The 288,358-nt window shown below is 42.5% G+C and overlaps 8 protein-coding genes across 32 annotated transcripts in view; 4 read left to right on the top strand and 4 right to left on the bottom strand.

Annotated features, from left to right (window-relative positions):
- LOC308295966 (calcium/calmodulin-dependent protein kinase type II subunit beta) overlaps nt 1–36,758 on the bottom strand; it is a gene marked incomplete at both ends in the record, with an annotated part of 101,774 nt that extends 65,016 nt beyond the window's left edge. For all 25 annotated transcript variants that reach the window (XM_080739045.1, XM_080739064.1, XM_080739051.1 and 22 more), the window contains 5 exons: nt 800–865; nt 2,973–3,027; nt 4,109–4,168; nt 23,735–23,829; nt 36,697–36,758. In XM_080739045.1, the coding sequence (XP_080595171.1) occupies nt 800–865; nt 2,973–3,027; nt 4,109–4,168; nt 23,735–23,829; nt 36,697–36,758 (338 nt within the window). The remainder of the gene's footprint in view (nt 1–799; nt 866–2,972; nt 3,028–4,108; nt 4,169–23,734; nt 23,830–36,696) is intronic.
- Nucleotides 36,759–131,169: 94,411 nt separating this feature from the next.
- On the bottom strand, nt 131,170–211,558 carry LOC308295607 (rho guanine nucleotide exchange factor 28-like; the record flags this gene model as incomplete). The annotated part of the gene is made up of 41 exons (XM_080738657.1): nt 131,170–132,225; nt 132,931–133,294; nt 133,975–134,226; nt 135,950–136,114; nt 136,507–136,590; nt 138,072–138,119; nt 138,404–138,537; nt 139,199–139,327; nt 139,855–140,058; nt 141,240–141,328; nt 141,931–142,109; nt 142,391–142,467; nt 142,896–143,150; nt 143,793–143,910; nt 144,491–144,616; nt 145,206–145,308; nt 146,851–146,998; nt 147,296–147,442; nt 148,023–148,153; nt 150,792–150,930; nt 151,522–151,579; nt 152,395–152,450; nt 153,982–154,126; nt 155,771–155,894; nt 157,079–157,171; nt 159,277–159,319; nt 160,466–160,543; nt 161,040–161,148; nt 163,811–163,985; nt 165,137–165,513; nt 165,977–166,086; nt 174,468–174,590; nt 181,892–181,979; nt 182,681–182,790; nt 186,616–186,697; nt 190,872–191,073; nt 192,351–192,534; nt 203,692–203,878; nt 205,180–205,289; nt 206,535–206,676; nt 211,526–211,558. 41 exons carry the CDS (start codon nt 211,556–211,558, stop codon nt 132,044–132,046), a joined length of 5,703 nt encoding a protein of 1,900 aa, XP_080594783.1. The 3' UTR covers nt 131,170–132,043.
- Nucleotides 211,559–215,431: 3,873 nt separating this feature from the next.
- Nucleotides 215,432–224,862, bottom strand: utp15 (UTP15 small subunit processome component). The gene is made up of 12 exons (XM_080738283.1): nt 224,657–224,862; nt 223,821–223,939; nt 223,623–223,715; nt 222,109–222,293; nt 220,995–221,173; nt 218,947–219,072; nt 218,667–218,802; nt 218,479–218,563; nt 216,789–216,944; nt 216,385–216,486; nt 216,097–216,230; nt 215,432–215,958 (listed from the first exon to the last, which is right to left on the bottom strand). The coding sequence occupies exons 2-12, from the start codon at nt 223,908–223,910 to the stop codon at nt 215,658–215,660; spliced, it is 1,587 nt and encodes a 528-aa protein (XP_080594409.1). The 5' UTR covers nt 223,911–223,939; nt 224,657–224,862; the 3' UTR covers nt 215,432–215,657.
- Nucleotides 224,863–225,504: 642 nt separating this feature from the next.
- On the top strand, nt 225,505–230,718 carry LOC308295068 (transcription factor BTF3). The gene is made up of 6 exons (XM_080738019.1): nt 225,505–225,553; nt 227,360–227,428; nt 227,540–227,653; nt 228,538–228,739; nt 228,974–229,030; nt 230,324–230,718. The coding sequence occupies exons 2-6, from the start codon at nt 227,360–227,362 to the stop codon at nt 230,368–230,370; spliced, it is 489 nt and encodes a 162-aa protein (XP_080594145.1). The 5' UTR covers nt 225,505–225,553; the 3' UTR covers nt 230,371–230,718.
- Nucleotides 230,719–244,446: 13,728 nt separating this feature from the next.
- Nucleotides 244,447–249,309, top strand: LOC308296014 (protease-associated domain-containing protein 1-like). The gene is made up of 5 exons (XM_080739123.1): nt 244,447–244,577; nt 244,971–245,071; nt 245,292–245,401; nt 247,585–247,752; nt 248,429–249,309. The coding sequence occupies exons 1-5, from the start codon at nt 244,469–244,471 to the stop codon at nt 248,547–248,549; spliced, it is 609 nt and encodes a 202-aa protein (XP_080595249.1). The 5' UTR covers nt 244,447–244,468; the 3' UTR covers nt 248,550–249,309.
- A 5,804-nt stretch (nt 249,310–255,113) lies between these two features.
- On the bottom strand, nt 255,114–255,980 carry LOC308295606 (uncharacterized protein; the record flags this gene model as incomplete). Its single annotated transcript, XM_080738656.1, has 1 exon — nt 255,114–255,980. One exon carries the CDS (start codon nt 255,978–255,980, stop codon nt 255,114–255,116), a length of 867 nt encoding a protein of 288 aa, XP_080594782.1.
- Nucleotides 255,981–262,042: 6,062 nt separating this feature from the next.
- LOC308295605 (adrenocorticotropic hormone receptor) lies at nt 262,043–262,915 on the top strand (the record flags this gene model as incomplete). The annotated part of the gene is made up of 1 exon (XM_080738655.1): nt 262,043–262,915. The coding sequence occupies one exon, from the start codon at nt 262,043–262,045 to the stop codon at nt 262,913–262,915; it is 873 nt and encodes a 290-aa protein (XP_080594781.1).
- Nucleotides 262,916–265,778: 2,863 nt separating this feature from the next.
- On the top strand, nt 265,779–278,739 carry hic2 (hypermethylated in cancer 2). The gene is made up of 2 exons (XM_080738323.1): nt 265,779–265,849; nt 276,011–278,739. The coding sequence occupies exon 2, from the start codon at nt 276,059–276,061 to the stop codon at nt 277,817–277,819; it is 1,761 nt and encodes a 586-aa protein (XP_080594449.1). The 5' UTR covers nt 265,779–265,849; nt 276,011–276,058; the 3' UTR covers nt 277,820–278,739.
- The last annotated feature ends 9,619 nt before the right edge of the window (nt 278,740–288,358 follow it).

Raw genomic sequence — 288,358 nt, 5'->3', positions numbered from 1 at the left:
ACACACACACACACACACACACACACACACACACACACACACACACACGCACAGAAGATGTGACGGGGTCGCCGCTCTGTGTTCTAATTTTTTTTACAATCACATATTCTTCTTGTTAGACTCACATCACAGTAGCAAAAGAAAGGGGTGTGAAAGGGTGTGTGTGTGTGTGTGTGGGGGGGGGGGGTGGATTGGAACTTAAACAGCATGTGGATTCACCCCTGGGGGAGGCTTTTGGGGTGTTTGGGGGGGGGGGGGAGCTGGAGAGGTGGGCGACCGTAGGAGTCATGTAGAAGAGGTGGTGGTGGAGTAACGAGGGGGGGGGGGGAGAGACAGGGAACTGAACAACGTGTAACAGAACAATTAAACAGAGACAGAGGGCGAGAGGCAGAAAGAGAGAGAGAGAGAGAGAGAGAGAGAGAGAGAGAGCGGATGGAACCGATATACAGTATGTCATCACTGTCGGGTAAAAACCTTGTATTTCCAAGTTTCTGACGTTTTTTTTTTTCATAAAGTAAAGCTCCTGCTTTCATTATACGAGCCTAGTAGGCTTTTCAGAAGTTAATTTAATGTTTTCCATTTAATGATTTCCTTTATCGTAGGGTGACCAGACGTCCTGGTTTGACCGGGACTGTCCCGTTTTCAAGCTGCGTGTCCCGGTTATTAAATAATAACAAAGAAAGGAAGGTTTTGAACATACAAGGTTTCCATCCGATAACGATGATATGCACTGCATGCGTATGGAGAGGAGGAAGGAGAAGAAAGGAACAGAGAGAGGGAGAGAGAGAAAGGCTTGTACCTGGCGTCTGCCTCGCTGTAGTACTCTCTGGCTACGATGTCCTCGAACAGCTCACCACCAGTCACCCTGTACCACACACACACACACACACACACACACACACACACACACACACACACACACACACACACACACACACACACACACACACACACACACACACACACACACACACACACACACACACACACACACACACACACAATCCGATTCAATTGGCTTTATTTTGGCATGAGAAAACATATGTTTACATTGCCAAAGCAGAAGTCTACACAATACAATACAATACAATAAAAACAAAATATATACAAGTGAAAGGAGTGAAACAGTTTTTCATGTATCAAGGTTACATGCAGACAGCGCAGGGATATACACAATGATTAGTAGTCTTTAAGGTGGTTGTGTTCCATTTGATATCCTTCTCCTATCACAGCAGCTCTCGCACACACGCACGCACGCACGCACGCACGCACGCACGCACGCACGCACACACCCCCCCTCATCAGTGTACTTATTGGAAAGGGGAAGCCCCCCAGCTTCAGGTATAAACCAGGACTTCCCCCCTTCTTTCCCCCCTTTGCAAACCCCCCCCCCCCCCCAGTTGCCAAGGAAACAGGAGGGAATAGCTTGGAGATGGGAGGCTGGGGTTGCAGTGCAGAGAGAGAAAAACGTGGAGCATGTAGTGTAGTGTAGTGTGTGTACTGTATGTGTGAGTGCGTGCGTGCGTGCGTGCGTGCGTGTGTGTGTGTGTGTGTGTGTGTGTGTGTGTGGGGGGGGGGGGGGGGACAGGTTTTTATTACTTTGTGGGGACCAAATGTCCCCACAAGTATGGAAAGATTGGAGAAATAGACATTGTGGGGACCAAATAGTAGGTCCCCACAACGGTTTTGGTTAGGTTTAGGGTTAGGGTTAGATGGAAGTCTATGTAATGTCCCCACAACCTATGTAAACCAAGTGTGTGTGTGTGTGTGTGTGTGTGTGTGTGTGTGTGTGTGTGTGTGTGTGTGTGTGTGTGTGTGTGTGTGTGTGTGTGTGTGTGTGTGTGTGTGTGTGTTTAGGATATAGGGGGGAGTTATGCAACTGTGTGTGTGGTAGGGATGGGACGATAATAGTTTAATAATCTCATTTAAATGTATCGTGAAATTATCATGCACTGGGATCAATTCACCTTTTATTTGCAGAGCAACCTATCTGGTACCACTTAAACCCTCTATTACGCTTTTCAACACGTTGTGAGCTTGTAGATCTGCACATTTTTGGCAAATGTTCCGCCCCAGGATAATGTATGTTTGGGGATATTTTGATTATCACGATAATATCGTAAATCACAATTTCTTTACTTTACATTTTCATATCGTCCCATCCCTAGTGTGTGGAGAGGGGGTGTACAGTAGGTGTTCACGAAAGTGAGGGAAGAAAAAAACGGCGTCCGACCAAAGTACTATGATAGTGGCGGCATGAGCCGGCGCACAACTCGCTGAAGAGATCGTACATCGGCTACTTTCGGAGCCACCATCGTACGCAGGGAGTATTCGTACAAGGGAGTATTCCGCTTTATACTGATTTATACTTTGCTGTGCAAAATGCCAAAAATAGGCGATCTACAAGCTCACATTGTGCTTGTAGAGCTGTTATTTTCGGGGGGTTTTAGGCTTTTTAACCCATTTAGGCCTAGGATTATTGAATGCTTTAACCAGTGAAAAATAGCAGATATACAAGCTCGCAGAGCGGCACTCGTTGCCATGCTGTGAGCTTGTAGATCTGCTATTTTTGAAAAAGTCGTGAAAATCTTTGAATATATGTATTTTTAAAGCGAACGTTTTTAACTCAAATTTTGCTTCTGGGTGGTCCCTGGAACTATAATATTTTGAGATATGAATATTTTTTACGGGGGTCCTTCACATGAAAAAGGTTTGAGAACCACTGACATAGTAGTCTCTCTACTAACTGAGCTCCAGTTAAGTGAAAAGGACCTTTTCTTTGACGATGGCTATCGCTAGCCAGATTACTGACATAGAAACATAGGTTTTTCAAATTTTCAAGATTTTTCAAAAATAGCAGATCTACAAGCTCGCAGCGCGGCACTCGGTGCCGCGCTGTGAGCTTGTAGCTCTGCTATTTTTCAATAGCAGAGCTACATATAGTAGTTAAGGAAGGTGAGGAGGAGACTTACAGGTCAAACAGGAGGTAGTGGAAGCCCTCCTCTGATATACTGTCATGGAGACGAACTGTCAGAGAAGGAGAAAACAAGGGGGAGGGAGAGGAATTAATTGAGGCTGGAATATCTGAACACACTCTGAAACCCTAAATCCTCAGTGTGAAATTCAGAGTGCGGGGGCAGCACACTATAACACGCTAAATAACAACATGAATATGTCTGAACATATACTGTTAGCTCACTGGTTCTCAACCTGTGGGTCGGGACCCCTGGGGGGGGGGTCCTCAAATTATTTTGGGGGGTCCCCAGATGATTAGCTTAATGTGCAACATTGTTTTCTCACTCAACAGTAAAAAAAAACAACATAAAGTTTAAGTGTATAGAGGGTATCTGCGCATTTCTTAAGTGATAATCTAAGGACTTCTCAATACCTCTAAAATGACAAATTAAACATTGGCCAAATTGTCAAATATTAGAGGCAGAAAAAAGCAGATCTACATTCTCACAACGCCTCGCAACAAGAGGCGTTGTGTAGATCTGCAATTTTCACAATAGAACCATATATACAAAATGTAATGCCTCAACTCTTAGTGCTCGTCGGGGTGTGGGTGTCGCCAGTTAAAATATGATTATTTGGGGGGTCTCCAGTTAAAATATGATTATTTGGGGGGTCCACAGTTAAAACAATATGATTATTTGGGGGGTCCACAGATAAAATATGATTATTTGGGGGGTCCCCAGTTAAAATACGATTATTTGGGGGGTCCCCAGTTAAAATACGATTATTTGGGGGGTCCACAGTTAAAATATGATTATTTGGGGGGTCCACAGTTAAAATATGATTATTTGGGGGGTCGCGGGCTGAAAAGGTTGAGAACCACTGCTGTAGCTGACTGAGGGAAACGCATGTGAAATGCACCAGTAAATAATACAACATAAAAAAACTAATCCTGTTCATTTGATTCAGTCTGCTGATGGTGAGTTTGATTGATTGATTGATTGATTGATTGATTGATTGCATAGTAAAAGCTAGTTCAGATGCATGGTTTACTAATAGGATTTAAACCCACGAAAGCACTACGGCTTGAGGGAGTTGGGAAGTCTGGGAGGGGGGGGGGGGGGTTAGTTACGGAGAGGAGGGAGATTCTCACCGATGTTGGAGTGCTTCAGGAGACGACAGATACGAGCCTCTCTCTCCAGCTTCTGGTGATCTAAAGAGGGAAAGAGACGGAGAGAGAGAGAGAGAGAGAGAGAGAGAGAGAGAGAGAAGATGATGTGTAGGGCTGTCATGATTAAAACATTTGTAAATTGGACACGTGTCGCATCGAGACGCGTTGTGAGCTTGTAGATCAGCTATACAGGGCTGAAGAGGGTAATGTGTGTTTTGTAATAATATTTAAAAGCTACAATTTAAGTAACTAATAACTAATGTATACTAATGTAGTGGAGTAAAAGTACAATATTTGTATCCGAGATGTAGTGGAGTAGAAGTAAAAGTACTGGACATTGGAAACACAAAAGTAAAGTACAAATACATCAAAATTGTACTTAAGTACAGTACTTAAGTAAATGTACTTAGTTACTTTAAACCACTGCCAGAGAGCGCCTATACAGTAGCTGTATTCTACATTGTACCAAAACCACGTGAAATATTGTGATGGATTAAGGCTACAGCACAGTGAGCACACAATATTAATATTACATATTACACAATATTATACAGAAACATAGGGTTCACTTCAACTGAATGTACATATGGTCTGGCTAGCGTCATGGCTGCGTTACATAAGCATGCAGACACACACACCAGGGCCAGCATGCACCACCACGTTTGTACATGCCAGAGCACAGCATGAACCCTGAGATACATGTGTTCGCCCACACACACACACACACACACACACACACACACACACACACACACACACACACACACACACACACACACACACACACACACACACACACACACACACACACACACACACACACACACACACACATAGCACAAGGACCAAGCCACACAGAGAGTGAGCCCCCCCACACATACATACACACAGAGAGATGCACAAACGCACTGCACAGTTGAGGAGTGACAATGAAGTGAGCACCTAGTGATTACGCTCTCAGAAGATGAGAGGAGCGAGGCGGCGAGAGAGAAGACAAGAGGAGGGGAGGAGGGGGGATTAGAGAAACAAAAGCTCGCCTGGCTGCTGTTGGAGGAGAAGTGATGCCTCCTCTCTCTTGTAAATCTGCTATTTCCCAACACAACTGAAATGTCTGACTACATCAGTGGTTCTCAGACTATGAACAGGAATCGCAATGTTGTAACAAAAACTAAAAACTAAACAAAATCCCATTCAAGGCATACTTAAAGAGGCACTATATAAAATAAAGTTAAAGTTATACCATGTAACCTTTATTATAAAACTAATCTTAAAATTGTCCTAACTGTTAAATCGCTAAAGTTTTAGAACACCCACTCCGTTATTTTCAGCTTCTAAAGCCTTCTCTTTATATGTTTTCTATGATCCTTGCCGGGGTCCGGTTTTCGCGGAAAAATAGCGTCATCTGCATCATCTGTATACGTTGGCCAATCACATCGCAGATCATACACATGATACACCACCGGCCAATCACAGCTTATCTGCCATGGTCTTCAGGAAGTAGCCTTGCTCAGCTACAGTGTTTACCATGTTGAAGAATTCTTAACCTCTTAATCCCCAAATCCTGGCCAGAAAATTACGTTCTACCATGCGTTCTATCCCTCCACGGATTTGTATCGGTCGCGGTGGTTTGCGGCGCCGCTCCGGTGGTCCGCGGCGGTGGTCCGCGACAACTCCGGGCGAAAAACGGACGAAAAAAGCAATACCGCTACTGACCACTAGTTTAGCAACTTACACAGTATAGCTTTAATGGGTCGGATTTCATTTCTGAAGACAGAGTCTTCAGAGTCTGCTTCATCTTCAGTCAATTCAGACATTTAGATGGTGCCAAAAGTCATGTCTCACCTAGACACAGGATCTGACACAAATTTGGAATTTTGATCCAAATTACATTCATCCCCTGAGCAAGCAGGCAGGCTCTGTTAGCTCAATGGTAACCGGGTTCAAATCTGGTAAAAGCATAGTACGGTATACTACTTTGCCGTATTTACATAGCAAACAATATACTAAATTTTACATTTAGATTTAAACTTTTTACACGCCATTATAAATGTTCTTATTTTGAGCATAATACCCAATTACTGAATGTCAGTCTGGGACAATGGTTCTCTCTCTCTCTCTCTCTCTCTCTCTCTCTCTCTCTCTTATATATATATATATATATATATACACGCACGCGCGCGCACACACACACACACACACACACACACACACACACACACACACACACACACACACACACACACACACACACACACACACACACACACACACACACACACACACACACACACACACACACACACACACACACACACACACACACACACAGACCCCACAGATCCACTCAAGTACGCTCCCTGTATGGAAAGCCCTTTATACTGCATGGGTCACTTTACAGCCACTACTGCAGCCATGTTGGTGATTTGTGCTATTTATATATTTATACTATACCCTCTCTCTCTCTCTCTCTCTCACACACACGCACAAACCCCCACACACACACACACACCCGGGGGGGGGGGGGGGGGGGGGGGGTCCCTGGAACAAAATATTTTGACACGGGGTCCGTGGCCACTACATATCATTTTGAGGGTCCTTCATATGAAAAGGTTGGAGCATCACTGACATAGAAATTGTTTTTTCAACAACAACAAAAAAAGACTTGCACAAACTTTCAAGATTTTTCAAAATTAGCAGAACTACAAGCTCGTGGCACCCGTGCTGCGAGCTTGTATAGGCCTATCTGCTATGTTTCAATAGTTAAAGCACAAAATAATGCCCAGTATAAATGTGTTAAACACCCTAACCCTATGAAGAACATTCATGTGGGGCCCGCAGTGAATCCTTGTACCCAGGGCCCAACATTTGGTGCAACACCCCTGCATGCCTGCCTAGCCTTCCTGTGATACAGCAGAGTAAAGCGGAGAGGAGAGGAGAAGGGGAACAGGGTGTCAGTCCCAAGGGGATGGAGGGGTAGCTGACAGCGAAAGAAAGGAGCGTTCACAGCGATATTACTACTGCTGGCATCCAACACCTGCACTACACACTTGGACAACTTTCCTCCATTTATCATCACTGCTGGTACCGTTTATAACTAACCTATGGAGACCAGTGGCCATTTCTACAAATGTCTTCTAAATCCTTCTAAGGTTTTTGAAAAACGTATGTTTCTATGATCAGTGGTTCTCTGTTATCAAACTTTTTCCATGTCAAGGACCCCCAACATTATGTATGTATTTGGCCGAGGACCCTTATCTCAGAATATTTTGTTCCAGGGACCCCCAGAAGCAAAGATTTGAATTACAAAAGTTTGCTTCAAAATATATATTCAAAGATTTGCAAAGACTTTCATGATTCTTCAAAAATAGCAGATCTACAAGCTCATAGCGTCGCTAAGGTGCAACTGGCTATAAATTCAGCTTACAGTAACATTCTTCAAATATGCTTGCGTCGTAAATGGTGCATTTATATAGCGCCTTTATCTAAGGCGCTTTACATTGTGCATTACATTCACCCATTCACACACACATCCATACACCGATGGCGGTGGAAACCATGCAAGGCACCAACCAGCTCACCGGGAGCATGGATCATTGGCCAACCCGCTCTACTCCTGAGCAACAGCCAATTCCAACATGTTGCTCTTTTATTGTCTCAGCCCATGACAATGAACAATGAACAGATCACACGGTCAGATTAATAATGATGAATTAATATTTTGTTATTTTGGATTTGTATTTCTGCTTCTGATTTCAGAGCCAACAAACTGTGGTAAATTCCTTTTACTGTATTTGGCATGGCGCCACTGAACGTCTTCCGATTCCGACGATTTTTTACTATTAATCCACCGAATGTCTGTTTGTCTGTCTGTCTGTCTGTCTGTCTGTCTGTCTGTCTGTCTGTCTGTCTGATGTCTGTCTGATATGCCTGTATGGTGTCGCCGACATGGGTAAACAGCTGCATGTCCGTCTAGGATCGTACTTCACAGTGCTCAAATACCCATATATGATGTCACAGAATGCCTTGATATTTGGTCATGTCTGACACAAACTCCATAAAATGGACACAGTTAGACAGATATAACAATATCCATATGGTTGTGAATGGGACACAGACAGATGGTTACAACGGGTATTGCATTACAGGGTGGGGCATTCATTTCCCACTTGTGTTGTTCCCGAGTAGGCCAGTGCCCAAAGGGCACTGCTCTAGTTATATAGTTATAACTAAACATACAGTGTGCACAGTGTATTTTGGGGGATCATTACATTTTTGGTACCTACGAATGAATGAAATGTGTCAAGGCAATGTGTACCTTGAGCGTGAATAGAAATCTTGACTACGTTTCAAAATATAACATGGATCCATTTTAAATCAGTTTTTCTTCAAGATGAGTCCCATTTAGCGCCACCATCAGGCCGATCTTTTCAAACACATTTTTGGACACTGCTCCTACAGATTTTGGCCTATAATCACGCAAAGCGGTACACAGTATCTCTAAAGTCATGTCATCAACATGGATCTGTCCCATTTCCCATATTCCCTCCTGATTGGCTACGACTGCCTGTGTATGCGACGCTGGACAGCAAGGACAGGCACAGAAAGAAAAACCTGGAGACTTCCATCTTTACAAGCAATAAGGTCCATCAGCACAGTTAAATGAAAACTGTGGATTTAGGCTACTGGTCACCTATAGATCTGTTGATGTTTCGTTTCTGAGGTGTATTTTAAAGCATAGGTCCTTGAAAGCAAAGGTTTTCCGGGGGCCGTCAAATCTTAATAGGACCTTTTTTTTACATGAACCACTTGAACCGTAGCATCCCTATTCTGGTGATCTGCAAGCTTACAACGTATTGCGCTGCGAAGAGCTGTGAACATGTAGATCGGCTATTTTTGGCAAAGACGTTTGGTGTAGTCTAAAGGGAAACAGGGCCAAGTATTGACTGTTTAAGGTGGTTAAAATGTCTGCAAATACATTGTATGAAATGTAATGGGGGTCCCTGCTTCATCTCTCTCTCTCTCTCAGCTAAGGGGTCCCTGGCCTGAAAAACGTTGAAGACCCCTACTTTAAAAGATAAGGTAATGTTGTGTGATAAGGCTTGATTTAGCCGCAGAGGTTGTATTAGAGCTAACCTGGTTATGTTGACATTGACCCAGTCTCCAGTGCGGTCTTGACAATGACACTGAGCTCAGCTCGCTGGCTGGAAAACAGGTCAGCTCGACCGCCACTGCATTGCAGGTGAATCTCCAGCAGTGTATTGAGTTAACTGCCCAGCCAGCACGCCCACATGGGTCCCGCATGGGTACGAGTTGGGCTACTTGGGTACCACGTGGGCATGGGCTTGATGTGGGCAAATTACATGGGTCCCACGTGGGATACATGTGGGATACCTGGGCATGGGTTGGAAGTGGGCTTTCCCACATGGTTCCCACATGGGCTACATGTGGGCTAACTGGGCATGGGATTGAAGTGGGCTGGCCCAAGTGGTTCCCACGTGGGCTACATGTGGGATAACTGGGCATGGGATGGAGGTGGGTTGGCCCAAGTGGTTCCCACATGGGCTACATGTGGGCTAACTGGGCATGGGATGGAAGTGGGTTGGCCCTCGTGGTTCCCGCATGGGCTACATGTGGGCTAACTGGGCATGGGATGGAAGTGGGCTGGCCCACGTGGTTCCCGCATGGGCTACATGTGGGCTAAGTGGGCATGGGATGGAAGTGGGCTGGCCCAGGTGGTTCCTGCGTGGGCTACATGTGGGCTAACTGGGCATGGGATGGAAGTGGGCTGGCCCACGTAGTTCCCGCATGGGCTACATGTGGGCTAACTGGGCATGGGATGGAAGTGGGCTGGGGCACGAGGTTCCTGCATGGGCTACATGTGGGCTAACTGGGCATGGGATGGAAGTGGGCTGGCCCAGGTGGTTCCCGCGTGGGCTACATGTGGGCTAACTGGGCATGGGATGGAAGTGGGTTGGCCCACGTGGTTCCCGCATGGGCTACATGTGGGCTAACTGGGCATGGGATGGAAGTGGGCTTGGCCACAAGGTTCCTGCATGGGCTACATGTGGGCTAACTGGGCATGGGATGGACATGGGCTGGCCCACGTGGTTCCCGCATGGGCTACATGTGGGCTAAGTGGGCATGGGATGGAAGTGGGCTGGCCCAGGTGGTTCCCGCGTGGGCTACATGTGGGCTAACTGGGCATGGGATGGAAGTGGGTTGGCCCACGTGGTTCCCGCATGGGCTACATGTGGGCTAACTTGGCATGGGATGGACATGGGCTGGCCCACGTGGTTCCCGCATGGGCTACATGTGGGCTAACTGGGCATGGGTTGGAAGTGGGCAGGCCCACATGGTTCCCACATTGGTCTACATAGATTTTTCAACTTCAAGCGTCAATCACTGGTTCCCACATCGGCCTATTTTTGAGCGGTGGTCACGCCGCTCCTATACGTGGCCGTGTGTGTAGAGTGGGTGTGTATGTGGGTGGGTGCGTCCGTATGTGTGTATGTGGGTGGGTGCGTCCGTATGTAGCCTCAAGCCTGTGGTGTAGTACCTTTTCTGACCACACATGTTAAGGGAGGGGCGCTGTTTTCAGGCCAGGCCAGACCAGGCACACACACACACACACACACACACACACACACACACACACACACACAGGGGGGAAGGGGGGGGGGGGGGGGGTTGGTGGGTAAACCACCGCTCAGTTCACACGGGTGTGATTTTTAAATGTATTTTTTATTTTATTTCAGTTATTTTTTGGCTGTGAATTGGCCTAGGCAATGAGTGGGGAAAACTATTTCCTTTGAATGTTTCCATATGGACTTACGAAGTCTAGCCTAGTTATTAACAACAGCTTGACCAACATATCTATTCAGGGGGTTATGTATAAAGAAGAAAAATAATAATAAAGAAAAACATCCATGACTTTAATGCTATATCAATTCCATGCTGTACCGGTACCAGTAGGAGAGATAACAGGCAGAATGTTGGCCAAAATAACACTTCTACTTTCTCTAATTGTGTAGACTTGTTTTAAATTAAATAATGCAGATGTTTAACAATAATTTAGTGTAAAATGAAACTGTAGATCTATGAGGGTCCATTTGGTCACCAACTCGCCATCATTTAGCTAGGGACCACCTGGAACGCTCCCAAAAACCACTGGTGGTGTGTGCGCGTGTGCGTGCGTGCGTGCGTGCGTGTGTGTGCGCGTGCGTGTTGTGACATGTCTGTGTGTTGTGACATGTCTGCTTTATGTGCTGATAGGTACTTTTACAATATAATAATACATAATACACATTATTTAAAAGTCAGTAGCTGATTATACTTGATGCATTTTGGACAGACAGACAGACAGGCACATTGCACGCACGCACGCACGCACGCACGCACGCACGCACGCACGCACGCACGCACACACACACACACACACACACACACACACACACACACACACACACACACACACACACACACACACACACACACACACACACACACACACACACACACACACACACACACACACACACACAGAGAAAGAGAGAGAGAGAGGGAGGGAGAGAGAGAGAGGGCAGACAGACCAACCAGGGACATAATCTCATTACCATTTGAATACAGGGTGAGTTCACACGTCACTGTGAAGTCCATCTAACCAATCACTTTCCTTCTCAGATTTTGAAAAGTAACTGATAGAATTAGGAACTCATTTTCCACTAGGCTACTGTACTGTACTGTCTTGCGATTTGGCTTAACCCACAGATGGACCTTAAAACATCTAAAAGTATGGTAAGTAGCCTCATTGTCTACTCTATATTCTAAAATGTTCTCAAACTAGCCCAGAGACAGGCTGGTTTTAACTCAAGGTTTGTTGTTTTTGTCAGCTTAACCAAGGACATTATCTTAAACAAGTTGCATGTTTTAGCTCTAGATTTAAATTTGTTATCACATTGTAACCAATTATTTCAATTATTATTATTATTTAATTATTTAGTACAGCCAGATGCTTAAAGGTGGGCCAGAACATAACTTTTTCCCTCCTCAAAGATGTGTAGGCCTACATTGACATTTACATTGCTTTAACTTTTGATGGGGTCCTCAGAGTCACTAAAGGGGGTCCTCCAAATCTTTGTGTGATAGAAACCTTATTTTCTAATTTTTTATATTAACCACTTGAACCCTAGCGTCCATATTCTGAGAACTTGAGCCAAAAATAGCAGATCTACAAGCTCACAACGCCTTGCACTGCGAGGCGTTGTGAGCTTGTAGATCAGACATTTGGGCAAAGAGGTTTTGTAGAGAGGGAAAAGAGCAGACCAAGTAGTGAGTGAAATGTCAACTTTATTAAGTATTGACTGTTCAAGTGGTTAAATATCTGAAACACAAATCGACATGGATCCAAAATACAATGATGATTTTCCTGTCATGATGAAACTATATGGAATCTATGTAAAGGTTTTGGTGGTACCTGCTTCATCTCTCTCAACTAAGGGGTCCGTGGCCTGAAAACATTGAGCATGCAAAACCAGTTTGTCCACAGTCAGCAGGCACGTAGACAGTAGGCAGCTGATAGCATAGGCCTACTCAACTTGCTTATAGAGATGCAAATTTTTGCTATTGTGGGGGTTTACTTTGGGTCATCGTCACCTGGCTTTACAAAGAATCAAATGTGCACATGCTTGCCAAATGGTCTGTCTCCTGTGTACTACACTATTGGACTAGTTACTTATTTAGAATATTATTAGGCTATAAAACATAGGCCTACATTAAACTCTTCAGCCCTATACATTTTGTCTATTTGAAAATAGCCGATCTACAAGCTCACAATGCGTCGCAATGCACTTCACTGGCATTTCGCCTACTAAAATCTCATTCCTGGTGACGCCAGTGTAAGTGTGTTTAAACTAAGATAGAATGACTACTTTACATTCATATCTTGTGGCTAATCCTTTCTTTGACTTTTGCCATAAACTCAGGAATTGCCATGTCGGAGATATCTAAGGTTAAGGCTTCCTGGGTGAAGGCAAGATGGACAGACCAGTGGAAGGCAGCAGACCTTCACCAATTCATCAAGGATCTCACAGATGTTCCTGACCAGCACCTCCCCCATAAGGAGTGGACAACCCTCAATCACCTGAGGACAGGTGTGGGACGTTTCAGTGCAGCACAGGATCCATCACAGACTGTGGAGCATGTGATGACCAGCTGCCCTATATACCAGCCACTGAATGGTGATCGTGGCCGAGAATGATCATGACCTAGACAATGACACACTCGACTGGATTGCTGCAACGGAGTGTAAGGACATACAACAGAAAAAGAACTGGATGATGTGCCACTCCAATAGACAAACTCTCTCTCTCTCTCTCTCCCCTGTGGTTGGCTAAAAAAAACACCCACAAGCACAGCGGACCCAGATTGATGAATGCAACATGAATGAACACTGGATTCCAGAAAACCTATGCCCTAAAACAATTTTGTTAAAAAAAAAATCAAGATTTTGATGCTACTCTTACACAATTTATGTTTTTGGACATTTTTTATCCTTTATTTTGTTCTGTTAGCAGTCTGTGGAGCATTATGGGAATATCTCTTTTTGCATTTCAAGTGTGTTTTTTAAATGTACTGTATGTACACTTGCACATTTGATCTGTTTGCCTTCATGCTGCTGCTATCTTTATTTATATTGTATTTTATTATCTTGTTTATTTTTGTAATAAACGTTGTCAAATATACAGTATATTGTCTATTTCATCCAAAATGTATTTTAGATGTTTCAATAATTAACACAGTTCATGTCAAACACTGTTTTAGTCTACCATTAAAATCTTCCTAGGAGCAAGGTTGAGCCCACTTGGATCCCACGTTTATCCCCTATGGTTCCCGCATAGAATTGCCTAGGTGGGGCCCAACCAGGGCCCATGTAGAACCCACCTAGAGCCCACACAGGCTAGCCCAAGCGGCTCCCACCTGGGTCCCATATACATTTGCCGAGGTGGGGCCCACCCAGGACCCATGCAGAACCCACCCAGAGCCCACGTGGGCTAGTCCAAGTGGTTCCCACTTGGGTCCCATATAAATTTGCCGATGTGGGGCCCACCCAGGGCCCCTGCAGAACCCACGTTGAGCCCACGTGGGCTAGCCCAAGTGGTTCCCACCTGGGTCCCATATAAATTAGCCGAGGTGGGGCCCACCCAGAGCCCATATAGAACCCACACAGAGCCCACGTGGGCTAACCCACGAGGGACCCTTGTGGAAACCGCGGACATTCCCACATAGAACCCACGTGGGCTAGCCCAGGCGGTTCCCACATGGGTCCCATATAAATTTGCCGAGGTGGGGCCCACCCAGCGCCCATGTAGAACCCACGTTGAGCCCACGTGGGCTAGCCCAAGTGGTTCCCACCTGGGTCCCATATAAATTAGCCGAGGTGGGGCCGACCCAGGGCCCATGTAGAACCCACACAGAGCCCACGTGGGCTAACCCACGAGGGACCCTTGTGGAAACCGCGGACATTCCCACATGGGGCCCATGTAGGGAAGCCCACCCTGTACCCATGCGGGACCCATGTGGGCGTGCTGGCTGGGTGGGTGCCAAGGACTTCCGACGTAAACAAGACCGTAAAAGGCCTTATTTGGGATGTTCCTATTGGGCAGGATGTTCAAACTGTACCTGTGCCGTGCTGCATCTCTCTGTACATGTGATGTTGTTCATTGTGACTAATTAAACATTCAATAAAATAAAATAAAAAAGAACATAAGATCGGACTTTAGATTTAAGCTGAAAAATAATTATTGTATATTTGGCTGTTCAAGCTGAAAAATAATTATTGTATATTTGGCTGTTCAAAGATAGCTGATCTACAAGTTTGCAGCGCATCACTTGCCAAATACATGGTCCTTGACAATGTATGAAACACATTTTCAGAAAACTAATTTTGACATTTTTAGAATCGGGGACAGAACAGGGAGAGGTTCAAATGTGTTTTTTCAGGGTATAGCATTTTCCTCTGTATTTGTGAATGAGTATGCACAAAGTACTGATAAAGTAAATAAAATAAAATATATTATTTCCCAACGTTTTTGGATAGTTTATATATTGCATTGACCCATTAAAACCTGGAAAACATCTGTGAAAAGAGAAAACTCGTAGGATTTAGAACAGTGCTTTAGATTGGTGGTTTTACACAAATCTTCTCTTTTTGGGGTCCCTGGGCACAAAACATTTTCAGATGGGGGGTCCGTGGCCAAATACATATCATTACTTGGCACAAAAAGGGTTTGAGAACTACTGGCTTAGAAGGCATTTGTAGAATCGGCCTCAGGTCTTCTTAATGGGTTAACCAGTGTGCCATCATTTGTGAACCACTAAATCAGGCTGTACTGTACTGTTCGCGGCCAGCCACATTGTGTTGCCGACCGAGCAATGGCGCCTCGATCCCATGCCACTGTGATTAGTTGACTGACCAGACCACCCCCACCCCCAAACCTCCAATAGCCATTGACTAATAGGCTATAATGCACAGAAGCCATTTTGGAGAGAAGTTCTCTTCTCTCTTCTCACTTCCTTTAAAGGTGTTACCAAGGATACTAATGAAGGCTCTGTTCCATTTCATGGAGCACACAAACCTTTTATTTAAAGGACCCCCATAACTCTGAGAGTGTGAGAGTGTACACTCTCAGAGTTGCACACCTTTTTAAGTGGTCATTTGGAACCCCCAAGTGAACCATGAGGGTTTCTGGACCACACTTTGACCACAGTGAGCCAACATGCACAATATCAGCACCCTGACTCTGTTTGACCAGAATGGAAAAGAGCCTTCATTAGTATTATATTGGTATTGGCTGTGCATATGGGTCAGTGACGTGACGCCCCAAAAAATGTGTTTTTAAAAAAACTTTAAATTGCAGGCATATAAGTTATTTACTTTTGTTCTACTCACTCTCAACCTTATGGAAATACATTTTGTTTTTAGATATTTTATTGGAATCAGACTTTATTCAGCAGTTTGTTGTACTTGTGCCTAAAATCGTCATATGGTGTGACATGAAAATAATTGTTCATAAAATGAAAATGGAGTACATCTTTCTTAAGTTACTCACTTTATCAAAGTCCTTTATCATAACTAACCAGTGATCCACTATAGTTTTTTGAAAATTAATTATATCTGTATATTTTTTTCATAATCGACACTCTGTGTGAGGCCCATGTTCATGATCTTACAACATATTTTAAATGTATTCTGTCAAAACTTTCTCTAAAATTACACAAATATTTGTGACTCTTCCTGATAATATTCTCTATGTAATCCATAAACATTTTTTTGGTTTAATCATTAATAAAGGTATGATTTTTCACTATTTGGAATGTCACACCAAATGATTTAGTGTCACACCGTATGATCATATCTTCATGTGTCAAAGCAAACTGTGTTTTAACTTACCTATTAGTGAGTACTGAACTTTACTGATTGATTAAACAATTACCCAGGATAACATGGCCTTAATATTTCTGAACAGGATATTATTGTAGGGCTTTAACATGGGATAAGAAAGAATTGTAGTAGTAGATGGATGATGAGGATGTGCACAGGAATGCTACGCACACCTAAGTCTTCTGCCGGCCCACGGCAGAAGGATCCTAAAGAGACAATAAGGCGCATAGCCACACTTGGAGCCAAGGCAACATTTTATTAACACCAATTAGTGGAAACAGAACTCAGCATTCAGGTAAATTGCTTGAACTTGAACACAGCATTTTGTGTTGAACAAATGTAATTAGGAATCATGACATTACACCACATCTCCACTAGCTAAAGAGTGCTGGGTTGCGCAACTCAGAAAAAAGCTGATCTACAAGCTCTCGCAGCACAACGTGTTGAGAGCTTGTAGATCAGCTATTTTCGCTAGTTTTGTCTCGGGTCCTACCTTAACACTGTCCACTGTCCAGTCCAGTGAGTGAAAGTACAAAAGTATTAGATCAGATTAGATTATACATTTAGACTGTATTGTACATCAGCCAGTCGTATTTGGTGAGGGTAGCAAACCGGCTGCCTTGTTGCGGTTCTGCTATGCCACAGACAACCTCCTGCTCTTCGTAGAAAATGCAGTCTCGCCCCTTTGGCTCCTCTCTCCTTGCTGGGTCATTGTTTAGTTTCTCCCTGTAGCTGACAAAAGAAAATGGAATGTATAGTTTAAGACAAAGAGAAAATATTGTTTAGATTGAAACAATATGTTAAGGTTTCTGTGAAGGGGTTTCTGCTCTGTCTGATGAATTTGAAGTATCACTGAATGAAGCTAAATTACATTTTATGTAAAAATGTTTAAAACAAATGTTTAAATGTACAAAAGAAACATGGAACTTTGTTATGTATTGTTATATCTGTAGTTAAATACAGTATAAATCATATGGTGTGACAATCAAGTCATATGGCGTGACAAGCAGACATGTCACACCATTATGATTAAGTGTCACACCATATTACGTTTTCTGCATTTACCTTGAGGCTACTATGTACACATTAGCATGCTAACAGCATGCTAGCTATAACAAAGCAACCTAGATCTACATGGAAATATGACCAAAACTTCAAATAACTTAAGCTTTTTTAATGAAAAGGTGTCACACCAACAGACATCCAAAGTGGTGAGTTTGTCAAAGTTTCAACAAGATGGCATTTCATGAAAATGTTAAAATCATAACTCACCTCAGACACCTGTCTTGCAGTTGTGCTGGGAGTGCTGAATAGCCTTACAGAAGAAGGACCTCTCTAGCCAATAGGTGTCCAAATAATTGCCTGTTTAATTTGTCCAAACTAGTGTCACACCAAATGATTTTGGTTTGGGGGACAAAATGTTTTTGATCAGAAATGACTGAAAACATTATGCTTTGACTTTGAAAAGATATAGGCTCACAAATAGACATTTATTTAGCCTAAATTCATTTTCAAATGATTTTTAGCAATTCTTTTTCTTAGTTTTATTCAAGTTCCCACTTTGAGAAACAAGGTCAGGACAGTCACACCATATGAGTTTTGCCATGTTTGGTTGAAAATTCTGAAGAAATGAGGAATGAAATGTTTTAATCTTGAGTAAGTTCACATAAAGCTTAATGTCCTGCACAATATTCAGAAGGTTTTTGACAAATATATTTTTTATTTATACATGTTTGACACCGAGGACAGCGAAAACGTTACGTCACGTCACCCACCCATATACAGTATAGCCTATTGCTCAGAGACAATAAGCATCTGACATGCTCATTGTGCATTCTTTTGCATAATACATGCATTCATAAATTGGCCCAAAAGTAAAAACACAGTAGTGAACACAAGTGTTGCACACAAGTGTTGCACTGGCCTTCTGCCCAGAGCAACACGGTCTCCTCGGAAAACAAGAAGTGTTGATCAAATAGAATCCATTTTCGGTCACTGCATCGTCCATCACTCGCTTCAAATGTTTTTGAAAACGGTGGTGGGCTGCTGTGAAAGGCTTTCAGATAACGAGGTTTTCGCAGCTGTATATACGAGTATATGTGATCTTTTCCCTTCCGACGGCTGCTGGTGTATTACTGTAATTAGAGCAGAACATCATTGTCACAACTGAGAGACTACAATGGGTTTCTAGAGACTCAATCCCCACTTCAGAGGAGAACACTTTAAAATTTAGGAAAGCTCATGGTTGCTGTAACAGCTTGTCAACTTGACAGAGGCTGTGTGTGTGCGTGCGTGCGTGCGTGCGTGTGTGTGTGGCATGCGTGTGGGTGCGTTTAAGAGAGAGAGAGAGAGAGAGAGAGAGAGAGAGAGAGAGAGAGAGAGAGAGTCAGATGAGAGTCCCGTGCTAAAGGCATGTAGGCACACAGACGCTTGGCCCACAGCTGCCGAGTGACTGAGGTGCCGTCTCTCGCCTGACCCCCACACACACACACACCCCACCCCCACCGACCACCACATTTGCAACCACATCCATCGGCAGACTTGAGCTGGTGCTCCTCAAAATCTCTCATCGAGAAGGCTCATGCCAACCATTATACTATGTCAAAACTAGAGTCTGAGCCATATATCGGTATGTAGGTAATTATTTGCCATTCGTATTCTACAAGACCAAATCCAGCTCATTTATTATTATTGCGACCGTAGGTCGCAAGTTTACTATGAAAACCGATGCATCTTGTGATTCTTGTCTGCCTGTAGGTCACGCCTGACACTGTGGTTCTCCTGATCACTGTGACATCACAGGTGATATCACAGGTGAAAGTCCATATATGGGTATTCCCCAGAATCCCTTTCATGCCCATACATGAAGTGCCAGATGTCATCGATATAATATCACTGCACTATGAAAACAGGCACATCTTGTCCGCGTATCTCTGTCTGTAGGTCACGCCTGACACTGTGGTTCCCCGACACATCACTGTGACATCACAGGTGACATCACCTACTGTATGTAAGAGTCGATATATGGGTATTCCCCTTTACCTTTTATGCCAATACATGAAGATCCCCGATGTCATCGATATATATCACTGGCCAGATGGCCAAGACATGGCCCATATCTGTGTGGCTTGTTCAGATAGGGATCTCCATGTATGGGCATAAAGGGGATTGTATGTTGTGATGTCATGGGAACCACTCTAACAGAATCCCTTTTATGCCCATACATGGAGATCCCTGATGTCACCATATCTAACAGGACTTCACATAGGAATACCCATATATGGACTGGAGGAAGACAGCACATATCTGTGTGGCAGGTTCAGACAGGGATCTCCAAGTATGGGCAATTGGGCATAAAAGGGATGTACCATATACTCCATATATGGGTACCAGGGGTCTCCATATATGGGTAACTGGTCACTGGCCAGATGGCCAAGAATTGGCGGGACTTTTAGGGCGAGGTCGCATGTCGCCCTGAGGCATCTTACTAGTATATATTATATTTAATAGGATAGAATGATAAATTAGACAAAGATTTTATTTGACGTTAAACTAAATATCTGTCAAATAATCTGAAAACTGTGGCCTAGGACTCTCCAAAATCAGCCAGGCTTTACTCAAAAACAGACAATACACACTAAAAACTCATGGGTCATTTCTTGACCCAAATCATGGGTCATTTGTGTTAGGTCAAATTTCAGGGTCATTTCTCAGAGCCACAACCCTTCCTTGAGTTATTGGGATATTATTTTGACCCAATTCCAGGGTTGTTTGAGTTAGGTAATATGTATCTGGGGGTGACCCATTTTTGGGGTTAGTGGTAACCCCTATACTTGGGTCAGTGGTCTAGCTTTGGCCAATCAGGGGACAGGCACCATAAACCTGTTTGCAAAGCATGCTGGGAAAAGCATTTGTCTAGGTTTCCAGAGACATTTTCTAAGCTGTTGGGAGCTAAACATGCTAAATATGTCATATCCATGTGTCTGTCTCGGCAAGCTGACTGTCATATGTCTGAATTTGATTTGTCAATATTTGAGCCTAAACCCTAACCGTAAGTGCTTGGCTGCTAGATTAGGGTTGAGCTCCCTCCCCCAGCTTTTTCTGAAAGAGAAGAACTCATGGTAATTCTGAGATTATATTTATTTATCTTCTCTAAACTATTCTGATTATAGTATTATTATCAACATTGTTGCATATATATTTAATTATGCACTTTTATGTTGATATTACTAATCTTTGAACAAATCATCTGAGAAGAAACCCTGAAACATTTCTGATATTATGTTAATGTCAGATAATATTGGCATTGTCATTCTCCAGACCATGCATATGTAGGTTGTATTCATTTAGCCCACTCAACCCCAAAACTTGGGTTATATTGACTACAATCTTGGGTCATTTTAAACAAATAATTTGGTTATTTATTTGACCCAATTTATGGGTCAACATTCATAACCAAATTTCTTGCGTTAAAATAACCAAACCTGGCATTGGTCCCTATTTGACCCGTGAGTTGGATCAAAAATGACCCAAGTTGAGTTGTTTTTGACCCAGCAGTTTTTAGAGTGTACCCCCAACCCAAAACTCCCAGCTCCAAAGCGGGACAGTGAGTTTAAGGAGCCGGGACTGCCATAAAACCCTGCTGCAGAAGCCCATGTCAGATAGGTCATGGAGCTATAAATAGGGCCATGGAGCGCTGATAGAAATATACAGTGGCCCAGCCTGCCGCCTGCAACGTGGCTCTGCTTGTTTTATGGAGCACAGCTCATCCATTAGTAAGGAGTGCAGCACAAGCCAAGCTCAACACACACACACACACACACACACACACACACACACACACACACACACACACACACACACACACACACACACACACACACACACACACACACACACACACACACACACACACACAGTCAGCATGGATCAATCCAGCTATCAAATATTGAAACGGTGTGATCATGCTCCGCCTCGGAGATATGGAGGCAGGCCGAAAAAGCAGAGACTGGCAGACTGAGATGTGATCCGATAATGGTTGCAGTTAGATATGTCGCCCTAGCCATAATATGATCTACAACGGCTGGATCATTTATTTACTGTGTATGCATAGCGTGCACGTGCTGTTGAGTGGTCCCCTGGTATCGCAGTCTCATCAAGTAAGTAAGTAAGTGGGATTAGCCGTTGGCTTTACGCTAATAGGAGCAGAATAATCTAGTGAATGGGTTAATCTCGTCAAATGTGCTCTACTCCATGTGTGTGTATGCTGGTGTGTTTGCGTGTGTGTGCGCATGTCATGTGTCAGACACAGTTACAAACACAGGCCAGCCACACACAACTGTTGCAGATCAAGGTTACAGGACATTGAAAGGCTAGCAGCCTACAAATGCAGTGTTCACTGTTCACTTAACATCTTATTAGTTTATTTTATTTAGGAAATCACTTTTGTGAAATCACTTTTATAGCAGGCCCAGCTAAATTGTGATTACACCCTGGGAGATGGGCCCAGAAATACAATGTAGCTGTTATTTGAGTGGAGTTCTGTTTCAAATAATTCAATAAGACAAAGGCATAGCCCCATATCCTGAAACAACCGGGCTACTGGAGTTCCTTTCCCCTGACCTTAATCTGATATCGAGCGGCAGGAAACAACGACACACCATCAGAGACAGACAGACATAACAAGATGACTTTGAAGTTCTAGGTAAACGCCTTCTGCTAATGCCTGTTAAAATGCCTGCTGACCACACTCGCATTTTCACACACAAGTAGTGGTTGTGTGTGTGTGTGTGGGGGGGGGGGGGGGGCTTGCGCGCGCGTGCACGTGTGTGTGTGTGTGTGTGTGTGTGTGTGTGTGTGTGTGTGTGTGTGTGTGTGTGTGAAGGGTGACAGTCAAGTGTCAGCGCGATGCCACCTGGCACAGCCCCGCTGTGACGGGGCTCCAGTTACGAGGCAGCGGGGCAGCAGGAGATTTACACTGGGCAACTGGCTGCGTGAAGAGCACTGTGGTGGCCATTGTGGAGCAGGGGTGGGGGAGCTTGAGGGAGGTTTGGGGTGTGTGTGTGTGTGTGGGGGGGGGGGTCGGATTGGGATCCCGTGGCCGTGGCATTTGGCCTTGGCTTTGGCTAAAACCGTTACTGAGTGGACAGTGTGTGTGATGCTTATTAGAGTGACTCAAGCAGGCCAGCGTGAAAGGTGAACCTGATGCTCATAAAAGGCCACTGTAGGCCACCTGATCAGAAGCCATTAAATGGACAGATTATGTTGTGTTTATTATCTGCTGGCAGAGATCCATGTAGCTATGTCCTTCTCACTGTCTCTTCTGGTTCCAGCGTGTCCCCAGCAAAATGAGGAACACTTTTGAGGCCTGTTTTATTTTTCGGCTACAAATCCGAGATTTTCAAGTATACAGCAGCTATGTTTTTCCAATAACTTTTTAAATTTATTTGTAATAATTATTTTGGAAAATGGATAAAATGAAATGCAATAAAAAAATATTAAAAAAATAAATTAAAAAATCACACCCGTGTGAACTGAGCGGTGGTCGTGGAGGCTGCGCAACAGCAAAACAAATATATAATATATAATAATAATAATAATAATTATAATAAAAAATATAAAAAAAATATATATATATATATATATATAATATGGGGGGGGGGGGGGGGGGGGGGGTGCTTGCTTGCGTGTGAGAGAGAGAGCCATCCATCCATCCATGTCACTCAGGCCAGCAGTTGATGCTCAGGGCAGACTAGACTCAACAGCACCTCTCTGGTCACCAGGGGTACTTAGGCTACATACGGACCCACATACATAGGCTACATACGGACCCACATACATAGACGGATACACACACGGCCACGCTATGGAGACGGTGTGACCACCGCTCAAAAAGTTATCCTGCTCACATATTAGGAGGGTAGTATGAGTCACCAGAAAATAATGGTTGTTTCTATGAATCTAAAATGGAGTTTTAAAATGGGTGTGTATGGGGAGAAGCCCTGGAGGAGGAGGGCCTGGTAACATTTACATCAAATATCTAAATATCGAATCAAGCAAATTAAAAACTGTTCAGTTTTTTCTTAAAGTGAAATATCTCTTTAAACCAAAGATAACCCACTCAAATGGATTTACTTGATAGAAAGAATAATAGACGTGCTTATGCTTACCTCGAGCAGATAACTTTTTGGTGTTGATTATTTTGGCGGCGTACTCCTGTCCTATGCACAGCTTAACACATCTGCGCACCACTGAAAAGGCTCCCCTGGAAACATAGAGACAGAACATTCACTAAGATCAGGTTTAGATCAAAATCCACCTATAGGCTGAATAATTCATATTTACATTATACAGAAACATGTTATACTCTCAGAGATGTTAATTAATCTCTGAGAGTATAACAATTCGCCTAATTTTACACTCTCAGAGCTAATAATATCTTAATATGGAATGCTGCTGTGTAAGTGTGAGCATCACTCAACAACATGTCATGCGGAGATCTGATACACCAGAAAATGTGTGATGAAATTCCCATAGACAATTGAAACCTTAAAAGAGGTGGTGCCAACATAGCAGCTTTGCTAGCAGGCAGTCTTTTTGCAGAGAACATTTTCTGCACAGCTAGCATTTCTCCCTGTCCAGCATGGAATATAGTTCTGATGTCACTCGCTAATTGTGGCGAGGTACACTAATAGACTACACTGCCAGGGTTTGTCTGCTTAATAGGCTCCCGTGAGGTCTCCACAACAGCCAGTCAGCGCATTCTCAACAACGTGAAGATGTGAGGCACGCGAGACATAGGGCTAAAATGAGCTCTGGAACAGACATTTAACAAAAGAACCAGTGTAACTCACAATACATCACATAGCTACACCCTTTCCAACTGTGAAAAACGCACCTTTACAACTATACAGTAATAAATTGTGAAGAATATCAAGTTTATAGCAACACGTATATTTCTTGGACGAAATTCTTCTACTTTCTACTTTCTACATTCTGGGGGGCGAACATTCAGCAAGCATCGCAACACTGCAACATTATGAGCATCGCAATGCAGCACTCAGTGAGCTTGTAGATTGACTATTTTTGGAAAAGACATTTGATGTACTGAAGACGGGTAAAAAGGGAGCAGACCAAGTATAGAGCCCTGGGCCTGGGGGACACTGGTCAAATAACTATATGGTTTAAGTGGTTAAATCTGAACTGACTGGTGTGATCCGGTCTGGGTCACGCCTACTCTAGAATCCACTCCGCAATGTTATTGTTCCCCCCACATGAACATCGAATCGAGTAGCCTAGTCTCGCCAGTCCCTATGAGACAACAATCAAATTATAAAAGACATACTGTACTGAAATAACTGGATTCATAGGATTTGATTGACCATTTCACATGGGTAGGCCCTAGTCTCACATGGCCAGACACGGCCAGACACAATTTTCAAATGCTTCTGGTCATACAGTCTGGAGCATGGAAGCTCTGATCATGAACAAGCGATGAAGCGGTTGTGAAGCCTCCTCCTTTGTCTTTACAGTCGCGCAAATTTATCCTAATGTAAATCAAGATCAAGACGAACAGATGCCAGCTTCCGTGTTTAGATTTTGGGAGGAGTAGTTCCAATTTTATTATTGTTGTCTCCAGTAATTGAATGTGGTATTGTTTATTCATGTTTGGTGTCTTATAATCCCATAAGGGATGAGTCTCTTTTGACAAGACACGAAAATAAAAATTCATTCATTCATTCCAGACTCTAAATAACATTTAATGCAGTATCTGGCTTAAAGTCCTGTTCGCAATTTGGTGTTAGGGGAGTTTCTCACCTGAACTGAGTCAGTGGGTCCCTAGACATTAAGAATCACAGAGGTGCTCGTCCGCCATAGTGCCAGGAATGGCGCAATGGCCAAATCAAATATGGCTGCCATCGGCTATGATGAAAATCCAACTTTTCTGTTTCTGGGTGTATATGCACATGTAATACCTCTATTTGGACTAATTGTGGTGTGGGGAATTCATTTCTGATATTGTTTTGACCATTTTGGGCGATTTGGACCTCAAAAGGTCATGGTCAAGGTCATTTTGCTATTCCGAAGACCGTGGGCCATAACTTGGCCATTGTTAGGAGTAAAAACAGGTGCAGTAGGTCTAAATCAACTAATGCTGACATGTATAATTCATTTCTGACATTGTTTTGACCATTAAGGATCATCTTGTCTTTGAAATATCAATGTCAATGCCATTTTTCAAAAACGATTTTGTTCATTACTTGCACTTTTATAGTATTTTGTGTAAGTTTGTTACTATTTTATAGTAAGTTTGTTTTGTTTATAACAAAAGACATACTAGTGAGAAATACAACAAGTAAGCATCCACATTTAACTTTAAATTGGGGTTTAAAATGGGTGTTTAAATGAGCAAATAAGACTATTTACGAATAAAAGTGACAAATAGAATTACACAACAAAATCACACACACAATTAAATAACAATTTCCCTCAAAGTGCACCATATTGGGATTGTGTGCATGCAAGTTAGTATGAGGTGTTTTTACAGGATGGATTTGGCATTGTTCCATTGCAAAATATGATGCACAGAACTCCATCAGTGTCGAGTGTCTTGCTTCAGACATGGCAGGAGTGTACTAAAGTCAAAGTGCTCCTTCCATCCATCAGAGCTTGACATTGACTTTTTGAGGCAGTTGTCCTTTGGACAAGTATATTTCCCATTCACTTGTCCGGAGACAAAAGTCACTTGTCCGGATAAAATCAAACCCAAGTTTGAAGTGAGCGGTGGTGTGTGTGTGTGTGTGTGTGTGTGTGTGTGTGTGTGTGTGTGTGTGTGCGCGTGCGCGTGTGTGTTGCTCACCCAGGTGTGTGTGTGTGTGTGTGTGTGTGTGTGTGTGTGTGTGTGTTTGGGGGGGGGGGAGGGGGGGGGGTGCATGTGTGTGTGTGTGAGAGTGTGAGCCATACTTGCTCACTCAGGCCACCACTGCTATTGCAATTGATGCTCAGGGCAGGCTAGACTCAACAGCACCTCTCTGGTCACCCAGGGTACTCAGGCTACATACACCAGAGGCTACAGACACACAGACAGACAGACACACACGCACAGATACACACACGGCCACGCTATGGAGACGGTGTGACCACCGCTCAAAAATGTCATACATTGAAATAATAACAAAAGGACGGCTAATGACCCCCCTTGCTCCCTCCACTCCATAGTATGGGCACTTGTCCCGGACAACAGGACAAGCCTTTATGTCATGCCCTGTTCCATGTTCCATTGGTTCTAGTCTTTCCTCAGGTTCCTTGGCTGTTCAAGCAGGTGGCAAGAAATGCGCTAGAAAGGTGCCTTGTTGGTCTCAGCAGTTGTACTTCTCTGCTACCAATACTGTGTCTTGTTCTGTCAAGGTCTTTGCCTCTCCAAAGTTTGTTAGACATTGTACTCGGTCAGAAGCCATAACTACATGTTTAATCCTCACCTGGCCCATGCAGTCATCTCCTGTCTCCAAGGCATATGTGCCTTGATCACTGTCTTGGCTAGTGGTGCTCCAAGATGAGACTGCTTGATGCAGTGCAAGTGAGTCTCACCAGTGCCATACTGCTGCCAGATCTCCTTCATCCCCAGTGCTTGGAAATATGGGGTGTAGTATAGCAGTAATGTGAAGGAGACAACAACTCTCTGGGGTCCGCTCATAGTTCCGACATCCCATTATTCTGACCATTAGGTTAGTGAAGGTTAGGGATAGGCTTAGTTATAATGGAGGCTGTACATGCACCAGGTGTCAGCCTCCTCAATCCTATTCAAGATGTCTGGGATCTCTTCTCCACTAGCAACATCATCAACAGAGACAACAGAGCTGATAATGGTAAATGGACTGCATTTACAGTATATAGCGCTCTTCTCCAAAGCGCTGTACAATGTATTTCACATTCACCCATTAACACACACATTCACACATACATTCACACCAAGAAACCATGCAAGGTGCTCATCGGGAGCAGTTAGGGGTTCAGTGTCTTGCTTAAGCACACTTCGACAAATAAGCAGGAGGAGACATAAATCGACCCTGGAACCTTCAGATTCCAAGGCAGCCGTTCTACCTACATCGCCACAAGCTTGAATGGCCACCATATTCCGAACACACAGCTGGAGAGCTGTTTGTTCACCTCAGACACCCAGAATGTGTAAAGTTGATGAGGGATGGGTGCGTCTATCGACTCTGTTATCTCTGATGATGATGATGAGTGGCTCCCTGCAAAAGGGGCTGGAGGTGAAGAGATCCCAAAGATTGAACTAGATTGAGGAGGCTGTCACCAAGCTGCTGGTACATGTGGAGTCAACTGGCCCTATTATAACTAAACCTACCCATAACCCTAACCTAATGGAGGGAATAATGGGTCGCCAGGATTATGAGTGGACCCCAGAGAGTTGTCGTAGTGATACTTCCAAGCACTGGGGATTAAGTAGATCTGGTAGCAGTATGGCACTAGGTGTGCAGCGGCACATGCTTCTACAGCATCAAGCAGTCTCTCATCTTGGAGCACCACTAGCCAAGACAGTGATCAGGGGACATATGCCTTGGAAACTGGAGATGACTGCATGGGCCAGGTGGGGACTAAGCATGCAGCTATGGCTTCTGACCGAATACAATATCTAACAAACTTTGGAGAGGCAAAGACCTTGACAGAACAAGACAGCATTGGTAGCAGAGAAGTACAACTGCTGCCTGAGACCAACAAGGCACCTTTCTAGTGCATGTCTTGCCACCTGCTTGCAAAAGCCAAGGAACCTGAGGAAAGACTAGAACCAATGGAACATGGACGGATGCAAGGAACACTTCGACTCTCGAGGATATGGCTGCCTTGCTGAATACATCCTGTAAAAACACCTCATACTAACTTGCATGCACACAATCCCAATATGGTGCACTTTGAGGGAAATTGTTATTTAATTGTGTGTGTGATTTTGTTGTGTAATTCTATTTGTCACTTTTATTCGTAAATAGTCTTATTTGCTCATTTAAACACCCATTTTAAACCCCAATTTAAAGTTAAATGTGGATGCTTACTTGTTGTATTTCTCACTAGTATGTCTTTTGTTATAAACAAAACAAACTTACTATAAAATAGTAACAAACTTACACAAAATACTATAAAAGTGCAAGTAATGAACAAAATCGTTTTTGAAAAATGGCATTGACATTGATATTTCAAAGACAAGATGATCCTTAATGGTCAAAACAATGTCAGAAATGAATTATACATGTCAGCATTAGTTGATTTAGACCTACTGCACCTGTTTTTACTCCTAACAATGGCCAAGTTATGGCCCACGGTCTTCGGAATAGCAAAATGACCTTGACCATGACCTTTTGAGGTCCAAATCGCCCAAAATGGTCAAAACAATATCAGAAATGAATTCCCCACACCACAATTAGTCCAAATAGAGGTATTACATGTGCATATACACCCAGAAACAGAAAAGTTGGATTTTCATCATAGCCGATGGCAGCCATATTTGATTTGGCCATTGCGCCATTCCTGGCACTATGGCGGACGAGCACCTCTGTGATTTTTCATGTCTAGGGACCCACTGACTCAGTTCAGGTGAGAAACTCCCCTAACACCAAATTGCGAACAGGACTTTAAGCCAGATACTGGATTAATTTGGGGATTGTGGAAAAGTTGTCTGGCTACGCGAGACTTGGTAGGCTCTAAGGCAGGGTTCCCCAATTCCCCAAGGGCCAATATCTAGACTCTAGGGTACCAAGTTGAGGGCCACAACATTGCGGGAGGCGGTGGAGGCGTTCCTGCTACTCCAGCAGGCAGCAACAGTTAAGATATACTAGTGTTTTCTTTTTTTAGCCCTGGGATTCTTAAATCCTGTGTTGAGTGTCACACAAGGAGAAATGCACTCTAAAAGCTCTAAAATTGACTGGAGTCTGTCTCATTTCTCTCCAAAGGCCCTTGAATATGATTGAAAATGATTAAGGATTAGTGTGATTATTAGGGATGGTCCGGACAGGTTTTTTGGAACCGATCACCGAGCACCGATCACAACAGTTTGATCACCCGATACCAATCAATCACCGATCCGATCGAGTTATTGTGGGCTCGCCTGGAAGGCGAGCACACGTATGTTATCTTCATTATTTATTTATAGCTATATGTGTATCTCCTCAAAACTTTGGCGCGCTTCATCTCTTAAACACTTACACCTTTCAACACCATTCAAATTTTTATGTGTTCAGCTTACTGAGGACAAGTGTGCTTGTATTTTTGGTTTTGAAATGTTTTGTAGTATAAATATAAAAAAATAAAAATGTTTAACTTTAAGCACCCAATGCATTTCCAATGGGTCCCCAGAGTGGAGAGAAGGATAATAGACCCATGTTTATGTTAAGGCGCTGTGGCTGCAGTGTTCACACTTCAGATATGCTATCTATATCATTGCGTTCACACAGGTCTGCTCTCTGATTTGATCCAAATGTCTAAGCTGTGTGATGTATAAAACTATAGTTATAGTTAAAACTATAAATAAATGTCCGTCTCCACTCTACTGATTACACAGCTGTGATCAAGAATCAAGTCCGGGCGATGGGATGTAAATCCCATAGCCATATATCCTAGAGCCCGCAGGGACAGTCAGCCATATTAGTGGTTGTTGTTGGTTGTCAGGGAGATATCAAAACCAATGCATTTCCAAGTCAGATCCACAAACACAATAAAAGCCATGCTCCACTCCTCAGTCTGGAGTGGCCACATAGAAGAACGCCTTGGTTATAGACATAGTGGAGGACATATGTGATCTGGGATTGTTAGCCTACAGTATATGCACTCAATATACTCCACTACAGTTGGAGTCCATTTGACAGTTGCTGGTTCCCAAACACAGAATCAAAAATGTAGATCTAGAACACATAGAATATGTACAGTACAGTAAGGTTCAGTAGAGTACAGTAAAAGTACAGTAAGGTTCAGTAGAGTACAGTAAAGTACAGTAAGGTACAGAAAGGTACAGTACAGAAAGGTACAGTAGAGTACAGTACAGTAAGGTACAGTAAAGTACAATACAGTACAGTAAGGTACAGTAGAGTACAGTAAAGTACAATAAAGTACAGTAAAGTAGAATAAAGTACAGTAAGGTACAGTGGAGTACAGTAAAGTACAGTAGAGTACAGTAAAGTACAGTATAGTAAGGTACAGTAGAGTACAGTACAGTAAGGTACAGTACGGTACAGTAGAGTACAGTATAGTATAGTACAGTAAGGTACAGTACAGTACAGTAAGGTACAGTAGAGTACAGTACAGTAAGGTACAGTAGAGTACAGTAAAGTACAGTAAGTTACAGTAGAATACAGTAAAGTACAGTACAGTAGAGTACAGTAAAGTACAGTAAGTTACAGTACAGTACAGTACAGTACAGTACAGTACAGTACAGTACAGTAAGGTGCAGTACAGTATAGTAAGGTACAGTACAATACTGTAAGGTACTGTACCTTACAGTACCTTAAAGTATCCTATTTGTTGGGTTGGAACCGAGCCCACACTGTTTCGAAGGAACAGTATTTCTAGTTATTTATATATTATTTATATTTTCTAAATGTTAATGTTTTAACTTTAATTAATTAATTCACTCATGAATTCATTTATATATTTGCCTTATAGTTATTTACCAGCATTACTATGTATTTATTATCATAGCAGTAAATTATTCCTTCAGCACTGTGGAAATCAATACCCCAAAATGGCCTCAAGTGGGCATACTGAACGGCTGGTTGATCGGATGCACCGATCGGATCGGTGAATTTACCTTTTGATCTAAACCACCGATTATCGCCGATCACGCTTTGATCGGCCCGATCCGATCCATTGCCGATTGATCGGCAAAATCTCTAGTGATTATGGTAAGCTTCACATCGCACTGACCATACCTGTAACTTTCACTAGTCCCCCAAAAATATATATTTTCTTTGACTGGGGTTGGTGGTTGCCAGACAGACACACACAGGCCGCAAATGGCCCGCGGGACGCCTATTGGGGAACGGCCTGCTCTAAGGTCATTCTTTTTGGGAGAACAGGCTATAGCCATATCCATCTCTAGACTGGATCAGAAATCTGCATAACTAGTTGATCCCATACTGAAAGGTGCGGCCTGAGAGCATCTATTCAGCACCACTGCTCTGCTTCCATACAGGAATGTATTTACCATGGGTGGACTCCTGGTCTGCAGAGGAAATAGTAAATGCATCAAACCCTGTAAAGTCATCAGTCAGTGAAAAGTTTACCCTTCCACTTGTACACTCTCAGTTAGAAATGGATACATGAACACTGAGGGTTTTATAGTTCTGGAACATCAGGGTCAGGGTCGAAGGTGCCAGCTGTGAACAAGGACGTGCTGGGCCCCTAATTCAGCCCGGGAAAAAGAGTTGCAGCAGAGGCCCTCATTGCGCGCCCTCTCCATAGCGCTGCTGCTACTCAAAGATTTGCCATTTCAGATCATGACAAGTGACAAGCCAGTGGGCCAATTACATGAGTTATATTTCGTCATTGTCGGGTGGAAACCTTGTATGTCCAAAACCCTTTGTTTTGTATTTATCATTTTAAAAATGATTTAAACTAGTGAAAACAGCCGATCTACAAGCACACAACGCCTCGCACCGCGAGGCGTTGTGTGCTTGTAGATCTGCTGTTTTCACTACTTTTGTGCAGGGCTTTACTTTGCAGTGACGATTTACTTTGTTGGCCGCCCAGCCCCCAAAATGGAACGACGGCCGACATTTTATTTTTTATTTTTTCCTAATGGCCGGCCTGGACCGGCCGGGAATGAACCGGCCGTTCGGGAGTTGTCCCGCTTTTCCCAATGGCCAGCACGTCCCTGGCTGTGAACCCAGCTGACCACAGTCAAAACAGGGTTTGGGGGATTGCACATTCATACTCTGTAATCATGATCCTTGTGGGGATGTCAAAAGAAATATTTTACCAAAGAAATTACAGCTTTACATACTGTAACATGCTGGACTGGCCTAACCTAACCCTAACTTCTTGACGTCGGCCAAGCATTTGCTTTGATTCATTTGATTTACATTAGGATATGTTTGACGGAAGCGGTTGAAAATTGCGTGAATCAATCAACAGTCTGGCTCAAGAGACTATAAGAGATACGTAGCTGACAGGTAGGGAGGAGAGGCAGAGATTGAGAACCCTTTGCAGTCGCAGCCTATTCCTTCATTTAAGCTTATATACCTTAGTAATGTATTGTAGTTGCTGAATATCACATCTAAAGCAGTTTAACCACTTGGGGAACATTCCGTCAAAAATAGCAGATCTACCATAACATACATTATAACATATAGTATAGTATATTGGCTATTTTGGGCGAAGATATTTGGGGTAGATAGACGGAGCTGTAACTAAAGTCCTTACACACTTATTTTGTGCATTTCACATTCATTTAAACTGCTGTTTGTGTCACCCAGTGTGGACTATGGAGTACATCCACACAGAACGTGAATATTATGTGATGAAAAAGCGGCGTACGGTAATTTATTCTTGAAACAAGGTCAGTTTCCTACTGTGAATAGAACCATCAACCTGTATGGCTGAGGCATCACCAAATTCATAGTTTTATGTGAAATATTAGCATTTACGGATTGCTCCCAGTTAGGGCCTTGACTCTAAAAGACAACCATAAACATATATCTTTCCTAAATTGGGAAAGAAACAACAAACATATCCCCATATTGTCACTTTCCCCACAGGGATAGAAAGGCGCGCCACACACATTTGCGACAGCTATCGTGTCAGAAAGAGGGGGGGAGGGGAGGTCCAATGCATTGTCAATGGAAGGTTGTTTGGTGTTTTGTCGTTGCCGTGTCTCAAGCTAGCCTAGCTAGCTTGAGACACGGCAACGACAAAAAACCAAACAACCTTGCATTGACAATGCATTAGTACGGCGCCCCCAGTGTCCATTCTCAGACGATGTTTCACGCATATGTGTGAGTCCAGCCTAACACATAAACCACACACACACGCACACAACTCTCCAGTGATTTCAACATCAACCAGAAATTACCCCCCTTTGCCTGATCTGGACTGTCTACTTAACCTAGAGGTTAGAAATCAATATGTTAACAAAGTGCCATTCATTAGTGTCCCATGTCTGTCCCGTGTGTCTCAGTGGAGACATTAAAGTGATTTAAAGCCCCACTAACGCCCACTATCCTTCCCCAGACCCCATGTCAGTGTCAACTGATTGGGAGGACTGAGAAGGCCACAAGGCTCCTGCTCCTCGCCCCACATAGCTGGCATGACTGGGGGCTGCTGGGAAAGGAGACGTGCGCACACACGGCAGTGGCCTACGCACCAATCTGATGGTACACAACGTACTGACGCACAGTTGCGTAAATGACTTGCATTGGCTACATGAGCTGCACTTGCCCCACACACACTCATAAAGTTTTTTTTACACACACACACACACACACACACACACACACACACACACACACACACACACACACACACACACACACACACACACAGCTGTGCCTGGAAAGTTCACACTTGGTGAGGTGAGGTAGTATCTTTTTTGTAAAGGCTATATATCTTATTCTGCACACAGCCCATAATGCCTGATTTACACTAGGTTGCGCTCCATGTGGTTCCCCAAAAATAGACGATCTTCAAGCTCTCACAACACATCGCAGGCAGTGCAACGTTTTGTAAGCTTGTAGACAGGCTGTTTTCAGTGCGCGACATCCGGTATATACAGTAAATACGGTTTGAGGCTGTGGAAGCAACGTCTCTAAGCCCAAATTATTCTGGAGGAAATCTATGTCATAAATTGACAAAGGTTCTTGGATGAATGATTATAAAGGCCACTCTGATGTAGGCCATTGGCAGTCAAAGCCTGAAGAACATTTTTCGTTTCAATGAAGATAGTGGAAATAGCAGATCTACAAGCTCGTACGAGCTTGTAGATCGGCTATTTCTACTATCGATGTTATTTTTTAAGTAGTAAGTCGTCAAATATGTCAGTAATGTATTTGTGTGTTTAGGTTATGTATCATATCTGCCATATGCAACTTCAAGATCGGCTATTTTTGGTGCACGACATGGCGCACAAACAACCTAGTGTAAATCATGCATTACCAGCACATTATGGGCTGATGTGTGCAGAAGAAGATATATATTATATAGCCTACAAAAGATACCTCACCACAAATGTGAACTTAAAACTGTGAACTTTCCTAGCACAGCTGTGGGGTGTGCGTGCGTGCGTGCGTGCGTGCGTGCGTGTGAGAGATGAATGGCAAGGCCTTAAAAAATAAAAAATTAAATTAGCTGACACAACATCAGGAAGAATGAACTGGTAAAATGCCTTCAGGAAATGTGGGTGCCAAGATAAAAGTTTGCAAAAAAGTGGCACAAGTGCTTTCAGATACATAATACTTATTGCATTGCAACCGTACCACAGAAGAGAGCAAGAGAGTGAGGTCAACAGTTAGTTAGGATTACAACCTAACAAAAAGGATTACAACATTGATAGCAATGTATTCACACTTTCACGCTCAATCTCAAAGCTTAATTTGACTCTGAAAATATCACTACCGTACCGTCCCAATATTAAGATCAATCCATGAGAGTTTCTTGGCTTAAATACGGCAGATTAGTTTCTCTCACTTCAAAGCCGTCTTGCACAGCACACTGTTTCGAATGTTGGTGTGTCTTGCCTCAAAGCTGTTTTTCACCCCTGCAAGTTGCAACCTTTTGCTCCAAACCACTGTTTGAGAACCAAATACTGTTCCAAACCAAATCCATGACACACAGACACACTACACCTTTCTAGCTGGATGGAGTTGAAAATATTTAAGGAACATTATTACCGCTTAGTCTACCAGTGTATCTAGGTGAAAGAAAACGAAAAATGTCCTATTGAGTACAGGCCAAAATGGTGATTTGGGGAATTTAATATCAACCATAGGTAGGCAAAAAAAGAAAGAAAAAAAGGTCCCTTTTGTATTGTTCAAATCAAAGCCACAGATTAATTCTAGGAATATTGGTCCAAATATAATCCTATTGTAGTCAAAATGGGATATAGACTACCATTTATCCAACGAGTTATGACCAAGCAGAATGCATATTTTATCTGTAAAGAAAGATGCAAATCAAAATAGGTCTATCACTTGTTTGGTTGTAGCCTACAAATGGTTCCTTCCATTTGTACACTGTCAGAGTTAAGGGGGACCTTGACATTTGAAAGTTTGAGAAACACTATCTTAGATCAGAATCAGATCCTTCTTTTTGACAGCGACACCGTTGTACTGCGGTCTATAAATGAGCGTGGGTTTTGACAGCTCGGCGTGTCTTCTTAATATCTCCCGCTACACTGTAGCAGAAAAACACTTCCTTTACAATCGCTGGTGTAAAGTAACTAAATTACATAACATAGTTATGCTTTTAGGCATTTTTACTTTACTGGAGTAGGCTATTTATTTCCAATAGTTAGTTGTATTATTAATACTCCAACTCCACTCACTATCTCAGAGGCAAATGGGGTTCGCGTCCCGGTTGGAGCGAACTGCCTCACTCAGTCTGCTAAACGTTACAGTATACTGTATACTTACTCCACTATTTATTTGTTTCTAGTTACTTTGCAAACATAATGAGTAGGCTACTTTTACTTTTGGTACTTAAAGTACATTTTGATACCAACCTATACTTTTGTACTTTTTCTCAAGTAGCCTACATTTTGGATTTCGTTGCAGTATTGAATATTGATCCTTTTACTTGAGTATAAAGAAATGTGAGTAGCCTACTTTTTCCACCAGACCACCACTGAACTTCTTCCTTTACAAATAAAAGGAGAGAGAGAGTGTGTGTGTGTGTGTGTGTGTGTGTGTGTGTGTGTGTGTGTGTGTGTGTGTGTGTGTGTGTGTGTGTGTGTGTGTGTGTGTGTGTGTGTGTGTGTAACTGAGCGTGTATTTTGAGAGCTGTCAAATAAGAGAGCGCACACGCCAACAACACAGTGAAATACAAGCCAGTAGGTCTCTGCGCACTGAACACCAGAAGACCGTTGAAACGTTCACAAATAAATGAAACAAATCACACCATAAACACTCCTACTTACTTCCCCAGCTCCTCGTACAGCTGAAATTCGTCCGTAAATCGTGTACAGGTAGTCGTAGCCATGTCTCCCTCTATCTACTACAACAGCACGTCGTCAGACCAGGGGGCTCAGCTCCGCTCGCTGCAGAGAAATACTAGTTCTTCTCTAAAACTCGCCAATATTCAGCTGCCGCCTGTTCGGAGACGGCCTTTTTTTAGTGTGTGGCGTCAATAGATATGCTTTTCTTTTCTTGAATGAGGGTTTTGATAAAGAAGCCCGGCGACCAGACCAGACCAGACCAGACCAGACCGAGGGTGGGTTCTGCTGCTGCTTCTCTCCCCCACTATCTATCAGCTGTGTATCGTCTGTCTGTGTATCGCTCGTCCACAGCGCTCTGACTGCAGCTCCGCTCTCGAGGGGGAAGCGCAATCGCAACGACCCCTGCTGGACAGAGCGCGCATTGGCGCACACTCGTTGCAGAGCCGTATAATGGAGAGTTAGGCCAACTACGTTCACTTCATGGGGCGACTCTAACCGGAAGTCTGCTAAATGAATGAGAGCAGCTGCTCAAAACAACGAGTGACCTTTATAAAAATAATCGATTCAGACAAATCAAAGAAAACATATCACAGGTTATATCCTGATATCTTATTTTCTGATTTGCAAACGATATAATTATATTGACCTCTCACGATAACAAAGTACATGCCTTTCATTGCATTACTTTAACCTGCCACTTGGAGTGCTATTGTGTTAACAACATTATGACGACGCACTGATTAGACAGTGACAAGGCAACAGACCGACTTTAAAAAATCTTTAACCATGTTATTTTACATCGTTTTTTTTTTGGCAAGAGTACAAAGTAAATATTACAGAGACTTTAGTTGTCACTGTAAAATACTTTGAAACAGTTCTCATGTTGTATATTTACCTAAAAATTCCAATATTCGCGACACTGCTATTGAAACCAATGTTATTAAATCGCCCGCTTGTCACTTTAGAGCTGAAACATGGGTGACGTAACCAGTTCATTTTCAGACCCCTCGGTGACACCACTCTCTGATTACACTGCTCTGACTCGTTGGAAGGAATTGACATTTGATTTCATTCCATTATTCAAAATAAAATTTTAAAGGGGTGTGGCTAGCGATTCAGGGTCTGGAACTAGGCTAGCTTTTACTTAAAGCTAGCCTTACACCGTGCGGATATACGCGCCTGTGTGCAAAGGGCTGAACTCTGGCAGACAGTGTACGGAACCAAATGAACTGTATGGGTCAATTTAGAGTAGAAAAAGGACCCTGGAATCCACTTTGAGAACCACTGGAATATATATAGGCTAGTAATTCTCAAACTTTTTCATGTTAAAGGAGTAGTTCACCCCCAAAATGACTTTTTTTCTATTGATTACTCATGCCATGGAGAGTAGAGTTCAATAATATGTTTTGGTTTTTGTCACATTCCTAAGAGAAAAAATGTATTTGAGTAAATTTACCCTCATTGATTCCGGATGGGGACCCGTTTCGAAACGGGTCCCCATCCGGAACGAATGGGGGTACATTTATTGTTATCACATTTTTGTCTTAGGAATGCGACAAAAAACTAAAAATATTATTGAATTCTAGTCTCCATGGCATGACTAATCAATAGAAGAAAAAAAAACATTTTGGGGGTGAACTACTCCTTTAAGGACACCAGCAGGCCCCGATTTGAAAAGATATGCCAGGGAGTGGGACCCCCATAAGAGTTAAGATTTGTATGGCTCTACAGTGATTCTCAACCAACCATTTTAATTTCAAGGACCCCCAGTTTGAAAATGTGACATTAAAGGACAACTTTAGTTTTTTACAACAAGGGTTCATATTTTAGATTGTAATTAAAGAATATAACAGATGAGTGTTAAAATTATTTCATTATGGGGGCTAGAAGTGTTACTGTAGAATAGCAATAAAGAAACAGCAGGCTTTGGCACACCCACTGGCCTGGTGGTCAAGGCACATACCATATAGGCTATAATGCCTGCTGATGTTGCCAGTTCAATTCCCGATCTGGATAACATTTGTAACATGTCATTCCCCATCTCTCTCCCCATTTTCTGTCAGTCTACTGTGCTATCAATAAAGGCATAAAAAAAAAAAAAAACTAATCTTAAAAGAAACTGCTGACTTGACTTATTTAGCCACTTGTACGCATGCTCCACATTTTAGTATGGTAAACAGAACGAAGCAAATGAAAACATTTTAACACTAACTTTTTCTTTTCTCTAATTACAATCTAAAATATGAAACCTTGTAAAAAAACAAAGTTGTCCTTTGGTATTTCTATGTACAAATGGAACCAAATTAACCCATTTGTAACACTCTCTGAGTAACATACCCATGAGAGTCCATTTGGTTACCAACTATCATTTAGCTTGGGACCCCCTGGAACTCCCTCAAGGAATCCTGGTTTGAGAACAAGTGGCACATAGGATATTTCCAATTTAATTGTGTTTTTTCCAAAGATTAATGGAACACAATCTGGTTTGCGTTTACGCAAGATTTCGCAACTTTTGAGTGGTCAATTATCTTGCTGACTTCTCTCTGAACACGTCGGTAGTTCCATTTTGAAAATATATACGCAGAGATATCAAAGATACAAGCTAAAATGTCAGTCTTGTTTAAGAAAAACAATACAATTGCGCGGAAAAAAAATATCGGCATCACAGCGGTTGAAGGTTCGCTCAGTTAGCTAACTGAGGTCTCTTAGATCACGTGGGTAGTTGATTTTTTCAAAAAAGACGCAGGATACCAAAGATACAAGCTAAAACGTCGGTAACCAACCTTAACACTGTTGTGCCGGGCTAACCTGAAAAGTTCAAAAACGCGGAGTCCCAGCGAACAGACGTTCACTACGTTGACTAAGTTAAGTTGGGCAGGTCTCTCTGATCACGTCGGAGGTTGAAATAAAAAAAAAGCAACGCTCGCAGAGATAAATGCGAATATGTAGTGCTTTGTATCGATCCAATCTTTCATTGCACAAACAAATGCATTTTCGCGATGTTCTGCATTTTTTTACGTGAATCCAATAGATCACGCATAGAGACCTTCACTTTGTGATCATTTTGAAGAAAAAAAATAGTTAAACTTGTACAAGGTTATGGAGATAAAGATTAATGGAACACAATCTTGTTTGGTGATTTTTTGCTGCGTTCAGGCAAGATTTCGCAACGTTTGAGTGGTCAATTATCTTGCTGACTTCTCTCTGAACATGTTGGTTAAAGTTTGATAATATACGCAGTGATATCAAAGATACTTAAGCTAAAATGTCGGTGTTGTTTAAGAAAAACAATACAATTGCGCCGGGAAAAAATAGTGGCATGACAGTGGTTGAAGGTTCACTCAGTTAGCTAACTGAGGTCTCTTAGATCACGTGGGTAGTTGATTTTTTTCAAAAAAGACGCAGGATACCAAAGATACAAGCTAAAACGTCGGTAACCAACCTTAACACAGTTGTGCCGGGCTAACCTGAAAAGTTCAACAACACGGAGTCCCAGCGAACAAACGTTCACTACGTTGACTAAGTTAAGTTGGGCAGGTCTCTCTGATCACGTCGGAGGTTGAAATTTGAAGGAAAAAAAAGCAACGCTCGCACTCGCAGAGATATGTGTGAATATGTATTTTTTTTTGTATCGTTCCAATCTTTCATTTAATAGCAAACAAATGCATTTTCGCGATGTTTTGCGATGTTTTACCGCAAATCCAATAAATCACGCAAAGAGACCTTCACTTTGTGATCCTCTGGAAAAAATATTAAGCTTTTCTGTAAACACTGTATCCTAGCTAACCCAAAAAACGATGTTTCGAACTTTAGCGCGAATCCAATAGATCACGTAAAGAGGCAATGTCTTTGTGATTGTCTGGAAACAAGTATCAACCCAAACGTACACACGGTTACGGAAATATGGAAAGTTTTTGTGAATTTCGTGACGCTTCCGCAATATTTCGCAAGTTTTAGGGGCCACGGGAACAGTGTAGGTCAGTGTGATCAAATGAGAAAAAAACTGAGTAAAACGGACAAACGGTTCAGAAATTAAGGCCAAAAAACATATTTTTGTTGCAAAGGATTGTGGGAAAAGCTTAAAAAGAGTTTTAAAGCGTTTTCTCACCCATTTCTAAACATTTTACACCACAACACCAAATTTGAAAGTTGTAGAACGTTGCGAGCTCTATCAGCTCGACCTTTTTGTTATTTTTTTCAAAAAAAAAATAATAACCGCGACTGACACTGTTATGTGAACAGTATTATATTTTAACACCAAAAACGACAATTATCTCGGCTAGCGAATGCCCTGGCCAAATCTTTCCAAAATTGCAAGACAAAACCAACCTTTTCAGACTTTTATTTGGCTTTTCTTTTTTTTTTGGTCCTAAATGTATTTTTGTGCAGCGGGAGCCCTGTTCGTTTTTTTTGGGGGGTCTTTGTAAAAACACTTCATAAAGCCGTACAAATGGTTGATAAGCCCCAAATAGCCCCAACTAGTTGGGTAGATGGGCCCAACTGGCGCAAATGTATGGGATGATAGTGCTGATTAGTGCACAATATATGGGATGATAACTTGGGGATCGGGTGGTGGAACAGATAGATAGAAGTTCTGATATTTCTGTAAGAAATAAGGCTTTGCTACATTTTGGTGGGTGACATATGGTAATCATTAGAACAGAGGATTGACTCAAATAAGTTAGCTTGATATTCAAAGGATGAAAAACTTCAAAAAGACAGGGAGAAAATGTATGCCAAGCCTCCACCTCTTTTTCCTTCGCGCACTGATTGAATAAAATTATAGTTTGGTGGACAGGCGATGCCAAGTGCAACAGCTCCATCTGTGCCCAGCCATGTCTGTTACAAAATATATATCTAATTTCTCTTCACAGATTATGGGTGCACCTGATTCGAATGATATCAACGCACTTAATGCAAAATATTCACGTGCTTTCAGAGGCTTCAATGCTGAGATATCCTGCATAAAGAGGGCTTGTTTAAAAGTGACCTGATGTTAAAAAGTGCCAGTAGTAGTGCATTTGGCTATCATCGTGTGGTGTATAATGGGTACAGTTGGTACACAGAATCAGATGACCTCAATTAATTAGGTATAAATAATCCATCTCCATGCCCTTGCAGTCTTTGGTGTTGTCACACAAAATAATAAAAACTCACCGATGACAGTGGGGAAAGTTACATTAAATGAAAACTTTATTAATGCACAACGTTATAGACCAAATGGACCCTTATGGGTCTGTAAACTCAGAACAAAATTGAACAGACCCCAAAAAACGACCCGAAAAAAAGCAAAAACACATCATTTTATCTTTTTTTTTTTAGATTTGTTTTTGCCTGGGATTTCTTTCCAAAGCGTTCATGTGTACCGCTCTCTCGGTTACATATGATAGGATAGTTATACTAGCACTCCTATCCCCCTCCCCTCTCTCATTCACTCAGCAGGCTGAGGTTGAAGAATGTGGCGCAGCAAGCAACATAATGCCGTCTAAACTAATAACTATTTACAACAGTCCAAAAGGAAAAAAAGAGGGAGGGTCTCGGGGTGGTGGGTAGGGGTCTCTGATGATCTCGAACGTTCTTCAGTTAGGATCTGAGAGAGAGAGAGAGAGAGAGAGAGAGAGAGAGAGAGAGAGAGAGAGAGAGTTTATGATATGACACGGTCACTCATGGGAAATAACATCAAAAATAAAAAACATTTATAAACACTTATTTGCTATTTTAATTTCGCTACAACCAGAAAACCACAATGTCGGGCCATTAAACAGGCTATCCATGAACTTGGACTAAAAAAACAAACCTTGGTTCGAAGTGGAGCGGTGAATCTGAGCAGCTATACCCTGTGTGTGTGTGTGTGTGTGTGTGTGTGTGTGTGTGTGTGTGTGTGTGTGTGCCCGTGCCCTTCTCAATCTGTTCCTGTCTGTCAGTACAGTACTGGTGTGGCGAGGCTGTGCAACAGTGCCCTCTGGTCACCCAGCGTCATGTATCTTACTATACTGTACCTTACTGTACCTTATTGAATACAGGGACACATATGTGACTGATGCTGGAGGAAAGGCCCTTATGTCCCATTAGTGTAGTAAAGTTGCCTTGCTTTGGCAGAGATTACAGACTGTTTCTAGACTGTTTCGGAGAAGTCAGCTCTTTAAATTTGCATAGCGTTTCGATTGGCCTACGGAATCCATTGTTCCTCAAGTTTCACTCATGCTCAGAGCACCGCCCTTAAATACGTGTGTGCATTTGTGCAGACTGCAGAGCCATGCATGTCAAACTGAGCCTTTACTGTTGGCAGTGTTGTATGGGGGGGGAAGACGCCATCTTTAATATCTGCAGATACCGATCAAGTCCTATGCTGCAATTTTAAAACCAAAGGATAACGATATCTATCTATAAATGCGAGAAGTCTCTGCGTGTGTGTTTGTAATCCGCGTATCTCGAGAACCGTTCGTCCCACCGGCTTCAGATTTGGCACGCACGCTCCCCGCCGCGGCACGGAGTGCAGTGCCGGGCCTCGACCCGACCCGACGCGCGGTTTTCCCTAACCGGCGCGAAACGTTCGGAATCTCCTTATGCGGGGCTGATTGTTGACATCAGGCTGTTCCGGAGGAAATCGGCGCAAAATCGGTCATTGTGACATCACTGCAGTGCCGGGCGCAAGCGCTGACTCATTGTGACATCACTGCAGTGCCGGGCCTTGCCTCGACCCGACAGATATCTCCGTATATGGGCATAAGACTGAGAACTCCATATATGGGCATATGGGCAGATACAGAGATCTCCATACTGTATATGGGCATATATAGACAGATATCTCCGTATATAGGCATAAAAGGGACACAGACTGATACAGAGATCTCCATATATGGGCATATGGGCAGATACAGGGGCCTAGACCCGACAGATATCTCCGTATACTGAGAACTCCATATATGGGCATCTTGCCTCGACCCGACAGATATCTCCGTATATGGGCATAAGACTGAGAACTCCATATATGGGCATATGGGCAGATACAGAGATCTCCATACAGTATATGGGCATATATAGACAGATATCTCCGTATATCTATCTATAAATGCGAGAAGTCTCTGCGTGTGTGTCTGTAATCCGCGTATCTCGAGAACCGTTCGTCCCACCGGCTTCAGATTCGGCACGCGCGTTCCCCGCCGCGGCACGGAGTGCAGTGCCGGGCCTCGACCCGACCCGACGCACGGTTTTCCCGAACCGGTGCGAAACGTTCGGAATCTCCTTATGCGGGCTGATTGTTGACATCAGGCTTTTCCGGAGGAAATCAGCGCAAGCGCTGACTCATTGTGACATCACTTCATAAAAGGCTCTGACATCACGTACGCCACATGAGTCAACAAAAATGGACGCGACATGGCCTCGACCCGACCCGATACACGATTTTCTGGAACCAGCACGAAAGGTTCGGATTCTGATGTCTGACATCAGCATTTTCCGGGAACTGGCACTGTGTCTGCATAGATCTCCATATATGGGCATAAAATGGATGCAGACAGACAGATACATATATCTCCATATATGGACATAAATGGACACAGGCAAACAGATGGTCAAAGATCTCCATATATGGGCATAAAGTGGACGCAGACAGACAGATACAGATATCTCCATATATGGGCATAAATGGACACAGGCAAACAGATGGTCAAAACGGGTCCTATGACAACAGGTATAATGGGGTTTGCATTAAAGGGGGAAACGGCACTGTGTCTGCAACACAGTCGGAGGCACAGACAGATACTCCATATATGGGCATAAATGGACACAGGCAAACAGATGGTCAAAACGGGTCCTATGACAACAGGTATAATGGGGTTTGCATTAAAGGGGGAACCAGCACATGTGTCTGCAACACAGTCGGAGGCACAGACAGATACAGAGATCTCCATAATGGGGATAAAAGGGACACAGACAGACAGATACAGAAATCTCCATATATGGGCATAAAATGGACGCAGATAGACAGATAACTCCATATATGGGCATAAAATGGACCCAGAACTATATCTGCAGTGATCTCCATATATGGACATAAAATGGGCGCCGACAGATACAGATATCTCCATATATGGGCATAAATGGACACAGATGGTCAAAACGGGTCCTATGACAACAGTATAATGGGATTTGCATTAAAGGGCGGGGCATTCATTCCCTATTTACTTCGTTCCCGAGTTGGCCAGGTCGCCGACTAGACGCTGGGCCGCCCGAGCTTCTAGTAAGATAAGAATGCATCAAAAAATGCATGCAGTAACTTGGTGGACTTTTTCTAGTCAATGGAAAAATCGTTTTGATTTATCTTGACCTTTGGAGTTACATCATTGCAAGGTAACAACACAACCCTAACCTCTACCAAAATGGTCTTGACCTTTAACAGTAAAACAATATAGAGATTTTAAGTAGCCTAGCTGAGAGGAAAAACTCCAGGTTACTGTATACTTACCGACAGATGCCTCCCTTAATCAATCCCATATTCCCATATGGTCTAACGGTTAGGATTCTTGGTTTTCGGTGGCCAGCTGGGACTCCCGGTATAGGAACGACTCTTTCTCTATGAATTGAGCACAAAAGGACCCCAATGTAAACAAGCCATTATGCTTACTTGTGGTTTAAATCCTATTAGTAGACCTTGTATCTGAATTGTACGTCTGAGACTTTTCCTAAAGTATTCAGTCAATCAATCGGAATCGGAATCGAAAATAGGACTAGTCTACCAAAGTGGTCTTTAGGGGTGGTGGTAGGGGTCGCTGGTGATCTCGAACGTTCTTCAGTTAGGATCTGAGAGGAGAGAGAGAGAGAGAGAGAGAGAGAGGGTTAGAAGTCACTGTCGGAATGGAGACATGTCTGAATGGAGACATGTCCCCAAGAATCTCTGAGTGAAATGTGAAAAAAGTTACAATTGTGCAGGCTCTCCCCCCTACATATAACGACAAAATGTGGTTTGAAACTTGCTTTGCTCTTACTTATACTTACCGACAAATGTTGTTTCCATTTCCAACCTTTATCAATCCCATATTCCCATATGGTCTAGCAGTTAGGATTCCTGGTTCCCGGTGGCCAGCTGGGACACACTAATGGATCAAAAATAAAAATGAACCCCCAAATGGTTAGGGACTATCATGTAGCATAGCATATAGGGTGTGCTAATATGCGCAAGTGTGATGGCGGTTGAACGTCCCATAACAAAATATCTTGCCCAGGCACACGCCTGCAATCAGTCCACAGCCTGCATTAGTTCTATGCCCATCAAACAATTCTAACACCTGTGTTTTGACTCCCTATGGGAGGTACTGCAACCCTAGATTCCACAGATTTAAAATAAAAATCTAGTTTTGCAATTTGCGAGTGTCGGTGACTTACTGTCAGCGTGGTTCAGAATGTCTGTTTACTTACGTTGCGGTTGACCGATGGCGATGGGCGCCGCTGGTAGAAGGACAACTGGAGGCAGAGGGTTCCAACGTCTCCAACGATTAGGCCAAGATTCACGAGGAACCTGCCTATGGTAATTATTTTGTTGACCTGTAAGTATCATCATGCTGACGACCTGTGTGTTTTGTATGTGGCGTGGTTCCCTTGAAAGGCAGATGGTGGTCCTGTTCGCCATTTTTCAGGCCTTCTGAATTTAAACAATAGCCCCTTCCGCACACTGAGAATTGGGAAGTGGCTATACATTGCGCATGCGCGAGTCACGGATGCTAGCGCTACACAGGTTGCATCCCGGTTGCATCCATGTATTTCATTACTGCCACCTGCTGGAGTTAAAGGACGATTTCACCACTTGTCAACATATCTTCATATCATAAGTCCTCATTAATGTTCATGATAAAATTGCACACATTTGTTTTCCTACTCTGTGTCCCATAGGAGGCAGGGCAGAAACCCATCATCCAGTGACATCATCGATGGGGAATCCAAGCTAATAGAAAATGCAGGCTTTCTATTCCTGCAATATTATAATAGAAGCCATTGTTCTTAGGATAATACAAATCTACCGTATTTTCCGGACTATAAGGCGCACTTAAAAGCCTTTAATTTTCTCAAAAAACTACAGTGCGCCTTATATATGGATCATTCATTGACATTGACATTCCCTTTAGCACAGCTCCATCTGTTGGATGCATAAGCGTCTATTATGTGCGCCTTATAGTCAGGTGCGCCTTATATATGAAAACAGTTTGAAAATAGACCATTCATTGACAGTGCGCCTTATAGTCAGGTGCGCCTTATAGTCCAGAAAATACTGTATATATTTAACAACACAACCCTAACCTCTACCAAAATGGTCTTGACCTTTAACAGTAAAACAATATAGAGATTTTAAGTAGCCTAGCTGAGAGGAAAAACTCCAGGTTACTGTATACTTACCGACAGATGCCTCCCTTAATCAATCCCATATTCCCATATGGTCTAACGGTTAGGATTCTTGGTTTTCGGTGGCCAGCTGGGACTCCCGGTATAGGAACGACTCTTTCTCTATGAATTGAGCACAAAAGGACCCCAATGTAAACAAGCCATTATGCTTTGTATCTGAATTGTACGTCTGAGACTTTTCCTAAAGTATTCAGTCAATCAATCGGAATCGGAATCGAAAATAGGACTAGTCTACCAAAGTGGTCTTTAGGGGTGGTGGTAGGGGTCGCTGGTGATCTCGAACGTTCTTCAGTTAGGATCTGAGAGGAGAGAGAGAGAGAGAGAGAGAGAGAGAGAGAGAGAGAGAGAGAGAGAGAGAGGTTAGAAGTCACTGTCGGAATGGAGACATGTCTGAATGGAGACATGTCCCCAAGAATCTCTGAGTGAAATGTGAAAAAAGTTACAATAGACCGTTTGTCAGCCTTCTGATTGGTCCCTGAGACTCCCTGACTGGCCAACCAGAAAAAAACATTCACTTTTTGCTATCGGGGGTGGAGTTTGTGCAGTGGAGAATGTTAAATGTGGCTTTCAAAACTGTCCGCAGTGCGCGACACGGCGATCGCCCGGTACGGCCGCGATCTCGGCCGTGATCTCGCTCATCATAATGAATAAGCTTCAACAAACTAGTTCACATGGACCATATCAATGGTCTAAGAGTCACGATTGGGTACATATATTTTAAATGGGCAGAATTACGAAAAGCCAGCCTATTATGTGAGGTTAGGATTATAGTTCTGTCCTCTTCCTACCCAGGATGCAATGCGCGGTCTATTCTCTTTCTGATCCAGAGGATTAAACTAATTAAAACATTTATTTTCGGGGGGAAAACTACTGTTTTGCTATGTAATTACTGTACCTTTTTCTTCCCTTTTTATTAATATCACGTAGATGTGTTTTTTGTGGTACTTTATATAGCTGTAATGAGGCTTTGAAGGGAAAAAAAATCCCATCCACTACCACTATAAAAGAATCTGCAAAGAGGATTCTGTCCCACTGGGATTAAACAAATTAAAACATATATTTTCGGGTAAACCCCCTGTTTTGCAATGTAACTATTGTACCTTTGTCTTCCCTTTTTATTAATATCACCTAGATGTTTTTCCTTTGGTACTTTATATAGCTGTAATGAGGCTATGAAGGGAAAAAAAATCCCATTCACTGCCACTATAAAAACAATCTGCCCAGGGTCAAATGTCCTATCATAGTAACAGGGCAGAATGGGGCGGGATTTGCAAAAGGGCTTATTGTGCAGGCTCTCCCCCCTACATATAACGACAAAATGTGGTTTGAAACTTGCTTTGCTCTTACTTATACTTACCGACAAATGTTGTTTCCATTTCCAACCTTTATCAATCCCATATTCCCATATGGTCTAGCAGTTAGGATTCCTGGTTCCCGGTGGCCAGCTGGGACACACTAATGGATCAAAAATAAAAATTAACCCCCAAATGGTTAGGGACTATCATGTAGCATAGCATATAGGGTGTGCTAATATGCGCAAGTGTGATGGCGGTTGAACGTCCCATAACAAAATATCTTGCCCAGGCACACGCCTGCAATCAGTCCACAGCCTGCATTAGTTCTATGCCCATCAAACAATTCTAACACCTGTGTTTTGACTCCCTATGGGAGGTACTGCAACCCTAGATTCCACAGATTTAAAATAAAAATCTAGTTTTGCAATTTGCGAGTGTCGGTGACTTACTGTCAGCGTGGTTCAGAATGTCTGTTTACTTACGTTGCGGTTGACCGATGGCGATGGGCGCCGCTGGTAGAAGGACAACTGGAGGCAGAGGGTTCCAACGTCTCCAACGATTAGGCCAAGATTCACGAGGAACCTGCCTATGGTAATTATTTTGTTGACCTGTAAGTATCATCATGCTGACGACCTGTGTGTTTTGTATGTGGCGTGGTTCCCTTGAAAGGCAGATGGTGGTCCTGTTCGCCATTTTTCAGGCCTTCTGAATTTAAACAATAGCCCCTTCCGCACACTGAGAATTGGGAAGTGGCTATACATTGCGCATGCGCGAGTCACGGACGCTAGCGCTACACAGGTTGCATCCCGGTTGCATCCATGTATTTCATTACTGCCACCTGCTGGAGTTAAAGGACGATTTCACCACTTGTCAACATATCTTCATATCATAAGTCCTCATTAATGTTCATGATAAAATTGCACACATTTGTTTTCCTACTCTGTGTCCCATAGGAGGCAGGGCAGAAACCCATCATCCAGTGACATCATCGATGGGGAATCCAAGCTAATAGAAAATGCAGGCTTTCTATTCCTGCAATATTATAATAGAAGCCATTGTTCTTAGGATAATACAAATCTACCGTATTTTCCGGACTATAAGGCGCACTTAAAAGCCTTTAATTTTCTCAAAAAACTACAGTGCGCCTTATATATGGATCATTCATTGACATTGACATTCCCTTTAGCACAGCTCCATCTGTTCGATGCATAAGCGTCTATTATGTGCGCCTTATAGTCAGGTGCGCCTTATATATGAAAACAGTTTGAAAATAGACCATTCATTGACAGTGCGCCTTATAGTCAGGTGCGCCTTATAGTCCAGAAAATACTGTATATATTTAACAACACAACCCTAACCTCTACCAAAATGGTCTTGACCTTTAACAGTAAAACAATATAGAGATTTTAAGTAGCCTAGCTGAGAGGAAAAACTCCAGGTTACTGTATACTTACCGACAGATGCCTCCCTTAATCAATCCCATATTCCCATATGGTCTAACGGTTAGGATTCTTGGTTTTCGGTGGCCAGCTGGGACTCCCGGTATAGGAACGACTCTTTCTCTATGAATTGAGCACAAAAGGACCCCAATGTAAACAAGCCATTATGCTTACTTGTGGTTTAAATCCTATTAGTAGACCTTGTATCTGAATTGTACGTCTGAGACTTTTCCTAAAGTATTCAGTCAATCAATCGGAATCGGAATCGAAAATAGGACTAGTCTACCAAAGTGGTCTTTAGGGGTGGTGGTAGGGGTCGCTGGTGATCTCGAACGTTCTTCAGTTAGGATCTGAGAGGAGAGAGAGAGAGAGAGAGAGAGAGAGAGAGAGAGGGTTAGAAGTCACTGTCGGAATGGAGACATGTCTGAATGGAGACATGTCCCCAAGAATCTCTGAGTGAAATGTGAAAAAAGTTACAATAGACCGTTTGTCAGCCTTCTGATTGGTCCCTGAGACTCCCTGACTGGCCAACCAGAAAAAAACATTCACTTTTTGCTATCGGGGGTGGAGTTTGTGCAGTGGAGAATGTTAAATGTGGCTTTCAAAACTGTCCGCAGTGCGCGACACGGCGATCGCCCGGTACGGCCGCGATCTCGGCCGTGATCTCGCTCATCATAATGAATAAGCTTCAACAAACTAGTTCACATGGACCATATCAATGGTCTAAGAGTCACGATTGGGTACATATATTTTAAATGGGCAGAATTACGAAAAGCCAGCCTATTATGTGAGGTTAGGATTATAGTTCTGTCCTCTTCCTACCCAGGATGCAATGCGCGGTCTATTCTCTTTCTGATCCAGAGGATTAAACTAATTAAAACATTTATTTTCGGGGGGAAAACTACTGTTTTGCTATGTAATTACTGTACCTTTTTCTTCCCTTTTTATTAATATCACGTAGATGTGTTTTTTGTGGTACTTTATATAGCTGTAATGAGGCTATGAAGGAAAAAAAAAATCCCATCCACTACCACTATAAAAGAATCTGCAAAGAGGATTCTGTCCCACTGGGATTAAACAAATTAAAACATATATTTTCGGGTAAACCCCCTGTTTTGCAATGTAACTATTGTACCTTTGTCTTCCCTTTTTATTAATATCACCTAGATGTTTTTCCTTTGGTACTTTATATAGCTGTAATGAGGCTATGAAGGGAAAAAAAAATCCCATTCACTGCCACTATAAAAACAATCTGCCCAGGGTCAAATGTCCTATCATAGTAACAGGGCAGAATGGGGCGGGATTTGCAAAAGGGCTTATTGTGCAGGCTCTCCCCCCTACATATAACGACAAAATGTGGTTTGAAACTTGCTTTGCTCTTACTTATACTTACCGACAAATGTTGTTTCCATTTCCAACCTTTATCAATCCCATATTCCCATATGGTCTAGCAGTTAGGATTCCTGGTTCCCGGTGGCCAGCTGGGACACACTAATGGATCAAAAATAAAAATTAACCCCCAAATGGTTAGGGACTATCATATAGCATAGCATATAGGGTGTGCTAATATGCGCAAGTGTGATGGCGGTTGAACGTCCCATAACAAAATATCTTGCCCAGGCACACGCCTGCAATCAGTCCACAGCCTGCATTAGTTCTATGCCCATCAAACAATTCTAACACCTGTGTTTTGACTCCCTATGGGAGGTACTGCAACCCTAGATTCCACAGATTTAAAATAAAAATCTAGTTTTGCAATTTGCGAGTGTCGGTGACTTACTGTCAGCGTGGTTCAGAATGTCTGTTTACTTACGTTGCGGTTGACCGATGGCGATGGGCGCCGCTGGTAGAAGGACAACTGGAGGCAGAGGGTTCCAACGTCTCCAACGATTAGGCCAAGATTCACGAGGAACCTGCCTATGGTAATTATTTTGTTGACCTGTAAGTATCATCATGCTGACGACCTGTGTGTTTTGTATGTGGCGTGGTTCCCTTGAAAGGCAGATGGTGGTCCTGTTCGCCATTTTTCAGGCCTTCTGAATTTAAACAATAGCCCCTTCCGCACACTGAGAATTGGGAAGTGGCTATACATTTGCATGCGCGAGTCACGGATGCTAGCGCTACACAGGTTGCATCCCGGTTGCATCCATGTATTTCATTACTGCCACCTGCTGGAGTTAAAGGACGATTTCACCACTTGTCAACATATCTTCATATCATAAGTCCTCATTAATGTTCATGATAAAATTGCACACATTTGTTTTCCTACTCTGTGTCCCATAGGAGGCAGGGCAGAAACCCATCATCCAGTGACATCATCGATGGGGAATCCAAGCTAATAGAAAATGCAGGCTTTCTATTCCTGCAATATTATAATAGAAGCCATTGTTCTTAGGATAATACAAATCTACCGTATTTTCCGGACTATAAGGCGCACTTAAAAGCCTTTAATTTTCTCAAAAAACTACAGTGCGCCTTATATATGGATCATTCATTGACATTGACATTCCCTTTAGCACAGCTCCATCTGTTGGATGCATAAGCGTCTATTATGTGCGCCTTATAGTCAGGTGCGCCTTATATATGAAAACAGTTTGAAAATAGACCATTCATTGACAGTGCGCCTTATAGTCAGGTGCGCCTTATAGTCCAGAAAATACTGTATATATTTAACAACACAACCCTAACCTCTACCAAAATGGTCTTGACCTTTAACAGTAAAACAATATAGAGATTTTAAGTAGCCTAGCTGAGAGGAAAAACTCCAGGTTACTGTATACTTACCGACAGATGCCTCCCTTAATCAATCCCATATTCCCATATGGTCTAACGGTTAGGATTCTTGGTTTTCGGTGGCCAGCTGGGACTCCCGGTATAGGAACGACTCTTTCTCTATGAATTGAGCACAAAAGGACCCCAATGTAAACAAGCCATTATGCTTACTTGTGGTTTAAATCCTATTAGTAGACCTTGTATCTGAATTGTACGTCTGAGACTTTTCCTAAAGTATTCAGTCAATCAATCGGAATCGGAATCGAAAATAGGACTAGTCTACCAAAGTGGTCTTTAGGGGTGGTGGTAGGGGTCGCTGGTGATCTCGAACGTTCTTCAGTTAGGATCTGAGAGGAGAGAGAGAGAGAGAGAGAGAGAGAGAGAGAGAGAGAGAGAGGGTTAGAAGTCACTGTCGGAATGGAGACATGTCTGAATGGAGACATGTCCCCAAGAATCTCTGAGTGAAATGTGAAAAAAGTTACAATAGACCGTTTGTCAGCCTTCTGATTGGTCCCTGAGACTCCCTGACTGGCCAACCAGAAAAAAACATTCACTTTTTGCTATCGGGGGTGGAGTTTGTGCAGTGGAGAATGTTAAATGTGGCTTTCAAAACTGTCCGCAGTGCGCGACACGGCGATCGCCCGGTACGGCCGCGATCTCGGCCGTGATCTCGCTCATCATAATGAATAAGCTTCAACAAACTAGTTCACATGGACCATATCAATGGTCTAAGAGTCACGATTGGGTACATATATTTTAAATGGGCAGAATTACGAAAAGCCAGCCTATTATGTGAGGTTAGGATTATAGTTCTGTCCTCTTCCTACCCAGGATGCAATGCGCGGTCTATTCTCTTTCTGATCCAGAGGATTAAACTAATTAAAACATTTATTTTCGGGGGGAAAACTACTGTTTTGCTATGTAATTACTGTACCTTTTTCTTCCCTTTTTATTAATATCACGTAGATGTGTTTTTTGTGGTACTTTATATAGCTGTAATGAGGCTATGAAGGGAAAAAAAATCCCATCCACTACCACTATAAAAGAATCTGCAAAGAGGATTCTGTCCCACTGGGATTAAACAAATTAAAACATATATTTTCGGGTAAACCCCCTGTTTTGCAATGTAACTATTGTACCTTTGTCTTCCCTTTTTATTAATATCACCTAGATGTTTTTCCTTTGGTACTTTATATAGCTGTAATGAGGCTATGAAGGGAGAAAAAAAATCCCATTCACTGCCACTATAAAAACAATCTGCCCAGGGTCAAATGTCCTATCATAGTAACAGGGCAGAATGGGGCGGGATTTGCAAAAGGGCTTATTGTGCAGGCTCTCCCCCCTACATATAACGACAAAATGTGGTTTGAAACTTGCTTTGCTCTTACTTATACTTACCGACAAATGTTGTTTCCATTTCCAACCTTTATCAATCCCATATTCCCATATGGTCTAGCAGTTAGGATTCCTGGTTCCCGGTGGCCAGCTGGGACACACTAATGGATCAAAAATAAAAGTTAACCCCCAAATGGTTAGGGACTATCATGTAGCATAGCATATAGGGTGTGCTAATATGCGCAAGTGTGATGGCGGTTGAACGTCCCATAACAAAATATCTTGCCCAGGCACACGCCTGCAATCAGTCCACAGCCTGCATTAGTTCTATGCCCATCAAACAATTCTAACACCTGTGTTTTGACTCCCTATGGGAGGTACTGCAACCCTAGATTCCACAGATTTAAAATAAAAATCTAGTTTTGCAATTTGCGAGTGTCGGTGACTTACTGTCAGCGTGGTTCAGAATGTCTGTTTACTTACGTTGCGGTTGACCGATGGCGATGGGCGCCGCTGGTAGAAGGACAACTGGAGGCAGAGGGTTCCAACGTCTCCAACGATTAGGCCAAGATTCACGAGGAACCTGCCTATGGTAATTATTTTGTTGACCTGTAAGTATCATCATGCTGACGACCTGTGTGTTTTGTATGTGGCGTGGTTCCCTTGAAAGGCAGATGGTGGTCCTGTTCGCCATTTTTCAGGCCTTCTGAATTTAAACAATAGCCCCTTCCGCACACTGAGAATTGGGAAGTGGCTATACATTGCGCATGCGCGAGTCACGGATGCTAGCGCTACACAGGTTGCATCCCGGTTGCATCCATGTATTTCATTACTGCCACCTGCTGGAGTTAAAGGACGATTTCACCACTTGTCAACATATCTTCATATCATAAGTCCTCATTAATGTTCATGATAAAATTGCACACATTTGTTTTCCTACTCTGTGTCCCATAGGAGGCAGGGCAGAAACCCATCATCCAGTGACATCATCGATGGGGAATCCAAGCTAATAGAAAATGCAGGCTTTCTATTCCTGCAATATTATAATAGAAGCCATTGTTCTTAGGATAATACAAATCTACCGTATTTTCCGGACTATAAGGCGCACTTAAAAGCCTTTAATTTTCTCAAAAAACTACAGTGCGCCTTATATATGGATCATTCATTGACATTGACATTCCCTTTAGCACAGCTCCATCTGTTGGATGCATAAGCGTCTATTATGTGCGCCTTATAGTCAGGTGCGCCTTATATATGAAAACAGTTTGAAAATAGACCATTCATTGACAGTGCGCCTTATAGTCAGGTGTGCCTTATAGTCCAGAAAATACTGTATATATTTAACAACACAACCCTAACCTCTACCAAAATGGTCTTGACCTTTAACAGTAAAACAATATAGAGATTTTAAGTAGCCTAGCTGAGAGGAAAAACTCCAGGTTACTGTATACTTACCGACAGATGCCTCCCTTAATCAATCCCATATTCCCATATGGTCTAACGGTTAGGATTCTTGGTTTTCGGTGGCCAGCTGGGACTCCCGGTATAGGAACGACTCTTTCTCTATGAATTGAGCACAAAAGGACCCCAATGTAAACAAGCCATTATGCTTACTTGTGGTTTAAATCCTATTAGTAGACCTTGTATCTGAATTGTACGTCTGAGACTTTTCCTAAAGTATTCAGTCAATCAATCGGAATCGGAATCGAAAATAGGACTAGTCTACCAAAGTGGTCTTTAGGGGTGGTGGTAGGGGTCGCTGGTGATCTCGAACGTTCTTCAGTTAGGATCTGAGAGGAGAGAGAGAGAGAGAGAGAGAGAGAGAGAGAGAGAGAGAGAGAGAGAGGGTTAGAAGTCACTGTCGGAATGGAGACATGTCTGAATGGAGACATGTCCCCAAGAATCTCTGAGTGAAATGTGAAAAAAGTTACAATAGACCGTTTGTCAGCCTTCTGATTGGTCCCTGAGACTCCCTGACTGGCCAACCAGAAAAAAACATTAACTTTTTGCTATCGGGGATGGAGTTTGTGCAGTGGAGAATGTTAAATGTGGCTTTCAAAACTGTCCGCAGTGCGCGACACGGCGATCGCCCGGTACGGCCGCGATCTCGGCCGTGATCTCGCTCATCATAATGAATAAGCTTCAACAAACTAGTTCACATGGACCATATCAATGGTCTAAGAGTCACGATTGGGTACATATATTTTAAATGGGCAGAATTACGAAAAGCCAGCCTATTATGTGAGGTTAGGATTATAGTTCTGTCCTCTTCCTACCCAGGATGCAATGCGCGGTCTATTCTCTTTCTGATCCAGAGGATTAAACTAATTAAAACATTTATTTTCGGGGGGAAAACTACTGTTTTGCTATGTAATTACTGTACCTTTTTCTTCCCTTTTTATTAATATCACGTAGATGTGTTTTTTGTGGTACTTTATATAGCTGTAATGAGGCTATGAAGGGAAAAAAAATCCCATCCACTACCACTATAAAAGAATCTGCAAAGAGGATTCTGTCCCACTGGGATTAAACAAATTAAAACATATATTTTCGGGTAAACCCCCTGTTTTGCAATGTAACTATTGTACCTTTGTCTTCCCTTTTTATTAATATCACCTAGATGTTTTTCCTTTGGTACTTTATATAGCTGTAATGAGGCTATGAAGGGAAAAAAAATCCCATTCACTGCCACTATAAAAACAGTCTGCCCAGGGTCAAATGTCCTATCATAGTAACAGGGCAGAATGGGGCGGGATTTGCAAAAGGGCTTATTGTGCAGGCTCTCCCCCCTACATATAACGACAAAATGTGGTTTGAAACTTGCTTTGCTCTTACTTATACTTACCGACAAATGTTGTTTCCATTTCCAACCTTTATCAATCCCATATTCCCATATGGTCTAGCAGTTAGGATTCCTGGTTCCCGGTGGCCAGCTGGGACACACTAATGGATCAAAAATAAAAATGAACCCCCAAATGGTTAGGGACTATCATGTAGCATAGCATATAGGGTGTGCTAATATGCGCAAGTGTGATGGCGGTTGAACGTCCCATAACAAAATATCTTGCCCAGGCACACGCCTGCAATCAGTCCACAGCCTGCATTAGTTCTATGCCCATCAAACAATTCTAACACCTGTGTTTTGACTCCCTATGGGAGGTACTGCAACCCTAGATTCCACAGATTTAAAATAAAAATCTAGTTTTGCAATTTGCGAGTGTCGGTGACTTACTGTCAGCGTGGTTCAGAATGTCTGTTTACTTACGTTGCGGTTGACCGATGGCGATGGGCGCCGCTGGTAGAAGGACAACTGGAGGCAGAGGGTTCCAACGTCTCCAACGATTAGGCCAAGATTCACGAGGAACCTGCCTATGGTAATTATTTTGTTGACCTGTAAGTATCATCATGCTGACGACCTGTGTGTTTTGTATGTGGCGTGGTTCCCTTGAAAGGCAGATGGTGGTCCTGTTCGCCATTTTTCAGGCCTTCTGAATTTAAACAATAGCCCCTTCCGCACACTGAGAATTGGGAAGTGGCTATACATTGCGCATGCGCGAGTCACGGACGCTAGCGCTACACAGGTTGCATCCCGGTTGCATCCATGTATTTCATTACTGCCACCTGCTGGAGTTAAAGGACGATTTCACCACTTGTCAACATATCTTCATATCATAAGTCCTCATTAATGTTCATGATAAAATTGCACACATTTGTTTTCCTACTCTGTGTCCCATAGGAGGCAGGGCAGAAACCCATCATCCAGTGACATCATCGATGGGGAATCCAAGCTAATAGAAAATGCAGGCTTTCTATTCCTGCAATATTATAATAGAAGCCATTGTTCTTAGGATAATACAAATCTACCGTATTTTCCGGACTATAAGGCGCACTTAAAAGCCTTTAATTTTCTCAAAAAACTACAGTGCGCCTTATATATGGATCATTCATTGACATTGACATTCCCTTTAGCACAGCTCCATCTGTTGGATGCATAAGCGTCTATTATGTGCGCCTTATAGTCAGGTGCGCCTTATATATGAAAACAGTTTGAAAATAGACCATTCATTGACAGTGCGCCTTATAGTCAGGTGCGCCTTATAGTCCAGAAAATACTGTATATATTTAACAACACAACCCTAACCTCTACCAAAATGGTCTTGACCTTTAACAGTAAAACAATATAGAGATTTTAAGTAGCCTAGCTGAGAGGAAAAACTCCAGGTTACTGTATACTTACCGACAGATGCCTCCCTTAATCAATCCCATATTCCCATATGGTCTAACGGTTAGGATTCTTGGTTTTCGGTGGCCAGCTGGGACTCCCGGTATAGGAACGACTCTTTCTCTATGAATTGAGCACAAAAGGACCCCAATGTAAACAAGCCATTATGCTTACTTGTGGTTTAAATCCTATTAGTAGACCTTGTATCTGAATTGTACGTCTGAGACTTTTCCTAAAGTATTCAGTCAATCAATCGGAATCGGAATCGAAAATAGGACTAGTCTACCAAAGTGGTCTTTAGGGGTGGTGGTAGGGGTCGCTGGTGATCTCGAACGTTCTTCAGTTAGGATCTGAGAGGAGAGAGAGAGAGAGAGAGAGAGAGAGAGAGAGAGAGAGAGGGTTAGAAGTCACTGTCGGAATGGAGACATGTCTGAATGGAGACATGTCCCCAAGAATCTCTGAGTGAAATGTGAAAAAAGTTACAATAGACCGTTTGTCAGCCTTCTGATTGGTCCCTGAGACTCCCTGACTGGCCAACCAGAAAAAAACATTCACTTTTTGCTATCGGGGGTGGAGTTTGTGCAGTGGAGAATGTTAAATGTGGCTTTCAAAACTGTCCGCAGTGCGCGACACGGCGATCGCCCGGTACGGCCGCGATCTCGGCCGTGATCTCGCTCATCATAATGAATAAGCTTCAACAAACTAGTTCACATGGACCATATCAATGGTCTAAGAGTCACGATTGGGTACATATATTTTAAATGGGCAGAATTACGAAAAGCCAGCCTATTATGTGAGGTTAGGATTATAGTTCTGTCCTCTTCCTACCCAGGATGCAATGCGCGGTCTATTCTCTTTCTGATCCAGAGGATTAAACTAATTAAAACATTTATTTTCGGGGGGAAAACTACTGTTTTGCTATGTAATTACTGTACCTTTTTCTTCCCTTTTTATTAATATCACGTAGATGTGTTTTTTGTGGTACTTTATATAGCTGTAATGAGGCTATGAAGGGAAAAAAAATCCCATCCACTACCACTATAAAAGAATCTGCAAAGAGGATTCTGTCCCACTGGGATTAAACAAATTAAAACATATATTTTCGGGTAAACCCCCTGTTTTGCAATGTAACTATTGTACCTTTGTCTTCCCTTTTTATTAATATCACCTAGATGTTTTTCCTTTGGTACTTTATATAGCTGTAATGAGGCTATGAAGGGAGAAAAAAAATCCCATTCACTGCCACTATAAAAACAATCTGCCCAGGGTCAAATGTCCTATCATAGTAACAGGGCAGAATGGGGCGGGATTTGCAAAAGGGCTTATTGTGCAGGCTCTCCCCCCTACATATAACGACAAAATGTGGTTTGAAACTTGCTTTGCTCTTACTTATACTTACCGACAAATGTTGTTTCCATTTCCAACCTTTATCAATCCCATATTCCCATATGGTCTAGCAGTTAGGATTCCTGGTTCCCGGTGGCCAGCTGGGACACACTAATGGATCAAAAATAAAAATGAACCCCCAAATGGTTAGGGACTATCATGTAGCATAGCATATAGGGTGTGCTAATATGCGCAAGTGTGATGGCGGTTGAACGTCCCATAACAAAATATCTTGCCCAGGCACACGCCTGCAATCAGTCCACAGCCTGCATTAGTTCTATGCCCATCAAACAATTCTAACACCTGTGTTTTGACTCCCTATGGGAGGTACTGCAACCCTAGATTCCACAGATTTAAAATAAAAATCTAGTTTTGCAATTTGCGAGTGTCGGTGACTTACTGTCAGCGTGGTTCAGAATGTCTGTTTACTTACGTTGCGGTTGACCGATGGCGATGGGCGCCGCTGGTAGAAGGACAACTGGAGGCAGAGGGTTCCAACGTCTCCAACGATTAGGCCAAGATTCACGAGGAACCTGCCTATGGTAATTATTTTGTTGACCTGTAAGTATCATCATGCTGACGACCTGTGTGTTTTGTATGTGGCGTGGTTCCCTTGAAAGGCAGATGGTGGTCCTGTTCGCCATTTTTCAGGCCTTCTGAATTTAAACAATAGCCCCTTCCGCACACTGAGAATTGGGAAGTGGCTATACATTGCGCATGCGCGAGTCACGGACGCTAGCGCTACACAGGTTGCATCCCGGTTGCATCCATGTATTTCATTACTGCCACCTGCTGGAGTTAAAGGACGATTTCACCACTTGTCAACATATCTTCATATCATAAGTCCTCATTAATGTTCATGATAAAATTGCACACATTTGTTTTCCTACTCTGTGTCCCATAGGAGGCAGGGCAGAAACCCATCATCCAGTGACATCATCGATGGGGAATCCAAGCTAATAGAAAATGCAGGCTTTCTATTCCTGCAATATTATAATAGAAGCCATTGTTCTTAGGATAATACAAATCTACCGTATTTTCCGGACTATAAGGCGCACTTAAAAGCCTTTAATTTTCTCAAAAAACTACAGTGCGCCTTATATATGGATCATTCATTGACATTGACATTCCCTTTAGCACAGCTCCATCTGTTGGATGCATAAGCGTCTATTATGTGCGCCTTATAGTCAGGTGCGCCTTATATATGAAAACAGTTTGAAAATAGACCATTCATTGACAGTGCGCCTTATAGTCAGGTGCGCCTTATAGTCCAGAAAATACTGTATATATTTAACAACACAACCCTAACCTCTACCAAAATGGTCTTGACCTTTAACAGTAAAACAATATAGAGATTTTAAGTAGCCTAGCTGAGAGGAAAAACTCCAGGTTACTGTATACTTACCGACAGATGCCTCCCTTAATCAATCCCATATTCCCATATGGTCTAACGGTTAGGATTCTTGGTTTTCGGTGGCCAGCTGGGACTCCCGGTATAGGAACGACTCTTTCTCTATGAATTGAGCACAAAAGGACCCCAATGTAAACAAGCCATTATGCTTACTTGTGGTTTAAATCCTATTAGTAGACCTTGTATCTGAATTGTACGTCTGAGACTTTTCCTAAAGTATTCAGTCAATCAATCGGAATCGGAATCGAAAATAGGACTAGTCTACCAAAGTGGTCTTTAGGGGTGGTGGTAGGGGTCGCTGGTGATCTCGAACGTTCTTCAGTTAGGATCTGAGAGGAGAGAGAGAGAGAGAGAGAGAGAGAGAGAGAGAGAGAGAGAGAGGGTTAGAAGTCACTGTCGGAATGGAGACATGTCTGAATGGAGACATGTCCCCAAGAATCTCTGAGTGAAATGTGAAAAAAGTTACAATAGACCGTTTGTCAGCCTTCTGATTGGTCCCTGAGACTCCCTGACTGGCCAACCAGAAAAAAACATTCACTTTTTGCTATCGGGGGTGGAGTTTGTGCAGTGGAGAATGTTAAATGTGGCTTTCAAAACTGTCCGCAGTGCGCGACACGGCGATCGCCCGGTACGGCCGCGATCTCGGCCGTGATCTCGCTCATCATAATGAATAAGCTTCAACAAACTAGTTCACATGGACCATATCAATGGTCTAAGAGTCACGATTGGGTACATATATTTTAAATGGGCAGAATTACGAAAAGCCAGCCTATTATGTGAGGTTAGGATTATAGTTCTGTCCTCTTCCTACCCAGGATGCAATGCGCGGTCTATTCTCTTTCTGATCCAGAGGATTAAACTAATTAAAACATTTATTTTCGGGGGGAAAACTACTGTTTTGCTATGTAATTACTGTACCTTTTTCTTCCCTTTTTATTAATATCACGTAGATGTGTTTTTTGTGGTACTTTATATAGCTGTAATGAGGCTATGAAGGGAAAAAAAATCCCATCCACTACCACTATAAAAGAATCTGCAAAGAGGATTCTGTCCCACTGGGATTAAACAAATTAAAACATATATTTTCGGGTAAACCCCCTGTTTTGCAATGTAACTATTGTACCTTTGTCTTCCCTTTTTATTAATATCACCTAGATGTTTTTCCTTTGGTACTTTATATAGCTGTAATGAGGCTATGAAGGGAGAAAAAAAATCCCATTCACTGCCACTATAAAAACAATCTGCCCAGGGTCAAATGTCCTATCATAGTAACAGGGCAGAATGGGGCGGGATTTGCAAAAGGGCTTATTGTGCAGGCTCTCCCCCCTACATATAACGACAAAATGTGGTTTGAAACTTGCTTTGCTCTTACTTATACTTACCGACAAATGTTGTTTCCATTTCCAACCTTTATCAATCCCATATTCCCATATGGTCTAGCAGTTAGGATTCCTGGTTCCCGGTGGCCAGCTGGGACACACTAATGGATCAAAAATAAAAATGAACCCCCAAATGGTTAGGGACTATCATGTAGCATAGCATATAGGGTGTGCTAATATGCGCAAGTGTGATGGCGGTTGAACGTCCCATAACAAAATATCTTGCCCAGGCACACGCCTGCAATCAGTCCACAGCCTGCATTAGTTCTATGCCCATCAAACAATTCTAACACCTGTGTTTTGACTCCCTATGGGAGGTACTGCAACCCTAGATTCCACAGATTTAAAATAAAAATCTAGTTTTGCAATTTGCGAGTGTCGGTGACTTACTGTCAGCGTGGTTCAGAATGTCTGTTTACTTACGTTGCGGTTGACCGATGGCGATGGGCGCCGCTGGTAGAAGGACAACTGGAGGCAGAGGGTTCCAACGTCTCCAACGATTAGGCCAAGATTCACGAGGAACCTGCCTATGGTAATTATTTTGTTGACCTGTAAGTATCATCATGCTGACGACCTGTGTGTTTTGTATGTGGCGTGGTTCCCTTGAAAGGCAGATGGTGGTCCTGTTCGCCATTTTTCAGGCCTTCTGAATTTAAACAATAGCCCCTTCCGCACACTGAGAATTGGGAAGTGGCTATACATTGCGCATGCGCGAGTCACGGACGCTAGCGCTACACAGGTTGCATCCCGGTTGCATCCATGTATTTCATTACTGCCACCTGCTGGAGTTAAAGGACGATTTCACCACTTGTCAACATATCTTCATATCATAAGTCCTCATTAATGTTCATGATAAAATTGCACACATTTGTTTTCCTACTCTGTGTCCCATAGGAGGCAGGGCAGAAACCCATCATCCAGTGACATCATCGATGGGGAATCCAAGCTAATAGAAAATGCAGGCTTTCTATTCCTGCAATATTATAATAGAAGCCATTGTTCTTAGGATAATACAAATCTACCGTATTTTCCGGACTATAAGGCGCACTTAAAAGCCTTTAATTTTCTCAAAAAACTACAGTGCGCCTTATATATGGATCATTCATTGACATTGACATTCCCTTTAGCACAGCTCCATCTGTTGGATGCATAAGCGTCTATTATGTGCGCCTTATAGTCAGGTGCGCCTTATATATGAAAACAGTTTGAAAATAGACCATTCATTGACAGTGCGCCTTATAGTTAGGTGCGCCTTATAGTCCAGAAAATACTGTATATATTTAACAACACAACCCTAACCTCTACCAAAATGGTCTTGACCTTTAACAGTAAAACAATATAGAGATTTTAAGTAGCCTAGCTGAGAGGAAAAACTCCAGGTTACTGTATACTTACCGACAGATGCCTCCCTTAATCAATCCCATATTCCCATATGGTCTAACGGTTAGGATTCTTGGTTTTCGGTGGCCAGCTGGGACTCCCGGTATAGGAACGACTCTTTCTCTATGAATTGAGCACAAAAGGACCCCAATGTAAACAAGCCATTATGCTTACTTGTGGTTTAAATCCTATTAGTAGACCTTGTATCTGAATTGTACGTCTGAGACTTTTCCTAAAGTATTCAGTCAATCAATCGGAATCGGAATCGAAAATAGGACTAGTCTACCAAAGTGGTCTTTAGGGGTGGTGGTAGGGGTCGCTGGTGATCTCGAACGTTCTTCAGTTAGGATCTGAGAGGAGAGAGAGAGAGAGAGAGAGAGAGAGAGAGAGAGAGAGAGAGAGGGTTAGAAGTCACTGTCGGAATGGAGACATGTCTGAATGGAGACATGTCCCCAAGAATCTCTGAGTGAAATGTGAAAAAAGTTACAATAGACCGTTTGTCAGCCTTCTGATTGGTCCCTGAGACTCCCTGACTGGCCAACCAGAAAAAAACATTCACTTTTTGCTATCGGGGGTGGAGTTTGTGCAGTGGAGAATGTTAAATGTGGCTTTCAAAACTGTCCGCAGTGCGCGACACGGCGATCGCCCGGTACGGCCGCGATCTCGGCCGTGATCTCGCTCATCATAATGAATAAGCTTCAACAAACTAGTTCACATGGACCATATCAATGGTCTAAGAGTCACGATTGGGTACATATATTTTAAATGGGCAGAATTACGAAAAGCCAGCCTATTATGTGAGGTTAGGATTATAGTTCTGTCCTCTTCCTACCCAGGATGCAATGCGCGGTCTATTCTCTTTCTGATCCAGAGGATTAAACTAATTAAAACATTTATTTTCGGGGGGAAAACTACTGTTTTGCTATGTAATTACTGTACCTTTTTCTTCCCTTTTTATTAATATCACGTAGATGTGTTTTTTGTGGTACTTTATATAGCTGTAATGAGGCTATGAAGGGAAAAAAAATCCCATCCACTACCACTATAAAAGAATCTGCAAAGAGGATTCTGTCCCACTGGGATTAAACAAATTAAAACATATATTTTCGGGTAAACCCCCTGTTTTGCAATGTAACTATTGTACCTTTGTCTTCCCTTTTTATTAATATCACCTAGATGTTTTTCCTTTGGTACTTTATATAGCTGTAATGAGGCTATGAAGGGAGAAAAAAAATCCCATTCACTGCCACTATAAAAACAATCTGCCCAGGGTCAAATGTCCTATCATAGTAACAGGGCAGAATGGGGCGGGATTTGCAAAAGGGCTTATTGTGCAGGCTCTCCCCCCTACATATAACGACAAAATGTGGTTTGAAACTTGCTTTGCTCTTACTTATACTTACCGACAAATGTTGTTTCCATTTCCAACCTTTATCAATCCCATATTCCCATATGGTCTAGCAGTTAGGATTCCTGGTTCCCGGTGGCCAGCTGGGACACACTAATGGATCAAAAATAAAAATGAACCCCCAAATGGTTAGGGACTATCATGTAGCATAGCATATAGGGTGTGCTAATATGCGCAAGTGTGATGGCGGTTGAACGTCCCATAACAAAATATCTTGCCCAGGCACACGCCTGCAATCAGTCCACAGCCTGCATTAGTTCTATGCCCATCAAACAATTCTAACACCTGTGTTTTGACTCCCTATGGGAGGTACTGCAACCCTAGATTCCACAGATTTAAAATAAAAATCTAGTTTTGCAATTTGCGAGTGTCGGTGACTTACTGTCAGCGTGGTTCAGAATGTCTGTTTACTTACGTTGCGGTTGACCGATGGCGATGGGCGCCGCTGGTAGAAGGACAACTGGAGGCAGAGGGTTCCAACGTCTCCAACGATTAGGCCAAGATTCACGAGGAACCTGCCTATGGTAATTATTTTGTTGACCTGTAAGTATCATCATGCTGACGACCTGTGTGTTTTGTATGTGGCGTGGTTCCCTTGAAAGGCAGATGGTGGTCCTGTTCGCCATTTTTCAGGCCTTCTGAATTTAAACAATAGCCCCTTCCGCACACTGAGAATTGGGAAGTGGCTATACATTGCGCATGCGCGAGTCACGGACGCTAGCGCTACACAGGTTGCATCCCGGTTGCATCCATGTATTTCATTACTGCCACCTGCTGGAGTTAAAGGACGATTTCACCACTTGTCAACATATCTTCATATCATAAGTCCTCATTAATGTTCATGATAAAATTGCACACATTTGTTTTCCTACTCTGTGTCCCATAGGAGGCAGGGCAGAAACCCATCATCCAGTGACATCATCGATGGGGAATCCAAGCTAATAGAAAATGCAGGCTTTCTATTCCTGCAATATTATAATAGAAGCCATTGTTCTTAGGATAATACAAATCTACCGTATTTTCCGGACTATAAGGCGCACTTAAAAGCCTTTAATTTTCTCAAAAAACTACAGTGCGCCTTATATATGGATCATTCATTGACATTGACATTCCCTTTAGCACAGCTCCATCTGTTGGATGCATAAGCGTCTATTATGTGCGCCTTATAGTCAGGTGCGCCTTATATATGAAAACAGTTTGAAAATAGACCATTCATTGACAGTGCGCCTTATAGTCAGGTGCGCCTTATAGTCCAGAAAATACTGTATATATTTAACAACACAACCCTAACCTCTACCAAAATGGTCTTGACCTTTAACAGTAAAACAATATAGAGATTTTAAGTAGCCTAGCTGAGAGGAAAAACTCCAGGTTACTGTATACTTACCGACAGATGCCTCCCTTAATCAATCCCATATTCCCATATGGTCTAACGGTTAGGATTCTTGGTTTTCGGTGGCCAGCTGGGACTCCCGGTATAGGAACGACTCTTTCTCTATGAATTGAGCACAAAAGGACCCCAATGTAAACAAGCCATTATGCTTACTTGTGGTTTAAATCCTATTAGTAGACCTTGTATCTGAATTGTACGTCTGAGACTTTTCCTAAAGTATTCAGTCAATCAATCGGAATCGGAATCGAAAATAGGACTAGTCTACCAAAGTGGTCTTTAGGGGTGGTGGTAGGGGTCGCTGGTGATCTCGAACGTTCTTCAGTTAGGATCTGAGAGGAGAGAGAGAGAGAGAGAGAGAGAGAGAGAGAGAGAGAGAGAGAGAGGGTTAGAAGTCACTGTCGGAATGGAGACATGTCTGAATGGAGACATGTCCCCAAGAATCTCTGAGTGAAATGTGAAAAAAGTTACAATAGACCGTTTGTCAGCCTTCTGATTGGTCCCTGAGACTCCCTGACTGGCCAACCAGAAAAAAACATTCACTTTTTGCTATCGGGGGTGGAGTTTGTGCAGTGGAGAATGTTAAATGTGGCTTTCAAAACTGTCCGCAGTGCGCGACACGGCGATCGCCCGGTACGGCCGCGATCTCGGCCGTGATCTCGCTCATCATAATGAATAAGCTTCAACAAACTAGTTCACATGGACCATATCAATGGTCTAAGAGTCACGATTGGGTACATATATTTTAAATGGGCAGAATTACGAAAAGCCAGCCTATTATGTGAGGTTAGGATTATAGTTCTGTCCTCTTCCTACCCAGGATGCAATGCGCGGTCTATTCTCTTTCTGATCCAGAGGATTAAACTAATTAAAACATTTATTTTCGGGGGGAAAACTACTGTTTTGCTATGTAATTACTGTACCTTTTTCTTCCCTTTTTATTAATATCACGTAGATGTGTTTTTTGTGGTACTTTATATAGCTGTAATGAGGCTATGAAGGGAAAAAAAATCCCATCCACTACCACTATAAAAGAATCTGCAAAGAGGATTCTGTCCCACTGGGATTAAACAAATTAAAACATATATTTTCGGGTAAACCCCCTGTTTTGCAATGTAACTATTGTACCTTTGTCTTCCCTTTTTATTAATATCACCTAGATGTTTTTCCTTTGGTACTTTATATAGCTGTAATGAGGCTATGAAGGGAGAAAAAAAATCCCATTCACTGCCACTATAAAAACAATCTGCCCAGGGTCAAATGTCCTATCATAGTAACAGGGCAGAATGGGGCGGGATTTGCAAAAGGGCTTATTGTGCAGGCTCTCCCCCCTACATATAACGACAAAATGTGGTTTGAAACTTGCTTTGCTCTTACTTATACTTACCGACAAATGTTGTTTCCATTTCCAACCTTTATCAATCCCATATTCCCATATGGTCTAGCAGTTAGGATTCCTGGTTCCCGGTGGCCAGCTGGGACACACTAATGGATCAAAAATAAAAATTAACCCCCAAATGGTTAGGGACTATCATGTAGCATAGCATATAGGGTGTGCTAATATGCGCAAGTGTGATGGCGGTTGAACGTCCCATAACAAAATATCTTGCCCAGGCACACGCCTGCAATCAGTCCACAGCCTGCATTAGTTCTATGCCCATCAAACAATTCTAACACCTGTGTTTTGACTCCCTATGGGAGGTACTGCAACCCTAGATTCCACAGATTTAAAATAAAAATCTAGTTTTGCAATTTGCGAGTGTCGGTGACTTACTGTCAGCGTGGTTCAGAATGTCTGTTTACTTACGTTGCGGTTGACCGATGGCGATGGGCGCCGCTGGTAGAAGGACAACTGGAGGCAGAGGGTTCCAACGTCTCCAACGATTAGGCCAAGATTCACGAGGAACCTGCCTATGGTAATTATTTTGTTGACCTGTAAGTATCATCATGCTGACGACCTGTGTGTTTTGTATGTGGCGTGGTTCCCTTGAAAGGCAGATGGTGGTCCTGTTCGCCATTTTTCAGGCCTTCTGAATTTAAACAATAGCCCCTTCCGCACACTGAGAATTGGGAAGTGGCTATACATTGCGCATGCGCGAGTCACGGACGCTAGCGCTACACAGGTTGCATCCCGGTTGCATCCATGTATTTCATTACTGCCACCTGCTGGAGTTAAAGGACGATTTCACCACTTGTCAACATATCTTCATATCATAAGTCCTCATTAATGTTCATGATAAAATTGCACACATTTGTTTTCCTACTCTGTGTCCCATAGGAGGCAGGGCAGAAACCCATCATCCAGTGACATCATCGATGGGGAATCCAAGCTAATAGAAAATGCAGGCTTTCTATTCCTGCAATATTATAATAGAAGCCATTGTTCTTAGGATAATACAAATCTACCGTATTTTCCGGACTATAAGGCGCACTTAAAAGCCTTTAATTTTCTCAAAAAACTACAGTGCGCCTTATATATGGATCATTCATTGACATTGACATTCCCTTTAGCACAGCTCCATCTGTTGGATGCATAAGCGTCTATTATGTGCGCCTTATAGTCAGGTGCGCCTTATATATGAAAACAGTTTGAAAATAGACCATTCATTGACAGTGCGCCTTATAGTTAGGTGCGCCTTATAGTCCAGAAAATACTGTATATATTTAACAACACAACCCTAACCTCTACCAAAATGGTCTTGACCTTTAACAGTAAAACAATATAGAGATTTTAAGTAGCCTAGCTGAGAGGAAAAACTCCAGGTTACTGTATACTTACCGACAGATGCCTCCCTTAATCAATCCCATATTCCCATATGGTCTAACGGTTAGGATTCTTGGTTTTCGGTGGCCAGCTGGGACTCCCGGTATAGGAACGACTCTTTCTCTATGAATTGAGCACAAAAGGACCCCAATGTAAACAAGCCATTATGCTTACTTGTGGTTTAAATCCTATTAGTAGACCTTGTATCTGAATTGTACGTCTGAGACTTTTCCTAAAGTATTCAGTCAATCAATCGGAATCGGAATCGAAAATAGGACTAGTCTACCAAAGTGGTCTTTAGGGGTGGTGGTAGGGGTCGCTGGTGATCTCGAACGTTCTTCAGTTAGGATCTGAGAGGAGAGAGAGAGAGAGAGAGAGAGAGAGAGAGAGAGAGAGAGAGAGGGTTAGAAGTCACTGTCGGAATGGAGACATGTCTGAATGGAGACATGTCCCCAAGAATCTCTGAGTGAAATGTGAAAAAAGTTACAATAGACCGTTTGTCAGCCTTCTGATTGGTCCCTGAGACTCCCTGACTGGCCAACCAGAAAAAAACATTCACTTTTTGCTATCGGGGGTGGAGTTTGTGCAGTGGAGAATGTTAAATGTGGCTTTCAAAACTGTCCGCAGTGCGCGACACGGCGATCGCCGGTACGGCGATCTCGGCCGTGATCTCGCTCATCATAATGAATAAGCTTCAACAAACTAGTTCACATGGACCATATCAATGGTCTAAGAGTCACGATTGGGTACATATATTTTAAATGGGCAGAATTACGAAAAGCCAGCCTATTATGTGAGGTTAGGATTATAGTTCTGTCCTCTTCCTACCCAGGATGCAATGCGCGGTCTATTCTCTTTCTGATCCAGAGGATTAAACTAATTAAAACATTTATTTTCGGGGGGAAAACTACTGTTTTGCTATGTAATTACTGTACCTTTTTCTTCCCTTTTTATTAATATCACGTAGATGTGTTTTTTGTGGTACTTTATATAGCTGTAATGAGGCTATGAAGGAAAAAAAAAATCCCATCCACTACCACTATAAAAGAATCTGCAAAGAGGATTCTGTCCCACTGGGATTAAACAAATTAAAACATATATTTTCGGGTAAACCCCCTGTTTTGCAATGTAACTATTGTACCTTTGTCTTCCCTTTTTATTAATATCACCTAGATGTTTTTCCTTTGGTACTTTATATAGCTGTAATGAGGCTATGAAGGGAAAAAAAAATCCCATTCACTGCCACTATAAAAACAATCTGCCCAGGGTCAAATGTCCTATCATAGTAACAGGGCAGAATGGGGCGGGATTTGCAAAAGGGCTTATTGTGCAGGCTCTCCCCCCTACATATAACGACAAAATGTGGTTTGAAACTTGCTTTGCTCTTACTTATACTTACCGACAAATGTTGTTTCCATTTCCAACCTTTATCAATCCCATATTCCCATATGGTCTAGCAGTTAGGATTCCTGGTTCCCGGTGGCCAGCTGGGACACACTAATGGATCAAAAATAAAAATTAACCCCCAAATGGTTAGGGACTATCATATAGCATAGCATATAGGGTGTGCTAATATGCGCAAGTGTGATGGCTGTTGAACGTCCCATAACAAAATATCTTGCCCAGGCACACGCCTGCAATCAGTCCACAGCCTGCATTAGTTCTATGCCCATCAAACAATTCTAACACCTGTGTTTTGACTCCCTATGGGAGGTACTGCAACCCTAGATTCCACAGATTTAAAATAAAAATCTAGTTTTGCAATTTGCGAGTGTCGGTGACTTACTGTCAGCGTGGTTCAGAATGTCTGTTTACTTACGTTGCGGTTGACCGATGGCGATGGGCGCCGCTGGTAGAAGGACAACTGGAGGCAGAGGGTTCCAACGTCTCCAACGATTAGGCCAAGATTCACGAGGAACCTGCCTATGGTAATTATTTTGTTGACCTGTAAGTATCATCATGCTGACGACCTGTGTGTTTTGTATGTGGCGTGGTTCCCTTGAAAGGCAGATGGTGGTCCTGTTCGCCATTTTTCAGGCCTTCTGAATTTAAACAATAGCCCCTTCCGCACACTGAGAATTGGGAAGTGGCTATACATTTGCATGCGCGAGTCACGGATGCTAGCGCTACACAGGTTGCATCCCGGTTGCATCCATGTATTTCATTACTGCCACCTGCTGGAGTTAAAGGACGATTTCACCACTTGTCAACATATCTTCATATCATAAGTCCTCATTAATGTTCATGATAAAATTGCACACATTTGTTTTCCTACTCTGTGTCCCATAGGAGGCAGGGCAGAAACCCATCATCCAGTGACATCATCGATGGGGAATCCAAGCTAATAGAAAATGCAGGCTTTCTATTCCTGCAATATTATAATAGAAGCCATTGTTCTTAGGATAATACAAATCTACCGTATTTTCCGGACTATAAGGCGCACTTAAAAGCCTTTAATTTTCTCAAAAAACTACAGTGCGCCTTATATATGGATCATTCATTGACATTGACATTCCCTTTAGCACAGCTCCATCTGTTGGATGCATAAGCGTCTATTATGTGCGCCTTATAGTCAGGTGCGCCTTATATATGAAAACAGTTTGAAAATAGACCATTCATTGACAGCGCCTTATAGTCAGGTGCGCCTTATAGTCCAGAAAATACTGTATATATTTAACAACACAACCCTAACCTCTACCAAAATGGTCTTGACCTTTAACAGTAAAACAATATAGAGATTTTAAGTAGCCTAGCTGAGAGGAAAAACTCCAGGTTACTGTATACTTACCGACAGATGCCTCCCTTAATCAATCCCATATTCCCATATGGTCTAACGGTTAGGATTCTTGGTTTTCGGTGGCCAGCTGGGACTCCCGGTATAGGAACGACTCTTTCTCTATGAATTGAGCACAAAAGGACCCCAATGTAAACAAGCCATTATGCTTACTTGTGGTTTAAATCCTATTAGTAGACCTTGTATCTGAATTGTACGTCTGAGACTTTTCCTAAAGTATTCAGTCAATCAATCGGAATCGGAATCGAAAATAGGACTAGTCTACCAAAGTGGTCTTTAGGGGTGGTGGTAGGGGTCGCTGGTGATCTCGAACGTTCTTCAGTTAGGATCTGAGAGGAGAGAGAGAGAGAGAGAGAGAGAGAGAGGGTTAGAAGTCACTGTCGGAATGGAGACATGTCTGAATGGAGACATGTCCCCAAGAATCTCTGAGTGAAATGTGAAAAAAGTTACAATAGACCGTTTGTCAGCCTTCTGATTGGTCCCTGAGACTCCCTGACTGGCCAACCAGAAAAAAACATTCACTTTTTGCTATCGGGGGTGGAGTTTGTGCAGTGGAGAATGTTAAATGTGGCTTTCAAAACTGTCCGCAGTGCGCGACACGGCGATCGCCCGGTACGGCCGCGATCTCGGCCGTGATCTCGCTCATCATAATGAATAAGCTTCAACAAACTAGTTCACATGGACCATATCAATGGTCTAAGAGTCACGATTGGGTACATATATTTTAAATGGGCAGAATTACGAAAAGCCAGCCTATTATGTGAGGTTAGGATTATAGTTCTGTCCTCTTCCTACCCAGGATGCAATGCGCGGTCTATTCTCTTTCTGATCCAGAGGATTAAACTAATTAAAACATTTATTTTCGGGGGGAAAACTACTGTTTTGCTATGTAATTACTGTACCTTTTTCTTCCCTTTTTATTAATATCACGTAGATGTGTTTTTTGTGGTACTTTATATAGCTGTAATGAGGCTATGAAGGGAAAAAAATCCCATCCACTACCACTATAAAAGAATCTGCAAAGAGGATTCTGTCCCACTGGGATTAAACAAATTAAAACATATATTTTCGGGTAAACCCCCTGTTTTGCAATGTAACTATTGTACCTTTGTCTTCCCTTTTTATTAATATCACCTAGATGTTTTTCCTTTGGTACTTTATATAGCTGTAATGAGGCTATGAAGGGAAAAAAAAATCCCATTCACTGCCACTATAAAAACAATCTGCCCAGGGTCAAATGTCCTATCATAGTAACAGGGCAGAATGGGGCGGGATTTGCAAAAGGGCTTATTGTGCAGGCTCTCCCCCCTACATATAACGACAAAATGTGGTTTGAAACTTGCTTTGCTCTTACTTATACTTACCGACAAATGTTGTTTCCATTTCCAACCTTTATCAATCCCATATTCCCATATGGTCTAGCAGTTAGGATTCCTGGTTCCCGGTGGCCAGCTGGGACACACTAATGGATCAAAAATAAAAATTAACCCCCAAATGGTTAGGGACTATCATGTAGCATAGCATATAGGGTGTGCTAATATGCGCAAGTGTGATGGCGGTTGAACGTCCCATAACAAAATATCTTGCCCAGGCACACGCCTGCAATCAGTCCACAGCCTGCATTAGTTCTATGCCCATCAAACAATTCTAACACCTGTGTTTTGACTCCCTATGGGAGGTACTGCAACCCTAGATTCCACAGATTTAAAATAAAAATCTAGTTTTGCAATTTGCGAGTGTCGGTGACTTACTGTCAGCGTGGTTCAGAATGTCTGTTTACTTACGTTGCGGTTGACCGATGGTGATGGGCGCCGCTGGTAGAAGGACAACTGGAGGCAGAGGGTTCCAACGTCTCCAACGATTAGGCCAAGATTCACGAGGAACCTGCCTATGGTAATTATTTTGTTGACCTGTAAGTATCATCATGCTGACGACCTGTGTGTTTTGTATGTGGCGTGGTTCCCTTGAAAGGCAGATGGTGGTCCTGTTCGCCATTTTTCAGGCCTTCTGAATTTAAACAATAGCCCCTTCCGCACACTGAGAATTGGGAAGTGGCTATACATTGCGCATGCGCGAGTCACGGATGCTAGCGCTACACAGGTTGCATCCCGGTTGCATCCATGTATTTCATTACTGCCACCTGCTGGAGTTAAAGGACGATTTCACCACTTGTCAACATATCTTCATATCATAAGTCCTCATTAATGTTCATGATAAAATTGCACACATTTGTTTTCCTACTCTGTGTCCCATAGGAGGCAGGGCAGAAACCCATCATCCAGTGACATCATCGATGGGGAATCCAAGCTAATAGAAAATGCAGGCTTTCTATTCCTGCAATATTATAATAGAAGCCATTGTTCTTAGGATAATACAAATCTACCGTATTTTCCGGACTATAAGGCGCACTTAAAAGCCTTTAATTTTCTCAAAAAAACTACAGTGCGCCGATCATTCATTGACATTGACATTCCCTTTAGCACAGCTCCATCTGTTGGATGCATAAGCGTCTATTATGTGCGCCTTATAGTCAGGTGCGCCTTATATATGAAAACAGTTTGAAAATAGACCATTCATTGACAGTGCGCCTTATAGTCAGGTGCGCCTTATAGTCCAGAAAATACTGTATATATTTAACAACACAACCCTAACCTCTACCAAAATGGTCTTGACCTTTAACAGTAAAACAATATAGAGATTTTAAGTAGCCTAGCTGAGAGGAAAAACTCCAGGTTACTGTATACTTACCGACAGATGCCTCCCTTAATCAATCCCATATTCCCATATGGTCTAACGGTTAGGATTCTTGGTTTTCGGTGGCCAGCTGGGACTCCCGGTATAGGAACGACTCTTTCTCTATGAATTGAGCACAAAAGGACCCCAATGTAAACAAGCCATTATGCTTACTTGTGGTTTAAATCCTATTAGTAGACCTTGTATCTGAATTGTACGTCTGAGACTTTTCCTAAAGTATTCAGTCAATCAATCGGAATCGGAATCGAAAATAGGACTAGTCTACCAAAGTGGTCTTTAGGGGTGGTGGTAGGGGTCGCTGGTGATCTCGAACGTTCTTCAGTTAGGATCTGAGAGGAGAGAGAGAGAGAGAGAGAGAGAGAGAGAGAGAGAGAGAGAGAGAGAGGGTTAGAAGTCACTGTCGGAATGGAGACATGTCTGAATGGAGACATGTCCCCAAGAATCTCTGAGTGAAATGTGAAAAAAGTTACAATAGACCGTTTGTCAGCCTTCTGATTGGTCCCTGAGACTCCCTGACTGGCCAACCAGAAAAAAACATTCACTTTTTGCTATCGGGGGTGGAGTTTGTGCAGTGGAGAATGTTAAATGTGGCTTTCAAAACTGTCCGCAGTGCGCGACACGGCGATCGCCCGGTACGGCCGCGATCTCGGCCGTGATCTCGCTCATCATAATGAATAAGCTTCAACAAACTAGTTCACATGGACCATATCAATGGTCTAAGAGTCACGATTGGGTACATATATTTTAAATGGGCAGAATTACGAAAAGCCAGCCTATTATGTGAGGTTAGGATTATAGTTCTGTCCTCTTCCTACCCAGGATGCAATGCGCGGTCTATTCTCTTTCTGATCCAGAGGATTAAACTAATTAAAACATTTATTTTCGGGGGGAAAACTACTGTTTTGCTATGTAATTACTGTACCTTTTTCTTCCCTTTTTATTAATATCACGTAGATGTGTTTTTTGTGGTACTTTATATAGCTGTAATGAGGCTATGAAGGGAAAAAAAATCCCATCCACTACCACTATAAAAGAATCTGCAAAGAGGATTCTGTCCCACTGGGATTAAACAAATTAAAACATATATTTTCGGGTAAACCCCCTGTTTTGCAATGTAACTATTGTACCTTTGTCTTCCCTTTTTATTAATATCACCTAGATGTTTTTCCTTTGGTACTTTATATAGCTGTAATGAGGCTATGAAGGGAAAAAAATCCCATTCACTGCCACTATAAAAACAATCTGCCCAGGGTCAAATGTCCTATCATAGTAACAGGGCAGAATGGGGCGGGATTTGCAAAAGGGCTTATTGTGCAGGCTCTCCCCCCTACATATAACGACAAAATGTGGTTTGAAACTTGCTTTGCTCTTACTTATACTTACCGACAAATGTTGTTTCCATTTCCAACCTTTATCAATCCCATATTCCCATATGGTCTAGCAGTTAGGATTCCTGGTTCCCGGTGGCCAGCTGGGACACACTAATGGATCAAAAATAAAAATTAACCCCCAAATGGTTAGGGACTATCATGTAGCATAGCATATAGGGTGTGCTAATATGCGCAAGTGTGATGGCGGTTGAACGTCCCATAACAAAATATCTTGCCCAGGCACACGCCTGCAATCAGTCCACAGCCTGCATTAGTTCTATGCCCATCAAACAATTCTAACACCTGTGTTTTGACTCCCTATGGGAGGTACTGCAACCCTAGATTCCACAGATTTAAAATAAAAATCTAGTTTTGCAATTTGCGAGTGTCGGTGACTTACTGTCAGCGTGGTTCAGAATGTCTGTTTACTTACGTTGCGGTTGACCGATGGCGATGGGCGCCGCTGGTAGAAGGACAACTGGAGGCAGAGGGTTCCAACGTCTCCAACGATTAGGCCAAGATTCACGAGGAACCTGCCTATGGTAATTATTTTGTTGACCTGTAAGTATCATCATGCTGACGACCTGTGTGTTTTGTATGTGGCGTGGTTCCCTTGAAAGGCAGATGGTGGTCCTGTTCGCCATTTTTCAGGCCTTCTGAATTTAAACAATAGCCCCTTCCGCACACTGAGAATTGGGAAGTGGCTATACATTGCGCATGCGCGAGTCACGGACGCTAGCGCTACACAGGTTGCATCCCGGTTGCATCCATGTATTTCATTACTGCCACCTGCTGGAGTTAAAGGACGATTTCACCACTTGTCAACATATCTTCATATCATAAGTCCTCATTAATGTTCATGATAAAATTGCACACATTTGTTTTCCTACTCTGTGTCCCATAGGAGGCAGGGCAGAAACCCATCATCCAGTGACATCATCGATGGGGAATCCAAGCTAATAGAAAATGCAGGCTTTCTATTCCTGCAATATTATAATAGAAGCCATTTAATTTTCTCAAAAAACTACAGTGCGCCTTATATATGGATCATTCATTGACATTGACATTCCCTTTAGCACAGCTCCATCTGTTGGACGCATAAGCGTCTATTATGTGCGCCTTATAGTCAGGTGCGCCTTATATATGAAAACAGTTTGAAAATAGACCATTCATTGACAGTGCGCCTTATAGTCAGGTGCGCCTTATAGTCCAGAAAATACTGTATATATTTTTCAAAAATATTGTTTTAAAAAGAAAATCTATCAAACAATGATGTCACTGCGGATGATGGGTTTTTGGACTTCACACAGCTCTCCTGACACAGACCGAGTGGAAAAAAATTGTTCCAGTCTCATAGCCTTCTTTTATCACAGCAGTTCACAAATCTTGCTGCTGTGTTCGCACATTGTTGTATTTCAGTCGCTCCAGGGAGCGACATGCTCAGTGACACTTCGTTCACAAATACTATTAAGCCCGTATCAGAGTCGGGTCCGCGGTGGAAGGCTTTACACGGCGGTGTAGTTTTCGAGTCTGAAGTCCCGCCACCCATACAACAGGACAGCTCAAGGCATGCTTGGTTCCATCCCTGAGGACATGTCTGCAAGAACATGGCTGGCAACTGCCTGGAGGCGGGAATGGGAGTCGGCTGAGCCCACGTGTATGCACCAGCACATCCTAGACCCGGGAGATGGAGTCGAAGGAGAACACCTGCCACGCCGGCAGTGGACCCTGCTGGACCGCATTCGCACTGGGGTTGGCCGCTTCAAAGCACCCATGAAGAAGTGGGGCCTGGCAGACAGCGCAGTATGCGAGTGTGGAGAACCCGAGCAGACTGCAGAGCACATAATCACCACCTGTCCTCTGTACAGACCTCCTTCAGAGGCCGGCCTCTTCCAAGTGGGACCAGAGACGAGGGCGTGGCTTTCCAACACTGAGCTGGACATATGACGAAGATACACGAAAGAAGAAGAAGAGTCTTTTTGAGTCATGAAACTACAACGTTACATCATTCCTCACGGTGGAGAGCTTTCCACCGTGAGTCCCAACACATCTCTCTGTTTTTACTATCAGACAGACAGGCTCTACACCCCGTTCACTCATTGGTCGACCTGAACCGATCTAGACGGGGTAAAGGACTTCACTGTGGGCCGTGACTATGATGGCCTGCACTTATTTTCTGACTTGAGGTGAAAAGCTTTCCACCTCAAATTTGCGGTGGATAGGTCTCCACCGTACACTCTGATACAGGCTTTAGGCAGTTAGTGAACATCTGTTTTGTGTTAATCACACTTGTTTTGGACTCAGTTGTTCCATAAGGCCACCTCTTCAGGCGAAATCTACAAATGTACTGTAATAGCTTTCCATGACACATTTGCCTATTTGGCTAATATATCAAAATAATTTCTAAAGCACATGTAAACACAGTAGCTTCCAACTTTTTATATACTTAACATGCCACTAATATGACAGTTTAGATTATGAAGATTACAAGGACAGAACAAAAACAAAATATTAATGTTGACAGTGCAAGAAGTCGTTTTTTACACAACACAATAAATAAACTAATTAGAAAACTAAAGAAACAATGCTACCCTTTTCACTTACTTCAAGATTCACTTACTTCTTGGATATTTGGCACTTAAGTGACACAAAACAACAACCCAAAAAGTGTCCTTGGCTTTAACATAATGTGCATACTGTAGGTAGCTTTTGCATGAAACTATACACACTAACCAGGAATACAATGATGTCCACGTAATCCTCTTTGTTTGGCATATGGTCTCTCATAAATATTTTTCTGGGATTCAATTAAACTTACAAATGCATAGGCTTAACCATTTTACAAAGGGAAAACAGCTTGGGTTCTTCAGCTAATCTGTGCTCTTGTGAACAAAATTTGACTGTACAGTATACTGATACGATCAAGCCTAATTTATACTGGCATTGTCTAACCTTGTAGCTCATCAGAAATTACAGACTTTCTACTGAAAGAAATCATGTTTTCAAGTTGAAAACCGGTTAACTTGGATGGGGAAAAACAACACATCATTTTAGTAATTAGTAATTCTAGTACTACTACAGATATTGACAAGGGAAACAAAAAAAGAGTTACAAAGATAAATGATAGGGAGCACAAGTGTAAGAAAACATTTGCCAAGAGATCTTTGGAAACAAAGACCTAATGGTTTGATAACACAACAAAAAAAGAAGAGATGTCAGTGATCGCACAACAAATTGAAGGCACATATACTCTGGAAATGTCCGCTTGTTTCCATTGCCCCTTCCCTCATCTATTAAACAGTTTATAGATGATACACCCCTACACACACTCATACAAACAACTCCAGTGGCGGGCATAGAGTCTGATAAGGAAGGAATCAATCTCTTAACTTGTTGACTGCCAGGCGCCGCTAGTGGCCGCTAGAGTGCCAGCCATTCTCCCATAGGCATTCACTATCACATCCAGGTCGCCAGCCTGAACTGGCTTGGCTTTTCACTCGAATGAGTGCTATGCTAGCGAGCCGGAGGAAGTTAGCTATCAGTTAGCAATCGACTATATCATTTTTTAGAAGAGCGATCTAAAGTTATTCAGCCGCCAAAAAAAAAAAATTCTGCTGGCCTCGGAACACAATCCGGAGAAAATCCGCTGTAAAGATGTGTTTTTCTATTGGAGTGGGCGGCATGGCGCGGCCTTTTCTTCCCATTACGGGCCGTGTAAAACAGAATCGCGGCCTTGTGCTTGGATGGAAAATTAGACCGGGGCTTCGTTGATGCCTCCGATTATTTAATTCATTTTACTAAAGGAACCGAAAAATTTCGGTTCTTGTAATCCTTAATACGTCTTGCAAAACAGCGTTTTTTTGGGGGGGCTCTAAACTTTTTTCTAAACCATTTTCAATGGAATAAATCATTGGGACAAGTAGAATGGCTCGTTGGGAAGCGGTGGAGGAGCCTGGACCACCCACGTCGCTACTAGCAGCTCAGGGTAAGCGAAATAGATAAAAAAAATTAGTATTGGAATGGAAAAAAGAACCGAAATATATCGGTTTTAGCACTGAAAGAGTTAAAAAGAGAGGGAGTCTGTCTGACAGGGATGTTTTTAACACTAATTTACAACTTGGATTCTAACTTTCAATGGTGTGTTTCGTGAGCAGAACTTGAGTGCGATGCAATATTCTCAGTCCAGTTCTATATAAGGCAGTATGCGTTGTTCACTCCTCCATCAGTCGTCAAGAAGACACTTTCAGAGATACACAATGTTCTCTTCTCCTCCGTCCTCCCCATTCTGTCCTTCCAGAGAGAGGTATGCCTGTGGAGTAAGAAGAGGGTCGAGGGAGGCCGAGGTGGGGTAGTCCTCATACAGGTCTGTCATCCCTGACCGCCACGCTGCCACAGAACACCTTTCTGAAGGGGGGCTGAAGTCTGCTAGAAGGAGACAGAATACAGCCACGTTTATACGAGTCAGTGGTTCTCAAAAGTTTTTTATTCCAAGGACCAACATGCATTAGGCCACGGACCCCTCTAAACGCATTCATTTGTACGCTCCCAGTTACAGACCTGTGTCCATTTGGCTCCCTACTATCAATCATTGATAACTGGGCACCCCCTGGAACCCCTTTAACTCATATACCTTCGCAAATACCTTCGTAGGCCTACTTTCATATGCCTCTGTCTCCATAGACTTCCATGTAATTCATAGTGCACTGATAATGTCATGTCCATGCCTAGATCATGCACCACGTGTGTGCACATTGCTCACAGCTTTCAAACAAAAGAATCCAGGCATTCATGAACTAGCAGCCATTATGTTTTCCTAAAATGTAAACAAAGATGGCTGCCATGTTTGAAAATGGGGTTGCTATGGGGGTAAAACATGCAATTTCGCGATTGCTATCATGCCTACTACATTTTTTGGGGTAAAATATATATATTTCTTTTTAAACTGGAAATTCTCTGGATTATCGGGCCTGGCAGGGAGGGACATTAGCATATTCTCGGGACTATCGGGCCTAGCAGGGAATGAGTTAAGGACTCTTGGGGGTCTACACGCGTGTTGCATCGCAATGCTTTGAGCTTGCGGATCTGCAATGTTAGGACTCATAATCATTATGTGAAGTATGTGTGCTTACTGTTTGTCCTCTGCTGCTGTGTGCTGAACCCACTGCTGAAGGAGTGAATGGGGGTGTTGGCTGGACGGGGGAAGCCGTGGCTGCTGTTGAAGTGCGGGTACTCTAGACCAGCATCTAGGGGTGGCTTGCCGTGTGCCTGACTCAGCAGGGTGTTGAGGCTGTTATAGAGGCTGGAGCTCAGGCCGGGGCTGTGGGTGTCGGGCTGTCTTGGTTCTTCCTGGGACCACAGGTGAGACTCTGATGTTGCTGGTTGTTGTTGTTGTGGCGGTAGTGGTGAAGCTGATTCTGCTGCAAGGTGTGGCGCAGCAAGGCTTCATTCTCGTACACTGAACCGTCCAGGCTGCCTGATCGACTGTGACTGCTGACCTGTGTGGACGACGTGAACAATGGGTGGGGTCAGTGCTGAAGTAGTCTCGCGGAGACAGACAACTATTCCACAATCTCTGAATGCCATATAAAGCCTGGAACTACACCTCCCAAAATCCAAGTAACAGAAGCTGGCATTTCCATTCACGAAAATATATTTGAAATATCATTTCGACTAAGCAACAAGCTAGATATGCTTAATTATTTCTATGTGCACAAAACGAAGGGGAGGAGGCTTCACTTCTGCTTTATCACATACCGGTACTCATGATCAGAACTTCCATGCCCAGACTGTAAGACGGGAGCATTTGCAAATTGTGGGAAGCAACAGTCTGGCCACGCGAGACTAGTGCTGAAGAGGATTAACCGTAACCACTTAAACCCTATGTAATTTGTTGACAGTGTTTGGCCATGGCCCATGGGGTCTGTTGGCTATTTTTGCCAAATATTCACCTATATATGACATGCCCAGAACAGAGACACATCATGTGGTTAATTGTGACCGAAGGTCGCAGTATACCATGAGAAATGTTGTAGCTTACAAGTACCAAGATGGATGTTGGCCCTGGCAAGAATCTCTGAGTGAAATGTGAAAAAAGTTACAATTGTGCAGGCTCTCCCCCCTACATATAACGACAAAATGTGGTTTGAAACTTGCTTTGCTCTTACTTATACTTACCGACAAATGTTGTTTCCATTTCCAACCTTTATCAATCCCATATTCCCATATGGTCTAGCAGTTAGGATTCCTGGTTCCCGGTGGCCAGCTGGGACACACGAATGGATCAAAAATAAAAATGAACCCCCAAATGGTTAGGGACTATCATGTAGCATAGCATATAGGGTGTGCTAATATGCGCAAGTGTGATGGCGGTTGAACGTCCCATAACAAAATATCTTGCCCAGGCACACGCCTGCAATCAGTCCACAGCCTGCATTAGTTCTATGCCCATCAAACAATTCTAACACCTGTGTTTTGACAACCTATGGGAGGTACTGCAACCCTAGATTCCACAGATTTTACGTGTCAACTCTATAATGGACAGGCAAAGGGTACTCGCCCTTGCTTTATTGGAAGGGGAGATGCAACAAGCTAAAAAGAGAAGAGTTTGGGTGCATGAGACTCTTGATCAAAACAAAACATCTCCCAGTCTCTTCCTGATTCTCCAGAATGTTACGCCTTCGACTCACCCAATTGGACAGAGGGGGAAACCAGAATCTGCGTGGAGAGTTTCTTTGCTCCAGCATAAACGCAAGGTCTGCGCGGAGCGCAGATATCCTCCACTGACATGAAACCGCCGCCTTCTCATTGAAATGCATTGGCGGAACGCGGATTCCACTCTCGTAGGCATTTTGGTCTGAGCCCAGCCTAACAGAGTATTTCTACATTGCAGTGTTGATACTTTTACTAAAGTAAAACATTCAAATACTTTTTCCACCACTAGTGTGTAGGACAGTTGTTCTCAAAGTGGGGTCTGGGGACCCCCAGGGGTCCTTGATGGAGTTCTTGGGGGTCCCCAGCTAAATGATTAAACAAATAGACCCTTATAGGGTCAGAACAAAATGGAACAGACCCCAAAAAACGACCTGAAAAACCAGACCGCTCCCCGCAATTCACACTAACATTCTTCGATATTACTCCTTCAGATATTATCCAAAAATCACACAAATCAGTACACAGTAACTTTACAGTGATGTAATCATGACGGATTTGTCCGGTATATCTAATTGGCTAACATTGGATTCCAATGGGAGGTAAAATCTCACTAATGTAATTATACAAAGAAATAAATAAAATAAAATAAAATAAAAGAGGAAAAAAGAAAATGAATCATATTCATGTGAAGTGAGCGATGCTGCTGATTATGATGATGATAGACCCACATGACCTCACAGGATAGGGGGTAAAATAGGGGCATGCTAGATGCTACCCTCTCCCCTCATCCCAAGGGCATGCCTCAATGCGGCCTAAGGATAACTACAGTTTCCAGAGTCACTTTGCACTCTTAAGCTATTCTTCACACAGTCTACAGAGATGTTCACCTCTGTACAAGGACTGCCCACAACCACTGACAGGTCTTGATTGATTAACTGTTGCACCCATTGTGTAATCACATTGTCGTACCCATACTTACAAACGAGGCCCAAGTGACGAGCTTGGTTCAAGCCATTCCGATACACGTGTTCGGTATGTGCGAAGACTGTTGATTGGTTGCGGACGTTTGTCATCCAAACACTCAGGTGGGGAAATTTAAATTCCAAGTCTGTCAGAAAAGTGAAGTATTGTGTTCAGTTAGATGTTTTTTTTTGTCTGTGGCACACATTATAACACCGCAGTATAATATATATATATATAAATAAAATATAATATATTAAAATGTATAATAATACATTTTATTTATAAGGCGCCTTTCAGGGCACTCAATGTCGCCTAACAACAATTTAAAAACAGTTAATACAAGAAATCAAACAAGCAAAAATAGTTTGCAGCAGAGCAACAAAAACAAGCGGTTAGTCATATGCCTGTGTTACAGTTAGTTTGGGTAACTCAGTTAAATTGGGATAAGAGCGCTTGTTTTTTAGTTCACCACACACCCCTACCACCACCTGGATCAATTCACTTTGATAGTTACTTATCAACACACCTGTGTAATTCTGCATAATGACCACAAGATGGCGACAACAAAGCCATTCACTATGTAGTCGGTGACGTCACTCTTCTAAGACCCCCCTTTGTTTACCTACTATCAGCCTAGCTCAACTGTGTTTAGCCATTAGCTTACTATGCCTAACCAAACTCAGTCCCAAGACGGAAAGGAAGCAGAGCAGTTTCTTTCCCCAGGCAATCAAGACTTTTGAATGATAACCTCCCAAGGAGATTAGCCTTGGGAGGTATGCATTTCTATCCAGCACAAAAAAATAATGACAAATAAATCATAAGTGATAACAGATTACACTGACGTCCGTCTTTGAGCCTCCGTCTTAAGTGTGAAGGAGCAGCCGCACAGAGGTCAACAAACAGGAGTACGTCTCCCATAGAAATGTTAACCTGAAACAGAAACGGCTAGTTACAACCCAGCACTCAACACGTCGTTGCAATACCATGTAAATACATTTACAAGTGATTGTTTTTATTACACACAATTCTGAATCCAAAAAGTACTGAATAATAAAAATATAGTTATAGTGTGTGTGTGTGTGTGTGTGCGTGTGCGTGTGCGTGTGGATCAATGATCTCCTCTAACTCATGTACAAACCCTCAGCATCACCATAAAGCAACATTGTATTGCCAGAGGGGCCTGCATGGCACAGAGGGGAACCGTAGTTCATTGTATTTCTAATATGCATCATGAACGCTTAACTTGGTAATATATAATAACGTGTACATGCACACGTTGGGCATGAGTAAGTGGGCGTGTTTGCGTGTCAACTGCATTTTGCGTGCGTGTGTGTGTATAATAACATGTACATGCACACGTTGGGCATGAGTAAGTGGGCGTGTTTGCGTGTCAACTGCATTTTGCGTGTGTGTGTGTGTGTGTGTGTGTGTGTGTGTGTGTGTGTGTGTGTGTGTGTGTGTGTGTGTGCACATACTCCAATCAGAAAAGGCCACCCATTCCCCAAGGCCTTCTTGGCCCTCTTATTCACTCCCGACAGGAAGCACCACACCTTCTGGTTCTGTTCTTTCGTATTAGCCTGGTTGTCAAAAAAACAAAAACAAAAATATTTAAAAGATTATATATTTTTTGTCCCCTTCCGTTCCCTCAGGTCCAGTGATGACAACCTTCTGGAGGTCCACAAGGCCAATCGCTGCACCTGGGGGGACAGGGCTTTTTCTGTTGTTGGCCCCACCCTCTGGAACGCACTCCCCAATCATATTAACTCATTGATTGCCATTTTCAAAATCGCCGCCGTAAACATGCAATTTCGCGATTGCGATCATGCCTAATACATTTTAGGCATTTTTGGAATTCTATTATTTTTTTATTATTATTATTATAATTTTTTTCAAAATGGCAGCCAACTCGGGAAACTCGGGCTGTGGCAGCCTGGGATTACTGTAATAACTCGGGAAACTCGGGCCTTGGCAATCAATGAGTAGACACTAGTAGCACATAATGTTAGGGACACAATGAAAAGTTATGAGGAGGCATTTATAAGCAAAATGATTCAATTGATTTACAATTTGGGAATTTAGCAGACACTCTTAATCCAGAATGACTTACCATAAGCAGATAATACATCAATACAACAGGCAAGGATATTACTACCTTGCCTATTGTATTGATATGTAATATCAATACATCAAAAGCATAGCATGTCAATCTAGAAAAGTAGACCAAGCACATAATCAGTAAAGAAAAAAATGTAAAAAAAAAACAACAAAAAAATGCTATCTAGCTTTCATGTCTGGTACTATAATAACGTGACTTCAACAAGCCCCAGTCAAAACAACAAATAATGAATTGCAATACATCACTTCCATTTCATAGGATATTATTTTTGGGATATTAAAGCTAAGATTGCAAGTTGAAGCAGACATGCAGTAGCCTACCGTTCTGGGGTGCCTCAAGTATTTGTTGAGATTCAGCTGGTAAGCACAAGATAAAAATACTCTGTTAGACACGTCGCAACCCGTTGTCGCTAGGAACATCCCTACTATGTTTGTTGTTGTTTCTCCTCCTCAGGTGAGGAGAATACGGGGCTAACGCTATAGCCCATTCCTTTTGCTCCAGAGACACAGTGAGAAGGTAATTAAAGTCATAACAAGCCGGGCAGTTTTCAAAGTGGATAATCCACTAATATTCTGTGACAATTAACAGTGAACAACAGCTATTCTACCAGGCATTTTGGTAAATTGTTAGTTAGATTAGTAGTTAAATACATGTTTTCTTCTACTGGTCAACACAAAAATTGTACCTGCTGAAATCTAAGAGACCACCTCCTCAGTGCAGCCAACTGTGGAGACTGCGGAGTTACTCCGTTTTGCAGTTCATGCATGTGCCTGTGTGATTGGAAATAAAAAAGGTTAAGTGTTTAGACATGCTATGTGACATTTCCTGTTAAGAAAGTCTGTGCAGGTGATTAAGTGCAGGCTCCTCCTGCATTATGCGACATTTAGAAACAGGTGTTAAGCAGGGCTGTTGAGAAATAATTGACTTATCAATTCCTAGTTAATGGAGAAATTATTTTTGAAAATGAAAGTGACACGTGAGATTGTGGATCGGCTATTTTTGCGATCCATGAACACGGGTCTTACAAACATTTTGTCAAGTCTGGCAACTAAAACTTGTCTACAATGTTTATATCACCACTCAATCAATGCGATTTGAGACATGAGTTCAAAGTAGATCACTACCAGTCTCATCTGGTTCACAGCGTGCAGTGTCTGAGAAGTCCCAGTCAGGTTACTATAGTAACCCGACACTGCGCAGATATACAAGCTCACAACATGTCGCCCGGCGATAGGAATAGTTTGGCTTATGGCCGAACCCTAATTACAGTCGGTAATGGGAAGACAAACATCGCAGAGGCTTAATTTCGATACCGCTCCAGCCCAAGCTGGGGGGGAAGCACTTCAGGTTACTTACCAACAGATCTCGTGTACATCATCTATCCGGACCGGCGGGGCCGCAGCCGTGATCAATTCCGGCAGCACATATTGAGGCACAGCTGTCAGATAAAAATAAAACCCAGTTAATGGAGTGGTGGATTTGAGCACCCCACCTCCCCTCCTCCTCCTCTAGGACTAAGGGTCATTTACATCAAATATCTAAATACTGAATGAAGAAAACTAAAAACTGTTCAGGGTGTTCATACAAGCCTGATAAGACCATGCAATGACAAAAAGTTTTTTGAAAGTGGAATATCCCTTTAATTGTTTAATCAAAAATCAAAAAAATCATAGATTAGGCTATATATCTTTCTATCTGCAGCATAAAAATGAATGGATTATCAATAGAATATCTGTGTGGGTCTAATCATAACAAACCTAAAAACTCACATAAAACAGTATCGTGATAATATTGTGTATCGTGATACAGCATGTAGAGTATCGTGATAATGTTTTTTTTCCAGTATCGCCCACCCCTAGTCAGACGTCAGCTGTTGTAGGGACCAGCTGCGACTGATAATTGACTGACTAATAATTGATCTGACGTAGATTCGCGCAATGATGTAAATTGATTAATTTGAGCAAGATTTCAATATTATATAACATTTTAAAAGGTGATGTTACTAGGTTTTCAATGTAATGGGTCCCGGGACCCACAGCTGGTCATTCGAATGGGTCCCAGAAAAAATGTATGGGTCCCCAATTTGGGTCCCCATTTTTCTTTTCTTTTTTAGCATTGTGAGCTTTTAGATCAGCTATTAATAAAATGTTTGCCTCTATCTTATATTATTTTACAATTTGGCTAATGTTTGGACATTTTTTATAGTATCATTTTAGTTTGTTGATTACTTGGTGCAATAATGGTCTTTTTTATTTTCTTGGGGTAATAAAAAGGTAATTTTCTCAAGTACAATTTAAGGTACTTTTACTTTACTGGAGTATTTCCAATTTTCATTACTTTTACTTCTACTCCACTACATCTCAGAGGCAAATATTGTACTTATTCCCCTACAATTATTTGAAAACTTTACTAGTTACTTAGTATAGCCTACATAACCACTTTGGCCATGGCTATTTTCTATGGAAAGCCAAATCTGCCATTTATAGAAATAAATAAATACATGAATAAATGACAAAATACAGAATTAAATGCAAATATAAATACATAAATATGCAAGAAATAATTAAATGTATATATTTATGCAATATTTTAAGTATTTGTTTATTTATTTCAGTATTTATACATTTATTTCAGTATTTATACATTTATTTATATATGTATTTATTTACGTATATATTTATTTGTACATATATTTATTCATTTCCTAATTTATTTATTTATTTATGTGTTTATTTATGTATTTAATTATTTATTTATTTAATTATTTATTCATTTATCTATACATTTATTTATTCATTTATTTCTGCCTGTATTTCATGATCTGTATGTTAATGAGGGGGCGGACCTTGATGATGTCCCTTAACAGCCATTGGATAATCTATGTGGGAGCTCACAGATCGATTGTACTTGTCTGACTCTCCAGGAAATGATTAGCTATGGCCTTTAACTTGAGGCTGCAGTGAGGTAAACAAAATGTTGAATTGGCAAACAATTGAGGGAGAATATAGAGTTGAGTTTTGGTGTATTTGGCTGCAAATACTTATTCGGACATCATGCTGTTTGGAGTGGAGTACATTTTAGAACATTCATGAAGTGGCAGAGAATATGAAAAGTCCATCATCTCCATGGAAGCCTTGGAGAGTTATTTGTTTTCAGGATTGATTTAACTACCTGCGACATCGTTCATCTGCTTGGTGTGGATGAAAGTACAGTCTACAGTTGGTGGCATTAGGTGAGTTTGTATCTTGGGCAAAAGCTTAAAATGTTTATACTCACTTACAGCATACATATAAATATTGAATTATCTTGTTTACCACTACCAGCACGGTTTGTTACAACTTCACTTTAAACCAGTGGTTGTTAATTTGGGTGTTAATTTATCCATGAGAGTGTACAAATTGACCCTTAATGGTTCATTTACCACCTTTTTTACACCATCAGAGTTACAGACCTGTAAGGGTGCATTTAATACCATTTGTACACTCTCAGAGTTCCAGACTTAGGGGTCTCTTTGGTTCCTTTTGTACACTCAGAGTTGAGTTAGAAACTGGTTCCATTTGTACACTCTATGAGTTACAGACCTGTAAGGGTCCATTTGGTTCCATGTGTACACTCAGAGTTGAGTTAGAAACCTGTAAGGGTCCATTTGGTTCCATTTGTACACTCTCAGAGTTACAGACTTGTAAGGGTTCATTTGGTTCCATTTGTACACTCTCAGAGCTACAGACCTGTAAGGGTCCATATGTACACTAAGAATTACACATAAGGGTCCATTTGGTTACTAACTAGCAATCATGACTTGCCATTAACCACACGTTGAGAACCAGTGCTCTAAACCAGTGGTTCCCAAACGTTATAGCTTGTGACCCATTTTTTGAAATATATTTTTGTAAGAAAGGAGAACAGGATTTTACTTGAGTCATGACGCATAACATTGGTTTGTGACCCACTGTTTGGGAAACGGTGCTCTGGATAAACTATTAAAGTAAGTTGTGTTTGTTAACACAATCAAATCTTATTTTTAAGGGTGGCTGACAACACTGGCGAAGATGAATTGGATGCAATGGACTGTGAGATCCTTTGTCTTCCTCCAAATACTGACTACAAGATGATGAGACACGAGGCATACAGGTTCAAAGTAAGTGATCATTGCTCATCTTTCAGCTTAAGCCTAAACTCTTGTCACGTTATCTATCCTCTTATAACTTTCAAATGTGTATACTGTACATTGCTCAACTCACCTCTGAATCCTATGAATTGACATGACCACTAGCCTAATTATATGTTGTGATTATTAGAAGTGATTCCAACATGTGTGAAGCACCCTTTTAAACTTCCTCTCTTTCCCCCCAGTTTTTCTTGGAGAACCATGTGTGCAAGGCTCAATGCATGGTGGTCCACAGGGGGTTCAGATGCACACACTACAGCAGCAGACTGTGAAAAGCAGATCCTATTGTGTCATCTCCTACAGTCAATGACATATACTGTAGATGGCAACCAGAAATGAATACGGTATGGCTATACTTCACATAATACTACACAAAAAGGTAGTTTTCTTGCCATTTATGCCATTTAGAGGACATGATAATGATGATAAATCTAAGTTCTAAGCTAGTGACCACTGCTTTCACAATTGTCTGCTACCAACACCGCCATAACTCCCAGGTGTCATGGTCCTCATTCATTTCTATTCATTTAGGGGACCTAAATATTGAACAAAGTACTACTACTGTGCAGATTTCAATAATATAAAACTCACAAGGGCTTCTGTTTGTTGTGTTTTTATACCCAGCCCCAACTGCCTCTGATTGGCCTACCAAACTTTTGTTTCTGTGACGCAGACGGAAATGTGCTTCAAAATTCTGGAAGCTTGCCTTAAAAATTGCCTATCCTTTTTTGCAGATGCCCCAGAGCCAGTGGAGGAGTCTACCTTTCTACGAAGGACTCGCATTCCCTGCCACAGCGGCCAAGGCCATTGACTCCTGAAGATACTTTACATCCATCTACCACATGCCAGGAGGACTGATAACACGAATAAAATACATTTAAACGAACCGCTATAGGCTTTGTGTCATTTAACATGATCCTGCACTCACAAGTCATTCTGTGTAAGACTATACTGCAGTGAAAAATAGTAGCCTACAGTGGTACGGTTATATAATGATGCTACAAGGATAAACAAAAAGTTATAAGGGCTTATTTCCATTGTGGTCCTAGCTGGAGATCAGCTATATTTGGTAAAGAAGGAAATACCAGCAGACCTAGAGACCTCGGAGACCCTGACTGGTAAAGTAAGTACCGGTATATAGGGTTTAAGAGCTTTAATGCAGTGATTGTCTGTGTTCAAATATGTTTTAAATAGTTTTATATTCTGATAGTAATCATTGTTATAGGGCAGAGGTCATCAACAGTTGATTGATAACCTTGTGGGCCCTAGGGGGTCTGCAGAGTTACTGCAGGGGGTGGCAATGATAGATGTTCTAATGTCTGAAAATACACATTAAACAAAAAAAGAAAAGAAAAGAAAAAAGTTTGCATCAGCTGGCACCTCCTAAGGACTGGTGTGCTGAACATGAAAATACATATTGACATGAAACCAGCACATTTGCAAAGAAGATACATTTGTAGAAATAAAAATGTAACTGAAGTTACCCATCTGAACAAGCTCATTTGTGTACAAAAGTTGCACCTACCCACAACAGCCAACTACTTAGATATTGAAACATATTCAACATGAACATCCTATTATTCTTAATTGTGGATCAAGATGGCAAGAGAATATTTTTATTTTGCTAGTTTAAAGGGGAGAAACATCACAGTGTATATTTTGCAAGCCAAACCCCAGAATCAATCCTCCAGTTTTAGGCAACACAGAAGTGGGGGGACTTTTTTTCTTATTTCCAGATAACAAATCAAAGAGTATAGCAGCATGTGGAACACCCTACCACAGGCCTTAAAGGAGTGCAAATCCCTAACCTCCTTCAAAATTAGTCTGAAAAGTCACCTTCAGACCGTGGCTGCTACTCGAGACTAAGCCCCCTTCTCTTGTTTTTTTTCTGCTTTTGTAATTGATGTTCTCCTGTTCTATCCTTCTGTCTTTCAATGTTATATGAGATACATAAAGTGGTTCCTATGTAAATAAGCTGTAAAGCTTACTAGGATCTCATTTTAGTTGACTTTGTACCAGTGATTTGTGCTGTTATTAAACTGTACTTTTTTTCTATTGCAAACTGCTAATAAACTCTTCAATCAATCAAGGACACTTCGACACAAACCCAGGGTTTTAGGATTAGGGTTAGTCAGGGGTTTGAGCAATCTGGGTTTGATTGCTAATGCCTGAATGGGCAAGACACACCCCCTCATTAACATACGGTTCATGAAATACACAATGAAATACAGGCATAAATAAATACAGGCATAAATAAATAAATAAATACAGAAATAAATAAATACAGAAATAAATAAATGCATCAATAAATAAATGAATACACAAATAAATATATATGCAAATAAATATATACATAAATAAATAAATACATGAATAAATATATAAATATATAAATACATGAATAAATATATAAATAAATACATAAATACTTAAATAATTAAATAAAATGTTAACATAAATATATACATTTCATTATACATTTTTACATTTCTTTGCATATTTATTTATTTAACTTTGCATTTCTGTCTTTATAATCTCATTTATTCATGTATTTATTTATTTCTATATACGGCAGATTTGGCTTTCCATAATTTTCAAAGGATATTATTTGGTAACATGAGTACTTTTACTTTTAGTCCTAAGTGTAGCCTATACTTTTACTCAAGTACATTTTGAATTCTGGACTTTTACTTGCAGTAGGCCTATAGATACTTTTACTTGAGTATACTTTTCTCAACAATGTATGGAGAGACTATGGGAGAGACGTAATACTATGAGAACGTGGAGCGCTCTGGAGAACGGCTGTTGTAAATCAGATAGGCCTAATTCGTTTCTCCGCTTTCAAAATCAGACGTCTTTTTATGACTTAATGAGTCTATGACCTTCTGCCTCACTCTGTGCCTCAGACAAGCAGCCAGAAACGGCAGTAGCTTTAGCATGTAGCTAAACGTAGCATCACATCACAGTGACAGAGCACGTTCATGTACGGGGGAGCGATCAGTGTTTGCGCTAATATCGTCCAAAGTCGCTCGGTACCAAACACCATAGTGAACTTGTCGCTCCAAAAGTCACCCGGCCCTGTAGATGTTAATCCCTATGGGAGGTATTGCAAACCTAGATCCCTCAGATTATAAATAAAAATCTAGTGTTGCAATTTGCGGCTAGCTAGCTAGCTAGCTAGCGGTGAGCTAGCTAGCGGTGACTTACCGCCGCCCGCCGGCACCACACCGCCAGGCAGGTTCTGTGGGAGGTTGCGCCATTGTGGCCGTGGCGCTCCAATAATTAAGTTGTTCTCTTGGTCCGTAAGTAACATCATGGCATAAATATGCGGTGTCCCGTAGTGAAAGGACTCGGAGCAGAGCTCCAGAGTAGACGCCATTTTGTTTTGAGACGACTGGAATTGCGCGGGTCACGTTGATTTCATAGCAAGGCAAAACCACGCCCCGGACTCATTTTTGAAGCTTGTGATTGGCTGAACCGGTCGTAGGGAGCGCTCCGTTGTAGTCACTTGGACCGCGTGAGGTGCACCAAACGTTGCGTTTATCGTGCGCTTGCCCAGGCCTTGGGCATAAATATAACGATTGCATTCACCACGGCGGCGCTCGGGGGCGAAGAGCAGGACCAAGGTCCGCTGGCCTTCGCGTCGCTTGCAATGTCGTGGACAATAACTGAATGTCGTTGAAAACGAGCGCTCCTTGCCTGCGCTCTCCTAGAATTTAGAAACTCGATAACTGAAGTCTGGTTTCATTCCTAACAAGCCTCTTGACTGTTCGTCTGCCAATGTTAAGATTTACATCTCAAATGAATCAGCTATTGATGGGAGTTCATAAAAATCATTTAAGTCAGTGGTTCTCAAACCTTTTAACGTCAAGCACCCCCAAATTCACATTGATCAGCCCACGGACCGCCCATTTGAAAAGATAAGCCAGGGACCCCTCATAAGAGAATATTTTTAAGGCTCTAGCAGTGATTCCCAACCATTTCAAGGACCCCCAATTCGACATGCATTAGGCTACAGACCCCCATTCAATGGCATTTCTATCTCTCTTGAGACCCCAGTCTACATTGCAAAATCAATGTTCATTTAACTCAGCAAATCTCTACACTCTGATAGTTACATACCCAATAGGCCTACCATAATGGTCCATTTGGTTCCTAACAATCCTTTATCTTGAGACCCCCTGGGATGGAACTCCCTCAAGGACTCCCCAAATTCACCTGAACCCATTTTTAAGTAATAAATAAAATCAACCAACAAACTCGTTTCCTACAGAGGATCGCCCCAATGGTCAATTACAACACACTTTTAGTAGACCTTGTACCAGTGAACTGTACCGTCATGAAACTGTACCTTTTCCTATGCAAACTTCTAATAAAGTCTTCAATCAATCAATCAAAACCCTGTTAAAATGTTTCTGGGGCATTACCCAGTTCCACGCGTTCCACCAAGCGGTCAGCGTGAGGTCGGCGGAAATATATCTAGGCGAGAAGGTTTTCCAGCGAGTAGACCGGTTACCCCAGGGAGCGACTTGCTCAGTCACACTTCCATTGGGCAGTTAGTGAACATCTGTTTTGTGTTAATCACACTTTGTTTTGGACTTGGTTGTTCCATAAGGCCATCTCTTCAGGCGAAATCTACAAATGTACTGTAATAGCTTTCCATAACACATTTGCCTATTTGGCTAATTTATCAAAATAATCTCTAAAGCACATGTAAACACAGTGGCTTCCAACTTTTTATATGCCACTAATATGAACGTTTTGATTATGAAGATTACAAGGAAGGACAGAACAAAGACGAAATATTAATGTTGACAGTGCAAGAAGCAGTTTTTACACAACACAATAAATAAACTAATTAGAAAACTAAAGAAACAATGCTACCCTTTTCTTTACGAGATTAACCTCTTGGATATTTAGCACTTAAGTGACACAAATTAACAACCCAAAAAGTGTCCTTTAACATAATGTGCATACTGTAGGTAGCTTTTGCATAAAACTAAACACATTAAACATGAATACAATGATGTCCACATATTCCTCTTTGTTTGGCCTATGGTCTCTCATAAATATTTTTCTGGGCTTCAATTAAAATTCAAATACATAGGCTTAAACATTTTACAACGGGAAAACAGGTTCTTGATCTAATCTGTAAGTGCTCTTGTGAACAAAACGCGGCTGTACAGAATATGCTGATACGATCAAGCCTAATTTATACTGGCATTGTCTAACCTTGTAGCTCATCAGAAATGACAGACTTTCTACTGAAAGAAATCATGTTTTCAAGTTGAAAACCGGTTACCTTGGATGGGGAAAAAGTATACATTATCATTTTAGTAATTAGTAATTCTAGTACTACTACAGATATTGACAAGGGAAGCAAAAATAAACATATTGAGTTACAAAGACAAATGATTGAGAGCACACGTGTAAGAAAATATTTGCCAATAGATTTTTGGAAACAAAGACCTAATGGTTTGATAACACAACAAAAAAAGAAGAGATGTCAGTGATCGCAAAACAAATTGAAGGCACATATACTCTGGAAATGTCCGCTTGTTTCCACTGCCCCTTCTCTCATCTATTATACAGTTTAAAGACTGATTAAAGACGAACAACTCCAGTGGCGGGCATAGAGTCTGATAAGGAAGGAATCAATCTCTTAAATAGAGAGGGAGACTGACAGGGATGTTTTTACACTTATTTTACAACTTGGATTTTAACTTTCAATGGTGTGTTTGGTGAGCAGAACTTGAGTGCGGTGCAATATTCTCAGTCCAGTTCTATATAAGGCAGTATGCGTTGTTCACTCCTCCGTCAGTCGTCAAGAAGCCACTTTCAGAGATACACAATGTTCTCTTCTCCTCCGTCCTCCCCATTCTGTCCTTCCAGAGAGAGGTATGCCTGTGGAGTAAGAAGAGGGTCGAGGGAGGCCGAGGTGGGGTAGTCCTCATACAGGTCTGTCATCCCTGACCGCCACGCTGCCACAGAACACCTTTCCGATGGGGGGCTGAAGTCTGCTAGAAGGAGACAGAATACAGCCACGTTTATACGAGTCAGTGGTTCTCAAAAGTTTTTTATTCCAAGGACCAACATGCATTAGGCCACGGACCCCTCTAAACGCATTCATTTGTACGCTCCCAGTTACAGACCTGTGTCCATTTGGCTCCCTACTATCAATCATTGATAACTGGGCACCCCCTGGAACCCCTTTAACTCATATACCTTCGCAAATACCTTCGTAGGCCTACTTTCATATGCCTCTGTCTCCATAGACTTCCATGTAATTCATAGTGCACTGATAATGTCATGTCCATGCCTAGATCATGCACCACGTGTGTGCACATTGCTCACAGCTTTCAAACAAAAGAATCCAGGCATTCATGAACTAGCAGCCATTATGTTTTCCTAAAATGTAAACAAAGATGGCTGCCATGTTTGAAAATGGGGTTGCTATGGGGGTAAAACATGCAATTTCGCGATTGCTATCATGCCTACTACATTTTTTGGGGTAAAATATATATATTTCTTTTTAAACTGGAAATTCTCTGGATTATCGGGCCTGGCAGGGAGGGACATTAGCATATTCTCGGGACTATCGGGCCTAGCAGGGAATGAGTTAAGGACTCTTGGGGGTCTACACGCGTGTTGCATCGCAATGCTTTGAGCTTGCGGATCTGCAATGTTAGGACTCATAATCATTATGTGAAGTATGTGTGCTTACTGTTTGTCCTCTGCTGCTGTGTGCTGAACCCACTGCTGAAGGAGTGAATGGGGGTGTTGGCTGGACGGGGGAAGCCGTGGCTGCTGTTGAAGTGCGGGTACTCTAGACCAGCATCTAGGGGTGGCTTGCCGTGTGCCTGACTCAGCAGGGTGTTGAGGCTGTTATAGAGGCTGGAGCTCAGGCCGGGGCTGTGTGTCGGGCTGTCTTGGTTCTTCCTGGGACCACAGGTGAGACTCTGATGTTGCTGGTTGTTGTTGTTGTGGCGGTAGTGGTGAAGCTGATTCTGCTGCAAGGTGTGGCGCAGCAAGGCTTCATTCTCGTACACTGAACCGTCCAGGCTGCCTGATCGACTGTGACTGCTGACCTGTGTGGACGACGTGAACAATGGGTGGGGTCAGTGCTGAAGTAGTCTCGCGGAGACAGACAACTATTCCACAATCTCTGAATGCCATATAAAGCCTGGAACTACACCTCCCAAAATCCAAGTAACAGAAGCTGGCATTTCCATTCACGAAAATATATTTGAAATATCATTTCGACTAAGCAACAAGCTAGATATGCTTAATTATTTCTATTTATATTTAGATAAATGTGCACAAAACGAAGGGGAGGAGGCTTCACTTCTGCTTTATCACATACCGGTACTCATGATCAGAACTTCCATGCCCAGACTGTAAGACGGGAGCATTTGCAAATTGTGGGAAGCAACAGTCTGGCCACGCGAGACTAGTGCTGAAGAGGATTAACCGTAACCACTTAAACCCTATGTAATTTGTTGACAGTGTTTGGCCATGGCCCATGGGGTCTGTTGGCTATTTTTGCCAAATATTCACCTATATATGACATGCCCAGAACAGAGACACATCATGTGGTTAATTGTGACCGAAGGTCGCAGTATACCATGAGAAATGTTGTAGCTTACTAGTACCAAGATGGATGTTGGCCCTGGCAAGAATCTCTGAGTGAAATGTGAAAAAAGTTACAATTGTGCAGGCTCTCCCCCCTACATATAACGACAAAATGTGGTTTGAAACTTGCTTTGCTCTTACTTATACTTACCGACAAATGTTGTTTCCATTTCCAACCTTTATCAATCCCATATTCCCATATGGTCTAGCAGTTAGGATTCCTGGTTCCCGGTGGCCAGCTGGGACACACGAATGGATCAAAAATAAAAATGAACCCCCAAATGGTTAGGGACTATCATGTAGCATAGCATATAGGGTGTGCTAATATGCGCAAGTGTGATGGCGGTTGAACGTCCCATAACAAAATATCTTGCCCAGGCACACGCCTGCAATCAGTCCACAGCCTGCATTAGTTCTATGCCCATCAAACAATTCTAACACCTGTGTTTTGACTCCCTATGGGAGGTACTGCAACCCTAGATTCCACAGATTTAAAATAAAAATCTAGTTTTGCAATTTGCGAGTGTCGGTGACTTACTGTCAGCGTGGTTCAGAATGTCTGTTTACTTACGTTGCGGTTGACCGATGGCGATGGGCGCCGCTGGTAGAAGGACAACTGGAGGCAGAGGGTTCCAACGTCTCCAACGATTAGGCCAAGATTCACGAGGAACCTGCCTATGGTAATTATTTTGTTGACCTGTAAGTATCATCATGCTGACGACCTGTGTGTTTTGTATGTGGCGTGGTTCCCTTGAAAGGCAGATGGTGGTCCTGTTCGCCATTTTTCAGGCCTTCTGAATTTAAACAATAGCCCCTTCCGCACACTGAGAATTGGGAAGTGGCTATACATTGCGCATGCGCGAGTCACAGACGCTAGCGCTACACAGGTTGCATCCCGGTTGCATCCATGTATTTCATTACTGCCACCTGCTGGAGTTAAAGGACGATTTCACCACTTGTCAACATATCTTCATATCATAAGTCCTCATTAATGTTCATGATAAAATTGCACACATTTGTTTTCCTACTCTGTGTCCCATAGGAGGCAGGGCAGAAACCCATCATCCAGTGACATCATCGATGGGGAATCCAAGCTAATAGAAAATGCAGGCTTTCTATTCCTGCAATATTATAATAGAAGCCATTGTTCTTAGGATAATACAAATCTACCTGTATATATTTTTCAAAAATATTGTTTTAAAAAGAAAATCTATCAAACAATGATGTCACTGCGGATGATGGGTTTTTGGACTTCACACAGCTCTCCTAAGAGACACAGACCGAGTGGAAAAAAAATTGTTCCAGTCTCATAGCCTTCTTTTATCACAGCAGTTCACAAATCTTGCTGCTGTGTTCGCACATTGTTGTATTTCAGTCGGACATGCTCAGTGACACTTCGTTTACAAATACTATTAAGCCCGTATCAGAGTCGGGTCCGCGGTGGAAGGCTTTACACGGCGGTGTAGTTTTCGAGTCTGAAGTCCCGCCACCCATACAACAGGACAGCTCAAGGCATGCTTGGTTCCATCCCTGAGGACATGTCTGCAAGAACATGGCTGGCAACTGCCTGGAGGCGGGAATGGGAGTCGGCTGAGCCCACGCGTATGCACCATCACATCCTAGACCCGGGAGATGGAGTCGAAGGAGAACACCTGCCACGCCGGCAGTGGACCCTGCTGGACCGCATTCGCACTGGGGTTGGCCGCTTCAAAGCACCCATGAAGAAGTGGGGCCTGGCAGACAGCGCAGTATGCGAGTGTGGAGAACCCGAGCAGACTGCAGAGCACATAATCACCACCTGTCCTCTGTACAGACCTCCTTCAGAGGCCGGCCTCTTCCAAGTGGGACCAGAGACGAGGGCGTGGCTTTCCAACACTGAGCTGGACATATGACGAAGATACACGAAAGAAGAAGAAGAGTCTTTTTGAGTCATGAAACTACAACGTTACATCATTCCGTTACATCATTCCGCAGAGATATGTGTGAATATGTATTTTTTTTGTATCGTTCCAATCTTTCATTTAGCAAACAAATGCATTTTCGCGATGTTTTGCGATGTTTTACCGCAAATCCAATAAATCACGCAAAGAGACCTTCACTTTGTGATCCTCTGGAAAAAATATTAAGCTTTTCTGTAAACACTGTATCCTAGCTAACCCAAAAAACGATGTTTCGAACTTTAGCGCGAATCCAATAGATCACGTAAAGAGGCAATGTCTTTGTGATTGTCTGGAAACAAGTATCAACCCAAACGTACACACGGTTACGGAAATATGGAAAGTTTTTGTGAATTTCGTGACGCTTCCGCAATATTTCGCAAGTTTTAGGGGCCACGGGAACAGTGTAGGTCAGTGTGATCAAATGAGAAAAAACTGAGTAAAACGGACAAACGGTTCAGAAATTAAGGCCAAAAAACATATTTTTGTTGCAAAGGATTGTGGGAAAAGCTTAAAAAGAGTTTTAAAGCGTTTTCTCACCCATTTCTAAACATTTTACACCACAACACCAAATTTGAAAGTTGTAGAACGATGCGAGCTCTATCAGCTCGACCTTTCAAGGATTCTTGGTTTTCGGTGGCCAGCTGGGACTCCCGGTAGGAACGACTCTTTCTCTATGAATTGAGCACAAAAGGACCCCAATGTAAACAAGCCATTATGCTTACTAGCATAGCGATCCTCATCATATTTTACGTGTCAACTCTATAATGGACAGGCAAAGGGTACTCGCCCTTGCTTTATTGGAAGGGGAGATGCAACAAGCTAAAAAGAGAAGAGTTTGGGTGCATGAGACTCTTGATCAAAACAAAACATCTCCCAGTCTCTTCCTGATTCTCCAGAATGTTACGCCTTCGACTCACCCGATTGGACAGAGGGGGAAACCAGAATCTGCGTGGAGAGTTTCTTTGCTCCAGCATAAACGCAAGGTCTGCGCGGAGCGCAGATATCCTCCACTGACATGAAACCGCCGCCTTCTCATTGAAATGCATTGGCGGAACGCGGATTCCACTCTCGTAGGCATTTTGGTCTGAGCCCAGCCTAACAGAGTATTTCTACATTGCAGTGTTGATACTTTTACTAAAGTAAAACATTCAAATACTTTTTCCACCACTAGTGTGTAGGACAGTTGTTCTCAAAGTGGGGTCCGGGGACCCCCAGGGGTCCTTGATGGAGTTCTTGGGGGTCCCCAGCTAAATGATTAAACAAATAGACCCTTATAGGGTCAGAACAAAATGGAACAGACCCCAAAAAACGACCTGAAAAACCAGACCGCTCCCCGCAATTCACCCCACTCCTTCAGCTTCTGGCTAGGGGGAACACTAACATTCTTCGATATTACTCCTTCAGATATTATCCAAAAATCACACAAATCAGTACACAGTAACTTTACAGTGATGTAATCATGACGGATTTGTCCGGTATATCTAATTGGCTAACATTGGATTCCAATGGGAGGTAAAATCTCACTAATGTAATTATACAAAGAAAGAAATAAAATAAAATAAAATAAAAGAGGAAAAAAGAAAATGAATCATATTCATGTGAAGTGAGCGATGCTGCTGATTATGATGATGATAGACCCACATGACCTCACAGGATAGGGGGTAAAATAGGGGCATGCTAGATGCTACCCTCTCCCCTCATCCCAAGGGCATGCCTCAATGCGGCCTAAGGATAACTACAGTTTCCAGAGTCACTTTGCACTCTTAAGCTATTCTTCACACAGTCTACAGAGATGTTCACCTCTGTACAAGGACTGCCCACAACCACTGACAGGTCTTGATTGATTAACTGTTGCACCCATTGTGTAATCACATTGTCATACCCATCCTTACAATTGAGGTTCAAGTGACCAGCTGCCAAGCCATTCCGATACACGTCTGTGGTTTGTCCGAAGACTATCGATCGGTTGCGGACGCGGGTCATCCAAAGGCTCAGGTGGGGAAATTTAAATTCCATGCCTGTCAGAAAAGTGAAGTATTGTGTTCAGTTAGATGTTTTTTTGTCTGTGGCACACATTATAACACCGCAGTATAATATATATATATAAATAAAATATAATATATTAAAATGTATAATAATACATTTTATTTATAAGGCGCCTTTCAGGGCACTCAATGTCGCCTAACAACAATTTAAAAACAGTTAATACAAGAAATCAAACAAGCAAAAATAGTTTGCAGCAGAGCAACAAAAACAAGCGGTTAGTCATATGCCTGTGTTACAGTTAGTTTGGGTAACTCAGTTAAATTGGGATAAGAGCGCTTGTTTTTTAGTTCACCACACACCCCTACCACCACCTGGATCAATTCACTTTGATAGTTACTTATCAACACACCTGTGTAATTCTGCATAATGACCACAAGATGGCGACAACAAAGCCATTCACTATGTAGTCGGTGATGTCACTCTTCTAAGACCCCCCTTTGTTTACCTACTATCAGCCTAGCTCAACTGTGTTTAGCCATTAGCTTACTATGCCTAACCAAACTCAGTCCCAAGACGGAAAGGAAGCAGAGCAGTTTCTTTCCCCAGGCAATCAAGACTTTTGAATGATAACCTCCCAAGGAGATAAGCCTTGGGAGGTATGCATTTCTATCCACTAGAATAGAAGAGCTGAACTCTAATGAATTCAGTTTTTATATGGTTTTACCTGGGTATGCTTATTTTTTCTGCACTGTTTTTATTCTTTCATGAATTATTGCTTGAACTAGGAAGCAATAACTTTTTTCTAACGCTGCTTGCAGACAGAAAAAAATAATGACAAATAAATCATAAGTGATAACAGATTACACTGACCTCCTCGTGCAAGCCTCCGTCTTAAGTGTGAAGAAGAAGTCGTACAGAGGTCAACATACAGGAGTACATCTCCCATAGAAAGGGTAGGCTGAAACAGAAACGGCTGGTTACACCCCGGCACTCAACACGTCGGCTTTGTTTGTCGGAATGGGGGTCTGTCCCCAAAATTGCAATATCATGTAAATACATTTACAAGTGATTGTTTTTATTACACACAATTCTGAATCCAAAAAGTACTGAATAATAAAAATATAGTTATAGTGTGTGTGTGTGTGTGTGTGTGTGTGTGTGCGTGTGCGTGTGTGTGTGGATCAATGATCTCCTCTAACTCATGTACAAACCCTCAGCATCACCATAAAGCAACATTGTATTGCCAGAGGGGCCTGCATGGCACAGAGGGGAACCGTAGTTCATTGTATTTCTAATATGCATCATGAACGCTTAACTTGGTAATATATAATAACGTGTACATGCACACGTTGGGCATGAGTAAGTGGGCGTGTTTGCGTGTCAACTGCATTTTGCGTGCGTGTGTGTGTATAATAACATGTACATGCACACGTTGGGCATGAGTAAGTGGGCGTGTTTGCGTGTCAACTGCATTTTGCGTGCGTGTGTGTGTGTGTGTGTGTGTGTGTGTGTGTGTGTGTGCACATACTCCAATCAGAAAAGGCCACCCATTCCCCAAGGCCTTCTTGGCCCTCTTATTCACTCCCGACAGGAAGCACCACACCTTCTGGTTCTGTTCTTTCGTATTAGCCTGGTTGTCAAAAAAACAAAAACAAAAATATTTAAAAGATTATATATTTTTTGTCCCCTTCCGTTCCCTCAGGTCCAGTGATGACAACCTTCTGGAGGTCCACAAGGCCAATCGCTGCACCTGGGGGGACAGGGCTTTTTCTGTTGTTGGCCCCACCCTCTGGAACGCACTCCCCAATCATATTAACTCATTGATTGCCATTTTCAAAATCGCCGCCGTAAACATGCAATTTCGCGATTGCGATCATGCCTAATACATTTTAGGCATTTTTGGAATTCTATTATTTTTTTATTATTATTATTTATTTATTTTTCAAAATGGCAGCCAACTCGGGAAACTCGGGCTGTGGCAGCCTGGGATTACTGTAATAACTCGGGAAACTCGGGCCTTGGCAATCAATGAGTAGACACTAGTAGCACATAATGTTAGGGACACAATGAAAAGTTATGAGGAGGCATTTATAAGCAAAATGATTCAATTGATTTACAATTTGGGAATTTAGCAGACACTCTTAATCCAGAATGACTTACCATAAGCAGATAATACATCAATACAACAGGCAAGGATATTACTACCTTGCCTATTGTATTGATATGTAATATCAATACATCAAAAGCATAGCATGTCAATCTAGAAAAGTAGACCAAGCACATAATCAGTAAAGAAAAAAATGTAAAAATAACCAACAAAAAAATGCTATCTAGCTTTCATGTCTGGTACTATAATAACGTGACTTCAACAAGCCCCAGTCAAAACAACAAATAATGAATTGCAATACATCACTTCCATTTCATAGGATATTATTTTTGGGATATTAAAGCTAAGATTGCAAGTTGAAGCAGACATGCAGTAGCCTACCGTTCTGGGGTGCCTCACGTAGTTGATGAGATTCAACTGGTAAGCACAAGATAAAAATACTCTGTTAGACGCGTCGCAACCCGTTGTCGCTAGGAACATCCCTACTATGTTTGTTGTTGTTTCTCCTCCTCAGGTGAGGAGAATACGGGGCTAACGCTATAGCCCATTCCTTTTGCTCCAGAGAGACAGTGAGAAGGTAATTAAAGTCATAACAAGCCGGGCAGTTTTCAAAGTGGATAATCCACTAATATTCTGTGACAATTAACAGTGAACAACAGCTATTCTACCAGGCATTTTGGTAAATTGGTAGTTAGATTAGTAGTTAAATACATGTTTTCTTCTACTGGTCAACACAAAATTCGTACCTGCTGAAATGAAAGAGACTTCCTCATCAGTGTCTGCAACCTGTTTGACTGCACACCCCCTGCGTTTTGCAGGAGATAAATGTCCCTGTGTGATTGGAAATAAAAAAGGTTAAGTGTTTAGACATGCTATGTGACATTTCCTGTTAAGAAAGTCTGTGCAGGTGATTAAGTGCAGGCTCCTCCTGCATTATGCGACATTTAGAAACAGGTGTTAAGCAGGGCTGTTGAGAAATAATTGACTTATCAATTCCTAGTTAATGGAGAAATTATTTTTGAAAATGAAAGTGACACGTGAGATTGTGGATCGGCTATTTTTGCGATCCATGAACACGGGTCTTACAAACATTTTGTCAAGTCTGGCAACTAAAACTTGTCTACAATGTTTATATCACCACTCAATCAATGCGATTTGAGACATGAGTTCAAAGTAGATCACTACCAGTCTCATCTGGTTCACAGCGTGCAGTGTCTGAGAAGTCCCAGTCAGGTTACTATAGTAACCCGACACTGCGCAGATATACAAGCTCACAACATGTCGCCCGGCGATAGGAATAGTTTGGCTTATGGCCGAACCCTAATTACAGTCGGTAATGGGAAGACAAACATCGCAGAAGCTTAATTTCGATACCGCTCCAGCCCAAGCTGGGGGGAAGCACTTCAGGTTACTTACCAACAGATCTGCTGTACATCATTTTTCTGGACCGGCAGGACCGCAGCCGTGGTCAATTCAGGCAGCACATATTGAGGCACAGCTGTCAGATAAAAATAAAACCCAGTTAATGGAGTGGTGGATTTGAGCTGAGAGGAAAAACTCCAGGTTACTGTATACTTACCGACAGATGCCTCCCTTAATCAATCCCATATTCCCATATGGTCTAACGGTTAGGATTCTTGGTTTTCGGTGGCCAGCTGGGACTCCCGGTAGGAACGACTCTTTCTCTATGAATTGAGCACAAAAGGACCCCAATGTAAACAAGCCATTATGCTTACTAGCATAGCGATCCTCATCATATTTTACGTGTCAACTCTATAATGGACAGGCAAAGGGTACTCGCCCTTGCTTTATTGGAAGGGGAGATGCAACAAGCTAAAAAGAGAAGAGTTTGGGTGCATGAGACTCTTGATCAAAACAAAACATCTCCCAGTCTCTTCCTGATTCTCCAGAATGTTACGCCTTCGACTCACCCGATTGGACAGAGGGGGAAACCAGAATCTGCGTGGAGAGTTTCTTTGCTCCAGCATAAACGCAAGGTCTGCGCGGAGCGCAGATATCCTCCACTGACATGAAACCGCCGCCTTCTCATTGAAATGCATTGGCGGAACGCGGATTCCACTCTCGTAGGCATTTTGGTCTGAGCCCAGCCTAACAGAGTATTTCTACATTGCAGTGTTGATACTTTTACTAAAGTAAAACATTCAAATACTTTTTCCACCACTAGTGTGTAGGACAGTTGTTCTCAAAGTGGGGTCCGGGGACCCCCAGGGGTCCTTGATGGAGTTCTTGGGGGTCCCCAGCTAAATGATTAAACAAATAGACCCTTATAGGGTCAGAACAAAATGGAACAGACCCCAAAAAACGACCTGAAAAACCAGACCGCTCCCCGCAAATCACCCCACTCCTTCAGCTTCTGGCTAGGGGGAACACTAACATTCTTCGATATTACTCCTTCAGATATTATCCAAAAATCACACAAATCAGTACACAGTAACTTTACAGTGATGTAATCATGACGGATTTGTCCGGTATATCTAATTGGCTAACATTGGATTCCAATGGGAGGTAAAATCTCACTAATGTAATTATACAAAGAAAGAAATAAAATAAAATAAAATAAAAGAGGAAAAAAGAAAATGAATCATATTCATGTGAAGTGAGCGATGCTGCTGATTATGATGATGATAGACCCACATGACCTCACAGGATAGGGGGTAAAATAGGGGCATGCTAGATGCTACCCTCTCCCCTCATCCCAAGGGCATGCCTCAATGCGGCCTAAGGATAACTACAGTTTCCAGAGTCACTTTGCACTCTTAAGCTATTCTTCACACAGTCTACAGAGATGTTCACCTCTGTACAAGGACTGCCCACAACCACTGACAGGTCTTGATTGATTAACTGTTGCACCCATTGTGTAATCACATTGTCCTACCCATACTTACAATTGAGGCCCAAGTGACGAGCTTGGTTCAAGCCATTCCGATACACGTGTTCGGCATGTGCGAAGACTGTTGATTGGTTGCGGACGTTTGTCATCCAAACACTCAGGTGGGCAAATTTAAATTCCAAGTCTGTCAGAAAAGTGAAGTATTGTGTTCAGTTAGATGTTTTTTTTTGTCTGTGGCACACATTATAACACCGCAGTATAATATATATATATATAAATAAAATATAATATATTAAAATGTATAATAATACATTTTATTTATAAGGCGCCTTTCAGGGCACTCAATGTCGCCTAACAACAATTTAAAAACAGTTAATACAAGAAATCAAACAAGCAAAAATAGTTTGCAGCAGAGCAACAAAAACAAGCGGTTAGTCATATGCCTGTGTTACAGTTAGTTTGGGTAACTCAGTTAAATTGGGATAAGAGCGCTTGTTTTTTAGTTCACCACACACCCCTACCACCACCTGGATCAATTCACTTTGATAGTTACTTATCAACACACCTGTGTAATTCTGCATAATGACCACAAGATGGCGACAACAAAGCCATTCACTATGTAGTCGGTGACGTCACTCTTCTAAGACCCCCCTTTGTTTACCTACTATCAGCCTAGCTCAACTGTGTTTAGCCATTAGCTTACTATGCCTAACCAAACTCAGTCCCAAGACGGAAAGGAAGCAGAGCAGTTTCTTTCCCCAGGCAATCAAGACTTTTGAATGATAACCTCCCAAGGAGATTAGCCTTGGGAGGTATGCATTTCTATCCAGCACAAAAAAATAATGACAAATAAATCATAAGTGATAACAGATTACACTGACGTCCGTCTTTGAGCCTCCGTCTTAGGTGTGAAGGAGCAGCCGCACAGAGGTCAAGAAACAGGAGTACGTCTCCCATAGAAATGTTAACCTGAAACAGAAACGGCTAGTTACAACCCAGCACTCAACACGTCGGCTTTGTTTGTCGGAATGGGGGTCTGTCCCCAAAATTGCAATACCATGTAAATACATTTACAAGTGATTGTTTTTATTACACACAATTCTGAATCCAAAAAGTACTGAATAATAAAAATATAGTTAGTGTGTGTGTGTGTGTGTGTGCGTGTGCGTGTGGATCAATGATCTCCTCTAACTCATGTACAAACCCTCAGCATCACCATAAAGCAACATTGTATTGCCAGAGGGGCCTGCATGGCACAGAGGGGAACCGTAGTTCATTGTATTTCTAATATGCATCATGAACGCTTAACTTGGTAATATATAATAACGTGTACATGCACACGTTGGGCATGAGTAAGTGGGCGTGTTTGCGTGTCAACTGCATTTTGCGTGCGTGTGTGTGTATAATAACATGTACATGCACACGTTGGGCATGAGTAAGTGGGCGTGTTTGCGTGTCAACTGCATTTTGCGTGTGTGTGTGTGTGTGTGTGTGTGTGTGTGTGTGTGTGTGTGTGTGTGTGTGTGTGTGTGTGTGTGTGTGTGTGTGTGTGTGTGTGTGTGTGCACATACTCCAATCAGAAAAGGCCACCCATTCCCCAAGGCCTTCTTGGCCCTCTTATTCACTCCCGACAGGAAGCACCACACCTTCTGGTTCTGTTCTTTCGTATTAGCCTGGTTGTCAAAAAAACAAAAACAAAAATATTTAAAAGATTATATATTTTTTGTCCCCTTCCGTTCCCTCAGGTCCAGTGATGACAACCTTCTGGAGGTCCACAAGGCCAATCGCTGCACCTGGGGGGACAGGGCTTTTTCTGTTGTTGGCCCCACCCTCTGGAACGCACTCCCCAATCATATTAACTCATTGATTGCCATTTTCAAAATCGCCGCCGTAAACATGCAATTTCGCGATTGCGATCATGCCTAATACATTTTAGGCATTTTTGGAATTCTATTATTTTTTTATTATTATTATTATTATTTTTTTCAAAATGGCAGCCAACTCGGGAAACTCGGGCTGTGGCAGCCTGGGATTACTGTAATAACTCGGGAAACTCGGGCCTTGGCAATCAATGAGTAGACACTAGTAGCACATAATGTTAGGGACACAATGAAAAGTTATGAGGAGGCATTTATAAGCAAAATGATTCAATTGATTTACAATTTGGGAATTTAGCAGACACTCTTAATCCAGAATGACTTACCATAAGCAGATAATACATCAATACAACAGGCAAGGATATTACTACCTTGCCTATTGTATTGATATGTAATATCAATACATCAAAAGCATAGCATGTCAATCTAGAAAAGTAGACCAAGCACATAATCAGTAAAGAAAAAAATGTAAAAAAAAACAACAAAAAAATGCTATCTAGCTTTCATGTCTGGTACTATAATAACGTGACTTCAACAAGCCCCAGTCAAAACAACAAATAATGAATTGCAATACATCACTTCCATTTCATAGGATATTATTTTTGGGATATTAAAGCTAAGATTGCAAGTTGAAGCAGACATGCAGTAGCCTACCGTTCTGGGGTGCCTCAAGTATTTGTTGAGATTCAGCTGGTAAGCACAAGATAAAAATACTCTGTTAGACACGTCGCAACCCGTTGTCGCTAGGAACATCCCTACTATGTTTGTTGTTGTTTCTCCTCCTCAGGTGAGGAGAATACGGGGCTAACGCTATAGCCCATTCCTTTTGCTCCAGAGACACAGTGAGAAGGTAATTAAAGTCATAACAAGCCGGGCAGTTTTCAAAGTGGATAATCCACTAATATTCTGTGACAATTAACAGTGAACAACAGCTATTCTACCAGGCATTTTGGTAAATTGTTAGTTAGATTAGTAGTTAAATACATGTTTTCTTCTACTGGTCAACACAAAAATTGTACCTGCTGAAATCTAAGAGACCACCTCCTCAGTGCAGCCAACTGTGGAGACTGCGGAGTTACTCCGTTTTGCAGTTCATGCATGTGCCTGTGTGATTGGAAATAAAAAAGGTTAAGTGTTTAGACATGCTATGTGACATTTCCTGTTAAGAAAGTCTGTGCAGGTGATTAAGTGCAGGCTCCTCCTGCATTATGCGACATTTAGAAACAGGTGTTAAGCAGGGCTGTTGAGAAATAATTGACTTATCAATTCCTAGTTAATGGAGAAATTATTTTTGAAAATGAAAGTGACACGTGAGATTGTGGATCGGCTATTTTTGCGATCCATGAACACGGGTCTTACAAACATTTTGTCAAGTCTGGCAACTAAAACTTGTCTACAATGTTTATATCACCACTCAATCAATGCGATTTGAGACATGAGTTCAAAGTAGATCACTACCAGTCTCATCTGGTTCACAGCGTGCAGTGTCTGAGAAGTCCCAGTCAGGTTACTATAGTAACCCGACACTGCGCAGATATACAAGCTCACAACATGTCGCCCGGCGATAGGAATAGTTTGGCTTATGGCCGAACCCTAATTACAGTCGGTAATGGGAAGACAAACATCGCAGAAGCTTAATTTCGATACCGCTCCAGCCCAAGCTGGGGGGAAGCACTTCAGGTTACTTACCAACAGATCTGCTGTACATCATTTTTCTGGACCGGCAGGACCGCAGCCGTGGTCAATTCAGGCAGCACATATTGAGGCACAGCTGTCAGATAAAAATAAAACCCAGTTAATGGAGTGGTGGATTTGAGCTGAGAGGAAAAACTCCAGGTTACTGTATACTTACCGACAGATGCCTCCCTTAATCAATCCCATATTCCCATATGGTCTAACGGTTAGGATTCTTGGTTTTCGGTGGCCAGCTGGGACTCCCGGTAGGAACGACTCTTTCTCTATGAATTGAGCACAAAAGGACCCCAATGTAAACAAGCCATTATGCTTACTAGCATAGCGATCCTCATCATATTTTACGTGTCAACTCTATAATGGACAGGCAAAGGGTACTCGCCCTTGCTTTATTGGAAGGGGAGATGCAACAAGCTAAAAAGAGAAGAGTTTGGGTGCATGAGACTCTTGATCAAAACAAAACATCTCCCAGTCTCTTCCTGATTCTCCAGAATGTTACGCCTTCGACTCACCCGATTGGACAGAGGGGGAAACCAGAATCTGCGTGGAGAGTTTCTTTGCTCCAGCATAAACGCAAGGTCTGCGCGGAGCGCAGATATCCTCCACTGACATGAAACCGCCGCCTTCTCATTGAAATGCATTGGCGGAACGCGGATTCCACTCTCGTAGGCATTTTGGTCTGAGCCCAGCCTAACAGAGTATTTCTACATTGCAGTGTTGATACTTTTACTAAAGTAAAACATTCAAATACTTTTTCCACCACTAGTGTGTAGGACAGTTGTTCTCAAAGTGGGGTCCGGGGACCCCCAGGGGTCCTTGATGGAGTTCTTGGGGGTCCCCAGCTAAATGATTAAACAAATAGACCCTTATAGGGTCAGAACAAAATGGAACAGACCCCAAAAAACGACCTGAAAAACCAGACCGCTCCCCGCAATTCACCCCACTCCTTCAGCTTCTGGCTAGGGGGAACACTAACATTCTTCGATATTACTCCTTCAGATATTATCCAAAAATCACACAAATCAGTACACAGTAACTTTACAGTGATGTAATCATGACGGATTTGTCCGGTATATCTAATTGGCTAACATTGGATTCCAATGGGAGGTAAAATCTCACTAATGTAATTATACAAAGAAATAAATAAAATAAAATAAAATAAAAGAGGGAAAAAGAAAATGAATCATATTCATGTGAAGTGAGCGATGCTGCTGATTATGATGATGATAGACCCACATGACCTCACAGGATAGGGGGTAAAATAGGGGCATGCTAGATGCTACCCTCTCCCCTCATCCCAAGGGCATGCCTCAATGCGGCCTAAGGATAACTACAGTTTCCAGAGTCACTTTGCACTCTTAAGATATTCTTCACACAGTCTACAGAGATGTTCAACTCTGTACAAGGACTGCCCACAACCACTGACAGGTCTTGATTGATTAACTGTTGCACCCATTGTGTAATCACATTGTCGTACCCATACTTACAAACAAGGCCCAAGTGACGAGCTTGGTTCAAGCCATTCCGATACACGTGTTCGGTATGTGCGAAGACTGTTGATTGGTTGCGGACGTTTGTCATCCAAACACTCAGGTGGGCAAATTTAAATTCCAAGTCTGTCAGAAAAGTGAAGTATTGTGTTCAGTTAGATGTTTTTTTTTGTCTGTGGCACACATTATAACACCGCAGTATAATATATATATATATAAATAAAATATAATATATTAAAATGTATAATAATACATTTTATTTATAAGGCGCCTTTCAGGGCACTCAATGTCGCCTAACAACAATTTAAAAACAGTTAATACAAGAAATCAAACAAGCAAAAATAGTTTGCAGCAGAGCAACAAAAACAAGCGGTTAGTCATATGCCTGTGTTACAGTTAGTTTGGGTAACTCAGTTAAATTGGGATAAGAGCGCTTGTTTTTTAGTTCACCACACACCCCTACCACCACCTGGATCAATTCACTTTGATAGTTACTTATCAACACACCTGTGTAATTCTGCATAATGACCACAAGATGGCGACAACAAAGCCATTCACTATGTAGTCGGTGACGTCACTCTTCTAAGACCCCCCTTTGTTTACCTACTATCAGCCTAGCTCAACTGTGTTTAGCCATTAGCTTACTATGCCTAACCAAACTCAGTCCCAAGACGGAAAGGAAGCAGAGCAGTTTCTTTCCCCAGGCAATCAAGACTTTTGAATGATAACCTCCCAAGGAGATTAGCCTTGGGAGGTATGCATTTCTATCCAGCACAAAAAAATAATGACAAATAAATCATAAGTGATAACAGATTACACTGACGTCCGTCTTTGAGCCTCCGTCTTAGGTGTGAAGGAGCAGCCGCACAGAGGTCAAGAAACAGGAGTACGTCTCCCATAGAAATGTTAACCTGAAACAGAAACGGCTAGTTACAACCCAGCACTCAACACGTCGGCTTTGTTTGTCGGAATGGGGGTCTGTCCCCAAAATTGCAATACCATGTAAATACATTTACAAGTGATTGTTTTTATTACACACAATTCTGAATCCAAAAAGTACTGAATAATAAAAATATAGTTATAGTGTGTGTGTGTGTGTGTGTGCGTGTGCGTGTGGATCAATGATCTCCTCTAACTCATGTACAAACCCTCAGCATCACCATAAAGCAACATTGTATTGCCAGAGGGGCCTGCATGGCACAGAGGGGAACCGTAGTTCATTGTATTTCTAATATGCATCATGAACGCTTAACTTGGTAATATATAATAACGTGTACATGCACACGTTGGGCATGAGTAAGTGGGCGTGTTTGCGTGTCAACTGCATTTTGCGTGCGTGTGTGTGTATAATAACATGTACATGCACACGTTGGGCATGAGTAAGTGGGCGTGTTTGCGTGTCAACTGCATTTTGCGTGTGTGTGTGTGTGTGTGTGTGTGTGTGTGTGTGTGTGTGTGTGCACATACTCCAATCAGAAAAGGCCACCCATTCCCCAAGGCCTTCTTGGCCCTCTTATTCACTCCCGACAGGAAGCACCACACCTTCTGGTTCTGTTCTTTCGTATTAGCCTGGTTGTCAAAAAAACAAAAACAAAAATATTTAAAAGATTATATATTTTTTGTCCCCTTCCGTTCCCTCAGGTCCAGTGATGACAACCTTCTGGAGGTCCACAAGGCCAATCGCTGCACCTGGGGGGACAGGGCTTTTTCTGTTGTTGGCCCCACCCTCTGGAACGCACTCCCCAATCATATTAACTCATTGATTGCCATTTTCAAAATCGCCGCCGTAAACATGCAATTTCGCGATTGCGATCATGCCTAATACATTTTAGGCATTTTTGGAATTCTATTATTTTTTTATTATTATTATTATTATTTTTTTCAAAATGGCAGCCAACTCGGGAAACTCGGGCTGTGGCAGCCTGGGATTACTGTAATAACTCGGGAAACTCGGGCCTTGGCAATCAATGAGTAGACACTAGTAGCACATAATGTTAGGGACACAATGAAAAGTTATGAGGAGGCATTTATAAGCAAAATGATTCAATTGATTTACAATTTGGGAATTTAGCAGACACTCTTAATCCAGAATGACTTACCATAAGCAGATAATACATCAATACAACAGGCAAGGATATTACTACCTTGCCTATTGTATTGATATGTAATATCAATACATCAAAAGCATAGCATGTCAATCTAGAAAAGTAGACCAAGCACATAATCAGTAAAGAAAAAAATGTAAAAAAAAACAACAAAAAAATGCTATCTAGCTTTCATGTCTGGTACTATAATAACGTGACTTCAACAAGCCCCAGTCAAAACAACAAATAATGAATTGCAATACATCACTTCCATTTCATAGGATATTATTTTTGGGATATTAAAGCTAAGATTGCAAGTTGAAGCAGACATGCAGTAGCCTACCGTTCTGGGGTGCCTCAAGTATTTGTTGAGATTCAGCTGGTAAGCACAAGATAAAAATACTCTGTTAGACACGTCGCAACCCGTTGTCGCTAGGAACATCCCTACTATGTTTGTTGTTGTTTCTCCTCCTCAGGTGAGGAGAATACGGGGCTAACGCTATAGCCCATTCCTTTTGCTCCAGAGACACAGTGAGAAGGTAATTAAAGTCATAACAAGCCGGGCAGTTTTCAAAGTGGATAATCCACTAATATTCTGTGACAATTAACAGTGAACAACAGCTATTCTACCAGGCATTTTGGTAAATTGTTAGTTAGATTAGTAGTTAAATACATGTTTTCTTCTACTGGTCAACACAAAAATTGTACCTGCTGAAATCTAAGAGACAACCTCCTCAGTGCAGCCAACTGTGGAGACTGCGGAGTTACTCCGTTTTGCATTTCATGCATGTGCCTGTGTGATTGGAAATAAAAAAGGTTAAGTGTTTAGACATGCTATGTGACATTTCCTGTTAAGAAAGTCTGTGCAGGTGATTAAGTGCAGGCTCCTCCTGCATTATGCGACATTTAGAAACAGGTGTTAAGCAGGGCTGTTGAGAAATAATTGACTTATCAATTCCTAGTTAATGGAGAAATTATTTTTGAAAATGAAAGTGACACGTGAGATTGTGGATCGGCTATTTTTGCGATCCATGAACACGGGTCTTACAAACATTTTGTCAAGTCTGGCAACTAAAACTTGTCTACAATGTTTATATCACCACTCAATCAATGCGATTTGAGACATGAGTTCAAAGTAGATCACTACCAGTCTCATCTGGTTCACAGCGTGCAGTGTCTGAGAAGTCCCAGTCAGGTTACTATAGTAACCCGACACTGCGCAGATATACAAGCTCACAACATGTCGCCCGGCGATAGGAATAGTTTGGCTTATGGCCGAACCCTAATTACAGTCGGTAATGGGAAGACAAACATCGCAGAGGCTTAATAGTGCGACGATTCGTAAGGATCAAAGCTAGTTCAGGGGGCGGTCCCAAGGGAGCGCGCGCGCGGAGGGGGGTGGGTCACTAGGTCCTGCCCCCCCCCTTACCCATAGTTCTTAGGGAAGTCAGATGGTGGGACTCAGTCTTGTTGCATAGCACTGCTGCTGCTACCACGCTGCAGTACACACACAAGTGCCACACTTGTTGCTTGCAGGTAGCTGTGCTGTTGCCCACCGCTTGGAGAGGGTGCCTAACTGGGCTGAGTATTTCTGGCTGTTTCTGCTATTTTACTATCGCTCAATTCATATTCTTAGCTGCCAAACTAAGAAGCTGTGTTATTGGCCAGGTTGTATGGGAAGTTGAGATTGTTATTCTGGTAATCGCTGAATTCTAAACTGCTGTTTCAAGGTTCAGATTGCTTGCTATCGTTGCTGGTGCCTAGCTGATTTCTGTACTTTCAGTTGTTTGTTGCTAAAGCTATTTCAAAGGTGCTACAGGCTTGCTAAAGTTGCTAAAGGTAAACTCAGTATCATAGAAGTTGGCTGTGGCTACGGGCTAAATGCTAACTTATTTCGTGCCCTGGTGGGCCTATACTGGGCTACCATGAGTTAAAGTAATCTCAGTTGTTGGGTTTGTCGATATGTCAGTGCTTTGCAACGGCGCGGGCCGTATCAGCTAGCGCGGAACAACAGGTTTAATGTACAGTCAGCTAGGAGCTAGGTGGCTATTGCTAGCCGGCTATTTCGGTAAGGATGCTGTTAGCTGGTAAATAAATGGTTTCTGTCGCTTCTTGGACCACAGTAGGGCTGCTGCCAGTTAACGTGGCGTAGAAGCCCTCGCGGGATGAATTATTAAATACAGTAATCGCCTCTTTGAGAAGCCTATAAAGGATGTCTGTCTGCGTGGGCTCCTGAGAGGAGGAAACCCGCAAGCTCATAGGTGCCACAGTTTACGTGCAACAATGTTTTGCTTCCGCTAACGCAAGTCGTGCCTGTCTGTCCTGACGTCACCAGTTGAACTCGCTAGTGCATGCAGGGAATCGTAGTCTTCTCTATATGCTCGGTAGCTCCAGCTAAATATTCTCTTCTGCTACGGTAGGAGCCATCGTTCATTTCAGCCACGAGCTGTCTGTTGATGGTCGGCTAGCTTGCAACTCAGAACTCATGTAGCTAAAGAGGTTTGCTAACGTTCCGTAATGACTCTTCAAGCTGCCTATTCCATGGGGGTTGCGTGTGTCCGTGGTCAGCAGCTACCTAGCATACAGGCTAGCAGAGGGTAACGTCACGAAGCGAAGGGTGGCGCACGGTCTGCGCATTCTGAGCACATGGGTAATGTGGCTCTCTCTAGCATTTAACCTCCAGGTCATCTGGTCCGTTACGATTCTTTTTCGTTATTATATTATTTTGTGTGCACGCGCAGTTCATAGGGCAGGGATGCGCATGTATTATCCATGTCTATGCTTCGCTTGTGCGCACTGTACAAGCTTAGCATACAGGCTTCGTTTGCTGTTCATGAGGATCTTGCCTGGTCTCGGTTAATGCTAGCTTTGCCCAAGCTGCGGCTGCCTGCTGGCATAGCAGCTGATGATGGTTGCCGATGCTACTCTGGTGAAAACGCTAACATCTGTTTATGTTTGCAGCTCGGGCCAGAAACTGCCGCGTGTCTGTTGGCATCAGGGCGGCGTCGAGTGTGGCAGCGTTGAAGTCATTGGATACTATCCTCTATCGAGCTGCCGTATTGTTTCAATCTAAGGTTATAGTTCTGGGTCTCTGCGTATCGCACTGTATGTCCTTGCGGTGTTTCCGTAGCTGCGGCACTCGAGCTAATAATTACAGCTAAGGCTACTGCTAGTGAAAAATGACGAGTTGTTTATCTTTACAATCACATTAAAGCGGCCACAGGACTGTTGCATCATGTTCACCATTGCAGCTCCAGGATAAAGGCTGCTAACGCCATGCTTTCTTTTCAGCTCAGGCTAAAGTGCTACATGTCTGTTGCTGCAGCTCACGCCAAAGCGAATACTTGTTGGTTGCTAACATTCTGTTTGTTATTTCAGCGCCAAGCCGGAGTGGCTGCAGGCCCACTGCTACGTCATCAGGTTATCATGGCAGCTTTATGCTAAAGCGGCTACATGTTCCACTAATCGTGTTTTACTTTTTAGCTTCTTGCTGCGGCTGCTACATGTCTAAATGCTAACATAATTTCTATCCTTTCAGCTCATGCTGGAGCTGCTGCATAGCTGCTACTACAGCAGGTCGCCATAGCAGCATGGCGCTGCAGCTGCTGAGGTTTTCTGCTAACAGATTTATCATTACAGCTCCAGGCCGGAGCTGCGGCATGCCCCCGCCACGGCATCAGAATAGCATGGCAGCTTTATGCTAAAGCTGCTACATGTTCCACTAAATCGCGTTTTTCTTTATAGCTTCGGGCCACGGCTGCTACATGTTGCTGCTAACATCAGGTTTGTCCTTTCAGCTTCTTGCCGGAGCCGCTGCATAGCGGCTGCTACAGCATGCCATCATTGCAGCGTCGCGCTGCAGCGGCTGAGTGTTTTCTGCTAACATGTTTATCTTTATAGTTTCGTCCACTACTGCATAATTCCATGAGACCAGTCAGGAGTCGGTTAGCACTGGAGAGGGCATTGCTACTACAGCTTCCGCTACTTCTGCCGCTACCATGAGCTGCCAGCCTGCCCGCCCGCATGCCTGCCCGCCTGCCTGCCCTCCCGCCCGCATGCCTGCCCGGCTGCCCGCCTGCACGCGCCATATTCAGCAGACGGAAGTGGCCTACCGCCAGCCCGCCGCCGCCTGCCTTCCCGCCCGCCTGCCTTCCCACCTGCCTGTCGGCCCTCCCGTCCGGCTGCCCGCCCGCCCGCTACAGCATCAGTTAATGCTATTACTGCTGCTACCATGAGCATGATCCAGCGCTGCGTCGTGCTGGAAGCCTGTGGTGCCGGCCCATCTTCCGGAGGCGCTGTCAGGCTGCGACCGTCGTCGCCACCGCCAGGTCGCAAGGGAACATGGGAAGCTGCAGTTCCAGCACCAGCGGTGGGAACTCCATTCCTCTCGCCAGCTGCAGCTTTCCCAGATGCCCTGAGGAGCCACACTCTAGCAGGTAAATAGCAACGCATTTGCTTGTTTCGATTCTGTGAGCGTTCAGTCGCTCTCTAAGCTTGCTAATAATAGGCATCCATAGTTGGATAGCAGCGACTTACTTGTACTGAATGTTGGGCTTTAGCCACTCTCTAGGCTTGCATAGCTTGCCTTTAAAGGTCAAGACGGGTATCTCGTGGAGATTCTCATATGTGCAGCAGCAGACTCTGCAGCAGAGCGCTCCGTGGGCTGCGAAAATCTTCTCTGTGATCCTAAAAGTCAGCGACCTTAGGCGTGGTTGCATTGTTATGGTCAGCTAAAGCTAAGATGGTTATTTCTGCGGCAAGCACATGCGGTCACCAAGGCCAGGCTTAAGATGCGACTAGCACATGGCCTCTGAAGATTGCAGCTCGCAGTTTAAGCAGGGAAGGTACACCAGTGTCAGTCGAAGAACTAACTCTCCTTTCTGTCCTTTCATGTCCATGCTGAACACCGGGCTGTCTGCCCGACGTCCTCGTCTCACGACCCCCGGAGAGAGCTGCAAGATTTGCGGCCCGCCCCTCTTCACTCTGCATTCTCTCCGGATCGGAGCAGCCACACCACCAGCACTTCTGGTGCCCTCAGCTAACTCAAGATCCTGCACGCCAAGCTATCAAGCACACACAACACAGGACTGACCGAAGCGTAATGGTTCCAAGCTGGAGTTGGACGCGTTTCAGTTAACGCTTCTGCTGCTGATGCTAATAGTGCTGCAGGCACTATTAGCAGGGTGTTCCATAGGGTTCATTTTGCTGCTTCTGCTGCGTTACTCGGGGCACGCGCCCCTGATAGGTTGCGTGTTTTATTTGCTGCTTCTGTTGCGTTACTCGGGGCACGCGCCCCTGATAGGTTGCGGGCCACGATAAATATTACGCTTTAATATTTCAATCTTGCAAAAGCTAGGTGGTTGCTGGGGTGTTAGTTAGGTAGGATGTGAAGCTGTATGGCGCTGTAGTTATATGTATTAAAGGTTTCATCGCTGCTTCTGGTTCTGCTGTCTATATATATATACGTCCATGTTGCTGCTCCCGCTTTTCTCTAGGGTGTTTTAGTATGGCTTCAGTCAGATTGCAGTATATCGTTATAGTCAGCAGTACCACCTTCCTCACCGTTGGTTCGGTCTGCCAGCTGCTAACATTCTTAATTATTAAATTGCTTTAGCAGTACTTATAGCGTTTTTGGCAAGCTGCCAATATCATTGCTTAGTATTTTGCCTTAGTAATATTCGCTCTGCCAGATGCTAATATGCTTAATTATTATATTTTTGCGTTAGCAGGAAAGGCAGTTCATAGTTTGCCCCGCAGTAATGATAACTTAATCGCTAGAGTCACAGCAGAGCTGCCTTCCTCGCAGTTGGCTAGCACTGGCATGGGATTCTGAGATTTTGGCGTGCTTTGGGGGTTTGTAGTTTGGGGGGTATCGGGCCAGGGCTCGCTGTAACTAAATTATGCCCTCGATGCTCATGGTAACATGAGGATCGTGGGTTCAGCGAGCCATGGCCCGAGGCAGAACCCCATGCCAAACCATGCTAACTTAGGCTATAGATTCTATGCTGTCTTATAGTAGAGCTAAGGTAGGCTGCCAATACTATGCGCTTAGATATAGGCTTAGATTCTATGCTGTCTCTATAGTAGGGTGCTCAATATGCCATGCTGTGTGATGCTTGCTTTCTGCCTTCATTCTGGTCAATAAAGTATATCTTAACCCAAGTGATCGTCTCCTGAAATAGTGCGACGATTCGTAAGGATCAAAGCTAGTTCAGGGGGCGGTCCCAAGGGAGCGCGCGCGCGGAGGGGGGTGGGTCACTAGGTCCTGCCCCCCCCCTTACCCATAGTTCTTAGGGAAGTCAGATGGTGGGACTCAGTCTTGTTGCATAGCACTGCCCCGCCACCACCCCAGCGCCACCTTCAGGTTCTGCCTTTGATCCCCCTCGGGGGGTATCGGGCCAGGGCTCGCTGTAACTAAATTATGCCCTCGATGCTCATGGTAACATGAGGATCGTGGGTTCAGCGAGCCATGGCCCGAGGCAGAACCCCATGCCAAACCATGCTAACTTAGGCTATAGATTCTATGCTGTCTTATAGTAGAGCTAAGGTAGGCTGCCAATACTATGCGCTTAGATATAGGCTTAGATTCTATGCTGTCTCTATAGTAGGGTGCTCAATATGCCATGCTGTGTGATGCTTGCTTTCTGCCTTCATTCTGGTCAATAAAGTATATCTTAACCCAAGTGATCGTCTCCTGAAATTTCGATACCGCTCCAGCCCAAGCTGGGGGGGAAGCACTTCAGGTTACTTACCAACAGAGCTCGTGTACATCACTTATCCGGACCGGCGGGGCCGCAGCCGTGATCAATTCCGGCAGCACATATTGAGGCACAGCTGTCAGATAAAAATAAAACCCAGTTAATGGAGTGGTGGATTTGAGCACCCCACCTCCCCTCCTCCTCCTCTAGGACTAAGGGTCATTTACATCAAATATCTAAATACTGAATGAAGAAAACTAAAAACTGTTCAGGGTGTTCATACAAGCCTGATAAGACCATGCAATGACAAAAAGTTTTTTGAAAGTGGAATATCCCTTTAATTGTTTAATCAAAAATCAAAAAAATCATAGATTAGGCTATATATCTTTCTATCTGCAGCATAAAAATGAATGGATTATCAATAGAATATCTGTGTGGGTCTAATCATAACAAACCTAAAAACTCACATAAAACAGTATCGTGATAATATTGTGTATCGTGATACAGCATGTAGAGTATCGTGATAATGTTTTTTTTCCAGTATCGCCCACCCCTAGTCAGACGTCAGCTGTTGTAGGGACCAGCTGCGACTGATAATTGACTGACTAATAATTGATCTGACGTAGATTCGCGCAATGATGTAAATTGATTAATTTGAGCAAGATTTCAATATTATATAACATTTTAAAAGGTGATGTTACTAGGTTTTCAATGTAATGGGTCCCGGGACCCACAGCTGGTCATTCGAATGGGTCCCAGAAAAAATGTATGGGTCCCCAATTTGGGTCCCCATTTTTCTTTTCAGCTATTAATAAAATGTTTGCCTCTATCTTATATTATTTTACAATTTGGCTAATGTTTGGACATTTTTTATAGTATCATTTTAGTTTGTTGATTACTTGGTGCAATAATGGTCTTTTTTATTTTCTTGGGGTAATAAAAAGGTAATTTTCTCAAGTACAATTTAAGGTACTTTTACTTTACTGGAGTATTTCCAATTTTCATTACTTTTACTTCTACTCCACTACATCTCAGAGGCAAATATTGTACTTATTCCCCTACAATTATTTGAAAACTTTACTAGTTACTTAGTATAGCCTACATAACCACTTTGGCCATGGCTATTTTCTATGGAAAGCCAAATCTGCCATTTATAGAAATAAATAAATACATGAATAAATGACAAAATACAGAATTAAATGCAAATATAAATACATAAATATGCAAGAAATAATTAAATGTATATATTTATGCAATATTTTAAGTATTTGTTTATTTATTTCAGTATTTATACATTTATTTCAGTATTTATACATTTATTTATATATGTATTTATTTACGTATATATTTATTTGTACATATATTTATTCATTTCCTAATTTATTTATTTATTTATGTGTTTATTTATGTATTTAATTATTTATTTATTTAATTATTTATTCATTTATCTATACATTTATTTATTCATTTATTTCTGCCTGTATTTCATGATCTGTATGTTAATGAGGGGGCGGACCTTGATGATGTCCCTTAACAGCCATTGGATAATCTATGTGGGAGCTCACAGATCGATTGTACTTGTCTGACTCTCCAGGAAATGATTAGCTATGGCCTTTAACTTGAGGCTGCAGTGAGGTAAACAAAATGTTGAATTGGCAAACAATTGAGGGAGAATATAGAGTTGAGTTTTGGTGTATTTGGCTGCAAATACTTATTCGGACATCATGCTGTTTGGAGTGGAGTACATTTTAGAACATTCATGAAGTGGCAGAGAATATGAAAAGTCCATCATCTCCATGGAAGCCTTGGAGAGTTATTTGTTTTCAGGATTGATTTAACTACCTGCGACATCGTTCATCTGCTTGGTGTGGATGAAAGTACAGTCTACAGTTGGTGGCATTAGGTGAGTTTGTATCTTGGGCAAAAGCTTAAAATGTTTATACTCACTTACAGCATACATATAAATATTGAATTATCTTGTTTACCTAGGGTGACCATATTTTCAGCCACTCAAACCGGGACGCGCAACACTGTTGCCTAAAACCGGGACCCTAAAAGCAATTTGCACGTTAACGCGCACGCGTGTGCCCATTCTCTAACGTTCGTGCACGCGCACACATGCACCGCAGGGTTGCAAACAGGCAGTGAGTAATTGACAAACAGCCTCAGCGTTGAATTCAGACACACAAATGAATTTGTTCATTTTTTCTGATTGGTTAAGTGAGCATGTTTTCATGAAAAGAACATGATAAATGTCTATGCAACCACTGAAAACGGCTACTATTATTTAAATTCTGCCGAAAACCGGGACAATTTTGCAGTGAATGTTGAAAACCGGGACATATTAGTGTTTTAGAGATATTTGTCGGGACACTGGGACACGCAGCTTGAAAACGGGACTGTCCCGGGTAAACTGGGACGTCTGTTCACCCTATGTTTACCACTACCAGCACGGTTTGTTACAACTTCACTTTAAACCAGTGGTTGTTAATTTGGGTGTTAATTTATCCATGAGAGTGTACAAATTGACCCTTAATGGTTCATTTACCACCTTTTTTACACCATCAGAGTTACAGACCTGTAAGGGTGCATTTAATACCATTTGTACACTCTCAGAGTTCCAGACTTAGGGGTCTCTTTGGTTCCTTTTGTACACTCAGAGTTGAGTTAGAAACTGGTTCCATTTGTACACTCTATGAGTTACAGACCTGTAAGGGTCCATTTGGTTCCATGTGTACACTCAGAGTTGAGTTAGAAACCTGTAAGGGTCCATTTGGTTCCATTTGTACACTCTCAGAGTTACAGACTTGTAAGGGTTCATTTGGTTCCATTTGTACACTCTCAGAGCTACAGACCTGTAAGGGTCCATATGTACACTAAGAATTACACATAAGGGTCCATTTGGTTACTAACTAGCAATCATGACTTGCCATTAACCACACGTTGAGAACCAGTGCTCTAAACCAGTGGTTCCCAAGCGTTATAGCTTGTGACCCATTTTTTGAAATATATTTTTGTAAGAAAGGAGAACAGGATTTTACTTGAGTCATGACGCATAACATTGGTTTGTGACCCACTGTTTGGGAAACGGTGCTCTGGATAAACTATTAAAGTAAGTTGTGTTTGTTAACACAATCAAATCTTATTTTTAAGGGTGGCTGACAACACTGGCGAAGATGAATTGGATGCAATGGACTGTGAGATCCTTTGTCTTCCTCCAAATACTGACTACAAGATGATGAGACACGAGGCATACAGGTTCAAAGTAAGTGATCATTGCTCATCTTTCAGCTTAAGCCTAAACTCTTGTCACGTTATCTATCCTCTTATAACTTTCAAATGTGTATACTGTACATTGCTCAACTCACCTCTGAATCCTATGAATTGACATGACCACTAGCCTAATTATATGTTGTGATTATTAGAAGTGATTCCAACATGTGTGAAGCACCCTTTTAAACTTCCTCTCTTTCCCCCCAGTTTTTCTTGGAGAACCATGTGTGCAAGGCTCAATGCATGGTGGTCCACAGGGGGTTCAGATGCACACACTACAGCAGCAGACTGTGAAAAGCAGATCCTATTGTGTCATCTCCTACAGTCAATGACATATACTGTAGATGGCAACCAGAAATGAATACGGTATGGCTATACTTCACATAATACTACACAAAAAGGTAGTTTTCTTGCCATTTATGCCATTTAGAGGACATGATAATGATGATAAATCTAAGTTCTAAGCTAGTGACCACTGCTTTCACAATTGTCTGCTACCAACACCGCCATAACTCCCAGGTGTCATGGTCCTCATTCATTTCTATTCATTTAGGGGACCTAAATATTGAACAAAGTACTACTACTGTGCAGATTTCAATAATATAAAACTCACAAGGGCTTCTGTTTGTTGTGTTTTTATACCCAGCCCCAACTGCCTCTGATTGGCCTACCAAACTTTTGTTTCTGTGACGCAGACGGAAATGTGCTTCAAAATTCTGGAAGCTTGCCTTAAAAATTGCCTATCCTTTTTTGCAGATGCCCCAGAGCCAGTGGAGGAGTCTACCTTTCTACGAAGGACTCGCATTCCCTGCCACAGCGGCCAAGGCCATTGACTCCTGAAGATACTTTACATCCATCTACCACATGCCAGGAGGACTGATAACACGAATAAACAAACAGACAAGCAGCCAGAAACGGCAGTAGCTTTAGCATGTAGCTAAACGTAGCATCACATCACAGTGACAGAGCACGTTCATGTACGGGGGAGCGATCAGTGTTTGCGCTAATATCGTCCAAAGTCGCTCGGTACCAAACACCATAGTGAACTTGTCGCTCCAAAAGTCACCCGGCCCTGTAGATGTTAATCCCTATGTAGTCTGGTAGGAGGCTATAGGGCCCACGCACCCGAAAGATATATTTTTCTAACCTACCTTTTTAGAATCCTTAAGGTGTCTAGTTAATGAATTTTGATGTTCCCAGAGCCAATTCGTGTCCGATATATGTTTTTTTTTACCATATGTTGTGTCCGTCCTGGATTTTCGCTGTGAAAAATACAAACTTTAAATCAACATAGCTTGTGAACTATACATCCGACAGAAACCATTCACCCCATTTTATGTACGTTTTTGCGAGATGAATTGATTGATATGAAGATTTGCCAGGGTTCCATCATGTTTAGTGCATTAAAACCCACATAAACAGAAAAAAAGTTAAAATTCGCCTAAAATGGATCACAACAACTCCTCCCCCATGCACCCTATTGATATATTTTTTCAAACATTTGCATTTTTACAATCTTCAAGATGTGTAGTAAACAAATGTTGATGTTCCCCACTTGAAATATTGACACATGTATGTTTATTCTGGCATAGTGTTTGCTATAGTCAATTTTCGAAAATGCAAAATGTAAAATCTACATAAGGTCTTAACTATACATTATTCTGTACATTTATGGATCATCAATGCTCAAATAAATGCTAAAATGCAGGCAATTCAATAGGCAGAATGGTGCCAGAGGACATTTACCTATACAAATGAAGTTTATTTTATTTATTTATTTTCAAATTGTTAATATGAATGCTTTAGGTGCTTTAGAGCCAGGGTTTAATTTTGCCTACAGTAACCCTAACCCTAACCCAAATATACATGACGTCTTAATTAAATGATATGCATAGACAAATTACCCTATTTGGTTATATTTTGGCATGACATGTCATGCCAAAATACCATTTCATGCCAAGATTTGATTCTAGACATTCCAATGGAACCAACCTTGTCATGCCACCTTGTCGGGCAGGGGGGTAAATGCCTAATGATTCAAAGATGGACAACATTTTGGCAAGGGATTAGATTAGATTAGATATCTTTATTATCCACAAGGGAAATTTGTTTTGCTCGGGTCAGTGCATATCAAGGCAATACATAAATATACAATACAATAAAACACCCAGCAAAGTACTTCAGTTCTATAAAAAGTATAAAATAATTCGAAATATTAAAAGGTATTTAAAAGAAAGCAAAGTCCTCCATCCACACTGTGGAACACTTGTGTGTGTGTGTGTGTGTGTGTGTGACTGTGTGTGTGTGTGTGTGTGTGTGTGTGTGTGTGTGTGTGTGTGTGTGTGTGTGTGTGTGTGTGTGTGTGTGTGTGTGTGCGTGAGTGCGTGCGTACATGTCTAGTTCATCCGGGCACCTGTGTGTGTGTATTCTGGTCCAGTTGAGGTGAATCAGGTGTTGAGGGGGTTGTGTTTATTGAGGAGCCTAATGGCAGAGGGGATGAAACTGGCACTGGCCTTTGCCCTCTTGAGTGTAGAGGCGTCATATCTCCTACCCGAGGGCAGGATCTTGAAGCAGGTGCTGAGATTATGAGTTGGGTCTCTCGCGATCTTTCCTGCTTGTTTCACTGTCCTCTGGTCATAGAGATGCTGAAGGGCAGAGCACTGCATCCCACATAGCTTAGACCCCACTGAGGTTGGCCTCTGAGAGACCCCCGTACCAGGCCAGGAAGGAGAAGGTAAGGAGGCTCTCTATATGGCAGATGTAGAAGCTGCGAAGGATGGGGGGGCAACATCCATATATCTCAGCCTCCGTAGGAGGTAGGTCCGCTGCTGACACTTTGCAAAGATGGCCTGTGTGCTGTCATTAAAAGTCAACCCACTGTCAATAGTGGTCCCAAGATATTTGTAGCTGCTGACCCTCTCCACCAGCTCTCCACCCAGTGTCAGCTGAGGAACAGGGTCGAGGTCATCATCCTTCCTCCGGGGGCTTATGAGAAGCTCTTTAGTCTTCTTCACATTCAGCTGGAGGTAGTGCTCCTCACACCACTGGTGGAGCTTCTCTGCTTCCTCTTCAAAGTGAGCAGGGCAGTTTGAGGTGTCCACCAGAGCAGTATCGTCCTCAAACTTCACAGCCATGCTCACACTGTCTGAGCCCCTCAGGTTGTTGGTATAGAGGGAGAACAGGACTGGGGAAATCACTGTCCCCTGGGGGGCACCAGTAGATGTAATCAGGACAGAAGACGAGGAGTTGTTGACCTTAACAAACTGCTCCCTTTTAAGGAGGAAGTCCATTATCCAGAGGATCATGTGAGGATCCACCTGGAGATAAATGGCCATCACCAATTTTCAAATGGACCCTTGAGCTTTCACCTTGATTTATGTGAATGTAAATGCGTGAAAGCCTCCCCCTGTACAGACATGCCAAATTTAGGACAATCTCATGCAGTGTTGGGTAAGAACCATGTAGCTTTTTTTACTGTCTGTATAGGGGCAGCATAGCTGAATGGTTAGGGAGCCCGCCTGGGGAACCAGAGCCCCTGGTTGACCCAGGTTAGATTCCAGGCAAGGGTTCCAATGTCCATGTGTGTGGAGGAAAATAGGTATCTATCTATCTGCATCTCAACTCAACACAACACAATTAAAAGCACATTTCTAAAGCACGTTAACATGACCAGGTCATCCAAAGTGCTGTACTGTACAGATGCATTACAGTGTTCTATAGATGTAGTACAGTGGTCTGAAGATGCCTTAGAGTGGTCAACAGAACACAACAGTGGCCCACATATATGCACTAGAATGGTCTACAGATCACAACAGTGGTCTACAGATGTACTACAGTGGTCTATATATGTCGTACAGTGGCCTACATATACACTATAGTGTCTGCAGATGCAATACAGTGCTCTACAGATGTACTAGAATGGTCTACAGGTGGACAACAGTGGGCTACAGATGTTGTACAGTGGTCAACAGATGCACTACTGTGGTCTATGCAGGACAGCCCAGGCTCTGCAACAGCTTGCCCCTACACATCAAGAGCTGCCCAGTCGACTGATATTTCATGACTTTATTAAAGACTTGCCTGGTCTTTAGCTGAGACTGGCAGTCCATGATTTTCCTTTACTGATGCTAATGTTTAGCTTTTGTTTATTTTGGTATTCATTGGTATTTTATTGTAAATGTCTTTATATATTGCATTGTTATGTCGTTTTCTATTTTAACTGTACAACACTTTGGGTGACCTGGTCATGCTAAATGTGCTTTAGAAATGTGCTTTTACCGGTAATTGTGTTGAGTCGAGATGCAGTGGTCTAGACAGACAGACAGACAGAGGAACCCTTGCCTGGAATCAAACCTGGGTCAACCAGGGGCTTTGGTTCTCCAGGCGGGCTCCCTAACCATTCAGCTATGCCGCCCCTATAAAGACAGTAATAAAAACTAAATGGTTCTTGAGATTGTCCTAAATTTGGCATGTCTGTACAGGGGAGACTTTCACGCATTTGAATCATTAGGCGTTTAGCCCCCTGCCCGACAAGGTAGCATGACAAGGTTGGTTCCATTGGAAACTTGAGGTTGTCTAGAATCAAATCTTGGCATGAAATGGTATTTTGGCATGACATGTCATGCCAAAATAAAACAAAATAGGATAATTTGTCTATGCATATAATTTAATGAAGGCGTCATGTATATTTGAAATTGTTTGCACATATCCAAAACTGTAGGCAAAATTAAAACCTGGGACTATGTTTTGAATTTGGATGGGATGTGTGTATCAAGCACCCAAAGCAATCATATTAACAATTTAAATAAAATAAAATAGAAAATAAACTTCATTTGTATTGTCCTCTGGCCCCATTCTGCCTATTGAATTGCCTGCATTTTAGCATTTATTTGAGTATTGATGATCCATAAATATACATAATATTATTATGTCACCAGCCATCTCCCTCAATGCCTCATGCCAAAATGAAACAGACAAATTGGACATTTGTCTCAGAATAATGTATAGTTAAGACCTTATGTAGATTTTACATTCTCTTTTTTGCATTTTCGAAAATTGACTATAGCAAACACTATGCCAGAATAAACATACATGTGTCAATATTTCAAGTGGGGAACATCAACATTTGTTTACTACACATCTTGAAGATTGTAAAAATGCAAATGTTTGAAAAAATATATCAATAGGGTGCATGGGGGAGGAGTTGTTGTGATCCATTTTAGGCGAATTTTAACTTTTTTTCTGTTTATTTGGGTTTTAATGTACTAAACATGATGGAACCATGGCAAATCTTCATATCAATCAATTCATCTCGCAAAAACGAACATAAAATGGGGTGAATGGTTTCTGTCGGATGTATAGTTCACAAGCTATGTTGATTTAAAGTTTGTATTTTTCACAGCGAAAATCCAGGACGGACACAACATATGGTTAAAAAAAACATATATCGGACACAAATTGGCTCTGGGAACATCAAAATTCATTAACTAGACACCTTAAGGATTCTAAAAAGGTAGGTTAGAAAAATATATATTTCGGGTGCGTGGGCCCTATAGCCTCCTACCAGACTAATGGGAGGTATTGCAAACCTAGATCCCTCAGATTATAAATAAAAATCTAGTGTTGCAATTTGCGGCTAGCTAGCTAGCTAGCTAGCGGTGAGCTAGCTAGCGGTGACTTACCGCCGCCCGCCGGCACCACAGCGCCAGGCAGGTTCTGTGGGAGGTTGCGCCATTGTGGCCGTGGCGCTCCAATAATTAAGTTGATCTCTTGGTCCGTAAGTAACATCATGGCATAAATATGCGGTGTCCCGTAGTGAAAGGGCTCGGAGCAGAGCTCCAGAGTAGACGCCATTTTGTTTTGAGACGACTGGAATTGCGCGGGTCACGTTGATTTCATAGCAAGGCAAAACCACGCCCCGGACTCATTTTTGAAGCTTGTGATTGGCTGAACCGGTCGTAGGGAGCGCTCCGTTGTAGTCACTTGGACCGCGTGAGGTGCACCAAACGTTGCGTTTATCGTGCGCTTGCCCAGGCCTTGGGCATAAATATAACGATTGCATTCACCACGGCGGCGCTCGGGGGCGAAGAGCAGGACCAAGGTCCGCTGGCCTTCGCGTCGCTTGCAATGTCGTGGACAATAACTGAATGTCGTTGAAAACGAGCGCTCCTTGCCTGCGCTCTCCTAGAATTTAGAAACTCGATAACTGAAGTCTGGTTTCATTCCTAACAAGCCTCTTGACTGTTCGTCTGCCAATGTTAAGATTTACATCTCAAATGAATCAGCTATTGATGGGAGTTCATAAAAATCATTTAAGTCAGTGGTTCTCAAACCTTTTAACGTCAAGCACCCCCAAATTCACATTGATCAGCCCACGGACCGCCCATTTGAAAAGATAAGCCAGGGACCCCTCATAAGAGAATATTTTTAAGGCTCTAGCAGTGATTCCCAACCATTTCAAGGACCCCCAATTCGACATGCATTAGGCTACAGACCCCCATTCAATGGCATTTCTATCTCTCTTGAGACCCCAGTCTACATTGCAAAATCAATGTTCATTTAACTCAGCAAATCTCTACACTCTGATAGTTACATACCCAATAGGCCTACCATAATGGTCCATTTGGTTCCTAACAATCCTTTATCTTGAGACCCCCTGGGATGGAACTCCCTCAAGGACTCCCCAAATTCACCTGAACCCATTTTTAAGAAATAAATAAAATCAACCAACAAACTCGTTTCCTACAGAGGATCGCCCCAATGGTCAATTACAACACACTTTTAGTAGACCTTGTACCAGTGAACTGTACCGTCATGAAACTGTACCTTTTCCTATGCAAACTTCTAATAAAGTCTTCAATCAATCAAAACCCTGTTAAAATGTTTCTGGGGCATTACCCAGTTCCACGCGTTCCACCAAGCGGTCAGCGTGAGGTCGGCGGAAATATATCTAGGCGAGAAGGTTTTCCAGCGAGTAGACCGGTTACCCCAGGGAGCGACTTGCTCAGTCACACTTCCATTGGGCAGTTAGTGAACATCTGTTTTGTGTTAATCACACTTGTTTTGGACTTGGTTGTTCCATAAGGCCATCTCTTCAGGCGAAATCTACAAATGTACTGTAATAGCTTTCCATAACACATTTGCCTATTTGGCTAATTTATCAAAATAATCTCTAAAGCACATGTAAACACAGTGGCTTCCAACTTTTTATATGCCACTAATATGAACGTTTTGATTATGAAGATTACAAGGAAGGACAGAACAAAGACGAAATATTAATGTTGACAGTGCAAGAAGCAGTTTTTACACAACACAATAAATAAACGAATTAGAAAACTAAAGAAACAATGCTACCCTTTTCTTTACGAGATTAACCTCTTGGATATTTAGCACTTAAGTGACACAAATTAACAACCCAAAAAGTGTCCTTTAACATAATGTGCATACTGTAGGTAGCTTTTGCATAAAACTAAACACATTAAACATGAATACAATGATGTCCACATATTCCTCTTTGTTTGGCCTATGGTCTCTCATAAATATTTTTCTGGGCTTCAATTAAAATTCAAATACATAGGCTTAAACATTTTACAACGGGAAAACAGGTTCTTGATCTAATCTGTAAGTGCTCTTGTGAACAAAACGCGGCTGTACAGAATATGCTGATACGATCAAGCCTAATTTATACTGGCATTGTCTAACCTTGTAGCTCATCAGAAATGACAGACTTTCTACTGAAAAAAATCATGTTTTCAAGTTGAAAACCGGTTACCTTGGATGGGGAAAAAGTATACATTATCATTTTAGTAATTAGTAATTCTAGTACTACTACAGATATTGACAAGGGAAGCAAAAATAAACATATTGAGTTACAAAGACAAATGATTGAGAGCACACGTGTAAGAAAATATTTGCCAATAGATTTTTGGAAACAAAGACCTAATGGTTTGATAACACAACAAAAAAAGAAGAGATGTCAGTGATCGCAAAACAAATTGAAGGCACATATACTCTGGAAATGTCCGCTTGTTTCCACTGCCCCTTCCCTTATCTATTATACAGTTTAAAGACTGATTAAAGACGAACAACTCCAGTGGCGGGCATAGAGTCTGATAAGGAAGGAATCAATCTCTTAAATAGAGAGGGAGACTGACAGGGATGTTTTTACACTTATTTTACAACTTGGATTTTAACTTTCAATGGTGTGTTTGGTGAGCAGAACTTGAGTGCGGTGCAATATTCTCAGTCCAGTTCTATATAAGGCAGTATGCGTTGTTCACTCCTCCGTCAGTCGTCAAGAAGACACTTTCAGAGATAAACAATGTTCTCTTCTCCTCCGTCCTCCCCATTCTGTCCTTCCAGAGAGAGGTATGCCTGTGGAGTAAGAAGAGGGTCGAGGGAGGCCGAGGTGGGGTAGTCCTCATACAGGTCTGTCATCCCTGACCGCCACGCTGCCACAGAACACCTTTCCGATGGGGGGCTGAAGTCTGCTAGAAGGAGACAGAATACAGCCACGTTTATACGAGTCAGTGGTTCTCAAACGTTTTTTATTCCAAGGACCAACATGCATTAGGCCACGGACCCCTCTAAACGCATTCATTTGTACGCTCCCAGTTACAGACCTGTGTCCATTTGGCTCCCTACTATCAATCATTGATAACTGGGCACCCCCTGGAACCCCTTTAACTCATATACCTTCGCAAATACCTTCGTAGGCCTACTTTCATATGCCTCTGTCTCCATAGACTTCCATGTAATTCATAGTGCACTGATAATGTCATGTCCATGCCTAGATCATGCACCACGTGTGTGCACATTGCTCACAGCTTTCAAACAAAAGAATCCAGGCATTCATGAACTAGCAGCCATTATGTTTTCCTAAAATGTAAACAAAGATGGCTGCCATGTTTGAAAGATGGGGTTGCTATGGGGGTAAAACATGCAATTTCGCGATTGCTATCATGCCTACTACATTTTTTGGGGTAAAATATATATATTTCTTTTTAAACTGGAAATTCTCTGGATTATCGGGCCTGGCAGGGAGGGACATTAGCATATTCTCGGGACTATCGGGCCTAGCAGGGAATGAGTTAAGGACTCTTGGGGGTCTACACACGTGTTGCATCGCAATGCTTTGAGCTTGCGGATCTGCAATGTTAGGACTCATAATCATTATGTGAAGTATGTGTACTTACTGTTAGTCCTCTGCTGCTGTGTGCTGAACCCACTGCTGAAGGAGTGAATGGGGGCGTTGGCTGGACGGGGGAAGCCGTGGCTGCTGTTGAAGTGCGGGTACTCTAGACCAGCATCTAGGGGTGGCTTGCCGTGTGCCTGACTCAGCAGGGTGTTGAGGCTGTTATAGAGGCTGGAGCTCAGGCCGGGGCTGTGTGTCGGGCTGTCTTGGTTCTTCCTGGGACCACAGGTGAGGCTCTGATGTTGCTGGTTGTTGTTGTTGTGGCGGTAATGGTGAAGCTGATTCTGCTGCAAGGTGTGGCGCAGCAAGGCTTCATTCTCGTACACTGAACCGTCCAGGCTGCCTGATCGACTGTGACTGCTGACCTGTGTGGACGACGTGAACAATGGGTGGGGTCAGTGCTGAAGTAGTCTTGCGGAGACAGACAACTATTCCACAATCTCTGAATGCCATATAAAGCCTGGAACTACACCTCCCAAAATCCAAGTAACAGAAGCTGGCATTTCCATTCACGAAAATATATTTGAAATATCTTTTCGACTAAGCAACAAGCTAGATATGCTTAGATTATTTGTATTTATATTTAGATAAATGTGCACAAAACGAAGGGGAGGAGGCTTCACTTCCGCTTTATCACATACCGGTACTCATGATCAGAACTTCCATGCCCAGACTGTAAGACGGGAGCATTTGCAAATTGTGGGAAGCAACAGTCTGGCCACGCGAGACTAGTGCTGAAGAGGATTAACCGTAACCACTTAAACCCTATGTAATTTGTTGACAGTGTTGGCCCTGGGGTCTGTTGGCTATTTTTGCCAAATATTCACCTATATATGACATGCCCAGAACAGAGACACATCATGTGGTTAATTGTGACCGAAGGTCGCAGTATACCATGAGAAATGTTGTAGCTTACAAGTACCAAGATGGATGTTGAAGGTATAGAAATGCCCTGGCTAATAGTGGCTATACTCCTCCTTTCTTTAATCTTTATCATCATCTATCATACATTCTCTCCATGGCTGCCTAACCTTCTGTTTCTTACCGGGTAACCATCCATGGGTATCATAACAGGGAGGCTGCTTTGGCGGTTGTGTCTCCAGGTCTGGAGTAGCCTCTGCTGGGCTTCCATCTTTTCCCGTTCCATGGCCACGCCCCTCTGGCCATCCCTCAGCCGGTCTAGATTCTGCTCATACTCCAAAAGCTGGGCCTCGAGCTCCTTGCGTTCGCAGCGTAGCCTCTCTGCCTCCAGGAGGCACTGTTGCTCACGCCGCTCTAGCAGACTCTCCTGTTCGCTCTGTGGGAACACGAAGGTTCACGGTTGGCGGGGGATATACAAATAAACCAATACCAATTTCAACCTGACATCCAACAATGCAGTGTGTGAGCTGGTAGACTGTCTATTCATGCTGTGCAACCCCATTGTACAATTACGCCTAAAACAGGGCATAAGTATATAAAACTTGCAGGAGCTGTAATGCTATGTTACAAGCGGAGTGTGGCATGGGGCCCAATGAGGAGCGAGTTCAGCACCAAGGACAGCACCGAGCCCTGGGACAGTTGGTTTAAGGGGTAGTTCACCCCCAAAATGACATTTCTTCTATCGATTAGTCACGCCATGGAGACTTGAATTCACAAAGATTTTTTTTGTTTTTGTCGCATTCCTAAAGCCACTAATTTGAGGAGAGACTGTGTCTCCATAGAGAACAAAGCAGGCCTTTTGAGTCTCTATAGGGCTTTGGAAAGACAATTAAATATTCAGGAATTAAGTCTGAACTATCCCTTTAAAGGAAGGTACTGTATGAATGATGTTATTACATCCTGAGTGTGTGGACGATGAAACGCTTCTCAGGAGAATAAGGACAGGAATGACGGAGAAGACCCCAAAATGAAATGTAATTTTCAACGCAAAACCGAGTTGTTGTCACGTGAAATCTGCTATTTTCACTACATTTTAGACATTTATTTTCTAATTTATGAAATTTCTTAGCCTTTTCTTTTATTTATGAATGAAGTTACTTTTTTAAATTCACAAAAATCTTAGCTTTTCTTGAAAATATTTTGAAATAATTACAATTAAAAACAAAATGTAGGAAACAAAAATTAAGGTAAATGGTAAATGGTGCATAAAGTGTTAACTAGGAGGACGATGGATCAGAACGTCATCATTTATTCGCATTTATTGGCTGACCCGTTTCCATTCACTAATGCGCATTTAGTTTTTTCGATAAAGCCTCAAAATCCACCTCCTCCAAGCGCATAAAAGTTTTTGCGGATAATGAAAGTCTATTCGAATTTTAAAGTGTTTCCATGAAAATATTTACGCGCAAAAGCCTTAATGCGCATTAAGTGGCTTTATGGAAACGCCACTAGTGTGTGTGTGCCTGGTGGTGTGTACTCTTCCTGGATTGTAATCGTTTCAACTGCTTGTCGTGCTTGGCGTGGATTGGTTATTCATTAGACCCACCCCCACCCCCTTGCGCTCAGTGGAGGAGCCGCCATTCCGGACGGGATAAACTGCAGATTTTGAACACAACACCAGACCAGAGAAGCAGTCCACTCAGAGAGTGGGTGGGTCTAAGGGCTGGGGCCAGGCTAAAAGGAAGCCCTATCAGTTTTATTATCAGTTTCCCTCGTTTCAAACCCAAACACACATATCTGAAAGCACAAAGGTAAGACTAAATTCAGATGATCAAATTAATGTTCATGGACACGTTCTAAAGCCTACCCTTTAAGATCAGTCATAATACTCCCCTAAAATTCACGAATCTGTGTAAATGTGCACATTCCATCAATTAACATCTCACACAGTACTTAGCCTGATAGCCTGGCGTTGTTCAGACTCATTCACACTGCGTGGGATGAGGGGGTGGATGCGTTGATATGGCCCTGCGAGGCTAGTGTAGCGATGCCATGCTTTGTACTCATATGTAGTTAATAACTGACAGGGCAAGTTAACTGTATAATAGCTGCATGGCTTCATGGATTTGCACATTGGCGTACAAACCCTGTTGCTTTACCTGTTGTTTGTCCCTGGCCAGACACTCTCTGTCCCAACGCTGTTGCTCCTGTCTCAGCCTCACATGAAGCTTCTGCACCTCATCCACCTCTTCTCTCTTCCTCTCCAAACTCTTCCTCTCCACCTCCTCTCTCCGCCTGTCAAGACTCCTCTGCTTCTCATGATCCTGGATGACGAAGGACACAGACCTTTGTTTTACTTAGGCGACCTATTTTATATACTTAGTTTTCAATGATCCTTTTTCCCATCAACACCAGAATCTGTACGCAGCGGAAATAGCTGATTTACAAGCCTGCAACGCGCCCACTGCGGCACGTTCAGAGCTTGTACATCAGCTATTTTTTGCAGATGGTTTGCCCCAGAATAGGGACACTAGGGTTCAAGTGGTTAAACTCCATCAATCGTTATCAAAGGGAGCCGTGAGTCATCTGCAGGAATAAACCTTGGTGGCTGGGTTTCATCCATGGTGCTTTCCTTAATCAGGCCAGTAAAGGCTGTGTGTGTGATGAATCATCTTATGAACAGAATTTAAACTGGTGTATCTGTCAGTGGACATACTGGGTTGTGTTGGAGCGGTCGGTCTCCCTCCTGAAGCAGCAACTTGTGGATCTCGTAAGAGCTGTCCTGCAGGCTCACAGCAGCCTGCACACAGCCAGAGACATGCATGACAACACCACACCTACTAACAGTGGTGGAAAAAAGTACTCAAATGTTTTTTGAGTACTTTAACTTTAAAAATAAGTTAAAGCTATACTGTGTAAGATTCTCAACTAGTGGTCAGTAGCCCTATAGCAAACCGCGGTCGCGTTCGCGTCTTTCGCCCGTTTTTTCGTACCTTCACACCCCCGCGTCTGCCTCCACAACGCCGAGAGCTATCTTTAGAGGGGTCCCTGGTTCCTGTGCGTTCAGGCATTCCGGAGAAACGGACTACTTCACCCTGCCTGGTACAGTTTGAGTAAAGAGACACACGGGCGACTACAAATATGGCGACCCCACTTCAAGATGCGCTGTGATTGGCCGGTAGTGTACCATGTGTGCATGATCGGCGATGTGATTGGGCAACGTATACACAACGTATACAGATGATGCAGATTACGTCATCTTGGCGCGAAATCCCGCCCCTGTCACTGCTAAGAAGAAAACATATAAAGAGAAGGCTTCAGAAGCTGAAAATAACGGAGTGGGTGTTCTAAAACTTTAGCGATTTAAAGTTGTACTATGTAACTTTTTTTATAAAACAAATCTTAAAATTCTCCTAACTATTAAATCACAAAAGTTTTAGAAGATCCGCGCCGTGAATTTCAGCCTGTAAAGCCTTCTCTATATATGTAAACTGTGATCCTTGCCGGGGACCGGATCTTGCGCCAAAATTGCGTCATCACACTACCGGCCAATCACAGCGAGGGTTATACAACTGCCGGCCAATCACAGCGCATCTTGAAGTGGGGTCGCTATGGCTGCCATATTTGTTGTCACCCGTTTGTACCATCCCGTCTCTAGGTAATTTCGCCTACCAGGCAGGGTGAAGGAGTCCGTATCTCTGGAATTACTGAACGCACAGGAACAAGGGACCCCTCTAAAGATAGATCTCAGCGAGGTGGAGGCAGACGCGGGGGTCTGAAGGTACGAAAAACGGCCGAAAGACGCGACCGCGGTTTGCTTTAAAGTACTCATTATCCCATTTCATGTGGCCGAAATGTATAGGGATTAAGTGGTTAATGTATGTTTTGTAATAATAATCAGAAGTAGCTATTAACTAAAGTTTTCAAATAATTGTAGTGGAGTAAACTGTTTTAAACTCTCACTCCCTTTCTTATTTGTGATGTTATATTCTTGAAAAGGGGAGGTTATCATAGCATCATATACCACTAGTTATGGTTTTAATTGCAGTTGTATACGGAACACATTGTTGTCGGGTAAAGGTGGTACTTGGATTATAAAAATCAGGGAAAGGGGGTACTCTAAGCCAAAAAAGATTGAGAAACACTGCAGTAGACTATATGAAGTTTATTGAAATATGATCAGACAATCAGCATTTCCCCCCTCCAATTCGAAAAGATTACCGTTTGCCGTTTCGGAATTATCAGGGTCAAATAAAACTCTTTTTAATATAATATTCTTACCTGCAGACTGTAGAGGAGCTGAGTCAGACTCTGGACGCTCTCTGCCACCTACAGGGAGACTGTGTTATTGCAAACATATAAGCAGCAAGCACAGAACTATATAGTATATACAGTATATATACTCCTTTGCACGCACGCACGCACGCACGCACGCACGCACGCCTGCACACACACACACACACACACACACACACACACACACACACACACACACACACACACACACACACACACACACCTTTTTCTCAAAATTTACTGTAATTCTATTGTTTTTAAATGTGCTTCATTCAAAATAAACATTTCAAATTAAAGTAAAGTACAAATAGGCTAACCTTCAAGTGTGTTCCGTTTGAGTGGCCTCCTCCCAGACCAGTGGCAGAGGTCCACAGCAGGCTGTCCGGTCCTGTCCATTCACTGTCCGACCCCAGAGAGGTGGAACTCACACTCAACGTGCTCAGGTAGTCTGCTGTAGGAACCACGAGAGAGACCAAGAGAAACTAGATATTGCTGGTACCCACTGAACACAAGTAATCAGTTCAACAAGGAGTCCAGTGGAGCCACTCCATTTTAACTATGATAGATTAATTGAAAACACCTGTCCTTAGTTTTAGTGACAGATATTATCAATAATTGTTAACATTTTTAAAGTAATATCTATTTTATTTGAGAGTGAAATATCTCTTTACTTTGACCACTTTTTCCTGTCTACATCAGATCTCTTCGCCAAAAGTGGCAGACCTACAAGCTCACAATGTGTCGCATTGCGACGGCATTGTGAGCTTGTAGAACGGCTATTGTAAGGCTGACGTTCCCGCCAGAATACGGACACCGGGCCACTTCACACCTTTCTCGTCCTGCAGTCACTGCCAGCCAGGTTTCTAAACTGTAGAGTTTGTGACTGAGTGAATAGACAGAAAATGGTGCCACATAATGAGCACCAATTATAAGATGTTGAAAATGGGTGAGGTGGTCCTTTAACGGTCTGTAACTCAGGGAGTGTACATGGAACCAAATGGACCCCGGGTTCCATTATTGCATTCTCATCGTTGACATTGGGGATATTTAATGGCTTGATACATTGAATTGTAGTGAAAATGTAATGCATGTAATGTAGAATTGTTTCTGACGCTCAGAGGGAGACTCGTGGATGCTGCCATGGCTGTTGTAGCTGCAGTCCTCTGGCCTTCGGAGCGGAGAGCCCTGGCTCTGTGCAGACCGCTCCTCCCAGGCCTGCAGAATGGAAATCAGCTTCTCCACTGCAGGAAGACCAAGTGTCAAGTGTTAGGCCAGTGGTTCTCAACCTTTTCAGGCCGCGACCTCCAAAATAATCATATTTTAACTGGGGACCCCTCCCCACCCTGACGAGCACTAAGTGCTGAGGCATTACATTTTGTATACCACGGTTCTATTTTGAAAATAGCAGATCTACATGCTCACAACGCCTCACAACACGAGGTGTTGTGAGCATGTAGATCGGCTATTTTCACAATTTCTGCCTCAAATATACAAGGGTCTTAAAAGTCCTTAAATTGTCAATTTAGAAATGTGCAGATACCCTCTATACACTTATACTGTGTGTTGATTTGTTTACTGTTGAGCGAGAAAACAATGTTGCACACTAAGTTAATCATCTGGGGACCCCCACAAATAATTTGAGGACCCCCCTGGGGGTCCCGACCCACAGATTGAGAACCACTGCGTTAGGCTAAAAAAATAAAATAAGTTTTGCATTGCCTGGGTGCATTTTACAACCCCAACACAAATAATATGCCTCTTTCCTCACCCTCTCTCAGAGCAGCGGTCAGGAGTGTTGTGGCCTGTCTTGGTGGTGGTGGTGCCTCAGTGTCACCATCAGGTGTCACCAGGAGGTGGCGCTGCTGCGTCACAGAGTCTGTTGAGCGGAGGCTCAAGTGTGTGAGCTCAGCATACAGTTGCAGCTTCTCCTCCAGGCTGCTGCAAATACGCTGGTCCTGAGCCAGCAGGCACTCTGCACAAACACACGCAGAAACACTGTTGTTTTCCTCAATGTCCGCCTGACTACCTTTTTAGTCAGGTACACTCACGTCAAAGAAGTAGACCTAACCATTTATTGCAACAAATGGAATACAGTTAAACATGGCGTTAAAGGGCTCCGCGTTCGGAGCTGTCCCCTGAATTTTGTACATGCATGCATATATATAGGAAACAAATATATATATATATGCAATAGTAGTATAGTAGTACAATAGCAATACATTGACATACTGTATTAGTTTGAATTAGCAGACATAAAATCACGTGACAAAAAACTTTAGCCCCCGGAACCAGAATCTTCCAGAACCTGAACCTATTCTTTCTTTTTGGATCTGGTTTTGTTTCCATTGAGCATGGCTGGGTTTCTGACGAGGTTCTGGGAACCTTTTTTCGGTCCTGCTCTTGAAGTACGGTAGTACTGAACTTGAGTTCTGGGAACCCATGGGCGGTGGCCAGAAGTGCTGCTGCTCTCGATTGGTCCAGGGGAGGTGACGACACCGAGGAGACGGGAGGAGATGCTCTCACAACACAACACAACACTGCCATTTTTAAAATCCTATATTAAAAACCATGTTTTCATGACGGCGTCTTCTTCCATTGTGCCAATTTCCATGTATGTTTCTAAAAAGCTTATATTCACGTATTCAATAGTTTTCAAACAAGTCTGTTTGTCACATGACAAATGCGACAAAAAGGATTCTGTTTTTTTTTTACCATACGTTTTATTTTAATAATTTGTTTTATTCATTACTTTCCCGGTTGGGTCTGGTTATATGGAAACTTAAGCAGAACTTGGTCCCGGAACTTTACAGGTTCTGGGTTCTGGAAAGTTCTGAAAAGATCTGATTCTCGTAGTGGAAAAGGGGCATTCGACTAAATATATTTAATCAACAATGATAGGGAGGGACTAGAGGAGAAGAGATCCAGTAGAACTAAAAGACAAGTCATCTTATGTTTGGTTGTATTCCACATGTGTAAAATGTTTCAGAATCTTTTAGATCAGCTATTTACGATTGGCCAAAATGTATATAGGTTTGAAGTGGTTAATGTAGGTTTTGTAATAATAATCAATATCTACAGAGTAACTAGTCTTACATATACATATGCAGTGCACCATTGTAGAATTAGACTATAGGGCTTAAGCAGTTTAATGACCTTGGAACTTGTGTATCTTCTGGACTTTGAGCTCTGCTACCCTTCTGGCTTCTTCTGACTCTGCAATCTTCTCCTCCTCCTCAGGACAACTGTGAGACACACACACACACACACACACACACACACACACACACACACACACACACACACACACACACACACACACACACACACTACATCACACAGGGTCACATATAGACTAGTCTTGCGTAGACAGACAACTATTCCACAATCTCCCAATGCTATATAGAGTCTGGAACTACACCTCCCGATATCCGAGTAAGGAAGCTGAAAAAAAGCTAAACCTTTTTTGTACCTCTGGTCAAATTGTCAAAATTTTGAGGCTGAAATTGTGAAAATAGCTACATGCTCACAACGCCTCGCGTTGCGAGGCGTTGTGAGCATGTAGATCGGCTATTTTCACAATGGAATAGATCGAGTCAAACCAAACTCCTACAATTCCAAGTGCTTTTGCAGGGTGGGGGGTCCCCAGTTAAAATATGATTATTTTGGGGGTCCCCAGTTAAAATATGATTATTTTGGGGGTCGCGGCCTGAAAAGGTTGGGGACCACTGCACTAACACATACATATGTGTTAGTCACACACACACACACACACACACACACACACACACACACACACACACACACACACACACACACACACACACACACACACACACACACACACCTCTCGACAGCTTGTCGTATGTGTCTCATCCATGCGTTCCTCTCCTCCCTGGTGGACGTGTGCACCTCGTACATCTCTGGTCCCACAGAGGAGGCAGAGATGAGGAACATCCCTCTCTCCTCATTGGCTACCTCTCTAACGATCAGCTTCTGCAGTGGGATGACGGGAGGCTTCTGGTCCTGAACGAGTCAAACGATAAAACCTCAGCAGGAGGACATTGAGAAAATCGATTGTGATCCTAACAGCCGCTTCAACATTGGAGTTAAAAGTACAGTATTTGCCTCTGAGATGTAGTGGAGTTGAGGTAGATGTATTAAAAACTGGAAATACTCAAGTAAAGCAAAAGTACCCTCCAAAAACACTTCAGAACACTTCCTTCCGCAGAAGGACACGGTGAAAAGCAATCGATTGTGATCCTCCTAAGACAAACTGTTTTTTCCCCCTCCAGCCAAAGACATACCACAGCAGCAAATATGAAGCGCTGGTCTTTCTCTTGCAGGAAAACCAAGACATCTGTGAGCAGTAGAGCCAAGGTGTCTGAAAGAAAAGTGAGGGCAGAAATGCAGAAAGGTTTCTATTAGACATTTAGACATAGTGCGTGTTCTATAGGGCCTTATTTTCGCCAGTGCCTTCTCCTTATCCCTAAATGTATTTTACTATTTGAAGAACATTTTTAAATAGTTCAAATAGCCGTCTATAGCTCACAACGTGTCGATGTAGATCAGCTATTTGAAGTATTTTAAAATGTTTTTCTAAATAGTAAAAAAAAGGCAAAGAAGTGTAGGGATAAGGGGTAAGGCATCGACAAAAATAAAGCCCTTAAATGTCTTTGAATTCCCTTAAAAAAGCTACAAAACGTTTGTTTGCTGGCCTAGATTGAGACCACCCATCTCCTGCTCTATAATCTCTCAATCAAATGGAACCAAATGGACAGATTGAGAGCCACTGACATAAGCAACACACACCTTTCAGCCTGCCCGTGGCCGTCTTCCAGTAGAGCAGGCCTTTGTGCTGCAGGACCCTGTGGGGGCTCCGCAGGTCCTGCTTGCGGAACACCTTGCCGTTCTTCAGCTTGGCCAGGCTCTTGTTCTCCAGGCGTGCCAGCACCTCCTGCAGCTCCTGTCCCCTCTCGTACTCGCTGACGCTCAGGTCCACCGCCGCGATGACGTCGCGGATCTGCGCCAGGGCCTGTGACAAGTCACAGTGCTCCTGGCTGCCCTCTGCAAATCACAACCATTACAATTACAAACTGGAACTGCACTCTGTCGAGCTGCCAACTTGCTTCTTGTGCACATATAGTTCATACATGGACTACTTGTGCGCCAGCAGAGCGCGCCATGAGGTGTGCTCTGCTGGCCTCATTGGCTGTTAATGAAGACATTACTAGGAATGCTCTTGTATACCAAACGTTGCTGACATCACCAGGAAATGCTGGTCCCTCATTGGCTGTTAATGATGATGTTGCCAGAGATGCTGATCCCTGATTGGGCTACAGTCTTCAACAAGAGGAGACACCGAAATACAAACATACATACCTAGCCGATTACAGTACTTGCGCGCTCTGCTTGCGCAAGAAACTACATAAGAAAGGTGCAATTCTGGAAAATCGAGATTTCTGAAAGAACATGCTATCTACAGAATGTAACATTCTGTACAAACGAAACTGCTACCTAGGTAAACAATGAAACTAGCATCGGACTAAATAACATGTTATACTGTATGAATCACATTCTTAACCTTTGCCTAAGAGAAAAACGGGCCAAGTTATTGCGCTGCAGATTTCCGCCAGTGGAAGGATAATAGAAATGTCACAGTGCCAGCACACTTCACAGTCATACTGTAAGTCAGTACAGTGGACCTACTGGTAGTATACTGTAATATCCTCTCAAGTAGCACTGGGTATTTGGTGATGCGCTGAGTGACTAGCAGGATAAACTCTGGCACCTCCCGCCGTCTGACCAGAGAGTTGTTGCTCTGTTGCTGTGAGAAACAATGGAGAGAGGGAGAAAAGCCTTATGTATATTTTGCTGAGCACCGGTATGGTATACAGAATATATCCATTGCACAAGCTCACAATACGTCGCAGCATGTGTTAACAACGTGCTGTCTGCTGTGATGTCACGTGAAGCTTGACCAATCCTGTCTGACTGGACATTATATTGTCCAATCAGAAAAGGGACAGAAAAGCTCCATAGAATTCAATGGACTTTTGGGGTTACAGAAGAGGTTACAGTCTTCTTCTATCGTCCTTGATGATTGGTTGGTTGGCAACGTCCACTGAACTCAATGGACTTTTGGGTTTTCAGAAAGGTTTACAGAAGAAAAGGGCAACAAGAGCGGAGCTTACTTTTAGGGGTGTAACAGTTAAACTAATCGATTTAATTGATTTTCAACATTGAACCATGTCATTAATATACCGTAGAGGAGTTGTGTGGAAATAAGAAAAAAGCCTCCCCTCCCCCTTCTGTGTTGCCTAGTACTGGAGGATTGATTGTGGGGTTTGGCTGTAATCAAAGTGTACCCCATAATCAATCCTCCAGTTCAGTTCAGTCCTACTTACTTTGACAAACACCTGGAGCTTCTTGTTCTGTTGCTGCAGCTCCTTGAAGACGTTGACAGCCTCAGTGTGGTGGCTGCAGAACTCTCCATACACCTGCTTCATCTTCTCAGCGTTCTCATCTGAGAACTGAGACACACAGTGAAGTGTGAGTGAGTGTGTGTGTGTGTGTGTGTGTGTGTGTGTGTGTGTGTGTGTGTGTGTGTGTGTGTGTGTGTGTGTGTGTGTGTGTGTGTGTGTGTGAGTGAGTGAGTGAGTGAGTGAGTGAGTGAGTGAGTGAGTGAGTGAGTGAGTGAGTGAGTGAGTGAGTGAGTGAGTGCGTGCGTGCGTGCGTGAGTGAGTGAGTGAGGTGTGGTGTGTATGCGCGCGTGTGTGTGTTTAGGCCTGTGGCTCAACAATAAAACCATTTCACTCACATTTGTGACAAAAAATATATGAAATTAAAATAAATTGTAATTTCAAGGACCCGACGTAAGTTCGGTGCTGTCTAAATGTTGTGACTTGCCGAACTAATTTCAGTGCTCAGCGTGACAGCGTCTTCTCATTCATTCAGCCCAGCTTCATATTTTCGGCAGTGAAGACAAGGAAACACCTGTCGTTTGGAACTAACACAAGCCTACTTCCAAATGCTTATGGCCGTGTAACGGGCATAGCATAGCTAAAGTATAAAATAATTCCAGGTATTAATGGGATATAGCGATAATAATAACATAGTAACCTGCTGCAACAGGATGTCTCCGATGCGCTGGGCGACGTAGTTGCGCGGGTTCTGGGGCTGTGCCGCGGCCTGCCGGCGGTCCTGCAGCGCAGCAAACAGGCTCCTGTGGAATAGCATTACAGTACACTACAGCAGGGGTCTTCAAAGTGGGTGACGGGGCACCCTGGGGTGCCGCGACGGCAGTCCAGGGGTGCCGCGAGATAACTTGATAATATTCTTAATTTATTTTGACACTTTCTAACCAAAACGGCTATTATCTCAACGTTTTCCTCGCAACATAATCATTAAAATATCGTCACTGTCAGACAGAAACCTCTGTCCGACTCCCACAAAACTAGTGAAAACAGCCGATCTACAAGCACACAACGCCTGGCATCGCGTGCTTGTAGATCTGCTGTTTTCACTAGTTTAGTACATTTTATAGATGATAAATACAAAACGAACGGTTTTGGACATACAAGGTTCCACCCGACAACAACGATATTCTATAAATATAAGGTGCTGGGAGTGAAAATTATAATGTAGGGGTGCCTCGGATTAAAATAAATATTTATAGGGTGCCCTGAGACAAAAAAGTTTGGGAACCCCTGCACTACAGCAGGGGTCTTCAACGTTTTCAGGCCATGAAGGAGGGACCCCCACAACCTTTTCATAGATTCCATATAGTTTTATCTTTTGACAGCACAATCATCGGTGTATTTTGGATTCATGTCATTTTGTGTTTCCAGATATTTAACCACTTGAACCGTCAATACTTATAAAACTTGACCTTTCACTCTGTACTTAGTCTGCTCTTTATCCCCTATTTTTGGCTAAAGTTCTCAGAATATGGATGCTATAGGGTTCAAGTGGTTAATATAAAAAAGGAGGAAAAAAAGGTTTCTACCCTAACCCTATCACACAAAGATTTGGAGGACCCCCTGTAGTAACTCTGAGGACCCCCTAGGGGTCCCAGACCCCCTGTTGAAGACCCCTGCATTACAGTTATGTTGACCATTAATTGTCAGAGAAATTACTGACATTTAATAATTTTATATTGCGCCAGTGTGAAGTGAGCAAACAAGACACATGTATGTACGTACATATACTGTATCACCTTGTATGGGACGTTCCCTGACGTCAGTTACTTTATGTGGATGAGCACGGATCTCTCTGGAAATCCCTACTAATACATTCCGTACATAAATTGAAATGCAGAAATAGCTTATTTACAAGCTTTTGAAGATCTGCTATTTCTTGGACAACACGTTATTCCAACCAGTTCCTTTCCCCTCTATCCTCCCCCCGGCTGGCCAGGGGGAGGCATTATAAAGACCAGGATTAATGCATGTTTGAGAAGATGAAGCAGGTGTATGGAGAGTTCTGCAGCCACCACACTGAGGCTGTCAACGTCTTCAAGGAGCTGCAGCAACAGAACAAGAAGCAGAACACGGGGAGAACATGCAAACTCCACACAGAAAGGCGCTTTTGCCAACCCCACCTAAGGTATATGGGACTGATGACGCGGCGGAGAGAACACGCCCATAGTGTCCACAGCGTCCCCCGCGGGAATCGAACCCAGGACCTTCTAGCTGTGAGGCGACAGTGCTACCGGCCGTGCGCCATCGATTAGACGATTTTATGTAAAGTAATAATTGTGACAGACCTGTGGAAGAGCAGCAGGGGGTCCAAGCAGGGGAAGATGCGGGCGACGCAGTCAAAGTCAAGCTGCACCTCCTCCAGCATGCCTCTCCTGAACACCTCGGACATGACGCTCAGCGTCTGGATGTGGTGGAGCTCCGTCTGCATCAGCTCTGCACACAATGCATGCACGCAGTGATAGTTCGAGGGGACTGCAAGCTGTAGTTCACAAAATGACTTCTAAATCCTTCAAAAGGTTTTTGAAAATTGTATGTTTCTATCGTCAGTGGTTTTCAAACCTTTTCGTGTCAAGGACCCCCAAAATGAAACCCTGAAAAGGTTGAGAACCACTGAAGTAGAGAGAGAGAGAGAGAGAGAGAGAGAGAGAGAGAGAGAGAGAGACAGAGACAGAGAGAGAAAGAGAAAGAGAACAGCTCAACAGTGAGGGGAGGTACGGCATAGCCTCTCACCATAAATTACATCTTGTCGTTTGATGGTGTGCTTGTCGTGTTGCCTCCAGAATTCTGGGGTGACGGCCAGACTCCAGGACTCCGCCTCCAGCCCCAGCGGGACGGCCGATAGTTCGCACAGCAGGGGGGCATCGACTGCTTCTGCTGCTTTTGAGAGTCACAATTAAACAAATAGAAATACTGATGGCGTCGCTAAGAACACAAACTCACTATGCCAGGGATCTTCAACAGAGTTACTGCAGGGGGTCCTCCAAATCTTTGTATGATAGAATTATTTATTTATATGAACCATAGTGTCCATATTCTGAGAACTTTAGCCAAAAATAGCAGATCTACAAGCTCACAGTGTGAGCTTGTAAATCGGCTATTTTTGGCAAAGGTTTGGTAGAGGTGAAAAAGAGCAGACTAAGTACAGAGTGAAAGGTCAAATTTATTAAGTATTGACGGTTCAAGTGGTTAAATATCTGAAAACACAAATTTACATGAATTCAAAATATTACTGATGATTATGCTGTCGAACAATTAAACTATATGGAATCTATGAACAGGTTGTGGGGTCCCTGCTTCATCTCTCTCTCTCTCTCAGCTAAGGGGTCCTTGGCCTGAAAACGTTGAAGACCCCTCCACTATGCAGTTACTGTCCAGTGATCAGTATGTTTTATTAATCACTGGACAGTATCTGCAGTATCATGTCGTAATAATTGAGATATGATTGCAAAATGGTCACCTTCTGCAGTGTTGGGAGGGTCGACAGAAGGGGGCGTAGACATGATCTGTGTTCCGTCCTCAGTCAAAGAGCTGCTGCCCCAGGCGCTCACGCCAATCTCAGCATCCATCCCTGCCGCATCGCTCAGTCGTCTGCATAGAGGGACAGAACCCATTAGAATGGATCTGAACCAGGTGGCAAGCACTGCAGTTCTCAATAATGATCTAGACCCAGAATGTGTCACCATTTCACCCGGCCCGCACTGAATACAAAACACTGATGCTGACCTTCAAAGCAGCCAAAGGTACGGCTCCTCCATTCCTCCAAAACCTGACCTACAACCCCACCCGTTCGCTCAGATAAGCCAACACAGGGATGCTGACAGAACCCTCGCTAAAAACTCCAGGACAAAAATCCACTCGTCCTAGACAATTTGCCCTCCTGGCCAGTGCTGTGTTCTACCTGTAACGCACATATACGGCATCTGCTGTCGTAAAAGAATCTCTGAATAGCATCTGCCCTCGTGAACCTTTCAAAGTAGCGTATTTGATAGGCATTATGCACTGGCGTCTGCCCTGTCCACACAAATAGCCACGGATCGTATGCCCCCCAAAAAGTCTAGAACACACCACTGCTCCTGGCCCCCAAACTGTGGAATAAACTTCCTGTCGCAAACTACAGACTCACTCCTTAGCTTTCGCCGTGGACTGAAGACGCACCTCTTCAGAATCCACCTAAACCCATAGCACTACTGTAACACTCATTGACCATACATAAAGCTATTTCGCATTTTTCAGGTTTTAGAAATGTTTTTTACTGTTTAGGTGCATGGTCTAAAAAGCGTCTGCTAAATGCCTAAACTGTAAACTGAGTAATCAACAGAAAAAAGGAAAAGAAATGGGAGGGGGGGTGTGGGGGGGGGGGTGAACTACCTTTATGAATGAATGAATGAACTTTATTGTCATTGTTGCATAAAACAAGTTTAAAACAAGTTTGAGAACAACAAAATTGGAGCAAACCCCTCAAGTATGTTACAAGACAATAACTTAAGATAATATGAAGTAATAAATAGCAAAGATCATAAGTAATTAAATAAAAAACAAACATGAAAGTCCCATAACACATAGTTCAATGTCTCTTGTACCCTAACATACTGTACTAGTAGTACTTAGTTGCTTGTTGAGCGCTGCTACAGCACTGGGATAAAAATTGTCTCTCGTCCTATTTGTTTTCGCCTTCATTGACTGAAAACGTCTGCCTGAGGGCAGGGCAGGTTGAAGTGGCAGTGCCCAGGGTGGGATGGGTCTCTGAGAATGCTATTGGCCTTCCTGAGACAACGAGAGCTGTACAGGTCGGCCAGGGAGGGGGGAGGGGGCAGCCGACGATCCTCTCGGCGGACTTTACTACTCGCTGGAGAGCTTTTCTTTCCGCTGCTGTGCAGCTGACAAACCACACACAGATACAGTACGTGAGGATGCTTTCGATAGCACTCCGATAGAAGGACACCAGCAGTTCCTGTGCCAGGTGGTTGTTCCTGAGTATTTTCAGGAAGTACAGTCTCTGTTGTGCCTTCTTGATGATGGAATTGGTGTTCGTCGTCCAAGTCAGGTTGTTGTCCAAGTAGTAGCCCAGGAAACGGAAGTCAGAAGCTCTCTCCACGCACTCCCCATTAATGACCAGGGGCAGAATGTCTGTCTTCTTCTTCTTCCTGTAATCAATTATAATTTCCTTTGTTTTGGAGGTGTTCAGGGCCAGATTGTATCTATGCACCACCAAGAGAACAACCAAAGGTACAACCAAAGGGCCGACAACCTCATCACCTCGTCCCGGTACGCGGACTCATCTCCCCCTGAGATGAGCCCCACCACTGTGGTGTCATCTGCGAACTTAATGATGCTGGAGTGGGCAGGAGTGCAGTCGTAGGTGTAGATGGAGTATAAGAGGAGGCTCAGCACACAGCCTTGGGGAGAGCCGATGTTGAGCTGCATGCTGGAGGAGATATGACGGCCCACCTTCACCCTCTGGGGTCGATCCGACAGGAAGTCCTTAATCCACTGACAGGTGGGCTCGGGAATTCACAAGACCTCTAGTTTGGTCACCAACCATGATTGTATTAAATGCTGAACTATAGTCCACAAAGAGTAGCCGTGCGAAGCTCCCCCGCTCCTCCAGATGGTTCAGAGCAGAGTGGAGGGCTGTGGCGATGGCGTCCTCCGTGGACCTGTTGGCTCTATATGCGAACTGGTGAGGGTCAAACCCAGGGTGGAAAGCTGAGGTGATGTGGGTCCGGACCAGCTTCTCGAACACTTTCATAAGGATGGGTGTAAGCGAAACTGGACGATAGTCGTTCAGGCAGCTGATGTTTTTTTTCTTTGGTATTGGTATAATACCAAAGATTATACCAATCCCAGGCTGCTGTTCCAGGATGGAACAGCAGCCTGGGATAGAGACTGGTTGAAGATCTTGGTAAAGACCTCAGCCAGCTGGTCCGCACAGTTCTTCAGCACAAGTGTAATTTCATACTTTGTTGCACAGCCGGTTCGTGCTGAAAATGGTGAAGATAGCTGAAGCTTGATTCTCTTTTGCTTTGTATTTTGAATGCCTGTAATCACATGCCTCAAATAAAGTGTGTGTGTGTGTGTGTGTGTGTGTGTGTGTGTGTGTGTGTGTGTGTGTGTGTGTGTGTGTGTGTGTGTGTGTGTGTGTGTGTGTGCGCGTGTGCGTGCGCGTGCGTGTGTGTGCGTGTGTGTGCGCGCGTGCGTGCGTGTCAATGATTTATTGTCAACCTACCTGCTATCTATGGAAATGGAGGGGCTCTTGGAGAGGGAGGCTATGGCGTCTCTCTTCTCTCTAGAGGACGTCGCGGGGAAAGCGGAGGAGGAGGATGGTGAGGAGGAGACAGGCAATGGGCCGCTGTCTCTGACAGAGCCTGGAGGGAGGGAGAAGAAGGAGTCACTCAGTCTCTGTTGACGTTCCCCTTCTCGTAAGGAAAAATAAAACTCTTGTCTGTCTAATGTTGAAGTGGTATGTTTATGCTACTGTGGCATTTGCTATACTCTTGCTGTTGTGATGTTGTTGGGACTGTTTGAAACGGTTTCATTATTTCACGACAACTTGTGGAAACACATTGTGCGGGAAGCCAGGTCACACAAGCCGGGGAACCAGATGACCTCCTGTGACTGTGACACGCGCGTCAGACGTCTAAACCTCTCAGAAGACTGGGCCATGGTCACGTTATGAAATGAAAATGACACACAATTACCTACTCAGTTAAAGTGTGAGAGAACCGCTCAACCTCTGTGCTGCTGCACACAAGCCAAAAAGAGAAAGTGGGTGCGTGCGCACAGCCCTGGACCTCCCACTGAGCAGGTTTAAAAAGTTACATTTTAACAGTGAGACGGAGGAGGAGAGGAGCAATGTCTAACTCGTTCCACAGAAGAGGAGACGAGGAAGGAGAGCAGGGGAGAGAGAGAGAGAGAGAGAGAGAGAGAGAGAGAGATAGCAGTAATGTGTAACTCACCCTGTGGGAGAGTTGAGGCCTTGCTTTTTGTCATCAACACATTCTTCTCCGGAGGCTTCTGAGGACACACACAATCTCATTGTCAACTCCAACAGACGCGGTTTATGACTCTGTTTTGTCTTTCAGAGACACACATCCAAGTTGTGTTTTGATATAATTGCTCGGATTCGACCAACAGGAGGTTTGTCTCTCTCATGGTTAGACCCCCAAGCCAAATTTCTTTGCGGTTGCTGGAGGTGAAACAAGACGTTTCTAGTCTCGCGGCCAGACTTTTGACTCCCACGATTTGCAAATGCTCCCGTCATACAGACTGGGGCATTGTGATGAGTAGTATAAAGCGGAAGTGAAACCTCCTCCCCACTTCCGTTTTGTTTTTAACATCGCGCACATTTACTCTAAATAAAATCATCTAAGCATATTTAGCTTGCTGCTTAGCAGAAATTACATTTTAAAATATATTTTCATGAACGGAAATGCCAGCTTCCATTCCATTGTGGAATAGTTGTCTGGCTAGACTAAGACATTTCTGAGACAAAGTTAGAAGAAAATATATAAACCAATAACCGACTTGATCCTGCTCAAGTAGTTTAATAAAATATATTTTGTATAATCGACTAACGCCATTAGATTAGTTAGCCACTTCCTCCTGTATTATACTTTGTTGTAAAATGGGGCCATACAATTATAGCTGATCTACAAGTTCACATCACGTTGCAATGTGACGCATTGTGAGCTTTTAGAAATGCTATTTCAATTTGTCTTTGATTGATTTGTTGGCTTTGTCTAGCCAACAAATCATAATCCAAGCAAAAGTTTAAAATAATTGTGATATTGATTTGAATTCAAATCAATAACCCAACCCTGATGGGTTACCTTTGCACAGGCAGCAGCCAACTCCCGACAGACCTTATGGACACTCTGAGAACAATCTGAGGAGGAAGGAAGAGTAGATGCTATTTTAGCCTCTAATCATCAACCACATATGCCGATATTTGGTAAACCTAGACATTCGGTGAGATTAGCAGATGTACAAGGCAAGCTCAACGCAATGTGGTGCGTGTTGTGAACTTGTGCATCGGCTATTTTTGAAGAAGAGATTTGGCGATTATGTCCCCACTAGACCTGTACAGGGAGTCTCTAGAGCAGTCAGTTTGCCCTCCCCTACAGGATTCCCACCCTGGAACACAGTCAGTTGTGAAATAAGCAACCCGGTTTATGAAAACATTTTACAATTCACAATTTAGACATTTAGAAGAAGCTCTTAATCCAGAGCGATTTACAATAAGCAAGGTAATACAAACAAGCTCAAAAGAAGCAACCTAGGCCAGGAGCACTTTAAACCACAGAACAAGGTGTGCAAACTTCGAATTTCATTCATTCATTCAGTTATGCCACTGTTTTAAACCTATATCATCAACACATGGTTTGCTTGTAGATCTACAATTTAAAAAAATAAAGAAAAGTGGAACACTGTGCACAAACCTTATATGAGGTCTCTGGCACAAAATATTTTCAGATAAGAAGTCGTGAACACATATACTGTACATACACATTATTTCTACCTGGAAATGATCTGTGTTGTCACTAAAGATTTTAAACAGTTTAACCATTATTTGATAATTTTTATACTTTGGCTACTCAAAAATAGCATATATATTTTAGATCTGCTATTTTTGAAAAATCATGAAAGTGTGTGCAAATCTTTGAATATATATATTTTATTTAAAGCGAACATTGCTTCTGGGGGTTCATTGCTTCTGGGGGTTTCCTGGAAGGAACAAAATATATTGAGATGGCGGCCAAATACATATAATTCTATTCTAGGGGTCCTTGACATTCAAAAGTATCCACTGATACAGAAACATGTGTTTTTCAGACAACCATTAGGATTTGAAAGACACTTTTAGAATGTGTCAATGTGTCAAATACCTGGAACGCGCCCGAGTCGCGTTAGATTTTAACCACTTTAACCATTATTTTATGCTTTAACTTTAGAAAAATAGCAGATATACAAGCTCACAGCGCGGCACCGAGTGCCGCGCTGCGAGCTTGTAGATCTGCTATTTTTGAAAAATCGTGAAAATGAGCGCAAGTCTTTGAATATCTTTGACCCGATCTTTGACCCGACTTCTAAATCCTTCCTCTAAATCATGCTGTTCTCAAACCTTTTCATGTCAAGGACCCCCAAAATTACAGGTATTTGGCCACGGACCCCCATCTCAAAATATGTTGTTCCAGGGACCCCCCAGAAGTAAATATTTGAGTTACAAATGTTCGCTTTTAAGTAGATATATTCAAAGACTTGCCAAAAAAAAAATCACGATTTTTCAAAAATAGCAGATCTACAAGCTCGCAGCGCGGCACTCGGTGCCGCGCTGTGAGCTTGTATATCTGCTATTTTTCAATAGTTAAAGCAGTCAATAATCCTAGGCCTGAATGGGTTAATGACTTCAAACTCACTGGAGCACTGCAGCGAGTCTTTGACAGGAACAGGCTTATCACAGACGGCACAAAGAGAGGGCCCAGACGGAGGAACAGGAACAAACTGGTGTCCGTTAGCAGCTCCCGGCTTCTCCTTCCCTTCTTTCACCTCTTTCCCCTTCACCTGGGAAGCAAAATTGTACAGTATGCGTTAAATCTCTCAACCGAATAATACCTTTCATTATAGTTAGTACCATGACAGACAAGGCCTGGGCCACAGGGTAGTGGTCCAGGCACCTAGGCCGGTAATCCAGACCAGCCTTGCAGCGTCGCAGGTTCGAGTCCCGATCCTCACAACCTTTGCCTCGTGTCACCCCCATCTCTCTCCCCGTTTCCTGTCAGCCTACTGTATAACTATCAATAAAGGCAGAAAAAGACCCCAATAATATATCTAATACCATGACAGTCTGAAACTGTAACCAAAGTTAAAAAAAATAGGCAATTACATGAGTGTGAAAAGCAGGCACTGGCAGAGACAGACATATAGCAGTCATGTCCATGCTAGCAGGTCTGTTGAAGTGGAGCTAGGGGACATACAGTACAGAGAACTCTGAGTGGGCTTATGTCTATTTACTTTTTAAAGTCCGCAGGGATGACTGCTGCTGTTGTTTTTTTAGGGGGATGCTATGGGGGCATTACTTTTTTTGTGTGCGCGCCCAGGGAGGAGGGGGGGGGGGTATTGTTTATTTTCCTATCAAACTTTACAAGGAAGCTAAGAGTGCACGTGTTCATGTGTACATGCGCGTGCATACACGTGCGAGCGCACACGTTCATATGGGGGGGGGGGGGGGGGGGGGGGAGTATACTATGGAATGTGTTTTGGTTCCTCGCGCTGCGTTGGGGGTCCGCTGGATTATGTAAGAGGATATTTTCACTGTGTCCCGTTGCTAAGATCTGAGACATGGGGGATTTCTTTTCTTCTCCGCTCTCCCCAAATAAAAGGCACCATGCTCAGGACAATAGCTGCCTCACACTGTGAGACAGGATTCTGACCAAGCCAGTCTGAGAGAGAGAGAGGACATTGGGCCAACCTTTCTACAATGCCAGTTTGGGAAGCATTTCAATGCCAACTTTTATAAGCTGAGCTCTATTATTAGAGAGCATTTTTTTATTGCGCTTAACTGTGGCACAATCGGCCTGACTATAATCACATGGTGGATCGCATTTGTACTGTAAAAGTATCGATACCGCAATGTAGTTACCAAAAAGTATCCAGTACAGTACAGTACTTAAGTAAATGTACTTTAACAACCAGTGGTTCTCAACCTTTTCAGTCTGTGACCCCCAAAATAATCATATTTTAACTGGGGACCCCCCTCCCTGACAAACACTAAGAGTTGAGGAATTACATTTTGTATAATGGTTCTATTGTGAAAATAGCAGATCTACATGCTCACAACAGAGCATGTAGATCAGCTATTTTAAAAAATTCTGTCTCTAATTTTGACTATTTGGCCAATGTTTAATTTGTCCTTTTAGAGGTATTAAAAAGTCCTTAAATTGTCATTTTAGAAATGTGCATAAACCCTCTATACACTTAAACTTTATGTTGTTTTTTTTACTAAAGAATGTTTCACATTAAGTTAATCATCTGGGGACCCCCCCCCCCCCCCCCCCCCCCCCCCCCCCCCCCCCCCCCCCCCCCCCCCACAAATTATTTGGGGACCCCGACCCACAGGTTGAGAACCACTGCTTTACTCCACTGCCTATAATGACAGGAATCATATTTTCCACCAAAGGAAATGATTCTTTTGGCAGAGCGCCTCACCTTGGTTTTGTTGCGTGTACTTGACATCCTGCTCTTGAGGAAGCTGAAGGTGCGACTCACTTTGTACTTCTCAGACTCTGCCTTGGTGGGGATTATGTATTTATCCCACTCCTCGTCCTCGATCCTGTTTCCATTGGGAACATTACAGTCAACAGCCAGCACATCTCGCAACATCATTCCTACGGCAGCACGCAGCTTTCCCTGCCATAACGACAATCACCTTATTATCATAAACATGCTGAGAAAGGTTAAAACAATCGGGGGATGTTGGTGGTGTGCAGCGACAGAGGAATGTCCAGACTCCCTAGTCTTCCAGACCCCCTGGTCGCCACTTCCATTACTCTTAGGAACATGCTTGGCATGCTTGGGAGTTCTCAACTGACAGTCACTAAGGGTTCTGGGTGCATGTTATTTATAGGTCGACCTTGGCGAAGATGCAATTAATAATATGTCAACTATTCACGGCAGTTACAGTATGTTAGCTACACTAGTAGACATTCCAGGTGAAAGGCAGAGACCATAAAGAGTTAACCACTTAACCACCTGAACCTGGGCCTTCCCAATCATGGTCATAATGTAAGCCATTTACCATGAGAGGGAGTGGGTTGTTGGCTGATTTACCACTGTTTCAGGGTTGTGGCACAAGGCGAAGCCGAGTGACAAACAACCCTAGTTGTTGACTGATTTACCACTGTTTTAAGCCAATCAGAATCCAGTATCTGAACATGTTACCACAAAAAGTGGTAGAAAGGGGAACGGTTAAATGAGCAGATCTACAAACTCACAATGTGCTGCAACACAACAACATTTTCTTTTTGAAACATTTTGAAGATAGGGACACCATGGTTGAAGTGGTTAATGTTTACTGGATGTGAGGAGAACAAGAGAGAAATCAAATGGCTTGTGTAGTTACATTGCCATTATGTACTGTAACTTCAAATATCGGTCGTCAATAGTTTGCTTCGTTGATTAGAAATGATCTAGCGCAAAATTGTCCTTGACTTAGAAGGTGGCAGAAATCACTGTTTTAACAAAAAAAAAGGAAACAAAGCCGATAAGTAACATTACATTACATTATAGTTTTTTTCTAATCAATGGAGTAACTATCTCACCAATATCGGAATTCACACCATGGCAAGGTATCTGCACAACCGAAAACACTACCAAAAGCGTACTTTTGCATTAAGAAACCTTATGGATGAATGGACAGTTGATGTGTGTCAGGGTTAGAATGGGTTATGTACATGTCAGCTCGGTGGATATACTCATGCATGGCATTGAGGCCAGATCTGGTGAACAACAACATACTCTTTGAGGAACTCAGTGAGGGTGAGGTGTTGGAGTGACGTGCTGCCGCTCTCCTCCTCTGCTGACTGGGCCCTCTTACGGAAACCCAGGGCCCTGATTGGACACGGCACATGTTAAGACTCGGCTGTTTGCTGTTGTCGGCCAATAAGTCACGACACCAGAAGATTGTCCCTCGTCTACAGCCAAAATGTAAGGGGACACCTAATACCGGTATGTGGTTGTGTGGCTACGCTGCAAACTTATGGAGAAATACCCTTAATATGGTGTTCACTTACCTCTGAGACTGTACGAATGTAAAGAAATGGACGCAAAAGGGTCCACTCCACTTGGTTACATTTGTATACTTTCAAGGTTTAGCACTGGATGAATTAACACTCAGGACTACTGTGTGTACCAATGTTTTGTGAGGCCCAAAACAGCATTTTCCTAATGATGGAACTGTAAGGGAAATACTGTTTTGTACATGAATCTGACGACAGATCATGTTTGTTCTAAATACGGTTTAAGGATAATATTAGCAAATGTTATTGTTGTCGAGTTATTACATTTTTGTTCTAATGGAGGCCTGTTGATATCGTGAGGGGAAGTATGATATTGTAGCTATAATCAAGTCGCTGGGCTACCGATCTCGATATGAGCTATTCAAATGAACTTGATTTAATATGAGAATGCCTGATCTTATCATGTAATGATGTAATAATCTCTAATATGATATTCCCGCCGTTAGCAATGCATGTTTTACAGCAAATGAGCCATTATGAAATATTAGAGCATGATGAATTGATGATGATGACGATGATGACAGTTAAATGAGGTAAAACTGTGGGTTGAATATTAATTGTCAGCATGTAGGGAAATGAAACCAGGTGGGAATATGAAATAACTACTGAGAGAAGACAATTGGTCTACACATTGGCCTTATTTCTCTGAAACATGTCTAACTCTGACAGGGTGCAAACAGAGCCAAATGGACCCTGACGACGAGTCCATTTGGTTCCATTTGCACCCTCTTAGAGTTGACCAATTAAGACCTGGAATTATTTATTCTTTAGCTATTGAAAAATAGCAGATATACAAGCTCACAGCGTGGCATCGAGTGCCGTGCTGCGAGCTTTTAGATCTGCTATTTAAATCTTTTAATATATATTTTTATTTTGTTGGGTCCTTGACATGAAAAAGTTTGGGAACCACTGATTTAGAAGAAGGATTCAGAAGACATTGATAGAATCTGGTCAAAATATTCAAATGTTCGAGATTTTTCAAAAATAGCCGATCTACAAGCTCGCAGCGCGGCAATCGGTTAAATGAACACCGATTTGATTTGATTTGATTGTGTACTACACACATACTGTAAATTGACTATGACCGACACAGTCTGAAAGTGAGCTAGCCTCCTCCGAGGCCTGCAGTCCAGGAAACCCCTGAATGTGTGTTTGCTCTGGGTTATTTTGAGGCTGCAATCAGAGCATGTTCTGGCTTCCAGGCCTTGGAGCAGGAAGTATGTCACATCCTGCTTTCGGCCAAGACCCCAACCACAGGTTCAAGACTGGAGACTCAAGGCAAAGAAAATGCACACAAAAACACATGTGCGCACATCCGAGCCAAGCCAGAAACGCTGGCCTCTCTGTTCAGGCAGGACGCCTGTAACAGAGAGTGTTAGAGAGGCATTTCTAAAAGGGGCTTTGGTGAAAATATAATATAAATAGCAGACCTCCAAGCTCACAACGCGTCTCAAGCCCCCTTTGATGTCTATGTGTGCATGTGCCTGACAGAGAGGACGTCTGTTCCCGAGTAACCCGGTTGTGGGTGGATATTTACAAAGCTTGGGAACTGAAAGGTCCCTGCTTCAAAGGATCGGAAACAAATCGAAAAATTATCAATTTTAATGAAAGGAAATTGATGGGGGGCTGGAGGGGGAGATCAAAGCTTTCAAAAATAGCAGATCTGCATGCAATGCACTGTGAGCTTGTAGATCTGCTATTTTCGCTAGAAAATCAATTTATTAAAAAGTGAACTTCCAAAATGTTACATAAATCTTGAATAAATATATAGGCCTATATATAATATATATAGGTAAGTATTGGAAGCGTATTTAAATATATTATATTTAAATACGCTTCCAATACTTTGGAGTCATCAAAGAGTCCAAGAACATAATGGATAGTTGGAAAATTGTGTCCAGATATGACTGGTCTTACCTCTTCTCCCTGGGGGTCTCGGTCAGGCTGAAGGCTCTCTGCTCTGCAATGCGGACACAACACAAGCCAGGTGAAGCCATCACTACTGCTGCTATATCAATATGCAATACCGCACGAGATGAGAAGAGCCATGGCAACTAATTATGGGGGTTTTCAAAACTGCCATACCCAATGAAATCAGATTTTTCCTGCAAAGAAGTATCTGAAGTTAATATTAGAAGCCCTGTGGCCCAGCCACTGGTCTAGTTCAGCCCTGTAGAGCAGTGGTTCTCAACCTTTTCAGGCCGCAACCCCCAAAATAAGCATATTTTAACTGGGGATCCCTTAAATTGTTACTTTAGAAATATGCATATACCCAGATACACTTACACGTTGGTTTGTTTACTGTTGAGTGGGAAAACAATGTTGCACATTAAGTTAATCATCTGGGGACCCCCCAAAATAGTTTGGGGACCCCCCTGGGGGTCCCGACCTACAGGTTGAGAACCACTGCTGTAGAGACAGGAAGCACACAGGAAAAGAAAGACAGATGAAAGTGAAGAAGGACAATGAAGAAGACTACAGGCAAACCAACATACTGTACTGACTCCTCCACAACACAAGCACCGCTAGCTGGGAGACACACAGCAATCCTCCAGCAAGTCACTGGATTTACAGTATTCCAGAAAGAGCATTTCTCCAAAGCTTCTGCATACACATCCACTACTACTGTACTGAATTCAGGCCTCTTCTTGCAAGACATTAAGTCTCGAGTTGTATAAGTAATTGAAGTTATTGATTTAATTGCGTATAAAAAGCTTTGATTTGTTAAAATATTATTTGCTTTTAATGCAGCCCTGATTACATTTACATATTACACTTCCAAATGCTGGAATACATTTAGCATGGAGCTTCAGAGAAACACTCTTTTGGAGTGTGCAGTACAGTTATTCAGACTATATGCCATGGACTCAGACATTAACTTGCACATTAACCTCCATTCAATGCCTATACTCCATCGTACAACGGTGGGACACTGTCGTACCTCAAAATATAAAATCAGGCGTAAGCATTCGGAGTAACCATCACCGATTAGCGCCCACAGATCATCAATAACAACAGCCACATGACACACTGTGATCTTGGGAGACAATTCACTGACCAAACCAAGTGCTCCTTGGTTGCGGTTTCGATGCTGCACTTTACTTACTAACTTGGTTGAGACGAGAGAGAGATTTAGACAGAGACAGAGCTTGAAGAAGAGAACGGCTGCTGATGAACGCGCCATCTACACAGGGCAAATGATTACCTCACTGAGGGCAGGTTATGGTGTACAATGTGTGTGCGTACATACCGGTACATATCGTCACTGTCGGGCAGAAACCTCGTATCTCCAAGTTTCAAATTTGTATGTTTTTCCGTAAAGTAAAGCCCTGGTTCATCACACAAGACTATTGCACAAAACTAGTGAAAATAGCAGATCTACAAGCACACAACGCCGCGCGGTGCGAGGCGTTGTGTGCTTGTAGCTCGGCTATTTTCACTAGTTTATCTCATTTTTTAAACAATAAATACAAAACGAACGGTTTTGGACATAGGTTTCCACCCGACAACGACGATATACACCCAAACAAACACACGCACACAGAAACACACACACGTTATTGAACTTAAGCCATGAATGATTTATGACACCTGTCTGGTCTTTCCTCCTTGAAGACATGTGGCACACACATCCCAGGGGAAGGAAAGTTCAAGGTTCACAGGGCTCAAAGTTCACTCACCTTCGAGGTCAGAAATGGCGGGGTCTCGGTTTAACAAGGGCCGCGATGGCTTGGCCTTGGGGGACGAATAGGAGTAGGAACGATGACGAACCTCTGCTTCCTCCGTCTTCTGCAGAGGAAGATTAGATCAGGACCAGGGGTGTTGTTGCCTGGATTATTCATGAAGCTTTCCCGGAACAGAAAGATACCATGATTGGCCGCTAGTTGCGCTGTTTTCCCCCCGCGAGGAACCAAAAAGATTTGTTCTCAACTGGACCCCATTCATTTTCCTCTTTGATTTTCTAACCTTAATAAACATCGTCATACATACTTTATGGTTCCTGTCGCTAGAGAAAAACTGCCTTTCAATTTCATGATATGCGTTTTGTGCAAATATGGTCCCATTTATGTTAAAATTGATGATAAAAGTTGCGGGGGGCGTGGCCAACTAAACTGATACCAGTCGGCTGTGTTCTTCTTCGTGTGCTGTATTTCGGGAGGCTCCGACCACATTCTCCCATGTATCCCTGCGGTTGCACGTGACCGTTGGCAGCCAATAGCATTCCTTATGATTCCTGGGGTACCATTCAAACAATGATGGCGACACCCATACAAGGGACAAAAGAAATTCGCCGCATAGAAACCAACGGCTTCGCATCGTCCATACTTTTTTTTACAGTCTATGATCAGGACACGTTCATTTACTGTAACACTGAAAGGAGCCAAAGGTACCATCACAGGCCTGAGGAATTCATTGTGATTTGGGTACATTTTTAACTCTGAGGAGTTAAATTGACACTGATGATTTTACTGTGGGTTTGCTGATACGTCCAAAGTGGCAAACAACAGAGGTTGTAAAAAAGAATTTTGGAACACAAATTCAAGCCCACTTCAAGCACCTTTCTGCACCATAGGACTACGGTATGCTTTGTGAAAGGATGTCACAAGGACAAAATAATATTACCTTCATAATCAAACAAATTCAAGCATTCTCCAATTCTCCAAATCACATTCCTAACCTTAAAACTAACAATTTACATTCTAGCATAATAATGGCCCCCAGAACCTGTAAAAGCCATTAACGATGAGAGACCAGCGGTGGAAAGTTTACCAGCTCAATGCAATAACACAGTGGCTTGTAGGACTGGTGAAATACACTGGTATAATGGGCTGACATATCCAATGTCAACGTGAAGTCACATTAAATGGACCTGAACAAGCTGTGGAATCACTCTCCAAGACAAATAATCTGTAAACGGCTTGACTGTGAGACCGGCTGTTGGTGCCAGAGATGGAGCGGCACTATCATGGTGTGCTCTTGAGCAAGGCACTTAACACTAGGGATGGGATGATAATCGCTATCATCGCTTATCGTGATAAAAAAAAAACACTCACGATAATCGTATTGTGAAGATTACGTTTATCGTGAAATCGTCCTTAGTCATGCACTGGGATCAATTCACCTTTTATTTGCCGAGCTGCATATCCGGTACCACTTAAACCCTCTATAATTGGTAAAAGGGACCTGCAAATAACGTACTTGACACAGTCTTTTTTTTTTACTCCCTACCATATCTCTTTGCCAAAAAATAGCCGATCTACAAGCTTGTAGATCTGCAATTTCTTTGGCAAATGTTCTGCGCCAGGATAAAGGATGTTGGGGATATTTTGATTATCGCGATAATATCATAAATCGTAATTTCTTTGGTCACAATAACCGTGATATGAAATGTTCAAATCGTCCCGTCTCTACTTAACACCACACCGCCCCTAACAGTGGAGGCCCTGCAGATGAACATGATGATATATTTGCTTGTGGAAGTTGGAAACCAGTCAGACAGACCTCCTGTGACCACAAGCTGCAATAATCAATCATTTGAAACAGCACTTTAACTCTGCCGTCTAACCATGCGACAAATGTGGCGCTCTCTCGCTGTGTGATGGCAGCAAGCTGTTATTCTAATTTATTACGTTGTACTGTATAGAGGCTATGCTTGTGACATCATCATCATCATACCCGGAAGTTATGCGGGAACGCCTAATGAGTGGCAAAAAATACGTTCTGGCCTTGACAGCCCATTCATCCAAACAGAAAAGTCCTATCTGATTGCATTAAACAAAGTTGATCTGACTTTGCCAATCAATTTGCCACTTGATTTACCATTCACTTTACACATGAGCATACCCTCTAAAGCATTCCACCGTGGCTGAATCTTAACAACTTGGGTGCCAAACTCGTTCAGTAACGAGTTAAGGCCACTAGGGGTCACCCTGCCAAAAGGAGTTGTCTCGTTCCTGAACGAGACAACAAGGGGTTAACTGGTACAGCTCTGCGTGCATGCTGCGTGCCCTGTGAATGACCCTAGTCCATACGTCACCCCGTAGCTCAGAGAGAGAGAGAAAATGGCGCGAGCTGGTTGCATTGATTTCCATTCTAGGCTGAAACATAAAAAGGGCTTTATCTATGAATGAGGTGAAAAGAACACCAGGGAAGCAGAGATCTGATTGTTTTCACGGCGACACTTTACCGCGATGGTCGGACGCGGTTTGGATTTTAGTTTCGCGAGCGTTTGTAAACAAATGGATTTTCTTCCTCAATCGTCAGTTGACACTCACGTGCACACGCACGAAGCTTCCGAGGCTCTTCAAAATAAAGCGTGAGTGAACGGCGGCAGCAGCAACAGCTAGAAATGTTAGAAACCTTAGCATCCCATGTGTTAAGGTAAACATGCATGCTGTGCAGATAAAACAGTGTGAACTGTGCACATATACAGTGTGAGGCAGAAAGGTACCTTGGTGGTGCTGTGTGTGCTGTCGGAGAGCGTGCGGTTGAAGTCTGGCGACGTGTCAAACGAGTCTCTCTCCTCTCCTGAGCTGGAGAAGAGGACAGACTGCTGATTTGGAGAGGAAGAGGGGTACGAATGAGCCAGTATGTCCTCTTCTCCACTGTCACACTCCAGACTGGGACTACACACATGCACGCACGCGCGCGCACGCACGCACGCACGCACACACACACACACACACACACACACACACACACACACACACACACACACACACACACACACACACACACACACACACAGTGTAAGTCCTTATACTATTTGAAACATGATTAATCCTGGTTTATACTTCATTGTAGGAAGTGGTGACGAGCCAAAAATAGCCCATACATCTACACGATCTTGTAGATCAGCTATTTTCAGTGCGCCACAGTGTCTTACCACCATTTTTACTTCAATAACAAAGTTCACAGCAGTGCTCCAACGGCGCTGATGAAACTCAAAGGAATGTGCGGAGAAACGTCAAAACATGTTTATTGAATTCGGAAAATGTGTCAATTGTTGTCTAGCTTCCTGTGACATGCAGCCCATTCTCTGTCATCACAAGCACTACAACCACTACTGGAATGTCAAAATAACGTTTTGTCCAAGGGATAATAAAATTTGGTCTACTTAAAGCTACAGCCATTTATTCATAATTCTCTAGAGCCAAATGATAAATCACACAGTAGGCATCAGTTTTGAGCTAAATGTTCTTTTCCTTTAGCCCGTGAACAAAATAATAGATAATAATAATTAAAATGGCTGAGATGATCCCTATTAACTCTTTGATGCACTTTACCGAATGCTCCTAATACTTACCTGTAAAGATAAGGAAACCACTTTCATTGTGGGCACGTCACAGTCGGTAAAAACCTTCAAACATTTTCAGAAATAGTGCAAACAGCCTAGCATGTCATCTACAAGCTCACAATGTGCTGCGTTGTGAGCTTGTAGATCATCTATTTTTTGCCACGCGACACCAATTGTATAAAATACGGCTTAAGTGATTACAAGCTCAACAGAACCATTTGCATTTATTGCGTTAATCTCTATAATCTCTATTTTTCGTCCATACCTTACCCCTTATACCTAAACTTCTTTGCCTTTTTTTTACTATTTTGAAAAACATTTTGAAATAGTTCAAATAGCTGATCTACAAGCCCACAACGTCTCGATGTAGATCGGCTATTTGAAGTATTTAAAAAATCAAATCAAAATAGCAAAAAAAGGCAAAGAGGTTTAGGGACAAGGGGTAAGGCATGGACAAAAATATAGCTGATGGTGTCCTACCTGAGACTTTGGGTGACCTCTTGTAGACCGGTTCCTCTGTGACTGAAGCCCGGCGAGGGGGACGTGCACGTCTGGGTCCTCTGTCCTCCCTCAAAAGGCCGGAAAGCGGAGGCCAGTGGGGAGGAAGGAAAGGACGAGGAGGAAGCCAGGGGAGAGGAGGGGGAGAAATGAGGGGACATTTCTTCTGGAGGACCAGCAGCGGAGCCTTGGACCACCCTCTCCCCGTTCTGGCACAGGGACGCGTGTCGGCTTTGAAGGCATCTGGCTAAGTCGTGGGGAGTCCCTGCCACTGAGTCCCAGCATGGGCTACCCACCTGGGGCGTGAGGCCTGCCTCCTCCTCTCCTGCGGTGTGGTACCTCATATCCACATGGCCGACCTGCAGGGGCAAAGCCAACACTCAGGTAGAGTAGAGAAAGACAGGACTCACTACAGTGAATGATGATTTCTCGTTGAATTAAACTATTTGAACCACTTTCAACCTGGCGTCCCTATTTTGGGAAAGTCATTATAGGAGTTTTTTTTTTTCTTCAGAAATGGTAGAAATCAAAGTTGGTCACAAGAAATGGTAGAAATCAGCCATCTTACGACAAACTATAAAGGGCCTAAGTGATCCCAATCACCTGTTTTACTAAAATGAATGATATATTTGCTATCAACAGTATAGTACCGTTGTAGCCTAATATTAACATTGAATTGTAACACATTACTGAATAACACAGTGTTTCTCATGACCTGATGACAAGCTGTTACGAGTCTCCCTGTTAAGCGAACGCAAGACTGCATTTTCCCTGTGCGTTCAACCGCTCAGCAAGGTGTGTTGGCTTGGCGTTTCAACTCACCTGGCCTACCAGCATGGTGTTGCCGTACACATGGTCCCTGCCGTGGATCATGGCTGACAGTCTGGTGGCTGCAGCCAGAGTTGTGGACGGGACCTGGCTCTGGCTTTTCTCTTCAGAGAGGGAGAGATAGAAGGGGGGGGGGGGTCAATATTACATTTAGTTTCCACAGCAACGTCAGAAACACAGGAAGTGACGGACATCCTGGGCAGTTGCATGTCATTGTTTGGGAGCAGCCAGAGGCGTCAATTGGATATGGCTACAGGGGAACAAATAAAATGTACTTCTTAAAATAAATTCATCATGCCTGTTGCTAAGGTATGGCAACATGACTGGTGTCCGAAGGCGCGCGTGCAAGACACCAGTCATGTTGCCATACCTTAGCTTTTGCTGAACTGACGCCACTGGGAGCAGCACTCTGATAGCATGCGTTTACGTCTCATCCTGTGCATGCGTTTGTGTGGATCTGCATGCGTTCTGTGCAAGAAAGCACGAGGAGCACTTTTTGCCAAACAGTGAGTCGGGAACCCTGTGTGGGTCGTGGTCATGGAACAATTGTTATGGGTGAAAAGATGTTTTTGTTTTTGTTTCCTACATTTTGTTTTCAATTATTATTTCAAAAGATTTAACGTACTGTATGAAAAAGATTTTTCATACGTTAAAAAAGAATATTCAAATGTTTTTCAAAAGAATTCCATATAAAATGAAAATCCATAGGGAAATATTACTTGTTGTGGACCCCCACCCCCCCAGACATTTTTGAACAGAGTAGATGCAATTGCCAGTATTCTGGTGGAATTGGGGAGTTTTTTATTAGGCTTTATAGGATCCAATAAAAAGGTAAAAGTAGGCCTACAGAAATGCATTTGATGGCTAAAGCAATAAATGAGCCATCTTTAATAATAACCACTAATTACTTAAAAGTGATTAATACTGACAATTAAAACCCCACGATGCGTCGCGATGAGACGCATCGTGAGCTTGTAGATCTGCTATTTTCAAAAGATTTGATACATTTGAAAACTTGGGTACATTTTGGGGCGCCCGCTGGCCTACTGGTTTAGGCGCACACTGAAGCATTGCCACATGGTGGCAGCGGCGGTTCGATTCCAGATCCGGGCGACCTTTGCCGGGTGTCGCTCCCCCGTCTCATCCCCCCCCCCCCCCCCGTTTTCCTGTGAGTCAACTGTCCTACATACTTTTGTACTTTTACTCAAGTTTTGCTGAGTGGAAATCCCTCCCGGTGAGCAAACACACACACACACACACACACACACACACACACACACACACACACACACACACACACACACAGCACACACAGCACACACAGCACACACATCGGACACAGTAAGGTCAGTGTGGCTGCTCCCCTAGCCTGGCTGTTTAACTGAGGAACACACGCTCCTGCTCTCCAAACACACGGCTCCCTCTGCTCTGACACGGAACAGTCTACAAAACACTGCTTTCTCCTCGGCTGTGTTTCTTAGAAAGCGTTTCAGGCGGAGCTCGATTAAAATAACACACGCGCGCGTGCGCACAAACAAAGAGGCTCAAAGAAGACCTTATGCAGCACAGCTCTAAACCACAATGAGCTTTTGAAAAGAGACTCCCCCTAAACCACCACCCCTTTTGTGGTGCAGTCAAGTAGCTGTCTGGCTGTCAGACTGTCATGATTATAACCTTGACTCTGTTTATTACCAGTGAGGTGCCATTGTGCAAGGCACATGGCCTGCAACTGCTGGAGCGAGAAGTGTTAAGCTAGGTTTATACTTAGTTGCGCGCGAATAGCAGATCTATCAGCTTGTAGATTTTCAGTGCACGTCACAGGGAAGTAGTATACCATGCCCTGTAAGCAGCCAACGGTGGAAGACTGTGTTTACATTAGGAAGCTCCCTAGAGTGAATATGTTACCATATTGTGAATGCCGTAGGGCGTTGCTGAAAAGGGGCTTTGGTGCTGCTAAAACAAACCTTGCTTTGATGTGAAAAAAGTTGTAAATACATGGGAGTTTCTCCGTATGACAGAATGCAGCTTAACCACATCAGCAACCGGCAGCAACAGTGCAGAAGAGTAAACCATATTAGCCCCGTTATGTTATGTTATGTTATGTTATTAATGGCGGCCTACCAGCACAATAGCTCAGATACTCATGTGGCAGAAAAGTCATAAGTGGCGTTTCCATAAAGCCTCTTAATGCGCATTTAAGGCTTATTCGCAAAATCTTTTTATAGAAACACTTCAAAATGTGAATAAACATTCATTATCCGCAAAAAGAATTATCCGCTTGGAGGAGGTGGATTTTGAGGCTTTATTGAATAAACTAAATGCGCATTCGTGAATGGAAACGGGTCAGACAATAACTGCTACAAGCTCACAGCAGCTCGCATCTGCGACGCTGCAGGATGAGTGTGCAGCGAGTCACAGCAGTGCTCACGTCTCTCAGTCTGAAAAAAATCAGCTCTGTGCACTGTGCAAGCCCGCGGGAAGTGTTTACAGCACGTCGGTCAGACGGATCTCCCAAAAATCGCATTTCATCAGTTTAATGGAAACCGGCTAAATTCACTTTGTCTTAATACGCATTTCTGATAATTTGCTTCCCTAATTCGAATATGTTTATGGAAACATGGCTATAGACAAGTCTTTGTTGAGCCTGTAGAGTAATTAAAGTCTGATTCGCACTTAGTTGCTACCAAGAGTAGCAAGCTCACAACATGTCGCAGCGGGCGAGCTTGTAGATCGACTATTTCCAGTGTACACAAAAAGTCGCCTATTGGAGCGGCTAGCATCGCTCAAAAATGTAAAATCTTGAAAGTGTGAGAACTACTGATTCGGAAGGCATTCGTAGAATCTGTCCTCAGGTCTATAAAGGGTTTTACATCACTGCAGTGGCCAGGGAAGGTGAGGCTCAACAGGTTTCCTTAATAATCATATTATCCACAGTGTGAGCCCGGTTCTAGGGTAGCCCTGCACTGTAGAAGAGAAGTCCTGGGTCTGGCGGTGGAATAAATCAGGCAGACAATTGGCCATGCTTCCTGTGGGCGGTGTGTGTCCCATAAATCTGAGAGGCAAACAGGGAGAGTCGAGCAGACATTGACGAGGACACCATACGATCCACGGCCACGCCACCCTCCCACATCAAATGCAACAGAATGAATTTGAGTCCACATCAAACCGACCGCGGGACAACGTGGACCGCACTCCACATCAATCCTGAATCTCTGAAGGCCAGAATCCTCCCTAGAACCACACGATACATCTCACAGATGCTTTGCCCTGGTACCATTATCCTACTCTGATTGCAGAATCACCATCGGTCAACATAAATACACCATTGTGAATATAAGATCAGTTCCATAACATCTGTGCCGCATGCTCTGAAACAGAGGCTCTGTTTTAGAGCTTTAGACTTTTTTTTTTAATCGAGCCTTCTTACATCTGACAAAAGCCGTCTCTGAGACGCATCACAGTTGACACGTGAACGTGCAAAGGAAACACATAAACAAGCGGCTCACGTTGCAACTTTTGGTAAAGCCTTTGACAATATAATGACACAAAAATGCAAGTTATGATCTCTAAAAAGTTGTTGTAATACCTCCATGTTGTACTACCTCCAAAGAGACACCGCCTGAGCTATGGTTGGGAACCATAGCTCTAAAAGACATGTCAGGCTTGCATCGTTGGATTATGGTCCCGGTTAAATCCTAAAATAATATACAAACCTGGGATATGGGTCAAACCCATACTGTAAAAAAAGGGAAAAATAAATTACACCCAGTGTGAAGTGAGCGGTTCCTTTATATAAATCAGGCATTAACATTAAGGCTTGCCCACCTGCCCCCGGCAGGTAAATAAAACTCTCGGGCAGGTGGAGTTTACTTTCACGTTGGCCGACCGGGCAAGTGCTTATTTGTGTGGGGACGCAACAGTCTATAAACAAAACACAAGATATCTGTCTAAACACCTGAACGTGGCTAGAGCGCTCTGTCTTCTGGTCTGTGGAATGTCAAATAAGAGCACTGTTTACCTATAATGTGCTGTTTTCACTGTTGCCACAAATAAGGAGAACTGCAGGGGAAACGGCTCGTCCTTATTGGCCTCGTTTTAAAAAAGAGGGATGCCTGGCCGCCTGGTCAGACCACTGTTCCAGCAGCAGATTGGGGTTCCTTATAAAAAACACCACAGCAGCGTGATGGACGGGCCTGATGGATGGAGATTGTGGCTGGGCCACGTCCAAAGCCACAGCTGGCCTCCAAGGACCCTCGCACCGGACTCATAAACACTGCCTCAGTGAACATTACTGTCAGCCACTGAGATCTGTGTTTAACATCCGTTAACAGGGAGAACATAACAGACGGATCGTGCTTCGTGTTACTGACAAGTTAGATCAAGCAAGGCCAGAATTAATAGATCTGTCCAGAAACACAGGCGAAGAGCTCTCTGAAGCGCTGCTACCAGCGCACTGTCCAGGAGCGTCCTGTTTTCAAGCGTATAAGCGTCAATATAAATGGAGCTTGGCGTGCACTGTTGTTTTTGTATGAGAATTAGAATGTAGTTGCCGCATGTGATATTCAGAACATGTCCCTGCTGACTGAGGGCCAAGCCTATAGAGTAGCACTGCCTGGATGTTGCAGAGAGTGTAAGAGAGAGAGAGAGAGAGAGAGAGAGAGAGAGAGAGAGAGAGAGAGAGAGAGAGAGAGAGAGAGAGAGAGAGAGACCCAGACAAAGACAGCAGTCAGTGCCAGGTTTCCAGAGTGGGGCAGTTAAACACAGAGCATGACCCTCCAACCTGCATGGACCCCAGAGAGACAGAGTGTGAGGGAGGGAGGGAGGGGAGACACAGGCCTGATACAAGGACTCTTTCTTACAGGGTTGTCTCTGTTTAGTAGGTCCTGCACAGCAGAGGTTCTCAACCTGTGGGTCCCCAGATGACAGTGAAGTGACAATTTAAGAACTTTTTAATAACTCAAAGAAAGAAAGAAAGAAAGAAAGAAAGAAAGAAAGAAAGAAAGAAAGAAAGACCATTACTGCATCAAAAGTAATCAACAAACTACACTAAAGAAAATGGTAAAAAATTGGCCTAAGAAAGAGGCAGAAATTGTGAGGCGATGTGAACTTGTAGATCTGCTGTTTTCACAATATTTATCAAACAAAACGTAATGCCTCAACTCCTACAATTCCAAGAGCTTGCCAGGGTGAAGAAGGGGGGGGGGGGTCACCAGTTGAAATATGATTTTGAGGAGTCACGACCTGAAAAGGTTGAGAACACTGTTATAAAGAAAATCCTATTAGTATTAATGGACTTGTAAGGATCCATTTGGTAAAATGTGTACCATCACCGAGTAAGAAATGGAACACAAAGTATTTTACTGTGTATTAGTGTGCTTACTTTGAGAAACATGCAACAGCAAACCAATGATTGAAAAACACCCCAAACGCTTGCTCATTGGGACTGTAGAAAGCCTATTTTTGTTCATGTTGTCACCACTATTATGACGTCAGTGATACATTAGGTACTCGAACAGTCGTTATTTTTGGAAAGATCTGGGAAAAATTAGGGGAAAGAACAAAATAACAACCCACACATCGTCCCCCCCCCCAACAAAAAGACCAAACATCACAAGAGTGGGTCTTATTAAAAACCGGAGAGGTAATTATTTGACTAGCGCAGAGCTCTGGGGGACAGTGTAAATCGTTAAAACAATTGTCCACCAAAGTCCACAACGCTGAGTTATGACACCTGCGGCCTGACAACTTCTGTCCAAGCAACACATCATGTGCTGTTTACACTGCAGCGTGTTCGCCAGAGGGGAGACATACAGGGGTGTCGCACCAAATTCTGGGCCCTGGGTACAGGGATTGACTGCGGGCCCCCGCACAATTACTTTGTGCTTTAACTATTTAAAAAATAGCAGATATACAAGCTCACAGCGCGGCACCGAGTGCCGCGCTGCGAGCTTGTAGATCTGCTATTTTTGAAAAATCTTGAAAATGTCGGCAAATATTTCAAATCCTTCTATGGTTTTTTTAAAAACCTATGTTTCTATGTCAGTGGTGCTCAAACCTTTTCATGTGAAGGACCCCCAAAATGATATGTATCTGGCCACGGAACCCCATCTCAAAATATTTAGTTCCAGGGACCCCCCAGAAACAAAATTTGAGCTACAAATGTTCGCTTATAAAAATACATATATTCAAAGATTTGGACACATTTTCACAACTTTTAAAAAATAGCAGATATACAAGCTTGCAGCGAAGCACTCGGAGCCGCGCTGTGAGCTTGTAGATCTGCTATTTTTCAATAGCTAAAGTATACAATAATTAATTCTAAGTAACTCACCCACAAGTAATCCCCCCCCCCCCCCCCCTTGTGACACCCCTGACCATGGTGCGCGCCGGAACTGCCCTTCAGGCAAAGAAATAAACTGCGGCTCGGTACACCTGAAATCACACTTCACTGGCTGCACGCACAGGTGTGCGTTGGCGCCACGCTAGCAGAGACTTTTGTATCCCAACTTTGGAATAGAGCTCTCGAAGATGGCACTGGAAGTCCTCTGCCCAGGACATTTATGCCTTGCGGGAGGAACAGAAGTTTGTGTAGTGCGGCGGGGCTCCGTTAGCCAAATGAGTAATAGATAGTCTGCCTTAAAATGTGGTCATGTCAGTCACAATTAAGAAGCAATAACATGGAGTGTCTGATGAGGTGAAAGATGAGGAAAAGACAACTGGAGCAGAGCCATGACACAGGCACTGCAGTAACTTGATCTTGGGTCTGTCTCCAACTCATACACCACACACACACACACACACACACACACACACACACACACACACACACACACACACACACACACACACACACACACACACACACACACACACACACACACACACACACACAGTCAGTGTCTAACCACTGTGGTTTGATTTAGGACCGCAACTATTTCCAAAGCGATCAATTAATCACTTATGCCCTATGGCCTATGTTATACTTGGGCACTCAGACAACAGTGTCGTGCAAAAATTGTGAAAATAGGAGATTTTCTAGCTCAACACGACGAGTTGAGATATGCTATTTTCACTATTTATCTTTTCTTTTTAATGGATTACTTTGTATAATAGATGATATAGATTAGTTTCATTAATGTTGCACCCCTAGTCCGATATTGGTACTCTTTGTTTCTTCTTCAAACATTCTCCTTAATCATTCATCTCGAGGGCTGATGCATACTCCACTTTTAGAGACAAAATTATTTCGGTCACAAAATCTCGGCAGCACCAAACTTTTACTCAAGTTTTAATTCCGGACTCTTGCTTGTAACAGAGTATTTCTACATTGCAGTATTGATACTTTTACTTAATTAACTAAAACATTTGAGCACTTTTCCCACTACTACCTGCAAGCGACAGCGAGTTACGTTCAATACAGGCTTGAGCTCCACACAGCTGACCATGGTGACACGACAGTCACATTATAGGGAATGACATCACTTTCTCACAGCTCCCTCTCTCTCTCTTCCAGGAGGGGAACTGCATCACAGTGTGGGTGACGTGGAAAGCACAGACCCCACTCAATAATCCTGGAGTGTACACCAGACATTCCCCAACACACTGTCAGATATCAGGTTACATCATTAGCAAACACTCTTGTTATCTCTCTCTAATTGAGCCGGTGCTGTGCTGCTGGGGGGGAGGGGGGAAGGGGGAGGCTATGAGTAAATGTGTGGGTAATGGCAGCAGACTATATTTAACTTTATTATCCCGGAATGAGCAGTGATACATCATGACTGCCCGGAGGAATGACTTTGTGTGTTTTATCAGCTGGCCTCCGCCAGATAGAGCAGTGCTTCTCAAACTTTTTCATGTCAAGGACCCCCAAATTGACACTTATTAGCCTGCGGACCGTCATTTTAAAACATACGCCAGGGACCCCCATAAGAGAAGATTTTTTACGGCTCTAGCAGAGATTCTCAACCCTTTTCATTTCAAGGACCCCCAGTTTTACATGCATTAGGCTACGGACCCCCATTTAATGGCATATCTATCTCTGGGACCCCAATTTATCAAATCAAACAGGTCCATTTGGTTCCATTTTGTACACTCTCTGAGTTACAGGTTCCATTTGCTTCCTAACTAACATTTGGTTGGAGACCCCCTGGAACTCCCTCAGGGACCCCTGGGGGTCCCCGGACCCCACTTTGACCAACCAATGAGGTAGAGTTTCGCTCCATCTGCCAGGACTGGCTGTGTGACGTGACTGTCAGCGACGTCTGAGGAATAAACGTGTGCATAACGTGAGCATAATGCTTTGCAGTCGTCCACACGTCGTCTTGAGTAACACCGTTTTCCAAAGCTGTTCAGCTGCCACAGCACTTACCGTTGTCACCCATACAGTCAGGTCTGAAGAACTGCCATCAATGCAGAATGCAAAACAAAACAGGTCTTCCATGCTAAGGCATCAATCAACCAGCTAACAAACATCCCTCTGTATTACCTTTCTTTGCTGTCTTCCTACGGATCCTCATCTTGGGAAAAGAGGGCCAGGAATAGTTGAAAGGAGAGTCAGAGTCAGAATCCATGACTTTTGATTGTATCCTAAAAGAGAGGCCTGAAATACCTCAGCTTTTATAATAAATTAGCGACAAAAAAACTAAACAAAACTAAACTAAACACACTCCTCATTGGACTTCCATTTTGCAGAGTGTAAACCCAGAACTGCAGTCGAGCAGCAGCTTTTTTCCCAGAGCCTCACTGGACTGGACTGGACTAGACTGTCACTTCAAGAGAGAGAGAGCCAGCATGTTCTCTCTCTCACATCGACACCCCTCCCCCTTAGAAACCCCCCCCCCCCCCCTCCCCCAGACAGGCTTGTGGTGGCTCTGAACCCGCTGTCCACCAGAAAATCTAAGATCTCACACTGTTGTCCATCTCTCTCTCTCTCTCTCTCTCTCTCTCTCTCTCTCTCTCTCTCTCTCTCTCTCTCTCTCTCTCTCTCTGTCTCCAACTTGTTCCCTCTCTTCTTGTTTTCCAGCATTCTGTCTCTACCGTGCTTTCTTTCTTTCTCTCTCCCTCCGTCCCCCTCCCACTCCTGCTAAAATCTGTGCCAACTCTGTGTCTCACTCATTCACTCTTTCAACAACCACACACAGTGGAAGAGAGTGTGTGTGTGTGTGGGGGGGGGGTATCCAGACACACACAAACACACACACACACACACACACACACACACACACACACACACACACACACACACACACACACACACACACACACACACACACACACACACACTGACAGGAGGAGGAGAAGTGGGAGTAAGTAAGTATTGACGGGCGGAAAGAGTGACTGAAGGAGACAGAGGGGGGGGGGGGGGGGGGGGGGGGGGAGAGACCGGGTCAAACATACTAGGTGACTTTAGAGCCAACAGCAAAGATAAAAATCAAACCTCGGTTCGAAGTGGAGCGGTGAATTTGAGCAGCTGTACCCTATGTGAGTGAGTGAGTGAGTGAGTGAGTGAGTAAACTGTGCCTGTGAGTGAGTGGTGAGTGTGCCTGGCCTGCACAAAACAGCGCCCCTCCTTTAACTAGTGTGTTGTGTGTGGCCACTCAAGGTATTGCCAGGCTACGGACACGGCCAGCCAGCCACCCAGCCACCCACCCACCCACCCACGGACATACCTGTCTATTGGGAGCGCTTTCACCGCTCCAAAAACTACACACGAAATACAGACACACAGGAACACACACACAGGAACACGAACACACACACACACACACACACACACACACACACACACACACACACACACACACACACACACAGCTCAAGAGTTTTGCAGAGGTGCTGCAGAAATCATTAACTTTACACAGGTTATGATAGTCTCAGAGATAGGCCAGGCCGCAAAGTGCATGTGCACACGCACGTGCACACGCACACGCACACACGCACGCACGCACACACTCACACACACACACACACACACACACACACACACACACACACACACACACACACACACACACACACACAGGTCAGCAGGCTCACCATAGAGGCAGCAGTCGAGTGCTGCTGCTCGTTGCTTTCCATCATCCTCTCTCTCTCTCTCTCTCTCTCTCTCTCTCTCTCTCTCTCTCTCTCTCTCTCTCTGTCTGTCTCTCTCTCAGTACATTTACTCAATACTGTACTTGGTATTTGTAATTTAATTGAGTGTTTCCAATTGCCAATGCTTGTCAAATATTGTACTTTTACTCCATTATAACTATTTGTACTCAATACTCAACTCAAGTACACTTTTGAGGTATTTGTAATTTACTTGAGTATTTCCAATTGCCAATATTGTACTTTTACTCCACTATAATTATTTGAGAAGTTTAGTTACTTTAGACATTTTTATTATTATTATTACAAAACAAACTTTAATCACTTCATCCCTATATTATTTTTCAGCCTCAATCTATTGTTCTACACTGAGTGCTGCACTATGAGCTTAAAATGAAACTCTCAAGAGTGTAAAATGAAACCAAATAAGAATCGTTACATCGTTACATACTCCACTTTTAAAGTCTAATTTATTTGGGTTCGGCTCTGTCTAAACCAGGGGTCTTCAACGTTTTCAGGCCAAGGACCCCTTAGTTGAGAGAGAGATGAAGCAGGGACCCCCCACAACCTTTTCATAGATTCCACATAGTTTAGTCGTTTGACAGCACAATCCTCAGTGTATTTTGGATTAATGTCAATTTGTGTTTTAAGATATTTAACCACTTCAACTGTCAATACTTAATAAACTTGACCTTTCACTCTGTACTTAGTCTACTCTTTTTCCTCTCTACACCAAACCTATTAGCCGAAAATAGACGCTTTACAAGCTTAGAACGCCTCGCAGCGTGAGGCGTTGTGAGCTTGTAGATCTGCTATTTTTGACTACAGTTCTCAGAATATGGACACTATAGGGTTCAAGTTGTTAGTAGAATGATTGGAAGATTTGGAGGACCCCCTGTAGTAACTCTGAGGACCCCCTAGGGGTCCCGGACCCCCTGTTGAAGACCCCTGGTCGAGACTATGATATTTTTTTTATTTTAACCACTTGAACACTAGTGTCCATATTCTGAAAACTTTTGCCAAAAATAGCAGATCTACAAGCTCCTAACCCTCGCGCTGCGAGGCGTTGTGAGCTTGTAGATCGGCTATTTTTGGGAAAGAGGTTTGGTGTAGAAGGGAAAAAGAGCAGACTAAGTACAGAGTGAAAGGAAAATACACTGATGCTTGTGCTGTCAACGATTAAACGATATGGAATCTATGAACAGGTTGTGGGGGTCCCTGCTTCATCTCTCTCTCAACTAAGGGCTCCTTGGCCTAAAACGTTGAAGACCCCTGTTTTACACAAATGGAACCAAGTGGACCCTGTTTAATTACATTTGTATTCAATGAACACCAAGGATTTGACTGTGTGCCGAGCTCTCCCAGTTTGAGCCGTGAGCTTGTTCTCTCTCTCTCTCTCTCTCTCTCTCTCTCTCTCTATTCTCTATCTTTCGCATGCACACAAAACCAGCACATGCACTCGCACCGTCGCACGCATGCACGCACGCACACACACTCCGCACAGATCTCAACAAGCTGCTGTTAAAGCTGCATCCAGCAGAGCTGTGGCAACCACACACACACACCTTCTTAAAAAACGCACAGACATGTACACAATAAACAAGTACACAAGTTGCAGACACCATGCGTGCCTGCACGCGCGCGCACACACACACACACACACACACACACACACACACACACACACACACACACACACACACACACACACACACACACACACACACACACACACACACACGATATGTAACTTACACACACATGCACCCACTTTTACACAGAACTCCCCTTTTCCATCTGTGTAGAGAACAGACTCCCTCAGGTAACAGAGGCCTTTGCTGTTTCCATGCCAGACCCACATTAAAATGCTGATCTGTGTGTGTGTGTGTGTGTGTGTGTGTGTGTGTGTGTGTGTGTGTGTGTGTGTGTGTGTGTGCGTGCGTGTGCGTGTGTGTGTGTACTGTGCACATGTGCGCACGCTTGCATGTGTAGGTGGGTGTGGGAGTTTAAGTGTGTTTTAGAGTGTGTGTGCCTGTTAGGGTGGGGTGTTTGAGATGCGGGGGCATTAGGAGGGCAAAAGGGGGAAAGGAGTGTTAGCGAGGGGCGAGACTGACAAATGACAAGCGGAAGGGTGGAGCACAGAAGAGGAGGAGAGAGAGAGAGACAAAGACAGAGAGAATGAGAAACAGAGAGAGAACGAGAGACAGAGGACCTCATCTTGCACCCCATGGGGTGCAAGCTAGGAAACCTTTTTTTATTGGCCAGTTGTTCTGACTGTGAGTTTGTGACTGACCACCATCTATGAAGATGACAATTGACAAAAGTAACAAATATTATCATTGATCATTATCATCATTCATTAGTGTGCAATAAGTGTTAAATGGCTTTATATTATGAATTGTACTATAATTTCTTGATCGCCTCTTGTCTTGATCGATGAAAGCTTATTGATACCGGGTACTCAATAAATGTGTTATCGAGTTTGTAGAGGGCCCTTGTTTCGGGCTCCATCCCTATTTAGGGGTAACACCAGCTGCCTTGTGCGTAATTAATGGATTGCGCATAGTGCCAGGGATAGCTTGGAGTGCACGATATAGGGCCCAGAGAGACAGTGAGAGAGAAAGAGAATGAGAGAGACAGAGGAGGTGAAAGGAGTCAGGGCTGGTCAGGGGGAACATGACAGCTATGCTCCAGATTCCTCATCAGCTCCTCAGGACGTGTCGACAGGAGTTCTGTTGACTTTCACTTCAGCCATGGAGGCAATATTTCATGACACGCAGGTTGACTTGAAACATGGCATTATACCGCTTTTATAATGGCTGAGAGCTTAGGAATATGTAATAAGGAATTTTAATTGTACAAGCTCACATTGTGACGAGTTGTGAGCTTGTAGAACAGCTATTTCCTGCATGTGTGTAAGCGAGACTCGAGTCTCATTCTTTCTGAATTCTGGCCGTTGGAGAATGGCATCGACGGGGAGAGGAGAACAAATGGTATTCAAGTGGCTGTTATTATTGTAACTAACTAGAGAAGGCATTAGACTGGCAGAGCGAGGTCACAGGCAACACGTTCCAAAGGGAACTGTCTGAGAGACTTAAAATCCTCAGCAAAGCAAGGCAACACACACACACACAGCATGAAATGGCTTAACCATACAGCGCGAAAGCAACACCGACCACAGGATGTAAAAAAAAATGGCTGTTGTGCAGAGGCCAAGTGTGTGAAAGCCTGATCCCCTGAGCTGAGTAACCACAGCATTCTTACACTGAGGCATCTGTCTGCCCCGCTCTCATACCAGGCAGCCAATCATTAACCCACAGGATGTTCCCACTCTCAAAGCCTTCCCTAAGTGCTGCACGCCAACCTGGATTAAGAACCAAGTAAGAATGGGACGATATGAACATTTCATATCACGATTATTGTGACCAAAGAAATTTGGTCACAATATTTACAATCTTATCGCGATAATCAAACTATGCCCAACATCCATTATCCTTTATCGTGGGGTGGAACATTCGCCAAAAAATAGCAGATCTACAAGCTGGCAAAGAGATTTGGTAGAGAGTGAAAAAAAGGCTGTGTCAAGTATGTATTATTATAAGTATGTTTTATTATTAGAGGGTTTAAATGGTACCGGATATGCAGCTCGGCAAATAAAAGGTGAATTGATCCCAGTGTTTGATGGAGGACAATTTCATGATACGATTATCGTGAGTGTTTTCTATCACGACAAACGATAATATCGCTTATCGTCCCATCCCTAGAACCGAGCTCCTACCCACCTCTGCCACTGACGCAGGGTAAGATATTCTGGTCCCAGCCAGACTGGTTCTAGACCAAAATCATGACAACAACAAAAATCCAGTGCTTTGGAGTCAACCGTCTTTGAATTCTCATTCTTTTTATTGGATTCCTCCCTCCCTTCCTTCACTCAAAGTTTAAATTAATAGCCAACAACAGGCAGTACAGTAGTATTAGCCTATAGAGTAGTTTGCTTGTAACTAAACCATTCATTAAGATCAAATTAATTAAAGTCAAATGTTATTGATTTTGGAGAGTGCCACGAATATTTAAATAAAAATCACACCCGTGTGAAGTGGAGCTGTGTGTGTGTGTGTGTGTGTGTGTGTGTGTGTGTGTGTGTGTAGATCATGTGTACCGATTTTTGTGACATTTGAAGAAAATATGTAGGAAAAGGAGCAAAAAGTGTGTTTTGGAGAAAATTCAAGATGGCGGAAAATCTATCCTGGCGCAAATGGGCGTGGCCTATATGGGGAGATGCGTCTTGACCCAAGGAATCCAGGGAAAAAAGAATTTTAATTTTCCGATCTACGGTTCAAGAGTTACGGGGCAAAACGTAAAGTGGGCCGTTATAGCGCCACCATGAGGCCGAGTGATGTAATTATTTTTCGATTCATTCTTAAAATCATTATGAATCTCCTCTCCGAGGTTTGAAACTGTAGCTCCTATGGTTTACGAGAGAAAAATACTTGAAAGTGATTTCTTGCATTGTCCCATTATAAGTCAATGGGGACAATTAAGCGTCGTTTTTTGCCGATTACGTCGGCATGGTAAGGCGGATCGGAACGAAAGGTAATAGAACACCATTCCCGGCCGAGCCGCACATTTTGATGTATATATTGCGCGAGTGGCGTAAATGGTGCGGCACTAGTTACGCGCCGAAGTCAGGCTACATACACACAGACAGACACACACACAGACAGACCCACACAGCCACGTATAGGGAGCTGCACACAGCTCCAAAAATGTGATCGTTCCTAGTAGAGAAGACGCAGGGCAGAAATGTGATCCTGCAGTCTTGAAGGGGAATCGGAATTCTAAAGTTAGACAGTCGTGTTCTAGACTCGGAGTCTGCTTCCACAGGGGTGTCAATTGGGTATGGCAGGGATATGCAGCTGCCATACCCTGGGTCCAGGGGGGAAAATAAAAGTTACTTTTAAATATAAATCCATGAATGTCTCTTTGTCTATCTGTGCTGGTTATTATGTTGTTAAATTACAGTAAAATAACTACAAATGCTAAATTTAACAAAATGGTCACTTCAACAAGGTATTATAATTATATTCTCCACACTTGCATTCTCCCCATCTTGACAAAATGGTATATTCCCAGTTTCCGCAGAAAAATAAAATGTACCGTACTAAATACTGTAAATAAACGTATCATGCCTGTTGCTAAGGTATGGCAACATGGCTGGTGTCTTGCACGCGCGCCTTCCCATACCTTTTTCTGAACTGACGCCACTGTGCTTCCAAGTTCTGTTTAGGGGAGAAACTGTTTCCCCCGCTTGCAGGGGGATGGCAGCTTGCAGGCTTGTTGACTGGAAGCTACTTCAGATGACCCCACCCCCCTCCTCAGAATCCCCCACCACCCACACACCCATATGAATAACAGCACCTAACACAACACTGATCCCTCATCCTTTGTATGACTAACCACATAATACCACCTGCTTGCTTTGACTCGGCACTTCCACCAAGTCAAAATGTTTAAAAACAACAAAAACAGCACTGTAACAGGACATTCATGTGAAACACGAGAAGTAGTGTGTGTGTGTGTGTGTGTGTGTGTGTGTGTGTGTGTGTGTGTGTGTGTGTGTGTGTGTGTGTGTGTGTGTGCGTGTGCGTGTGCGTGTATGCGTGTGTGAGTGTGAGCTGGGTAAAATCATCATAGTTACTTTATTCTTTGTAACCGTAACTCTCTCTGAATTTTAAATGAACACTTGTGCGAGCGTGTGTACGTGTGTGCGTGCGTGCGTGCGTGTGTGTGTGTGTGTGCGTGGGGGGGTGCTTCACATACCCGAGTCAGACGGTAAGGGACGGTCCTCCTCCTCCTCGTCATTCAGGTCCTCGCTCAGGCAGAACATGAGAGTCTCTTGGTCGTCCTCCTGTGTGACCACAGTGAAACACGGCACGTCCATTTGTACACTGAAGGCTTCACATCATGCAGCAGCCACAGCACGTGCTGCCGCCACCAGCGCGACGCAAGCAAAGAAAATAGGCAGTAGGATTAAGTACAAAAACATGAGTGTTTGGCATGGCAAGTGCCCCTGCGTGTACACATGTGTTTACGCACGCGCGCGTGTGTGTGTGTGTGTGTGTGTGTGTGTGTGTGTGTGTGTGTGTGTGTGTGTGTGTGTGTGTGTGTGTGTGTGTGTGTGTGTTTGAGTGTGAGTGGAAGTGTGTGTGTGGAGGAGGAGAGGGGAGGGGGCACAGGGGGGCAATTAGCTTGACCATGTGCACCACGTGAACGGGATCCTACAGGTCGAAGAACTGTGTGTGTGTGTGTGTGTGTGTGTGTGTGTGTGTGTGTGTGCGTGCGTGCGTGCGTGCGTGCGTGCGTGCGTGCGTGCGTGCGTGTCACACTACTTGCACAGCACACCACTCATAAAAGTCTGCTATTCACCAGTATGTGCCAGGTGCCTGCTCTAACACCTGTGTGCTGAATAATATGCAGTATTGAGAGGTGGTGAGATTTCTTGTTTTACTATTTTTGACATTTTCTCTATTAGAATTGGCGGTTCAGACCAACATCTCTGGAATGATAAGTGTGCCCCTTGTCAATTCCCATGTCCCCTAGTTAGAGTACTGTAGTCCCTTGTTGCTGCTGACCCCTGCTGGTTGTTATAGGGAGGGCGTAGGCCAGCTTGTGTATCCTTCCTCCCACACACTTGACTCTGCTGGTCAGCTTCTCTTCATCTGACAGCGAGGAGTTTCACCAGGAGGACATAACGCATGTGGAGGAACACGCTACTCCTCCATGCTACTCCTCCCAGCTCCGCTCCCTGCTGAACAGGCACCCTGACCAACCCCAAGGAGTTGCTAGTGCAACCACAGACAATCGCCCCCTCCACAACTCATTTAGGACAGTGGTTATCAACCTTTTTCCCCACCAAAGGCCATTATTCATTCGGCATTTGTTTTTCATTGGATAAGATCTTTTCTCCACAATTACATGCTATATTGATGACCATAGGAGAGATAACAGGCAAAATAACAATTCTTCTGCATTCTATATTTGTGTAGACTTGGGTAAATTAAGTAATGCAGATGTTTAACAATTATTTAACTCTTGAGAGTGTAAAATCAAACCAAATGGAAAGAAAGGTCCATTTGGTTTCATTTTACATTCAAGAGTGTAACCACACCCCGGCCATGCTGGAAGCCATTTTGAGGATTCAAAATTCTAATCAGGGCTGTATTTTGATTGTCTTAAGTACCAGCTCTTATGCCTTAACTTAAAGTCTTGTTCATACTGTCTCAGATCAACAAACCTTTCGTTGGAGAGTTCTGACTTTCCGACGTGCAGCTTTCCGAACTATAATTCGGGGGAAATGCTTTTCAGAAGATGCGAGTGACGTCATTTTGTAGTTGAACCGGACTTTTCCGACAAAAGGTTCGGTGGTCGGAGACAGTATGGACAGTCCTTTAAGTTAAGGCATAAGAGCGGGTAATTAAGACAATCAAAATAGAGACCTTGTCTCTGCGGTGGTGGGCAGGAACTTTACTCCAGCGCCCCATCATGTCCTGTGTGTTCTCCATGCCATCTCTCTCTGCCAGGCAGCCCAGAGAGCAAAAAGCATTACGGGCAATGGACTGCGCACTCCCTTTTAAAAGGATAAGAAAGAAATCCTCAGCCCTCACCGTAACATGCTGGTCGAATTCTTTGGTCTGTGTGTGAATCAATACAGAGAACAGCATTCTCGGTTAATAATGTAATACTCACGTTTTCCACAGCGGTCGAGAAGCCTCCGTTGATATCGGGATACGATGCTTCTGAGAGAGGGGACAGAAAACAGGCGATTTCAAGACGATGAAACGTCACAAGTGATACAAGTGAGATGTTTGTCAGCATTTTTAACAATGCATTTTCTACACACACTTACTGTATGTACAGTATCTCTTATGTCAATTTAACAAGGTCTTACTTTTGTTTTCCCCCGGGGGGTTCGCAGTGGGGGTACCGTTACCATGTGGCCTCCCTTGATCCTCTATATCGTTTAACTAGCGTGCTTTGCAGATCAAAGACCACAGTGGCGTACAGTAACGCCCACCAAAAGCTTAGCGTCAAACTCAAAACAAAACTAAAATCGATATAGTAACTATTTAGCAAATAAATTAAATGTGTGTGAAACATGTCGATAGTGCAGTTTTTTAAAGGGAAGAATGTATTACTATGGATGAGTACAGTACAGTACAGCGCAGTAAGGTACAATAAGGTAAAGTACAGTAAGGTAGGGTACAGTACAGTGGAGCGGTGAATCTGAGCAGCTATACCCTGTGTGTACTGTACTGTACCTTACTGTACTTTACTGTAACTTAATGTACTGTACTTGACTGTACACTACTGTACCTTACTGTACTTTACCTTACTGTACTGTACTCAACTGTACTCTACTGTACTTTACTGTACTGTACTTTACTGTACTCTGCTGTACTTTACTGTACTGTACTCTACTGTACCGTACCAAACTGTATTGTACTTTACTGTACCGTACTGTACCATACTGTACTGTACTTTAATGTACTCTACTGTACCTTACTATACCTTACTGTACTCTACTTTACCTTACTGTACTTTACTGTACTCTACTGTACTGTACTCTACTGTACCTTGCTGTACTGTATCTTACTGTACTGTACTCTACTGTACTTTGCTGTACTGTATCTTACTGTACTATACTCTACTGTACCTTACAGTACTATACCTTACTGTACTGTACTGTACTGTACCGTACCTTACTGTACTGTAACTTACTGTACTCTACTGTACCTGTTACAGTACTGTAGTCCATTGAAAAAATTGTTATAGGGTTTGCCCTGTTATTTCCGCCCATGTGTCAAATATGCTAATTATCTCATTAATGATGCACAATACAAAAATGTATATTGCAGAAATGGATTCTACAGGAAAAAATACAAAAGAATCAACTGAGAAAAGTTTGTTAAACCCTTTTATCAAATTGTTATAGGTTTTTCCTGTTATTTCCCCTCATATGTCAAATATGCTTCAAATATGCTAATTAACTCATTAATGATGCACAATACAAAAATGTATATTGCAGAAATGGATTCTACAGGAAAAAATACATAAGAATCAACAGAGAAAAGTTTGGTAAACCCTTTTATCATTTTTTAAATAGGGTTTGTCCTGTCATTTCCACCCATGTTACAAATAATTTGACACATGGGCAGAAAGAACGGGAAAGAATTCATCAAAAATTGATAAAAGGGTTTACCACACTTTTCTCAGCTGACCTTTATGTAATTCTTCCCGTAGAATCCATTTCTGCAAAGTATATTGTTGTATTGTGCATAATTAATGAGATAATTAGCATAATTAGTCAAAAATGCTAATTATCTCATTAATTATGCGCAATATAAAAATTTATATTGCAGAAATGGATTCTACAGGAAAAAATACATAAGAATCAATTGAGAAAAGTTTGGTACACCCTTTAATCAGGTTTTTACACCGTTATCCCTGTCTATATAGTTTCATTGTTTGACAGCACAATCATTATTGAATTTTGGATTCATGTACATTTTTCAGAAACGTATTTAACCACTTGAACCGTAAATACATAACTTGATATTTCACTCTGTACTTAGGCTGATCTTTTTACCCTCTAAACCAAATGTCTTTGCCAAAAATAGACGATCTACAAGTTGTGAGCTTGTAGATCTGCCATTTTTGGCTAAAGTTCTCAGAATATGGACACTAGGATTCAAGTGGTTAATATAAAAAAGGAGAAAAAGGTTTGGAGGATCCCCCCCGGAGGACCCATCCTGTAGTAACTCTGAGGACCCCCTAGGGGTCCCGGACCCCCTGTTGAAGACCCTTGGTATAGAGAGAACCCGAAACCAGTTCACAGCTTTTTAAAGGGGGAATATGGTGGACTATTATCCGACAGGGGGCTTTCTTTGCCTCAGCATGACACCAGAAAACATGCACATTCAGCGGCCCGGGCAGACTGCTGCCAGCTGGCTCTCAGGCTGCACCCCAGTGGGATGGAGAGGAAACAACCTTTAACACACACACACACACACACACACACACACACACACACACACACACACACACACACACACACACACACACACACACACACAGAGAGAGAGAGAGAGAGACGGGGTGGAGAGCACTAAGCAATAAAGAGTCTGCTGACGTCTCTTAATGGGTGTCCACACTGGAGGATTGAAAACTCTCGCTACGAGAGAGAGAGAGAGAGAGAGAGAGAGAAAGCGAGAGCTCGCACACATGTAGGTGCCTGTGTGCTTGCTTAAGCTTGCAGTACTTGTTCATCCCAGTAGAGGGCACCATATGTTCAGTGAACATCTTCCTCTGATCCAAGAGCCACTATTTCTCATAATGTCCAAACTTGAACAGATGAAGCTAAAAAGGCTGAGCAGTGACCACGGCTAGCAAACATGGAAACAAACCGTAAAGATTGGATGCTTGGGTAAAGCCAGGCATCCTATACTAGATCCCATAATGTACAGAGACTTGGAACAGTGTGATACCATTCTCACGAGGCCCGTCCACCAGCTCTTCTTTCCCTAGGATGGTGTCTGGTTCTGAGCGCTCTCTCCTGAGTGCTTTGATCTGTGGGACACAAGGCATATCGGAGAGGGAGAAGTAATTAAGCAGAGGTGGGGAAAAGTACCGGGTACTCACATTTCACTTAGGTAAAAGTAGGGCTATCACGATTATGACATTTTACGTGACGATTAATTGTCACTAAAATAATTGCGATTAACGATTTAATTGTGTTTATTACAATCCTGTTTGGCTTGTAGGCTTTGAAGTTGCACATGGCAGATATGACACATAACCTGAATATACAAAGAAATTACTTACATATTTGACAACTTTATACTTGAAAAAGAACATTGATAGTGGAAATTGCCGATCTACAAGCTCACAACGCATCGCAAGCTTGTAAATCGGCTATTTCCACTATTTCTGAAAATGTTTGAAAATATGGAACATTTTTCAACATGTAAACGATTATGATGATTATGACAAAATAATTGCGACTTGACGATTATGTAATAATTGTGACAGCCCTAGGTAAAAGTATACCTATATAGAAGTACTCTATTACAAGTAAAAGTCTGGAATTAAAAACTTTATTGAGTGTCTATTTTCAAATCGCGAAATATATATGTATAGGGAGGAAGTGGTCAATTTATGTATTGTAATTTGTAATAATAATCCAAATCTACAAAGTAACTAGTGCCTACAGTTTTCAAATAATTGTAGTGGAGTAAAAGTACAATATTTGCCATTGAGATGTGGTAAGATGATGTGGTAGAAGTAAAAGTATTGAAAATGTGAAATACTCCAGTAAAGTAAAAGTACCTCAAAATTGTACTTAAGTACAGTACTTGAGTAAATGCACTTACCCGTATTTTCCGGACTATAAGGCGCACCGGACTATAAGGCGCACTGTCAATGAATGGTCTATTTTAGAACTGTTTTCATATATAAGGCGCACCGGACTATAAGGCGCACATAATAGACGCTACCGTTGCGTTATGCATCCAACAGATGGAGCTGTGCTAAAGGGAATGTCAATGTCAATGAATGATCCATAAGGCGCACTGGACTATAAGGCGCACTGTAGTTTTTTGAGAAAATTAAAGGCTTTTAATTGTGCCTTATAGTCCGGAAAATACGGTAGTTACTTTACACCACGGGTAAAAAAGTACGGTATTTGTAGACTGATGTTTACTGTACATAGGCCTACAATTGTTATTTTTCATGTGAAAATGAGTGACAATGAAGTTTGAGGGCTTTCATTTGTGAGCCTTCTCAGACACATAATATGGACAGATAAAGAGCAATAGATACCAGTAAGACTCCCTAATCGGGAGATAAGCGACCGTAGGTCGCTTATCGGCATTTTATGTGAGCTGCAGTGGAGGGGGTCCTCCACTGGGGGCGTGCATCCGTTCTGGAGCACGAGGAGTGGGTGGTCCCCGGGAATTCCCCGTGAGCTGCCCCGTTGGGGTGGTCATATGGTAATTTTTTCACATTTGGTCATTTTTTACACTTGGGGGTCCCCCAGGGAGCTGGGGGTCCCTGGGGCTCGGGGGGTCCTTGGAGGTTGTAGTTTGGCAGGCAAGGAGTGTGTGTGCAAAATGTGGCATGGATCGGGTCAACGGTTGCGGAGATATGAGCAGGGAAAAAGTGTGACGTGTGACCACATTTGGTCATTTTTTACATCTGGGGGTCCCCCAGGGACCTGCTCCGGGGGTCCTTGGAGTTTGTAGTTTGGCAGTCAAGGAGTGTGTGTGCAAAATTTGGCATGGATGGGGGCAACGGTTGTGGAGATATGAGCAGGGCAAAAGTGTGACTGACTCACTCACTCACCCACGGACAGCCTGTGGAGGTTTTGGTAGTAAATGCGACCTACGGTCGCAATAATACTTTAATGCAAAGACTGACAAATTGAGGGTTACAAAGTTTATGTGTAGGGTTTTAGATAACATACATTTTAAGTACCGTACTAAGTTTGTTTGTTATTTAAGTTCAATGGGCCTCATTCGCTAAGCTTGCGTATGCACAGATTTTATACTGAAGTGCAAATCCACAAACAGTCTGATACATCATCATGTTTTTGTCCGTGATTGCTTGCATCAGGTACTCTGAAACTCCTCTGGTGCAGTCGACTCGTACAGTATGTGCCACAAATCATGGGTAGCGAAGCTCTTATCAGAAAATGTATTTTTTAAATAAAAAAATAAATTACAATAGTGCCAAACCTGACTGTCTGTTAAATAAGCTATTTCTTGGATGCATAGAAATGATGCAAATTCAAACCGATTTGTACGTTGTGGTAGTTATTAATCTCTATAGCAATTATGAAACTGGTTGATCACATAACTGTTACACAACACTAATAGACTACACATCTTACTATCTGATGAAGCAGCCTGGTGAAGTCAATATCCATTATCCGATGTAGACAGAGAATAGAATTTCCCCTCAGTGATCAATAAACTCTTATCCATAATCTATATCAGATAGAGGCGTTCTAGTATGTCCTGGATCTTTTTCTTCTTCTTTTTTACCTCATTAAAGGTGTTCATTAGAAAAGGTTTATATAATATCCTACCATGTTACCTTTTATGGTGTAAAATGGGGTGTGGAATGCCGCATACATGAACACGCATTTGATTTATGTACAGGTGGAATGCATCATCAGATAAACCTGTGATCCGCACAACTCAAGGTTTTACACCTCACACCTCCCTATTTATTTAAAAAATATACAGTATACAGTAAAATCGATACTAAAACATATTAGGACATTTACGAACAGCTTTATGAATAAGACTTTTAAGCTAGGCAAGCCAATGTTATGTTGTGAAACGTTTGTTTAGCCACTGTCACCAATTGGTATCCCAAAACATGCACGTCAAAACAGCATAGGTATACTAAGCAACAAAAGAGACGGATGCAAGGATTGAGGGAGCAGCTTAATGAAACATGTCAGGAGCATGTCAACGTTGCCCTCAGAAGCTATCATGATGTTGTTTTACTGACTTATTTGACTGTTCCAATGTTCCAGTGGGCTAAAGGCAAAAACTGAAATCTGTAGGAGACATCTTGTTAACCATCTTATCAGTCCTGCAATGGTTAAGACTGAAGTGGTTAAAACAATATCTGCAGGTATTTAAGTGACTTTATACCAGCCATCTTTGTTTATGGTAAACTGAGAGTGTGTGTTGTTAGATTCCTCCCCTCCCCCCTCTGTCCACCACTTTAATTCTCTCTCTCTCTCTCTCTCTCTCTCTCTCTCTCTCTCTCTCTCTCTCTCTCTCTCTCTCTCTCTCTCTCTCTCTCTCTCAGTCATAACTAGAAAAAAAGCGGTACAACTGAAACTCAGGTCAGTTTTACTAAGTGTTAAGTGGTTAAGATGCTGGGATTTCTTTTCTCCCAGCAGTTTGAAATGCATTACAAATTACCAAATCACAGAATGGTGTGTCTGTGTGTCCAGATACTGTATTTATGGAGCTCAACATACATTATCTGCCTGGGCACAGAGACAGAGCAGAACATACAACACAAATGATTCATTAAATGGGTGGCAAATTCAATTAGATGAGGTTTTCCCTTGAATGCGCAGAAAAATCTACTTCTGGCATGGCTACGGTAAGTGCAAAAGATCCATCCAATTCCACATGTCTGATTAATGGCTCATGGTTGAATATATATATATATATACTGTATATATATATATACATAATATCTCGAGATGGGGGTCGGTGGCCATACTTATAACTCTAGGGGGCCTTGACTTTAAAAAACTTTGAGCGCCACAGATAAAGAAACGTTTTTCAGAAAACCGATTTAGAAGACATTTGTTGTGTATTTGTCAGGTCTTAATGGGCTCTTAGTGGTCACTAGTGCAGAGACAGAGATCACCCTCATCATCCCTGTGGATTCAGATTATGGATGGGACGATAAGCGGTATTATCGTTTATCGAGATAAAAAACACTCACTCATAATCGTATCGTGGAGAGCTGCATATCCTGTACCACAGTCTTTCTTTCACTCTCTATCAAATGTCGTTGCCAAAAGAATAGGCGATCTACAAGCTCACAACGCGTCGCAAGCTTGTAGATCTGCCATTTTTTGGCAAATGTTCCGCCCCAAGATAATGGATTTTCATTATCGCGATAATATCGTAAATTGCGATTTCTTTTGTCACAATAATCGTGACATGACATTTTCATATGGTCCCATCCCTACTTCAGCCCCACTGACCTCCTTGAGGAAGTGTCCGTCTCTGAGCCTCTCTCTCAGCAGCAGGATGTCCCCGTGCCGGCTCTGCTGGGACGTCCAGCGCGGGTTCTGACGGACGCTCAGCGTCAGGTTCTCCGTGTCGTGGCAGAACCTCAGGAGGCGGGACCGGTCCGCCCACACCTGGGAGAGACCTGCCGGAGGTGTGGCCAGGGGGTTGGGCGGGCTGTGTGGCGCGCATGCACGCACACACACACACACACACACACACGCACACACACACACACACACACACACACACACACACACACACACACACACACACACACACACACACACACACACACACACACACACACACACACATGAGCTTGCACAAATACAAGTTCATAGCGTGTCACTTTGGACAAAAAACATTCCTGAGTTTGACAGGTGATCCAATCAGGTGTTTAAAATTGTCTGATTTGACATTTGAGCATAAGACACACTTGTTACAGTGTACAGTATTTACAGTATTTGAAAAATCTAAGGAATGCCAATTATCTGGGGCAATAGTACGTTAACTGTAGAACAGTCTTGCTTCTCCGCTCTATATAAGACATTCATTACTGTGGTTGTCTACTGGGCAACCAGAGTATAGTTCTTGCTCTTTATTACTATTTCGAATTATTTATTCAGAGCAACCCCAAAACCCCAAAAGTCCACTGAATTCAATGGACTTTTTTCTGTAAGGTCCATTGAGTTCAACTGACTTTTTCTGTAACATTTTCTGATTGGACAATATAGTGGATTTGCGGATTGCAATATATAGGCAACCACACTTGCAATTTCTCAGAATTGCACCTTTCTAGTTTTATATAACATGTGATGCCTACATACATGCATAATTTCGTCTGAAATGTTCACACTTCACAGATCATTCATTTACATACTACAAGTTACAGTATGACTAGGTAGAGCAGCTCGAGACCGAAAAGAGCAGATCCACAAGCTCACAACGCGTCGCTTTGTGAGCTTGTGGAGCTGCTATTTTCACTACTTCTTAAACATTTGTTTTCTAATTTATAGAATTTCTTAGATTTCTTCATGAAATTACTGAGGGAAAAAAGTTATTGGATTTAGGGGGGGGATGCTTCTTTGAAAATGTTTTGAAACAATAATAATTAAAAACTGTCATGCGCTGTGACAGACTATAAAGACTGCTGTGACGGGCTCACTGTGTAAGCAGCCGTAGGAGCTGGGTGTTGCCTTATGTTGCTTTATGCTTTAACTATTGAAAAATAGCAGATCTACAAGCTCACAGCTTGCATATCTGCTATTTTTGAAAAGTGTGAAAGTCTATACATGTCTTCTAAATCCTTCTTCTCAATCAGTGGTTCTCAAACATTTTCATGTCAAGGACACCCAAAATTACATTTATTTGGCCGCAGACCCCGATTTCAAAGTATGGTGTTCAAGGGACCCCCATCCCCCCAGAAGCAGAGATTTGAGTTACGTGCTCACTGTGTAAGCAGCCGTAGGAGCTGGGTGTTGCCTGCAATGCGTGCCAACTGCAGCGGCGTCACGCCCTCCTCGTTGGGCAGACCCACAGCCATCAGGCCGCCAGGCTGGCACAGCAGCAGCTCTGCCAGCCGACACAGGCCCCAGCGCACTGCCAGGTGGAGGGGAGACTCCCTGGGAGTGGACTCTGGATGGAGAGAGACAGGAAGACACACGAGGGGTCTTAAGACCTGAGGCAGATTCTACTAATGTCTTATAAATAATTTTACAATGATCATAGAAAGGTGCTGCAGAGAGGGAGAGAGAAAGATATTAGCATCATTGGCCCTTGGTTGTAGAAAGTAGCATTATGACTACAGGATACACTTCGACCGCGATGTTCATTAAGTGGTCAGATGGGTGGGCCACAAAACCTTTCCAAGTGGACCCTGATCCAAAACCCGATACTTCTTCACATTTGTGTTTTAATTTATGGAATTTCTTTAATTAAAAAAAAAAAAAAACTTTTGAAAAAAGAGGAAAGAAAAAATTAAGGGACCCACAAAATTTGTCGGTGACGCACAAATGGGTCCCGACCGAGTGTTTGGTAACCAGTGCCATACAGCACCGGTTCTCAACCAGTGGTTCTAGGTGGTCCCCTGCTAAATGATGGACAGTTGGTAACCGGTCCATTTGGTTTCATTTTACGCTCTCAAGAGTTAAATTATTGTTAAACATCTGCATTACTTAAGTCTACACATTTAGAGAACAGGCATATAGAAGAAATGTTCTTTTGATCAATTGATCAATTATCTGTTGATCTATCTATCTCTCCTATGCTACCACATCAATACAGCATGGCATTGTGGACAAAATCCTATTCAACGATAACAAAATCTTCCACATTTTGGGTCTGAGAGGCTAAATCTCATCAATTGGTGGTCCGTGGCTCAAATGCAGAATAAACTAGAAGCAGTGCTCTTCCGAGCACAGGTCTCCACCAGGCCAGACGTCCTGGTGGTGCTATATAGGCCAATGTAAAAAGGGTGGCATGTGTTCTTCGCCAATCTTAGACCTTTCATGGCAGTCGGACGCTGCATGCATGATTTGAGGCATTGTGTTCCAATATGAAAAGTGTAGCATTTATTCCTTGACGTAGTGGGAATATGTGTGGAAATGTCACGGTAATCGCAAGCTGCGTTGATGTTTTGAGGCATTTTGTTCAAAAATGGAGCAATCCTGCAAACTTTGGAAGCCAAAATTAGCCAATTAGGATGGTATATGAAATATCAGACGGATTGGACTTAATCACATGACTATAGAGATACTGTGTACTGATTTGCATGATTGTTGGAGAGAATCTGATGGAGTAATAGCAAAGAATGTGTTTTACATAAGTTGTCCTCCTGGTGGCACTATAAAGGTGAATGTGAAAAATGCAGGGCAAAGGTTTATCCATAGCCTCTAGAGCAGGCTTGTCAAACTCATTTTGGGGTGAGGGCCGCATTGGACGAAAGGTGACTTGATGAGGGCCGGAATGGTATAACCAGCCGCGGATCGGATGGCATGCACACTCGCGCTCTGTTTTTTAGTTTTCGTTTTTTTCCTGTTGTCTCAGTCACTGCTATAGCTAGCATTATAGCAGTATATCATTTTCCAAATCGTGTTAATTATTAAGTAAAATAGCTACTTTCATTATTGGTGTTACAGTTGCAGCCTACAAGAAATTTGGTACGAGAAATGCTATTTGTTTAAGTGCCAATTAGAAAAAATCATTTGATAATAGAATAATTATTTTTATTTTATTTTGAGTAATGAACAATAATGGAATATTCAGAAAATATCAGTGAATAATAAAACTTTTATTATTATTTTTCAAAGTTTTGAAAAATAAGTAATTTTTTTAACATAAATTTTCATGCCTAATATGTGTAATCTTTGAGTAGAGTTCGGATATTGCAGGTATGTTCAGGTATATTCATAGCCAGACCCACCCTCCCCCCATTCCTAGCAATGCTGTCATCTTCAGAGAGAGAGATTGCTGATCACTTAACATTCCAATCAATCAACTCAATTGCCAGCACCTGGTGGCTGATTGAGGGGAGAGAAAGCTAGACTGCAGAGAGCATTAGTTGATTACTTCTTTAAAAAAAATCATAACTCTTGACAGGAATGGGCTAGAGACTTACTTTTTTTTCCTAAATGCTCAGAAATGTATGCTCTACAAGCCTGGGGCCGGATTGAATCATCTCGCGACATCCCTGCTCTAGAGAGTTTGCATACAAAGTTTTCCACTTATCGGTGGAGTTAAAGGTATATTCAGGACTTCGCTTTCATTCAAATAAAAATAAAATGTGTACATTTTCCACTAATGCACCTGACTATAATGTGCGCTGACCATATACGGACTTCCACCCTGTCCCCTGTTACGAGCATAGCTCGCTCGAAATTTTCCCGTTCGCCACAAAGATCTCCACCAATCAGGATAGAGTATGGCCTCAGTGCGCGTTCTAGTCTGTTCCTCTGCGCGTCCACCCTTAGTGAAGCGCGGGTGCACAGTTCCTCCATTCTGTAAACAATGGCACTGGAGCCACTACATTACATTCCGTGGCAGTTTTAACTGCTTTAACTTGCTATTTTTTAATTTACTCTTTCTATTTCAAGTCTCTGCTTGTATGTTTACTTTATTTCGCGTTTGTTTTTTATCGATTAGTGTCTTAGACAGTTTAACTTTTTACAAAGGGAAGAGTTTCAGGAAGCTGAATGTGGACAACAGGCTGAGAGATGCTGAACAAAGAAAGGAGGTAAATAAGAAATATTTTATAATTGTCAGAGTGCAGCAATCTATTTCCTAAGTAAACGTTTGTTATGTGGGTTTGTCATTGGGATCTTTGAAGGGTTTGGGGCTATATTTCTTGTAAAAAGTTTCGTTTTAAAGTTAGCCACATTGTGGGTGAATCCGCCCTAAAACAATACATTGATCTAATAAACAGGGGCCATTAAATGAGACATATGTCTTGTCTATAACTTGTAAATGATTTCAATGTCCACACAAAGGACAAATAGACTTTACTTGTAAGTTACTTCAGCCCATAGCTTCAGCCATGAATAAACACAACGTGAGTCACAACATACGGCTGACGTAAAACGCATCTACAGAACTACTTTTAGCATCGTAAGGTACATTCACAACATAGCCCATATTATCAAGTCATCCTATATTTTATACCTCTATGATATCAACGCCGCATTTGTTAGACCCACGCTTGCTATTCCAGAAAGATCTGAACGTTATTGGTGCATAGTGATGTTTGGAGGGGGTCGCTCAACACCTAGCTACTTACAGGAGGTCTATTGATATGCATAGGTACTGTGCAATGCTTGTTTCTTTGTTCAAACATCCCATTGTGATACTAAAGCCTTAGCGAGGTGCGAATTGGGGGGGTTTGCATGTCAATGCATACAAGTCTGTAACTCTGGACCCTGAAGGGTTCATTTGGTTCCATTTGTACACTGTCAGATATAAAGGGAGACCTTGAAATCTGCTTTGAGAAACACTGCACTAGGCCATTAGATCAATGTATTGTACTGTACTGTTTTATGACAAATTGTAAAATTTACTTTTGTGTCTATTTTAGTCTCACCAATCTAATCTAAGCATCATCTCCTTTATTTCTATACAGGCTGAAGAATTTGATGTCTGAAGAAGAGCAGCTGTACATCCGATCACACTACAATTATGACACCAATAAACGTTGAACATTTGAAAAATATATATGTATATATAATGAGGCAATCTATACACACAAATAGGGTAGGCTATTCTACAGTCTGGAAGATGCTAGACTCCACTCCACTTCCCATTTTCACCTGCAAACCGTTTCCTAAATAAACAAGTTTTGTCAACCTGAAACTTTTTTTTTTATTACAAATGCCAGAAATGTTATGCAGCTAAACGATATGATATTGCATTTAAACGGGGTTTCATACCAAAATGCTTTAGTGTATGAAACAATACAATATAGCGTTTTCACAATGTTTACAACTTCCCATTATTGTAAGCTTTCAGAGGTCAGAACACATTCAAATAACTTACCACATACAAAAAACATTTACCATTGACTAGATCAAAATGAAATCGAGACATTACAGTTTATGTATATCAAAGCATCATTTTATTAATCATGTTTAGATCATGTCAGTCTTTCATGCAGATCATTAGTGATGGTAACGACTGCTCAGAAAATAAAAGCCTTTTAGTTAGCATTATGTATGCTTTCTTGTTGTGCTCTTCACGAGCGAAGATCAATCCAGATCAACAGTAACAGCGATGATGAAACAAGGTACCTGTATGAAAAAAAGGGTAAAGAATGATTAGATTAGCAGTCATAATAAATGCCTCAGTCTATTGAATACTGCAGTGTTATTCATTTATCGTTAGACCCGCAGCATAGATCATTTAGCAGCTCCAAAATTATTAATCCAGATACAGGGTCGTCGTCATGTTGGCTTGTGTGGACATACTGTGTCAAAATATATATTGTTTTGCCCCAGACATAATTTACCAGACAGTATTATTTACCAGAGAGGCAGAGCGCTAGCCCTGAATGATCAAACAGGTCTGTAAATCAAAAGGACCGTAGTGTTCGGGTTAGTTATGATGGTCCAAATACAAGTTTTGAGTCTGCTAATCATTATGCTGATTGTAAACTACTGAACTAATAAAATGCCAGTGCCTGTCTCGTATAAATCAGTATCATACATATTCTAAAGCTGGAGAAGTAGGCCTACCGATACTCAGTAATTGTGTCTTGTGATCAAAATGAGAACATTATAATGGTGTAATAAAAAATATACATTTCCAAAGCTGTAAGGCCAGTAAGAGGACTATAACACGGCCGCATGCCAAGCGATACGGTAGCGTTAGTTAAATGTAATTGTTACATGTCTAAATATGTTTGCATTTGTAAATAAAGATGACTTTTTATTTCACTTACCGATTGGAATGTGTAGAGCTTAATCGATCCATGCTGTATAGAGTAAAGATGTTAGTTTGTTTGTTTCAGTTTGTTTACATCTGGGCGCCATTACAGGAAACTGCTGGGCAAAGCGCGTTCTTGTGATGAGGCAAAAAACTCCTCTCCCGCGCCCTCTGCTGGAGAGGAGCCACATTTTCATTAAACCTGAATATGCCTTTAAAGGTAAAAACACAAATTGCCCTGTTATAGCGCCACCATGAGGCTGATTTGAGAAATTTGAAGTGGCATTTCTTCCTCTGCCTAGTGGGAACGTGCACGTCCAATTTCACCAAGATTGCACGCTGTGTTCATGATTTGAGGCATTTTGTTCAAAACGGAGCAATCCTGCAAACTTTGGAAGCCAACTGTAGCCAATCAGGATGGAATATGGAAAATCGGACATATCCATGATGATCACATGACTGTAGAGATACTGTCTACCGATTTGTAGGATTTGTGGACAAAATCTCTAAGAGTAGTGTACAGAAATGTGTTTTGCAAACATCGGCCTCATGGTGGCGCTAGAACAGGGCCATTTGACGGTTCTGGGAGCATCCAGGGAGTGTTTGTGTTCATTTTGGCAGCGACCGGGCCAACAGCGTCGGATATTAGCTGGTAACAAACTGGAGGACACACGGATGCACGGACGGACGGACAGGGGCGAAAACATACTCTCCCCCATGCCTTCGGCTGGTGGAGACAATAATGGATCTTGAGAAGAAAAAACATTGAAAACCACCGCTGCATAGAGCATATGCAGTCAACGTTGCTCCGTTTAGATTTGCTCAAGCTGTCTTCATCAGGGTAAGCATTTGCACAGCCTTACCCATTTAGACCAGGAACGCAAATCTGTGTCACTTTAGTCTAGATTTGATTCACTTTAACCATTTTGTTTTATGCTAACTATTAAAAAAATTGCAGATATACAAGCTCACAGTGCTGCACCGAGTGCCGCGCTGCGAGCTTGTAGATCTCACTTTTGTGCATTCTTTTACCCGATTCTATAAATGTCTTCTAAATCATTCTTCTCAATCAGTGGTTCTCAAACCTTTATATGTCAAAATTACATTTATTTGGCCGCGCACCCGCATCTATAATAAGGCGCTGCGAGCTTGTATATCTGCTATTTTTCAATAGCTAAAGTATAAAATAATTCCAGGTCTTAATAGGTCAAAGAGCTTTCTTCTACATGGGTGTGGCTCTGCAGTTACGTGTTCAGATAATGAGTGCAACGGATATAATCCATTCCCAGTTGCTACCGATAATCACCACCAGCTCTCAAGGCATAATGCATAATATAATACAAGACAAGACAAAGAAATCATAACAAAGAAAAAAGAAAGGCTAAATCAATTTGATACCTGGTGGCAATCGACCCTGTTGTTTTCAACTCTTTTCACATCAAGGACCATTATGTAGTCAGCATTTGAGCCACGGACCAGCATTTGATTAGATTTAGCCTCTCAGACCCAAAACTTTTAATATTTTGTTGTTGTTGTTGGGTAAGAACTTGTCCACAATTCCATGCTGAATTGATGTTGAGAGATAACAGGCAAACGTTGATCAAAAATAACTATTCTCCTATTATGCTAGTTTGTAGATTTCTTGTGAATTAAGTAATGTAGGTGTTTAACTTTTGAGAGCGTGAAGTCTTTACACACTTTACAAGATCTACAAGGGTCCATTTGGTTTACAAACTCTCAATCATTTAACTGGGGACCACCTGGAATCCCCTCAAAGATCACTGGTTGTCCCCGGGCCACTGGTTGAAAACCACAGATCTAACCAATGTAACTGTACTTACCATTTCAGATTGTTTATTATTTTTATTATTTCATGATCTTTCCTCATTGAGTGAGGCACTTTGAGTTGCATTTTATGTATGAAAGGTGCTATATAATTAAAGATAATTAAACAAAGATCATTTTGCCTTGAGAGCTTTATCTAGAGCGATTATCTTCTGTAACTGAGAATTATTACACCTGGGGCACACAGATCATCTGAAAATGTGACGTGAAAAGCCACACCCATGTGGATCACTGCTCTTTGAATTTCAGTGCAAATATTTGTACTATTCCCTATTTGAATCTTGCTTCCAGCGACAGCACCTCATAAGGACCGTGGTGTGCGTCTACATACTCCCTTATTGAAGTCATTCGTTGTTGTCGGGTGGAAAACCTTGTATGTCCTTTATTAGACATTACTAATCAGTTGCCTGCACCGGTTCCACAGAAGAAGTTTGCCACCTAAAGGAAAGGAACGATGCCTGGTTTTGTAAAGAACTCTCAGAATCTAGAATAATGGTGGTTCAGAAGATGTTGTAACTGGACATTATTGGACAAAGAACAACTAAAGCCGATGCGAAGCGATGTGTTTGTAATATTGTCTCCAGTCTTGTATGACGAAGCAGGGCTTTCTTTACTTACTTACTTAGGAAAAAAAACACTTACAATTTTGTAACTTGCCGACAGTGACGATATCACCCACCATGTGTAAGCATAAGGATGAACTTTGAGATTGCACTGTGACCTTGTGACCTTGAAAAGAAAACAATATCACAGGTCCTGAGTCTGACCAATTTATCTACCAATTCCAGTTGGATTAAAAGCTGTCTATGTTATTGCTGTGACAGTCAAACGAACAAACAATACACCTGTTCCACTGGGTGAAGGTGGAAACAGTCTGCTTGTGGAGCAGGACAGCAGAGCCCAGAGATTGCATGTTTAGAAAGCGGCACTCGTCACGGCTACAAAAAAAAAGCAGAACAAGCAGACATGTCATGGGCCATCACAGAAGCAAGAAGATAAGAGGAAGAGGGAAGTTGAAAGCAGATGGGATGACACACAGCGAACCTTGTCTGTCTAAAACCTTGATAATTAACCTCATTACCACAATCAGTCCCAATGTCTCTCCTCTTGTCCCCATTTTGTCAATCTCCCCTGGCATGGCACTGAATACCTCTGCTCCACTGACCCACTTTAACGTAATAATGGCCTTTCAACAAATCGTAGGCACGTTCTTAAATGTCTTGACTGTCACTCACAGGGGCACAGTCGAAAAATGTCACAAGGCAAGCTGATTCACGCCATAAGGACTGTCCATACTTTCTCCGAAACCAAACTTTTTGTCGGAAAGGTCCGGTTCAACTACAAAATGACATTACTCGCAACTTCTTAAAAGCATTACATCGAATTAGAGTTCAGAAAGCTGCATGTCGGAAAGTCGGAACTCTCTGATGAAAAGTTCAGTTTTGTAGAAAGTATGGACAGGGCGAGGCCTATAAACAAAAGGGTGTAAGGAAGTCTGCAGTTTTTATTACTTGCGCCAGCAGAGCGCACAAATACTGCTTTCGGCTGCGTATGTACGTACTAAGACATTGCCGGCTTATTCTGTCTAAAAAGACATATTTAGCCACTTTTACGCATGCCCCCAACCACTGAAATCAAACTACTAAAATCGCTAAAACAATAGAGAGCAGTAAATTAAAACATTTTAACACGCTTTTCTTTTCTCAAATTACAATCTAAAATATGAACCCTTGTTGTAAAAAAACAAAGTTGTCATTTAACAGCCAACTAGAAAATTTGCAATTTGTGAAATTGCAAGTGTGGTTGCCCAGTGGTTCAAATCATATTTAAGTTTTGGGCTATGTTTGTTTACCAGTAAGTGCTGCATCTTGTGCATTGTAATGCATTACTGGGCTGATTTGACCTATGTGGGACCAGAGCCTGCTTTTAGTGTGTCAATGAACAAAGTTCATCCAGATGCCTGGGGATCCCCAATATGAGTATAAGGGGGTACCCTAACAGGGCATCTATAAACCCTAACAGGGCCTAACAGGGCATCGTTGTGAGCATGTAGATTTTCACACTTTTCACACTTTCTCCCTCTAATATTTGACAATTTGGCCAATGTTTAATGTGTCATTTCAGAGGTATTATTTTTTTCCAGGACCTTCCAGGACCCTTGATGAATTTCAAAACTTTTCCTGTACTGGAAAAATATTTTTCTAATTTCAAAATATTTCCAGGATGACCGTGGGAACCCTGTATAAGAGCATTCCTGGTAATGTCATCATTAACAGCCAATGAGGCCAGCAGAGCACACCTCATGGCGCGCTCTGCTGGCGCACAAGTAGGCCATGTATGAACTACTTGGGCACAAGGTGCAAAATGGCACCTCGACAGAGTGCAGTTCTAGTTGCATTATGTGCCAGACTAGTCGAGCACCAAATAACCAAAGCTAAATTATATAAAAACCATACCAGCATTACAAGACATGAGTAGTTTATTCTAACATGAGTGATGGTCAAACTGGATCAGCCCTGCATGTGAGCTTAACTCTTCAATCAACACTTGTCAGTAAACTCCCAAGAAATGTCACTGATAAAAAATAAATCAACACTTAACACTGATTGACTGAGCGAAGGCCTGAGCGCAACAGTACAGTCGGGCACATTGGTGATGTCACAGGCAATGTTATCCAGACAACGATAGGGAGCCGCTGCAGTGAAACAGACCGCCATAACCGTATTATCACAAAATCCGATTTGTTATTTATGTTAGTGGCCTACGCACCCACTCAACACATGCATGCATGCACACACGCGCACACACACGTGCGTGCACATGCACACACACACAAACACACACACACGCGCAGTGGTATTTCATGAACATACTGACCAGCATATAAACCCTACTTGCATACGCACTTGCGCACACGCACATGCATACACGTACACAGTAGTGTAAAGTAACTAAGCACTTTTACTTAAGTACTGTACCATTTTGAGGTACTTTATTTATTTCCAAGTTTCAGTACTTTTACTTCTATTCCACTACATTTATTTGAAAACTTTAGTTACTAGTTACTTTGTAGATTTAGGTTATTATTACAAAATATAGGCTTACACTAAGCACTTCAGCCCTATATACATTTCTGGCTATATTCAAAAGATTTTTAAACATTTGACAACTTGAAATGTGACAAGCTGCATATAAAGAGCACTTTCTAATTTGGTACTTTAAGTACATTTTGATGCCAATACTTTTTGTACTTTTACTCAAGTACATTTTATGATGTCCTTTAATTGTAACAGAGCATTTCTAACATTGTAACAGAGCATTTCTAACATTGCAGTATTGGTACTTTTACTCAAGTAAAAGATTCGGGTACTTTTTCCACACACACACGCACGCACGCACGCACGCACGCACGCACGCACGCACGCACGCACGCACGCACGCACGCACGCACGCACGCACACACACACACACACACACACACACACACACACACACACACACACACACACACACACACACACACACACACACACACACACACACACACACACACACACACACACACACACACACACACACACACACACACACACACACTTAACTCTGCCTATAACCTGGGGCTTCTTCCAGATGGGGAGGCTCTATTAACCACATTACATGCTGGTTAAATAGCTTTGATGAAGTTAACAGAAGCACACCATGTGACCACGGTCACTTCCGTTCTCATGCCAGTGAGCGTGTGTAATGGGAGTGATGGAGGACCACATGGAGAAGGAGAGGAGGAAAAACAGGAGGAGCAAGTTGAAAAGTTCACCTTCCTTGGATACCGAAAGGGTCCAATTTTCCACTGCTCCCGACAATGATAAGTAAGGGGGCCTTGGAAACTCTTCTGTGCTCATGGTTTTGGAAAGTCTCATATTCATAAGCTTTAGTTTGATTAACCGTGCATGTTTAGTACCTTTCTATCTTCACTGTCGGGCAGAAAACCTTGTATCTCCCAGTTTCAAATGAGTACGTTTTCTCGTAAAGTAAAGCCCTGCTTCATCATACGTACAAGACTGTCGCACAAAACTAGTGAAAGTAGCAGATCTACAAACAAACAACTCCTCGCTGTGTGCTTGTAGATCAGCTATAATATTTTCACTATTTTTAAAACGGTTTTGGACATACAAGGTTCCAATCCGACAACAACACTATGTTTGCCTACAGAATAGAACTGGCAAGACCTGGCAATTAACTGACGATGTACCGTATCTCCTTTTGTCAGTGCTTTCCCACAGATGGCTATCAGCAACAACCCTTTGTGCTGAAAACGCTCTTCAGCCAGAATAGGTTAATTAAGTTCAACCAGGCATCCTTACAGTATATTGGGCCTGTCATTATTATAGGGATAATTATCCAAAATGTTGAAAAATCTATAAGCTCACAGCGCGTCATGAATCACGATGTGACAAGGTGGGAGCTTGCAGATGAGCCATTTTCACTATTCTTTGTACGACGAAGTATAGAGCTTAAGTGATCCATGATAGCTGTCCCTACCCTCTCCACTGGTGCTGCCCAGGACATTCCAGGTGTGAGGAATATCCAGGTTGGCCATGGCCAGGGCCACGTGACGGTCCATAGCCCAGCGAGAGCTCTCCTGGCCCAGGTTGAAGAGGCCTCTCAGCTCCTTGTGATCTGTGGAGCTCAGGAGGTGACCGTGGGTCACCAGGTGCTCTGCCAGGTCCTGGAAATAAAACAGTCACCAGTAATTAGTTATAATATAGCCGTGTGTGTGTGTGCGTGCGTGCGTGCGTGCGTGTGTGTGTTCCATATTGCCTGCAGGCAACATTCTGGATCGTGAGACATCAAGCCATTTGATTGGGGATGGCATGTCAAATTAGAGACAAAATCTGCATGCCCAATTTGATTTCACTACAGTTTCAGAAGGTTATGGTGTGGTTTATGGTTATGGATCACGGGTATGGATCAATTATGGTTAAGGTATGGTACATTATGTGAATCTAAGACTGTCAACACACAATTTATGATTTAGGCATTTAGCAGATTCTCTTATCCAGAGCAACTTAGAAGTACTAGAAGTACGAAATCAGAGTGAATGAACCCCAGTCACCAAACATTAGGGTAAATAGTAAAGAAGACAGGGCTTCAAAGACACTAGGATACGAGGTAAACATTACAAGTAGAATCTGTCTAAACAACATTGTATATTTGCAGTCAAGAAAAATACCTAAATAACAAAAACATCAGAACAAGCAACAAACATAGGTCTGCATAGTTTAACTAACATCTACATTGTGTGTGCATCTGTGTGTGTGTGTGTGTGTGTGTGTGTGTGTGTGTATGCATTGTGGGTGACTTATGAATAAAGGTACTGTAGGACTGTCGCATCACGACATGTTGTTTTTCCACAACTTGTTTTTAAATGTTTGAAAATGCTTGAATGTTTCTCATCATGGCGATCACGGCCATCATGCAAAAATAATCATGCAATTATCCTGAATAATCGTGAAACAGGTGATAATGTAATAATTGCGACTAGGGCTGGGCGATATGGTGATAATTATCATGGAGACGATACAATGTCTCCACGATATGCCTTTTCAGAGGTATCGTATATATCGTGATACAATTGAGGGAGCCTTGTAAAAAATCCTGTTTAATCGTTAATACAGAGATTAATTGCAGAATTCAATTTAAACCTGCATTTTGGTCTAAATCAGTAGTTCTCAAACTTTAAAATGTCAAGGTCTCCACTTAACTCTGACAGTATAAAAATGAAACCAAATGGACACGTAAAGTTCAATTTGGACCTCCCAAAAGGAACCCAGAGAGTCTAGTTTTTGTCAAGTAACTTGAAAAATAAGTAATAACCATCGAAACCAACGTGAAAAAGAATCGTGATAAAATCGTGTATCGTGATAAGAGCTTGGGAAAATATCGTGATATAGCATTTTTCCATATCGCCCACCCCTAATTGCGACACAGGCCTACTGTACATGGGTGCACGGTTTGTGACTCTCCTACCTGAGCATCGTCTTGGACGTACTCCAAGGTGGACCCTCCCACCCAGGTAAGGGGCGTGGCTTCAGAGCACAGGTACGCCTGGACGGACACCGCCTCGGCCAGGTTGTGTCCTACAGGAAATCACAACACACCAGGGGTTCTCAAACCTTTTATAGGCTGTGACCCCCAAAATAAACATATTTGAACTGGGGGCCGCCACCCTGACAAGCACTTGGAATTGTAGGTATAACATTTAGTGTGACTCGGTTCCACAGATAAATATTGTGAAGATAGCATATCTACATGCTCACAACGCCTCGCAATGCGAGGCGTTGTGAGCATGTAGATCGGCTATTTTCACAATCTTTCCCTCTTGCTTACTTAATATTTGACAGTTTGGCCAGTTTGGTATTAAAACGGTCTTGAAAGTCCTTAAATTGTCACTTTAGAAATGTGCAGATACCATGTACAGTATACACTTATACTCTGTGTTGGTTTGTTTACCATTGAGTGAGGAAAAAAATACATTAAGCTAATCATCTGGGAACCCCACAAAATAATTTGGGGACCCCGACCCCAAGTTTGAGAACCACTGCACCACACCAAAAGCAGGAAATGAGATCATCACACCGTATTGATGTACAGTAGGGCAGTGGTTTTCAACCAGTGGTCCTTGAGGGGGTTCCAGGTGGTCCCCAGCTCCAGGTGGTCCTTGAGGGGGTTCCAGGTTGTCCCCAACTTGGAAATTGCAAGTGTGGTTGCCGTGACGCGAATTTCGCAAATTAATTTCGTCTTACCATTTGAACTTTCCCCATTCATGTAAAACTTCCATTACCCATTGCTTGGCCCATTGGATGGCTCTAAACTTCCATTACCCATTGCTTGGCCCATTGGATGGCTCTCTATATATTGTCTCACAGACACACCACCTTAATGGTTCTGTTGAGAGTAAATGGATGGTGAGGCCCAAAGCCTGGGTCAGCTTGACAAACTGTATGTTTATAAACCTCTGGCCGTTTCCCCTCTGGAGAGGAAGCTTACAGTTCTGTGATCATTTTAGTTTGTGTGTGTGATTAATCGAACAGCCAGTGTGAAGCTGGACAGGTCCAGTCTCATACTTCATGTGCGCGCGCGTGTTCATGCGCGCGCCTATCAACAATGTAGATAGGCTATATTTAGGCTATCAATTCTAACAGTGAGGATTGTATTAATAACAGTGAGGATTTTATTCTGTGCATGTGTGTATTACCGTCTGCAAAATCACCCATTTCAGTCAAATTACTATGATTTTAATGTGTGTGTGTGTGTGTGTGTGTGCGTGCGTGCGTGCGTGCGTGCGTGCGTGCGACTGTGTGTGCGTGGGACCGTGCTCATACCGGGGACCATGAAGCAGAGCATGACATCGCTCTGAGCTCTTATGACGTGGAGAAGCGTGGACCCCTCCAGAACGATGAAGACCTCCATGTCCTCGGACACCGACTCCACACCCTCCAGCAACGCAAATACTTTCGCCTGGCCCTGGGAAGACGGGTGAATGAAGGTTGAGAGAGAAAAATGTTGTTCAAAAACAATTCTTCTGTGGGTCATTGAGACACAACTAGGCTAAATATGATTACACTTTTGAGAAGGAGAGTCAGAGAGCTACGGTTCTGAGGGAGTTGCACAGCAGCACTGCATTCAGAACAGAAATAAAACTTCCCCTTCAAATCAATAAAAGCAGGAATGTCTCGGTGCCTGCAAACAGGGGTGTCACAGGGGGCACACATTTTCACGATTTTTCGAAAATAGCAGATCTACAAGCTCGCAGCGCGGCACTCGGTGCCGCGCTGCGAGCTTGTATATCTGCTATTTTTCAATAGTTAACATTCATGGGGGGCCCACAGTGAATCCTTGTACGCAGGGCCCAGAATTTGGTGTGACGCCCCTGCCTGCAACCACCATCTGCACTGATCCCAGCAGTCCAGACAGAACACTGCTCTGAGAGAAATGGGACAGGATATAGTAACTGAATCGAAAAATTTATTTTAATTACTATATCGATATGCATAAGCATATATCGTACCGTTTTGGCTTTGTATCGTATCGGTACCATTTTACAATGCAGATAATCGGTATCGAATCGTCTTGCAGTGCAAATAATTGATTGTATGGAAACTAAGTATGTGTGCCTTGTATTTAGCAATTTTAAGAAGGAAAATGAAAAAAGAGGGGTTTAATTACTTTTCCATTCCATATAGCTACTCTTAGTCTATCGACAAATGTGTGTAATCTCTGTGTTCATGTCAAGGTGCAGGTTTGTCCATATGTGTTGGAATATAGCCTATAATGTCCATGTATGTGCTCGACTAGAGAATCATAGTGTTTACTTCTATGGTCTCCCTTCCTAACTTAGACTGACGGAACCATTGCTGTATTGACTTTGACCTCTAAGGAACTATTGCTGTATTGACTTTGACCTCTAAGGACCTTCCAGGAAGAGTGCTCATGTGCGTCACACGCTTCCTAGTTTCTTCTTCTCTGAGCTGTTTTTTTGTTTTTGTTTCTTCTTTTTTCGCACTGATTTTTGACATTGCACTATTAGGTTGTGTTGGTAGTTTCTGAGTATTTTGCTTTGTTTAACAATGACAGTGAGATACTTGTTTGCACTAACTAGCATTGACTGCTAATGGTCTCTTTTGCAAGACACTTTATGTATATATACTTATATTTTATTCGCCCCCTCTACTGATGCACCTTCTCTTTATTGTCTCCACCAGCCGAAGGCTGAGGGAGAGTATGTTTTCCCCTCCGTCCGTGTGTCCGTCCGTGCGTCCGTCCGTGCGTCCGTCCGTGCGTCCGTCCGTCCGTGCGTCCGTGCGTCCTCGCAGTTTGTGAGCGCCAAATCTCAGTCGCCGTTGGCCCGGTCGCTGCCAAAGTGAGCACACACATTCCCTGGATGCCAATCTAGAACCTCTGCCCTAAATTTTTCAAATGGGCCTTTTCTAGCGCCAACTAGTGGCCGATGTTTGCTAAACACATTCTGTGCACTACTCTTACAGATTTTGTCCAAAAATCCTACAAATCGGTAGGCAATATCTCGACAGTCATGTGATCGACACGGATCTGTCCGATTTTGCATATTCCATCCTGATTGGCTAAGATTGGCTTCCAAAGTTTGTGGGATTGAGCCGTTTTGAACAAAATGCCTCAAATCACAAACGCAAAGTGCAATTATCATGAAATCGCACACACACGTTCCCACTAGGCCGAGGAAGAAATGCCACTTAATTTTTTTTAAATCAGCCTCATGGTGGCGCTATAACAGCCCGATTTGTGGTTTTACCTATAACTCCACCGATCAGTTTCAAACTTTGTAAGTGCACTCCCTAGAGGCTAAGGATAAACCTTTGCCCTGCATTTTTCACATCAGCCTTTTATAGCGCCACCTTTGGGCCAACTTATGTAAAACACATTTTTGGATATTACTCCTTGAGATTTTATCCAAAAATCATGCAAATCGGTACACAGTATCTCTATAGTCATGTGATCAAGTCCGATCCGTCTGATATTTCACATTCCATCCTGATTGGCTAATATTAGCTTCCAAAGTTTGCAGGATTGCTCCGTTTTTGAACAAAATGCCTCAAATCATCAACGCAGCTTGCGATTACCGTGACATTTGCCACACATATTCCCACTAGGTCAAGGAACAAATGCTACCTTTTTAACATTGTCCTGTTATAGCGCCACCAGCAGGTAGACTTTAGCAAAACACATTTTTGGAACACAATGCTTGAAATCATGCATGCAGTGTCCGATTGCCATGAAAGATCTAAGGTGAAGAACATATGCCACCCTTTTTACATTGGCCTATTATACAGTAGCACCACCAGGACGCACGGCCTGGTGGAGACCTGTGCTCGGAAGAGCACTGCTTCTAGTTGGTACTGTACTGCTCTTGTTTTTTCTTTTTTTTTTTTCCTCTTATCTATCTTTTCTTACGTCTCTGTAACTTTGTAAATAACTGTATACTGCTGTGCTACTACTGGACAACTGAATTTCTGAATTTCCCCCTTGGGAAACTGATGCACCTTCTCTTTATTGTCTCCACCAGCCGAAGGCTGAGGGAGAGTATGTTTTCCCCTCCGTCCGTGTGTCCGTCCGTGCGTCCGTCCGTGCGTCCGTCCGTGCGTCCGTCCGTCCGTGCGTCCGTGCGTCCTCGCAGTTTGTGAGCGCCAAATCTCAGTCGCCGTTGGCCCGGTCGCTGCCAAAGTGAGCACACACATTCCCTGGATGCCAATCTAGAACCTCTGCCCTAAATTTTTCAAATGGGCCTTTTCTAGCGCCAACTAGTGGCCGATGTTTGCTAAACACATTTCTGTGCACTACTCTTACAGATTTTTGTCACCGATCAGTTTCAAACTTTGTAAGTGCACTCCCTAGAGGCTAAGGATAAACCTTTGCGCTGCATTTTTCACATCAGCCTTTTATAGCGCCACCTTTGGGCCAACTTATGTAAAACACATTTTTGGATATTACTCCTTGAGATTTTATCCAAAAATCATGCAAATCGGTACACAGTATCTCTATAGTCATGTGATCAAGTCCGATCCGTCTGATATTTCACATTCCATCCTGATTGGCTAATATTAGCTTCCAAAGTTTGCAGGATTGCTCCGTTTTTGAACAAAATGCCTCAAATCATCAACGCAGCTTGCGATTACCGTGACATTTGCCACACATATTCCCACTAGGTCAAGGAACAAATGCTACCTTTTTAACATTGTCCTGTTATAGCGCCACCAGCAGGTAGACTTTAGCAAAACACATTTTTGGAACACAATGCTTGAAATCATGCATGCAGTGTCCGATTGCCATGAAAGATCTAAGGTGAAGAACATATGCCACCCTTTTTACATTGGCCTATTATACAGTAGCACCACCAGGACGCACGGCCTGGTGGAGACCTGTGCTCGGAAGAGCACTGCTTCTAGTTGGTACTGTACTGCTCTTGTTTTTGTTTTGTTTTTTTCCCCTCTTATCTATCTTTTCTTACGTCTCTGTAACTTTGTAAATAACTGTATACTGCTGTGCTACTACTGGACAACTGAATTTCCCCCTTGGGATAATAAAGGTATCTATCTGCTTATTTATATCCATAATAATAGATTTTTCCCTTAAGAACATGCACTATTGACACGTTTCCCACAGATTTAATTTCTTTGCTAAATAGTTACTATATCGATTTTAAATAATTGAATCGAATCGTATCACCATGAATGAACCATTATCGTCCATGTATCGTATCTTCAACCATTTATCGTGATGCGTATCGTATCATTGTTAAAATGTATCGTTACACAGTACACCTAGATGATAAGCTTTCCCATAAAAGGTAACTGGACTCTGTCAAAGAACCTCAAGACTGAAAGGAGAATTGTGACCTCAAATGCTGGTTTGTCACCTTATTTCACCATATTAAAACTGTATACTTTTATCATCCCTTCAACTGCAAAACATCCACAACCTCAACACACAGGCGCACAAGTGTACATATGTGTGTGTGTGTGTGTGTGTGTGTGTGTGTGTGTGTGCGCGCGTACGCACGCACGCACGCACACACACACACACACACACACACACACACACACACACACACACACTCATTCATCCCAATTACCCCTTTGTCTGTGCACCATAGCAGAAGCATTTCACATTCAAATAACTGCATATACACAACCAACAATGTTGAGTTTTCCTTTGACATTTCTTTGAAGGATTACACACAAAGTCACAGATATTTTATTTAATAATATTTGCTTCCATATCTTTTAGATCCCTGACTCAAACTAACAACTACTTGGCCACAATTCTATTCTATTTGAGTACAGCTTAGCCAGCAATAGCCACACAGACCACAGGTCTATTGATTCAAATGCACCACCTGACAGGAGACATCACAAATCAAATAATCGTTGGAGGGGAAAAAAAGTATTTTCTCCCTCTGCCCTTGTGTTCAAAACCACACAACTGTTGTGATTAAAGCAGAGTTATTGATTGACTAGTCGGTACAAAAGTTGAAACTGATTTATTACATTATTTTGTTCCTTTGGACAAGTTAGGCTCAATGGATCTAATGCTCAAATAGTCCAGGCAAAACTGTAGACAAATACACTGTAATTCAAGAATAATGAAAGTCAAACACGCAAGTGCCTATTTGAGTACAACAGAAAGAAATCACTCTCCAGTCTTGATGATGTTGAACTAATTGAACCCAACCCATGTTTGAGCTTACATAATTGGAATTCATGGTCCCACGTGACTGCCAGCCATGCTGATTTATACTTAGCCAATAGCCATGAAGGTGGATAAATTCAGCAATACTCACATAAAGAGGCACTTTCTTTCTGCTCAACTCCATCTGCAAACAACAAAAAATAACAACAACAAAACTTTCATCAAGAATTCACTGTTGTCAAAATTATGTGTGTGTGTGTGTGTGTGTGTGTGTGTGTGTGTGTGTGTGTGTGTATGTGCGTGCGTGCGTGCGTGCGTGTGTGTGTGTGTGTGTGTGTGTGTGTGTGACTGTGTGTGTGTGTGTGTGGGGGGGGATCATTTGATCCCAACAGGATTATCAGTGCTAATTGAAGTCTAATGAAACAAGTGAATCATTTGATCCTAGCATGTCTATAATTACTTTAACTAGAAGCTGTCAGCGTCTAGTCGGCGACCTGGCCAACTCGGAACAATGTAAATAGGGAATGAATGCCCCGCCCTTTAATGCAAACCCCATTATACCTGTTTTCATAGGACCCGTTTTGACCATTTGTCTGCCTGTGTCCATTTATGCCCATATATGGAGATATCTGTATCTGTCTGTCTGTCGGTGTCCATTTTATGTCCATATATGTAGATCACTGCAGTTATAGTTCTGGGTCCATTTTATGCCCATATATGCCCATATATGGAGATATCTGTCTATCTGCGTCCATTTTATGCCCATATATGGAGATCTCTGTATCTGTCTGTCTGTGTCCCTTTTATGCCCGTATATGGAGATCTTTGTGATTCTGCATCCATTGTATGCCCATATATGCCATATATGGAGATATATGTTTATCTGCGTTCATTTTATGCCCATATATGAGATTTCTGTCGCTTTTTCAAACAGATGGTCAAAACGGGTCCTATGACAACAGGTATAATGGGGTTTGCATTAAAGGGGGAACCGGCACTGTGTCTGCAACACAGTCGGAGGCACAGACAGATACAGAGATCTCCATAATGGGAATAAAGGGACACAGACAAACAGATGGAGGAGGAGACAAACTTAATGCAAACCCCATTATACCTGTTGTCATAGGACCCGTTTTGACCATCTGTTTGCCTGTGTCCATTTATGCCCATATATGGAGATATCTGTATCTGTCTGTCTGCGTCCACTTTATGCCCATATATGGAGATCTTTGACCATCTGTTTGCCTGTGTCCATTTATGCCCATATATGGAGATATCTGTATTTGTCTGTCTGCATCCATTTTATGCCCATATATGGAGATCTATGCAGACACAGTGCCAGTTCCGGAAAATCCTGATGTCAGACATCAGAATCCGAACCTTTCGTGCTGGTTCCAGAAAATCGTGTATCGGGTCGGGTCGAGGCCGAGCACTGCACTACCTGCTGCGGTGGGGAACGCACGTGCTGAATTTGAAATAGGGAATGAATGCCCCACCCTTTAATGCAAACCCCATGAATGCCCCACCCTTTAATGCAAACCCCAATATACCTGTTGTCATAGGACCCGTTTTGACCATCTGTTTGTCTTTGTCCACTTATGCCCATATATGAAGATCTCTGCACACACAGTACCGGTTGCGGAAAACTCTGATGTCAGACTTTATGCCCATATCTGGAGAACGCGCGTGCCGGTGGGAAGAAGGGTTCTCGAGATACGCGGATTACATACATACATACACATTCACAGAGATTTTGTGTTGACTCATGTGGCGTACGTGATGTCAGAGCCTTTTATGAAGTGATGTCACAATGACTCAGCGCTTGCGCCCGATTTCCTCCGGAACAGCCTGATGTCAACAATCAGCTCCGCATAAGGAGATTCCGAACGTTTCGCGCCGGTTTCGGAAAACCGCGAGTCGGGTCGGGTCGAGGCCCGGCACTGCACTCCGCGCGGCGGCGGGGAACGCGCGTGCCGAATCTGAAGCCGGTGGGACGAACGGTTCTCGAGATACGCGGATTACAAACAAACAGACAGAGATTTGTCGCATTTATAGATAGATGATGGCAGCTCCATTTTCTATCTTGCCACAACTCTGTAGAAGCACACGGAAACGACCCATAGTCTGCTGCTCATGACTGAGATGGTTCTTGTCTTGATATAGCCTAGGCGTGGGCCTATTATAACGTGTCCACTTCGTGTGCGTGTCTGTGTGGGCTTAGCGTGGGAAATGTATTTGTCCAGACAGCTGTACTGGCCTGCTTCATATCAGTGACCACTTCCTAAACAGGGCAGAGCACATCAACATGTGTCTTCATATTACCATAACAACCAATTTATCAGAGAGAGAGAGAGAGAGAGATACGGTTCCATCGTTAAATTTGGTTTGAAAACATAAAGAGCCAAGAAAGGTAGTCTAATAGATAGGCTAGCACATGATGTCTATTATTATGATCATTTTATAGAGCTTTAATATTGTGTTTTGTTAATTACATTCACCAGGGGCACTTCAACTCTCACACGGTCCAGTCAGACATTCCGAATGTTCTCAAAAGTAAAAAAAAAAAAATACCAACTAACAACTCCATGTCTGCCGGGAATTGCAATGTTCAAGTGTAGTAGAAATTCTTCTCGACTTAGTTACCTACCTTGAAAATGTTTTGCTGTCAGTTATGGCGATAGACACACACACGGGATCTGTCATAAGAAAACACGCATTTACAACTATAGTCACTAAAAACACTTTACGATCGACAGCGAATCCAGAATAGAAAAGAAAACCCGTAGAACAGCAACAACAGAAAGGTGCTGATCTGTTCCTCAGCTTACTGCCGTGAGAGTGCAGGACAGCACACTTTACTGAGTAAGCATCCTTTCGTCTTTGGTGGAGGTGTGTCTGTCAAATGAGTTCGGTTTACCCTTGTGGAAGTAGACTATCTGGATTTATGTTTAGGATACAGTGACCTCTCCTGGAGAAAGAATAGTTTGCAAACTTGTAGCCTCTTCATCATGGTATGACCTGTTGCCTGCTCTGCTGCACACAAAGCATTCAATAATGACATAAAGTCAAGTATAATAATTCCTAAGTACTGGACACTTTCTAGACATGGATCATAATGTATTACAATTATATAATGTAAAATAATGTATTATAATTATCAGTTGTATACATCAGGTGTTACAATAATTTGCATTAATGCTGAGATTTGAGATTTTAAGTCAATAGAAGCGATATATGGGAGCTTTAAGTAATTACATTCCTGAAGGTGTGAGCACCTGTGTTCATTGCTTTTAGTGTTTAGTTCTTGGGTTTTTATGTTTTTCATGTGAGCAAAGTTTTTCAGTTGTTCTTGCATTAATTGAATACTATATAATTTACCTTGATTAAAGCACCCAAGGACTAGTGACTTATCATTCAATTCTGCATTACAATAGCAACTATAATGCATTATAAAATCCTGTTGTATTACAACTGAGAATTATAATACTATTTTCTTGGGTGTCATTATAAATGGCTTTGTTATGATTGCATTGAGTACTTTGGATTGCTTACATCTTACCCTTCAGAGTATATACATGACCTTATAGAATTTGAATAGAATTTTTAATGTGTCACAAGTATTTAAGAGATCTTATAACTCTTATAATTAACTATAATTATAGTGTTAAGCTAATTATAATGTATTACATGTACACCCTAACCATGACTTTATAGTCCATTACCGACATGGGATGCATAGCAAGTGTTAACAGTAACCAACAATGTGATTTAAATTAAATTTGTCACGTCATTCTCACTCACAACTTTCAAAGATTTATTCCAGCCTTCTTAAAAGGAAAATTCCCTGCACCGCCCGCCCAGTACAGACTAAATATCACAGACAAAACATTTACAGTGAAAAATATAATTACGTGATGAACACCACATCTTCAGATCCGTATGTTTTATGAACACATTCTGTCTTGCCCCACTTGGTTTCATAGACCAGTGGCCCTCAACCTTCCTAGGCCGCGGCTGCGACACCCCCAACCTGGAGGTCACAACCCACAGGTTGAGAACCACTGTCATAGACCACCAAGTAAAATAATGGATGTCATTGGCATCATACATATAAAAAGTTTCATGTTCAGGCTTTAATGTCCACATAGTGGCATGTAGCATCATGAGTTTCTGTCACTTGTCAGTTTGGTGAAGTTCTAACAATAGGTTCCAGGGACTGCAAGTGTCTTCACTTCACTACCCCTATGGGAATCAGGGATAGCAGGTCTCTACACCCAGAGACCTTAGGTAGCCTGGGGCTGTGGCTCTGAAGCTCCTGTGCCTGCTTGAGCCAGGCCATTGGGTCTGCCGATTCCTGAGCATGGCACGTCTTTCCTGGGCAGCGATGAGGTGAACAATATGTCTAACATTCCTAGGACCTCCACGAGTTCCTGCTCATACTCCAGCTCTTTCTCCAGCAGCTCCTGCAGGCGTAGCAGCTGTCTGTCTACCACCGGGGACTTGCCGATCACTGGCTGGTAGAGATCCAGGATCATCTCGGTTGCCATTACGAGAACGGGGCTGAACCTTGGGTCGAGCAAATACCTGTGAAATGGAAAAGTTAACCATAATAATAATGTATAGCCTGGCCATTGACTTTGAGAAGTGGGTAATAACTTCCAATCGTAAGACTTTTAGAATGGTTGACATATCGGTCAAGAAAACATGATGTCTGAGACTCACATTACGAGGAAGCTGAGCAACTGGCAGAGCTGCTGTTCTTCCCTTCCTGCCAAAGCATTTTTCAACACCCCTCTTCGATCCAATTCTTTCATGACGGCAACCGGGATCTCTGGCTTTTTAAATCTTGTCCAAGACTACATGAAAAACAGACCATCTTTCAGTTAGTGCACACTTATTACAACAATACCACCAGCACCTTTTTCCCCATTCACTGTGAAACGTTCAACAATCTTTCACCATCAAGAATTATGTGCAATATAGTGGACATAATATACAGATGGAATGTACCTCCATAGCTTTATCCAAAGCTTTGGAAACACTGAAACGCTTCAGCTCCTTGTCAAAGTTTGTCAAATGTTGTTTTACTGGTTTACTGACAAGGTAGTCATCCTGTGAAATAGAAGAGAAGTAGTAATGAATTCCCAATAACATGGCAAAACAAAAACTGTAAAAGCGTCAAGCACAACACTGTTGAAGCATGAAGCATAAACTAGCATTTGACTGGCACATAATTAGCTCTGCACAAATAAGACATACTGGCTGTTGTCATAAAGTTTGAGGTCATCTTTTGTAGAATTCAGTCGATGGATCACTCAAGGTATAATCACTCAACAGACCAGCATTATGGCTCAAACCTTTCTGCTCAGCTAACCTGCACCACCAACCAAGTACTAGTAGACCTGGCTCCTTGCCTGTTTGGGAGTGTAGTTCTTCCCCTTCACAAAAACGCGGTACGCCGGTCGCCGCCTGTGTTGGCCAGAGGTTTCCTTTGTCTCTTCAGGGCTTTTCCTGTATTTGACACTCATAACGCTGTTGGTCATCCCCACAACAATGGACTGATCACCAGGCTGAAGAGAAAAAAAATATTTGATAGTTTTATGAAGTGCGACGACAAAGCTTAACACATCCTCCATAAAAAGGACTTCTATACAGTACACACCACACCAAGGTATCATCTTGCAGTTGTGGAGAATCAGTGGCTGACAAATTAGACCGTTTGTACGCTGTTGGTGACATTCAGCCATTAGCAGGGGTCTGATCATACGAGTGATTATGTCCAGCCCTAATGAAGACCGTAACCACTTAAACCCCATATAGTTTATGTCCCTCAGTTTTCTGTGATTGCAGGGAAAACCTTTGCTGAAAATAGCTGATCGACAAGTTCACAAAAGCTCACAACGTTGCAAGCTTGTCGATCTGCTATTTTAATGAGTGTGTGTCTGTGTGCGACTTGCAGGCACTACATGAACCCAGCTATATTATGGAACGCACTCATTTCTGGCAGAAAAATTTCACGATTGTAAAGACAATAGATATCCTCTTATCTGTAATGATAAGACATACTGTAGCTTCTGTTGTGAGTTTTGTACACATTTGATCTGGGTCGAACGTGACACAAAACGTGAGATGTCACCTGATCTGATCACAGACATAGTTAGTCAGGACAAAGTCAGCTTGACCTTGTCAGGATCTGATAACGATCTGAGGTGAAGTGAGTCAGTTACATGTACAGCCCTGAGAAGAAATGGGCCGATATATTTTGATCATAATGTGTAATAGTGAATTTGTCAGAATTATCAAGTTCATCACAATGTTCAGTCAAGTAATCTCCACTCAACCCGTTGAATGTTCCCTTCTATATGCATGTATACACAAAGTTTTAACAAAAAAAAAAGATTGGAATAATTCACATAATGTCCAATGTCAAGAAATATATTAAAGTTTCAAGAAAATGTACTTTCACACAATATTCTCATTTTTCGAGAAGGATCTGTACATGTCTAATAGAAAAGGGAAAGGAGTCATGTGCCCCCCCCCAGTGAATGTTGGCTAGAACAGGTCGTCAGAATTATTGAGATCATCATAATGTTCAGTCGATGGATCACTCATAGTATCATCACTCAACCTGTTAAAGTAATTTCCTCACAAGCAGGTGCAAAAGAACACAATCAGCTGACTGTAAGCTGTAGTCTGCAGTGTGTTTGGAGCAACTACTTTAAAACGATGATCACCCAATCTGATCACCCAACGTAGTAGTCGTAGTTAGTCGAGACAAGACTGTTTGGTCTGTAGAGGCCTTAACAAAATCACAAATGTGTTCAATTCATGTTGTACCCCATTTGATTGCCTTACAGCAGGTTTGAAACAGAAACACATGACACCTTCACATGTACAGCAATTCCAGTCCAAATCTGTTAATGAGACAAACAAAACTATGGGAAAACTAACCGAGAAACAGGTGTGCCACCTTTTAAGAACCAGAGACTACAGTTCTGCCTACAGTAGAAAATCACCATTTTGAGGTAAAACTGAACAAACAGCTCTAAAACAACATTCTAACATTTTACACAAATTGTCATGCATAGAGGAGTAGTTTCTTACAGCCAATGCCAGACTAAGGATGGAAGCTGGATAATCAAAGTTGTGGACCACTTTATAGTTGGTTGTGTTGTACACTTTCACATGCCTGGAGGGAGGGAGAAAGAGATGTACAATAATATTCCAAAACATTTTATACATACACATTGACAATTAAAACAGCTTCTAAATCCATCTTTTTAAACACGCACCTGTCCAGTGAGGCAGACAGTAGTCTCTGCCTGTTGCTGCTGAGACACAAACAGGTGACTGTTTTATGGTGGTTCTTCAGAGACACCAGAGGCTGACCACCTTTCAGCAGATCCCACACTTTCACATAACGGCCCCCTGAAACCATAACAAGTAACAGCTTTACTAAAGAGACAATACGATTGAGGGAGTGTAAAATAGGCTGTGAATCGTGAGTTGTGAGAAGGGAAATCGCCACAACAAAGCGTACTAAAATTTAAATTTATTCAACAGGCGACCTACCTGCTGAGACAAGAAGACCCTCTGAGGGATACAGAAGAACACTCTCCACTGGCTGGCCGTGGTCCATGGTCATCACACTCTTACCCTCTCTGCCATCGAAAACTTTCAATGTGTGGTCGTATGAACCTACAGTACAAATATCAACAGTCAATTACAAAGACATCAAGTCTAGCCCTCGTTCCAAAACGTCTCAAAATCATAATATTACACACAACTTAGGGGGATACTTCAAAATGAAAATTCAACACACAATACAGATTTTTCATTATAAGTAATAAAGAGCACTCGCCTTTGCCAACGCCAATTAGTTTACACTTTTGTTTGTTGCTTGATGATAAATACAAACTTTGAAAGTCGTGTTAAAAAGCGACAAGTGGCAGAAGGATACAAATTTATATAACACTCATGATACATTTACAAAAGAAATGTTAAATGTGCGTGTACGGGAAGCATATGCATAGGCAGGCTTCACTGATACCAAATATTTTAGTCTGTATCAATCCGATAACATTATCACTAAACTCCTACACACAATGCCACAGATACAGGCAACTCAACCATATCCTAAAACTCTGGTGCAGTTTTAGGATGCACCGAAAACCTCTTGGCCGAAACAGAAAGCGCTGTGGTCAGTGCCACAACACTTTTAAAACCAAGGGGTATTATCACACAAAAAATGTTAATGTGTTAAAATGCCCATGTGACAAAATCTATATTGGAAAAACCATCTGTCACCTCAAACGAAGGATCAGTGAACATAAAGGTTCAATAAGAAGAAAAGATGTAAACTACCCCGTTAATAATCCCTCTCCCATCTCCTCCCTTAGGTTGCAGAGCATAGAGAAGATTACACTTCAGAGAGAGGGTGATGTTGACAGTAGGTCATGCCAGAGAGAGCTACAATGGATCCATACCTTATAAAGTCTACAACCTCTAGGTTTAAATGAGGACTTTGACAATGTTGCACAGTTTTGAGTGTGAGGCTTCCTTTATTTGTTCAATTATTTCAAAGGCAAAAGCATTACCATAAGTCACTGCTTTGGTTGTTGTCTTGTATAAGGACTTAAAATGTTACACTTGTGTACTTCCAGATTAGGTTTAACAACATTAAACAAGTCTCTTCAATGCAGTAGCTTTATAATGCACATGTATTAATCCAGTCGTGTCACACGCCAAAGATGGATGATCTACACATGATCACAATGTCTTGTGTTGTTGTTAGAAGCTGCATTAACAACTTTTAGTTGTTAGTAATTCATTTGCAGGAGGTATGCATGCCCCCGTGAATTTGACTGCTGGCTAGAACAGGTTGTCAGAATTATTGAGTTCATCACAATATTCAGTCGATGGATCACTCAAGTAATCATCACTCAACCTGTTGAATGTTCACTTTTATATATACTCTTAAATGGTTGTCCAACAGAGGACAGACTAATGTTTTAACATCCGGATTAGGTTTAAAAAGCTTCTACAAGTCTCTTCAATGCACATGTATTAATGTGTCGCTTGCCAAAGACGGATGATCAAACACTTGATCACAATGTGTTGTGCTGTTGTTGGAAGCTGCTTGCTGCATTAAGGACTTTTCAGATGGCACCTAGTAATTCATTTCCAACAAGAAAGGCAAACATGCTGGTAGGAGGGATGAGCACTGAGCAGGCTTATGGGAGAGGTGTATGCACAAACCACCCGTGCGTGCAAAAGTTGAACTGTGCATAGAGAAATAGGGGGGGTGAGTTTCCATTGAAACGGGCAAAAATAAAGGTATGTTTTTAGGATGGCTTTTGTGGTATATTAATTTCTGTAGCCTACAACTGCTTCTACAAACAGTGTGTAGTTGCTGTTTGCATAAGTTATCACAGCTTCTTTATGTGTGTTTTTAAGCCAAAAATAAAGAGGGGGGGGGGGGGGGGGGTATGCATTATCGGTGGCTGAAGTTTTGATGCAACTCTACTCTTGGTTGGGACAAAATAGTGGTCAGACGTGTTATGGCCAAAGGTTTCCCCTTTGTAATACAACATGAATGCCATACAAACAGGCCATCTTACCAGTTATAAAGAGATCTCTGTTGAGTTTGCTAGTGGTTCCACAGCGGATGTAATCTGTATGTTCTTTGTATGAGGTCAACTCAGTGGAGCTGGGGATGTCCCAGAGTCGACAGGTGTAGTCGTCTGACCCTGTCAGTATCTGATAACGATCCGAGGTGAAATCTGTTACATGAACAGCTCTGAGAAGAAATAGGAAAATATAAATGTAATGTCACCATTTTTGCTCATGTGCCCCCCCCCCCCAGTGAATGTTGGCTAGAACAGGTTGTCAGAATTATTGAGATCATCATAATGTTCAGTCGATGGATCACTCATAGTATCATCACTCAACCTGTTAAATATTCTAAGCAGAGAACAAGAAAAACTAGGTGCTCAGGAGGTACCAGCAAAGTTAAAAACGTGTGGCGGGTGCTACCAGGATCAGTGGGATAAAACTTGAAAAAAGAGAAGGCGGATCCGAGCACTCAAAAAGTAAAAAGGAGGGGAACGGACGTAAAAGCAGTGTACTTTATTTCAAGACATAATAAAAGCCGACATGTTTCGACCCTCTCGGGGTCTTCATCAGGGCATATAGGCCTATATGCCCTGATGAAGACCCCGAGAGGGTCGAAACATGTCGGCTTTTATTATGTCTTGAAATAAAGTACACTGCTTTTACGTCCGTTCCCCTCCTTTTTACTTTTTGAGTGCTCGGATCCGCCTTCTCTGTTAAATATTCTCTTCTAACTAACAGAGAATTTGTCCAACAGAGGTAGACGACTGGCAAAAACAAAAAGATACGCTGAGGAAAAAGAGATGATCAACATAGCCTCTAAAGGTGTTGAAAATGTTGTCCAAACATGCAAGGTTCTATTGTCAGGTGCACATTAAATATGAAAATGAAAAGTATCGTGGAATAAGCCTATAAGTTATATTTGGAAATTTGCTCGGAGGGTTTGGTAAAATATTCGAGGACACACTTCAACACAACTCATTGCATTTGACATTAATTTTGCGCTTTACCACGATGCAATATCACATGCTCACAGGTCCAGAACGGCAAGAAATTCAGCTGTAACAGCTTTGTGACAAGCATGTGACAATTATTTTGGCAGATGAGTCACAGAACACTTACTTTGTGTGTCCTTTGAACATCCTGAGAGCCACTTTGCCACTGACGTCAAACAGCCGCACCACAGAGTCCTCACATCCTGCCACAAGCAGCTGACCATCGGACCGAAACCTTCCACAATACGCGGTGTCCTTGAACTTTGTAAATGATTTCACAGGCTCCTGGGAGAACGGCCCGTAGATGTGGATCTAAGAAGAGGTCGGACAAAATTTCTGTTTAAGATAATGCCAACACTTTAACACCGCCTACCCCGTTCTTTACATACGAGTATACTACGTTTTTAAAATTGTAAATCAACATGTTTTTCATCAAACTATAGCAATATGAATACTCTGCAGTGTCAGTGCATTAGAAGACACTGTTTTTATTCTTAATTGTTTAGCCAGCCAACAAACCCATCCCTATTTTAGGCACGTCATTATAGGCCAAAAATAAATAGAACATTTAAAAGCTCACTATGTCATCTTGTAGATCCAATTCAATTCAATTCAATTCAATTTTATTAAAGTGTCAAATCATAACAAGTTATCTCAAGACACTTTACAAAGGCTAAAGAGCCATGAGAGAGAGAGAGGAGAGGGGGAGAAACAAGGGAGAGACAAGGGAAAGACAAACAAGGGGCACACACATACACAGGTCCTGCATGCGTATGTACAAGAACGAACGAAGCAACGAACGAACGAACGCACACACACACAGGCGCTGCATGCGTGTGTAGGGGGAGGGGAAGGGGAGGTAAGGGTAGGGGGGTGGGGGGGGAGGAGAGAGAAAACCCGAGATCCGATCATCAATTTGTTGTAGAACAAAATGATATGGTTTAAGTGGTTAATGTAAATGGTCTTCAAGAGACAAGGTGGCCACACACTCGCAGCCACAGCCAAAGAGCCAATACTTTATTTTTGGCCGAAACGTATAAAGAAACCAACGTTTCAGCGTTGGTTTCTTTTAGAACAGGTTGTCAGAATTAGAGATCATCATAATGTTCAGTCGATGGATCACTCAATGTATCATCACTCAACCCATTAAATATTCTTTTCTAACTCTAGCAGAGAATTTGTCCAGCAGATGTAGACTAGACAACTGGAAAAGAAAGCGCAGAGGACAATTTCAGAGTTTCATAACTCTTGCCGAAATGTTTTCTTTTTACTCTGTGTCCCAAAATAAAGTATTGGCACTTTGGTTACCAGTGTGTGCAACCACATTCACATCTCTTGGAGACTACTAATTACATTATTCACCACTACAAGTACTTTGGTGTGCGTAGCATAATCTCGTGCAGTGTTTAAGTGGTTAAAGAGTGTGATATCATATCATCAGATTCATGTAATAAAACGTCTAATCCGGAATTCTCTTGGAGAGACACTCACACTATACATTCTGTTAGCACAAGGTTAAGCCCCATAAAATAAATACACACCAATCATAACATCTTAAATTACCAACCAAGGGCTATCAGAAATGAGCATTTTACACTAGGCAAATGACATACAAATGTGTGAAAAATGCCACTAACACACCCTTGTGAATGCTGTCACAGCATAGTTATGTGGAGCCAAGGGAGAATAGTCTATGCTTGTGACTGCTCCATATTCTTTTATCTGGACTGGAGCCTGTCAAGAGAAACAAGAAAGAAAGCATGGTTAACTTAGAAAAAGATTAAACACCATCCTAAAATGTGAAAACTGCACTATTAAAAATGTAAAAAACAGACATACCTTGTAGTTTTTCCAGTACAGTGTATCCTGTGTGACCTTCTCGCCTAATTTGGGATACACTTGGATTTTCGTAGGTTTGAATGAGGCCATTTTGGTGCAACTGTTACTGATGGTCTTATCTGCCAGAAAAAGGTTTCAAAGTAAGCCACGTAATGTACATGAGACAAGAAATCTATTGGACTACGTAAAAATCATTGATCCTTTTTAACATCGAGAGGGTACAAATCAGGGTCATCAATATGTCCATAGTCCATACATACATTTTCAGATTTTGTTTTCACATCAAACTAGAATGTTATTTTGAATCATAAGCCCCAATTACTTAATGTCAGTCTCCAAGTTTTCTTCAGTTCAGAACAGTAGGATATTAATTCACTACACATTAGGAGTCCGCCAGTACAGTCAGTCTCAAATGTTTTATTTTCAAGGACACCCATGTGTACAAATGGAACCAAATGGACCCTCTGTCCATTTGTACACTCTCAGAGATGCAGACCTATAATAGTCCATTTGGACCACCCTCTAGGAACCCCGACGAAGGTCCTTCAACCTACTTGAGGACCACAGCAGCACGAGTAGTGTACAATTAGGGCTAGCACTGTTTCTAGTGGTATTTGTATGTCCATGACAAAAACAGCATTTTGGCAAAAAAAATCCACCAGACCACCACAAGCCGGCATGGCGATGAACCCTGGCCCATGTAACCCAGGGTTGACACTTATGGGTCCGTTTGGTTACATTTGTAAAGTCTTAGTGAACTTATTCAATAATTTAAAGCTAAAGTTAATCTATACACAAACGTCAACATAATGTTATGTGAGTGCGACATGACATACCTCAAAATCTGCAAGCGTGTTTTCTCTCAGCAGCACTTAGCTATAGCAAGCTAACACCATGGCTAACACACATGGTTCAGCAACTACATCCACTTGGGGTGCTTCTCTCACCGACAGAACATGGACTTCTTTAGAAATTAATGTGTGTAGCAATATGTATTGCTGGTTTTAAAAGAGAGTTTCGTTATTTAGGCCAAGTGAACAAAAGTTGTTCATTTTAACAATAACACAAGCTTATCACGTTGTCGCTCAACAGCCTTGCAGGAGGACGCCATGATGGAAATACTACAGAAGAAGATGGTGGATACATGAAGAGATGGGGCTGTGGTGGGACAGCAGCGCCCCCACGCGACCAAAACACACCACCATGGTGATGGATGATGTTAAAGAGAAATGTAGCTGTTGAAACCAAATACAAAATGCTAGTTTTGTAACTATTTATTTTGTAATGTGATTTCAATTGAACTTCCAATTGTTTTAAAACTGTAATTTACCTTGATAGGAATAGAATTTGGAGTGAACTGTGACAATCAAATAAAAAGATTTGAAAGAACTTCCAATAAAAATGTGGTGTTGTTGTACTAGTCTGTTTTGTGCTCTCGACTGCCACTTGATGTATGTGGCATATCTTTTGATTCTTCCACCATGATTCTGCACAACTGAAGTCCAAGTCTGGTGCATGAATTTACAATTATGTTTAATTTCGCAGGTCTCTCAAATCACAAATAAACATGATGAACCTCAACGACAATAAATTATGATGTTTTTATCATTGTATCTTCTTCATGGACGCTACCCAACCTGAAGCACTAGTCGACGTCATTGCGTCACTTCCGTCTTTCCTTCCTTTCTTGGAGCTTCCACCAACTGTGTAACCCGCGTGTTTACACCTCCCAGGTCAGAGCTCTGTGAATAACGCTTTTAAATCGCTTATCTGTCCCTCTGTACCTTGCTTCCCTGCGGTACGCGCGCTCCCGCAGCGCTGTGTACGTTTCCAGTTTTGATAAAAAAGGGTGACGGGTCTACTCGCACAGCCCACCCCACATCGCAGGGGCCTAGCGTTAGCTGTTAGCAGCATGCATGCTAACCTGTTCAGCAACATTTTGTCAGCACATAAAATGTTCAGGCCAGGGCACGTTTCCTCGTTCTGGTCTGTTCCTCTGAACGACGGTGGTCTGTGGTCATGTTTGATAGATCTCATTTGACATCAAGGCCACTACAGCGTTGGTTCACCAAGACCAAGTGGGTTCCGGGGACCCCCAGGGGTCCTACCTTGAGGGTACACAGCTAAATGATAGTCAGGTCAGGAACCAAATGGACCCTTATGGATATGTAACTCGGAGTGTACAAATGGTCCATTTGTACACTCTTGAGCTAAATTCATGTTGATTTTGCATTATAAATTGGGGTCTCAGAGATAGAAATGCCATTAAATGGGGGCCTGTAGCCTAATGCATGTCAATTTGGGGGTCCTTGACATGAAAAAGTTTTAGAACTACTGCACGTCTTCAGTAAACATCCTAGCTGTCAACCTAGCCTTGATACAACCATCCACCCACAGACCGATCAGATATGTTAATGGTTTGCTCTAGTCTAGTCTGTAGCCACCAGATTAGAATGATGTGAATCAGTAGCCACCATCACTGGTGGTTTGTGCAGAACTGGATATAGATGAACAGAACAGTGGTGTGCACTGCAGCTATTTTAGAGCATGGGTCCATGGGACAGCTGTGCATTCTTGGGCGTCTTCTTTGCAAACCAAGACAGATACTAAAGAGAGTGAGGCTCTGATACTGTTCGTCATTATACTTTACGTATAAGAAAGTGACCCAACAACAACAGTACATTCATGTTGTTGAATGCACACATTGCTTAGAATGTATTTGAACTCCAATTTGAATTTATTACCAAAATGATGCTATCACATAGTATGTGACATGGTTCCCTAGACCTCTACTATATTTAATTTTACCCACCTTAAACTGCAGCCATGCCATGGCTACATAAATGATCATATTGTCCACGTTACCATGGGAGCTATGTTTTCAGTGATAGCTTCCCTTCCTAGGCGTGGTACAACATGTCCTTATTCTGACTCAACTAGGCTTTTGTGTCAGTCATAGGCTGAATGATCAGAAAAAGTTACATTTTGTGTTGTCTAAATGTAATCCCTTATTTGACACTGCCTGCACAATTCACAATGACAGGTTGATGTTTTTCTTTGTGGCTATGCATGTGCTTGACACATTTATTTTTTCTTCTTTTTTTTCTTTTTTTTGTTTGAACCACCCCTCCCCCAAAAATAAATAAATCTTATAATGATACTCTTTTGTAACAACGTTATTGATTATTAATTTTGTTTTGAGGATTCCTGTTTGTATACCCTGGCTATAATGTATTACAGTACAGTAAAGTTATTGCAGTGCTGTGTTCTACTTGATTCGGGGGTCTACGCCGTATGCTGTGAAAGAAATAGAGAGAAATAGAGTCTGCCCTCATGAACCTTTCAAAGTAGCGTATCTGATAGGCATTATGCACTGGAGTATGCGCTGGCCACAGGAATGGCCGCGGATCATTAGATTATAGTATGCCCTGCCCTCAAAAATATTCTAGAACACACCCTGGCTGTATTTGTGTAGTAACACTGTAGTAAAACTCATTTCTGTTTTTCTTCTTTTTTCTTGTGTACTGTTTGGGTGGCAGATGAAGGAGACGATAATGAACCAGGAGAAGCTTGCCAAACTGCAGGCGCAGGTTCGCATAGGCGGAAAGGTATGTGATGAAACATCATGTGAATGTATTTGAGTAACATGGTCTTTGTAATTAGATTGTCAATGGATTTCACACATTGTCTTAATAACTGTTAACTGTCGTTTCCCACAGGGGTCTGCCCGCAGAAAGAAGAAGGTGGTGCACAGAACAGCAACAGCAGATGACAAGAAACTGCAGTTCTCCCTCAAGAAATTAGGTGTCAACAACATCTCTGGCATCGAGGAGGTAAAGTACCAGTATATACCCTGCCTTTTTTATTTTACATTTTGTTTACACAAATATGATCTGTGCATCTTACCATCACCAATATATTTTAGTCACATGTCATACTGTGAAGGAGTGTCACAGGGATAAGTCTTTTTGTAGGTCAACCCAGAAATGACTCCCCCAATGGTTTCCCACTGCAGATTTCCAATGGACTTTTTAACAGGTTTTGGGACTACAAACTAGCACTTTTTAGAAATGGTCAGAGATTGGGATTCCGCAATCGTGGAAATTAGCGCAGATTTCTCAGTTGTCGGCGAAATAGTCACAAGTGCATTTTCACGGAGCTGCCGTTGGCAGCGGCGGAGCTGCAGTAAAACCTGACAAATTCTTAGTTATTACAACTAATTTTATATTATAAGGATTTGTACATGGTGAGGGAGGACACCACTTTAGAACTTATTCTTCACTGGGCCCTGGGGGGACTAGTTTGATTGACAGACAGTTCCCTAATTTAAAATAGTCCTACTGAAACTGAATAATGTTTTACCCTCAAAAACGATAATTCTGAGTTCTGACCCATAATGAATTGTATCTATTTCACAAAGGATTTTACTTGTTAAGTAAAACAAAATACATTTTTGCTTGATAACTGGTCATTTTAGATTATTTTTTAATGTCTGCGGAATATTAACTATCAAGCCTCGGAATCAAGTATTGTTCTCCGCAGACTCAGGATTGTTCTTCGCGGAATCAAGTCTGTGGAATCCTGAGGGGACTAATTACATAATAATTAAGGATTTGTTTGGATCATCCCTACTTGCCACTATCGTAGTTTTTTGGTGGTCCATTTTGTTGTCATATTTGACCCAACTTCTTCTTCCTCTCCTATGTTGTTACCACAGGTGAACATGTTCACAAACCAGGGAACAGTGATCCACTTCAACAACCCCAAAGTTCAGGCTTCTCTGGCTGCCAACACATTCACTATCACAGGGCACGCTGAGAATAAGCAGCTCACAGAGATGTTACCAGGAATCCTCAACCAGCTAGGAGCCGACAGTCTCACCAGCCTAAGGAGATTAGCAGAGACCCTTCCTAAACCAGGTTAGAGATAGCCTGGGTGCCAGCCTGCTCGCTCCGTTCTGCGATTGTTTTGTCTCTCCGCATCACAGTCTGGAAATGATTCAGTTGACTCGTTGTTTTTGTTTTTTGTTCTGTACTGTAGCATTTGAGATTTGTTTCAAATCAAGTGCAATATAAATGAAATTTATTGTTTTTAGGTGATTCTCAGTTTCTCACCAATGCTCACATTGGACATTACTGTGTTTTCTCCCATAGTTGGAGAGATTAAAGCCCCAATGGTAGCTGCTGAAGAGGAGGATGACGATGTTCCAGGTTAGTAAAACAGTTTTGATTTTGTTTTGTTTTTTCAGCTGAAAGAAAAAGTCACATAGATTTTTTTTCCCTCAGACAATTTTGAGTTTTTCTAGGAAGTAAATTTTGCCTGCAACAAAAATCTGTCGAATTTTAAATGAGAGAATATGGCATTTCTGAATCCAATGGTTTTGAGTGATTTTTAAATCCCATTAAACATCTGTTGTCTTTTTCAACATAGTTATTAGGCTTGTGCAATCCTATAATCCTAATTCAATCACTGTTGACAGTTCATCTAATTTAATAAATAACAGTGGAAGATTGTGTTTTGCTATCATGTATTCCACAAAAATTAAGAGTTAGCTCATGAGTTAAAAAAAATAAATAAATACATCTCATGTTTCAGTAGTAGGCTCAGTAATTGGCTCCTTTGGAAGACATTTAGATTAGATTAGATTTATTTTATCAGTCTCTTTACATCAACTGGAAGGGATTTGTATCCACTCTTCAGTACAGAACTCACACTTGTAATATTGCAAGGCCCACTTACGAATCAGTTGAATGTTTTGCCTGATTTACCCACATATCCTCTGGTAGAGTAGGCACTTTGTGGATGAATTTCTGATGACATGCTGACCAGATCCAGTGGCAGCAAAGCAGCCCCAAACCATGCTCCCACCACCATTATTTATTCAGCTAAAATGATTAGAGTTTTGATGTTGGCCAAAATATGTACAGTATGTGTCTTCATCGTGACCTTACTGAGTCTCTTTCTGATGGTTTATTAATACAAATAAAAACGACAAGCGCACACACAAGCACCTCTGCTCGTATTTTCATTTCACCACCACTGATTCGTACACATTGACATGACTGAGTCCATTCACCTCTACATCCCTTGATGTAACCTTGGAGTGAATTCTCAATCTTACCGTCAGACTTGGACTCTGTTAGATGGGCTGGCCTGAAGAGATTTACAGTAGTTAGACATGTTCTCTATTGATAGATGATCTTTTGGGCTGTGGATTGTTTATCTTTCAATAGCATTGAGAGCAGCACCAGGTCGCTTTGGTTTCAGTCATAACATTTCTCAAGGTCTGGTGGGTTGCAAACTTGAAGTCAGTTGTTGATTGGAAAATGAAGTATTTTTATTTTGGGCACATAGTGCCCACAAGTTTAGGTGTACACCTTATCATGAGAAAATTCATGAATTCCATCTTAATTGTTTTTTTGTTTTGTTTTTCTTTCTTTCTTGTCTAAGATTTTTCTGTTAACTCTTTCACTCTTAACCCCTGTATATCTGTTTACTTTTAGATCTTGTTGAGAACTTTGACGAGGCATCTAAGGACGAGGCAAACTAACGAAGAAAATCAGAAACCTTCTCAAGGCTCTTCTTGACATACGCTTCTCTCACAAAACTAAACAGCTTTTATTTTATAACCGTTTGTCTCCCTTATGGCTATGGCTACATGTAGAAATTCTTCTTGACCATTGGGCCCATACAAATGACATGAGTGAAATATTACTCATGGCAGCCTTTACTTGATAGTTTGTCTGGTTTGCCTTGTTTTGTTGTAATTTGTACCAATAACATGATTTAATTCAATGGAAACCCATTTCTTCCTCGCATTGCCTCTCCTGTGTTACAATACCAACAAATCGTCTATTGGTGGAATTATACTTGTAATAAAGATTACATAAGTCACAAATGTGTCTTTTTTTTTGCTTAAAATGTTAATGGCTTTTAGTAGTCAATAATGCACACACAAGAAAACAATTGCATGTCACATATTGCGTTAAGGAATCACCAGAGGTTAGGATGGTTTTGAGTTAAATACAGTAAATGGTCTTGAGTGGATACAGCGCACACATCTTTGCCATTGATGTTTTTCCACTTTTTGCCATAGCTCTTATATTTATTTTGCCATTTATATTTGTTCAATAAAATTGATAAAACATGACAAACACTTTATATTCAGCACACACATGTAATCACAAACAAATAGCAAATAAATAATATAAAAATAACCAAGGCCCATTATTTATATTGTAAATACAGAAGACATCATTCTGAAAAGTTAACCATTTGGCACCCTAATCTTTTCCCTCTACATTAGGGGCTGTTTTACTATTAAAAAGACATTTGAAGATCTAGATATAGTCTAGTTCAACTAGACTATATTGACACATTGTGAGCTTGTAGATTGGCTAATTGAACTATTTTAAATGTTTTTCAAATATTTTAGCAATAATGGGTAAGGTGGCGTGCAAGATAGGGCCCATGTGTCTTAAACTATTGGGCAGTTAGTGAACATCTGTTAAATTACCTGTTTTGTGTAAAACATTTGTTTTGGACTGGTGTGGTTGGTCCATGTAAGGCACCTCTTATTCTATGTCTGTTCTTTAGATATGACTGATAATGTAATTGTGACCTTGACCTTGATTGTGACTTCAACTGTTGACCATAACTCTCAACATGTTTCATTAAAATCTGGATCCATTCTGCATTTTCACTTTGATAGAGAGAGAGATGCTCTTCTTTTGGTTAAGCGGTGGGAAAATGGGGAAACTATTGTAGGCAGCCTAGAACTGAAACTGAAAACTGAATTCTTAGAAAGACTGACAGACACTCAACTAAATGACCCAATAGATTTCTCTGAATAGAAATATATGTTTCTCACATGTTTTAGGCCTTACACTGTAGGCAATGAGCTCCCCATCGAAATAGTGAGTAATGGTAAGGGGAAATTCCTTTTGACAAGATTACAAATTCTCCATATCGATCCTCAGTCTGTTACAGTACATACGTTAAACAAGCAGAATAGAGTAGATTGTGTGAGGACTCTATTATACCTTCGCTGCTATAAACAGGAGGTTACAGGACAGTCTAGCGGCATTCGAGTACATCTGGGGTCCTATCACAGCGCATCTCACTTCTGCATGACTAAATTATTACAGCTTTAGAATGTGACCAATTGTTTGTACTTTTATATAGCAGGTGGCCACCTTTTGTACTTTTTATATGATAGATAGGTGAATTACCTGTGTTTGATATATGCATTATAGTCTGGTGTGTGTTTGTCTTGTTATGTACTGTTGATGTACTGAATTACCCTAGCAAGCTTGAGATCATTGGAGAAATGTCCTTGCCTTACACCCGTTTACAATATGGGTGACACAAGTGATACTTTTTTCAGCATTTGACTGGAATATTGTCATAAGTGGCTTTGGAGCAATTGAGCCTGTTAAAGGAGTAGTTCACCCCCAAAATGACTTATTTTCTATTAATTAGTCACACCAAGGAGACTTGAGTTCAATAATATCTTTTTTGTATTCGTCGCATTCCTAAGACTAAGATTCCTAAGAATACATTTATTCTCACACAAATGTATTTGGGTCCCCATCCAGGCCCATGCATTTGGGTCCCCATCCAGAATCAACGGGGGTACATTTACTATAATACATTTTTTGTCTTAGGAATGCAACAAATACAAAAATATATTATTGAACTCCAGTCTCCATGGTGTGACTAATCAATAGAAAAACACACACTTGCCTAGATACCCATTAAGCAACACTGTTATTGAGAATACTGATGGACATAGGCCTACTGCATCTCTGCCAGGCAGTCTGGCCATACTGTCCTGAATGGCCAGGTCGCTGGTGTGTGGTGAACCAGCCTGCTGCTTGCTGGCAACTGAAGTGATGTAAAGTCATGATTGAGACGGCCACAATCTTCTTATTTCATATAACCTTGTGTCCACTGTCCACGTCCAATATCTAGACTGAGGTTGCTGCTTTTATTTTTTTGTTTGTTTTGTGTTCGTTTGTTGCCAAGCTGCTTGAGGGACTTCACTTACTTGAGTCATTCCTGTATTTAGCAATTTTCTGATTAAACAGGCCTTTTACTGCTTACTCCAGTCCTTAAATTTTTGTAATCCGCCCAACTCTGATCATCTCTGTTCCCCCTGTAATTACAATATCTGTTTCAATTATCATTGGAATAGCCTTGAATGTCATAATTCATCCAGGCTTCAGTCCAGTGTTTGTCCAGTTGTTTGTATATAGCTTTAAAACATTAATTTGAATGCTATGTTTTAGTACATGTTAGTACAATGCAAACCAGAGGACCAGGTCATTTTGCTCTGACAATCAACAAGTGCTTCTTTGCTTTTGTCAGAGACTAGATCTATTATTGTTATTATTTCAAGAACTGTGGCAGTTGAGTACAGATCAGTCTTAGTACAGATGTACAGATGATGGAATGGTAACTCAATCCATAATTTATTATGACACCACTTGCTGCTACCCTTGCCTTGTCTGACACTACAACAAGATCAATATTGAGTAGAAGAACAAACGTTTTGTTTTATTAATCAACTGTTTCATTAAAGGCTTGTACCTGGGCCTGTCTGAAATATCAGTATTAAGATATCCTGACACTGCGCAACATTCATGAAAGTTTATCTGATGTCAGCATCTCAATTACAGATCTTATAGAAGATAGATATTTGTATGCTTAAAATAATAGTAATGGGAAACTGGTTGTTATAATGGAACGCAGGGTACTTTTTATTCTGTCATTGTAACCTTCACTTTTTCAGTTGAAAAATGTATCACTTGAGTGCAGCTGGCCATTCCCACCCGTTTTCATTACATCTGCTCAGCCGTTATGCTCAGACTACAGATAGCACCGATTACAATACCCTGCATGCCAGCCATGCATGCAGCCAGGTTAATTTAACTACACCTCTGGAACTCTCTTGAGCAGAGGTCTTCAACAGGGGGTCCGGGACCATTAGGGGGTCCTCAGAGTTACTACAGGGGGGCCACCAAATCTTTGTGTGATAGGATAATGTTTTTTACATTAATCACTGGAACCCTAGCATCCCTATTCTGGTGGAACATTAGCCAAAAAATAGAAGATCTGCAAGGCGTTGTGTCGTGAGCTTGTAGATCGGCTATTTTTTGGCACAGACAGAGGATTGGTGTAGAGGGACAAGAAGAGCAGACTAGTAGGTATTGACTGTTAAATGTATGAAATGAATCCAATGAACCTACACAGATGATACTGTGCTCTCAAACAAGTCTAAGCTGTATAAGAAATCGATGAAAATCTGCAACACAACTTATACAATATGTAGTGGGGGTCCCTGCTTCATCTCTCTCTCAGCTAAGGGGTCCTTGGCCTGAAAACGTTGAAGACCCTTGCTCATGAGCACCCCTGGTCCTCCAGTGACACAAAAAGCATGGGCTATACTCAACCTGAGTTCTCTTGAAAGATGTCAGAGACCCAGGGGCGTCACAAGGGGGGGGAAAGTGGGACTGAGTTACTAGGGCGCAAGGTGGAGGGGCCTTAATTATTTTAAACTTTAGCTATTGAAAAATAGCAGATCTACAAGCTCACAGCACGGCACAGAGTGCCACACTGCAAGCTTGTAGATCTGCTCATTTTGAAAAGTTGTGAAAATGTGTGCAAATATTTGAATATATGTATTTTTTAAGCAAACATTTGTAACTCAAATTTTGCTTCTGGGGGGTCCCTGGTACTAAATGTTTTGAGATGGAAGTCCGTGGCCAAAAAATATCATTGGCCAAAACGCAATACCTCCTATCTACAAATTTCATGATTTTTGGATTTCACTTGAAATAAAGACAACAGGCTATACTTCACATGGTCAGTCTGTCTGCAAGATCGTTCTGCCCCTTATTTTGCCTAAAATGTCATGTGACTAGAAATAGTAGATTTTTAGGTTTTAATGTTGAACACACATTTTCTTTTTCATTTTCCCAACAAAGTGAATTTTTCAGATAGGAGGTTTTGCACTTTGGCCATCGTAACAGTAAGACTCCCTAATCGGGAGTTGTGATTTGCCATCCAAGGAGTGTGTGTGCAAAGTTTGGAATTGATAGGGCCAACGGTGGCAGAGATATAGGGCAAAAGTGTGACGTGACGTGACGTGACTGACAGCCGGTGGAGCTTTTCAGGATTTGAAATATTCAGACTTGCACAAACGATTTTTCAAAAATAGCAGATCTACAAGCTCGCAGCGAGGCACTCGAGCTTGTATATCTGCTATTTTTCAATAATTAAAGTACCCAGGGCCCAGAATTTGGTGCGACACCCCTGGATGACAGAGACACATATTTTCAGGCTTTTTCAAGTGCAATTCCTTGGTGGCTTCCAGTGGCATTGTTCTAACCGGTTAAAACCCATGAAGTAAACAACCTAGGGTTTGGATTAGGGAACCAAACGGGCCAGGTGTGGACACTCCCTTATTGTGGATGAAAATGCTGCAAACTTAAAATCCCCAACTATTGCTTACACTCAGAGATGAAAGGTTCCTATAAATGCAATGTTTGCAATGACCTTTAAATATGATGTGATGTATGATGTGAAACTTTAGAAAGAGGTCTATAAGTGATCCCTCTTCTATTATTCCTTGGCATTTTCATGCTTTATTCAGATAGTTACAGTGAGAAAGAGACAAGAAACAAGAAGAGAGATTTAATCCCTCTTCTAGAAGCAATGGGCATTTCCCTTGACAATAGAAAAGGAGATCACCGGAAACAAGAGAGAAAGTTTTTGCATCATCAAATTAGGGCAGAATTCATAGATCTAGAACACATAGAATTCATAGATATAGAACACAGAATATGTACAGTACAGTACAGGGTTGGTGGGTAAACCAGCTCAGTTCACACGGGTGTGATTTTTTAATAAAGAAGAAGAGTGCCTTAGTTTCTTTTTTGCTTTTATTTTATCCCATTTCAAATTGACCAATTGACCTTTGCACAGTTACTAGGAATAATTGCCAACGCAGTGGCGCACACTTCTCTGAGCATTTGTGAAGAATATTATTGAAGAACTGAAACTTGAAGCTGAATTCTTAGAAAGAATGACTTTATGTCTGCTCAAATGAACCAATACATTTCTCAGATTTTCAAGTGTCTTTCTGTAGGTGTATTCTGTAGGTGAAGAGCTGCCCTTTGAACTAATTCATAATGGTCATGGGGAAATTCCTGTTGGCAACATTACAACATCTCTACCTTTTTCTGTCTGTATACCAACTTGTGAAAATGTATTTCCTCTTTTTAAAATACAATATGACGTGTGTTGACATGCATGTGTTTGTGTGATACCATTTTGTTTATCCGAGAGATTTTGTTGACAAGCTGATATTTTAGAGGAAAGAACTCGTATTTGGGACAATCCCCTGTCCACACTGACAAGGTAGTATCTCACACCATTTTGCAGCCTCTCTTCATACATTTGAAATAAACACATGCCTATTGTACTACATAAATTTGACATGCAAAACAGTGTTGAGGAATTGAATTCATACCACCACGCGAGGCTATGGTTGGTCTCTTATTGACAGTAATCATGTTATGACAGTTTATGCCACATTTATGGTTAATGGTTAATATGGTATTCATATAAAGAAAGAAAGAAAGAAAGAAAAATAGCTTTTTCTTCATGGTTCGGTTCAAATCTGATCAACATTTCTTGTTGTTGCCCTTAATGTTAAGTTACCCTCCTGACCATGTGAAAAACCGCCCTGCTTTCAAATTATTGTTGTTGTTGTTATTTAACTCTCCAGTCCAGTCCAGCCAGCCCAGACCCTCTCCAGATAATGTAATCAGAACATGGGACAACACCTGAATGTTGAACCCCAGCATCCCTATTGTGGGGGAAACCTTCACAGAAATGAGCAGATGACACACACACACACACACACACACACACACACACACACACACACACACACACACACACACACACACACACACACACACACACACACACACACACACACACACACACACACACACACACACAGTCCTCTGACAGTCTTGGGGGGAGTACCATGACCTTAGCTTCCACCCACTCTTCCTCTACCCACATGGGTCTCAAACACATAAAATGCTGCAGTCCAACAAGGCATTTCATCAAGTTAGCAGGATTATTAAGCCTGAGCACAGATCTTTCAGAGGGACATCGCAGTCTGCAAAATGGTATGTGAAAGAGAGGCGATGAATGATTATTGAATGACAAATGTATAACGGTTATTTTCTTATGATCTTATTTTACAGTCACTATGGTATAGGAGTTGTACGTTATTTTTTATTTCTCTGTGACTCTGATAATGTGACAGGCATTGTGTCATCTTATTTGTTTTTGATTGTTTTTGAAAAACATAATTAACTGTTAACTAACTCACTGTGCTGAGAGAGGTCAAATAAAACGAATGCATCCAATTAAAGTGCTCTGTGATCACAGTAGCAGAGGAATGTTGTTCCTCTGTTACTAGTAAATGAAATACTGTCCATGACAATTAATATTGTTTTTAAAGACAGTATCAGTGAATAATAGATAATGTATCGACAACTCAATGTCTCTCTCTCTACCACCCCTCTCTCTTTATCTCTCATTCTTTCAGAAGACTCCATCATCATCTGTCATCCTATTCTTTATCAGCCTCACAGTAGCGTATGGACTTAGCGACTTTCCTGACAATGGTAAGTATCATAATAAGATTTGTTTTTACTTAAGTAAAAGTATCAATACTGCAATGTAGAAGTTACAAGTAAAATTCCGGAATTCAAAATGTATTTGAGTACAAAATGTACTTAATGTACCAAAGGTAAAAGTACCATTCCACATGTTTTGTGGAATGGTACACGTTGCGATGCATCGCATCGCAACACATTGTGAGCTTGTAGATCGGCTATGTTCAAATGGTCGAAATGTATATAGGGCTGAAGTTGTTAATGTAAGTTTTGTAATAATAATCAATATACAAAGTAACTAGTAACCAAAGGCTTAAAATAAATGTAGTGGAGTAAAAGTATAATATTTGGATCCAAGATGTAGTGGAGTAGAAGTAAAAGTATTGGAAACTGGAAATCAAGTAAAGGTCAAACGACTCAAAATTGTACTTAAGTATAGTACTTAAGTAAATGTACCTAGTTACGTTACACCACTGGTTTTGGTTCTTTGACATACACAGTAGAAAGGTAAGAAATCGTGGTAGGCTTATGTAACATACCTCAATCATATCACACTTACACCAGTGATTGTCAAAAATTCTAGGGCCACAGACCCCAATTTGAACTTTATCTCTGGGACCCCAATTTCTGCACTGACGAGAGTGTATAAATTGCTACTACAACTGGCTATTTGTACACCCTCAGAATTATAGACCTGCAAGGGTCCATTTGGTAACTATTCATAATTTAGTTGGTAATAATGGGACCTCAAGGACCACTGGGTCCCTGCTCCCTGGACCCCATGTTGGCTGTGTCTGATTACAGTACATCTACTGAATTATTAGCATACTACTTATCTGGCTCTGCTTTGGTAAAAAATTACTCAAATATGTGTATGTGTGTGTGCTTTGTGTCCATGTCTAAAGTGGTGACGGCTAAACAAGGTGACTCAGTCACAATACCATGCAAGGCCAAGAAGACCAACGGCCCGGTTATGTGGAGGTTTGAGGACGAGGAAGTAGAAGATGACGATGATGATCACTTCAAATTGACTGTTAGTGAAGTGGAACAGGCAAAGCTGGGAGAGTACAGCTGTTGGAACGGGGAGGAGAAGCTATCATCAGCCTATCTGCTGTTTGAGGCTGTGGACGAGAAAAACGAGAAAAACAGTAAGATATTTGTGCAATATATTAAACAGGAGTACCGCTTAACACTATGTGTGTATGGTCTCACTAGAATGCGTATGTAGCATATGGTCCATGGTTGATCAATATTCTGCATTTGCTGCACCTGAGGATGACTGATGACCCTTTATGTCTGGCAAACCATCTTGTCAATTTTCCCAAATTCTTTCTTTCATTAATGACTGGCAGGGAACACAATGAATGCTCAACTGAACTGTCCTGAAATATACTACTTCATATACTGCAACTTTTTAAATCTGTTGTATCCCTTTGGGTATCTCTTTTTATGTGATGTATTTTCTTGCTGTTTTTGTATCTTTTGTAATGCTTTGTGATATTCTATACATTTCTGTTAATGTATTTTAATGTCTTGGACCCCAGGAAGACTAGCTGACGTTACGGCTTCAGCTAATGGGGTTCCATTTAAATAAACAAATAAACAAGTAAAATAAACATAACTTTCAGAGATGAAATGTAGAGGTATTTCCACTCCAAGCAATCACAAAATAATAATAATAATAATAATAATAATAATAATAATAATTGTGTGATAAATGATTGACTGATTACGATATGTGTGTTTCTAGGTTCCTTGCACTGCCGGGCAAAATCATACAATTGTAACTTCAGCTGCAAATGGAACCATAGTGATCATTTCACAGCAGTACGCCTTGGACTTGGCCCTTCCTGGTAAGCCAGAATACAAGCAGAACTAAACTCAAACTTGCCAAGAGGTTGGCCAATTTATACTGACAGTTAACTGCATAAATTAGGCAACAGTGGGGTTAGGGTTAGTAAGTACCGTTAAGTAAGGATACATCCAGAGAAGGCAGGAGTCTCCTTCTCTGGATGTATCCTTACTTACTTACTTAGTCCTCTTTATCCCCAATGGGACATAAGGCTTCAATGATGCGTGATTATGAATTCCACTTCAGTTCTGGGATAGACCTGCCTCACCTGTGTCTTGATTGGTTCCCTGGCAGGCATAGTCTTATTGAGGTTAGCGTTAGGATTATTTAGATGTTACTGAGGTAAGGGTTAGGGTTAAGGTTTAGGCATAGTTGCAAAAGGGTCAACCAAATCGACTTCTGGCCAATCACAGTGGCCGGGTTCTTGTGTCACAGTTCTGTGCCAGGTGGTCTTGGGCCCCCAGGTTAAGGCTAGCCTGAGATTGCTTCCAATTTCTGGCTTCTGATATGGTCGGGAGCGGATGGCGTCCTACGTCATTTCGTAGTCAAAACGGACTACTTAGGCCGGATGTTAGGCCGGATGGCACATCACACCGGATGGCACACTTCTGTAGTCTTGCGTGGCCAGAGTTGAATGTGGAATAGTTGACAGGCTATGCGAGACTACTTCTTCTGTCATCCGTTCTGGGATGCCAACCGGTCTCAACCGGATCAGACGGTCTGTTGTAAACGAATACCAGGCTTTCCTCCGAGAAAGCCTGGTGACGCGAGGTTAGGTTAAGGTCACCTTTGTGATGCGGTTCTGCTCCATCCTATGTCCTAGCCATCTCAGGCATCAGTGTGATGCTCTGGGTCGCTGTTTGTTTGTACAGTTCATTGTTGGAGATTGTATTAGGCCAAAAGACCAGGCCATATTTGTCTGAAGCATCTACATAACAGGCAGGTTGATGTCTTATTCCTTTTTAATGTTATTGTTTTCATCTACAAAAGCACCGAAGGTGAGAAGTCCTGCTCCTGGAATACCTGGAATAGCACTCAGCACCCAGTCCCAGAGCATAGCACTCAGCACCCAGTCCCAGAGTTTGAAATAACCCACTCCCTTGACCCATGCGAAGAGGAAAAGAGCAAGCTGGAAGTCACTGCCGAGGCCATCAATAGCTACTCCTACATCAAGATTACCAGGAGGTTTTATCTCAGAGAGATTGGTAATTCTAATTTAATTGGCTCTGTAAAATAAAGGCTGTAATATGTTGCTAGAAGTTCGATTAAACCATTGTCATGTGACATGATTGCTGACAAGACAGAAAAAACCTAATGCTACATGCTTTTATCCATTTTTTATCCATAGCCATTTGCTAATAAAACACTATTTTCAAAGCAAATGTACAGAATACAACCATACATTATACATTACATTACATTACAGTACAGTACAGTACAGTACAGTACAGTACAGTACAGTACAGTACAGTACAGTACAGTACAGTATTTTGAAATACTGTATGAACTAATTTATTTCAGGTGATTTCCTTTTTTTGTCTGAACATGACAAACAAGAAACAAACTAAATTTAAAAAAGAAAATATATACAAATCTGGGATTTTGACCTGTGGTGTTTTTGAACCCCTGCAGTCCAGCCAGACCCTCCCAAGAAACTAACCTGCCAGGTCTCAGGAGAGAACCTGAAAGTGAACATAACTCCTGCATCCAGCTGGTCTGCCCCTCAGAGCTACTTCAGCCTGGAGCATGAGATAGAATATGAGTATAAGGACAACGGCAAGGTACCTACCAGCCAGCCAGCCAGCCAGCCAGCCAGCCAGCCAGCCAGCCAGCCAGACAGCCAGCCAGCCAGACAGACAGACAGACAGACAGACAGACAGACAGACAGACAGACAGACAGACAGACAGACAGACAGACAGACAGACAGACAGACAGACAGACAGACAGACAGACAGACAGACAGACAGACAGACAGACAGACAGACAGACAGACAGACAGACAGACAGACAGACAGACAGACAGACAGACAGACAGACAGACAGACAGACAGACAGACAGACAGACAGACAGACAGACAGACAGACAGACAGACAGACAGACAGACAGACAGACAGACAGACAGACAGACAGACAGACAGACAGACAGACAGACAGACAGACAGACAGACAGACAGACAGACAGACAGACAGACAGACAGACAGACAGACAGACAGACAGACAGACAGACAGACAGACAGACAGACAGACAGACAGACAGACAGACAGACAGACAGACAGACAGACAGACAGACAGACAGACAGACAGACAGACAGACAGACAGACAGACAGACAGACAGACAGACAGACAGACAGACAGACAGACAGACAGACAGACAGACAGACAGACAGACAGACAGACAGACAGACAGACAGACAGACAGACAGACAGACAGACAGACAGACAGACAGACAGACAGACAGACAGACAGACAGACAGACAGACAGACAGACAGACAGACAGACAGACAGACAGACAGACTGACTGACTGACTGACTGACTGACTGACTGACTGACTGACTGGCAGGCAGGCAGGCAGGCAGGCAGGCAGGCAGGCAGGCACGCACGCACAGGTACTTAATTCTCTCTCAACTCTCTCACTCTAGAAGGCTGATATACTCTCCCGCTCGACATCGGCTGATATACCCAAGGGAATTACCAAGTTCAGAGCACGTTCCAGAGACCCCCTGCAGGGACTTTGGAGCATGTGGAGCCCCTGGATAAATGTAACTTCTGCAGGCACTTGCATCTCTACTGTGTTGTCATAATGTCAACTTATTGTCTCAACACTTTCTTTCATCGCCATAAAAATTGCTCAAATTCCCCTTGTGTCTGACTGTCTCCCTATATGAGGCATTATAAGCAGTCCATTTTGCTCTTACTTCATAGTCATTTTCCACTCCCAAGTATGAAGTAAGAGCATGGAATATGGTCAATCATGTGCCCCTAATATATAATTAGAAAGTTTGAAGTTTAAATACTTTCCTGTGCATCTTCTCTCTCTGTGTTGGTGTTTTTGTGTACCTTGGTGGTTTGGCTATATATTAAAAAGGTTTCTGTGCTTCCTACTGTATATGTATTCATTTTTTTGTGTCTGTTTTGGTATGTTCTTTAGTTGTCTTGGTATCAATGTCAGCACTTCTGCTACCAATAGGAAATCCACATTTGGTGATTCTGTTGTTGCTAGAAATCCTACTTCATGAAGGTGCATTGAATGGTTTTAGTACTTGAGTCAAGAATGCAGTTAAATAAACCAGTTCTAAGCTGTCAAAAAGTACAGAATAAACACTGATAATGACAAATACATTATTTACTGAATGACAGCTATTAAACTCAGTGACATTAAATGCAGCTATTAAAAAGTCTTTACAGGTGGCTGTTGCTTACACAATACTACAATTGTGAAGTCTGTATTGCCAGCCAAGTATGTTTGTAAAGGCATTGAAATGACAGGGAGGGTGCAAATTTAAGACCATCCCTCAAGCTAATGCAGGAAAATGTTCACTGAGGCTGCTAAATTTGAGCACTCTAAGAGTCAGAAAATATTTAGATACAATATTTAGATACATACACTAACAATATAACAACATACTGTACTTAGCCTACTACTAGACAGCTCGGGGTGGTTTTTCCTCTTTGTGAAAACAATGTGTTCTAACAGACTACTAATTTGTCATTTGTTTCATGATAGGTGAGGGCAGGTAAAAAGAAACAGAGGCAATGCAAAAAGACAGCAAACTGCTGCTGTCCACCCCAGTCATCTAAGTCTTCTAAGAAGAACAGGAGGCAACAGACCACGGTGTAGTTACTACACTGTAGTAGATGATGCAGTGACCACCAAGATCCAGGGCAAAAGGAATCGCTAGCCCCCCCCCACCCCCCCTTTTTCGTCCCCTCCCTGTGAATCTACTTCACATAAAGAGATACTGTAAAGTTGAATTGCACCACAGTATACATTTATGTACAGTATGTATACTGTGAAGTTGAATATACTAACCTGTTGCATATAGACTGTGAGTCTGTGAATATGTTTTATTTTCTCCTTGCTCTTTTTCCTTTTGCACTCTCTTTCTTTTCTCATCTTTCTACGTCTTATTATTATTATTGCCCTTTTTAGATTATTATTTTTTAGATGCGGTTTGCTGTTATTATATTGTTTGCTGTTATTTTAGATATACCACTGCATTGTCTGAAGGATGCCAAACAAAAACAAGTTGTACTCTTATGTATCTGTACAAAAGACGTAACAATAAAGTACAACCTTGAACCCTTGAACCTGTAGGCCTAAATGTATAATCAAAATAGATATAAATAAATAAGGAAAGAAAGAAAGAAAGAAAGAAAGAAACAAAGAAACAAAGAAAGAAAGAAGAAGAAGAGAGAGTATAAATGTATACAGTAACTACTATAGAATATTGTAGATATTCACACTATAATTTCCCTTGGAAGAGAGAGACCTGCGCATGCTGCAGGAGAGAATGGGGTTCAGTTGTTCTGTGTGTTTTTAGAACAAAGTGACAATATGAGACATATGGGAGAACTATTTGTTTTGTTGGATTTGGGAGAAATCATTGTCACATATTAGCATATTACATATTAGCCTACAGTAAATTGGTTGAATGTTTTGGTATGTAATAGTAAATGCCGGGACAATACCAGATTCATGTCAATATTTCTACTCAGTCTAGTCTTGTAGTTACTCTTTTTATTTTTAGTAGCTAGCGCGCATGCGTACATGAAACCCATCCACTAACAGAACTCAAGTAGAGATCGAGTTTACCGTCAAAATAAAAGCATTTTTATACAATTATTATTATTATAAAATAAAATAAATACAGTTTTTAACACATATAAAATAAAATATAATATGTGTGTTTGTGTGTGTGTATATAGCTACAGTAGATACACTATTGCATTGATTGTATTTGTTATTCGTTCACGAAATAGACCTACATAACCCTGGGTACCTATCCATAGGGTTTATTTTGAAATGCACGACCGGAAATTGCACTTATTAGTGATCACTTGAAACTGGTCTGTCCATATCAATGTATGTTACAAGACCTAGCGGTTGCAAATGTCTTCAACATGGCTAACATGACTGAAACATCGTGGATTATTTGTCTGTGGAGTATCATCACGCATTTTAGTTACATATCAGGTGAGAAAGGCACGCGTATAATGGTTGCATTTCAGCCAACGTCTGCATTTTATAGCGAGTAGCCTAAACATTAGCCCCAGCACAGTAGGTGATCTGTCCAGGACAGGTAACATACACAGAGCTGTTTGAATGAATGCCTGACAGATTGTTGGTGTAACGTCAACTTCACTTACCTTCTCGACTTGTCATCATCTTGCAGTTCCTTCCGATCTATTTCCTTCGTTCGATTTGTAAACTTAATTCCTGCGGTTTAAACATACCAGCCAGGCAATTTGTGCTCCTGAATCCTGATAATACAATTCATTAATGTATGTAAGTAAAACACAACAACATTCGAAGTGAACATCAATTTATTTGACATGTCTCCAATGTACCGTATTTGGACTGTTCCAGGTCTTGGGGTCAATGAATTGCTTTACTTCCGAGTCATCAGTCCTGAGGACATAGGTTACATCTTCAGTGCTGCTCCTGCAAAAGACTTTGGTGGGGATTTTGTAAGTAATGTCACTGTTTAGTTGTTGTTGGGACTTGGGATTTATTATTCACCAGGGAAAGTGTCTGCCCCCACTAATGCTATTTTTTCTTTCTTCCCCTATCTCTCTCTCCCTCACATTGCTCTATGGTGGTCTCTGGTCGTTTCTGTTTGTGTTTTGGTCTTCCATTACCTCCTTCTCCATCCTCTCTGGCATGTTTTCTCATCTGACTGGGACCCAGACTTCTTCTTATGATGAGATTTTACTTGTGCCAGCAGAGCCAGCAGACGGCTGCTCAGAACTGAGGAACCCAGAGTTAATTCAGGGACAAGTAATCCTACTGGAACGAGGGTAATTATGTTTGCTTGTGCTATACAGTATGATGTTGTAACTTGTACTCAGTTTGCTGCAAGTTGCCTTATATCCAGGAACCATGCATGTTTATACATTTGATTTTACATAAGCCAATGCCCTATTGATTAATACACTTTTATGCCCAAGAAAATGCATTGACAGATTCCAAAGCTCTCTGCACTCAGAATCTTAAAATGCTGTATATTTTGTAAATGCAATAGATGATAATGATGTGGTGACATCCAAAACAGGATAGTTATGCTGAAAGTTTGTACTGTTTTTGCCAAAGCAATTGCATGTTAGATATGATCAGAAATCAGAAAATGTCCTTTAGGAACACAAAAATAAGTGTGTTTCCAATAGAGCGACTAACCATCTCTGGACCAGAGCTAAGCTCTACACAAAGGTTTACTACTTAATATGGAGTTAGCCATTTGTGCATTTCATCCTGCTTTACTCTGGGTGCAACAGGTTGACATACAGTACGTGTCGAAGCTAGTCACTAAGTTTAAGACTAAGTCTTTATTTCGTTTTTACTGATCAACTATATTCACAATTATATAGCAAAGCATTCCTTCTGCACATTTATCTGCACTGTCTGTCTCAATACATTGCACTCCTCCATGGGCTGCTCCTTACCTTATGGGGAGTCCCTGTTTTGCAGGTCTTTGAGTCCTATTGTATCAAAAAAGCACCTCGGTTAAGGTGGAGATGACGGAGGCGCGCCGTCTCAGGTGACCTTGTGCCAAGTGAGACAATGCCGAGCAAGCGGCATCGAGCGAGTTGCCGTGTCGAGCGTTGCGAAGGTCGCATGAGCCGACGCAGCGCCGTTAGAAGTTGTAAACCAGGGGGCCAGAATAGTAAATCTTCATCCCCGTGACTTTCGGCACCTCCACGCAGCCAATCACAAGCTTCCGCGGGTGGGTCTTGCCTTAACCGAGGTGCTTTTTGGAGCTGTGTGCAGCTCCCTATACGTGGCTGTGTGGGTCTGTCTGTCTGTGTGTCTGTCTGTGTGTGTGTGTGTATGTAGCCTGACTTCGGCGCGTAACTAGTGCCGCACCATTTACGCCACTCGCGCAATATATACATCAAAATGTGCGGCTCGGCCGGGAATGGTGTTCTATTACCTTTCGTTCCGATCCGCCTTACCATGCCGACGTAATCGGCAAAAAACGACGCTTAATTGTCCCCATTGACTTATAATGGGACAATGCAAGAAATCACTTTCAAGTATTTTTCTCTCGTAAACCATAGGAGCTAGAGTTTCAAACCTCGGAGAGGAGATTCATAATGATTTTAAGAATGAATCGAAAAATAATTACATCACTCGGCCTCATGGTGGCGCTATAACGGCCCACTTTACGTTTTGCCCCGTAACTCTTGAACCGTAGATCGGAAAATTAAAATTCTTTTTTCCCTGGATTCCTTGGGTCAAGACGCATCTCCCCATATAGGCCACGCCCATTTGCGCCAGGATAGATTTTCCGCCATCTTGAATTTTCTCCAAAACACACTTTTTGCTCCTTTTCCTACATATTTTCTTCAAATGTCACAAAAATCGGTACACATGATCCTGGGTGACCAGAGAGGTGCTGTTGAGTCTAGCCTGCCCTGAGCATCAACTGCAATACACACACACACACACACACACACACACACACACACACACACACACACACACACACAGCTCCACTTCACACGGGTGTGATTTTTTGATACACTCGGACTGAAAGACCTGCAAAAAAGGGATTCCCTTACATTTAATGATGCTCCTACCTGTTCTCATGCATGCACCAGTTACAATTACTTCGAACGGGTAAGGTCTAACTAGTATATATAATAATAAAGGTTTTGGACATAAAAGGTTTCCACCCAACAGCGACTATAAGTACCTGGGCTTTCATTACACAGGCTTATCCAATCTCAGACTGGCAAAACAGCCTGGGCTGATTCTGCCTAGCCTAGTAAACTAGACTCCTCCTCGTTTACAAGGCTAGAATCTGCCTGCCGAGGTTGGCCAATATATAATTCTGTAACGAAAAAGGCATTTGTTCAACACAAAATGATCAAGTCAATGTGTATCATCATGAATATATATTCTACATGTTTCTTTCCTGTCATTCTCACATATATATTTTTTCTATGTTTTGTTGTTTTCCTTCTATCTGCATGAGCTGCAGGGGCTGTTCTTTTGTCCATAAGGCTCGATCAGTGGAGGAGGCAGGAGGCAGAGCAGTGTTGATTGCTGATGATGCAGTTGATAATGACAGCCAGTATTTGGACATGGTTACTGATGGGAGCACAGCTAAACCCAGCATACCTGCAGCGTTCCTACTGGGAAGAGACGGGTAAGAGACACACACACACACACACACACACACACCCTGACCTAGAAAAAAACTCTATGCTATACCCTGATTTATACTTATTGGTACAACGGTGTCTGGTGCCACAGTGAGCTTGTAGATCGGATATTTTCCCTAACAATTATTGAAAAGTGAGAATGTGTCACTGGTTTCACTAATATACCACGTATATGTTTAATTATATGATATCACCCTTTTACATTATGTCAGGGGTCTTCAAAAGCGGGACCGGGACCCCTAGAGGTTCCTCAGAGTTACTACAGGGGGGCCTCCAAATAGAAACTTTCTTTTCTCCTTTTTTATATTAACCACTTGACCCCTAGCGTCCATATTCGGAGAACATTAGCCGAAAATAGCCGATCTATTTTCAGCTAGCTTTGGTGTAGAGTGGGGAAAAAAGCAGAGTGAAAGGTCAAGTGTTTTAAGTATTGACGGTTCAAGTGGTTAAATATCTGAAAACACAAATTGACATGAATCCCAAAATACACTTGTGATTGTGCTGTCAAACGATGAAACTAATATGGAATCTATGATAAGGTTGTGGGGGTCCCTGCTTCATCTCTCTGTGAACTAAGGGGTCCTTGGCCTGAAAACGTTGGAAGACCCCTGGCCTGCATTATGTGATTTTCATATGGATTTTTGTATGCTTTTGTCCCAGGCTGATGATCAGACGGTCTCTCCAGAGACAACACCTGCCATGGGCTGTTATCTCCATTCCTGTCAACGTTTCTTCTTTGGCCTCTTTCCCCCTCAAGCAACCTCCGTGGACTCTGTGGTAGAGTCAACACACCCTCACCAGTACTCGCAAGAATCTACAGTCAACCTAACACTGTAAACACGCAGCCTCACACTGAATCCCATTGGTATGTAAATAACATGCCCACTCCCTAAAAATACCGCACAGCTAAAGCCTCAGTGTTAGTTTATGTTTAGGGTCAATTTTTACACTCAGTTGTGCAAACAAACTTACTTGCTTACTGCATATGCACACACAGACGGGGTCACATAAGCAGTGCCCTTTGACAATCCTATTCCAATGGACTTATCAGAGCCTTCACCTTTATCAACATCTGTGGTGCTTGTTTCTAAACACTTGGACGACCTTGGCAGGAAATAACAATTTCTCAATCTCAGCTGTCTGGATAAAGTTGACCTTATTAAGTAATGGTTGTGGAAGACATACATTTGTTTTTGAATAGAGCAATCTCCATGTTCTATTCATGTTCCCCATGCACATGTTCCTCATTGAGGGAGGAAGTACTGTATATATGGAAAACAAAAATTACACAATGATGTGTATTGTTCCCAAACAAATGTGTCAGTGTTTGGATGAAGAAGTATTAAAAGCTACAGAGTGTTTGACATAAAGTTAAGACCAGTAATGTGTCAACCCATTTTTGATGTTTGAGTAATTGTCTGTACATTAAATTCAGCTAAACTGAACCTAATATCAGTCTGTCAAACATACACAAAATGGTGTGCTGTGCGCTGCCTTAGCGGATTCTTTCTTAATTTGTAATTCTCAAATAAAACATGGTCATGGAGAAGTTTGAAGTCCACATATTTAATAAACAAATCATCAATATGTTGAAAATTGTATAATTTCTCCTGACAAACAATCGTTTTTGGCTGTTGGCTATATTGCCTGGTGGCTCCCATGGCAGGTGCTAAGGGCTTCCTGCACCACTGCATTTAGTTTTCAGGACCAGCAGTTAACTATACTGAAATACAAGCATGTACTTAAGTGGAAAAAGATTATTTGGTAGTACTTTGTATAACATGTTTCATTGGTGAGTTATTCATTTAGACTGTTCAGATCAACAATTCTTTTGTGATTTGAGACATACCAAAAATAGGGCCATACACACTACACAGTATATAGGCTTAAGGTCACAGTTCAGAAAATGTAAAAGGCAACAACAGAGAAGAGTGGCATTGAGTAGCAAATCCTTAGTAAGCCAAGAGTGACCTCATCCAGTTAATGTTTACAGAACCAAATTGAGTACAATTTAATGTAGGATTTAGGTTGCCATCATCCCATTAAATGTAAGTAATCCTAGTCCCAGACTAGAGGGAGAAGTCTGCATTCCAGTATAAAGCTACGCACCATGGGAGACCGGACCTTCTGCTCGGCAGCACCACACCTGTGGAACAGCCTTCCTGGACTCTTTAAAAAACGGCCTAAAAACTAAAACCTGCTTTTAACCTTCTATGATTGATTATGTTTTAACTATGTAGCTCTGTGAGAGATTCCCTTTGAATGAAAAGAGCAATACAAATCAAATATATTATTATTCCTAAACATTGGGATGCTGTTAATCTGGGAACTCATTTAGTTGAAAAACTATATCTTAAAAGATCAGTCTTGAGAGATGGAGGATTCATTTGACACAGTGTTTGTGTGTGAACACTTTTACACCTGCGGGATATAGTTCTCTGAAAATGCCTCGAGAGCCATGAGAGACTGATGGAAGGACAATTACTGAGCTTTCAATGTCCGTTATGGCCAAATGATATATGAAAAATAAACAAGTTACTATTATGCTAATTAACCTTCGTCCAGCTAGGATTTGGAGCAATGAACATGCATACCTGAATCCATATTCCATAATTTCATTTTATGTTCTCAATAGCTTATGTTTTCCTCCACACCTTTCACTTTAATTTAATTTTGAGTGGTTCACTCAAGTCTGGTACACGTTTGGCGTACATTTTTCTCAAGTAAAATTTGGATTATGGATTTATATAGAAATATAGTTTGTATTTCTATCGTAAACGAGGAGGAGTCTAGTTTACTAGGCTAGGCAGAATCAGCCCAGGCTGTTTTGCCAGTCTGAGATTGGATAAGCCTGTGTAATGAAAGCCCAGGTACTTATAGTCGCTGTTGGGTGGAAACCTTTTATGTCCAAAACCTTTATTATTATATATACTAGTTAGACCTTACCCGTTCTAAGTAATTGTAACTGGTGCATGCATTGATACTTTTACTTAAGTAAATAATTTTAGTAGGCCTACTTTTTCTACCACTGATTTTAACCATGTCACTTTCTGCAGCACCTGTAGAAAGCCTGTAATCCTGGCCGTTATTCTCCCTCTGCCAACCTGGGGAGAGCACCGAACTGAGCTCATACTTCCTTCAGTAGGAAGTAGTGAGTGGAAGGAACACTATTCCAACCAGTTCCTTTCCCCTCCATCACTGACCAGGGTGAGGCAGTATAGAGACCAGGATTACTGCATTACTGCTGAAACTCCACACAGACAGGACCTTTTGCCAACCCCAGCTAGGGTATGGGTACTGATGACGCGGAGGAGAGAATACGCCGCCAGCGCCCACAGCGTCTCCGACGGGAATTGAACCCCAGACCTTCTTGCTGTGAGGCCATAGCGCTACCGGCTACACAGACACACACACACACACACACACACACACACACACACTCACTCCCCAGATAATACAACCTGCCAAAATAAATGGGTGGGGGGTGAGTGTGAATGACCGTGTGCATATTAATTGCAGTAATGTACTTAGTTACTTTCCACCAAGCTGTGAAGACCAGAAAGCATCTCACTTCTTGGAAACGGTTTTCAGCTGGATGTATGGACAAAAACAAATACACGTAACACAACAGAGAGAAGACATGAGAAAACATCCTGTGGTTTATAACTTTTCAGTTATAACACAAATGCAGTAAAAGATATTTATTGCAGAGCATATATATGAACAAATAGTTTGCAGGTCAACTTCACAAACATCAAATTAAATGGTTTTGTAAAGAAACCCTTTCTGACTTAGGTGAAATAATGACACGTTGTAAAATACTGTATCACATAACTGACTGCTTTCAATTTGTTAAATAGTTGAAAGGTTTCTAAAGCACCTGAAAAATAAAAGTATACTCTTTATAACAAAGAAAAATATAACTTCTTACTGTAACTGATCAGATCCGGAAAGATTTCATTTTTTATTTTGATATAGTTTTTAAAAATAACCTTTACAGACTTAACATTCAGTATTCTTGCAGTTAATGCTGTAATCATGACTGCTATTCCTTATGATTATTGCCTTTTAAATTATACAACTATAACTATGCTATATTTCCAAAACTAATTTTCTTTCAAATCCAAACAATGCCTTCAGAGAAAATTGCTGAAAAGGGTGTTGTGTATTTGTACAGTGAAAACTATAGACAGAATGATTTAATGACAGAATAGGCCTATGCCTCAATCAATACAATTGTCATTCGTTTTTTTTTATTAGTTTCAGTATTGTCAGACTAAAACTAAATACATTTCTATATTTAGTTATGTTGTTTCAGTTACTTTTGTACACAATATGATTCAAATTAGTTTCCCATTCAAGTTTTTTTTTTTTTTTCTTACATTACATTTTTTATTTATATAAGAAACTTTCTCAATTATAGGCCCTACCTCCAATGTTAGAGGCCAATATGGTCACATGAACCACAGTGGTCTGTGGAATTATTATTAGACATCAAACGTTTCAGATCATATTTGAATGTCAACTGAACAATAAAAACACAAGTTAAATGATACACACACAGTTTATAGGCCAAAATAAAATCCTCAGTGTTTTTCATTTCAAGTTAATTGGGAGAGTACAGCCAACACTCTTTTTACAGCCTTTTATTGTCGGCTATGGAGAGAACCACTTGAACTCCAACATCCTATGGGTGGAATATTATTTGCCTATAACACCACGTTGCTTGTAGATCGTCTATCACGAGGGTTTATGCACCTCACACACTTTCCTCCCAGAAGGTCCTCTCCTCACCATGGCCTCTCATACACAGCGTTAAAACGAGCCATCGTTTTCTAACGTCATCCCTTGGCTTGTCTCAAGTCAAGGCTTCTTAAAATGGTCAAAGAGGGGGCCGGCCCAAATATCAGGAAGGTTATAAACTTATAATAACGACAAAAATCATATTTTTTTACGATTCAGAGCTTGAATGGTCTCTCACCCAAGCTGGTAGGCGACTTGGCAACAGCACAATTTAATTGCATGCTATATCCACCTTCATAATCACAATAATTTATAAAGACTATGCTGAATATGTATAAAGGCAAGCTACAGCTGCATTGCTTTAGAAACGGCAACATTGATGCCCATCTGGTGATGAAGCGACGATAGACAACGAATGGCAAATGTGATGATAATAATAATAGTAATAATAATAACGATGCGGTATAACCATTATGTCTCAGAATTATTTGCAATTGGAAGAAGGCCTACACATAATAATAGAGTAGCCTAATAAAACAAAAACAATTACAATTGCAAGAGAAAAATGGAATCGTTAGATAGAGCCACAATTGTGAGGGAAAACAATAGCAACATTTGAGATAATATAATTGAAAATGAAACTAACAATTCAGGCCTTTTTATTTTCATTTAGTGGTAAAAATGTTGCCCATATACGGTAGACAATATTAGACGGATACGGATAAAAGCATCGATCGTTTAAACCAGTAGTTTAAATTACATTTCCTATATTTAAAACAAATACATTATTTCTAAAGATTTTTCTAATTTTACAAAAATAAATAAATACATAATAATGATGATAACAAAACGGCTGTAAATGAATGGGAGGCAAAAAGCAAAATATCAGTCAAATTGTGCAAATAAAAACGTAGGCCTATAGCCTATAGTCCCCGGAATTTCCATTTCTCAACGGATATATCCCTCCAGAACGTAAAACGGACCAATATAATACACTGACAATCCAATAAAAGTATCAATACTATTGAAGACGAGGAGCTTTATAATAAAACCCTAATGACCACCGTGCCAGTAGGCCTATACGAGAACTGCAGTTCAACATCAACTGCATGACAGACAGTGGGACACTGAGTGTCTGTGTATCTGTGATGTTAAATGATTGCATCGCTTTGCGCACTTAAAATAATGTAATATGCAGCTGTAGTCTTTTTTATAGTCTGGAAAAGATAGGCTGATAATGAGATAAGAAAGAGACTGATGATTGGCCTGTGTCATTTCATATCATCAGCGCCAGTGATTTCTTTTTTCTTTCTTTCTTTTTTTTTTTTTTTTTTTTTTTGAATACCGGATGTGTTTTCCAGACAAAAGTCCTAAACTCTACAATGATTGCATGCTGAGCAACACCTCGTTAATATCGCACTGCCCATATTCTTTGCAAACAACACTATCAGAACAATGGATAGCGCTAATGGTTTCAGTACCATGGACAGCGCTGTTTGTTGCGCGTATAGTTGTACCTGTTGTGTTTCATTTATTGAAGTTTTTACCATGCGTGGTCTGTTGTTTTATGTGTGCAAAACTATTCAATTTCCTGTATAAGGCTGCAGGGAGCACTACTGACATCTACAAACCACAGACTGTTATAAATAAGAGAGTCGCTATTCCTGTTGAAAGTCAAAGAACCCCATCGCTCATTTAGACCATTTTAGATAAATACAAAATATGTAAATTGTTCTAAAAATCAGGTGAATATACTGTAAACGTGTTCTATTTCTTTTGGATTGAAATATGAGCCTCAGCCCTCAGGTCATAGCTCAATGGCCTACGTCGATTCGGCGAATAAGGCCTATTGTGGAAACATATTTAGGCCTATTGTAAGAAAGCAGGAATTTAAATATAGTTTTTGAACTGCGTTTTAGAATAAACTTTTTTTTTTGTCTATTATAGTACAAAATACTGCAATGGTGTTTACCCAACAATGTTATACAAATTACTAAACTATAGGAGTACAACGTCCCAAATCGTCAGACATCAATCATTAGAGTGGTGAACAAGTCCTTATTAAAATGTTTGCGATGATTGGACATTACGGTTCCGGTGTTGAGTCTTCAATAAGAGGATGCAATCCTCACGACGCTTTTATGCCGGTAGATCCGTCCTTATAAAACCAATTCTGAGAGAGAGAGAGAGAGAGAGAGAGAGAGAGAAAGAAAGAAAGAAAGAAAGAGAGAGAGAGAGAGAGAGAGAGAGAGAGAGAGAGAGAGAGAGAGAGAGAGAGAGAGAGGGGGGGGGTATTACATTTCAGTATTGTTCATCACTTAAAATAATTATTGTCAATCAATTTAAAGTATATAGGCCTAAAAGGTGAGTTATGGTGCATTATAATAAGACATGATTAAGAAGATTATCAATCCGGCAAATTGGAATCAACCGCATTTTAACAGCGCTATGAGCCTAACAGTTAATGAACAAATTGCCATCGCCTGACTCACTCAAAACAAAACAGTTTGTGATGCAAGTGGCCATGTGAGCTGTAACACTGCCCCGTAATTAAACAAAAATATGCTACACTAGTGGCTGATTAATCCATGTGCAGCTTATCTCACCTGCCCCTCCATTTCAGACACACTCTCTTCCATACCGTTGCCCAGACGGCCCCCCTCAGCGCTGGGCTGCCCCAGATGTAGAGCGCGGGGGTGACCAGTGCGTTCAGTCGAGCCATAATGGCAAACAAGTTCGTGGCTTCATTCCTGAAGCGCAGCCCCTTCCTAGTCAACTGCCTCACAATTATATTGACAAATGATGGACACCACAGTGCCAAGAAGCATATGACAACAAACACGATGATGCGTAACGATTCCTTCTTGTTGTCACGGTCAGCGCTAGGCATTTCCCTCCCTAGCTGGTTTCTGGCTATGATGTATAATTTAATGGTCATCAGAACCTTGGTGAGAACTATGATTTGTAGAGCTATTACGCCAAATGCGTTCATTTGAGCCGCTTTAGAAATAGGCACCATACTTTGCACCGTTAGAATACCATAGGTATAAATCCAGCAAAAACTACAGGTGGCAATCACCACTGATCTAGTGATGTAGCGGTTGTAGAAGAAAGGGTGGCAAACGGCGAAGTAACGGTCAAACTGAGCAAAGAGAAAGGATAACACATTGACGCCCAGAAATGAAGGTAAAATGTAATATGTTCCATTCCGAGACGGATAGCCCTCTTGGACATCAAAAAGGCCCAAATAGTAGACCGAAAACCCAGTCAGTGTGTCACTGATGCTGGTGTTCAGCATAAATATGAAGCGGTTCTGAGCTCGCAGGTATCGTGTGCTCAATATGCCGATGACCACTGAACCAGCCAGCAGCACGGAACTCGTGGCAAAGAGAATGTGGAAGATAAAAATGAAGAAATCACCGGGACTGTCGAAGTTCACGGACAGGGGGACGGTCGCGTTGGAGAGCATCACGAAGCTCCAGCGACAAAGCAAAATAATTGCATTTTATAGGCCTACATGTCTGGTGGAAATTCTGTACGCTCAAGTAAACGCGCAGAATAATGAAACTCTGGGGAGTAGCCAGTAGCCGCTTTGCATCAAGTGACAGGTTGACTATTGGAAGTGACGTTTGTCAGATATATGGAAACGATCAATTCGTTTTATAAGCACAAACCTAAAAGTCCTATGGGGTTTGCTTTCTGAAAAACAAGATGGTAATAAACAGTTTGCTTGCTATATGTGGTGTGGTGGACAGATGGGCTCTTTTCTTCGATTTAGCTAATGAACCCATAGGTCTACACATCCATCCATCCATATAGCATATATGCCAACTTAACTTCGCAGAACTACATCTGATCAATCTTAACCTCAAAATATTATAAAATTGGTCGGAAAATGTTTGAGATGGGGGAAATAATAATCTCAATATTGTTGGACTGCACACTTTTCGATGATTTGTGTATACAGGACCCCAACAAGCCATAGAGGCTTTCTTGGAAAAATCCTTTGAACAGACCTTGTATTTTACTGTAGGCCTACTTCCCTGTACCTTTCTCTGCAAACTGTTAAAATCAATCAATCAATCAATCAATCAATCAATCAATCAATCAATCAATCAATCAATCAATCAATCAGTAATACACAGACAGGTGCAAAACAGTTCTGAGGACATGAACCCTATGACTTCAAAGTAGGCTATTCTCGTTTTGGAGCCCAGATTTCCCCAAACTTCCTCTGGTGCCCAGTGCCCACTCTGTGTTGGTGCCCACCGACACAGAGTGGGAACCAGGCTATGGGGCATATAGTATCCTCTCATACAATGCTGCAGTTTTCTCAGTGCCCATGCACTCTTCTCACCTTAAAGTGCCCACTCTTCCGGGTGCCCAGTTTTTCCTATAGTGTCCAGAATGTTTTGGTTCCCACCCTTCTGAGAACAGTATTGTATTGTTGCGACTGAAGGTCGCAGTTTACCATGAGAAATGTTGCAGCTTGTCTCCGTCTGTCTGTCTGTGTAAGTCAGTACACATTTTTTTCAGTCTATGGGTTGGTTCCCTTGTCACTGTGACATCACAGGTGATATCACAGGTGACATCACCTATGTAAAAGTCAATACATGGGTATTCCCCAGAATCCCTTTTATGCCCATATATGAAGATCCCTGATGGCATCGACATATAGGCCTATCACCAGATGGCCAAGACATGGCCCATATCTGTGTGGCTGGTTCAGATAGGGATCTCCATGTATGGGAATAAAATCTGAAACAAAATCCCTTTTATGCCCATATATGGAGATTTCTGATGTCATCAATCCCAGGCCCTAACTGGCCCAAGAGCCAGCTTAAGTCTGATTTACACCCTACCTTCCCCGAAAACGTTAATTTTAAGTCCATATATGTATGGATATATATAATAAAGGATAAAATAAATAAAATGTCCATATACAGTATGGGCATTCCCAGATATGGAGCTCCCCAGGCATCAAACCCAGGCCCTAACTCGCCAAGGCCCTGCTTGGCTTTACTAATTAACATTACGTTTTATGCCCATATATGGAGATCCCTGTCCCAATGTCATCAATGTTAAGGACATATCTGGGAATGCCCATATTTGGTAATGCCCATATATGGGCATGTTTTGACTTAACATTGTTGACTATCATATTGCAGGGGTCTCCATATATGGGTAACTGGTCCGATATACATCACTGGCCAGATGGCCAAGAATTGGCCATGTCGCCCTGTATTTTGAAAATATACTAGTAAGACACCTCAGGAGCCCTGAGGTGTCTTACTAGTATATTTTGAAATGTAATAGTCTTCTTTGGATTGATCACAACAAAATGAACAGTAATGGTTAATAATGATTATTTTTAATAAACTCAATTGAACACCTGGTAGAACATGAAGTGGTGGTAATGTGTAATGTGTAGGATAGGGCATTGGTTGTCAAAGTGTGGTCTGGAGACCCCAGGGGTCCTTGAGGGGGTTCCAGCGGGTCCCCAGCTAAATTTGTCAATACAATATCAAAATAATAAATATACTTTGGCTATTTGAATATAGCTTTTTTTAAACATATACCTATATATTAACATTTCAACACCACAAATCTTGTAAAACATGTTTAGGGTCCATCATTTGAGAACCACTGATAGGGGATAGTGCATGCAAAGAAAGCAGCTGCACCCTGTCAGCACACCCCAATCGTACATTGTTATTACTAACCTTCACTTTCTTCACTGCATAAGTGACAGGTCAAAAGTACATCGTAGTAGCTCCATCTAAGGTAGGGCTACTCAATTTAAGATGGCTCAGGGGCCACTCAGCAAAGTGCCGCAAGCTAAAAATGACAGCCCTATTTTGGACATTTAGACAATGGTTTTCAAACACAACATGAGTAGTCTAAAAATTAAGGAACCACACAGAAAACACATTTCCATCTATAAGGCCAAACCTCATGCAGTGAACAAAAGGATTGTCATGGAAAGATTAATGATGAAATGGTGGAGTTTCTTCTTTTGGAACAAACAAAATAGCAAAAAAGTCTTCAGAAAAAAGTAATCAGAAATTATTTGTCCAAACTGAGAGTAGACAAAATATATTTTATTGGTATGACTATGACAGGCCTCATAAACATGCCGCATGCGGCCCATGGGCCACAGGTTGAATAGTGCTGATCTAAGGTAATCCCAAATGTTTTTCTTTAATCAATAATGTATCAATAAGTAACATGTCCCATAGTTGTGCAACTTGTCCCATATTAGAGCATGTAGTCATCTTGCCATTCCTTGCAGATATCTGAGGATGTATTTTTCCCCATCTCTCATAAACCAAAAGACTAGAAACAAGGATATAATGAGACTTTATTTCCTATTTATACCCACAGGCTTGTGGAGTGTCAATGGGGAACATAGAAGCTACATTTATTGACCTCTGTGTTTCGAGAGTGTATTCTTATACCATCCCTTATATTTCTGCACCTTAACATTGATGAGAGCATTGTGGATACTTCTATTATTGGACAATGACACTCTTGTTTTGCTTTCAATATATATATTATGATTCTCTTGAACATATCATCAGTGATGTTTCCTGGGGTCATTAGTGTTTCAGGAATCAGACCCTTATCCAGAATACACAAAAATGGTTGTTCAGGCCACATAATTGTGTTCAGGTCACATTTATGCTATTCTCAATTGAGGGAATTTCATAAAGAAACATTATTATATACTCAAGCAGTGTGCAGAGCACCACTGAATAGATTTGAACCACTCGAGGGTGCTACACGCCAAGATTGTTAAACATCAAGTCAGATCCATTATGTCTAGATTAATGGCAAAATACCTGATTAATTTGTTAATAATAAATGTCTTTATTTAAACTGAGTGTGATCAATATACAATAGTAGTGGTATTGTGGTACAATATGGTAAAAAAAGGAATTATATAATGTGCAACTAAAATAGCAGATGTACAAGCTCACTGTGGTGGCCAGCTGAATGCCTTGAGAAGCCGCCTGGAAAACAAAAGGTCAGAGGTTCAACTCCAGCCCTAGCGAGATCTACAAGATGAGATCTACCAGCTCACAGCGCGGCACCGAGTGCAGTGTTGCGAGCTTGTAGATCTGCTATTTCTTTTAAATCATGAAAATTTGTGCAAGTCTTTGAATATTTCAAATCCTTCTAAGGTTTTTTGAAAAACCTATGTTTCTCTATCAGTGGTGCTAAAACCTTTTCATGTGAAGGACCCCCAAAATGTTCCAGGGACCCCCCAGAGCTAAAGTATAACAATAATTAAGGCCCCTCCACCTTGGGCCCTAGTAACTCAGTCCCACTTTTCCTCCCCCCTTGTGACACCCCTGCAACCAAGACTGATGGACAAAAGGTTTTGGTGGCGTTAGGACAAGCTAATGGAACAACAAAGAAGAAAACAAAAAATTAAGCCAATTATCCACATGTCTGTAAACAGACACCCTGACCAATCTGTAAGAGTCGCTAATCCTGCGACAGAGATCACCCTCCCCTACCTCCTTCCCCTGGAGCAAGTCCAACTGTGCATGCCCAGCCAAGGCGAATGCACTGTTGGGTATTTGAACCCTTAGTGGTGGGGGTACAGTCAGTGCCATCAGGATGCCCGGGGGCAGACAGAATGGACTCAACTGAGCAGCGAGCAGACTGGTGGCTGACAAAGTGGTATAGGAGGATGCTGGTTCTGCTGTTAAACCCTTCCAATGTGTCATGATGGGCCAACTGACAAAACATCATCAAAGGGGGGGGTGCCATATGAAACCACAAAAGTCTATAGTCTAGAGAGTGAGAGTGCCAAGCAGGAGAAAAGGAGCTATTGTTGTGTCAACAAGCTCACAGAATGCACAGGATAAGGAAATGTCTTACAGAACTTAACTTTGTTGTTCATGGAAATTGCCATTTCAAAAAGAGGCTGTAATCTTTTCATGGACTATAATGTAACATGTCTCTTGATTCAGAATGCATTCTTAGGCAAAGGTTGAAAGCTTATATATTTAGCACTAGTTGAATCATCTTTAAAGAGTTATCAAAATGAGAATTTAGGTTAGTCCTTTGCTTCAATGTCCTTAAAATATGACTTTTTAATGAATTATTTGCCTATTGCTTTGTGAAAACATATTGCTTTGCAGGAATAATATATTTGAAGGAGAACTAACTCCGTACCATCCTTAGTTCCATCTATGTAAAATGTACTGCGAGACTCGCTTCAAATAATGTTACCAAAGCAAGAGAATACTGCATTTTTAGGAGATTAAGTCCAGCATTGCAAAGTTCCTCCAGAGAGGGTGCTCCAAAGCAGAACTTTCCAGCAGCATGTGCTGTATTACACAACGCTTGATTGTTGGGCTCTTCCTTGTATCTCCGCTTTTGACCTCCTGCAGATCGCTGGCCATAACGTAGTTGACCATACAGCAGTTGCTGTGGAAGCCATGTCATCCTGATGGTGTGGCCAACCCATCGCAGTTGGAACCGAAGAAATGTGGCCTCAGCGCTCTTGGTACTAGTTCTATGCAGGACTTCTGTGTGTGCTCACGCCATGCATGGTAGCCCAAGGATGCAGCCTGTTGCAGACATTTGATGTGAAAGTTCTCAACCAGGTAGACACAGTGATAGACAAGTTCTTTATTTGAATATAACTGATAGAACGTGAGAAGAGTAAAATCACACCTAGTGTGAAGTGAGAGGTGCTAAATATGAGTTAATGTAATTAAGCATCCCATGAAGCATGGCCAATGTGACCCTGGGCAACAAACTGAGCGCTTTGTGCCAAGATGTAGGCCAGATGTAGGCCGGATGTAGGCCCCGGACAAAGCCAGATGTTGGGGCTTAGCATCTTCCAGTAGCACCGCTCAAAAAATACAAGAACTGTCACTCACTTGTGCAGTTGCGGGACCCCTACAGTGAGAGTGGGCACTGGTCCAAGCCATGCCTCCACACTGTCCTGCTACAACGGAATACATTTTGTTGTGCAGAGAGCTCAATTTGCATTTTTCATATTGTGTGCTCTTGGACAAAGCAGGTCATCGGTTTTATGTTATCAAACACATAAACTTAATTTAACTTAATTTGTTGAATGCTAAAGATTTCAGGTTTTTGTTTTCCCTGCAGATGTAACACTTTTTGAGGAAATCATGAAACACAAAACTGGCCCTGCCTATTGGGATACTTTTGGATATAACATCCCTGCATGTGGGTTTGATGTGAGGCACTGAAAATAAAGCCATATTTTCCCTGACTTTGGTGGTCAGACCTGTATACAACATATAGGTCTGCATGGCTAATTAGCCAATTATTCAGCAGACCAACTGGTCTCAAGAGTTCATCAATCATCGAAGTCACCCATACAGTACGTTTGCCTTTCTGCTTCCATCATGCACCTGGTGTATAAAACACAGGTGGCCTCGAGGCAAGAAGCACATTGATGCTCAAACACACACACACACACACACACACACACACACACACACACACACACACACACCGTCTCTGGTCTCTCTGTCTGCATCCATGAGTGGTAACAACAGCGCGCCTCTGTCGACTGTGTTGCCTCTCACTACTTTTGGCAACGTGCTGATGTTCCTATTCAACATCGTGCTAGCGTCGGCGATTATTTTCTTCAACTTGTCGGTGTTTCTCTCCATCCTGATGAACAAGGCGCTGCGCTGTGAGAACCGTTTCATGTACATGTTGAGCACCTGTTTCAGTGACATTTGCTCCGGCGTGTCTTATTATTATGTTGGCGTTTTGGATGTGAGGGACAGCTATGACTCTCCGAACAGAACTTTCTACATTGCGCCCACCTTTCTCGGGCTGTCTTACATGGCAATACTGGCTGCTCAGGCAGATAGGTATCACGCGGTCGCATCGCCATTTAAGTACTCACAGCGAATGACCCTAAATAGGACTCTGCTTGTGATCGTCGTATACTGGGTCTATGCCTTCGTCATTGTGGCTGTCAACAATCTAGTGACCGTGGGGGTTGCCAAAAGAGTCACTGGCATCGGTACGTTCGTGGGAAATATATTCACAGTCATCATCATGATAGGGTTGAACATTAGACTATTTTTCATAGCCAGATTTCAGTTACAAAGGGAACAGCCCTCGGCAGAGGCTGACAATAAGCGCTCCTCAGTGTATCTGATCATTGTGGTCGCAGTGTTTTTCTTGGGGGCATGGCTACCAATATTCATTCATATCATCGTCTGTAATTTTGTCGGTTCGACGTGTTATTCGTTTAAAAACGAAGGCACCGACCCCCTTCGCATTCTGCCCCGAATTAACGCAATCCTGACCCCGCTTTTGTATATCAGAGGGTGCGCTGCGCTCAGGTCTACACTGCTCACCAAAGTTTGGAGACCACCTGGCCGTAGGAGGAGGTAAGAGCGGTGGTAGGCTGTCCTCCTCTTCCTCCTTCCAAATGCCTTTCGAAAGATGTCTGTTTTTGCAGGGAAATAGGCCAGATGGACACTTTCTGTGTTTTACTTTGTTTTAATATTATCCTGCAACAAAATAAAAGAGAGAGAATAAAGGTCAACATGGAATAATACTTTGTTATAGCTCTTAAATAGGCCTGCACATCTTCTGATGCACCTGAAAGTCCCCCTGAACACATCATCGGTGATATATTGTATGTGGCTTTTGTGTGTGACGATAACAAATATCTTTGATCTGCTTCTTATCTCTTTATAGTGTGAGTCCTGGAGAGAGAGGACGCAGCATCACTGGGCGCCGTCGTCAATAAGAGCTGATGCCAATCTATTTTAAACACAACCTAAGTACATTTTTGTTATAAGACAGGGAGTTTTGATATGTCTCTGTGCCCAAATTGCAAACAAGTAGGCTAGAATATGACAATATTAGATTCAGATGTATTCATTATGTTATTATTGTATTTGTCCATATAGCCTAGGCCTATATATAGCCTAGGCAATAGCTATAGTTCATACTATATATTTTATACTTATACTTCGCCTATATATTAACAAATTAGTGTATTAGTCTATTATTGTTCATATCAATTTCGACATAAAACAATTCCTCTGGACGATTTTTTTTCCTGTGTAGGCCTATCTTTTCTTTTCATTGTAGCCTAATTATGTTAAATATAGTGAATTAAACTCATTTGTTTATTTGAGACATTTTGGTGTAAATAGCCTATGTAAAAAATATTTCTAAAGATATTTAGCTATGAGGTCAATATACATTTATCATGAACATCGTGATATCATACAATATTGAATGGGATTATGGGAGGTTAAATGCGCGCAGGACCAGGTTATTATTAAAGGTTAGGTTTGGGCACTTATAGGTCTACGTGCGTGCTGCGCGTGTTGCAGAAAGAGATGTTGGAGTCGAGGGATGCAATATGACTCCTAACACGTGTCTGTCTGTGTAGCCTGAGTGCCTGACAGAGGATGCAGTTCTCTTGACAACCACGCAGTGTCACAAGAGAGCTTTGGCACTGAGCCATTTGAACCATTATGGATCCTCGAGTTTACTCCTGCAATGTGCCGGATCTGATGCTTGATGAGCTCAACTGATACTGATAGCGTAGATCTACACGCACATAAAGAGAGATAATGCCTATATAGACCGTCACGGATCTGGTGGTCACTGCTGTGTTTCTGTCTTTTAGTGTAGAGGGCTCATATGATGATGATTGATCATGTGCTAAAAGCAACCAAAGGGCCAACCAATTTGAATTGCACGTTCTTTCCAATTACCACTATTAGCCGATAACGCATAGCCTATTACATTAATGAATGAATCAACACAGTGTGGCCCTAGTATGTAGGCTATAGCCTACTATGCAGGCCATTCTATGGTTGAGACAGTTTTCAGAGCGGTCTTCCCTCCGTGCTCTGCAAGAGGAGGGGCTAGTACACACACACACGCGCGCGTACACACGCACGCTTCCGCTAACATCATCTGGTTTTGTGGCTAGTTCTCTATGCTCGCTGGTGCCACTCCTCTCCTCTGGCCTCTCCTGGTGTCCTCTGGCCACTGACCCCTCCAGGCCCTCACCCTCCCCACCAGCAAAACGGACTTCTTTAGCCACACGTCACATAATCCACTGTTTCCCAAAGAGTGGGTCGCGACCCACAGACCAATTTGTATGGGTCACGACGACTGAGTAAAAATGCAAACATTGAAAACCTACATCATTTATTTTTTTAGAAATAGGCCTACAAATAATTGAAGAATTGTATAAATGTTCAAACAAACAAACACGAAATAGTAGCTACTGCCTGGATGGATGGGGCTGCATGATTTCTTGGATGAGCTGCGTTTAACAGGAGGCCTGCATGGGTCGAAATCAAAGAGTTATGGTCGAAATACGGCCATAGATATTATGGACATACCCACTTCCGCCTATGCCTATTAAAATAATGGTTTGTTTGTTTGTTTGTTTGTTTGATTGATTGATTGATTGAAGACTTTATTAGAAGTTTGCATAGAAAAAGGTACAGTTTCATGACGGCGACCCGAAACTCGTCAAATACAGTCAGCCACACAGCAGAATTATATATATTTTGTGTGGATTAACTCTCTCAGTGGTGGAAAAAGTATGTTAGGCTACTATTTTGTATATATATATATATATATATATTTTTTTTTTTTACTTAAGTAGGCCTAAAGGTATCAATATTGCAATGTAAAAAAATCTAAATGTACTTAAAAAGTATGAAAGTGTTGGCATCAAAGTAAAAGTACAAAATGTTTGATAATAGCAGATCTACAAGCTCACAACTTAAGGCGTTGTGTGAGCTTGTAGATCGGCTATTTTCAAATAGCCTAGGGTATATCTGCAAAGTAACTAGTTTTCACACCTCAAAATTGTACTCAAGTACATTACTTAAGTAAATATACTTAGTTACTTTACACACCCCTGGATTCTTGTGATACTGTACTGACAACGAGGGACCACCTAACACGATACTGCGTTACATATCATGGCCAAGTCTTGATTGAGGTCTACTCTACGCACATCAATTTACATAAAATATCTCCCTTTCTCTGCGCCTGGCTATTTCAACACGTCAAAAATCGCGAGGGGTGTGCGCTCACTGCGCTGCTGGTGAGAAACGATCATCCAAAGCATCACGTAACAACATCGACGCTGATGTGTTCTCTCCTCCACTCCAGTCAGTCAGTCAGTCACAGTCACTCGGGGCTGGCTTCAGCTTCTATTCAAATTTGGGTCAGGGGTGAGGAAGCCCTAACGTCATAAGCTTGCAACATGGCGTCCCGAAGGCTGTGAGATGAGCGAGAGAGAGGATGGTACATTGAGAACGCTCCTACCGATGTAACAAGGTAAATATCGCCCAAATCGTTTCTTTGGTTTTACGTTGTTTCTGATTGCACGGTGGAGCGGGTTCGGTTCGTGTGTTTCGATCGGATCGGGTTTTCCGCTCGCTGCAAGATCGCCTGGATCTTCGCCTGTTCCGATGGGTTTTTCCATCGCGTGCCAACAAAAAAAGGGGCTCCGTTGCGTTGCCTGTGTTGTGCTGCCTGGCGCTGCTGCTCGCTGCTTCTACCAGCCTTGCCTACTGGCAAGAACGGCCAAATTACGCCGTTTATTTCCCACTGTCTCGTCCGAGAGCCCATGTCCGAAAACAAGGCATCGGTTCATCGATAGCAAATGTTTACGTGTTTTATGTCGACGATGTGCGCTGGGAGATGCCCAACAACATGACGACTATTTATTTACCACCGAATGGTTGGGTGAACCAGGCTGGCAGAGCTAGAGCACATTAACGTTACGACAGCCAAAGAAAGGAGCAACCTCCCTAGCTCCGCCGTCACGAGCACAAGACATGTTTTCTTCTCGGAATACCATTTAGAAGGGGTTTTCTTTTCTTAGTTGTGATGAAACGTTATCAGCGATTTATCCGAATCTGTTATTGACTGATTGTTACCTTATTAATCATAAACGCGGCGACTATTTTTATTCAGGTAGATAACGTTAAGTGAGTCAGATGAGCTGTGTTGATTTAACAAATGTTTTTATTTTCTTATTGACAATTATATAGCATAACCCACACACTATTGTTTTGATACTGATAGGTCTACTGACACCTACAGCTACTGTAGCCTACAATGTTTATATTAGCAATCCCTAGATTCCTAGTCCTCATAAGTTGCAAATGAACAATTCTACAAATAAGACGTACATGCCCACAACTACACACGATATGTATCAGTTTCTTAATTGTGTTCTCCAGTTAACATGCTGCTATTGATAAAAGAGATCGCTTCTCTTGCAGTAGTACACTGCATTAACGTTACTTCCTCAGTGAGGCATCGACCATCTTTGCACGGGCTACAGTCCGGGTGTAATGTTACATTGTGACCCAAAACAGGATCCTTTTGCATCATCAGAAGACTTGTATAATATGTGGCTGGCATTTAATCAAGCATTCTTTCTGAATGATGCAACACTTTAGATTGCCAATGCCATTGATCATGTTGTAGGTAGGCCTAGGTTGTCTGTATATCTTCAGGTTATACTCACTGCTCAGGTGTGTGAAGAACTCCTCTTGGCTTTTCTGATGGTGTAGTACCAAGGGGCATGGAGATAATAAGTCACAAGAATGTTAGTAATTTGCGGTTCCTTGGTTGGCTGTTGTTTTTCTGCAAACAAATAGGTTTTTAGCCCTTACGTTTTCCACTGAAGTTCTATTAAATGCCATCCTTATTTCTCAGTCAGGTGTGACATGTTTTGACAAGAGGATCTTTCTTGACCCATTTATTTAATTATGTAATATGGATTAAGTGAAACACCATGGCCATTTATGTTTTTTCTTTGAGGATCTAATTCGGGCTATTCCCTTAAATACAAATGTTTTGTTTTGCTTTTAAAGTGGTATCACTTTTAATCCCTATTTGTCTTATCTAACCTCATGTCAAGCAAGCCTTTGTGGTCTTTATACATTTTTACTTATTTATGCCTGCCTGCCAATAATCATTATTCCCTATTTGAAACTGAATCCATTCAGTCACACAATACTGACTATACTATATCTTGGACATCTGGATAGTATGTTTGTCCTATGGATTTAATACATATAAACTATGCTGGATTCACAATTGTGTGAATATGAGCTAAAACAGTGCCATTTGTTTTCATTGGATGCCATGCAGCACAAATGTAAATATAGGGTAAGTTATTAAGGTTAGATTACATTTGACTGTACTACCTGTATGTTTAATAAAGTATTCAATCAATACCAAACTGCATCAATTCAATAAAAAGGAATCTTTGACAGAGTACGATATAAAAGGTCAAAGCCATGACGTATTAACTAGTATATCAGCCAGTTCTCAATATATGAGTGTTGCCATCAAACCCACTCATCACGATGTTGCTCAACTCATTTTCCTGCAGCACATCACCAGATGTGTCTGTCCAAATATGATGGACAAGTTGATTTTGGACCATCATCTGATCCATGTGGAATAGTTTGAATGATTGCCATTGACTGCCAAGTCAGGCCTGGGGGGTGGGGGGTAATGGTAGGCTGTTTATGTGTATACCTCATGATCCTCATGATCAGCCGGTTAGTCTTGCCCCCCCACCCTTCCACACACACACACACACACACACACACACACACACACACACACACACACACACACACACACACACACAGGTCGTGTATGTGTATGCCTAGGGTATACATTGTGATCATGGCTTACAGTGGTGTGTGTGGGGGTAGGGGGCTGCCCATGCAGTAAGAAGGGTACTTAGGCTATATGTTCTGCTGACATGTTGGAGTAGGACTTATGGATTGTGCTGGCCTGTCGTATCCACATAGGTCCGTCTGTTCTCTCCTGTTTGTTCCAGGGCGGGTTGGTTTGTTCAATGGCTAAAACCACCTCAGGGCAGGTTTGTTGTTGTTCTTTAAGGAGAAGAAACGGTCCTTGGAATGTAGTGCTGATAGCCCGAAGGGTGTGCAGTGTTTAAAGGCGGGCGGTGGGGGTGTCGGTGTGTGTGGGGACAGCCCAGCCCTTTACTATATGGGATCTTTACCCAACATGCCCCCTGTCCTTAACGATAGCATTTGACGGCTAATCATGTGGGCCTGGGTCAACATGTAGTGTTAACAGTTTTCTTTTGTAATCTCTCAAACAAAGTTAATTGAATTCTTTGAGGCAGAGTTCACTACATCATGTTGAAGAGGCTGACTGACTTGGTTTTCATAGTGAGGGTGCACCCTAACCTAAGCCTACTCTAGTATACATAGAGCCATGGTGCCATCTCTAAACTGGCCCTGACACACCAAAGCGACAGTTGCCCCTGTGTCCTGCACAGTTGGTGGTTTTCGGCCGTTAGCGATGGCCATTCACCCGAGCATTTTGAATCGGTGGTGGTGTTCATGTTTGAGGAGAGAGCTCCCTGTTTGGCTGTTCAGCCTGACGGCACCAGAATAGAAACACAAGTAAGCGGCATCAACTGATAGAGACAGGGAACAGATGCAGTATTGATGTAAACAAAATGCCTGTGCCAGTTGCAAATTTACATAAGACCATATTCTCAGTTTGTATTCTGAGCTGATAATGAGATATAAACGTGATTCAGACTGGAGTGAAAATGCTCAGTTTGTTTGTTATTGTCTTCCCAATAATTGTCCTGATGAAGGCCAACTGTTGTGCCATCATGTAATCAATTTGTGTTTTTTAAAGTAAACTACCGTAAACACTTAGGAAGCAATGCTGTTGCGCAGACTTTTATTATTTTGAACCAACAACGAACTGGATGTGCACCACATCCGTTTTGAACTTCCCAATTGTCCTGCCATGACCATTATCAGCTGATGGTCAGCTGTAGTTTGCGTGTTGCGCTCGGATTGCCTTCTTCTTGCCATATTGCACTGGCCCATTTGGGATAGCAAAGGCTCCCTCCTGTGATGAAATGGACAGGACTCTTTTCATTCCACTGCACCCTGGGCAGGACTCTGTTTGTGTTCAACATGGCTGACCTGCCTGATGGAAAATGGGGCTTAATTGGGGACGTCTTATACTTGGGCTGTAGCAGGGCTACTGTAAATGCCCCCCCCCCCTTCCAAGCCATGCAACACCAGGGTCACTGCACCTGTTCAATATCATTTGTTTCGAATATTTCAGCAGGATTTCTCTCATTTCTGAGGTCAGCCTTTACCTATGGGCTTTCTGTGTTTTCTGAGATATTGTATTACAGGACTTAACCTATTTCCTGTAGCTTTTGCATGATATGATGCACAGAATTAGGTGGCTTTTCAGAGTTGTCAATGATGCTTTAAGTTTAAATATATAATTATGATGATCACAGGAGAGGATTTTAACAAGTCCATATTATTCACCAAATAAGATATTTGATATGACTATTGAAAACATTAAATAGGCTTAAAAAACAAACACAGTAACACCACTTACGCAGAATAAGGTCTCCAGACTCTCCACTTTTGTTTGCAGAATAGTAACCCTTATTTACTCTATTGTGTACTGTAACCACCAAACATGGCTCGCGTTCCAGACTAGCATGAATTATGGAATGAAGGTCTGCTACTTAGTTAGGTTAAAAGTAAAATGTTGACCGTTGCGTCTATTAAACTACCATAAAATAGTCTGTCACACACCTTGCATTATGGAAAAAAGAAAACGACTATTGTCATCAGCCAATGTTATGTAATCATCACAACCCTATACAGGCTGCTTTAATTACTTTACAAAACATATATTTCCTACATATGATCAAATAAGATGGATGTCCTTTTTAGATGAACTTTTAGTTTAATTTGTTAGGGGCGATAAATGCACTATGCAATGATGTAACGCTTAAGCATCACTATGAAGACTGCTGCTAGTGCTAGGCATTATTGTCTATGTATGTATTATTTATAGGTACATAGAGTAAAACACTGAATTGAGCAATCAATTTCTCATTTCTCATGCTATGTCGCGTCCCTCACTAAGAAAATTACAGTTAATTGGCACAAAGCTTGATGCTAGCTACAGTCCATTTCCAATCCATTAGCTAAAGCAATGAACACGATTATCCATTTCAGGAAAACGGAATTTCAAGTATTTCAGTTTAAACGCCAACATTTTCATACTAAGAAATGTTTAGTTGCTGTTAAGTGGCAAACTGGCAACCACGCAGTAATTCCTAGCAAGCAAGTGTTTTATAGATCTAGTCTTAAAATGGTTATTTTTATATTTACTATTACAGTTAAATCCTCAATTTTGACACACTCAAAATTAAATTGGCTCTGAGAATTATACTGTGAACTTAATATTAAGCACTTAACCAATATTTTCCTCAATTTTATATATATATATATATATATATATATATATATATATATGTTTTACAAATGCATACGTGTATACTCTGCCCTTTATGTAGGTGTGTATTACACAGGTGCAGAGGATCCTATTGAATGTGTAGGCTAAAGGTGCTGCTATTCTGTTTCCATGTCAATGCTGTATTGTAGGCCACCCTTTCACTGCAGGGGAAACTGAAACTCAGGATAATTGCAACACCCCTGATTACAACAGGGTTCAGCCTTGCCCATGCAGCAGCAGCAGCCCGTTGGCCATGTTGAAATGGCCGTGAGCTGGTTGCTAGGTGTTTGCATTTCAAACTGGCTTTGTACCATCCCCCCAGACCCTCCCCCACTCCCTTTGCCCACCAGCAGATACGGAAGGGGGGAGTGGGTGAGTGGGAGTCTGTCTATGCAGCAGAACCTGTGTGTGTGTGTGTGTGTGTGTGTGTGTGTACATTTAAATGCATGTGCGTGTGTGTGTACATTTAAATGCATGTGTGTGATCATGGATATGTGTGCTTTCAAACAGGCTGTACCTCATATTTACAGAGGCATCGTTGTATATTGTTCCAATAAAGGAAAGGTTTTAAATGTGTTAATTCAAGTTGATTCGTTGACCGTCAGCATTAGTCCATAGGGTGTGTGTTCTTTACTAGTTGTTGCACCACTGGACTTTGCCTCACCTCTGCCCTCACTCTCCTTTTTCTGCCATCTATTCTGGAGACTAGTCCAGATTTCTCCACTCTGGTAGTCCCCTTCTCTGCACGGACAGTCGGACACAGAATCAGAAAGACCAGATAGATTTATTACCCTGTTGATGGCCCCTTATACTGCAGTGGAGAAGGTCTTTAAAGAGAGGAATCGGCAAATGAAGACAAACCAGATCACCCAGCTTACCACTGTAACCAGTTTTCTTCTTTATTTGGAGGAGATTCACTGCTGGGGGGTAACTTCATGTTAATCTTCCCACACACCGACATGATAGTCTTATCCTGATTCCATAGGCATGTCTATATGGTCTGTGTAAATTAAATGTACATGTACAGTGCCACCTCAACAACATACAGTCAAAGCCTCACCTGCTTGTATGAGTCAGAGGTACGTACGTACCTCATTCAAGTTAGGTGCTTGACACAGTCATGTCTTCCGTGTGTGCAGTAAGGGCACTGTGTTTTTAAAATGAGGCTGCCTTCCCCCCACCGTCCCATGTATCATTAAGCCAGGGTCAGTTTTTGAAAAGGTTAAGATTGCGGGCAGGGTAAGCTGATCCGGTGCCTATGCTTAAGGGCAACATCTACCCCTGGTCCCCAGTCCAGTCCCAGGGTTGGCCATGGTTGGTATGTGGTGCCATATTTGGTCTCAGAATGTGTCATTTCACTGGTGGTGGTGTCAATAATTCATTATGGCCCTCTTGAGCAGCCATCTTGCCATCTCTCAGCCCTTCCTGCCAGCTCACACCACTTCTCTCAAGAGACTGAGTGTAGTGATCCAGCCCCTTGGAGATATTGTACTCCTTTAACATGACTCGTATCTGGAGATGTGACCTGCTTTCTGTTGTTGTGCTTCTTGCTGTTTTTAATGGATACCCATCCCTCATTACAGCAACTGAATCTACCCCTAACATGAGTCTGTGATACTTTCCAATTGGAGAGGTTGCATAATCACTTTTAACATGGGCCTTGGATATTGAAAATGTTCGTTCCGAACTCCGTAGTGTAGTTGGAGTGCAACTTAATGTAGTTGGAGTGCAACTTACCCTGGTGCACACTGATGCACACCTATCTGCCCCCTGTGGCATTAAGTCTGTGTTCTGGGCAGTACCAGTAGTACGGGGATCTGGCACTACACGTGTCCCACCGTTGCTGCATATAGATCAGCCATAATCCATTAGCAGCTCCCTGGAATCCAGCCGGCACAGCACAGCACAGAACACAGGAGGGGCCTGGGAGAAAGGGTAGCTGAGTGGGTGATGGGGGGGGGGGGGTGGGGTGGGGAAGGGGCTTTTCTTTCTTTTTTTTCCCCTCTTGAGCTGGATCCGTCTGAGCCCTGCCCCCTTTTACGTAGGGTTGCAGGAAAAGCCTCTTGAATCCCCCCCATACAACCTGCAGAGGTGTGTGTGTGTGTGTGTGTGTGTGTGTGTGTGTGTGTGTGTGTGTGTGTGTGTGCGTGTGTGTGTGTGTGCGAGACTGACTGATATGGTTTCCTGGTTGGCATCATGGCAGAGACAAGTCTTTCTGGCTCTAGTCTCTACCAGTCCACTCTTGACTGCCTACAATGTAGGCAGTCAAGAGTGGTCTGACCACTCTTGACTGTAGGGCCTACATGGAACCATGTAGGCCCTACATGGTTCCATGCTGCTCACCCCTTTAGCACATCCTGCCCTAGCCAGTGGCTACTGAATGATGCAGGTTAAAACTGTCTTCAATTGACCTAATTTGTACTTGGTTGTGCAATGAAAATAGACTATCTATAAGCTCACAACATGTCCCAGCGTGGCACATTGTGAGCTTGTTTATCCACTATTTTCAGTATGGAACATGGCACGCCACTTTAGTATGAAATAAATCAGGCGTTAGGATTCACGTTGGCCAGAGGTATGTCAGGGTGAACGGCTCCTTGGGCTTGGGTTTGTGTGTGTGCCCCTCACAAGGTTGGTGAGGATGAAAGAATGGAGGGAGAGAGAAAAGAAAGGAGAAAGAGGAGAATGAGAGGGGGAGGGGAAGGCCATGGGTAGAAGTGTCAACGCAGAGGAGGCAAGCCCAGGCCTGGGCCAGAGCGTAATGATCACTCCAGCTGATTGTATCAGCCAGCCCTGCTATTTGAGCACAACACAGTATGTCTGGATTGCTACATCAGCCAGCCAACCAGTTTTTAGTTCAGTATTCCCCTTTTTGTCTTGTCTTTTTTTCTTTTCTTTTTCTTTTAGGAAGCAGCCTTTACAGTCCCCCACCCCCACTTGTATTGCGTTTAAATGGCAACTTGACGCAACATCAACACTTTCTCTTACACCCAATATGTTTCAGACTCTAGAGGTTAGCTACATATATTGCATATTTAATATGCAGGGTTTACTTAAGTATTACATAAGCTTTATGTTAGCGTTGCAAACTGTTGTGTGGCTCTACAATATCAAGAATCAATAAAATGTATAATTATTTGTTTTAAATGGGAGAAGTTGACAGACTGATTTTAACTTTGTTATATATTGTTTCTTTTGGTATAGCAGACTGATAAATGGTACTAAATGGTGTATTTAACCCATTAAAAGCGTGAAAGCATCTGGCTATTGGAAAAAATAGCAGATATACAAGCTCATAGCACGGCTATTTTTGAAAACCCATGACAATTTGTGCAACTCTTTGAATACAATATTTTTAAGCAATTTTGTTTTACTCAAATCTTTGCTTCTGGGGGTCCACGGCACAAAATATTTTGAGATTGGGGCAGGCGGCCAAATACATATACATTTTGGGGGTCTGACATGAAAGTTTGAGAACCACCGATAAAGCAACATATGTTTATCAGAATCAGTTAAGAAAATGTAGTGATGCAAAAGTGCAGTTGAGTTTCCAATGTTATACAAATGCAATTGTATATTTATGTATATTCTATAATAAATAGTTTGCCAGGTTAGGCACTGTAGGCCACTTTGGAACCTGTGGTTTTAACTTTTAAGCTTTGACTCTGTATATCACAAGTCAAAACATTTCAGTCAGCTTGATAAGCCCCTATCCCAAATGCAAAGCCTCTTTTTTTCAAACGCAGTTCCTGTCGCGGTCCTCCGCGCCCCGCCTCCCCGTTCCTCTTTCACATCCCAGATAGTGGATAAAAGAGTTGCGCTGCACTTTGTTTGCATCCAAGGGTTTTGCTCTTGACACTTGTCTACATTTTGGAACCACTCCAGTCTTCCCTGCTGTGCATTACACGAGATAAATAAAGTAAATCTCTAGGTTGGCATGGGGTAGCGTAGAAGTGGTACATTTTCACATGTATTTATGGCTTGAGTAAAGCGTCTCTCTGCATTACAGCATAATCTCTTGTAATGCGGTATGCCAGACTGTGATCAGTGGCATTAAGGCTGTATGATAATTTTGCCAGCATGCTGAAGGCTAAAGTGACTATGTAGAACAGGGGTCAGGGATAGACCTTCCTGCCTCAGTCAAAACACTCGCCTGTGGCTAACGTTACTTTTGAGCTGTAACTCGTAGTCAATGGAAGAGACACTATGCATACCTTCCATTATAACACTTTACCAGTAGAATACAATATGATTGAATGGGTACTTAATATGTAGGTTAGTACAACACAGAATGAGATTCGTCAGCCCAGTTCTGTACGAGGGCCTCTTCCGAGGATCGGGTGGTGCTGTAGCTGTCTTTGAGCCACACCCTCCCTACCCCCTCCCTCTGTGCCCCAGCTCTGTGTAGTTTTACCTGCTCAGGTGTCACCTAATCCCTCCCCCCGGCCCTGCAGTGCCACCGACCCCCACCCCCAGACAATAGGCACGGGCTGACATTACCATGACCTAATGGAGAGTAGCATGAGCCGGGCCCTCCAAAGAGGGCACCCCACCGAAACTGGAGTTGCGCTCTGGAGACACGGACAAGAAGCTGAGAGACGGTAGCTTAGAAAAGTTGCTATTTTACCCTTTCTTCCTACCCACCCCTTTTGGCTTTTGTGCCAGAACAGTGGCACGGTGTATGGTTCAAGAACCTGATACATGCAGTGTGGCAATTTGTTAGAAAAAAGGACGCTGAGAGGGAGGGAAGGGCCACTGTTTCCCAGCCACAGTGATTATGGCATGCTGCGCTGACTGTTTAGTGTTTACTAGTAATTTCCCCATGAGGGTTAAGAGTTTGGATGAATGTGCTCTCACTAAGGTTTGAAACACATCTTGGGAGATGTTGAAATGATCCATCAGACACGTGCTAACAGATTCATGCTTTAAGCCTGTAATGAATCCAGGTCTCTTCTAGATGGGGAGTATTCTCTTGAGACTCGGAATCATTCTATTTTCTTTTCTTCCCCCAACAATGATGCTCTTCTGCTGTGTTTACAGAAATACATTGTGCTATTTAAATGATCAATAAACATATCACTATGAAAAGATACACCCAGCCTGGATTTCTTCTAACATACTTTTTCTCTTCTTTTTTTTTTCTTTCAGCTTCAGGTGGTGTTCGTGTAGGAAGAGAGAGAGAGAAGGAAGGTGGAAATGGAACTGCCAAATCATGCCAAACAACTGCTGCTGCAACTCAACCAGCAGAGAGCCAAGGGCTTCCTGTGTGATGTCATCATCGTGGTGGAGAACGCGCTCTTCCGTGCCCACAAGAACATCCTGGCGGCCAGCAGCATATATTTCAAATCCCTGGTCCTCCACGACAACCTCATCAACCTGGACACGGAGATGGTCAACCCCTCCGTGTTCAGGCAGGTCCTGGACTTCATCTACACTGGGAAGCTCATGTCCTCGTCGGAGCAGAGCAATGAGCAGAACTTCAGTGCCCTCTTAACCGCAGCCAGCTACCTCCAGCTCCATGACCTCGCCGCCCTGTGCAGAAAGAAGCTCAAGCGCAGTGGCGGGAAGCCCCTGCCAGGAAAACCCTCCACCCCGGGTCCCCTCAGCCGTTTACGCCTCAACAACCAGCGCCTTTCCTCCTCCACCCCTGCTGGGCCTAATAACCACTATACCCCAACCCCTTCAGATGCCGACCAGCCACAGCCAGACGAAGGCCTTCGGGACAAGCTCTCGGACGACGAGATGTTCGTCGGCAGCTCCGGGAAGAACGGCAATGGCGGCAACGGCAGCAGCAACGGCAACCTCAGCAGTGGCGGGAGTGCTGGGGAGCCAGACCTCGGACTGGACCTGTCCAAGAAGAGCCCTCCCTCTGCAGGTATGGCCACTGACGCTCTCAGCCCGCACAGCAACTCCCAAGAGTCCCCTCAATCTGCCTCAGTATCCACAACCAACAGTGCCTCACTGGACGACTCCACCACCACCCTGCCAGGCCTGGACCAAAGTGGTCCAGAGCCCACAGAGCTCACCCCCACCTCGAAGGCGGCAGAGGAAGTCCAGAACCAGTCCGACGGTCCGCCGCCCAGCAAGCGAACCCGGCAGGTCTCCCGCAAGAAGGAGTGGCCTAAGAGAGATGCCTCTGGTCTTAAGTCTGAGGAGCAGGAGCGGCCCCTGGTCAACGGGGTCATTGTGGGGCCCAAAGAGGGCCGCTCCTCCGGCAGTGGGGCAGGAGGCAGCGGCTTTGCCTCAGACCAGTCCTTCCAGTGTAAAGAAGAGGAGGAGGGGGGTGAGAACGGCCAGGACCACAGCGACGAAAGTGGGCAAAGTGACGGAGAAAGCGGAGGAGGAAAGGGAGGCGCCGGAGGAGGGCACAACGCCCACTATGTGTACCGCCAGGAAGGCTTTGAGCCGGCGTTTGGGGACAACCTTTATGTCTGTATCCCGTGCGGGAAGGGCTTCCCCAGCTCCGAGCAGCTTAATGCCCATGTGGAGGCGCACACAGAGGACGAGCTGTACATCAAAGAAGAGAGCGGGACCTATGTGAAGGAGGAGGAAGATGAGGAGGCAGAGGACCTCTCGGCACCCGTAGGCCCCGCCGGCTTCAGCGGCTCTGAGCCGCGGCCTTTCAAGTGCACCGTCTGCAGTAAGAGCTACAAAGACCCCGCCACGCTGAGGCAACACGAGAAGAGCCACTGGCTGACCAGGCCCTTCCCCTGCAACATCTGTGGCAAGATGTTCACCCAGAGGGGCACCATGACGCGCCACATGCGCAGCCACCTGGGCCTCAAGCCGTTCGCGTGTGAGGAGTGCGGCATGCGCTTCACGCGCCAGTACCGCCTGACGGAGCACATGCGCGTCCACTCTGGGGAAAAGCCGTACGAATGCCAGCTATGCGGGGGGAAGTTCACCCAACAGCGCAACCTTATCAGCCACCTGAGAATGCACACCTCGCCCACTTAGAAGAAAAAAAACAACGCATCAAGCCAAAGAACTCTGGGAAAGGAAAAGAAAAAAATAATCTTGCTCTATTTTATTCTTTTTTTTCTCCATTTCGCAAGCAAAGAAATGCACACATACACACTTACACGCAAACACGTTTCTACATATTGATTCCAGTCTTGTCCCCACCCCACCCCACCCCACCCCACCCCGCCCCTTCATCCCCCACCACTACCGCCAAGTATATGATGTAGCTGTTGGCCAGTGGAACGGGGGTCTGAATGATGGTGGGATCGCATCAGCCCCCTTATATCAGCCAGATGACGTCTGCTCACCTCTCAGGAGATCTGGAGGGTCGATGTACTACTCTGTCTGTAAAGTGGCCAAGCCATGCTGGTGTGGCATGACTGTGTTGTACAAGTTTTGGTAAATGTGAATGTGGACGACCACCTTCCCCCTCCACGCACACACACTCACCTCATACACCCCTTCAACAGACTACCTCCATTACCCTGCGGGAGTTTGGAGTCCTTTGTGTTCCCCACCCAACGTTGACTTCAGAATATTCCTGGTAAATATCACATTGACCAAAAAACCCATGCAAACACCACAGGCAATAATTCAGAAGCAAAGATTATTTTTTACCCAGACAGCTTTATTCTTGGTCGTGCTGGCGATGGGGTTCTGTGTGAAAGAGGAGGGGGGTTTTACTAGGGTTCGGGACCATCTCCTTGCTTTAACTGAAGTCCTGAAAGGGGGGTGTTCCAGGTAGGCTGACCCGTTGGATCAGATTTTTTTTTCCAACTACAAACAGTCAAAATCCTCTTTCCAGCTGTTCGCCAGGGGTATATTGAGAGAGGATGCTTTTAGTTTTTTGCCTGCTAGAACTCCCGAGAGTGAAACGCGGGAACAAAAGACGAACCCCTCGAGGTACTTGTTTTACGTAGAAGAACTAAAAACAAAGTAATGTTTCAGTGAATGTTCAAACTGGAAGGTCTTGGGGATAATTTCTTCATGTGGAGGGGATGGGGGGTTGAAGGGGTGGGTTGGGGGTTAGTTTACTGGGGAGGGAGAAGGTGTTGTAGACTGAACATTTATGTTCAGTGGGTACGTTTTTATTTTTATTTTTTTTGTCTGTATAGCTTTCCTCCCCTCAGAAAAAAAAGAAGTCTATTTGTATAGGCTTGTGACCTCGCTACCTCTGATTACTCTTACAAACTCTATGTTGATTAGTTGAAAGTTCCTATGTAATTAATTGTATAAAGTGTGTAGATTACGGTTACTTTTCACCTGATGCTTTAACCTGCCCATCTCTCAACACAGGTTTTTTAATGCTTATGGATTTTACACGTTAACATTGCTTTTAGCCGTTTGTTTTTAACTTGTCATGAATTTAGCTTTTCTGGGTGCTCCGCTCAATGTGCCCCCACTTCACAATGTACTGTATAGCTTCCTGCCTGGAGCCAATAGTGGTTAGTTAGTTTAGATGCACAGTGTTCCAAAGATCTTATGAATGTTGAGGAGGACAGAGCTGACTAACAAACATTGCTAGACAAGTTCATAACCAAAGTTATTAAAAAAAAATGTACTTAAGATATATAGCATACTAAATTATTTCACTTTTGATTTTTCTTTTTACTGTATAAAAAAAACAAATTTATGATTATATTCTAAGTCCAGACTAAGAAATCCACTCTTATGATGGAATCTTGACCAATGACTCTGAGGCTGAGGAGAGAGTTTCTTGTGCGGTTTGCAAGGAAAGCTTGTGCTGATTGGTGGGCTGGTATTAATGTAAAACTTTACAACCTAAAGAAACTGTAAAGTTTAAAACATGTTTCCTGGACATGTTTTTCTCTTTTTGTTTGTATCCAGAGTCCTTATCACTTTATATTCCCTGATTTTTAAAAACAGGACTTGATGACATTGTATGTGTTCTGTTCAGACCAAAAAAAAAAGAAGAAAAAAGATAGGAATTATAATCACAATTTTAATGTGAAGTTCAAGTTTGCTTGTTTTTTTTTTTTTTTTTGCCAGACTTGTGAAAACTTGTAACAAGAAGGGAGAGAAATGCACTGGACAGTTGGAACAACCCATCTATTTCGTGCAGAATCCATTTGTACTGATTGTATTCCTTCAAACCCCCAGAATGGATCTATCATGTTAAAGAATCGCCTCTTTAGCTTTAATTAACTGTAAGCAACTGTAAAGTGAAGGGACTTTGTACCCTCTATGGTCACTAGGTCCCACTGAAAACTGTCCAGTGTATCTAGACTCCTAACAGTTACACTGTGGAGCGTCAACCTTCAGTACAGGTTTTTGTTATAGGCATTCCTCCGTTTTTTCTTTTTTTTTTTACTTTTTCCCCCTTTTTTTTCCCATTTCTATTCCTCTTTTGTCCTCATGTTATGGTCTGTGAAATGTTTGTTATCATAGGGATGCAGCTACAGTCAAACAAGCATCACTACCGTTTAAGGTACCTGCGTCCTGGACTCCCAGAGTTGTTACAATGTTATGTTGGTGTCTTGCTGTAAAGCAGTTACTGCTTAGTGATTGCATGATGAATTTATGGATTTCTCACACTCCCCCTGCCCACAAACATGCTATCTAGCGCCCGTTTCCTTTATTTTGCCTGTGATCTCTTGTAGCTTGAGAGGGAGTCCACAATGCATTGCCTTCAAACGTTATTGTACTTGTCGGCACTTACTGCGGTACAGCGTAAAGTCTGTCATGCAAAAGGTGTTTTTGTACAAGATCTCTAGCCATCTCTGCAAAAGAAAAAGAAAAACTTTGCAGCTGCAGTCGAACGTTTACTCGTTTGACAAAAGAAGAAAACTACGAACTCCAAACTGTGACCATACTATTACTACTACTACTACTACTACTCAGATACTTCAGGGATTGTTCTGCAACTATGAATGTAGGACTCTCAGCTACATTTGTAAGACATAGTATTGTATCGATTTCTCTGTATTTTAATCATGGGAAAAGCAAAACACTAGTTTCATATTTAAGACAAAAAGGGGGGTACTTTTTTCAACTAACACAAAGAGCCTTGACAAAGGCCTGGCAGCTCAAAACAAGTCTACATTTTAGTTAGTAACACAATATGCCTCGTTTATACTTGGTTGTGCACCGTTTTGTTCTCCAAAAATAGCAGAGCAACAAGCTCACAAAATGTCACAGCTCAACACATCGTGAGCTTGTAGATCTGCTATTTTCGGTGAGTAACACGGGCACACGCTGAGTATAAACTAGGCTATATGTTCAGAAATAGTTGCAAAGTTGTACAAAGAACTAAGATAAAAAAAAAAAAAAAGCTCATACCCAAATCCACAAACTATTTTTTAAACCAAAGCACATTTGAATGATTATGGAACCATGTGTGGCTCTAAAAAGATACATATTTATCTCATTGTTTACATAAACTTTTACAGTTTTACAGACCTCAGTCGAGGCTCGGCCAGTCATGGAGGTGGTTTTGTGTGTAATGTAAAAAGAAAAAGATGATGCTTTTCCACAGAGGTTGCTGCCAAAACAAAAGCATAGCTTCAAACATGCGGTGTGAACTGCTGCATATTCTATTAGGTAGAGGGGGGGTTGATGTGTAGTTTCGGGGCGTCCCCCTCTTTGCCAGCTGGCTTTGGGTTGACCCGGCACACCCCGTCCCCCCTGCCCTCTGGCCTGTCTTCAGATGGGACGGCAACGGTGGGGGGTGGGCAATGTGTCCTTGACATATTAATCAAAAAAGGCATTGTTAGCCAGTGTCCTTGGCTCTATGTTGTGTCTCCATGTTTACCCAAATGCACTTGAGGACTATCTCTGCTGCGTGGGTTTCTTAATGTGGGTGTCGGGTGGGTGATGCTTGAAGGGTTTTGGGGGCTTGTTCTAGTCATCTTTCATGGTACCTCGCTGATGCTGGGCAGCGGAGCTGTCAAACCTTTCTGGAGGATCGTAGCTTTGATTTTGTTATTTGCATGTAAACTTTTTTTCTTTTTTGTTTCTGGTAAAAGTCTTAACTGTGAATGTTCATGTCATTTTGTTTCTGCTTTTTATGATGTTTTGGGTCTATGGATTTCTTTAGCTGCCTGTGTTCTGTGTGTAAAAGCAGCACAAACCTCTGCCTGGCCGGGCCTCATGCAAAGTTGGTGCAAACACTTATTGACAGTGTTCTTTTTTTATCAAATGTCTATTGTTGTCAGTGATGAATGTATTTATTTCTGGTCCTGCCCTCACCTCTGAATAGAATTCTCTCAGTGTGTGAGGCTGAGGTGGTGGCAGGACCCCTTTTTTTTGTTTTTGTTTGAGGATTTCAAGCTGAGAATCAAAAATGAAACGCAAAACATAGCCATTAACCATAATCTGTGAAGTTGACCTTTTGGGGAGGAGAACTGATATTTCTTTCTCATCACAGAGACTCAAAGAAAAATGGTATATGGCATTTAATATCTTCTTTTCTCAGTTATAACTGACCGCCTGTAGGTTTTTTTTTTTTTTTCATGTGATTTCATTTCACTATGGGTGTTAATGTGCCCATGTGTCCTTGGGTACTCACTGAATGACAGCACACAGGGAGGATTGATTGATTTTTAACTCCTTGTGTCTGGAGACAGGCGGGTTACTGACCCGTCCGTGCAGAATAGAGGCTACTGTATCTTCACAAACATGCTCTACCTGGGTGTTGCCACGCCGTTTATATATATATATATATATATATTTAAAAAATACATACTCCAAACACATCTGAAACACACGATATACACCTTGCCTCGCTTCGTCTCTGAATGATGATGCGCTTTTTTTGTGATTGTTAGGATTTTGGTCGTCTTAAACCACTCACCACTATTTCTGTCTGTTTTACGTGCTCTTGTTTTTCAGCGTCTCCGAAGAGGAGTTTATTCTTTTTATTTTTTTAGAAATGTGGGTTGAGATAGCTTTACTAAGTGCACTTTGTACGTTTCTCAAAAGCCTCTGGGAAGAACCCCCAGTCGCGCTCATATCATTTCTCATTAACTGATTGTTTAACCCGCTTCCTCTCTGTCATCTTTATTTGTTTGTTTGCTTGCTTAATATCATTTATGCAGTGTTACAAAAGCTTTAAAAACCCTCATGTACAAAGCAGGAAACCCAACTTGGTGAGATTGTATTCTGCTCTCAATGTTGGAACTTTCCATCTCATTTCTCTGCATTGTTACGGCTGATGGCCAGCTTTTTAAATTGCTTTGATACCCTGCATCCTCTCCAGGTTTACCCCACAGTAGAGGGGCTGGTCTGTCCAGTTATTATGGAGATGCACCTCCTTGGCAGACTAAACCAAAGCTAGTTTATAAATGGACTCTGGTACGTTGCCACTCACTCCAAGCGTGATGAGGCCATGAAGCTTTACTGTCCCTTGCTTTTCCTAGTGACACCTGACCTGCCACTTAGCCCTTTGACCCTCTCTGCTGTCCCTGTAGCCATGCCAGGTGACAGAGTCCTTCGCATTTTGCATCTTTCCACGTCAGTATTCATTTTACCTCCTAGTGACATTGTGCAGTAGTGACTACAGAAGAAGAAAAGAAAAATACCTCAAAACTTTCAGTGTTTACAGCAATATGCTAACTTGCCATTACTCGTCATGCATTTGTATGTTCTTAGGGTTCTCTCCCTTTTTTTTGTGACCGATTTTTTTTTTTCTTTTCTTTTTTACACAGACGGCATACTTTTCTCCATTTGAACTTTTTGTGTTTGAATTTATAACGGCACGGTGTAACCTTATTGACACACGCTCTGTTGATGGAAGACATCAAGACATTAGCTGCTAAACTCGTACTTGAAAAGTTGATTACAGGAGCTGTCCATGAAGTGGGTGTATCAAGCTTCTCGCTGGTCCGTCGTCTTCATGAACAGCCTCTCAATAATGTATCAGGATCCGGGGCTCCGCGGCCCTGGAATGAACATGTAGGGTCTTTGCCTATGAATAATTGAGGGCTGACAAGCCCTCCCCCTTTGCAGACATACTTCCCGTGCAAAAGGTGTACACACCCAAACACTTTTCCTTGCACACACACACACACACACACACACACACACACACACACACACACACACACACACACACACACACACACACACTCTTCAGCTCATGCACAGACATTAATACCACAGTTGCATTCCCTTTTTTTTAAAGTTGTAAACTTGCAAACAGGTTTTCCTCTACTCACGCAGTGGTATTTAAGGTGAGACAGTGTGACCCACCCTGTGGCTAGTGGCAGCACCCGGGCAGGACTCTTTTATCTCCACTCCTCAGAGAGCGATGTATTCAGGTCAGAGCCATCACCACTTCACAGAGATGGGGCTCACTAACTCAAAGTGTCATAAAAAGAAAGTGTAATACAGCTGACCTCAGCACTCACAACCTTGCAGTCTTAATGTACAGCAGTGAGGAAAAAATAAACTGTTATTTTATGATCTTTTCATTAAAAGCTTGATCGAAAAACCACAATGCTTTGAGACTCTTCTTTGGTTTTGTCTTAGGTTTAAGGTCTCAGTATTAATGTGATTCTGTCTGTATGATCAAAATGTATGGGCCTTGTTCTATAGATATGGCATGTAGAAATGATATATATTTGTATGAGAGAGGGGTTTTACTGAAACACTTCTAGCTCTAGACCTGTTACACTTAGGTGTAAGTATATATGTATGCATTAGCAACATTTGTTGAGAAGAAAAAAAATAAAGGTTTTCAGAACAGGATTTAGAAGGTGTTTTTTAGAATCGGCCTCAGGTCATTCTGGGTTGATGAGCCCAACATCCATATGGCTTGCAGACTCGGCTGGTAGTTGAGAATGCCTGGCACTCGCTCACAAATCAACTTGTTTGTTAATGCAGGGCCCATTCTCAGCGTACCTCCCTCCCCCGCCAGTTCTCTTTCTCTTACATGTTCCTATGTACTCCTCAGGCAAGGTGTGGCCATACCTGCAAGCTACAATTAGGTCTATATCTTACTGTAAACAAGACCCATTGATCACACCCCTCGTTGGGTGTAAGAGCGAGGTATGCTACCTTTTTTCAGATTCAAGCCGCCTTTGTGCCCTCTTGTTCTATAGTCCATCGTGTCATTTTCACCCCACCCGGTTTCACTTTTTGCCTTGTTTCCCATTCTCCAGGATGGGGACAGAGAGGAGGAGGCTGGCACGTTTATGGCTGCTCTGTGCCATTAGTAATGCACTGTGTGCCCCTGGAGGTGTCACATGCTAAATGACCCCGAATGGGGTCGCTGAGAAACAATGGCTGGTGTCGATAGTCCGACCCTGCCTAGCCCCCCTCCCTCTGTTCCCTTACATCAACGCCAAGCAAACACAACAGTCAACCGGGTGGGTGAGAGGGTACACGATGGACACAACCCTGAGAGAAAACCTGTAGTGCCCAATATGTGCCAGCCAAAGAGTTGTTTATGTGTCATCATAGGTGGTAAACGCAGTGAAAAATAACAATAAATCTGGGGAAAGACAGAACCGTACAAATTCCTAGAATGGTCGCATGCCCCAAGATTCCCAGTGCGAGTCTGTGAGAATGACTGGAATTCACCAGGGTCTGCCCAGGTGGGTTTTGGCTTGCCTGTGCACGCCTGGGATGGCCCACTACAATCTGGGGAATGTGAATAAGGGATGCCTGGCTTGCCCAGAGTGGGCGAGGAGACCTGGACATCTGGTTTTTGCATGGTACACTCCGAGTCACAGACCTTTAGCTCAAATGCCAGTTGAGCGTCCATGTGAAGTATGATTTGTAATCATGACATCGAGGAGAGTGGACTACCCTCCTTGGTGATTAGGGGTTGGTTGTTTTCAGTTTTGTGCGCTGTGTAACAACATCATTGCATCCGAAAAGGAATGATGGCCAGATATTTCCAGACCAAGTCAAGATGTAGAAAACGCATGATGCAACTTAATAGGGCAGGACATTTATTTTTCACATCTTTGGTGGCTTAGTGTATTGGTTTTCATTTCCTAGTCAAAAGTAGCAAGAGGACCATGGGATTCATAGCAGATCTACAAGCTCACAACAAATCCGTATTCAGGCCGAAGAACCACTAGCCATACGGACCAGATGGTTGCACTCCTCTAGAGAGAGAGAGAGAGAAAGGTTCACCACAAGTAGGATTTATGCATTCTGATCGTGTGTGCATATATCTTCAATGTTGTGCTACACATCAATTATTAACAGTGTGTTGAATTAATGCCTGGAAGCTCCAAGTTGTGTGTGTATTGTGTGTGTGTGTGTGTGTGTGTGTGTGTGTGTGTGTTTGTGCGCACAGCTATCAGATCCCACTCCTGGCAGAGCACAACACCGCTGCCCCTCTCATCCAAACCTCTCTAACCCCTCATCCCCCAGTTCCCTCTCTTCTCTCCTTCATAGTTCTATCCATTCCCCTCATTCTTACTCCTGATTGCGTCGGGTCCGGTCCCTCCATCTCTATCTACCCACCCCCTCCCCCTTCATCTGTCCTCAGGGAAGAACGCAGTGCATCCTGTCCCGCTGGGAAGACACTTGTCTTGGCACAAAGGTGCAACGCTGCAGGCAATGTATATATCTACATTTGTGTGGGATTTCATTGATTTTATGTGGATGTGTGTCTGCACTGTGCTTTACCCTCATCTCAGTACACACACACACACACGCACACGCACACACACACACACACAAAGTCTTGTGACTGCATGATACAAGGGTTGACTCACTCACTTCATCAATAACCCAGCATTATTGATGGGTGCTGAGTAGACTCGCAGCATCATTACAGGTTGGGGCTTGCTCCGAATTGCAGTGTGTTTTCAGCAGGAACCTTAAGGGACGATGCCCAAGGTCTCCACACAAGGCAAGGAAGACGAGGCCAAAACCTACGTATGTACACAAGCGCACATGCTCTATCAGTGATCCAAACAGGAAAAGGCACAGCAGTATGGTACCTGTATATTGGATAGGGGGACTGGCCCAAAAAAAAGGTTGAGAAACACTGTTATAGGCGAACATTTGATATTAGGCAAAAATGATCATAAACGTCACCACAAATGTTTTTAAACAGTGCAAACAGCTGATCGACAGCCTCACAAGGCATTGCACTGCAATGCGTTGTGAGCTTGTATAGCTCTGCAGTTGTAGCTATAAATTGGCCTACGTGTCTTATGAGCATCTGCTAAATGCCTAAATTGTAATAGTCTTGAGATTTTGATTTGCCCATTTGAGTGTCTTGGGTATACAATACTGTTAGAAAACCACTGACATAAAACCACTGACAAAAAAAAGTTAGATGTACAGTAGCCTCACACTATGAAGAACAGCTAGTCCTGCCTGCCGGGGGGGGGGGGGGGGAGTAGTGAATGTTTGGTTTCCCATGCCAGGTGCACGGTTAGGCTACATATGCATGTGATTATCATGATTACCACACTCATGAAACTGTGTGGTCTCAACAACAAGGTGTGTGGGTTTTGGGGTGGGTTTCTGGGGAAGGTTAGATAAACGCTATTTCTCTTTTCAATGCCCATGGAAACCACTTGAGAATCCAGGGCCAGGTGCATCTAGGACCCCCCCCCCCCCCCCCCCCCCATGTAGGGCAAAATACAGTACCTATGTATCTCTCTGCTCACCACACACCCCAACCGCCCTCCCAGGCTTTCTTTACACCACTCAAGAAATTAATCTTTTCTGTCTTTTTTCCCCCCTGCTTCATACCCCTCTTTTCACTTCATTTCACAAGGCCTCCGTTTGAATTGAACCCGGTCTGCTGAGTCACCCAGCGTTCAACGGTGAAAGGGAGAAAAAGAGCGAGAGGAGAGGGAAAGAAGAGACGGACAGAGAAAGGACTCGGCAGGTGGTGGGCACCAGCACGGCTTCAGCCCGCCAAGTCCTTTCAGCTGGCACACAACCGCTAGGCTGCCACGGAGGCCCTGCTTTCCATCAGAATATTCAACCCCCCTACAACACACACACACACACACACACACACACACACACACACACACACATCTTTAAACGTTAAACGAGGAGAACAGGCTTGGGCTTGGATAATAGGATCCTTTCTTTCTGCCTCTGCCATGTGTGAGGACGGCAACAATGGCAGAGACCGGGAGGGGAAATGATTCAAAGTGAGATTTTCACCTGCTCCCTTCAACCCCAGCCCCTGCTCCTTTCAGAGCATGCTAATACCACCTCATTTGCAGAGCAATACTGTAAAGCCACATTTATACTTCACCACGCCGCAGTGTCGTGTGGCAAAGATAGCAGATCTATAAGCTTACAATGCATCGCGGATACGGCGCCTAGTGAGCTTATAGATCTCCTATTTTTCAGCACACAACACCGTCTTACGATGGAGCACAAAGTGTGCATAAAATAGCTGTGAGTCACACACACACTCACACACAATTGTGCAAATCTTTTCCGCTCTTGCCTCTTTGTGATGGACAGTTTAGATTATGGTACTGTAAAACCTCCATTTTGGTAATTATGCTCGTTATCGTCATTAGCCTACCCCATTTCGAGGATAAATAATAATTAAGGACTAACTACACTGGGACAGTA

Source organism: Nannobrachium achirus (assembly GCF_963921795.1).
Source record: "Nannobrachium achirus genome assembly, chromosome: 12".
Lineage (NCBI taxonomy): Eukaryota > Metazoa > Chordata > Actinopteri > Myctophiformes > Myctophidae > Nannobrachium > Nannobrachium achirus.
Note: the sequence above shows the minus strand (reverse complement) of the source record. Positions and strands in the feature narration are given on the sequence as shown.

Bases quoted from the DNA above. Each gene is read 5' to 3' on its own strand.
- utp15 (XM_080738283.1), bottom strand. From the start codon at position 223,910: ATGGCCTCATTCAAACCTACGAAAATCCAAGTGTATCCCAAATTAGGC. The intron at 218,564-218,666 runs GTGCGTGTTTAA...CCCTCCCTCCAG, and splicing joins CTGTCTGCCTCACTGGACAG to GCATGTGAAAGTGTACAACA. The intron at 216,231-216,384 runs GTACATTCCATC...TTTTTCATGTAG, and splicing joins CTTTGGATAAAGCTATGGAG to TCTTGGACAAGATTTAAAAA.
- LOC308295068 (XM_080738019.1), top strand. From the start codon at position 227,360: ATGAAGGAGACGATAATGAACCAGGAGAAGCTTGCCAAACTGCAGGCG. The intron at 227,429-227,539 runs GTATGTGATGAA...CGTTTCCCACAG, and splicing joins AGGTTCGCATAGGCGGAAAG to GGGTCTGCCCGCAGAAAGAA. The intron at 227,654-228,537 runs GTAAAGTACCAG...TTGTTACCACAG, and splicing joins ACATCTCTGGCATCGAGGAG to GTGAACATGTTCACAAACCA.
- LOC308296014 (XM_080739123.1), top strand. From the start codon at position 244,469: ATGTTACAAGACCTAGCGGTTGCAAATGTCTTCAACATGGCTAACATG. The intron at 244,578-244,970 runs GTGAGAAAGGCA...GGACTGTTCCAG, and splicing joins GCATTTTAGTTACATATCAG to GTCTTGGGGTCAATGAATTG. The intron at 245,402-247,584 runs GTAATTATGTTT...CATGAGCTGCAG, and splicing joins GTAATCCTACTGGAACGAGG to GGGCTGTTCTTTTGTCCATA.
- hic2 (XM_080738323.1), top strand. From the start codon at position 276,059: ATGGAACTGCCAAATCATGCCAAACAACTGCTGCTGCAACTCAACCAG.